This window comes from Diadema antillarum, unplaced genomic scaffold, assembly GCF_040938485.1.
Source record: "Diadema antillarum isolate AM-2024a unplaced genomic scaffold, OU_Dant_1.0 seq00001162_RagTag, whole genome shotgun sequence".
NCBI lineage: Eukaryota > Metazoa > Echinodermata > Echinoidea > Diadematoida > Diadematidae > Diadema > Diadema antillarum.
The window spans coordinates 260,103-548,460 of NW_027271971.1; the positions used below are offsets into that span (position 1 = coordinate 260,103).

The following is a 288,358-nucleotide window of genomic DNA, read 5'->3' on the forward strand; positions in this document are numbered from 1 at the left end:
CTTTGGGTAATTCTGTATTCATAGTGTCAATAGGACGCTCAAGATTATGATCAGAAAGAAATACATTGGTATCATCTGCAAATAGAATGAAATGAAGTAAAGAGGATGAATTACAGATATCATTGATGTATATAAGAAATAACAAAGGCCCCAGGATTGAACCTTGGGGAACCCCACATTTGACTGGTAATACATCAGAGTGAAAGTTATTATAGATGGTATATTGTTTTCGGTCACAAAGATAGTTCTTGAACCACACAAGAGGAGTTCCTCGTATGCCATAAACATTCATCTTTTCTAACAATATACTATGATCAATGGTATCAAAAGCTTTACTAAGGTCCATAAATACTCCAAGTACATGTTCTTTCTTAGACAATGAAATGGAAATCTTATCACAGAGTTCAATAAGAGCTATGTCTGTTGAGTTGTGTTTCCTAAAACCATATTGACAAGACGTGAGTAAGTTATTTTGTATCAGAAGACCGTAGAGTCTGTTATAAACAATTCTTTCCAGAACTTTTGACAAACTAGAGAGAATAGATATAGGACGGTAATTGCTTATAAAGGAAGCATCTTCTTTCTTGTGAATGGGTATAACTTTGGCAAGTTTCATTTTACTTGGAATAACACCAGTACTTAGTGATAAGTTGACAATATGAGTAAGTGGAGTAACAACATTCAAAACTACTTTCTTTAAAAGATTATTACTTATATCATCATGACTTACTGAATCACTACATTTGAGCGAATTAACAACTTGAATGATTTCATTATGTGTTGCTGGAACAAAAAATATAGAAAACTCACATGGGGTTTCCAAATAATACCTAAAATCTACCTTTGTGCTTGGCACCTTTGAAGCTTGATTAGGTCCAATATTTACAAAATATGAATTAAAAACATTTGCTATATCTATTGATTTATGATATGCATGATCTCCATGTCTGAAACTATTTTGGGTTGTTGATTCTTTTGAACGACCAAGTACATCATTTATAATTTTCCATGTACCTGAAATGTTACCATTTACCTTCTCAAATTTAGAAGCAAAATATGATTTCTTAGACAAACGAATAACAGATGTTAACTTATTCCGATAAACCTTATATCTATTTATATTACTCACTGTGGGATTTCTAATACTCATTTTATAATACATATTCCTCTTTCTTATTGACTTCAATATTCCTTTAGTTATCCAAGGCTTAATTCTACGTTTACGTTTACATTGCCTTTTAACTTTGGGTATATTTTTGTCTAAATAATACTGAAAACATGTCATAAAAACATTAAAAGCTTCATCAACATTTTCTTCCATCAATACACTGTCCCAACGTTCATAGCTGAGATCAATATTCAAATCTGCTATTTTCTCAGAGGTAAATTTACGAGTCAATTGGGTTTCTGAAGTGTTGGCTTTGCTTTGCTGCTTCATCTCTGAAAAGACTGTAAATATAGGAAGGTGGTCTGATATATCAGAGTAGAGAATACCTGACGAGGAGAAAGTGCAGCACACGTTGGTAAATATATTATCAAGAAGAGTAGATGTTTATTGTGTAATTCTAGTCGGATTATCTATAAGTGGTTCAAAAGAATTGGAATATAGATTGTTAACTAATTGAATAGATACTCGATCATTTGATAATAAATCAATATTAAAATCACCAACAACGTGAACATTTTTATTCTCTCTACAAACACATGATAATATCGAATCAAAATCTTGCAGAAAGTTATCATTATTACTGATAGGAGGTTTATAAACTACTCCAATAATACAATTTCTACTGCTTACATGTTCAACCTCAATAAATAAGGACTCTGCATTACCCTGGGAAAAATAAATATCAGATCTCAGCTTAAATGACAGGGAATTGTTAACATATAATAAAACACCACCTCCTTTACCATGCTTTCTATCGCTACGGAGAAGTTTATAATCACTGATATCAAATAATGGAGGTGAGTGTTTATGAAGCCACGTTTCAATAATGGCAATAATTGAAAAAGAGTGTGATATGGTGGTAACATATTCAACATTTCAAAATTTTTTGAAAGACTACGTATGTTCAGATGTAATATACTGAAATTACAATTATTTCTGAAACATTCAGAAAATTCATTAGGTAAATAGTATTTACAGGTGTTTGCATGGTTAGCACCTTCGTTTAGATTGTCATCCATAGCCATTTGTGTTCATACACAAGGTAGGCAAGTACATATAAGCAGCGAGTCTATGGAGTACAAAAGGGTGAATTGTGTCATGATACATTGTTTCAGGTAAGTGATGTAGAGTAAATAAGATAGAAAAAAAAAAACCCGTACAAATTACTGGTAACTTAGAACCGACTACGAACTAAATAGAGTAGTCGGGTGTATGACAGAGGTTGATTACAAGGCAAGATAAACATCGACTCTCCGTGGATTGATTAGAACAGAGACAAATGAATCCCACTGGATTTCACAATAGTGGTATACACAGTTATGTTCTACATTATAGCTCATAGCAGGCGAGAGGATTTGATGATAGTGATGCAAGAGGAGAATGAGGAGAGACAGGGAGGGAGAGAGAGAGAGAAAGGAGCAAGGCATTTAAAGGCAGTTTCAAATAATTGACATAAATCGCAGAACTTTCATAATAATCGGTCATCGTTATATACTTGTACATACATTTCAATGCTCTTTAGTTTGATGACTGGAAGGTGTAGGGGACTCCAGTACGGCTTCGCCATTTACCTGCGAAGAAGCGGAGCTTAACGTTGTTCCTGTACAGATCCTGCACAGCTTTGGACCACTTCCTCTTCTCGATGAGGTCGTCCAGTGTCAGATCGTCCGTCATGTAGTACGGCTCGTCTGCTAACTTTTCACGCTGGTTCTTCATCAGGTGGGTCTTGTGACGGTACGACAGGGTCTTGAATAAGATGTGCCTGGGTTTACCTTGTGCCGACTTTCCGTCGCGATGAGCTCTTTCAACTTTTACGTGCGAGGGACACATCATCAACGTATAATACTTATACGCTTTGAATACCGCACTGTACTCAGCTTAAATGACAGGGAATTGTTAACATATAATAAAACACCACCTCCTTTACCATGCTTTCTATCGCTACGGAGAAGTTTATAATCACTGATATCAAATAATGGAGGTGAGTGTTTATGAAGCCACGTTTCAATAATGGCAATAATTGAAAAAGAGTGTGATATGGTGGTAACATATTCAACATTTCAAAATTTTTTGAAAGACTACGTATGTTCAGATGTAATATACTGAAATTACAATTATTTCTGAAACATTCAGAAAATTCATTAGGTAAATAGTATTTACAGGTGTTTGCATGGTTAGCACCTTCGTTTAGATTGTCATCCATAGCCATTTGTGTTCATACACAAGGTAGGCAAGTACATATAAGCAGCGAGTCTATGGAGTACAAAAGGGTGAATTGTGTCATGATACATTGTTTCAGGTAAGTGATGTAGAGTAAATAAGATAGAAAAAAAAAAACCCGTACAAATTACTGGTAACTTAGAACCGACTACGAACTAAATAGAGTAGTCGGGTGTATGACAGAGGTTGATTACAAGGCAAGATAAACATCGACTCTCCGTGGATTGATTAGAACAGAGACAAATGAATCCCACTGGATTTCACAATAGTGGTATACACAGTTATGTTCTACATTATAGCTCATAGCAGGCGAGAGGATTTGATGATAGTGATGCAAGAGGAGAATGAGGAGAGACAGGGAGGGAGAGAGAGAGAGAAAGGAGCAAGGCATTTAAAGGCAGTTTCAAATAATTGACATAAATCGCAGAACTTTCATAATAATCGGTCATCGTTATATACTTGTACATACATTTCAATGCTCTTTAGTTTGATGACTGGAAGGTGTAGGGGACTCCAGTACGGCTTCGCCATTTACCTGCGAAGAAGCGGAGCTTAACGTTGTTCCTGTACAGATCCTGCACAGCTTTGGACCACTTCCTCTTCTCGATGAGGTCGTCCAGTGTCAGATCGTCCGTCATGTAGTACGGCTCGTCTGCTAACTTTTCACGCTGGTTCTTCATCAGGTGGGTCTTGTGACGGTACGACAGGGTCTTGAATAAGATGTGCCTGGGTTTACCTTGTGCCGACTTTCCGTCGCGATGAGCTCTTTCAACTTTTACGTGCGAGGGACACATCATCAACGTATAATACTTATACGCTTTGAATACCGCACTGTAAAAACATCGGTGTTAGATTTAACACCATGGGTGTTAAATCTAACACCGATCAAACTTCAATAGAGGACCACACCCACAGGTGTAGAAAATGCACTGTGATGGTGTTGAAATGCGAATTTCTCCTTGAGAATGCCTTCCACGAGGGCGATGCAGTCTTCATCGCTGGATTCCGGTATTCCCACGATCCGGATGTTGTTGCGGCGAGAGAATCTCTCACTTTTGTTGATGGCCGAGTTGTGCTTGGCGACTTCATACCGGAGATCTTTCACTTCCTTCTCAAGCTCTTCTACTCGTTTCTCCAGGTGTGAATTTTTCTCCTCCATCTCTGTGACTCTCCTGCTTTCAAACTCAATCGCTGACCCGAGCTTTGATTCCACCAGCTGTATGCTTTCAATAAGAGATTCCACGGCTTTTCTGATCATTGACTCAAAGTTCTTTGTCGCTTCCTGAAAGTAGCGAGCAATCCCTTCATGTGTGACCTCAATCTCTTTGCACTCTGTGCTGGCTGGAATGTCAGGGATGGGTATTGGCGTTGGTGTTGGATCGGTCTTCGGGCGAACACCTCCCCCGGTAGGGCTGGCGGGTCGAGCTCCGTCTGTCCCGTTGGTTCTACCTGGTGTTGTTGTCTTGGGAGGCGACGAGGCTGTTTTGGGCCTCAAAGTACACTTAACGTCCTGCTTTACCTTTCTTGGTAAGCTATCTCTTTGATAGTTGTTCATAATGACGCCAAAGGTGCCCGAAGTATGTATCCAAAGGTATCCAAATGGTAATAAGCTTCGGAGAGTCGATGAGTTGCGTGTTACTAAGTAGCAGCCATGTATTGAAATGTATTGAAATTGAGATGAAACAAAAACCCAAAATTAGTGCTTTGAAATAGTTCTACCATGTGAGCTAGGGATAGAAACAACCACTGTAAAAAACTGAATCCGTATGCTAAGTATTGTTAAATACACAAATTGTGAACAATAGTTATAATAATAACGCTTCCAGATTAAACCGTCTACAGTTACGGTTTATTGAGAAAAATACTGATATCTCCTTATGTTTAAGGCTTTATTGCAAAATTGTTATATGGTAGGATGTTTTGTGATACAACAGACCTGCACATATGCATCAAATGTGATATCCTGAACATTTTTAAAATCACTGCTCCTAAAGGTAAACTGGACCTTTAAGAAATTGACGATAAGATTGCTGGGATGGTCGTGTAGGAGGAAGAAATCCTCCCTCCATGGGATAGGGAGTTCATGGTACAGATGATGGTGTACTGGGTCGACTTTACGGCGCCAAAAGTAGGACACGCGTGCTACCTTATGTGACCCGCCATGCCCGTATAGCGTATAGCGTATAGCGTATAGCGAATAGCGAATAGCGAATAGCGAATAGCGAATAGCGAATACCGTATGATACCGTATTCAATTCAATTCAATTCAATTCAATAATGGTTTTATTTCAATCGCATTGCAGTCAGAGACTGAATTGCACGATGTTACAAAAAATATAACACATACACAATATAGATAAAATAATCATAAAATTACAAAAAGCATTTCCATTATGAACACATCATGTTTAGCCAGGATATGGACTCGAGAGGAAGTGAGGAAGGGAAGAAGGACAGAAGTACTGATAGGGAATTAGAGAGGCAGAAACGAGGGAGGGAGTGAAAGGGAAAGCGGGATACATAAGTTCAATCATTTGTATGCAATTGTTCATTACTTCAAAATGCTGGAGCATTCAAAAAATAACAATTCCACAAAATGAATCATATCATAATGAAGATATAAACAGAACGCGGAAGAAAAAAATGGAATTGGTGAGATTATCAAGTGTACACACACACACAAAAAAAACAATCAACAGAATTACAAATATAAATATTTCCATAAAATAAATCTCAAATTCCTCTATACAATTTTACACTCTTTCATATTAGATAAAATATTTCGCATTATCTCGAAATCATGGTAAAAAAGAAAACACACATTGCAAACCATCAGAACAATTGAAACCGTAACCGTACCATCCTCTTGGAAGTAAAAAGATACAACCGTAAGGGTATTTAGAAAGAAGAGAGAGAGAGAGCAAAAGAACGGAGAGATGACTATGCAAGGGAGAAAAAAAGGTGAGAAGAAGAGGAGCAGGTCTAGTGAAGAGTAAGAGGAATCAATGTAACCAAAAACTATAGCGGATGCGAGGGAAGATATGAGAGACTTATAAAAAAATACCCCGAAAACAGAAACATAGCAGTCTGCCTTGTAATCATTTACATAATACCAACATGCGTTTCAAACAGCAGTATTGACCATAGGGAAAAAAAAAAACGGACCGTGCATATACAGTGTATGGAAAAAAAACCCCACCATATATACACACATATACACACATATACATTACTTATTATTTAAACGGACGTACTGCTAAAAAGACATTGATAAACCTCAAATGAGAAAAAAAATGCAAAAATGTTGCAGGTAAAGTACAATGTTCAATAATTACAAGTAATGGTCAGGAAGAGGGAGAAGGAGAGAGAGAGAGAGAGAGAGAGAGAGAGTGAGTGAGTGAAGAAAAAATAACAGCTTGATCATAAACGATTCCATGTCAGAAGCATAACGTAAATACAATACGCAACAGCACAATACAGCACAATGCAACACTTAGAAAATGAATATTGCACAGTTACATCTTGAAATAAATTGACGTAAGCAGAGTGTGACCAATAAACCACTGAGATTGATATGTTAAAGCTTTACTGTGAATTGTATAACCGGACCATGTATGGAGGAGGGGAGAAGAAGGAGAGGGAAAAGAAAGAGAGAAACAAACAAACAAGACGGCCAATTGGCAACACATACAAAGAAGCGAATCAAATCCACACTATATTAAGAAAAAAAAATGTTGCAGTATATACTTCTTGGAATAGATTAACATAGGCAAGGTCGTAGCATTAAGACCAAACAATTAATATATACTCAAGCTTTACTGAGAGTTGTATAGTCGAACCAGGTATGGAATAGGACTTTGCTTCATTCTGTTGGTTTTGCATCGTATCTCTTGAAAACTACGAGTGTGTCGTAAATGACGTACAGTTTGACGGGTTGGTGGGATAAGGTCTCTGAATTGCTGAGGGTTTCTCATAGATTTTTTGAAAAAGGACAAACAAAGCAGCTTTCTCCTTTCTTCCAAGTATTGAAGATCGTGCGCGAGCAGTATTTGGTCGTAGGTTGTGTACATATAGTCTTTTCCAAAGATAATACGAAGGCGCGTTTCTGGATTCGCTCCAGTGTCGCGATTTGCTCTTTATTAAAGGACAAGTTCACCTTCATAAACATAAGGATTGAGAGAATGTAGCAATATTAGTAGAACACATCATTGAAAGTTTGAGGAAAATCAGACAATCCGTTCAAAAGTTATGAATTTTTGAAGTTTTTGTGCAGTACCCGCTGGATGAGAAGACTACTGCAGTGTATGAATAACTTAGATGTCACATGCGTACAACAATATAAGGAAAATATAAAGAGAATTTCACAAAATTCCATCTTTTGAAAAAAGTACACATTCCCCTGACTCGTTACCGACAAATGTTATGGGTAATATTATCCCCCCTGCCTTTAGAAAGAGGCAAGTCAAGTGCTCTTTTATTATGCGAAAAAAGTGAAAATATGTTGAATTTTCTTTTACATTTTCTTTATACTGTTGTACGCATATGACTCACAAGCTGTAGTAGTCTCCTCATCCAGCGGTTCCAACACAAAAATTTAAAAAATTCATAACTTTTGCATCGATTGTCCAATTTACCTCAAACTTTCACTGATGTGTTCTACTAATATAGTTGCATTTTCTCAATCCTTATGTTTATGAAGGTGAACTTGTCCTTTAATGGCACCACTCCAGACGGGAACTCCATATTCTAATATAGGCCTGATGTAACCACGGAATTTCGCGATCATGTCGGCGATTGGAAGATGATGGCGCTTCAATAGACGTAGCATGTAAAGCTGTCTGTTGGCACGTTTCACAAGGTCTGCAATGTGAGAGTCCCACTTAAGATCTTTTTGTATGATGATACTGAGAAGCTTAATTGTGTCTACACAGTCAAGGACACAGTTTTCAAGTCGAATAGGAACAACTGTCGGGGGTCACGCCTGAAAGAGATTTCCATCCTGGTACATTTGACAGGGTTGAGTTTCATTCCATTCATTTCAGACCATTCAGAAAACCGAGTAACCGCCAGTTGAATGCTAGATGGTTGATTTTGAGAGCGGCATTCAACGAGGGACACATCATCAACGTATAATACTTATACGCTTTGAATACCGCATTGTAAAAACATCGGTGTTAGATTTAACACCATGGGTGTTAAATCTAACACCGATCAAACTTCAACAGAGGATCACACCCACAGGTGTAGAAAATGCACTGTGATGGTGTTGAAAAGTGTTCACCTGACACTTCGTGGTGTTAATTTGACACTGCACCTGGTGTTATTTTGACACTGTACTGGTGTTAATTCAAAAATGACACCACATGGTGTTGATTTGATATTTGTTGGTGTTAATATCAATGGTTTAACACCCGTCCAGCTTCAATAAGAGACCACACCAGCTGGTGTTACTGTGGTGTAAATTTATTTTCACATTTTTTTCAAAAATCTAGTATTTTGATGTAAAATTCTTGATCGTCTTGTTTAAATTAAAAATCAACAAGAAGTGCAATTACTAAGAAACTCTTCAAAAAACAGTTTTATATTTGGAAATGACACCCGGAGGTGTTAATTTAAGACCATAAATGAGCACCGAAAATTTAACACCAGCTCGGTGTTCACTATTTAACACCGGACTTTTTGCAGTGCGGGAGGACCTAATTGCGAGGACCTAATCGAGTACCTTGGGGGACTGTGGAGCCGGGAAATGTGCAAACGCCGGGAAATGTGCAAACGCCTGGAAATGTGCAAACGTCTCGCCGGGAATTGTGCAAACGCCGGGAAATGTGCAAATCTCTAAATTTCATCAACGGGAAATGTGCAAACGTGACGCCGGGAAATGTGCAAATGTTCAATTTTGCCGGGAAATGTGCAAAACGTCGCCGGGAAATGTGCAAACCATTCATTTCACCTATATTATGTAGAGATGGAAGAGAAACTCTCAATCAAAGCTGCGCACGAACCATTACCATCTTTACTATCTGTCTTTTTATGCCTCCGCCACGAAGTGGTGCCGGAGGCATTATGTTTTCGGGTTGTCCGTCCGTACGTACGTCCATCCGCTTTCGTTTACGCGATAACTTGAGTAATATTGACTGGAATTTTACCAAATTTGGTCCAAGTATAGAGTATTATAGGGTTATTATTTGTTAAGATTTTGGGTGAAATCGGCCCAAGGTCAGAGGTCAAAGGTCAAGGTCAAATCATGAAATTGTATCCGTTTACGCGATAACTCAAGACTGGATCGAGCAAATTTCACCAAACTTTGTCGGAGGATGATGTATAATGGGGCAATTACTTGATAAGTTTCTAGTGAAATCGGACAGAGGTCAAAGGTCAAATATCAAGGTCAAATCCTAAAATTTATCTGTTTACGTGATAACTTAAAACTGGATGAAGCAGCTTTCACCAAACTTGGTCCAATGATGATGTATGATGGAACAATTAATTGAGTAGATTTAAGTGACATTGGCAAGAGGTCAAAGGTCAAAAGGTCTAGGTCAAATGCTAAAAATGTTGCTATTTCCCCCATGTCTATGCAATGCCCAAAGGTATTTTCTTGAAACTTAGTGTAGACATGTACTACTGCGTAAAGATTCTCCAAAGAGAGTTTCATGTCATAAGGTCAAAAGTCAAAAGGTTAAAGGTTAGGTGAAAATGTTGCAATATCACTTTTCTCGCAAATGGTTCAATGTATCTTCATGGAACTTGGTGCACGCATGTACTGACTGGCAGGGATTATCTAGGGAATTTAGGGGTCGTGGGTCAATAGTCAGGGGGGTCAAAGGTCAAGATCAACTCCTCAAAATTTTACTATTTCCCTCATATACTAGTATATGCAATGCTTGCATTATTAGTTTTAAAACTTAATATATACGTGCATTACCTAATGGAGATTCTCCGGGAAATTTCCAGCCAGAAGATCAAAGGTCAAAGGTTAAGTGTCAAGGGCCAGGTTTCAATGCCCCCCCCCCCCCCAAAAAAAAAAGAAAAAAAAAAACTATTTTGTACTGTAATTACATTTTTTTCGTACCTTGGAAATTACTCAATGCATAAACTTATAAAAGGGTCCGTCAGAAGTCAAGTAAAAATTCTCAATTCCCTAAATATGTGTACCTGCACTCTTAGACAATAAATATAGCAAACCCAGTTCAAGGAAAGTAAACATTCAAGATATTTCTGACAAACCTGTCATTTCAATATTTTGCCAGCTATGTGAAACTGTCATCACACATTGTGAAGACATTGTACTATACACCTATTGGGAGAATCATGCATTATGGCGGAGGCATCAGTCGCCATAGCGACATTTCTAGTTTTTTATTACATTTTCAGCATTTCCTTGCAAACCCTTCAACGATTTTTCACCAGATTTGGCAGATAACATCTTAATGGTGATATGATCGTAATTTGTCAAAATGAGCCCCCCCCCCCACACACACACACACACCAGTCCTAAGGAGGGAGTGGGGGGGGGGGGGGAGGAGTTGAAGCCTCAAAGTCCCTATACCATGTGTAAACGCTTGATTTTTTTTTCTTCATCTGTCGAACCGAAAAAGAAAGAGCTAAGTTATAGTCCATGGGCCAGGCCAGATATTGGTACCATCTGAGGTGGCAAATCCTTTTTGGTGTCATTTTGTTTGTCGGGCATAGATATGCCTATCAAGCTATGATAGCATTTCCAAATGAGTAGCTTAGTCATAGTAAATGAATTTTAAACCAATTTGGTTTCGTTGTTATATCCCTGTACTTCTGAATCGAGACCAACCGCTATACAAAGAAGAGCACTGTCTTCTGTATGTTCACAGGTGTTCTGTTGTAAACGCGGTGCGCTTAGTCTTTATTCAAGGCAGCGAAGGGAATATCCAAGGGTTATGATGTCCACAGCACTTAGTCTAATATTCAAGACGGCGAAGGGAATATCCAAAGCTTAATATGATACAGTGTATATCCCTTTATCTAAAAACAACAACAACAAAAAAGCAATATCTCGTGAATTTTAGCGTCTTTTTCAATTATTTATCATTTTCCGGTGAAAACGCTGCGTTGAAAACGCTAATACCACGCCAATGTCGTTTTATTTCCATCCAACAATGAAAGATTATGCAAAACAATGTACCGGTACACTACAATACATTATAATTAATAATGTTGTAAATGAACGGAGTGATTTTGTTTAAAACTGATGTATTTGTTGAGAGGGTGGTATAAAAACAGTATAGATGATCCCTTTTATTAGGAACTTTAGATATGATAACGGTACATTGTTCTAGATAAAGACTAAGCGCACCGCGTGACAGCTGTGGACATCATAACCCTTTGGATATTCCCTTCGCTGCCTTGAATGAAGACTAAGCGCACCGCGTTTACAACAGAACACCTGTGGACATACAGAAGGCAGTGCTCGTATTTGTATAGCGGTTAGTTTCGATTCAGAAGTATAGGGATATAAAAACGAGACCAAATTGGTTAAAAATTCATTTATTATGACTAAGCTACTCATTTGGAAATGCTATCATAGCTTGATAAGCGTATCTATGTCCGACAAACAAAATGACACCAAAAAGGTTTTGCCACCTCGGGTGGTACCAACAACCCACTTTTCGGCTCTTGGCCCATGGACTATTAGTGCTATGAAGACATTAATGACTAAAACCTTACGTTTGATTATGGCGGACCCAGGGGTGCCCTTATCGGGGTTGAGGGGGAGGAGGGGGATTTTCCACATTTTCAGCACATTCTCGAAAAATCTACTAATAGGACGGATTTTCACCCAACTTGTGAAATATAGAGACAGTCATATTTATGGTAATATAATCTTGATTTGTTAAAATGCGCCCCCCCCCCCCCCCCCGGCGAAGGGGGGGGGGGGATTAAAGCTTCACTTTTAACATCCCAAAAATCTGGATTTTTTTTTAAATCTTCTTCTGTCAAACCGAAAAATATAGCGTTAATGCTATGAAGACATTAACGTTAACATTAACATTTTCACACATTCTGCATCCTCTTGAGAAATCTTTGACGGATTTCCATCGAACGTGGGAGGTAGCATCTCTCAAAGGGTAATAGAGTCCCACTTTGTTCGAAGGGGCAACAAGTCCAAGTTGTTCCCCTTCCCCAAAGCTATAGGGATAAGACCAGGGTAGCCCCCACATCATTTAGTAAGCAGAAGTGAAATTTCATCAAAGTATAGATCTACCTTCTAAAAATGTGATAAGATTGTGTTCTATTACTCTTGGTTGTATAGAAAATTTCTTTAAAAAGTATATATTCCGGTTTTTTTTCATATGTATAGGGTTTTCAACAAAATTCTGAATTCCACCCGAACGACCCCACCCCCCTCGTGTTGGTCCCTTTCAAGTTCAAGGGGCGGAGATGAGGTAGGGGGGGGGGGGGGGCTCCATCTCCTCCCACTTTAGGGGTTGGGGCAGTGCTCATTTAGACAAATTGAGGTCATATCACCAGATAAATACGCTACGCTACGTTTCAAGCTTGGCAAATATCTATTATAAGGGTTTCAAGAAGAAGCTGAATAAGTGACAAATCCGCCTCCGCCGCACTAACTTAACGTTAATATTCATGAATTAACTTACCATAACAGGCACCAGCACTCTATTAGCTCCATCATTTTTGTATAGAAGGTTTTTTTTTTCCTTCTTTTTAAAGCTGATATATAATTTTATTATCCGAGGGATGCGTCTTGAGTTTTCAGGAAAAAGACAAAAAATGTGAAAATTAAGCCTCCTTCCTACCCACTCACCTTGTTGGGCATCCCTTCATCTGTCATTGTAAATTTGAGCGTACTTGTACATCATGCATTAACTGTATTTACAGTACTATCACTATAAAGATGCTATGGCCAAGTTTGGTGAAAATTCGTCATAGATTTTTCAAGAAGATGGAGAAATTTTTGAAAATCCCCCTCCTCCCCCTGGTTACAGCTCGTTATTCCGAAGGATCGTTATTCCGAGGGCTCTTTTATTCCTAAGATTCGTTATTCCGAAGGTTCATTGTTCCGAATTTCATTTACGGATTAACCAGTCTTCGGAATAACGAACCTTCGGAATAAAGCCACAAATTTTCGGATTAACGAACCCTTTTTCATTTTCGGATTAACGAACCTCTAGGTATAGGGACTTTGCGTATTTCGGATCAACGACCATTTGGAATAACGTACCTTCGGAACAGCGAACCTTCGGAATAACGAACAGCCCCCCTCCCCCTCACCCTCACCTACCCCCGATCAGAGCACGCCTAGATCCGCCATAATCAAACATGAGATTTCGGTCATTAATGTCTTTACAGCACTGACTTTTTCGGTTCGACAGAAGTAAAAAAAAAATCAAGAGAATACAGGGACTCTGAGGTTTCGGTTCGGTGTAAAAATGGCAGAGGTAAAAATGGCAGAGGTAAAAATGGCAGGGGTAAAAATGGCAGAGGTAAAAATGGCAGAGGTAAAAATGGCAGAGGTAAAAATGGCAGAGGTAAAAATGGCAGGGGTAAAAATGGCAGAGGTTAAAAATGGCAGAGGTAGAAATGGCAGAGGTAAAAATGGCAGAGGTAAAAATGGCAGTAGTAAAAATGGCAGGGGTAAAAATGGCAGAGGTAAAAATGGCAGGGGTACAAATGGCAGAGGTAAAAATGGCAGGGGTAAAAATGGCAGAGGTAGAAATGGAAGAGGTAAAAATGGCAGAGGTAAAACGGCAGAGGTAATAATGTCAGAGGTAAAAATGGCAGAAGTACAATGTCAGAAGTATAATGAGAGCGATTTCGTGAGATATAAACGTATGAAGAGGTTTCGAATGATAGCCTAGCCAGAGCAAACTGTATTTATCGAATTTTCAATTCCAAATTGCAGGTTTGAAGAATATTGAATGAATTATGTTTTAAAGAGATTAGAGCACTCTCAGCATTCTGGGTTTGATTCAAATGCACTGGCGTAATCTGTCTGTGTGCAGAGAAATGATAAACCAGCTAAGAGCCTAGTAGTCCTATGGAAAATTATTTTATTATTCAGTATTATCATTATTATCATTATTATTATCATTATTATTATCATTATTATTATTATTATTACCTATCATTATAAGGGGGTTCCAACAATGCTGCAAAGCCCTTAAACAGTTTAATCCTACGTTGTTTCGCCCAATGAAGTTATCACACACACACACACACACACACACACACACACACACACACACACACACGAACCCACTTTTGGTATAAACATATACGCAGATATACATACTCTCACATACACACTCTTACACAAACGAATTCCGCTCACGTCCAGGCTAGTATATTGTCATTATTTTTCATTTCTTGAACTGTTTAGTGTAAAGAAGTGAAGGAGACATAGTCGAAGCAAACCGCTAATTTTTCACCTGTCTCAATATTATTTATCTCACAAGGCCTGATCACGGCATAATGTAGAAGTAAAAATACAAAACGCAAAAAACAAACTACAGCAGATGTATCGGCAGACATAAGTAAGCTCTTGCAAAATATCTTATTACATTGTTCAAGTATCATACGGCGCAAAAAAAAAATAAGCTTTTGGAAAATATTTTATTACATTGTTCAAGTATCACATGGCGCAAAAACAAAAATCTCGAAATTTCTCCTAGTGGTAACGGAAACCAAATGGAAACAGTAAAAGATCCGTGCCAATGATATCATTTTTCATACCTGCATGTCTGTTATCAAGCAATTTTATTTTCAGAAGTTTGCACGCTTTTAAAAATACTTATTAATATAGTATAGGACCTACCAGATCTAAAGTGAGTTTGATATTTTACTGACAAGATACCTGTAGAGCTGTATAGTGGTTAATATGTCCATTTTCAGGTGTACCGAGGCTCATCTTTTTACTGATATAATTGGATTGTTGACTAGCCGAGCGTTTTTCAAGTTACATGAGTGTCCCATATTTCTCCCCGTGTCCCATCTCTCCCCGGTCTCCCCCGTGCTTTATTTCAGGAGAAGAAGGCACGAAAAGCGCGTATTGCGAGAAAGGTGTCAGAAACATGAAGGAAAAAAATCTCTGTCACTTTTACCTCGTCCTCTCACATTTCAACGACTAAATTTTTATCAGTGGCATTTTTATCTCTAGCATTTTGACCACTGACATTTCGACCACTGACAACTTTACCTCTGACATTTTTAGCACATAATCATTTACCTCTGCCATTTTTACCGCTGCCATTTTTACCTCTGCCGTTTTTACCTCTGCCATTTTTACCCCTGCCATTTTTACCTCTGCCATTTTTACCCCTGCCATTTTTACCCCTGCCATTTTTACCACTGCCATTTTTACCACTGCCATTTCTACCTCTGCCATTTTTACCCATGCCATTTTCACCTCTGCCATTTTTACCCCTGCCATTTTTACCTCTGCCATTTTTACCCCTGCCATTTTTACCCCTGCCATTTTTACCTCTGCCATTTTTACCTCTGCCATTTTTACCTCTGCCATTTTTACCTCTGCCATTTTTACCCCTGCCATTTTTACCTCTGCCATTTTTACCCCTGCCATTTTTACCTCTGCCATTTTTACCTCTGCCATTTTTACCTCTGCCATTTCTACCTCTGCCATTTTTACCTCTGCCATTTTTACCTGATGGCACCGAGGTTTCACCCCCCCCCCCCTCCTCGTCGGCGGGGAGGGGGGGGGGGAGGGGGATTCAATTTAAGAAATTAAGATCGAATCACCATAAATATACTATCTGCCAAGTTTGGTATAAAATCCGTCATATATTTTACAAGACTATGAAGAAAATGTGGAAAATCCCCCTCACACCCCTTATCAGCGCACTCCTGGACCCGTCACAAACCTGAAATTTTAGTAACTGTAGTGTCTTCATATAACGTAGTTCCATATTCTTCGGTTCAACAGAAGAAGATTACAGATTCCAGAGTTTAGGGACCTAAATCTTCAACTCCTCCCCCCCCCCCCCCCTTGGCGGTGGAGCTCATTTTATCATATAAGACCATATCACCGTAAAGATGGTATCTGCCAAGTTTGGTGAAAATCCTTCTTGGGATTTATCAAGAAGATGCAGTAAATGTGGACAATCCCCCTCCTCTCCATCACTTCCCCTCCCCCCCCCCCCCCCCCAATCAGGGCACCCCTGGATCTGCCATAATCAAACATGAAATTTCAGTCATACAAGGCACTAACTTAGCTCTATCTTTTTTTTTTTTCGACAGAAAAATTTTTTTAAAAATCCAGAGTTTAGGGACTCTGAGGCTTAAATTCCCCCCCCCCTTTTCGACCGGGGGTGGGGGGGGGGGGGGGCGAGGATTGGGGGCTAATTTCAATTCATAAAGATCATATCACCGTAATGAGGCTATCTGACAAGTTTCGTGAAAATCTGTCCTAGACTTTTCAAGAAGATACTGACAATGTAGAAAATCCCTCTCCTCCCCTCACCCCCTCCCCCGCGATCCGGACACCCCTGGATCCGTCATAATCAAACATGCAATTTCAGTCATTAATGTCTTCATAGCACTAGTTTAGGGACTCTGAGGCTTCAATTTGAAGACTCCTCCCCACTTATGACCCCGTGTCCTGCATCCCTGGATCTGCCATTAAACGTGAACTCCTGTCATCAATTCCCCCCCCCCCCCCCGACGTTTCGCGCTATAAATCTGTAATGCGAGAAGGCCTCGTCGCGAGGCTTCTTGACTTTTTTCGTTCAAGTCTCGCGCAACTTTTGAGACCAAATTTGCAACGTCCGCGCATACTTTTGCGAAGCCACGCCCATTTTTGTAACAGAATGTCGCCCCAAAACGGGCACAATTTTGTGATTTTGTGTACATTTCCTATGGAAAATAATGTTCTGTCATGAAAGTCATAAGATCCTGATTATTTTTACAATTAATCACTTTCATATTAATTTTGTGCTAATTATGGTAGAAGAGTGGTCAGTGACAATTTCCAATGAAAAAATGAAGAAAAAGCAAAAGTTTAAAAACAAAGAAATACGTAAGAAATTCTGAAAACAATGAAATACATAAGAATTGAAATGAGTTTTGGAAGTTTTTGTGATGTACAATTGTTGAATATGCAAAAACAGTTTTATAGATCAAAAATTAGACTCTCAATGCTTTTAATCAGGCTAAAATATCATCTTGAGCTTAATTTGCATAATTAATTAATTAGAATTAGAAATTGATTGTTTCAAATAATCTTATGAAACAATCTTGTAGATTATAAAGTGGGTCTCACGCATGCGAAATTTCATCGCGATCGCACCACCAATAGCCGAGATCTCATGGGGGGGGGGGGGGGGGGGGAGGGGCGGAATCCATTCTCTCTCCCCCCCCCCCCCCCAAACCCGGTCTGAGCATAGCAAAAAAAAAAAAAAAAAAAAGCCCGGCCCCTTTAGGGTTAAAGAACCATCCTAGCTCATTCTTATTTGGTTATATGATACAAGAAGAATTTCAATAATACCGTAGTTTTGGGACTTAATTGAGCCCCCCTCCCCTTTTTCGGGGGGGGGGGGGGGTGGCTACCATAAAAATTGAGATCCCATTGCCATAATCGTACTACCTGCCAATTTTGTTGAAAATCTGTCGAGGATTTTATTAAGAAAATCTAGATGGTGGAAGTTCATGGGCAGTTTAGATATGGAGTTTATCTATTATCTTTATACACAATATCGCTAAAGTAAATGATTTGCACATTTCCCGACGACGTTTTGCACATTTCCCGGCAAAATTGAACTTTTGCACATTTCCCGGCGTCATGTTTGCACATTTCCCGTTGATGAAATTTGCACATTTCCCGGCGAGACGTTTGCACATTTCCCGACGTTTGCACATTTCCAGGCAAGATGTTTGCACATTTCCCGGCGTTTGCACATTTCCCGGCGAGACGTTTGCACAATTCCCGGCGTTTGCACATTTCCCGGCGTTTGCACATTTCCCGGCTCCAGAGGGACACCTGCATGTATACTTGACTAGTCGGAGAGTGTGCTTTTGTAACGTACACATTGTTGACGCGAGGACAAAAAATCAGCGATCCATGGAATCACAGAAGGGCGAACTCCAAGTTTGAGAAGTTTAGTTATCGCTACAGAATGGTCGATTCGGTCGAAGGCTTTTGTAAAATCAGTCAGAATCAGTGTGGACGACGATTTCGACTTCTCTGCATTCACGTACACAGGTGGTGCAAGATGTTAATGATGCAATGAGATGTAGACAAAAACTTCCGGTTCCTGAATTGATGTAGATCTAATTTTGGCAGCATGTCGTATGCCGTATACTTCTATGTGAACCCAGCCTAAGGTGTTAAATGATTCAAAGGGTTAGAGAGTATAAGGAGAAGGGTATAAGAAAGGAGGGAAGGGAGAGAGAGAGAGAATTATATGTTAACACACACACACACACACACACACACACAGGCACACAGACCAGTCTAAAATATAATGTTGGGTGTGTGCAAGAGTGTGTTGGTGTGAACATAATAGGACTAGGTGCATGCCTCTGTGCATGAATACAATAGACATAGCATCATTTGCGTATGAGGGTCTGGAATTTTTGTCCCCTTCAACATACGTGATAAGCCTAGAGCACAATGCACAATTTGAAGTGGAACCCCGAAAAGACTGCATGACATATTTGGTGTATACTTCAGAAAAATCTAGACCTAGATCTACATTAGACCAATAGATCTACCTATTGCTCTGGCGAAAAAAAAAAAATCGAATCCACATCCACTTTTCCTTTATTATGGTGAAATTATTTTAAGTCACATGAAAAGCTTTGGACCAATAGTATTCGACTACTTATTAATAAGTTATATGAATGACGTTGAATTCACTGCTGAAAGGACAATGTGTACATCAGCAGACACCATTGTGTTTTAACACACATTACTCATAATTCTTAGTCAACCATGATTATAGCTTCAACTGAATAAGTACTTTCAAGCTTATAATGTTGTGTCCTTTGTGGGCAAAAATATGCCTCTGTTTTATAATGATGAAATGTTGCATGCTTGGTCCTTAATTGACAAAGAGATGTTGTGAAAAAAAGAGAGAATGTTGTATGTCACAATCAAAAAAAATATATATATATTTTTTATATTATTTCTTATTGTAAAAAAATATATATATATTTTTTACAATAAGAAACCTCTGTCTGATAAGAGAAAAAAAATAGTTTGACTGAGGGACATCTTACTTGGAAGGGGATACAAAACGGTGGAATAAATTTTTATTAGTATTGACGTTTTGAATTTCTTATGACTAAAATGTACGCCAAGCTATAAACCGAAAATCCGCTCGACACAAATATCCAATGACACAGAAAAAAATGCTTTACCATAACTGCTCCACTTTTAGAAATGGGGAAAAACATAAAGAGAATATGATGTGATGTGATATCTAGATGTCTTTATAATCAATTGATAAAGCAATATATTATACCCGCTTATTGTTTCTTTTGGGAAAGTATGACTGTTATGGGATGAAGATAACTTTGTTGTTTTGTACGCAATTTGGTCTAAGTAAGAGATAGCAAATTGAAAGAATTTAATTTCAAAATGTCGTATAAGACGTCATTACCGGTGGAAAGGGAATCTTTTTAAGTGGAAAATAATGAATAATCCCCAAATGTTATAATCTGTGTAATGTTTGTGAAATACATAAAGATAAAAGCACATGCCCTCGTTACATTTAAAATGAATACGAGTTGTTTGAATTATTTGTAGGACCCTACATCTGCTGGCTTTTCCACCAAATCTGTCATATTGATATCAATGACAATATTGCACATTAATAAAGAAGAATGAAGAAGAAGAAGACACGGACAATTTTATGAATAATAATGGCTTTTTGGTGTATTCATGAATACAAGCGTTAAGCAGTTATAACGGTGTTTATTATAGAGAAAGTAGACTGAAATATATGTTTCTATCTTACTCAAACTACGGAAAGGCTTGAGGTAAACACATGTTTTGCCACACCATATTATTCTCTTTTAATCTTTCAAATGATTTATCTCACTTTCTGTGGTGTTTTCACTAGCTACGCATGTAAATGAAAAGTTTGATATTATCATTATCGTTTGGAATATTGATAAATGTAATTTGAAAGAAAAAAAGAAAATTATGTAGTAGCCATTTTCACAGTATCTATACCCATGCCGAAGACAAACACAGGGCGTCGTGTGTACATCATGCTCTCAGTTTGTCTCCGAATTCATAACACATTTATCCCTCAAACAAGTTAGTAAGCAAACAAGCAAGCAAGCAAGCAAGCAAACAAACAAACAAACAAAATTGCTGATAGGGTATGGTTATCATATTTTTTTTTCCAAGGAAAATAAACTTCTATATGATTACCTCCACGCGAAAACACTTCAGCTTAGATTTAACAGACTGTAAGACCGGGATACTGGAGAGCCTTCTTCGCTGCAGTTCACTATATTTTATTAAACATTCTACATATCATGCCACGCGTATGGTCAATTCCAAATCATTCATCGCAGATAGAGGCCTAATAAAGTATGACAAGGATCTTCGAATTCAGCTGAACGATCATGTCATGCAATTGACATCCTCTTGCATTTATTTTCATGTGTATTTATGTGCGCTAACTCTTTGCTCACGAGAATCTTGTACGTTATATCATGGACCCTACGTTTAGGGTCCATGGTTATATTATGATGATATACTTAAATTCTCCTTCGCTCCCGCTTCCCGTTTCCTTCTCCTTCCTTCTCGCTCTATCAATCTGCACGGTAGTTAGTACAGTGCTCCTGTTTGCGTGTTTCCTATGAAACTGCGAACCCCCCTCCCCCTTGGACCAACACAACCCAAAAATAATGCATTATACAGTATGTCCCCACCCCCCAAAAAACAACAATAAAACGGATTTCCGCATAGATGACTTTTATTGCAGGGTCTAAAGATATAACATCTCACCTATATTTTGCAGAAACCCCCAATTCTATTTGATTGAGTGGTCACAGAGAAATATGGATCTCTGTACAACATGTCACGGGTCTGTTTCTCCCAAGTTTAGCACTTGGATGCTCTTGGAACTGAACACAATGGACAGAACTTGGACGGAAGGGATTCGTGACATGCTCTACAAAGATTATCATTTCTCTTTGAATACTCAAGCAAATTGGATGGGGTTTTCTGTAAGATGTGGGCAATGCGTAATAGTTCCATACCCTGAAATTGTATTTCGATTGATTCACTATTTTTTTTTAAGTTACCGTCGAGGAGGGTACAGTTGTATTTTCTTTTATTTTTGGAGGGGGGGGGGACATATGCTACATGTCCCTTGACTAAAACATGCACTTCAAGTTATAAGGCTCCAACAGAAGTCAATCTTTGTTCACTATCAATGGAGCATGAGGCACATAAGCTTTACTGACCTTTCCAGTTATTCTTTGTGCATGGTGAAATGCTTTGATAGCTCAATTTAGCGTCTATCTAATCAGCCATGTACAGTCTTGGTGTATTTGGCAATGGCCCCATCTGGAGCTTGTCATGCTTAATGTCATAATCATATGAATATAATCTTATACATGTATATATATACATGATATACATGCGTGTGTGTGTGCGGGCGCGCGCGCACACACACCATACCTTAGATTGAAATGTTGTTATAGATTTAATATTAACGATACCAATGCGGAATAAAATGACATATACTAGTATACAGAACATATCATACATGTTTATATATATATATATATATATATATATATATATATATATATATATAATATATATATATATATATAATATATATATATACTATATATGTATTATGCATATATATATATATATAGAGAGAGAGAGTGTGAGAAGGGGTATCGACCATTTACAGTACCAGTGTGTGGCCTTCATTATTTGCATTCAGTGTGAAAAGAAGAGCCAGGTGGACGTAGCTAGGTCAACGTGTCTGTTTATTGCCGCCGAGCTTTCGGTCCCAAACGGACCTTCATCAGGGCTGTAACCTTCACCTCAATTAATAACACGAGTGTGATATGAAATGTATTCAATAATATGCAATTTATTATGTATATGATTATTGGAATATGTTATGTACAGCTGTAATTACGGATTGATTGATTACACAGTCATTACAGACTCACGCCAGTTAGATTTATATTAGTATACATATATGAATATATATTTATTAGTGTAGCCATACGAGTGAGTCATTTTTGTATCGTTACAGCCCTGATGAAGGTCCGTTTGGGACCGAAAGCTCGGCGGCAATAAACAGACACGTTGACCTAGCTACGTCCACCTGGCTCTTCTTTTCACACTATATATATATATATATATATATATATGTATAAAATATATTTGCATATATTCATAATATATATGTACATATACATATATTATATATATATATATATATATATATATATATATATATATATATATATATATATATATCAATAATACCGTCACAATAGAGGAATGCATTAAATGCCAATTGCCTTGATTTTAATACAAAATCCGAATTTTCGGGGGCCTCCCCCTTCGTCAGGGATGACAGTGCTAATGAATTGCCTTATATATATAATATTATCGGCGACGTTTAGGGAAACTGTATCAAAGACTTTAATAAGGCAAAGTCTAACGAATCATGGCTATCTTGAAATGACATTCAAATCCCTGAAATTTGATATTTTATATAATTTTATGACAAGGAAGTATCCAATTTCTTTTTTTCCTCTCTTATTTGTTATCTTCAAATGGGTGGCCGCCTAAATTAACCACGTGACATCATTTCTGAAATATTTTCGTCTTGAGAAATTATGTTTCTGATTAAATGACATTTTAACACAATAATTATGGAAATTTTGCTCTATACCTTTTTGTCCTCAGCGCCTAAATACACTTTATTCTGCTCTTGAATAAGTGGTGTGTTTGTAAATAACACTAAAGCAGTACACACACAAACACACACATACACACCTATAAACCCTTCTTTTGATTAACAACCAAAATACAATGCCAGTTTATTCACTATCTTTTTGTATTTCGTGTTGTATTGAGTAAATGTTGACAGTTTGATTATTACATGTATGATCACTATCACAACACCTGTATATAGTGCACTGAATTATTATTTGCTTTTAAGTTGAAAAGAAGGCAACTGGAAATGACTTAACCAATGTAAAAAAAATGTCTGATACAAAATAGTAAACTGACATGTGTCATCCGTACAATAATATTATACTAATGTCGTGCGTGTCTCGAGGCTTTCTTATAAAACACACTCGCCACACCGAGACCATGAACTCAGATCATATCTGTTCGTCGAATTTCTTTACCTGTAATTGAACAACAAATCAATTGAGGAACCTATTAACAGCCGCTAAGTCAAATATAAGTGAAAACACACTACCGGTAAGAATAGGCATCTCACGATTATATTGCACGGACAGTCAAAACGTTAATACAAGCTTGTATATTACGAAGAAAACTATGTCATAGTTACTCGCAGCATAACTGACTGCATCGTATACTGAAAGACAGTAAATAGCAACATTGTTTTCAGGTGACCATTTGGGCATGGGTTTTTTTTTTTTTTAAATTTAGCTTTACTTTTGAGCTCAAGCAGACTTTGACAAACAAGCATAACAATGGTCATTATACACAAATCTCTTTGTGTATAATACATCACATTCGCGCACTATAAAAGTGGCGTGCTGAGCTCGGGCGAGGCGCCGCTCAGCTGGAAGCTGATGACGTACACAAAAGGACTGTATGTTGGGATATTGGGGGATTTTCAGCATGCATGTTTGAGTGAAAATCACTGATCTCTATGAAAGAACAAGATCAGTGGTGGAAATGAGCTGCTTGGAGGGGTCTGATACATAATGGCTTTACTCTCAAGCAGACTTTGAAAAAGAAAAAGAAAACAACACCAAACAAGCATAACAACGAGCGTTATATACATCACATTCGCTTGAAATCTAAGAGTTATGCAGCGATCAAATTCCATAAGTACCGGTACCATCAGAGCGTTTTTGGTGAAAAATCACACTTGCAAACTACATGGGGAATGCTGTCATGTTCGTGTCTTCAACATCAATATCGCACAGATCAAACCTAATACTCGTCCTTACAAACACAAACACAAAAAGAAGAAAAACAAAACAACCAAAGACAGAAAGAAAGAAAGAAAGAAAAGCAAAATAAGAGAACATAATCATAATTACGTCAAATCATTTTGAAGTTTAAAGTTGATGGCTAGTAACTGATCAGTGCGAATCAGTGGGAATGCTGGGGGATGATTGTTCAAATCCTTGTGGGATTCATTTAAGGGTACATAATATATCTATTGTTGTGTGAAAATCATTTGGTTCAGAACGGTCTCATATTCAAGTAATGTGCAGTTTGATGTTTCCAGGTTACCATGCCTGTACAGTGACGGGGCATTAAACTGCACATTACTTGAATATGAGACCGTTCTGAGGCAAATAATTTTCACACAACAACAGATATATAATGTACTCTTAAATAAACCCCACAAGATTTGAACAATCATCCCCAGCATTCCAACTGATTCTCATTGATTCCCATTGATCAGTTACTAGCCATCCCATTTAAACAAGCTAGTATTGATGACTTCATAATGCTACGGAGCTGGTTACCTATCAAGTTATCAGTAAACTATGATTATCCGTAAGCACGATCAGGAGACAAGAGTAACGTTGTGGCGATCGTATATTCGCCATGTTGAAGTTGCACATGTATAGTTTGAATTATTTGATCAAACTGTCAATATTCTACATTTTCACGATATCCTTCATTCATTCATTCATTCATTCATTAATTTTTCATTTCCAACAAAAACATATAAATATATTACAAAAATTGAATACAGTGCATAAATTTCATCATACAAAGTAAAGGATAAATTTACAGAAAACTTGTAGGTATAGGAAAATGTTGGAAATGGGGAGGAATGCTAAAAAGCTGAGCTTGTAGGCTGCATTCCCCCCACACGTAATACAAGAAATTATATGATTGATAGACTGATAAGCGTTGAAAATGGATGAAACAAAGAAACTAAGACAAAAAGACCTATAACCTAACTTATCCGAAACAAAAACCCTGAACAAATCCCTACACTAAGTCGCTGTCATGCCGGAAAAGAGAGGAGGGAAACAAAATAGTGTGTGTGTGTGTGTGTGTGTGTGTGTGTGTGTGTGTGTGTGAGTGTGTGTGTGTGTGTATGAGAGAGAGAGAGGGGGGAGAAAGCAGCTTAATGCGTGGAGTGAAGACAAAAGACAAAAAAAAATAGAAGGACACGAGAGGTAGTGGATGGATGGGGCCGCTTAAGGTTGGATTTTACACTTCTTTGCAACCAATAAAGAATCAATCTTCTTATCAACATCCACAGGAAAGGGCGAGGAGGATTTATATGGGTCAGAATTTTGAACGATGTACAATTGAGCCAAAACAAGGCAAAATTTAAAAAGTAGGAAATTCTCCAAATCATTCATCTTACCTGAAAGAGTATAACTCAAGCTTTAATATGAACCCAATTATACTAGGATTTTCCCAGAGGAACAAGTTTTTATTCACCGCTGAAGTTTACCATGTCCAGAGCAGCGAACGTCCGTGAAGAATAGTACTGCACATACATTTGAATACCATTTAACATAGTTTCCAAAGATCTGATTCAGTTCAAAATCCTAACGAAATATCTTAAGGGACATGTGTACGTGATTGCAGAATATTAAGCTTGTACTCTTAACCTGTTCGTAATGGTGGACAACTGATGATTTAACTAAATTCGTCATTTCTGTGGAAATATTGCTCTTCCGCTAAACACTTTCTTAACTTTACGCGCATTTTACAGAAACTCAATATTTTCACCTCTTATTTCACTATCCCATTCTTTAATCCTCACTCCCAAATAATAATATACCTTTTTAAGATGTATCTCAGCTGGGCAGTCTCTATAACCCAACAAACATAGCATACTTTTCATCACGGAGGTTCGCATGTAGCTCACGGACGTTCGGAACAAACAAGATATTGAACAATGCAGCTCTCTTGAGTTGGAAACGCACTCTACTCTCAACAAACAGCAATTTTATGTCGAGAACAAACTCCTCTGCAAAATCCTGAATAGATATTACCAATTCTCAATTATATAAGCTTGTTTATCTTCTCATACTGGGGAATCAAAGAAAACAATTTTTCCATCTCTCGTAAATGAACGTACAAACGTACGTGTAATCTCAGTGACGTAGTCCATCCTTGAGAACGAATATATTAATCAAAATTTCGTTTTCATGAAGTAAATATTCAGGTCCTAAAGTTGTTATAATTATAAAGTCTACAATGCAAAATTTGCTTTTTATATAACGAGCATGGTCACAGCTAAAATTATGACAAAGAATTGATATAGAAAAACAACAGAAATGTGCTCCGTTATAGAAATACGAAGTTTAGCTGGGGAGGGCAAACGAATACGTTAGGAAGAAATCCCTCTGTGTTTGCTCCTTGTGTTACACACTGTTATCGAGGAGAATTTGTGTTATTATATTAGTCAGAAGTGATAATTGGTTCGATACTGCGAAGTTTCGTCATAACAAGTCCATAATAAGTCCATATAACTTGGATGGATGTTTGTGACTTCGATATTATACAATATGGTTTGTTATAACAAACCTTTTGTAGCGCGTCATTTCGGAGGCTCGTTATTCATATAGTTTGTCAATACAAAAATTGATAGAGTTCGTATAATTATGAAGCTTTTCTATTCGGTAAATGATAGGAATCTCCGAAGGTTAACCGAAAGGCTTATTAATTGGAACATGAAAAATTATGTTCGCTTTAATCCAAATGTGGAGAAACAAGTTAACAACTAAAATCCTCCAATATCAAAACCTCATAATAACCGTTTTCACCTAAACGAATATTAGGCCCATTCCACTTTTAGAAGAACGGACCTAAAAACAATGATCCTTAATATATATTTTTCGAAGAACATTTCTAATGACAAACCTCCTGAATTACCTACAATTTTTGTTTTTCATTTTGGAATAACAAACCTTTGGACATCGGAGTAACGAATCTTTGGAAGAGCGAACGTATCAAAGTGCAACCTTAAACCTATTCTTTAATCATTACTTTTTTTAACATGTGTTTTCAAAGTACATTGTAAGCACAAATGCACAAACAAATTGACGATCTCTCTGTCTCTTAAATGTAAAATGAGAAAAAAAAACAAATCTTGGAAAAAATTACAAATGAATATTGCTTTTCATTGATGAGTATAAAACAACATCATGTGATGATAAGCGGAGGATTTGTGTGTTTTCATCAATCAATAATTGTATACTGCATGATTTTTGTTCGCTTGTGACGGCATTTCGATGAATAAAAAACATAAACAAACAAACAAAAACTTCTCCAGAAGAATTTGGTATAACGGGAGTGCACTGGCAATTCTTTTCTCTGTGTGTTGGAGCTCGATTCCCTTCTCTGTTTCTCAATCATTTTCATTCAACTGCTTCCACGTCCTTTTGAAACTTTTCCGTTTCTTATTCAACACATGCTCATTACAGACTTCTTCCGTCAATATCCTGAATGTGATTGCGTAGCACTTTTCGGTTTTGTTTTGGTTTGTTTTATTTTGCTTTTTGTTTTCTATTTGGTCGCAGCATGTTCAGGCTATTGAGGGAATGAGAGAAAAATCGTCATGAAGAGAAAAATAAGAATGAATTAAGGCATTTAATATCATGACAATTACAGCGAACGTCCGCTATGGAGACCGAAACTGGATGTGTTCTGTTTGAGACGGCAGCTACCATACTCAAAAGATAAACGCTTAGAGCACCTGTCACTAAAAAATGGCACTGATCCACTTTCTCCTACTATGTAATCCACTGACTTATTCAACCAACGAACATCCGTGAAAACAACGTTTTCCGTTTGTTATTACAGGTAAATTGAGTGCTGAACGCTATTCACTTTCGGGTATGAGCGGCTCGGTGATTTGGTAATATTTTCAACTAACATTAATCTTATGTGCAGTGATATATTTGTAATTGTCAGAAATTTCCTTTCTCGGACAGAACGTCCGTGAGCGAAACTTTCAGAACCTGTAACAGTACAAATTGTCGCCAGAACCTCATTAGAAAGAAATTTAAACGCACAGAAATTATAGATTACGCAAAATTCCATTTTCCTATCACTTTGTTTTAAGTGTTTAGCTGTTTTTTGTATAATTAGAGGGAAAACAAGCGTAAAATTGTGAGTAAATTTTCAATTGTTTGTTCATCATGATCACATAACGCTTTAAAAATTCTGAAACAACTGCTCTAAACTCATTTTCTACTTTGCAAAACTTTATTTGTCGCTATTCGAGCCAAAAGTTTTAAAGAATACAGGACACTTTCGGGACAAGTAATCCCTATCGGAGGGATTGCATACGTCACGGACGTTCTCTGGAATTATCACGGACGTTCGTTCTACTACTAGGGTCATGTTCCAGGACGGATAACTAATCGGCAGAGAGTACCTAGCCTTCCTAACTCTTTCAAAAATTTGAAAAGGTATTGTCAATGCAAATTATAAGAAATTTGACATCCTTACAACATATGTATTACTCAGAGGGGGTTCAGGAGGTGAATTTTCAGAGAAAATATCAATTATATGCCTGGTTTTTGGTGAATTGCATGGTCCAAAAACTGCGGACGAACCTCAGTCCGCTCTAAAAATGGCATGCAGCTCCTCGGCTAGAGAGCCAAAGGTAAAATGCACCTACGCCATCGAAGCAAGATGGTGTCCCACTCGAAAACGTTTTAATCATCACGGACGTTCTTTTTTTCTTGGAGGTTCGTCTAAAAATATAATTTCGGTTCCTATTTGACAAAGGATGGACAGAAACTCAAAACAAACATATTATCGTGTTGCTAGATCTTAGTTGATTACGACTCAGAACAATATCGCCAATAACGTTTCATGGGCTACGATCTTTATTAGAAAATAGCGGAAGCACGTCCGTGACGAAAACTGAGTATAATTTTGTATAAAAGAATATTACGTCCCATGTACAGCCAGCAGACGTACAATTTTTGCAGGGTATGTTCAGTAGGTGGAACACCAAATTTCCGTATACGTTACAGTTGGGACAACAAAGTAGAATTTGCAGCAGCGATAGAAATAAAAGCACCACGGACGTTCGTCTGTTTAGGACTTTGATATTTTAATTGTTCTCTGTAATTTTATACGTGCTCATAAAGTTCTTATAATTTTGTGGTACATACCCATGATATGTCAGATCCAGAACATGGTCAGATATTGCATGCCACGTACCATTAAAAATGCACATCATTAGTTTGAAAAACAAAAATTATTGTGAAAATAGCGTTTTTACCGTAATTTTACGCTTTAAGTCCTTGTGAAATGAAAAATGTCAGGCAAAAGTCAACCAAACCATATATTTCCTGAAAGGAAATTTACCAATCTTTGAGATGACATGAAAAAATCTGGTTTCTTAGATCATCCTGGCGTGTTCTAAGGGAAAGAATGTCATAAGGCACGAAAATTGGCAATTGTACATCGTTCAAAATTCTCACCCATATACAGCGTAAAATGGATTCCAGACTGAAAATGACCCCCATCCCGACAAAAAAAAAGTGTTTTTGGACGATAAACGGCAGACGAAGGTAGAAATGGGATAGCTGCTTACTCGAGTACATGAAGTACATGTTGTTTTTAGGCCTGTAATGATTTAATAAGAAAATGAGAAAAGGGTAATCCAAGTCACAGGAAGAGCAATATCTGTACTGCATTTCACAGAAAGTCTCTATCATTCTATGATTACTCTAGTAATTCTTGCTGCAGTAGCAAGTGTCGTGGTAATGGCAAGAATCCCGCTGCCTGATTGGTTGTCTCTATACTAGCAGCTTTCATTCTAAACCACGAATTGATCTAATAAAAATTTTCCTTTTTTTAATGAAATGAGACCATGGAGTAAAGATTTAAATCACGCGAAATGAAAATGTCCCAATACATGCACCACAATTATGTCTTGTTTTTACAAAATTTAAGCGAAATGTAGTTTGATATAGGGGCAAGAGAGGCACGCACGTTTTAAGGTATATAATGTGCATCAGATTTTACTAGATCATTTTTGGCATTTGATCAACAACAATAATATCATACCCTCTCCGGGAACACGCTTCACCCAGTCCACACAGGACGCCTTTGCCTATACCACGAAGGAGCAAACCATACCGCGTTTTGAGTTGAATAACCGCACAAATGCACCTTAGAGGAAACCAAAGCCCAAACACATGAGTTAAATGAATTGAATGAATGCAGCTATATTTGTAGAACAAATCAGTGAAAGTTGAGGGAAATCGGACAATTTGTTTAAAAGCCATGTACTTTGAAAGTTGCCTTTCCGTCATTCTCGGTAAGTAGACTATACTAAAGCTCATAACATCGTTATTGACAACAATACAGTATGAAGAACATAATGAGAATTCCACAAAATTTCATTTTTCATGAAAACACACAAACACATTCCATTGGCTTGTTACTGACATATGCTTAGGGTAATAATATTCCACCTTTTTTCTAAAATAGCTATGGCAAGTGCTCTTTCATTATGCTAAAAAAGTGAAAATAATATGTTGAATTTTCGTTATTTTCTCTTCATATTGCTGTCCCCAACGACGTCATGAATTATATGGTAGTCTCCATATCCAGCGATGACGGCACCGAAACTTGAAAAATTCATAACTTTTGAATTGATTGTCCAATTTTCCTTGAAACTTTCAAAAATGTGTTCTGCTAATAATATTGCTGCTTTCACTCAATTCACATTCATATTTGGGCTTAGGTTTCTTTTAACATTCATGCGACGACAAAAATCAAAAGCCTCGGTACGCACAAGTATACGCATAAGAGCCCATTGCAGTACAAGGAATTGGAGAACAGGTTCTACCGACCTCTAAAGCTAATATACAATTACTTTCGATCAAATAATGTAGAACCAAGCAATAACTCCCAACGTCGATACTAGAGCGTTTCTTACTATCTACCATTGGACGGCGTGCACACGATTTACTGTAGACTCTACGTATTCATTTATCACCATAATTCAAAATTCGTTAATTATGACGTCACGTTCGAAGGCTGGTTTGTCATGGATTCTATGAATACCCCATTCATAGAATCCATGACAAATCAAGCTATCACATGTCAATGAACAAATACTAATAAGTCTGTGATGCCTACTGTTCATGATAAAAAAAGAAAGGCACATTTTGATGATCGATTATAAAAATATGACGAGAAAAAAAACACTCTGAAGATACATATCTTAGAATAATAACCACAACATATAAAATTACGACGCGAATTCCAAATTACGAGTTGTACAGAAATCCACATAATTGTTCATCGTAAACAATGATGGGTATTAAGAAATTAACCACTTATGTACATTTACTATACAAGTTATTTTGTGTTGTTGTTTGTACGTTATGCACCTAACTGTAGAGGACTTTCATAGTACTGGGTTATTACCGAACATTTCATATTACTTCTTTTCCAACATTTTTCGTACTCGAATAATACATGTTAACTATCAAAACTATAAAGTACTTCATTTGAATAGACTTTACCATTGATATGATTACTGAAACATTCACCTCTCGAACTCAGCCATTGATACTATAACATAATCTATTATAATTTCATCTTTACACATCTTATTCGATAATTTCCTCACCCCGATGTACGGCACATTAGCTCGCTGCTAGTACTTGTATTGAATAGACTTTAGGTCATATCGCCGAGATAATTCATACAACATTCAGCCGCCAAACAATGGAAAGACCTCGTAAATGTAACAATTATTATCCATCTCAAATGCGTAATAGGTTTGCCTGACACGCAGGGGTTTGATTACAATAAGTAGGCACATATTTCAGTAAAAGTCGTGTGAAGACTTTTCAGGGTGTTACGGTCGTGAGGTAAAGAAGTGAATTTGAAATCTTCGAAGACTAGTCCTACCGTATGTCGGCACTGCGTGTTTTTGTTTTGTTTTGTTCTGTTTTTACGTGGGAAGCTCGATGAAATATAACCTGGAACTGGCAAAAGCTATTACGTTCCTCGATAGGCAAGTCATGTAGCACCAAGACGGGTGTATTCCTTCCAAGCGCACGTCCTCAAACTCCTTCACCTGCTCGAGGCGAGTGCCAGCAAGGACAAAGAGGGACAGGCTCAGGACGCGGGAAGTGACGCGCGCAACCAGAACTCTGTCCTCGCTGTCCACAGTCGCGTACAAGTACTCGGGGTATCCCGTGGACTGGAGGGTGCTGCCCAAGTAACCTTGCGCATCGGACACCGCCACGGTACTCGGAACGATGTCGCATGTGCATGCGATGATGATGCCGGTCTTGGTGACGCTGATCTGCCTGGGACGAATGGCATCCGACCGCAAAACCTTCTGGGGGCGTTCTCCTGTGAAGTCATACACGTTGATCTTCCTGCTTGAGTCAACCGCGTATATGTTATTCTCTTGGTCTCGGCAGAGCCTGGAGTAATACCCCTCGAGGGTGTCTTCCCGCTTAAACTGTTGATGGGTCAGTGTGCCATCGCCATTGTACACACGCAAATTATTTTCCGCTGCTGAAATGACGAAATGTCCACTGGACAAGCATGCGATGTCATAAATCCCACCGACCTCTTCCCCGAGAAAATCAGCCTTAATACCAGACATGGAAAAGGAGTGTGCCCCAGGTCTGCGGCGTCCGTAGCCAATAACAACACTATCTGGAGACAGTGTTGCCATGCCGGCAGCCACATGAGGTAAATCAACCTCTCGAAGTATTGCCACTGCGCTCCGAGGATGAGACATTCTTGTAGACGAAAGCATGTTGTCATTGCTCCCATGGATAGTCTCCCCAGATCGACTGCTGCCTCCGAGGTTTGCCTGAGACCCTGACTGAGGACGGGCGTGGTAATTGAGTGCATCAGCTGCTGATAAGACATTATGCGTCTCAAAGAAGCACTTCAGCTGTCGATGGCTGCCTTCGCATGCCTCACACATAAAGATATCGCAGTCACTGCAGAAAGCTTCCGCCCGAACGTCGTCGTCACAAGAGGTGCACGTCGGCGGAGTTCCCCGTCGCGCTCGCCCGCATCTCCCGAGGATCTTGAAGTGATCGATGACGGCATTGACGACGAAATTCCTTGGGAGGTTGTCGACACGATTCTCCGGGAGGATAGTGACTATCCTGCAAATTGGACACTCGAGGGAGCTCCAGCGCGAAGACGACTTGAGATAGCCCTGCAGGCAGCGCAGACAGAAGGTATGTCCACAGATGAGTAGGGACGCGTCATGGTAGACGTCATGGCAAAACGTACATAACAAGCACTGGGTTAATGAGTGCGCCATTACGTAAAGTGTCAAGTCCAGCTTGTGCCCGTCAGCGCAGTGTATCATTTATGGTCAGCATCTGCAGAAACAAACATGAAAATGACAACGATTCAGTAACTCTGAAGATTGTACTGTAAACACGTTCTAGTCCGATAGCATTATAAAAACAGTGCATAGAAAACAACAAAACGTAACTGGAAACTCAATAGGGGATTAAACAGTAGATGAGCAACTTTACCAAAATTTACACGATGATTAACAACAGCAATGTTGTAATTATCAACTTTAATAGCAATTTACAGGTGTCTGACAGGTGTACCTTTTAACCTTCTCAGTAGAAATCACTTCCAGAAGTAACACGACCCTTGCGAATTGACTTTTGATCAGACTTGGGAGGCGACGTCTCACCTCTCTGATCAGACTTAAGCGTCGGATCTCAGTAGGCCCTCTACAGTGTAAATGGAAGGTATTTACAATCTTGACTCGCAAAGGGATCTAAAATATTGCGGAATTGTATGCCGCCGCAAGAACATGAATGTTGGTTTCCATGCTCTATTTTTGGTTTGTTGTCCCGTTTTCGCCGTGAAGGCCGACACATTTCCGCACTGAGGAATGACAATAATCATGTCCTTGATGCATTAACCACCCTGCAAAGAACTCTTCAAATAAGGCCCTGCATTGTTCAACAGACCAGAATTATATCCACAGGAAATGTGAACTTTGCCCAGGCATAAGTATAATAATGTACAGCACCCCCCACACACACACACGCACACACACACACACACACTCCCCCATTCTCCGCCAACATCGAATCTGGGTATCATGAAAGTTGTCCGCTCTGGTGCCTGAGAAGTTATCAGTCTCTAACAATCACCATAGTAACAACCAGAGACCAGAGCTTCTCAGCCAGTCAAAACCAAGAATTTCGCCGAAATTGTCAGAGACTGACAACTTGGCGGGGCCGACAATGTTCATTAAATAATGCTGTCAAGAAGTCACTGGGATAAGCTGTCGCCCACTCGTATACGCAGCACACTGCAAATCAATGACGGCGACGTAGGATATAATTAGTCGCGAGTAAAAACTGGGATGGAAGCGTCTGTAACGAGGAACTTACTTCGCCTATATTTTATGTGTGTGTGCGTATGTGTGTTTTACGATGTCTGTACGATTAAGCAGAACTTTTTTTACACTTCGAATACTTTGATTTAGTTGAATGTCTGTATTCCTTCCATTGTGAAAACGATGGTGACGTCAAACGAAATTCCGATAAAAATATAAAAAAGTGTGTGTGTGTGTGTGTTTTACATGCGTTCCTATGGGCACAAGCATGCCTGAAAATAATTTCGATCACCTTGCCCTATCGAAAATCGTATGATGGTCTTTGCACGGGATGTTGCTATCATGATTACGTCTCAGAAATATGCGAATTGTGTGTATATGTATGACGGACATTCATACAGGAGCAAAAACCAAGAGTGGCTGTTCACTCTTTTTTGTTTGTTTGTTTTATACTAAAGGCTTCAAATACAGGGATGGTATGGGGATATCGTTGATATCAATGCTATGTTTTGCATTGTTTTCGCAGCACAGACACTGGCAACGGCCATGTACGTGTATCCACCTGAGCATAATTGTTGATTGTGTCGTATCTGTGGCCATAATGTTATCTCCCTTGTTTTGTGTCTTTTTTCTCAAGGGTCAGTGTGTTCCCACGAACCTGCTGTTCCCATACACGTCGAAGTGGAAGATCTGTCAATGTCAGAGTGTTTCTTTGTTGTAACGATGGCTGACACATTGATTTACTGCTTGCGACTGGTCTTGTGCCAAACAGTATGAAGATTGCACAAATTATTCCTATTTGTATCACAAAAAGGGGGAGGGAGGACGACGTCAATAATTACAGACAAAGTTGTTTAAAGAATAATCACATATGGGAACTGTGATTTTTCTTTTTCAGAATTAGTTACACATTTTCAAAATAATGTAGGTCTACAAGTTAGATTTAGAAAAAAAAAACACAACTTATTTAACGCTCGCGGTACTTACCTTTATTGAGAAAGTTACACATGACCTTTTTACATATTTACACACAAAAGGCATCTTTCTGGACTTCTCCACGGCTTTTGATACATCAAACAAGATACTTCTCTTTAAATTATCCCATTACGGCATACGTGGAAAAACCTTGAAGTGGCTCACGGTTTAATAAAAACAATTAAATGGAGTGTTTCACAAGAACGTTTACTCGGCCCATTGGCTTATATAATTTACATCAATTATTTTCATTACAGGTCCTCAGACAAAATCTCATTTCCATCATGCATTTGCGGATAACTCTAATCTTTTCTACTGTCATTAGGACCCCAATATTTTGATAAGAACAGTAAATGATGAATATATACAGTGGAACTATGCGCACAATTATCACTGAATATTGGAACGACGAAGTATATCCTTTCTTCTTCTTCTTCTTCTTCTTCTTCTTCTTCTCTCTCCTTTTTAGTAATACTTTAGACTGCTTACCGACAATAATTTATTGTATTTGACACGACTCCTCTGGAAGAAGTTACTTTCACTAAATTTCTATGTATTTGCGTTGATAATATTAAGCTTTCATGGATGTGTCATATGAATTACATTTGCAAAATTATGTCACGTGACACTGGCATAATGAACAAGTTCAAATATTGTGATTATACCTTCCTTTATCGGCACTCTACGACACTCTATTTAAGTTTGATACTACCGTATTTGAATGATGGAGTTCTTGCCTGGCGCAATATCAGACATTATTAGATAATAATGATAATGATAATAATAACAATAATAATAATAACAATAATAATAATAATAATAATGATAATAATGATAATAATAGTGGCCTCTCATAATGCGCTGAAGTCCATCAAGAATGATGCTCATGGCGCTCTTACGTAACCAGCATTAACATTACATAATACAACCATGCAATATTCAAATACGATAACTTATCAGAACAATCAAATACAAACATAAACAAAATACTTTACTATACTTAATGAAATTGATCTTAGAACACAAGAAAAACCCATGTACGAAAAACGAACTTCTTTTATCAATTATTACAAAAGATGGCCCTCAGAATTGTTTATAATCTTCGTACCCGAGCACATACTCATGGGCTGTATGACTCATGGGCTTAACTCGTGGCTGCATGATTCATGAGTGTCGAACTCGTGACGCGCAGATAAAATATTTCACCATTTACTTCATCAATAAAAGTCATTTACATAAATACATAATTATCCCGCACGAAAATCCCTTGAATTTCATCCCCCCTTGATGAGAATTGCACATACCTAACAATACATTTGTTTATACAGGACCAATATTTTGGAATAGATTAGATATTATATATTAGATATATATAGCTGTGCTGTGCGGAGCTGTGCATGTGATACAATACAATTTGTTAATTTAATGTTTGGGTATATATACCTGATTAAATTGATTCTGGTTTATTCTTTGTGTCACATGTATGTCTTCTTCATACTTCTGTACACAATATCAACAATTTTGATGAACAGCAAAGTACTAAAACTAATATTATATCAATATTGACTTTTTATGAGTGAACGTAGAAACCCCAAAACTTCTTATCACTCATATAACATTATATTTCGATAAAAGATATTATTTCATAAGTGCCTTGAAAGAATGCAATTTGGTGGTTGTCTTAATTTGCTCAGGGAGATTGTTCCAAACGTCAGGTCCATGATGTCTAATTGACTTGTGAGCTATCATTAACTTGGGATTGTGGAGGTGATAATCTTTAGAATGTCGAGTTGGGTAAGCATGGACGCTGGAGTTCAGAGTGAATAGCTTGTGGAAAGAGGAAGGGAGGGTGTTGGATTTGTATTTGTACATGAATATTGCGCTTTGTAATGTATGAATATCGTGGATTTTCAAAGTTTTCAATTTAAAAAATAATGGTTCAGAATTTGCAAGATAATGTGAGTTGGTACAAATGCGGAGTGCTCTTTTTTGGAGGAGATGAACTGATTGGATTTTTGTCTTTTAGAATTTGCCCATATCATATTGCAGTATGTGATGTATGGTAAAATCAGTGCATTATGTAAAATAAAAAGAGACTTTTCTATCAAAAAATCTTTCAGTTCAAACAATATACCTATGTTTCTTGATACAATATTACTTATATTATTTACATGTTCATTCCAGGTAAGATTAGAATCAATAGTTACACCAAGAAATTTCGAAAACTTTTTTTTCTACAAGGGGTAGCCCATCAATATATAAATTACATTCAATATCAGAATGAACGTTTTTAAAATATATGAAACTAATTTTATCAATATCTAAAGATAATTTATTGCATTTGAACCAGGAAGAAACTTTACCTAATTCAAAATTAAGTGTGTGGATAAGTATCTGTGGATCTTTATGTGAATAAAATATATTTGTATCATCTGCAAACAAAATGTAAGTTAATATTGAGGTAATATTTGGTTATGCTGTGTTTGAATTTGTCACATCGATGTAATTCATTTTATTTTTTATTTGAATTGATTTGAGAAGCAAAATTAATATGAACGAACGAGTAATCAATAACACGCATGCACGATGAAAACAAACGTGCAGAGACGTCAACATAATTAAGTAATTCAAAAAGCAGAATACATACATTTGATGAGGCTTAAAGAAATGATACATTTGAGTGACAAATAATTAAGGAGATGGCGATGGGGGACAGCCAGTACAGGGAAACTTATTAAAGATTATTGGTCCGACCACTTACAATATAATAAACATACAAGAAAAAAAAAGTGTGATCACCAAAAATCCAGTACATATTACTTAACCAATGCCAATCAAACTCAGAACATAACCACATCAAGTGACAGGGAATACAAGCAACGACTGATGGCAACTCATAGTGCTTCGCTCAAGATTTCGTCAGCATGACATTTTCAGGGCTCTTATTGATATAATATATATATATATATATATATATATATATACATATATATATATATAATCATAATTATATTTATTTATTTATCATATAAATATGACCATGCATCACAAAACCAACAAAAAGTCAGATATAGGTTTTTACTTCAGGACAGATTCTAAAAGAGCAGACTCTAAGCTATAAAATGATGTATATATATATATATATATATATATAACTCAAATCAAATGGACTCTCCTAACCTATCTAAATATTGGAAAGAAAGCATACACTTCGGAAAAATGTAAACTGAGAAAAGGGGCTCTGAAGTATAGGGTCTATTAAAACACTTAATCTTTACCCAGCCGTGCTAGCTGTGCAATGAATGGGACAAAAAACAGGATGTAAACCAGTGGAGCAACAACAATAAAGGGATTATCAAATTAAGCTGAAATTAAGCATGCTTTATCAACACATTCTGTCCATGTTTAATGCCAACTTTCAAAGCTGTTGTGTAATTCTGTCTAAAGCTATCAGAGTTGAAAATTAAAAGTGTGTACTGTGTTTTTAAGAATTGAAAGGAGATTCTATAAGACACCCCTTATCACACTATTCTACAAAAAGTGTGCGAGAAAAACTGTCAAAAATGCAATTTCCTGTTCGTTTTATGATTCCAAACTGTAGCATAATGTATAAGAAGACTTGCTCTTTCAGAATATATGAAAAACTCAAGATTGGCTAGGTTGACCCATTTCACCTATTTTCAGTCCTCACATAAATTCAGTGCACGCGACTTTTTGTTGGTTTTGTAATGCACGGTCATATACATATATATATATAATATTATTATTGTTATATTAATACAACAATCTCATGCCGTCATAGACTACATGCAAGTAGTATTCAAAAATGTAAAAGAAAACACACAAGATGACACAAAAGGGCCCCATTTCATTAAAAAAAAAAGTTGTTATGATGTCAACTCTTGCTGGAATGACAATTGTCATGGTACTGACAAGAATCCAGCTTCCTGATTGGCTGTTGCTAATATTAGTTGCCATTCCAGCAAGACTTGTCATCCTAAAATCTTTTATGAAATGCGTCCCAGGTCCGAATATTGTTCTTTTGGAACTGGGAAAGGGCAGAAAAAAAAACCACACAAGTGCAATTCCATATAATATTCATGCTTATCTTTGTCATACCTAAGAAGAAGAAAAAAATCAAAGTTTCCTCAACTGTTATCTTATCAGCGAACATGTAAAGTTATGTTACGGGAAACATTTTAATGGTGATGCTGTTTTCATGTATTTCCAAGAAACCCCAGCTCTTGTGAGGTTCATCATTACAAATGTTTGCTTGTCTTTAATAGCGACAGATTATAGTTTTATGAATAAACAACACCCCCATAACCAGTAAAAACCGCATGAAACCAAACAGCGGAAGTAACATTTTCTCTTTTTTTGTTTTAGTTTAAATTTTGGAAAACATTCATTTTTTTTTCATTTCAATTTATTTTCATATTTCTCACATATATCACATTAAAGCATATAAATACGAAAATTATACAAAACATAATTTAGATGAGACTTCATCAGAATGTACAGAAGTTTGATTTGGTATAAACACGAGGTCTGTATGCATGCGAATTAAACTGTAGTCATAATGCGAAAAAATATGATGGGGCCTGCGTAAAAGCATTAGCTTGTACAGCCGCAGGTCCCGTAAGTAATCAGATTAGGGGAAGTTTAAAGTACGGATGTTTTTTAAGACCAACTATATCTAGGGAAACCGATTTAAACAAACAAAACAAAAAATCCAATTAAATATATGTCACTAAATAAAAATACAGAAAACAGAAAACAGAAAACAGAAATGTCACATGTTGCAGCAGTGAACAACAACTGCAGATATTCAAGGGGTGTGTTGCAGAGTATAGAAAATGGCGTAACTGTATGTCATAAATACATAAGTAGAAGGTGGAATAATGAGATTTGTCGTGAATGTAAACAATACCGAAAGCTCAGGAGTAACATTCCAGCATGGGTCCTAAAACCAAGCATTCCGTGTGACCATAGTAACCGACAGCTGTCACGCGCGAGAATTTCGATAACCGAGTGGAACAATAGGTGCATGAACAGCGCAACAGGCAGACTGTTCAAAAATAGTGTTCATGGTTAGGATCCCGCCGGACTAAGGTGGGATAGACAAGGGGTAACATGTAAAGAGCAACAAGAACTATATACTATGCATGTCGTACAATGTAGCTGCTAAGAAGATATTGCTTCAGTTTTCGTTTGAATGAGGTTACAGTGGTATAACTTACAAGTTCCATAGGGAGTTCGTTCCAATATTTGGGCCCAGCGAACATAATGTTTTTTTTCGCGAAAATTGTTCGGGTACGTGGAAGGTGATATGCGTAACGTTGACGAGTTGGATAATCATGAACTGTATAATTTCTTGTAAACATTCAATGTCTCGTCTGAGAATATTTTTCGGCAACTGGCTTACTGGTGTTTGGCTGGTGAACCTTGATGAAAGCTCAGCAGTATGACTGTCTAGACAGAGTCTGATATTTCTCAAACCGCAAAAAATTGCTGAACACTTCCTCATTATCGTGCCAATCCAATATGTATTATATATATATATATGGATTAATGGGGCATAACAGGGAAATCAAATAAAAATGAATGCAATATGCACGAGCGCACAACTATTAATAGGTATCGGCGGTACAGACAAAAGAAATTAAACGACACGGTATATAACATTTATGACATAGAAATGAAATGAAACCAAAGCCTATACAAAAATGTGAATAGTGTGGAAGCAGCAATATTAGCAAAACCCCTCAATGAAACTTTGAGGGAAATTGGACAATCGCTTAAAAGTTACGATTTTTAATTTATTTACTTTTTAAATTTCGGTGCCGTCGTCGCTAGATAATGAGACTACAATAATACGCTTCATGACGCCATTTTGGACAATATATATGAATTATAAAGAAAATTCAAAGTAATGTCACTTTTATGGCATACTGAAAGAGCTCTTGACTTACCTCTTTCAGAAAAAAAAAGAATGTTACCTTTCACATATGTCAGTAACACGTTGGTAGAATGAGGACTTTTAATGAAAAAAGACATTTCGTGGAGTTCTATATACTTATCACATTTTCTTTCAATATTGTAGTGCACAAAAATAAACAACGGCGTCATGAAGAGTCGCAGTCTCCTTATTTAGCGATGACGGCACCGACATTTTAAAAACTTTTACTTTGGATCACTGGTGCGCGTGCGCAAGAAAGTGGAAAGCGTGAGCCGTCTGACAGCTGGTGAGTGTGATGTCACAATGCCCACATACATAACAATGACCGTACGCTTCGCAAGCACCGCCCACAAACAGGTGGTGGACTTGACTCGTGTCAAACTTTGCGAAGTTTCAGTTCATTCATTCATTCATTCATTCATTCATTCATTCATTCATTCATTCATTCATTCATTTCATTTATTTCATTCTCATTTTTCTTCCAACAAAGCATAACACAAAGTAAATCAAAAATTCATCGTAAGCATATGATGGCGTTCACATAAGCATAATGGCGTTCACACTGCCAAAAGATCACAATTCAATTCAATTAAATTCAATTCAATTCACTTCAATTCACTTCAATCGTCCAATAAAAAAAAAGAAATACAGGAAATTCAGCGTGGGATTTTTACATATAAATGGCGAAGCATAAAAAATAATATATTCGAGAGAGAGAGAGAACATGAAATAGTACATGATATATAAATAAATAACTGAACATGCATGCAAAGTCAAACTGAAAAAACAATCGTATAAAAACTCAATTGGCATGATGTTAGAAACTCTAGAAACCTTCCATGTTGCTACGTTCCCAGTCTAATCCCCCATGTGCATACGTCCTTGGACAAGATGTTTTACCCACTATGTCCCTCTCGACCCAGGTGTATAAATGGGTACCTGGCAATGCTACGGTAATGATAATAGCAGGGCCCTCTGGCAGAGCAGTGGTAACACTGAAGAGACTACCCTGGATAAATAAGACCTTACTACTACTACTACTTACTATGTCCACGATAAATTGAAACAACTCGACCTAAAATACAACACAAAAAGCAAATTAACACAATCAAAAATAATATCAGTGATTATATCATGAATATGAATTTCTCTCAAAATTCCAACAATATAACACATAATCACTTTACAAATTCTGAGATATATAATAACAAATATAATCATTGTAATTATGAACGAACTATCGGAATAACGAGCTTTCGGCATAACGCAACAAATGTCCGGACTAGCGAACCCCATTTTATTTTTGGATTAACGAACAAACGAAATGAGTGTTTCGGAATAGCCAATTAGCTTTCGGAATAACGAACCTTCGGAAGAACAAATATCATCCTACAAAATAAAGAAAGGACATTTATCTGGAAACTGATATAGCAAAGAAGAAAAAAGGACGAAGAGGAGTAAAATGAGTAAGAGAAGCAGAAGTATGAAGAAGAGGTAATACAGATATTTAGACGCATATCTGTCGTCACTTTCGTAACGAAGTCAAATTATTTTCAATTTCAATTTATTTATTTTCATTCTTTTTTCAACAAAACATAACACAAAATGAATCGGGAATCATAAGCATAATTATGCATTCGACTTTGCAAAGGATACATGATGCAGATAAAGATATACATTAAAAAAAAGAATTGAGAGGTCCATTAAAAAGCATGAATGGATATTGTGAACTACTAAAAAATAATTCTTATATGAAATACTTATTTGCAAATACTTAGCACAAAAATAATCTAAACAGGACAGAATAAAACAGGAGAAACACAACAACATGATACGACTTGACAATGAATGGAAAGAATGGAAGGAAAGAAAGAAAGAAAATTATGAAAACAAAGAGAATAGGTGCTACGCCGCGGTCACACTGGCAAAAGATCGAGAAGTTTAGGATCGCCATCTTTAAGATCTCGAAGTTTTGTCTGTGTGACCGCAAACTTTTCGCGAAAATTCTCACTCCAACTGGGGATGTTCCCTCCTCCCCCGCCAAACCTCTCGATTTTTCACGACTAGAAACTGACACTTCGCGATCTTTGTCGCGTGACCAGCCCACCATCTCTTTTCGGGCGGTGTCTCAGAAGCGCACGGCTATCGTGTTGTACAGGTGTTCATTGCTACGTCACAATCACGATAGGAACCAGACGGCGCGCACTATTTCCCCAAAGTTAGTTTGTCTGCCAGTGGCCAGTGTGACCGGACGACTACAGATCGCGAAGAATTCGCGATCTAAAACCTCTCGTGTTTTTTTTTTTTTTTTTTGCCAGTCTGAAAACACTGAGAATAGAGACAAAAAGGGACAATACATTTAATAGATAACAGGTCTATGAATGATGCGGGGAAAGCAATTAGTCAGGCAACTTATAATCGCTGGGATCGTAGTATTGATTTGAGTGTTTGTTTGAAAGGGAACAAAATAACATTTTACAACAAACCCCTGTCTGCAGACAGTCAAATTTGGGTTGAGTTTCGATCAAGAGCCACAACGAGGGAATGAGAGAGAGAGAGGGAGAGAGAGAGAGAGAGAGGGGGGGGGGGGAGAGAAATGGTTCCCGTTTCACAACGTCGATGTGTGGGATCAGGGAGGTGAGACGACTCACCTCCCGGGTGGGATCCAGCACAACAATCATTGTATGTGAGAAAAGAAAATCAATGTCGTAGTCTGGAGAGGTGCATGAGTTATAAAACACACACACACACACACACACACACACTCACACACACACACCAAAGTTCTCTAGTGACAGAGAATGAAAGGAACATAAAAGGCCCATAAAGGGATGTTTCCTCCTCCCCCGTCAAACCTCTCGATTTTTCACGGCTAGAAACTGAAACTTCGCGATCTTTGTCACGTGACCAGCCCACCATCTGCTTTCGGGCGGTGCCTCAAAAGCGCACGGCTATTGTGTTGTACAGGTGTTCATTGCTACGTCACAATCACGATAGGAACCAGACGGCGCGCACTATTGCCCCAAAGTTAGTTTGACAGCAAGTTGCCAGTGTGACCGGACGACCACAGATCGCGAAGACTTCGCGATCTAAAACTTCTCGCTTTTTTTTTTTTGCCAGTCTGAAAACATTGAGACTAGAGACAAAAGGGACAATACATAAATAGATAACAGGTCTGTGGCTGACACGGGGAAAGCAATTACTCAGGCAACTTATAATCGCTGGGATCATAGTTTTGATTTCAGTGTTTGTTTGAAAACGAACGAAATAACATTTATATAATATTGACTGGACTTTTAAGGAAATACCAGAAAATATCGCCCAAACTGAAAGAATATTTTCTGGTCTCTCCCTCAGGGCCAGTCAATATCATAATTATTACCTACCCCCAGGTAAATTAGGAAAATATGTGAATACGGCTATACACTATGATATAGATCAAGCCACATTTGACTTACCTGTAGATGATAACCAACATGTCGAATAATATTGCAAAATTGTTCATCAATGTACATCATTCAACTCCAACTTCCAAGATACATTGTATTATGTAGCTGTGACAGGCGAACTTCAAACATCTGAACGTAATTACACTTTGTTTTTGCTTCTGTTTCAATTTGGAGAGTTGTAATAACTAATGGTCACTGTGCAGTTACTGAGCACAAATGGACTCGTCATTGTTTGACACGTATAGTGCTGCTGGAAGTGGTCGACCTTGTATTAGTTGATTTAGTGGCGTTCTTCTGCGATGCGTGTGTCCCGGATTTGTGAATGTCTCCTCTTTGTGATTGACCGGAATGTTTACATGTAAAGTGAATGGCGAGACCCGGATGAAGGGTGACAAGCACTAATATCGCCCGCTGACCTCGACGACCGATCAAAATACCAACTACAATTGCCCCGCAAAACTACCTCATATAAGTAATAATTTTCATATACCCCTGTCTGTAGACAGTCAAATTTGGGTTGAGTTTCGATCAAGAGCCATAACGAGGGAATGAGAGAGAGAGAGAGAGAGAGAGAGAGGGGGGGGGGGGAGGGGGAGAGAAATGGTTCCCGTTTCACAACGTCGATGTGTGGAATACAGCACAACAATCATTGTATGTGAGAAAGGGCAATCAATGTCGTAGTCTGGAGAGGTGCATGAGATATAAAACACACACACACGCACACACACACACACACACACACACACCAAAGCATTCTAGAGAATGAAAGGAACAGAAAAGGCCCATAAAGCGGAGACGGGTAACGAAAAAAAAAAGAAGAAAAAAAACAACAACAACAACAACTGATAATACAGGTCAGGAACAATATAACTGAATCCGGTCAATTGAGAGCACATAAACACGTATGAACAGAGATATAATGTTTTGTGGAATCCGACTAACTGAGTTATTTGGTGTGGGCCAGCCGTGAATCCTAGACGCCCTCATTACGAGCTATTTTCGCCTTTTGATTTGCTGGGTTGTTCAAGTCGATGCTCTGAAGCCCCCTGGAATGGGCGTGGGGTCTGTTGGGTGTTTGCATAGGTTGTGATTCTATGTTGCTGCACGCACGTCTGAATATATTTGTACATTGTATAGTGCCTTGCCAGCGTGGGAGAATTGTCTCATGCAAAGTGAGATGTTATAATGACTACATATATTTTTTTTCGATACATCACAAGTCAAAGAGAAGTGAATTAAAATAGAACATTAATAACAGAAAGAAAAAAAAAAACCACCCTGACAACTGCTATAAGTAGCAAATGGAATAAAATTGCAGAGTCAAATTTGGCATAACCTGTTGATAATATGGCAAAATCTTCGTCAGAGGCAAAAGAATAACCAGGGAGGTGGAAGAGAGACCATGAAAGGCAAACACATACGTCTGTATACAACGCAACATGCGATTTCTGGGGATGTGCTGTGGAAGCAAAAGGGGTAGGTTGCGTGTCATAAGCAGGGAACTTGCTTCCTGCGTAAGGAGCATCATGGGTGTGTAATAAATTGTGATTTTCCGTTCTTGTATATTGCAATTCTGCCACATGACACTACATGGAACTAGAATGGGCTCTATGAGCTCCCTTGCGGAGACTTCCAATACTAGCTCCCTCGTGGAGACTTTGCGAGATGCCTCGTGGAGACTTTGCGAGATGCCTCGTGGAGACGTATAGTGAGGTGCCCGCACCTCGTCAGGGGCCCGAATACCGTCACCCCGCTTAAAATTGTTTTAAGCGCACTAAACAAAAATTTATGCCCGGGACTGTGTTCAGTACGCTTGAAACTTGGCAGCGCTACCGCAACCAAGCAAAGTGTGGTGAAAGCCGAGCAGTTTTTCGCGAAAATCTGAAATTTTAATCGGAATACGTGTTGTAAGTATCACCACTGTCCCCGCACGCATCTTTTACGTGTATGTCTATGGGAGCATCACGGTCACTCGCACACGTCTTTTACGTGCTTTGTCTATGGGAGCGCGGGTGACGAGTTGCGGTCCCCTTCCTTTAATAACGCGCAACTTTATCACATCGGTCGCGTTTGACGACGATAGCTGCAAATTTTCGATGTCGATCAGTGAACTTGTGATTCCATTGTAATTTTCAGCATTTTTCCTGTATGTGAGTTGGATTTCAAAGAATTTCAGTGGCGAAATGTGATTCAAATACGCGCAAACATTAACTATGACGAGGTGCGGGTCACCCAAGTATACATGGTATATTATCTAAATTAATGTTTGATACCTTTAAGATTTACTATGTATGATTTATGTCAGTATTGTCTGGGGCAAATTATTTGTTTTATAAGGCCCCATTTTTCCTCACTCTTCTTTCTTTCAAACACAACAACAACAAAACTAAGGATAGCTAATGAGCTGTCAGCTCTCCATTTAATTATGATACATCAGGCAACACCAAAGGGACATTCCACACGATTTATATAATTTGATATCATGTAGTACATACGTCGATAGTGCCATTTGCCATAGTGGAATTTGTGGTAGAGAAAGCAATACTCTGAAAAACCCAATACATAATTCACTGAACAAGGATGATGACATAATTGGGTTCAAATACTCCAAAATTGCCGCAGTGTAATGCCATTTTACAGTACCACTTGACTAACAACTTCACCTGTGTAGAATTAATGCAGGCTTTCTCCTTTTATTCCAATCATGCATTCTTATGTAAAGCTGCAGTGTCATCATCCTCGTTCATTGTGATTTGCTATGAATTTTAAAAACATTCTTCTTCCTCACCCCAATCACCATGAATTCTGAAACTCTATACCTAGTATAACCGATATAATTATAATGTTCAAACTGTATGTGTTTCAACTTGGTCAGTTCATGTTTAATTATAACAGCAACTTTTTACCCAAAATATTTCACGACTCTTTTCATCGAAACAGTCATGTACATAACTATCCTACGCGACGATCCGACGAATTCCATCTTCCATTAATGAGAACCGTACATGCCCAAAATACATTTCTGTATACCGGACCCAGACTTTGGAATAATCTAGATAATAGCTTAAAAGATTCACCCTCATTCCTCACATTTAAATACAAATTCAGAAAACATTTATTATCTACTTATAATTCTAGATAATCTGAATTAATTGTTTTAATTTATGCTTGAGGTTTCACCTGTCCTGATGTCGCAGCACTTGGCGTGTTCTGTATGCAGACCTCTCTTCTCTCTTTTTTCTTCTTTCCTCTTCCTTCTTGTCTTTTGTTCCTCGTAGACTTGTATTGTCACCGTCTTTTCTCTTCTCGGTACTGTCTCGCGTCGTATATGTGTGTGGGTAACTGAATGTCTGTACGAGTGTGTCGTCCTTCTTATATTTTCCCGGTACACCAGTTCAATGAACACCGTCTGGGCATTAGCATTGATACTTATTTCCTATTATTGTCGAAGCCAGCGTATCTCAAAATAGCTATATTTTTACAAATGACTTAAGTAATCTACATTCAATATAAATGCTGTAAGAAAATAATAAAACAAACTTGAATAATATATTGCTTACTCATCAATTATCTAGCGATCCACTTCCTACAAGCTTAGCTTTTCAGTGGATCGCTATTTTCCAAAATTGAAGTTATGTTCTGAAAGCTCGCGAAGTATACATGTATACGCATCGTTCCTTCTGATTATTGTACATATGTTGATGTATATAATCTATTTCATATATTACATGAACCTTTTGTAAAAGTTTAGACAATATCATTTTATGATATGTATACTTTGTATTATGTTTTGATTTTCGTTGATTGGAAATAAACTATGATTGAACTTGAACTTGAAACGCAAAAGTCTGAAAATCATCGGGAAGTGTCCTTATATCGAGCTCATGGCTTCATTGTGTTTACTATACTCTCTAACCTTGATTCACTGTTGTGGGCTTTGCTCCTAAAGGCCCGAAATCACGAAGGTGGACTGGTACAAATGAAACCATGGCTTAAAACCATGGACAAAAACCATGGAGCGCCAAGTGTCGCATGGAATATTTCGTTACGAAATCAGTCATTTCGTCGATGAAATGATTATTTTGTAACGAAATGATATTTTGTAACTGAATGAACATTTCGTCCACAAAATGATAATTTCGTTAACGAAATGGTCATTTTGTCGACAGAATGACCAATTTCGTAACAAAATATTCCATGTGACACTTGGCGCTCCATGGTTTTTGTCCATGGTTTAAACCATGGTTTCATTTGTAGGGCTCACACCCATAAATATTTCCCCATAGGGATGTGTGTTAAAAATCAAATTTCAAAAAATTCTGTAAAATAGCTGGGAGAAATGAAGTGTTTCAGCTTCACTAACCTGGATAAGTTAGATGTAACCTTTCATCAATCAAATTCTCAGGGTGGATAATTCAGTTCAAATTCTGTCCAGGGGTCCGAAAAGCCAGACTACGAGTTCTTGTCACTCAAAAAATCACCCATTTTCCGTACACGTACCCAATGAAATATAGTCCCCTCAAATTCCATCAGAAAAGCTTTCATCTTCTAACCAAAATGCAATGTGTAGAGGAATTCATACTCAATATCTACAGCTATTCAGTTTCTTGCCAAACTACATCACTGATTTTTAATTAATTTTTTTCTTCATTTATTTTGGTATCTTTGGTACGAATTTGTGAAGGGGTCTCGGACATTCCATTGTATTTACGGGTGTGAGCCCTATAGGGCTCACACCCATAAATATTTCCCCATAGGGATGTGTGTTAAAAATCAAATTTCAAAAAATTCTGTAAAATAGCTGGAAGAAATGAAGTGTTTCAGCTTCACTAACCTGGATAAGTTAGATGTAACCTTTCATCAATCAAATTCTCAGGGTGGATAATTCAGTTCAAATTCTGTCCAGGGGTCCGAAAAGCCAGACTACGAGTTCTTGTCACTCAAAAAATCACCCATTTTCCGTACACGTACCCAATGAAATATAGTCCCCTCAAATTCCACCAGAAAAGCTTTCATCTTCTAACCAAAATGCAATGTGTAGAGGAATTCATACTCAATATCTACAGCTATTCAGTTTCTTGCCAAACTACATCACTGATTTTTAATTAATTTTTTTCTTCATTTATTTTGGTATCTTTGGTACGAATTTGTGAAGGGGTCTCGGACATTCCATTGTATTTACGGGTGTGAGCCCTGTACCACCTTCGTGACTTCAGGCCATAGAGTTTGATGATACAACTCTCCTCTATCATCGGGTCTAGCCTCTATTGAAAGCCCTCTGTCAAATCCAATGTAGAATTAAAGGAAACCAAAACCCAAAAAGCAATGTGGATTGAGTGAAATTAACATCATTATGAGAGCACGTCAGTGAAAGTTTGAGGAAAATCGGACAATCCATGCAGAAGTTATGAATCTTTTGGTGTTGTAATGACTGGATAAGGAGACTACTTCAGTTCATGACATCATGTGTGGACAACAATACAAAGAAAATAATATAAAGAAAATCAAACATAATGTCTTTTTCTACCTTAATGAAAGAGCAATAATTGACTTACTTCTTTCAGAAAAGCAGGGGATGGGAATGATATCACCCTTAATATGTCAGTAACAAGTTGACGGAATGTGTAATTTTCGTTAAAAAATATTTTTGTGGAATTCTTCTTTTATTTTCTTTATATTGTTGTCCACACATGACGTTATAAACTCTAGTAGTCTCCTGATCCAGTTGCTCCAACACCAAAATTCTAAAAATTAATAACTTTTGCATCGATTGTCCAATTTTCCTCAAACTCTCACTGATGTGTTCTACTAATGTTGCTGCTGTTACTCAATCCATACTGATCTTTGGGTTTTGGTTTCCTTTATGAAGCCAGCAGAAGATCGTCACGATACACGGAGCCATTCCTCGCAGTCCAATTATAAGCTGGTCTGACAAGAAAGAGTATAATCTCACAAGTGTGAAAATTAAGTTTTGATCAGAATGGGATAAAAATCGGGAAGTTATAGCTTTGTTATTTTTAGGAAACAGCTATTGAACAGTGAATATAAATGTTCCATCGTAGTGGGTTGATAATGTCGTCGACTCACAACTTGCTGTATAGGCCTAGTTTATACATAGAATCTTTAAATTTTCGTTTTTTTTTGTCCGATAGTGGTTAGGAAACAATCAATAATCCAAATATATATGAGTGATCATTATTTTTAAGTTAGTACGCCTGGAATAACATTATACTTTACACTTTTACGCAGAAAATTAGTTTCCCCCATTTTCATTGTAAACGGTAAGTGGAAAATTGCGATGTGATGGCCTCATAAAGCTTACTCATTTGCATAATTCATAACAAATACTGTTTGAGAACTGTTTGGCAAAAATTAGTGAATCTTTAAGATTTCCGAACTTCTTTACCTTTATAAGGGTTGATTTTGATCAAAATCTGTTGTGTATAGTAAAAATATATATATATCTTTTTCTTCTCAGACTAGCTGTTACTAGCCTGGAATTCCCCTTTCAGCTCTCCTTTTCCCCTCACTAAATGTCGGCGCTAAATACCGTGAAAACCTTTTGAAAAAGGGCGAGATTAAGCGTCAAGGGTAAATTCCCATCCCTTCGAAGCGCCTTGCGCCGTCGCCTTATTAGTATTGCACCTTATGCCCCAATCGTAAATTCCCCTTCCGCACTTCGACCTCTATAGCCTCCATGGTTGTAACCAAAGAGGTATATACACTGTATCTACTTCTTGGTAACTGGCTGGAGCCAGGGGAGTCGCCATGGAGACTGTTTACAGGTGGTGTTGTCATGGCGACTGATACACATTACATGGGTTATCTTCACACGAGGGTTAGGACCAAAGAGTATAGAGGCGCACGAATGGTTACACAGAAGGCTCTGGTTACACCCAAGTTCTAACACTGAGTGTTATAGGACTATAATTATGGAGCTCCAATACAAGTCGTAGCTCCATTACATGACCCATGCGGCTTTACTTATGTACACATCCGAATTATTTACCAGACATGCAGTCCACGAGAAAAACAAACTGAAAGTTCATCAACTTTTAATGAATGGACAATATAACAGTAGGATTCGTATAGGTGAAGTTTTGTACATTTCTGAAGATGACATTGGAAGACAGGTGGTGTCATAATATGTCTCCACGGTTTGTGCGCTTGTATGTGTGTGTGTAAAAAAGTAAGAAAAAGCAATCCCACCATTATCTACTACCCACAATTTTCTATTGAAAGGGAATATTATAATCTGATGCAGATCTATACAGGCGAAAGTTCGATCACTTTGGAACAGCTGTTCGTATACATAGACAAAGACTCTTTAAGACCGATCACTTATGATCAAAACAATAATCACCGTGCATAATTTGAAGATCATACTCATAACTTTCAAGTTCCAGGGAGATGTGTGGAATTACATCTTGAATAAATGTGTAGCAAGTACAACATAATCATATCACTGCTTTTCTTTAAAAAGAATAGCTATCTATACCTGGACCAGAATTTTTATGACATCATTCGTGCATATACCTTATACTAGTATTGTATTTGAAAAAAAAAGAAGATGTTATCAGATGAATGAAAGATATATTGACAACTTGTACCACTTTGAATCATGTTTTCTTTTTCTTTTTTATTTTGATGGAAATAAAGAAGCTATTAAATTGAACTGAATTATTTCCAAAGTTTGGGTTTACGCAATAAAAATCGTATTCTACAGCTTTTGTGATTCTACCAAAATGTACTTTAAAAAGTAGAAAATAAGACGGTATTTTACGTAAATGGCAGGAAGTAGACATACAAAAGTTAACTATGAACAAATGCAATTAATATATAAAAAATGTTTTAAAAACTTTCTCTAAAAGATGTGCAATTAAGGAAAATTTATGGCCATTTTCTGTATTTTAACAAAATTTATATGAATTGTTTAGAAACCAGAGGTGGTCATCAGAAATTTGATTTCCCTGGAAAAAAAAGAATGACAGATATTTGAGAGGTCTAACCTCAACAGTTATCGGAAATTTTGGAGAATTTAAATACAGTAGGGCCTATATGATCAGTATATACTTTTTAGTATTACTTTATGTTTACTAGATTTTTTTTCCGTTGTTCATATCGGAGATTGTTTTGTCGTAACCGTTTGTTTCTGTTCAGTTTTGTCGATAACGAACATAGCACTGCAACATACATGTAAATGTACCTCCATGCACAACTACAGGAACAACAACTTCTACATTATCTCTCTCTCTCACACACACACATACCGATGTACACACAGAGTTCTTAAAATAGAGTGCATTAATAATATATCTATTAAGTCCTTTTTTCAAAACTTTGGTCTTTGCAAGTCTCTCAACACGCTCGGGATTTCCACGGGTTTGTTCGTTTGTATAATTCCCATCTGAAAAGATGGAATCCCATATGGTATCCCATATCCAGTTGCACTAACTGGTTTCCATGGGGTCCAGTTGGATGTGAGGCGGGACCACTTTACCGGGTTAAACGCCCTGCTCTTTGCGATGAGTTGTTACTTCCTCACACACGGGACCGCCATTTTACGTCCTAGCCAGTGGACATAGTGTTTTTGCCTTTAACTATAGAGGGGACGGTATACACACAACATTGCAGTTGATTTAGCTTAAAAAAATTACAACACCAACAACAAAATATCATAGTGCAAAAAATCACAACCAAACCAGTGCTAAATATGGGCGAAATAGATGGGAACGAATTCCTCCTTAAAGCTCCCCACCCTCTCATTAATCATCAATTTAGTTAGACTGAAACAAATAAACAAACAAACAAAACAATAATCATCGTACATGATATCTGAAGATCATACTCATAACTTTCAACTTCCAGGGAGATGCGTGGAATTACACCTTGAATATGTGTAGCAAGTGTAACATAATCATATTACTGCTTTTCTATTAAAAGAATTGCGATCTATACCGGAATTCACTCATCAGAGTATAACATCAGCGTTCTTTTGAATAATATAGAAACATTCTCATTTCATTTCATTTCATTTCCGACAGATGTATCATTTATCAATTCCGCACAATATGAATTATGATCTAGAAAATGAAACCAACATTTTTTTTCTTTCCCCAGAGCACTGTCTTGTTCTCGACCGCAATGAAGTGCATTCTTTCTCTATCTTCTTATTAGTCTTCACACACAAAAAAAACCTGAACAAACAAACTTCACCAGTTAATCGCTGTCTGCTGGGCAAATATGCCGCAAATATAATACCAAGCATGTGATATCCCGCAAGAGGACACATAACGTGCTCTATACATTCTTCTTGTATGTCACAATGTGCCTGGTTGATCGTGTTTGCTGACTGGGATCCTATTGCCATCACCTTGAGCGAATCACGAGGGGTCGGCATGATTCGCCCGCTTCATGCCCTTGTGTGGATATGCATAGGTGGGTGGTTGAAAAGAAATTTTACTATAGAGAGGCAAATTTACTATAGAGAGGAATTTTACTATTAAGAGGTATGAAAAATTAAGCACGCTGCACACCCTCTCTGTTTAGTGTGCACATGCTGCAAATGGCTTGGCGAGGATTAACGGGCAGACACGATACTTGTAATGCTTGAACACCAAATGACTTTTATAACAAACTTGTTTCCCATGAAAGCTCTTTTTTAAAACGCTCTGGACAAGGGTGTGGGACCCCTACCTCCATGCTGTGAAAAAACACTGGTCTCCATTCAATAATGTACAACAAATTGACAACACCGATCGTTTTTATTTTTCCCCCTACTCTCAGTAGGCCTATCGTCATATTCATATTCATGGACCATGTAAAAGCAGAAACATTCGAAGCATGACACTTTTCGTGAGTTGGAGCCGACGGCCTATTTTAACGGGCGTGAAACTTTGCCGCTTTGTTAAATAAAAGAAAAACAAACCAACAACAACAACAACAAAAATGCCATGAATTAGTCTGTTTGTTAGCAATCGTAATTGATTACTTCTATTTCTATTTTTACTATTCATATCCTACATCAATCACGTTTCGTATAATATTTAACTTGAGATAAACAGTTTTCGCTCTGGTCATGAATGCCCTAGTTAGTCTCAGAAGTAGTCATTACGATTTGAACCCTAGAAGATTGTGTGCTCGCCTACCTCATATCACGGTCCTATATGAATCAGAAGTGCTGGGAAGTATAGAGCAGCGCGAGTAATTAGAACTCCCGTCTCTGTGGATCTCCCTTGCTGTGCTGCAGAAGTGCTCTAATACAGACAATGTTCTAATGTGCCAAAAAAATCGCACACACCACTGTTATTGATAAGTGTTATGTAGGCAAAACATCGAGCATTCTCCTGCTCTATGTGCGCCCTCTACCGTTGGCTATATAATCTCTTCCTTGCAGACGAAGCATCCTCATTTGGCAGATACTATATCGTTTATGAAAACTTGTAAGACGTGTGCAAAGTTGAGGATTGGGCATAAAAGTGCCTCCAACAAAAATCCTGAAAATACACCGACTACACAATTTCATTGGATAATATCGATTATTGTGATGGGTTGTATTTTTTTCTTTAATAGTTTAATCTATTCTTTTCATTTCACGATATGTGTCCTTGAGAACGATGCATTCTCATTCGTTTCTGCAACTTTAAAAAAAAAATCTTTTTCACAAACAAGTTTTTACGAGCAAAACACTTATTCAAGACATAACGAAACTAAGAGCGCATTTTGACATCGTAATGAAGATTAGTATAACATGACCACATGCTTATAATAAACTGGTATAGCACATACAGGAAATATGACATGTCATCCTATCAAAGTCGGAACAATGAAGACGCTGTCAATGAAATCTTTTGCTACCTAGAATAACACCCAATAAATCTCCATAGCAAGTTTGAATAAAATACGACAAGAACTGTGGCTGATAGACTATTGAGCACATAAAAGAAATGTGACATGGTAGCCAAGTCGGAACACTGAGGGCGCTATCATCACAAACTGTTGTGTCTTACGTGTAGAATGACCACTTTTCAATTCAATTCAATTCAATTTCAATTTATTTGTTCAATTCCACCAAGAATAACAAATTACAACAATTGTAATACACCTTGGGCGAAGACAAAAATCAATGATTAGACAATCATGACAGATAACTGATAAGAGACTTAACATATTTATACATCAGGTAGAAAAGACCATCCATACATCTGGTACACCTCCTCATCAAGTTTGAAATAGAATATACATGAATATGTTAACAATGCAGTTTAATTGAAAAAATGGGCATATTTGCAAATTTTGACCCAAGGATGACCTTTAACCCTGTAAAAGGTACAACAGTGGGGGCAGCATTGCCGATAGGTACGCAGAGAGAAGGCTCTGTAGGTACGGGGGGCGCACGCACCCACCCCCAATTTCATTTAATTTCATTATCAGTTCAATAAATCTTTTGAATATAGTTTGAATCTTTAAATTTCAGATTTACAAACAAATCCTAGGCCTATATCATTTTATTATGTCAGTATCAAGTGGATGGAATGTGTAATTTTCATGAAAAAGGAATTTTTGTGGAACTTCCTTTATATTTTCTTTATATTGTTGTCCACACATGACGTCATAAACTCTAGTAGTTTCCTCATCCAGCGGTTCCAACAACATACTCGCGGGTGTACGAAGTTTGTGTGGGAAATAACGGGGTATGAACACAATTTACAACCTCCCCCCCCCCCCCCCCAGAATATCATCTACGTGAATTTCGAAATTTTGTTCTCCCCTTCTCCTCACTCCTTTTACGTTGGCCATATTGACAGGTAGAGAGAGAGAGAGAGAGAGAGAGGGAGGGAGAGAGAGAGGGAGAGAGAGAGGGAGAGAGAGGGGGGGGGGGGGGGGGGGAGAGGAAACAAATTATGGGAAGAGAGTAACTTACAATAAACAATTCCTTATACCGATCTTAAAATATTCCTCTGTAACCAGCAGACAACTAAACATAATGGACAAGAGTTTGATTTCAAAATGTGCCAACTCCATTCCAAATATTCGAATATGAAATGAAGCATGGTTGATCTGAAATTCCACAGTGATACAGAGGAATGTGTATGTCTGATATATAATACATACGTATACAGAAAAAAAAAATACGGAAATGCAATGTCGTAACGAACGCAGCAGTAGATTTATGCTCTGCTATCAAATATCAAAGTTACCCCACCTACGGTGACTAACAGTATGACCCCGAAGTGAATAATTATTGTCTCAATCTCTGCAGACAAAGGACAAACTGGGAGGGGGGGGGGGGGTGCTTGCGAAATGAGAGAAAAAAGATTATCTAGTGGATTATGCAATGGGTTAGGTGCACTGCTAGTCAGGGTATGCATAATCACGATTGCAAATAGGTTTACTGAAAACCCCCAGTTTTCTAAACAGAAAACAGCGCCAAGACAGAACAGATCTACAAAATTTAAAAAAAAAATTGGAATCCCATTGTCTTTGCTCAATTTTCCAATAATAAATTCAAATATTATCAGTTTTGTTCAAAGGCCTCACGATGTTTGATACAAAATATTAAAGTTAATGACCATTATCTTTCAGTTCGCTCTCCAAAATGTAAACAGATTATCATATTAAACACCACATTTAGTTCCTACTGAGATCTATGGCAAAATAACAAGTCCTTCTGAAATGTTTGTTTTTCTTTTGTCCTGATGTTACTTGCAGTATAGGCATACAGCATATTTTAAAGAAACGTTGAAGTTAATCCCTCCGATTATTATATACACCTGTTTGCTTTGTATGTTTCATATGTATGGATGTATGGATGTATGGATGTATGTTATTGTTGTTATTATTTTTTCCAGCGTCTCTTAATTTTCTACCTGTTCGCCCGCATTTGGTATCAGGCCTATCATAAAGTCGTCCTTTCTAATACCTAAAACTTCTGAGGTACCATATTCGGGGCCTATAGGTCTTCAACATCTAAAGTGTGTTCCTTTTCCCTCTTTTTATTGTGTGAAAGGGAATCAGCCCCGTTTCTATGGCAACTTAATACTAAAGCAGACAAAAATAATAGAAAATGCATGTTTATTTACTTCCTTTAAAAAAATCTTGTTCTAGGTTAAATGACTTAGGATGGTGTGTTTTAATGTCTACTTGGATGTATTGCGTGGTGTTCTGTTCCATGTTCATAGATATATCACTGTAATATGGTTGTTGCACTAGGCCTATATTACGGTAACATATAATAATGATAAATAATAGTTAGTGAGAAAAATACCGATTGTGTCTGAATAAAATTCTAGACTCTACAAGTTATAATGTGTGAACTCGGTGTGTGAAGTGTTTTGAGATTATAATCAGTCAAATTTGTTTATATCGTGCTATGAGAACTGCCCCCACAACACACTCCCCCCTCCCAAAAAAAAAACCACCAACAACAAACAAATAAACACAAAAAAAAAACAAAAAAAAAAAAAAAAAACAAAACAAAAAAACAAACAAAGCGAAACAAAAACAAAACAAAACCGCCGGCACCGCCACTTTGACACTTGAATTGGGAACGCCAGATCTGGTCAGATCTGACCACCATAGGCAGGCCAATTAGTACCCCACAATCCAGCAAATATAGAGCCTACACTTGCAGGGGCTGATCTAGGAATTCCGTAAAGGGGAGGGGGGGGGGGGGGGGGCCTTTACAAAATTACAGGGGAGCACATGCCCCGGCACCATTTTTCTTTGTATTTACTTCGTTTAAAAAAAAAAAAATAATAATAACACAATAAAGAGGGGGCGCGCGCCCGGTGCGCCCCTCTATGGATCCGCCACTGACTAAACTGTCTGTGGGAGCATGGACCCTATGGTGGGAGCAAGCGTATTCGTGAGTTGTACCTCTGTCAGCCGTTGTCAACCAAATGTTCATGCTTTTATTGTGTTTATGAAATATAACATAAAGATCGAGTATTATCAAATAGCACATAGAAACGAAATAACTTAATAATGCCCACTTCAAGAAGTGGTCCTTCTCAATACACGATGTAAATCAAGTCTGACCTCAACCTTAGTTTGTTTAGCTTTCACATGTTAATACTATATAGCCACTAAACTACATATATTATGTTTCATTTTACAATTCTCATGTGTTACTACTCTTGTGCTTCAATCCTTTTGTTAGAAACTGTGCACTATTTTTGTAAATATGTTACTTATCATTCTTCTTGTATCATTATATGTTATACACTGTATATAATAAAAACAAAAAGATAAAAAAAACCAATTTTATTCGATAATTATAGCAATCACCATTTCAATTCATTTTCATTTAGTTTATATTCCTAAATTTGCGGAAGTGGTATAATTGCAAAACTCATTTGAGTCCTTCACACTGGCCTTTTAGGGATCAACGCCACGGGAACTTTTTATCACAAGAAGGCACATCCAGCACTTACCCGGTCAACTGGAACATTGGGCAAGATGCTCAGAGGTGAAAATCAAAATAAATGGCATCGTTTCACATGGCGGTAAATATCCACACCTTCCCGTATCAGATTAAATGTGCTACACCTTGTATCGAAATCGCTCATCTTGTTTGCGGATCGGCGTTTGACAAAAATCTCCTCGCCGTGCCGTGGAAGTACACTCCCGAGGTTCACGTATCACGCATGCGACACAACGTGTGAGGAGGATTGCCGCTGCCCTTCTCTTGACGACGGTCACGACGGTGAGTCGAAATACATGTTGTGTACAATAACTGTACTCTTCCTACTTTTTTGTTTTCTTTTGTCACACTTACGCTAAGTGATAGACTTTGACTGCGACTTCCATGGTACCTCGACTGATGGTAAAGCGGCGGCAATATACTAGTTCATATGAGGTGAATCTACTGCATTTCATGACAAACGTAATACAACCGAGAGCCTGGCGTAATCCGAATGGTATAAGCCTTATCTTATGGATAGATTGCAGACGACATAGACGTCTACCCTCAACGCAGATTTACTGCGATTTGCTCAGCGCCACATCAATCTGCTAGCGGGCGAGGCGTTGAGTTTCACAACGCGGCGTTTGCCCTGCCTGGCTGGGATAAACGATGCTGAAAGTCTGTATAAGCCGCAGTGTCCAGCTGTGAGCGGTTTAGACCTACGATACTCATCTGAGTGGCTAGCAGCTAATGTGCATGTGCTGTGATTTTTGCATTAGTGGAGCATAAAATAATGTATTGATTTTAAAGAGATTAGATTCACAGGCGTAGTAGTCAGCTAAATCTTTGGCTAAAACTCTACACAGGTCACAGGTAAACTACCCTATATTCCCATACCCTAACTGCGACAGCCGGCAGTGTGGCGGCTGCGCCGTGCTCCCATAAAAGATCTTCATGTTGAACAAACGGGTGCCTTTGCGGCGCTATATTTCCTTAATTTTTCAACAGAAACTACTAGGAATACTTACATGGGTCGATGAAACCTAAATGACTATCATCGGCGACTGTTTGATGCATTTCATTGCTTGTGATGCACAAAATGATGTCCTATAAGCAGCTCACCGATGTTCACAGAATTCACAATCACTTGCACAAGCGCACAGAATACTTGAACTATAACATAAGTGAAACTGCGGGGAAGCCGCCAGGACCGCGCCTGGCGGCGCGGTCTCCGGGGCTACCCATACCCATACAAGTGCAACTAAGCATATAGATTATTGTCAATAATAAATCATGCTAGAGTCTATTAAGTATGTATTGAGTGGTTGATATGCTAGCATCTTTACCAGTCCAGCCCCATCCAGGGGCTGTGCGCTCCATTTAATAGGCCCTATACACTTCACAATTTGGGTTAGTCGCTGTTGTCTCTTTTATACGAAGCTCTCATTCAATTTTCTCCATGCTTGATGTGTTCTGCGGTCATATGGCGGACAGAAAAGGGCTTTACCCCTATGGATTGTCACAATATATTCAAATGCTCTTCTGCCATTCATGAAGTCAAAAGTTCAGTATTTGGAGATGGTGGGATACAGCATTTAAAAAAAAAAATACTGCCTACCCAGGGATGCCAAGTTCAAAACAATTCTATGAGTGAGATTTTCATGATTCGGCATCTCGACATGCGAATGAGCGCGCGAGCGATGGTGTGGGAGGGGGGTTTCCCTGTGGCCTCCCACTGTAGGGAGCTTTGTCAATTTTTAGCTCTTCATGGTGTGATCAGGTGCATACTTATGTGACTTTTTTTTTTACTTATTTTGAAAGACAAAAGGGAATTTACCTTCATTTGTAACTATCACTTTAATCTTTTGAGCTATGCTCATTATTATAGGCCCAAGTTGCAGACTTCTCCCGATGAGTGAGAAAAATGGGTGCCATGCGTGAGATCGTGAGTGAGATGGCCCCTAAATGCTTGAGTCTCACACAGAATGCGTGAGACTTGGTAGCTCTGCCTACCAGCAAGAGAAATACAACAACAACAATACAAAACAATGTGTACACGCCATGAGGTGGAAACTGGATTACTAAGCAAGCACATCAGTAAATCGAGTGAAAATAGAGAGCTTTTTAGCATAGTCCTTTTTAGAGCCCAGTCTAGGGACATTTTTGTTTACACTGTATTAAACTGCAGGTATGAAACCTTTGTATAAGCACATAAGTCTTTAATCTAGGCTACCATCAAGGCTATCCTCTGTATGCTAAATCAACTGTATCTAATGTTCCACTCTCAAGTTCTCTTCTAGACAAGGCTCTTGTCCCTTTTTTGTGTCCTATCCTTTTTATGTTGCCCTCTTGTGTTCAATAACTGCATTATAAGCCTATCGCACCATGTGGCGTATGAATCATTGGTAAAGGGTTCATGACCAGCCCACAAATCGCGACACCCCACTAATTGCTACCCCACAATCTATGGGCCCTTTCTGATATTGAGTTACAGAGGGCGGTTTACTGTTGATAATTGGGGGGGGGGGGGGGGGGGGAATACCACCCAGGCAGCGGGTTAGTTCTCTTTTATGCCAGCTGCTATTAAAGAGGAAGGAATGAAAGACTTGGAAATACATGTATCACTCACAGTGCAGTAAATGTGAATTGACAGGCTGCACCTTTGTCCTCTTGCTTTGTTAACCCCACTCCTCCCTCTCTTTTGTCTGCCTTGGTCTTCCTCTCCCTGTTCTCTTCCCCCTTCATCCAGCTCCTTTTCTCAATCCTTTCTTGCTCCACGTTCTTCATTTAGTTTTTCATTCTCCTCCCTTGCCCTCCTCAAGCTCTTATTAGCCCCACTCCTTTCTTTTGTCTACCCTGGTCTCCCCCTCCCCCATCTCATTTTTTTCTCTTCTATTCCCCTTCCTTCTCCCTTTCTTGCTCTACCTTCCCCTCTCGGTCTTTCATCCTCTCTTGCTCTCCTTTCTTGTTCTTATTAGCCCCACTCCTCTCTTTTTTTTTCTCCCGTCTCCTCCTCCATGTTTCCATCTGCTCTCTTCAACCCTTTCTTCATACCCCTCCCTTTCTATCTTCCTTTCTTGCTCCACCTTCTCCCTAATGTTTTTATTCTATTTCCTTGCCTTCATCTTGCTCTTGTTAACCCCACTCCTGTCTTTTGTCTTCCCTGGTCTCACCCCTCCCCCATCTCCATCCTGTTCTCCTCTAGTCCCCTCCCTTCTCCCTTTCTTGCTCCACCTTCCTCTTCTTTTTTTTTTAAATTCTCCTTCCTTGCCCCCTCTTGAGGGCTTTTTACACTTGTAAATTTTTGCTTAGTCCCGTACCAACGGTGGGGCTAAGGGGGGGGGGGGGCCTTAGCCCCACCGTTGGTACGGGACTATCCTTTGCCCACTTTCTGTTTACACTCGTTTTTGCCAAAGTGGGCTAGCCCCACCAATAATCCCGTACTATCTGGCCCTGCAAAATAGCAGGGTTAGCACCGCAATTGCGGTGCCAAGCAAGTGAGTGTGAACAGAACGAACAAATAATCCGGGGCTAAGCGACGGAGACGAAGTCCGACCCCCACTGACCAATCAGAAACGAGGTAATCAAGTGCTGCCGGTGTGTATGTGTACAGTGCACAGCGTAATCATGAATATTTATGTGGTTTGGAAAGTACTGGACTAAGAAATACGAGTGTAAAAGGGTCAATTTTCTCCTTAGCCCCGGACAAGAGCTTAGTACGGGACTAATTGGTGAGTGTAAAAAGCTGAAAAAAATTGGTACGGGACTAACGATATTCCTGGGTCAGAGAAAGTACGGGGTTTAGAAACACAAGTGTAAAAAGGGCTTTGCTCTTTTAAAACCCCATTCCTATCTTTTGTCTACCCTGGTCTCACCCCTTCCCTGTCTCCATCTGTTTTCTTCTTTTCCCCCTCCCTCCTCACTTTCTTGCTCCACCTTCCCCCTCTTGTTTTTATTCCCCTCCCTTGCCCTCTAGCTCTTATTAGCCCCACTCCTATCTTTGTCTCCCTTGGTCTCCCCCTCTATGTTCCAATCTGTTATCTTCTAACCTCCTCCACCTTTACCTCCTCCCTTTCTCTCTCCCTTTCTTGCTCCACCTCCTCTTGTTTTTCATTTTCCTTCCTTGCCCTCCTTGAGCTCTTGTTAGCCCCACTCTAATCTTTGTCTCCCCTGGTCTCCCCCTCTATGTTTCCATCTGCTCTCTCCAATCCCCCTTTATCCCCTCCCTTTCTATCTTCCTTTCTTGCTCCATCTTCCCCCTCATGTTTTATTATATTCCCTTGCCTTCCTCATGCTCTTGTTAACCCCTCTCCTGCCTTTGTCTACCCTGCTCTCCCCCTCCCCCCATCTCCATCTGTTCTCCTCTATTCCCCCTCCCTTCTCCCTTTTATTGCTGCACCTTCCCCCTCATTTTCATTCTCCTTCCTTGCCCCCTCTTTCTCATGTTAACCCCACTCCTGTCTTTTGTCTCCCCCATCTCCCCCTCTATGTCCCCATCTGTTCTCTTCTACTCCCTTCAATACCCCTCCCTTTTTCTCTCCCTTTCTTGCTCCACCTTTGACCCCCCTCTTGTTTTTCATTCTCCCTGATTACCCTCCCCTCGCTCTTGTTAACCCCACTCCTCTTTTTTGTTTACCATGGTCCCACCTCCCCTGTGTCTCTATCTGTTCTCTTCTAACCCCCCTCATCCTCCTCCCTTCTCCCTTTCTTTCTCCACCTTCCTATGGATCTTCTTAAATGTTTATTCTCCTTCCTTGCCCTACTCCTTTATTTGTCTCCCCCCCCCCCCCTTGTACGGTCCATATCTGTTCTCTTCTATCCACCCCCTTCATCCCCTTTATCTTTCCCTTTCTTGCTCCACCTTCTTCCTCTTGTTTTTCATTATCCTCCCTTGCCGTCCTCTAGATCTTATTAACCCCACTCCTCTCTTTTATATTGTTTCCCCTGGTCCCTCCAACCCCCCCCCCATCTCCATCTGTTCTCTTCTACTCTCCTTTACCCCTCCCTTTCTCTCTCACTTTCTTGCTCCGCCACTTGATTTTCACTGCCCTCCTTTGCCCCAGTCCTTTTGCTTTTGTCCCCACCCCTATGCATCCTTTTGTTTTCTCCCTTGTCTCCATCTGTTCCCTTCTATCTCCTCTTCATCGCTCTTTCCTCTACCACCCCTCTGTATTCCTCTCTCTTACTTTTCTTTCATATACAATAGGTGGTTTCCAAACTTTTTGCTTGCCCTATTTGTTCAGCCATTATAATTATTTTTTCGTGTTGCTCCGAAACATTTGCCCGACTTTGATTTTCACTCGCCCTGGGCAATTTGGTGAGTGCAAATGTGTACAAATAGCACCTTGATAAGTGCACATCACTGGCACAGAGCTTGACAATCATTGTAGGTAGGGTTGTAGATACTCTCAAGTACAGTCTGAGCCTTATTGTTGAACATACAGTGTAGCAGAGCATGGGTAGGAGTAAGTTCAATTTTTAGCCAAACTCACACAGCTATGGTATATTGTAGATTGGGAAAAATTATTGAAAACTCAAGATTTTGCAAAGGAAGGTCCCCAGGGCTGAAGATCTGCCAAAACAGGGAGTGTTTCCGCTGTTTGTGTTCTAGCTGCACCTGTTGTTGGGGGATTTCCACCTCCTTGGTTCCATCAAGGAGCTAGGAGGGGGGGGGGGGGTGGCTGGTCAGAAGAAAGCACTCAATGTGCTGAAGACATCATTTTCTTTCCAAATTTCCTTTACAAGTTTATTGCTATGAAATCCATGTAGCCCAGCATGTGGGATGGGATGGGGGGGGGGGGGGGGGGTGATACATACCATGATGTACATGTTGCTACTCGATGGTAAGAAAAGGATGGTATATAGTTTTGGCGGAGATGAGGATTGGGCTTTTAACTTTTTGCAAGATACAAAAAAACACTCCATGCAATGTACAGAGCATACCATTCTAAGAGGAATTCAAAGTTTATTTGAGGAAAATCTGTTTTTGGAATGACTGAGACATTTGAAAACAAAGTAAAACAAAGTGACCGTCATAAAAGGTGGGTCCCAACTTTTATTAGGATTGCTCTGTTTTGGGTATGTCAGCCATTTCAAACCGATTTTCATCAAATAAATATTGCATTCCTCTTGGAATTACATGCTATTTCATACATATTTCCATCAAAGGTTCCTCATTTTCTCACCCAAAAATGTTAGAAACCTGAAGTTGGGTCATAACCAAAACTATATTGTATACAACCCCTGTAAACAGAGGCTGGCATAGATTTTATGTGGTGCCATGTTGTGGGTATATTGACCAGAATGTGGCTCCTACTATCTAACCATGTCCAGTAATCTATTGACATGGCCAAATGAAAAATGGAAGGTCGCAAGGGAGGGAACATCATGTCATATGATGCCAGTATATGAGATCAATACTGTGGCCTATGTTGAGGTCAAGAATGTACCAGTAGCCACTTTAAGCTACAACAAGAGGTAGAATTACCATGACAACAAATTTGATGCCCATATCCTATTGCCTTCTACCTGTGGTAGGTGAATTAATGGCAATATGTAGTGTGTAGATGTAGTATAACTATAAAGACTTCTTGCAACAGTTGGATGTGGTATTCTCTCAACGTACATGTATTGTAGTACATTTTGGAAGTGATTTCTTGATAAACAACTTTTTGTTTGTTTGTTTGGTTGTTTGTTTATAAGATAAGTCTATTGCTCATCAATCAGCTGTGCTTATTTCACAAGCAATACTTTTTTTTCTATTTTTAAACATGCCACATTCAAGTTGATTTTCCTGAACTACAATCTGTACAGGCATCCTACAAGTGTATAAACACATTTCATTCAGTATGTGGTCATCAAATAGCACAACAACAATAAAGAGTACATTGTTCAGTTCTTAACAGAGTGTAAAATGTGGAAATTAGATTTCATGTGATTCTTATTTACATCAGTCAGACAAGCTTTAATAGGCTATCATTTATTCTGAGATAAAGAAGAAATGAAAACAGAATTGAATAGGGAAGCAGTGTTTGTAAGACATCATCAAAACTATTCAACACCAGTGTTATGAATTGAAATAATATTGAGATGCTGTTGCTTTAATAGGGAGTAAAATCATGGACTACACTGTATTAATCCTGAGGTTGCTGATTTGAGTCTGCAATTAGTAGCTGGTGTGCCATTTCAGGCAAGACACTTTATGCTATTAAAAATTGCATATAGTCTATACAGGACCAGGAGTATAGGAGACTCAAAGCTGAAGTACCCATGACTGCTTGCCTACACACACCCATTGCTTTCTCGGCAGCCACACAAAACAAATCATAATTCAATCAAATTCAATATCAAATTCTCAACAATGCTACCCCATTCTCCTATTGTACTCCGCCTCCACAGTTTGCACAGTAGATAAAATGACCGTAGGTATGCCTACTACTATTCATTCCCACAGCACTGCTGAGCGTGCTGCCTATTGGCTGATGACTGGTGTAACATATCTGCGTGAAACGAAAACCGAGAGGCTAGTGAATATCAAACGCCACAGCTCCCTCTATCATAACCACATCGACACTGTTTTGTTGGAGGAGTATGAATGACCTCCTTGGTTGTATACATGCACACAAGAAACTTGGGGGTATACAAGTCATCTTACCTGGAATATTCATGCCCTGTACACTTCCTCATGAGCTACATGAAAGCAGCTCTCTTTTTGTGGTGAGGTTGATAGCCAGTATGTCACCTCCTCGTCCTCCTCCTCTTCCAGCCTGCAGTGATTCTCTCCGCCACCTCCCTGCCCGGCCCCTCCACAAAGACCGGGAGTGCTGATAGCATTTAGGGATAGGGGAAAACAGCATGGATGGATCTGGGATGTGAAGTCCTGTGTAGAGCCCCGAGGAGACAGCTGTGTTTTACTGCGGCAGATTAAAACCACTCAACCGCTCTGTACGGGTAGCTTTTAATATGGACCTACCAGGGTCCACATGCTTTTATCAAGGAGAGAGCCCCTCCCCTCCCTCTTTACCAGATTCACAAAGGCTTACTTTCAGTCACACATGCCTGAAACACATTTTATAAATGTGGTGAGGATAATGCAGTGTTCAGTCTCTGAACTGCCACCTCTTATCTGACCCCCCACTGACCTCTAACCTGCTCACCTCTAATAACTGAGGTCATGAACTCTGTTACCAGTCAATCAAATGAGAAACTTGACATATGCTTAGACTATAGGCCTAATATCATAGATGCCAAGTTTAAAATCTTTTTATGAGCGAAATTTTTGTGACTCGGCATATCGGCGCGCACACATGTGTGTGAGCAAGGGAGCAAAGCGACTAGCTGAGCGAAGGGAAGGTGTGGGAGGGGGGTGTCTGCCCTCCCATGGTTGGGAGCTTTTTCAGTTTTTAGCTCTTAATGGTGCAAGCTGGTGCATACCAAGTGCATACTTTTTACTTATTTTGAAAGACAAAAGTGAAATATGCCTTCAATTGCATGCAACTCTCACTTTAAACCTTTAAGCTATGCTCCTAATGCGTGAGAAAAATGGGTGCCATGCGTGAGATTGTGAGACAGACCCTAAATGCTTGAGTCTCACTCACAATGCGTGAGACTTGGTAGCTCTGTAATATGCAGTAGTTTGTTATGTACATGTACATGTATGCACACACAATTTATGAATACAAGGTTGAAATATGATCAGCTTTAAATCTCAACTCCCCAGGTCCATGCACATGGTAGTGTTATCAGATTTTTGAATCGTGATGAAAAAAAAAAATCAGTTTATTTGCCACTGTTTTCACACGGCACCCGAATAAATAATCTAGCAGTAGGAGATTTAAGTGATTGAAATCTCCAAACTGCAAATGCCTGAACAAAGACTGCCAGAACATGGCCCTAAGGCTGCGTTCACATAGAAGTATACTATTCGGGAATTCGGGCTCGTTTTTCGAGGGCACGCGAATAGCTTGAATCGAACGATAGGATTTCCTCACACCGGTTCACATAAGAGGGCACTATTCGAAAGTACCAAATAGCTGCGAAAAGTATAGCAAAGTGGGAATCGAGCTTGTTCGATTTTCTTGCAGCGTATACCGTCTCTCGTTTATGAAATAATGACAATTTTGGTATGGATTTGCACTTTAGCAAAAATAAGCATGCAGACTGACATTCTGATGCAGTTTAGAAATTGTTAATAAGATTTGCTGGGATGTAGGAGGAAGAAATCCTCACTGCATGGGATGGTGAGTTGACGGTGCGGGTGATGGTGTATTCGGTGCTCGAATAGCGAATAGCGAATAGCGAATAGCGAATACCGAATACTTCTATGTGAACGCAGCCTGATGGGCACCCTTCATATACGGTAAAACAAGGAATGTTTGCTTGCATTTTAAGTTCGCGAATTTCGCAAGAGCCAAGATTCATGAAATTAAAATGCACGCAAAAGTTCTTGTCTGCGCTATATACATTGAATGTTAGAGGCAACTTGCAAATATTTCATGCCACAAAAAAAGATGTCGGATCCAATTTGCAAAAATTTCATTCCGCAAAAATTGTGTCTTACAGTAGTGTGTGGAACTAGTGCTATGGCAAGCTGCATAATGGGATACGAGAAAAAAAAAATGGAAGTCTATTTGCTTGCTATTCTCATACACTGCACAAAGCAAATTATAGGGTTTTAAAGAATCAATGTGGACTGTTTTTTAGCTTTGCGATGCAGGGTCTGATTAGTTCACAATCAATTATTAGTGTGTTTGTTTTGTTTGTTTGTTTTTTATTGTTCCATATTCCACATTTCAACAGATACATAAAACATAAACATCACAATACAAAAGCATGGATGAATTGTCAAGTACAGCTTATAAGACAATAAAACATGTGAAATATGAGGAATCTACATAGAAGCATTGCTTGTAGGGTGTAGATTCCCAGATGCGGATGTGAGATTATTTCTTACTTGGTGTATGTAATTAAATTAGTAATTTAAATTATGTAATTAAATTAGTTGTGTCCACAGATGATTAGAATTTATCATTTTCGCATTGTAGAATTTATTTTTGCAAACTATCACATCTGAATGTTATGAATGGTCCTAGGGTTAATACTGTTCAGACTTCTCACAATGAATTCAATTCAAGTTTGATTTATTTTGAATTTTCTGTATTGAACATATTACCAATGAAATATAGTTCTTTAAACAAAAAATCAATAGGGCACCATCAGATTGAAAATAAAGATAGGGAATATGAAATGACTTAGAAGTAGCCATATCATCCTTAATATTGTTGGTCTGTATTATTTTTTTTTTCATTTGTGGTCTGTTTGCTGTGACTTGAGGAGGATGCATATTTTTCATCATCATTTATTTGTCATATCAGCCAATTGTGCGCTGAATACTGAACTGCATTATTTTGTATACATTTGGTAGCAATCATTCCTTTGATTTTAAAGGGAATAGTGCTATGAATGTACACTGGGAAAATGTATTACATGATGAACTGACATAAGTAATTGATCATTTACATCCTTGTGGAAAAACAAAAATGTTACCATCGCACAGTGTGTACAGTAATACATGCACACACAGTTCGTACACCCTTAGCAACACTTTTGCATAATTTACGAATTGTTGCCGACTGATGCTTCATTACCTAATGCCCGATGAAACCCTTCATTACATCCCGACAAAAAGTCCCCTCGGTCATGTGATTAACTGTGAAATTACACCTATTCTCGCGTCAGACCCGCAGCCAGTGGAACATCCCTGGCGTCGCCCGTGGCAACACTCCCCTTGAAAATGCACGGTCGCATTGTCATATGCGGTGAACCTGTGTGAGCGGCGCATGCAGTCTATGCACTGACTTGCAAGTGTAGGCTTGAATGCCCAGACCCTAATGCTTGCAGACTTAATGCAATGTGTACATGTTTTTATTCATCTAATATATTTATTTATTTGTTTTCTATCCAGATTTATGCATTATGATAGCAGAACTTTGAATGATGTTTCTTCAGAAATAGAAATGTTCTGACATTTTCTGAAAATGATTAAAAAGTCATCAAAACTATGCTTTGGCCATGAAATTGGGAGCCCTCTTGCACAACCCTCCTGAATAAATTGAAATACACACACAAAAAAAAATCACAGTAAATGACAATTGATAGTCATGATAATGTATGGAGTAATCAAACTGCCTATGAATACCACTATGCTTTAACTATCAAAAAAGTATTGATTATTGTATTCCATATTTTTCATTCTATTCATTTTATTTTTTTCATTTTTTTTATTTATTTATTCATTCATGCATTTATTCATTTATCTATTCATTTATTCATTCATTACGCTTCATATCATCAGTGGCAGGAAAACCAGTGGAGATGTCTACTATATGAATAAATAATGTGAGTAAACTGGGAGAGGTGGCTTCCACCACTGTAATAAACTTATGATGGGGCATGCCATATTCAGAAACAGGTGCAGGATGTAAATGAAGGTAACCAGTTGATATAACATTATAGTACTGTGTGCTTTCATGCATGTGACCAAAAGGAACATTGGAAGAAATGGTCTGGAATTTTGCTGCCAATATAAACATCTTTTTTTTTGGCCCAGGCATTCCGGTTAAAGGGGAAATCTTGTCCAAATAAAAGTTAGTCTGCTAAGAAAGAAAAAATATTACAAGTTCAACAGTATAAGTTTGATTGAAATCGGGTGAAAAATAAGAAAGTTATGACATTTTGAAGTTTTGCTATTTTTTCAGGAAACTGGTCTTAAATGGTCAATCTATGCAAATGGCAAAGTGAGCATGTCATACCCTCATAACTTAGCATAATAATTTGTATATAAAATGTTGAAATTCCCAGTTTTTCATTCAAACACAATTATGCCCAAGGTTCAAATCCTCGTATATCTAACTGATCACTATTCTGAAGTTATTCACCAGCTGGAATAACATCGTGTTTCAGACTTCAATGACAAAAACATTGAATTTTTGTCATTATTTTTTTAACACGATCAATGGAAAATTGTGAGGTTATGACATGGTTCAGAGCTACCAAGTCTCACGCATTGTGAGTGAGACTCAAGCATTTAGGGTCTGTCTCACGATCTCACGCATGACACCCATTTTTCTCACGCATTGGGAGCATAGCTTTAAAGGATTAAAGTGAGAGTTGCAATTGAAGGCATATTTCCCTTTTGTCTTTCAAAATAAGTTAGAAATAGTCACTTAAGTATTGAGAAAGCTCCCTACCATGGAAGGGCGGACACCCCCCTCCCACACCCTCCCCTCGCTCAGTCGCTTTGCTCCCTCGCTCAGGCACATGTGCGTGCGCGCCAAGATGCTGATGAGTCATGAAAAATGAAAATATTTTGAACTTGGCATCTATGCATGGTTAGCTCACTCATTTGCATATTCATATCCACTGTAACATACAAGAACTGTTTTGCAGAAATTAGCAACACTTCAAAATGTCATAACTTCCTTATTTTCGTGCAATTTCAGTCAAATTTTTACCATTGAACTTGTAAGATTTTATTCTTTTATATAATAGACAAACTTATATTTGGACTGGATTTCCAATTTAAATAGCCAAGTTTTTATTTTTTATCTTTTTAAAAAATTTTCCTCCAACTTGACCTACATGTAGCTGAGTAGTAAGCCCACACTCGGTGTACTACAGCAGTTTGACTCGGTAAAACCAGAAAGCCATGATATCCAACACAGTAGGAAGTTATCTCATTATGCGCCACAGTGTAAACCCCTTGTGTGCCACACTGCAATGCGGCCATGTTTTGGGAAAACATTCTGTTTTTCAAATTCATGTAATTGCTTATAAATTTTTGTTATGCTGGACATGCTATGGACAAAGTGTTAGATAATATCTCAAGTTTTGTTTTGAAGTAAATCATATGACATTTTCATGAGTCTTTTTCCCTCAAATTCATGAACAATAACTATGATAATGTACAGGCATGACTTTTGCACACAAAACAATGACAGAAACTTAGGATTTTACACACACAAAAATCCAGCAGGAAACATCCCTTAACCTCAATTGAGAGGAAAATATCGAATCTGGAGTTACACACTTTCATTGTAATGTGGCATTTGGTGATCTACTGTAAAATGAGAAATGTTCGCGTGCATTTTAATTTCGCGAATTTCGCGAGCACGAAGATTCGCGAAATTAAAATGCACGCGAAAGTTCTTTTCTACACTATATGCATTGAATGGCAGTGGCAGTCCGCGAAAATTTCATGCCGCAAAAAAGGCCGTCGGCTTCAATTCGCGAAAAATTCATGCCGCGAATATATCATGTTTTCCAGTATACCCATCAGTTTGGGTGGGTCTGTGCGTTTGAGCAGAATATGCGAAGTTGCAGATGGCATGCTGTTGACTGAGTCGGGCGTGTGAACATGGCACATAGAGAGTTGAAGGTCCAGTTTACCTTTGGGAGTAGTCATTTGAAAAATGTTCAAGATATCGCCTTTCATGCATATATGTAGGTCTGTTGTACCACAAAACACCCTCCCATATAAAAGTTTTGCAATAAAGCCTAAGATATAAGGAGATGTCAGTATTTTTCTCAATAAACCGTAGCGGTATACGATTTAGTCTGGAAACATTCTTATTATAGCTATTGTTCACATTTTCTTTATTTAACATTAATTAGCATCGATTGTACTGATTCAGATTTTAACCCTAACTCACATCTTAGAATATTTTAAAGCACTAATGCTGGGTTTTTGATTCATCTGCAAATGGTAAATTATGCCTTTAAATGGGGACATGAATAAACTGCTCTTCATTGACAATGATGTTCCATATGTCTTTGTCATTCTTAGAAGGAACACTCAAGCATGTGTGCCAAGTGGTGAACAAACAGCAGGAAGGGTTGAACATCAATATGTGAAAAGCGATTAAATTCTCATGTCTATTGACACATGATAAAGAGCCATTAGATATCGCATGTGGCATCACAATGAAAAAAAAAAATCATCCATCTTTCATCTCCCCCCGCCCCCATTTTCAACCCTTACTTGCCTTGTGCAATGTACGTGAACTGCACATAAAAAATGCATAAACCGTTATTTTTTTTTCAATCCCATAATGCAACATGTGCCTGATGAGAGAACCCAGGGTTGTGCTCCAGTTGTTCAAAGACATCATGAGCAGTTTGGAGGTTTATGTAGAGTTTTTCTCGCAGCTGAGCGAGAATATTTTGGGCCATATGTATATATATATGTGTATACATGTATATGTGAATAAAATCAATATTTACATTGCAATCCAAGAACTGCTGACTCTTATGTGTTTGCATGGGGATATTGGCTAATTCTCACCATCTAATATGGCAGCATATAACAAAAATGCACTCTTTTGAATCAGCTATTCACATCGCCACAAAATGATAATGAACTTAAAGCATCAGAAAAATGTGGTGAGTTTTTGTGCACATGCTTGATGGGCTGGACAATCTGCTCCATGCAGTTTTGATGATGATGACGACATAATATCAATAGCCTAGCCAGCTAGCTGAACATATTGCATACAATGTACATGTACTGTAGCTTTGAGGAATAGGAATTGAGGACTTTAGATATCTCTTGACCATTTCTCCCATTGCAATTATTGATATTAAAATGAAATCCCCCCCCCAAAAAAAAAAAAAACAAAACAAAACAAAAGAAGGAAATGCACAGGCTGAGAAATCTCTGGCATGACAGTTTATTATTAAAACCATAGTAATTTTTTAATAGAAACTTTTTTATTTTTTATTGAGAATCTCCTTCCCATAGTGGCTGCAGGGCATATGCAACAACACATTTGAACAGGTAATTGCCATTCATGCTGATAGTGTGCAAATATTTTTTTTTTCCTGCTTACAAGATGGATTGCTTTGCAGTCTAGTGTAAACAGCAATTCATGCTGTCATCCATATGTACATTCACAATGCTGGACCTTCCCATTATAGTGATGTTTGCTTTTGTACATGCATTTGTATGCACCTGTAAGCTTTAAGCATTCACAGCACACAGTCAGTGACTTCTCAGAAAAGGGTCTGAAGGCAGAGACTAGGAAGGCTTGAGCGGCCGTGCATCATCGCTGCATAAAGACAAGAGACCAATATTGCGAGCACTTGTCGTACACAAAGGCAGCTCGTCCCGTAAAGCCAGCTTCAGTGTTGTACACGGATCCCGACGGAGCGAGAGGCAAATAACATCGTGGCTGCCGAACTGAAGACTCGGGGATTGCTGGGAAGCGATTCGGAGGAGCGTAATTTCGTCTGGGTGGGGAGACTGCTCCTCTCGATTCAAGTCAACGCTCACTGCATCTAGCCTGGTAAGGATAGACGGGGAAAGGAAAGGGGGGCTCCAGATTTTCCTCCTTCTGTGATCCTTTTGTCATATGCGAAGACTCCCTGGCGATTACGGAGGATCTCGTGGATGAGAATTTGATGAGACAATTTCAGCCTGGGCCGTACTTGTCGCTACTTGTTTTCATCACAGAGAGGTACACTTTGTATTTCATTAATCATTCACTTGTTTGAGTCTACCATAACTGCAACAGGGCTTTTACTGCTCTTGATCCACTTTAGTAGATTGCTGTTTGGGGTTCAGAGTGTTTCTTTATCTGTGCTCCAGTGCTCTCGTGCATTTTCAAGCATACCCTAATTCGATGCTCGGCGGTGATGCCAAGATTGAGTGCTCTTTCGTTTCACAGCCAACTCGTACATGGTTGCACGAAATGAGATTACAGTTTCTCGTTTTTTCCCATAGTCGGCTGACAAGCACCCATTCCACCGTAATTCTGTCTTCCACATCACCACTTATCCATGATCGTTGACAGTGGAACAGCAGCAGCACAAAAACAAGCAAAGAAAACCCCCCAAATGGTAGAAATTATCGAAACTGGCAGATTTAACGGTAAATACAAAAGCAATGTGAATGAAAAGAAAAGAAAAGAAAAAGGAAATAGAAATTGTGCTTTCCAGTGAGCCTATCTATAATGCATGGTTTTCTTTGTGTCTTCCGGCATCTGTAATATGTAACACACATGCATAAGTAAAAGCAGCATCATCATTCAATGATTTAGTTTTTGCAGTTGGTGTCTTCAGCCATTGAAGAGAAAATTCCAAGTTTTGCACTGGTTGTTGTTTTATTTTTAATTTGAAAAAAAAAAAAACCAATGCCAGCACTAGCAGAATGTCTTATTTTTTTTTCCTTCGGTGATCATAGTCATAGCTCAAGGTAACATAAAGATATCTGATTATCAGCCGGAAGTATAGCCTGGATGTCGTGTTCTTAACTTGTTGATTACAAGCTGATTTTGCTTTAAAGGGATCGTATAGTTTTGGTTGAGACCTAATTTCAGGTTTCTAACATTTTTTTTTGTGTGAGATAATGAGAAACCTCTTATGAAAATCACTATGAAAGAGCATGTAATTCTATATGAGGAATTCAACGTTTATTTGATGAAAATTGGTTTTGAAATGGCTGAGATATCAAAAGAAATATCGATTCTAATAAAGTGTGGGACCCACACTTTATTATGATCGCTTTGTTATACTTTATTTTTTTTATGTTTCAGTCATTCCAAACCCGATTTTCATCAAATAAGCTTTGAATTCCTCTTAAAATGGTATGCTCTGTACTATATCATAAGTGTTTTCTTGGTATCTCGCAAAAAGTTAAAAGCCCAATTCTCATCTCCACCAATACTGTACCATCCCTTTAACACGTATTTCCCATTGACACCTGCCCGAGTATACTCCAGACTAGTCTTCAACTGGTGAAATGGATTGATATATGATAGCTTCATAGGAGGAAGAGAGAGATTTCATGAGAGAGAGAGAGAGAGAGGAAAATAGAGAATGAGTGAGAGAAAACATACAGAAGAAATACTGAGAGATATATTTGTAGACGAGATTTAATAGAGAGAAGGAGAGAGAAAGAATGTAGGAGAATGATAGAGATATACTTGGTATAAAAAAGAGAGAAGAGAGCAGGAGGGAGGGAGAAAATAATGGGAAAATACAGACTGGTGCAAAAATAAAACGAGAGAGACAAAGCATATGGGAGAAAGAGAAATATATTAATGAAAAAAGAGAAGAGAGACAAAGGCAGAGAGGAAGAAAGTGGGGAGATATATACAAATATAGATAGATGAAGAGAAGAGAAAGAGAAATATATTAATGAAAAAAGAGAAGAGAGACAAAGGCAGAGAGGAAGAAAGTGGGGAGATAGATACAAATATAGATAGATGAAGAGAAGGGAAAGAGAAATATATTAATGAAAAAAGAGAAGAGAGACAAAAGCAGAGAGAAAGAAAGTGGGAAGATCTAGATACAAATATAGATAGATGAAGAGAAGAGAAATAGATTGAAAGCAGGAATGATATTTGAATTTTGGAAATGATTTTTTTTTAAAACCATGTGGAAGACTAATAGATGTTAATGTGTCGTCTTGAATGACTGGTTTGCCATGCTGAGCATTCAGTAATAAAATAGCTTCAAACACATGAAACTCTGTGATTTCATTTAAAAAAAAAGAAGAAAGAAGAAGAAGAAGAAGAAAAAGAAGAAGAAGAAGAAGAAGAAAATACAAAGTATGAGAAAAACAAATCCTTGTACAGCATACAACCCTTTTACCAATTATTGTTTTCTTACTAGTCTTGGATGTTTTTATCTGACTTTTTTCCATTCATGTGTTTGATGACAAGGTCATGTCAATGTAAAAATAAAGGTATTGCACCTACACTAAACTGCCACAAGAAACAACTTCTTTTTTTAAGTGTTGCTTTTGCTTGTAAAATGACCGTAAGTATCACTATGTCACATGGAACAATTATGTGTACCTTTTGTTCCCGCCAGTTACTTAATTTAAAGGGTGTGTACAGTTCTGGTCGAGGTGAGGATTTAGCTTTTAACATTTCGTGAGATATTCAGAAACCACTCTATGAGATGTCAAAGAGCATGCAATTCTAAGAGGTATCAAAAGTTTATTTGATGAAAATCGGTTTTGAAATGGCTGAGATATCCAAAAACAAGGTGAAACAAAGAGATCCAAATAAAGTTGTGGCATGTCGCCTTTTATCATTATCACTTTTTTGGATATTTCAGCCATTTGAAAACCAATTTTCATCAAATAGACGTTGAATCCTTCTTAAAATTACATGCTCCTTCATATTTCATAAGAGGTTTCTCATTATCTCACTTAGAAATGTTCAAAACATGAATCCCTTACCTCACCCAGTACTGTACAGTCCCTTTAAAGTTAAAGAGTACAGAGAATGTATTTGTGATTGGAGTGTGTGTGTGTGTGTGTGGGGGGGGGGGGGTGTCTGACATAATTATGGTATAGGATCATTATCCCTTCCTCCTGTGGGTGTTTTTTGTTCTCAGTTAGGCCTATTGCTAAAAAAAAATAAATTTGCTGTTTTGCATTTATAATAATGCAATTCGGGATTGAATTTATTTGTTGTTTATTCTAGACCCGCTGAATAATAGCTGTGTATTATAGTAACAAGAGGGAAGGACCATTCAATATCACAATTATAACAATGATAGTGAACATTTTAACAGAGTGCTTTTTACAAAGTATTTTTTCAATTACTTGCATCATGTATGTATTTCATTACTTTGTCAATCACAGCATATTGTGTTTGATGGAAAATGAGGGAATGCAACAGTTAGAACAAATTCTAATCCGCTTGAAAATAATCAGTTTTGATTCTGATATCTATTCATACTTTTATCATGTTGTCCTTTTTAAATAATTTGTCATTATTTGCAGTCAATCAAGTTTTGATCTTTTTGTTGGATGGATTGTGTTTGCTATCAAGGCATAATATGCAGTATTTGGCTTTATCTCAAGAAGTCAATGTTAAACCACCCCACAAGTACCTCATATTGTCTCAGAACCACCACCTGTACCCCAAGGATAAAATCAGACCGCCTTATACCTCCCCGCCCTTGGCAGTACTTCACCACTGTCCCTCTCTCTCACAGTTCATCTCCTCTTCTTTCTCTCTTACTTTCTCTTTTTCTCATAATTGTACCCTTTTTCCCTTCTTTTCTCTCTTTTCTAGCTGTCTTAACCAGTTGAGGACGAGTCCCGAGTATACTCGGGCAGGTGTCTATTGGAAATGCGTGTAGTAGCAAAATTAGTTCGTCCTCAACGGGTTAAGAAAAGACAGTAAGGGATATTACTACTCTCTTGTGCATTTGCAAGCAAATCAATTCTTTTTTTTAATTCATTTATTCAGTTTTCATCTTTTTTTTTTTTTTTTTTTTGGTCAAAGCACAAGTTTTCTATGTTGTGCACAAGTTTTCGGTTGGAGAATGTTTCGATTGTGGTGGAGGAGAGTTGTAGACCAGCAATGATTTTGTTGTTACTCACTCAGTATAGTTTTTGTTTCGCCCACCGGAGGTGAAGGCGAGACTAAGGGATCCAAATGGCGTCCGTCCGTCGTCCGTCCGTCGTCCGTCCGTCGTCCGTCCGTCGTCCGTCCGTCGTCCGTCGTCCGTCACAAATGTTAAAGTTTACCTGCAAGACTCTCTTATGATGCATAACTTGGCAACTGTTACAGCAATGGCAGCCACACTTGGGTGATAGAAGCACTAGGGGTATCTTCATGTTATGGTGTTGTCAGAGGTCATGTGATGATGTCAAAGGTCATTTGAGGTCATATATTATTAAAAGAGTATGTGCAAGACTCTCTTTTCTACGTTAAAGTTTACCTGCAAGACTCTCTTTTGACAAATAACTTCACATAAGTTGCTTGGATTACAACCTAACTTGGGTCATAGATGCACTGGGGGTACCTTCATGTTATGGTGCCGTTGGAGGTCACCGGATAAGGTCAAAGGTCATTTGAGGTCATATGTTAAAGTTTACTTGCAAGACTCTCTTATCACATGTAACTCGACACATGTTGCTACAATGGCGATCAAACTTGGGTGATGGATGCACTGGGGGTACCTTCATGTTATGGTGCCGTAAGAGGTCACATGATAAGGTCAAAGGTCATTTGAGGTCATACGTTAAAGTTTACTTGCAAGACTCTCTTATCACACGTAACTCAGCACATGTTGCTACAATGGCAATCAAACTTGGGTGATGGTAGATGTCTCTTGGGAAGTTGAAGGTAACCACAAGGTCAAAGGTTACAGACAGGGGTCAACAAACTTTTAGGGCCCAATGTTAAGTTTTTAGGGCGCATTTCGTTTATGGCTCATAACTTTTGATCCCTTTGTCCGTTTGTGACCAAACTTGGATGGAAGATGTCCCTTGGGGAGGTGAAGGTCGTCACAAGGTCAAAGGTCACAGACAGGGGTCAACAAACTTTTAGGGCCCAATGTTATGTTTGTAGGGCACGTTTTGATTGTGGCTCATAACTTTTGATCCCTATGTCCGTTTGTGACCAAACTTGGACAGTAGATGTCCCTTGGGGAGTTAAAGGTTATCACAAGGTCAAAGGTCACAGAAAGGGGTCAATGAATTTTTAGGGCCCGATGTTAAGTTTTTATGGCGCGTTTCGATTACGGCTCATTACTTTTGATCCCTTTGTCCGTTTGTGACCAAACTTGGATGGTAAATGTCCCTTAGGGTGTTCAAGGTCACCACAAGGTCAAAGGTCATAAGCAGGTCAATTAACTTCTGGGAGTTATAAAAAATATTAATTCCTTGTGTGCGAATGGGCAAGACACAATTTGGCGATTGCCTTGTTTTCTTTTCTTTTTCTTTTTTGGCCACCATTTTTCCCTTTATTTGAGAGTGTGTGTGTATGTGTGTACATTCCTTTCATGTGCTTTTGAAGATATTGACATTTAAGAGGAGTAGAATTTCACCCAATGGGATGCTTCATTAAAAAAAAAGAAAAAAAAAGAAAGAAAGACAGCCCTCTCTTCCACCCCAGCAAACAAAACAAAACAGAACAAAACAAAACAAAACAAAACAAAATAGACCCAAACAAACAACAAAACACACACATGCACACACACAAGTGAATAAAATGGGTTCTCATTTCACCAGTCTACAGATCAGGGACACAATAATAATTTTAGATAAGTGCCATTGAATGAAATTCTTCTCTATTCCAACCATTTTTTAGCTAGATGAATTACTGGTGTTGATCTGGTTCCTCAGACGTAATAACAATATTTGGGCCTAACTCTTTGAGTGCCAGGTTTATTTCCTGTCATAGGGTTTTTGTGTGAAACTTGTGCACATTTTACTTACTGGTTTGACATTTTAGCTGATATTGGCTCAGTATGAATAAGTAAAAGCTGTGCAGTTTCTTTAGATTTTTCAGACTATGTAAAAAGCATGATAAATAGTATCATTCACTGGTAATGGTCCTTGGTTATTTGCCAAAGATAGCAAGTGCCTGTAGCTTCCAATGTATTTTCAGCTTTCATTCCCTTTTTTAATAGCAATGGAGGATAAAGTGTTTTGTGCAAATTAGAAAACAAACAAAAATCCATTTTCACTTTCAGAACAAAATTCAATTTCACTGCAATAGTAATTTTCTATACATTTATGAAAAGTAGAAAACAAAACAAGGTCCATTTAACTTTTTGTGAAGAAAATCAACTTCACTCTAGATAGAAATGATTATGTATACCTCTAGGAGGATTATAATTCTCTAATTATCTGCCATTACTCTTCATTATGTAGGTATCTATTGATTTCTGGTTCAATGCTGATATGAGTTTTACCTTTTAAGTGCTAATTTGATGAGATTCTTTTAATGGAATTAATTGAATTTTTATTAGGCTGTGTACAAATAAGTGATTTTTCTCACCCACTTAATTGTTTAATGGTAAATCTTCAATGCCATGTAACATGTGCCTGCATTTAGTTGAAAGGCTAGTGGCAATGACAGTGTTTACATTGAACAAAGAGATATTAAAGTGTGAACTTTCGAGCAGTTTGCAAATATTTTGTCCTGTTTTGTTTTCTAGCAACTAACAAATGAGAGAGAGAGAGAGAGAGAGAGAGAGAGAGAGAGAGAGAGAGAGAAAGAGAACACATAAGAAGCACTGGGTAAATTATGCATTACCAGTGAGTGGGCAGAAATTTGTGTAATGGGTTTACTTTATGTGTGTATGCACATGTGTGCGTTCTATAATATCTGTAAGCGCATGTGGGGGTGGGGGTGTATTTAGATATGTGTTTGACATTATTATAATTTCAGTATAAAACATACTGTGATGATTAAGTTTTAATCTTTACCACACCTCTCATTCTGATTCAGCAAAGTATAGTTAAGTTAAGAAAAAAAAATCAGCATTTTAAGTCTATAAATCATGGAAGAAATAGTTATACAAATAGAACAAGTCATGCAAAACTGCTCTAGCAACATGCACAAGAAAGTCCCAGAGTTTTGAGAAATGCAGAGCATTTTGAGACTTTGAAATTGGATTTTTGACAGAAGAAAAATACAATTGATGTATTTCTAACAAATATTAAATTTGTTGCTGACAAGTTGTGGTATCTTTGGAGTTTTTTTTTTTTTTGTAGTCTCAATGTGTGAGACTTTATAAGGTCTTTCTTTTGTTGGCGGGGGGGGGGGGGGGGGGGGGGGGAGACAAGCTACACCGTTTTACCCCCAAACGGAAAGCCATCCATGTCATTGCAGTGGTATCTCACAGTCATACTTGTACTTGTCTGCCGATGCTGCTAATTACGCCAACATATGCCAAGGTAATTACAGGTTGTGCGACTATGCATGACAACCACAGGAAGTGCGACGGCAAAGCGGCATCTTTCCCCATTTTCGAGTTTTCTGACTGCGGGGTCCATAATTGCGTGTAAGCTCAGATAGCATAGCAGTTCATGCAAATCAGATTTAAAGGGAATGATCTGCCACTGGCCAAGGATACTTCGTGTGCTCACACTGAGGCCATTTCTGAATCAGACTGGTGATATATCCTGAAAGGAGATGTTGCATATATACATTTCATAAGGCCATTTATAATAAATTAATGCAATTTGATCAACTTCAAGGATCAATGAAAAGATTAACCTGTTGAGGACGGACTGATTTTGCTACAACACACATTTCCCATAGACACCTGCCTGAGTATACTCGAGACTCATCCTCAAAGGGTTAAGCAAGATTTGAACTGTGTGAGGTATCTATGATGCATAAATCATTTCAAGCTGTTGTCGTTTTTTTTTCTATTCTGTGATGAGCCGCATTTGATTATGGTTGTTTTTGAACTGATGTATTATATACTTTGATTTTCCTTGAAATTTCTGTCCTGGCACAGATGATATAACCTATACAAATATCATTTGGATGTGCTGTCACGTGGAAACCATAGTAGTTATCTTGATCCAACGATTGTGATATCCCTTCACTTTAATAGCTGATGAGATGTTCGCACTTAACTCTTTATGTGCCATGGTGAAAACCCCCTGTGTGCCACATTATTCTGAGATACCAATGTAGTCATGCTTTGAGAAAGCATTCTGTTTTTTCTAATCTACAGTGTATGTAACTTTTATATAGATTTCTGTTATTAAAGCTGGACATGTAGTAAGCAAAGTTGTAGAGAAAATGCAAAGCTTTGCTTTGATGTAAATTGTATGACAAATCTATGACTTTTTTTCCTATCAAATGACTGGTAGCTACATTACTGTAAAGACATGACTCTAAGACACAAAACAGTTACAAAAAATTGTAATTTACATGCAAATTGAGTAGGGAACACCGCTTGCTGGTCAATCACCACATAAAATGCAAGCGAAATAGGAAAGGAACGGAATCGCGAAAAACGCTTTCATTGTACTGTAGCATTTGGCGATTTATTGATTGGTTTCAGCTGGTTTGTGCGTTTGAGCAGAATATGCGAAGTTGGCATGCTGTCAACTGAGCTGGGCGTGCGAATGTGGCACATAAAGAGTTAATGTAAAGTTACAATGTGTGTGAGATTCTTTATACAAAGCAGGAGAGATATTATTTTCTTCCATCAGTATACTCCTGAGACACTGAAAGTTACATCCTGCAAATTCACGGAATTCTTCTGCATTGTTAGTGTAAAGGGTAGATTTGAGACATTTATATTTTATGTACAGGGTGGTGATAGCAGAGCTGTGACTATCAATCCTACGCGATCGTGGAATATCCACTGACTTTGCACAGGACTTTATTTCCTTTTTCGGCAGTGCTGGCCTCATGCCATGCATTTGTGTGTGTGTGTGTGTGTGTGTGTGTGTGTGTGTGTGTGTGTGTGTGTGTGTGTGTGTGTGTTTGATGGCTATGTTATATTTCTGGTGCACGTAAAGGAAAACTGTGCACATGCCCGGGAGGTGTAAGTTTCACGTCTGACCCTCTCTTCTCCTTCTAACCGCAGACGCTGCAGACTGAAGCATGGGACGAAAGCTCAACCTGTCGCACCTGTCGGACGGCGAGTGCCGGCAAATTCTGGACGTCATCCAGCGAGACTTCAGGGTGCGTCACAATGAGAAGGAACGAATAACGTGAGTACTGTCTGAATCTTGTCCGCATTACGAATAAGGTAACGTGTCTGTGAACTTCTAGTTTAATAATTTTTAATGCAGAACTGATCATTCCATCAGATATGAACTACAAGATGCACCCACAGGGGTTACAAACACAATGAAGGGACTTTTGTGGTTTACCTCTGAAAAAACGTGAGAGGCATGAACCTCCTTTGGCAGTTTGTTCCAGATTGTGGGACCACCAGAAGAGAAAGTGCACTTTATCCAGCCTTTGGTGATGAGTTTAATGTTTTCTGGTGCAGTATGTAGTTGATATTTGGAAAGAAAAGGAATTACCTCCGTAGTATTTTAATGACATGCCAAAATAGTCAAGCAACTGACATTATTGTAACATACAATATAATTATGTTGCAGTAATATCAGTTGTTAACATTTTATGTTTGAAAGATACATGTATTTTCACTTTATGGTGTCAGAGGAAGTAACTTCTGATGAAGTTTGTCATGATGAGGTATAAGATGTAACTCATATGAAAGACTGAGGGGAAGAAACATGCAATTGTATGAGATATATGACATGAGATATAAAGACAAATAAATCATAGAAGTAAACAGACACAAACACACATACACACACACACACACACCTACAGTAGATTCTTTGGTGTCATAACTCTGTTTTTTGTTGAAAGGATCATCTGAATGTGAATATAAGAATGTACAGCTTACATTGTATCACAGAGAAAATGTAAAAGCTTCATTTCCCTGGTCCAGATTTAAAGTGAAAAACAATAGATGAATACATACATGTACATGTATGCCCGGCGGAATATCTTCAAAAGTGGGGGGCCCACTTTTGGGTTTCATGAGCTAACAAGCAAAAAAAAAAAAATATATAAATCTATCTATCTATTTCTTTCCAAAGTGGTGACACCATGTACATGTACGTATATACAAGTACATGCACACACATGAGTGCTTATCCAGAGGGGAATGTTTAGCATATTCATGTAAAGCTATGAAATTTACCTCGACTCACATGGATGTGGTTCTAGTGCCAGAGGATAACAGTACAAGGCAGTCTTCAAATGTAAAGGCATTCAATTGCTATTCTCTTGGAGGAGTCTGTGCCTTTAGATGTTTCTATAACATATATATATATATGTATACAAATGCTGTGGATCATCGTCATCATCACCACCACCACCACCACCACCATCACCACCACCACCACCACCACCATCACCATCACCATCATCATCATCATCATCATCATCATCATCATCATCATCATCATCATCATCACACCATTAGGGAACACACACACACACACACACACACACACACACACAAAATGTATCATATTTATACAACTGTAAGTGTATTGTCACTGTGCTTGCATGCTTTAATATAGTCCTTGAAAGGAATATTATATGTATTGTGTATATTGGCAGAAGAAAGACAAGATCATAATGATCATGTTAAAATGAAGACATCTTGTATGAGGATAAATTTTTTTCTTTTGGGAGTGATTATGATATATATATATAAATATGAACCAGAGAGAGAAGGAGAGAATTTAGTATGTAGTATAGAGAGCCATACTCTTTAAATTTGTCATGGTCTCATCAAGTGAATGCTGCATTAGCAGTGCCTGCATCACCTGATTTCATATCAGCTGAAAGATAGTCCCGATGACGATAAATGGCAGAAAACTCAGGAGCATGTCCACGCCAGCCAATCTTGTCAGAATATCAGGGCCTGAAGACTTTTAAACTACCTTTATATATAGTAATGGAGGATAAAGTGTTTTGTGCAAATTAGAAAACAAAACAAAAATGCGTTTTCACTTTCAGAATCAGATCAATTTCACTACAGTAGTAATTTTCTGTACATTATGGAAATTAAAACAACAAATCATTTCTCTTTTCTGAACAAAATAAACTTCACTCTAGATTAGTAATGGTTTTCTATGCAGGATGATTATAATTGTCTAATTATGTGCCATTACTCTTCATTATGTAGGCACCTATTAACTTCTGGCTCAATGCTGATGTGAGTTTTACCTATTTAGTGCTAATTTGATGAGTTTTTTTTTAATGAAATGAATAAATTTTTTAATAGGCTCTTTACATGTAAGTGATTTTTCTCACCCACATAATTGTTTAATATAAAATCTTAAATCCACGTAACATGTGCCTGCATAGTTAAAAAGGTTAGTGACAATGGCAGTGTTTACATTGAGCAAATAGAAAAGTCTGAACTTTCAAGCAGTTTGTTCCTGTTTTGTTTTGTTTTGTTTTCTAGCAGCCAACAAATGAGAGAGAGAGAGAGAGAGAGAGAGAGAGAGAGAGAGAGAGAGAGAGAACAGATAAGAAGTACTGGGTAAATTATGCATTACCCGTGAGTGGGCAGAAATTTGTGTAATGGGTTTACCTTATGTGTGTATACACATGTGTGTGTTTTATGATATCTGTATGCGTATTTGGGGGTGGGGTGTATTTGGATGTGTGTTCAACATCACTGTGATTTCAGTATAAAACATGCTATGATATAAAGTGTTAATCATTTCCATATACCTCTCATTCTGATTCAGCAAAGTATAGTTATGGTTGTTTACAAGTATATATGTGACCGTGCACCTCAAAACGAACATAAAGTCGCACACACTGATTTTGCGTGAGGACTGAAAATAAGTGAAATGGGTCAACCTAGCCGAACTTGACTTTTTCATATTTTCTGAAAGAGCAGGTCTTCTTTTACAGTATGCTAAAATTTGGTATCATAAAACGGACAGGAAAGTGTGTTTTTTTTAGCAGTGTATTTCGAACATTTTGGGGAGAATAGTGTGATTGGGTGTGTCTTTAGAATCCCTTTTTCATTTCTGAAAAACCTTGTCCACACTCTTCACTTTCAACTCTAATAACTTTTGAAAAGATAGTGCTGCTGCTTTGAAAGTTGGCATTGATTATGGACGGAATGTGTTAATGAGGCATGCTTAATTTCAGTTTAATCTGATAATCCCTTCATTGTTGTTACTCTGGTGGATTACTTCCTGTTTTTTTGTCCCATTCTTCGCACAGCCAGCACGGTTTGGTAAAGATTAAGCGCTTGAATAGACACTGTACTTCAGAGCCTCTTTTCTCAGTTCACACTTTTCCTGAGTTTGTGCTTTCTTTCCAATATTTAGATAGGTTAGGAGAGTCCATTTGATTTGAGTTATATATCATTTTAAAGCTTAAAGTCTGCTCTGTTAGAATATGGCCTTAACAAAAAATTCATGTCTGGCGACTTTTTGTTTGTTTTGAGGTGCAGGGTCACATTTATTTTAGTATTTCATTATTATATTATAATTTATAGTATTTTATATTATAAGTATTTTAGATAGTATGCCGTACCCTTTAAATTTGTCATGGTCTCATCAAGTGAATGCTGCATTAGCAGTGCTTGCATCGCCAGATTTCATATCAGCTGAAAGATAGTCCCGATGACGATGAATGGCAGAAAACTCAGGAGCATGTCCATGCCAGCCAATCTTGTCAGAATATCAGGACCCGAAGACATGTAAACTACTGTACCAGGTTTTTGGATCATTTAGCTGATGAGGTGTTGCTTGAATTCACAACCAGTATCTGATAAGTGCTTGTCGCTATGTGTTTGGGAAGCTGGGTTACCTGTTTCACAGCAAATGTATCCCTCTTACATGTATGTGTTCAAGCGCTGCAGATTCATGGGCAAGTGTAAAGCTGAGCTAGAAAGGTCTCATTGATTCAGTTATTTTCCATCTATACTTGTAGGTATCGACAGAGCTGTTTCGAAACCTGGGTAACATTTCATAAAAGATGTTAGGATAGCAGCTGTTGCTAGAGTAGCAATTTCTAGTAGGAACAGCCAATTAGGAAGCTGGATTCTTGTCTTTACCATGACACTTGCCATTCCAGCAAGAGTTGCTACCATAGCAACTATTCTTTAAAATGTCATGGTGTTTGTTCTCGCTAGATCATATTCTTTTCTGCCACTCATTCCTAATGATGTGTGCAGATCTACAATGCCTATTGTTCGTGTTCAATGCCTTCACTGATTGAAAATCACATTCTTTGTGTAGAAGAAAGACCAGGAAATTCTGTGATATCTCTCCAGGGGAGTTTTGACAAAGCTTGATACATAATGCGTGTCTGCTAGCATATTACCTCAACATCAGCTGCATTGGTTTATATGTGCAACACAAGACAAGATCCATTGATGAAGGAGAAATAGGTATAATGCATGCCAGAAATTAGGGCAATTATTCACTTAGCAGGGAACACTGCTCTCAAATCAAAGTAGAGTTTCAAAGCATACTCGTCGCTGGGGCGACAAGACCTCGTATAGATGATCTACAAAATGTCAAATGTTCAGGAGAGCAAAAATACATGGCAGCCAAAGCACTGTATCCAATGGGATAGACATTCCTTTGACATGCCATGGTGGCTTCATTTTTGGGGTAAGACATCTAGGATTTGGACAGGACATCACTTAACTGATTATTTGACCATTAATCCAAAAAAGTCATTTTTGCCAAAATTGCAGATACAAGGTCTTGTCACCCCAGCGACAAATATGCTGCCAGACAAAACGACACTGATCCCAACATGCACACATGTGTGATGTTTCATCTCACTTGATAGTGAATTAAAAAAGCAAAGCTAAAGATTTTCTCTTGTGTAATGCATATATCTATCTGTCTGTCTATCTATATCTATCTGCCTATTGTATCTGCAACTACACTGTATATCTATAAATATACATGTATCATATATCCTCATTTTGTTCTTTGTATCATGCTTGTAGAATGACCAGGGTTTTGAAAGCCCACATCAGTGCGCCCACATATTCCACTCTTTCTTCACCATTTATTTTAGGTTTCTCGTAGTGGATGCCACGACCAGGAGGATTTGCATTTGATCAATTCATGAGATAGTGTTGACAAAGTGAACCCCAATATTGAACCCCATCTCAAACACAGCTACAGAGAGCTGTATAGTCTTGATCCAGACTTTTTCCTTTGTCTTCCTCAATGAGGTTTATTGATGTGCTTTCTTCTTTGTTTGTGACTGACAGAGATTAACTCATTGAGGACGGCTTAATTTTGCTACAACACACATTTCTCATAGACCCCTGCCCAAGTATACTTGGGACTCGTCCTTAACGGGTTAAGAACAAAGAAAAAAGCAACACAAAAGTAATCACTCAAATTGCCTTCTGAAGATTACATTAGTTATCATACTTCTCACCCGGTCAAGATTCTACTGTTAATTTGTGGTAGAAATGCTAATATCATGGTGGGAAATCTACCTTTTCAACCTTGAGAAAGTGGGTGAGAATAAAATTTCCCCAAGTCATATGCTTCATATGGTTAGTAAATAGAATGCATAAAACATGGGAAAGGATAAAAATTATGTGCCCTTAACCTGTTGAAGACGAGTCCCGAGTATACTCGGACAGGTGTCTATGGGAAATGCATGTAGCAAAATCAGCCTGTCCTCAATGGGTAAATTGCAGGAACTGCAGGAATGAAAATCATATTGATGTATTTTTTTTTTGGTAACATACGAGCAGAACTGTGAAATCAGAAGTAGAGGGATGATTTTTATTTTTCTGTTTAGAAATGTTTTGATTTTGAGTGCAAGAGAAAAACAAAACCAAAGTGGGAATTTATCAGTCTAGGATTGGGTAACTGGTTAGGATGTAGGCGGTATGGGGAGGAGAAATTGGGTATTTTCGTTAACCGCGCAGCTAATCTGCGTCTCTGTCAGCCCTCTCTTCGCACCTCTTGTTTGCTGCTTCCCCTCGCTCTATTCCAAATCAGGTGACGACAGACGCGGGTCCTCCTAATGTCGCCTCGCTCTCACTGTTTGTGAATTTGGCAACATACATTTGTACCCTCCCCTGCACAATCCCCATTATACATTGCCTCCTACTGCTATCCATTTATACATAAACAGGTAAATGAGAAACTAAGCTCAATAGGTTTGTGGAATATATTTTGTATGCAAGTCATACCTGTCGAAGCAGCCAAATAAAAAGAGTGGTGTTAATCTCATGAATATTGAAATATATTGCAGTAAAACAGTCTTTAACACTTGAAAAATAGTATTGGATGATACTTTCTATTAAAACAAACTGATTTAAATGCCATAGCATGGTTTAAGCAAAAACAAAGACAAAAACGAAAATGAAACAAAGGAACAGAATTCTGAGGATAACCTGAAACAAAAAAAAAACAAAAAACACATACACCGACTTTAAAGACTTTCAAGTCTTGAACAGTGCTTACATAAGCTTTAGGTAAGCCTATTTTTTGTGTGGTTTTTTTTTTTGCTTGTTCTGCACGAATATGCATAATCATATTGTACAATATGTACATTGGATAGGATATTAATCCCATTATTACCACAGACAATGCATGTCACAATTACTTCACCCTGTCAAAAGCTGAATTTCGCAAAAAAAGACAAGATGATGAAATAGAACACAACACAGTACAATACAGTAAAATAGTCAGTGGCCAGTATTTCATGGAAAGTAATTGATCCAGGTTACATTCACTACAACAAGGCATGGGTAGGGCAGAGTCAGTTTACTTTGCATTATATTATGTTTGCCAATGCTGGAAACCATGTGTCAATTCCCACATCAAAGCGTTGCAACTTTTGTTGTTTTAGTTGCTTTTTTTCAGAAGAGTAATTCAATTTCTGCAACAGGTGGAAGGTGGTGGTAGATACTAACTTAAGCCTGTTTACCCCTTTGAAGACTAGCCCCGAGTATACTCGGGCAGGGTGTTTATGGGAAATGCGTGTTGTAGCAAAATCAGCCTGTCCTCAACGGGTCAAGTGAAGTTCCAATTACACTCACCTAGGTGTCTTTGGGATATATGTGTGTTATAGGAAAATCAGCTAGTAGTCAATAGGTTAAGACTTTTGCCCCTGGATGCTCTGTGCAATTTCTACCCCTTCCCACTGTAGGGTATTTTGAATTATTTTTGAATGATTTTGGACAAACTGATTTTGTGTTTGCTTAAAAGCTGAAATTGCCAAGTATGGTTATTACATCAACAGGTGATGTGAACCTGATAAAAAAAACACCTACAACCTGTATGCCCTTCTAGTAATATTGACTCCCACTCTCATACTCTCTAAAAAAAAAATCGAGTGAAAATTTTCACTCTTGAAGGAGTGAATACAAAAAAAGAGTGAAGTTAGAGTGAAATTGGAGTGAATTTTGAGTGAAAATGTTTATTTTCACTCATATTGGAGTGACCTCAGGGATCACTCGAAGATTTTGGAGTGATCCCTGAGGTCACTCTAAAACGAGTGAAAATGAACATTTCCACTCAAAATTCACTCCAATTTCACTCTAACTGCACTCTTTTTTGTATTCACTCCTTCAAGAGTGAAAATTTTCACTCGATTTTTTTAGAGAGTACAAAAGCACACCTACACAAACCTAGTCACACACACACACACACACACACACACACACACACACACATACACATGAAGGGGGCCACAGTTAGGGCAGTTTAGTGATGTCCGAGGAAGCCGCCATGGGCAGTTCATAACCTTAACCCGTTGAGGACGAGTCCCGAGTATACTCGGGCAAGTGTCTATGGGAATTGCATGCTGTAGCAAAATCAGTCAGTAAGGTTTACCTGTTACTTGGCCAAGTTTCACTGATTCGCACATATGGTGATGTGCTTCCATAATGCATCATAGCATGGAACTACATGGAACTACTACTACTGGTTTCACAGTGGTCAGATACTGTATTTCCTTTCATTTTTCCCCCCTCTAGCTGATCATTTTTTTCTCCCACATCAATATGAGAACAATTTGCTGCAGCAATAATACAATTTAAGCTAAGAAAATGGTAAAGTGCACTTACAGCATTTACGAGATTTGGGTCTGAATGATATGTTTTGATTCATTATGTCTGCAATTGTGAACATGGTGAATCAACAATGCAGTCTCTAGTGATGCTCTAATTGAAAGAAAAGAGCAACAAAAAAGAAAAAGAAAAAGAAAAGAAGAAGAAATATTTTAATACCCCTTTAATGTTCATACAACAGACTTTGGGTTAATGTTGATACACTTTGTGATATATATCATAGCTTTATATTTCAGTTGAATATGAATGAAAGTTAGGTTTCTTACTTTACAGCCAAATACGCTACATCGATACTGGTCAAAAGAGTTCTCAAACCACCAAATACAATGCAAGGCATAGAATTATTTACAATTAGTATATATATGCCCAATGACTGGAAATAAATCAAGGCTTATTTTTTTAAAATGAAGAACAGAACCAAAGGTTTAGGTTTGTAATGAGAGAACTGTGACATATGATTAAACCAACTGAATGTAATGCTAATATATTCAATGTGGTTCCTGTATAAAGACTGGTAGTCGCTCTTTTTTCAAACTGGGGGTAATTTTATATCATCAGTACGTGACTTAATAAATAAAAAATGAATAAGATTAGATCTGTATAAAGCAATTCGCTTGTATGATTTTATCAACAAGGTAAAGCTGAAGGTTGTTTCTATGACACTGTACACAACAATATTATTGGAGTTTCTATGTGGTGGCTACATGTAGTTCAGACCTTGCTCAGTCCATTTTACCTTGTTATTCCCAACTCCCCCACTCCATGAACAAAGGTTTTAAAAATATATATTTTCCTAACCAGATTCTTTTCCCCATTCATAATCAGTGAAATTGTAATCTATCTCTGCATGGTGAAGCAAATTCTAAAATAATTGATGAATGAATATTGAATGCATTTGTAGGTGAATGCACTAATGAAACAGTTCCATTAGCACAGTTGCAAATTGCAGCCGTAATTTGTAGCCTGTCACTGCATTTTATCTGATGAGCATTAAAGCCAAAACATTGTAAAATGTGGTCTTATCTTCAGCTGAAAATATATGTACATACATACACTTGTAGATCATCCAAAATATGAAGTTTGATACCTCAGTGGCCACCTGTAAATTGTTATGTCTGTAGTAAGTTTCAACTGCATCATGCAAGGTACGTTATTTTTGAATTGTCCTATCGTGTGTGAATTCCAAACTACCTGCTTCTCATTCAACTGCGTGTAAACACTAAAACTCACTGTGTCAACAATCATTCATGTTGTAACCCTTTTTTTCTGTGCCTGCAGTATGCTTTTTTTTTTAATAAATAGGACGATATTCTATACCTTTGGAAAATGTTAGGATCAACTGGTCTATGCTAAAATCAGTGTTCCCAGAAACTCCATTAGGCTCTACCAGACTGATCGCATTTCGTGGAAAAGCAATCACATTTCAGCTTTGGCAATGTACAATGTAATATCAGTATGACAGCTTTTGGAATACTGCATTTCTGAAAACTTGTTTGAAACACAAAGATTGATTGCAGACGTTCAATCATTCCATCCCCCCCCCCAAAAAAAAGCAAACAACAAAGCAAAAATCAGGGTTCTTGCGGTCGTGGAAAACCTGGAAACTTCATGGGATTTTGAAAATATTTTTCCCAGGTCTGGAAAAGTCATGGAAAATGCAAAGTTGACATATCATGGAAAAGTCATATGAATTTATAAATTTGTATTTTTTTTGCCTTCTAGTGATATTCGTTTTTTGCAATGTAATGTTGTTTTTGGAGGAAAACATTTCATCTGATAAATTGGACGAACTCATTCGCTACAAACAGTGTTACGGGAATTTTATGAAATGGGTTCAAGAATGTAGCCAATAGGAAGCGCTGAAATGAGTCACCTGTGCTTTCGTTACTCAGTCCCATTGCACTGCGTGTTAAATCCTATTACCGATCGTCTGTGCGCGCGGCGGCTCCTTTGAATTGCATGCATACGCGCTGTCAATCCTGTAAACAACTTCTAGTCCGCCCTTTCTTCCCTTGTGCATGCATAACATGTGTGGCGTACGTATCATACGTACAGTGTACAGTAGACCAAGCGTTGTGGGACCAGACGCATACATGGAGTCACTTTGAAGGGCAAATCCAACGATTTAGCAGGTTAATTCTCACGCCGTTTTCAGAGTATGTTGTCTAGTAGGCCTATATGAGGAGTCTATATGAGTCTTTAAGGTAAAGGGTGCATATTCTATGTAAAATAAGTAAGTTTTCATGCGAGAACTTAAGTGTCCGGAAACCCAACCCCCCATCATACTTATACTGTACTGTATGTGCGGGATTTCCGAGTGCGACGTGCGTAAATGTTTGGGACGAACATCTTCGGACGTCTTGACCCACAAAGGTACGTGAAAAACGCTGAAAAATGCTGTTAGTTTTCGAATTTTCGACCCATTTTATAAAACAAATGATGCACAGGATTATTTCGTGACGTTAGTGGAGGCGTATAGCTCACTCTCGGGTATTTACAATGTAGTGCAACATGCACTCGGCTTCGCCTCGTGCATGTTTTACAATTGTAAATACCCTCGAGTGCACTATACGCCTACACTAACGTACTCTATCCTGTGCATCATTTGTATAATATTACATACTGTCGCTGTACGCTGACACTACTACAATTCTAATGGTAGATTTTGATTTATTTACCACTAACCTCTTGCGTTTTCTGGAAGGATTTCTAAAATTTTACATGGAAAAATCATGGAACTTATTTATGTAAAAGGTGCAGGAACCCTGAAAAATGAACAAACAGATAGCAATGCAAAGGAAGTGTTTGTATTGAGAGTGGTGATAGAAAACTTCTTTTTTGTTAGCATGCATGAAGAATATTCAGCCATGCTGCAATGTGATGCACTCTTTATTTAGCATGTACTATAAAGGAAAGTCAAGTGCATCTTGGAGATGGCAAAACAACATATGTCAAAATTTCATGAAAATTGGCTTAGTCACATGTTTCAGTTTCTGTTAGTGTAATCAAACTCTGAAAAAAATCTTGAAATCAGAACGCAGTCTGTAACTGAGATATGACACCCTGTCCCAGTGGGAATTGTTACAGTTTTGTTGGCGATACGCTTGCCCCTTCTCAAGACGCGTCATACATGAACTTGGCAAAAGAACGTACATCTACAGGATCTGCGTGAAATATGTTGTTTTGCCATATATACACAGTAGTAGGCTGTGCACTGTGCACAGATCGCAGGACTTTGCGCTGTCCGTTGTGTTACATTTATGCGTGCCATTAATGAGACTTTAATACAGTATTCATCGCATAATCGGGACAGGTTGGGAGTAGCAAACACGGCCCCTTTAAGCGGGGTGCCCGATTTCGCGATGAGCACTCACCATACACTAGCGGCATACGACATGCACATGTAGTGCACACACACACACACACACACACACAAACTCCTGCATACTGACGTACTGTACATGTACATGAATACACAACCACGCCAACCCCTCGGCGCGACCCTCTAGCTCATTCACAACTGAGGAAGATTGTGACATACACACAGATCACAGTGTATTGAAAGTTGAAACACTCAGAGACGAGGAATTAGGACTTTGCCCTCAAAGTGTATGACTGAGATTAAACAACGTACAGCCTGAGCTGTGTGAGCGAGGCATGTTTTTTACTGGATGTGAGTAGGAATTGCAAGCGAGCACATGGCTTTGCTTATGTAGGGGAGAAGAATGCTCGCGAAAGCATGTCTTGCAATGGCATGGATACTTATACACGGCGCTTTCGTGGCTATGCATGTATGTGTACTGGATGGACGGAGGTCAAAACACACCAGTCCGAAGCTTGCTTTGTAAGTTCGATATAAACGACAACTGATAGGGAATCTTTGAAATATTGTTGTAGTATTTTGGTAGATTTTTTGTGTAAAATATCAACAAAATCAAAGATCGCTTGAAGAAAAATTGTCCCGTTTATCAGAGGTCCCCGCCCGATTATCCAGTGAAAATAACATGCATTGGAAATGTTTCTGGGAAGCGTATGTCATTTAAGCGAGGTTCCCGATTATGCGATGAATACTGTACATTGTTATACAAATGATGCACAGGATAGAGTGCGCTGCATCTCCACTAACGCCACGAAATAATCCTGTGCGTCATTTGTTTTATAAAATGGGTCGAAAACTAACAGCGTTTTTCACGTACCTTTGTGGATCAAGATGTCCGAAGATGTTCGTCCCAAACATTTACGCACGTCGCACTCGGAAATCCTGCACATATAAGTACTGTACGTATAAGAGTATACGTACGCCACACATTACGTTATGCACACAAGAAAGGCCGGCCGGCAGCCGAACTAGAAGTTGTTTACAGGATTGACTAGCGCGTATAGTAGTGCGCGATGCACTTGTAACAACTGATTGAGTGCACACTGCTAGTGCAAACATTGTGACGTCGGCCGTGGATGTTAGTGAGAAATTAATACAAGCACACGTGACTCATTTCAGCGCTTCCAATTGGCTACATTCTTGAACCCATTTTATAATTTGCCGTAGCAATACTTACGTAGGTTGGTTATGTTGGTGCGGTAAAACAACGTATGTTTCGATTTATGCAAATTATTCTTAAAAATTAATGGGTCTAATGAAATGAATTTGCATGCAATATATTGTTGATACTAATTGCTCCTTTCAGGGTAAGATATGAAGTACTAAACAAAAACAGAAAAAGAGCTGTACCTTTGCAAAACTTCAAACTCGATTTTCTGGAAAAGAGGTTGCATGTAGATACACTGTTTGCCATTTCATGGACAATTTTTCCCAGTACCTTTGATTTGCATTGCATCATTGGACACCTATTGCTCAGAAAAATTCCATCTATTTTCCCCAAATGCCAATTTATCATTAGAAGTAGGTCGTGATTTCCCAGAACTCCATGAATACTTCTGGATAATGCCTTTTGCAGTCACAAACTTTTCATTTCTGTTAAATGATTCGGAAAGGTGTTCGGAGCTAGGAATGAAATTGGGATCGAGGGTGACGCTCGATTCGTCAATCCCCTTGGAATGGAAACGACTGATGGGCTGCGTGCAGCTTTATGACATTTTGCATTGTCCTGTTACAGCTAGCCAGAGGGCATTACGTTCTTCTGGCTTCACCACCATCTATTTCCAACTCCTGTCAAATGAAGTTGATGCATTTTATGATGTGTATAATATTTTTTTGGGTGCATGTCACGAGACCGACACCCATGAGTCCTACAGCCTACGAGTTATACAGCCCATGAGTTCGACAATAGGCAAGCAAGGCCCATGAGACTGACACATTAAACCCCGTGTTGTATCTGTTGAACTTGTGGGCTGTTTTTACCTAGTGTAGGTCTTATGAGCTTTATATGCCTTGTGTCGATTTCATTGGCTGTAGGACTCGTGGGCTGTGTAACTCATAGGTGTCAGTCTTGTGGGATGGCCCCATTTTTTCCCCTTCAAAGCTTAACACCCTTTGTGCAAAGATCTTAGATACAACAATTCTGTATTTAAGTTATTCAAGATATAAGTGAAGTTAAAGAAAAGATAATGCACAATTTTGCCTGTGTGGAACCAGAAAGGCTTGTGTGTATTTTAATTTCGCGCATTTTGCCAAGATTTGTGAAATTAAAACTCACATGAAAGTTTTTCTACACTATTTTTTTTTAATGCTGTGAATGCCAGTGACAATTCACGAAAATTTCATGCTACCAAAATGTCTGGCTTTGTACAGTAAATTTATACACATTTTTTTTTTCACATATTCTACAAGATTGATTATGTACAAAAGTATTTCAGATTAGAGTAAGATTCAGGCTGAAATGCTCTTTGAAAAATTCTTAATTTACATGATTATCTTGCATTTGATAACTTTGTATTAAAGAATATGGCATATCAGTAGGTATTCATATTGCACTTTCTTAACTACGTGCCACATTTGCACGTCTGACTCAGTCGACAGCATGCCAACTTCGCATATTATTCTGCTCAAACCCACAAATCCACCCAAGCCGATGTATAAATCGCCAAATGAAAGCTTTTCTCGTGGTTTAGCCCGTCTCACTTTTAGCTTGCATTTTATGTGGTGATTGACTATCAAGCGGTGTTCCCTGATAGATTTGGGTGTAAATTCTACTACATTTCTGTCACTGTTTTGTGTTCAAAAGTTATGCTTTTACAGTATGTACTAGCTACTGGTCATTTCAAAGAAAAACAATCATCGATTTGTAATACAATTTTACTCAAAGCAAAGCTTGGCATATTCTCGACAACTTTGCTCACTAAATGTCCAGCCAGGAATCTATCTAGAGGTTACATAGATTTGAAAAACAGAATGTTTTCTCGAAGCATGACTATGTTGGTGTCTCAGAATAATGTGGCACACAGGGGCTTTCCGCATGGCACATTAAGAGTTAACTGATCAGTAAATCTGCTAACAATTGCAGATCTACTTAGATGTCCAATAACAAGCCGTCCATGACTGTGGATCGTGTAATCCTAAATGATCCCCATTACGTTTGCAGTGGCCTTCACAAGCAATTGTTGCCTGGTTTTATCTCTGGGCATACAACTAACTAGACTCTCTGATATTTTCCTTAGCTTTATCTATAGTTTATCCCTGGACTATAATGGTATAAGTGATCAAGCCCATACAAGCATAAAAGAAATACTTCAGTTTAACTTGAAGGTCATGGTAGCATGATTGGGAGAGAGGGAGATTAGCTAATATTTGTTCATTGAAAATTTTTAGACATCTGCAGCGATCTGCTTAAAGCAGCGGAGTTAACCCGTTGAGATCGGACTGATTTTGCTATAACACGCATTCCCCATAGACACCCGCACGAGTATTCTCGGGACACATCCTCAACGGGTTAATGGGGTGTAACATTACCGCCAACTTTCTCAACGGGTTAAGCATTACAAGAATGACAAAATTCTTGTAGGTTGTATCTTTAATATACATGTACTACATGGAATGCTGCAAATTCTTTTTTATTCACTCCAGTGGTAGCATTTTGCTCTCGGAGATCATCGTCATTCATGGCATTCTGTTTTCTATAATCTCTATCATTTCTAGAGCACTACTATAGCCTTCAATTATACTGTTTGAGGGTGAGATGATTTGCTATTCTACCCGTTGAGGATGAGTCTTGAGTATACTTGGGCAGGTGCTTGTGGGAAATGTGTGTTGTAGCAAAATCAGTCCATCCTCAATGGGTTAACACACATTTCCCATAGACACGTACAGTACCCGAGTATACTGAGGACTAGTCTTGAACAAGTTAGGCACAAAGTTGGATGACTCCAGGGAGCAGACATGAAAGAGGGGTGCACATTAGGAACTCTTGGGGGGCTTATTATTCTACTTCCACATCATGTGAAGATGGCATCCTTTAGGCAGTCACTGGTTTTGATTTCTTTCTGGCCTTTTGTAACAATTTATGCCGCCTCCGCACAACTTCCAAAAGGTTTTGTGCCAGCGTTGGTACAGATGTGCACTGGCAAAATGTAGGTGTATTTTTGACCTTTCATCACAAGAGCCCAGAAAGAGCAAAAACAAAAACAACAGCAAAAACAGAAAGGAAAGAAAGAAAGAAGGAAAAAAAAAACATGCCTGGGTTGAGTTTCCAGTAGTCCTGGAATTGCATTTGGGTTCAGCTATGGGAGTTTCATGTTTTCCTACTTTTTTTCTCTCTCTCTCTAAGCAGTGTTTTCTTTTCACATTTGGTAGAACCACTTTTTCTGTTTCAGGTCAATGTTCTATTTTTCTCTTTTGTGATGTATTGAATGAAAAAGCTTTGAAATTATGCTGCATGGAAGGCAGCTCAAATTCTTACATTTTTTATTTTTTATTCTTTTTTTTACTCCTCCTGTATTAGCAGTTTGCTTTCAGAGATCAGTCTCAGTATTTTAACCCGTTGAGGACGAGTCCCGAGTATACTCGGGCAAGTGTCTATGGGAAATACATGTTGTTGCAAAATCAGTCCATCCTCAATGGGTTAAATTCTAGAATCTTTATCATTCCTGCTGCTCTGCCATAGCCTTCAATTAACCTTTTGAGGACGAGCTGATTTAGCTAAAATACACATTTCCCATAGACACCTGCCTCAGTATACGGGGGGCTAGTCTTTAATGGGTTAAGCACAAAGTTGAATAACTCAAGACGTTGAAGAGGGGCTTAGGTACTCTGGGAGCTTATTATTCTACTTCCACATCTTCTAAAGATGGCATAATTTTGGCCATCATCAATTGTTTTTTTATTCCTTTCTGGCCTTTTGTAACCATACGGCGTATATGCCGCCAAAACACAACTTCTGAAGGGTTTGTGCCAGCCTTGGTACATCTATGCAGGGGTCGCACTTAACTTTTTTTAACTATCTAGGCGGACTACTTAGAATGAATTTTGACACTGAAGCAATATTTTAGCTAGCTAGACGGACTAGTAACTTCAGAATTTTATGATTCTTAGCTAGTCCGACGTGATTTCGGGTGGCCAATGGCCAGCGGACCATTGCTAATTTCGAACCCTGCTATGTAAGGTTGCAAAATGCAGATTTACATGTGACCTTTAAACACAAAATCCACTCCTCCCAAAAATGAAAAAAAAAAAAAAGGTCCTGGGTTGAGTTTCCAGTACTAGTCCTTGATATTGCATGTTGGTTCAACTTTTAATAGTAGTTTAGATATGCTTTCCTAACCTTTTTTTTTTTCTGCAAGCGGTGTGTTCTTTCCTTGCTTTTGCAGAACCATCTTTTCTGTCACAAGTTGGTCTTTGTCTTTCGTGATATGAAAGTAGCTTTGAAAGCTTAGCATCAGTAATGAGTGCATGTTGTTGATGTGCGATGTGCGTGGGATGTCGTAGAATCGTAGCATCATCTGATAATCTGTACCCAGTGGTTGCCATGGAGATTGTAATCCCATTGTTGTTCCACATACATGTACAACTTGAAAGAAAGGATGACACAGTGCACTTGCATATATATATAGACTTGTAACTTAAAAGAACCTCCCTACTAAAAAGTAGCATTTTAACATACATTTTGTGATTAGTTGTTTTGTTTGAAAGCTCTTAACATCATATCTTAACATGTTATTGATAATTATAATGTGCCTTCTTAAGATGAGAATCTGATCTGCCAGAATTTGTCATTATTCTAAGAAAGAAAGAAACAAACAAAATTCTTACTTGGCACCTTCTTTTGTGTGTTTTCAGTATTGTTTTGCCATCAGCAATTCCGGAAAATGTCAGTAAATGCTTTCCTGGAATCGCAATTATGGGTAATATATACCTCTGTACTATGTTGTGCGGTGAGGTGTTACCTTTTAGCATGTGATACCATGACATCGGGTTTTCAAAATTCATGTTAGATTATTTTTGCTCTCTTTCTCTCTCTCTCTCTCTGATGAGGTTATTATTCCATGCCTCATTAAAATTTATTGGATATCTCACAATTTTTGATAATCATGCGATCAGTGGCTTATACCACCTCCATGCTTGAGAAATGTAATATTTCTGTTATCAAAAATTGCTCTATCATCACTTTCAAGGACTCATCAAAAAACAAAAGATTTTAAAGCTCACTTTGATATTTGCTAACTTTATTCACAATGCAAATACTCAAATTTGATTGCTGATTAGCTCTGTTTTTATAAAGCATTTGTCAGATGCCAAAGACTATAGATGAATTGAATTTATGACATGAAACCTCTCGTGTATTGCCACTTTGGTCCTGTTCCTAGAGCTGTTTGATGACAAGAGCATAATTTGCATACAGTGTTTGTGGTATTTTACGATTGATTTGTGTCAAGGTGTTTTCAGTGCGATTTGAATGATAGGCCATTGCACTTGATAGCTGCATTTGAAGCTCCAACAAAAGAGTACAACTTGTAAGACATTTAGATTCACGAATGCATCAGTTGCATTTCTACTCCACTTTAAGTTTGAGTGTGGGTGTGTTTAATTTCTCCACTTGCACAACTGAAATCATTATGACAAAAATCCAACAATTTTTGCATCAAAATAAAAATGACAGTACCCCCACCAAAAATTGACGTAATCACATTTATACATACAAATATTTTATCATATCTTAACCTGTTGAGGATGGGCTGATTTTGCTTCAACACACATTTCCCATAGACACTTGACCGAGTATACTATGGACTCATCTTCAATGGATTAAGGTAAGCAGGTGGAGGAGACTGCCATTAATAAGCAATTGACTTGATAGGGATGATGGCCTATGGCAAATGTGTCTATTTAGGGGTCCCTTATTTTTAACTTAAGGAACATAGCACATACACACAGATTAACAACTTCAATTTCCAAGTATTTTTAATTTTCTCAAAGTAAATCGCCCAGAATACTTCAAAGTCAATTGCCCAGAATAACAGGTATGGCCTCTTTGTAATGTAGTAAGGTAAGCGTAAGAGAAGAAAGTGTTGTGTATTTACAAAATGAATTTTCCCGAATGTTAGCAGGCCTGTTTGGACTTTTGGTGCCCCCGTAGAATGCTGCGAGAGATTTCCACCCCATTGCTTGGGCTGCATCTCCCATATGATGATATGCATTCAGACTGTGGGTGCCACGCTGCTGCGGGGACCCAGCGATGCATGCTACCCAAACCTCAAGAGGGGCAATGTTTCTCGTCAGACCTCATTAATATTCACGGGGCTCATCTGGCATATGAAATACATGCTGGAAATCAATATTCATGACGATCGTGTGTGGAGGGACAGACAGAGTGGAATGACTGAGAGGGACAGGGAGAGAGAGAGAGAGAGAGAGAGAGAGGAGGGTTGGAGTATGTGTGTGTGTGTGTGTGTGTGTGTGTGTGTGTGTTTGTGAGGAGATAGATAAATAGATAAAGAGATAGAAAGAGATAGGTAGATCGAGAGAGATGGATAGGTAGATAGGTAGATAAAAAATAGATAGACGGAGAGATAGGGAGAGATAGAAAGGTAGATAGAGATAGATAGAGAGATACAAAAATGATGTAGATAGGTCTAGATAGATAGAGAGAAAGATAGGTAGATAGAAAGATAGAGATAGAGAGATAGATAGATAGGTAGGTAGATAGATAGATAGATAGAGAGATAGGTAGATAGAAAAATAGAGATAGAAAGAGAGAGATAAATCAATAAATAAATAAATAAGTAAATAAATAGATAGAAAGGGGAGATGACATATCTGAGAATATTTTATATTCCTTCAAGTCACTATGACTACCATGTAATAATGAGCGAGCTGCTGAATAGGAGATTTGCCTTTCCCATTGATTTTGTATCATACGAAGAACAGTTATGTGTATTTCGAGCCGGGAAGTGGTGACAATTTCAAAATTTGCCCAGATGTCCTAAAACTGTCAATGAATGGGGTTATATAATCCTAGCAATCTTGATTGATTTGCAGTGGCGTTTTACAGGAGACTGTTCGATTGTATTACCGTAGTAAGCTGACCTGATATGTATGTATATTCCTGCGAACTTTGTGGGGGGGGGGGGGGGGGGGAAATTAGCCATATGCCACTATTATTGCTTAACTGTTTGAACTAAATTGATGAGTTCAAAATTGTATTAGTTTGCTTCGTTATCCTTTTTGTTCTGTGGTTCTTTTGTATGCTGTAGGCCTATTTGACAAGTGTGACTATTGGCACGAAAGTTCCCTTGCCGAATGTGACCTTTTTGCACAAACACAAGTACCATGCATAATATACTCTACTACTATTACAAATGTGAATGCAGTGAACTTCATACATTGTTATATTTTGTATGTGTGTCAACCGTGCCTTTATCTATTTACATTTCTACAATATTTCTGCTAAAAAATTCATCGAGCAACTTCTTTGTAATTATTATTGTAAGTGCTCTGTTGCATTATTTAAACCCGTTGAAAACGGACTAATTTTGCAACAGCACACATTTTCCATAGACACCTGCCCGAGTATACTCGGGACTGGTCTTCAATGGGTTAGTGAAGAATTATGAAATGAAGGATACTAAGGTTCCACAGTGATCTTTAGAATATTGCAGTGCTTTAAATGAATCAGGAGGTGAAGACTTGAACAGAGAATTGTGTGCATGTGTGTGTGTGTGTGTGTGTGTGTGTGTGTGTGTGTGTGGTGTGTGTGCTTAATCATAAGATATCAGAAACATATGATTTATCAGATAACAGCAAATTTTGATCAAAGCTTGGTAAACTTATATTCTATTATGCATTGTAATGAAATTTTATGGTATTCAATTTCTGTAAAATAGTTTTTTTCTTGGAATTGCCCCCAAAAATGAGTGAATGAATGAATGAATGAATGAATGAATGAATGAATGAATGAATGAATGAATGAATGAATGAAAGAATGAGTGCAGGCTTCAAGACAGTGCACATCGTAGGGGATGCTTTATAAGAATGATTGGAAACTGCTTTAATAATACTGTTTATTCAATTATGTCATCATGACAAGATTTTACCAATGTATTGTGCACATTTGTTGTTGTTTTTTCCCCATGATACCCTTGAATTATGGGATGGTTGGAAAAATATAATTTAGCTCTTTCTTTTGAGAAACAAGTAGTTGGTACAGACAATTGCAATTATCATAACTCACCGTAATGACAGATGCTATTGCCGCATCGAAAACAATTGCTTTGCACTTTATCTATGGCTGCTTCCACCGCAGTTACAACAGTGATTTGAAGTTGCAGTTTTTGGAAACACCCTTTCAGAAACTTGAGCCCAATTCCTTCAGCAATTTCTTTTCTGAATCCAGTGCAGCAAAGAGGGACAAAATTAGATTGTAAGATTTGCTATATATGGAAGATGGGTTTAGAGACCAGATTGTGGAGGTATTGGCAAGGCTCCTGAATTCCCTTAGAGACCCAGGATCACACGTATACTGGACAGACTTATTACCCTTCCACCACTGGCATAGGTTCTAATATTGATGCCAGTTTGTGGGATAGGAGGTAACAGCTCCACATAGAGATGCATCATCCATTTCCTGCATGATAAATGAAAGGTTCAAGGTCAATGGGGGAGGAAGGGGGGTGGGGGATAGGGGCAAGTACTGGGAGGAACGGGCGCCGGGGAGTTAAAGCGGGGCAATAAATGCTTGAATGGTGCGAGCATTTCGCGGCTGCAGCCAAACAGCTTGCTGTCGATAAGTGACCTTGCGGAGGCTAAGCATTACACGACTGAAGGGGAGGCCAACGCCATCTGCATGTCCCTGATACTGACGGCGCGAGGATTATGAACAACAGCGCTTAATTATAACTTGATTAGCTCCCCATACAGAAACAATCAGTGAGCATGCCGAGCGCTGTCCCTGAATACTGCTCTGAATTGGATAGGCCATGTGTGGTTGGCTCAGATTAAAAGGCATTTTCTGAGAACAAATTACCGCATGCAATTTTTAACAAGTGCTTGTCAATCTGTTGAGGATTTCATGCTTTAATCTCCCCTTTTTTGTCTATACCTGACGAGCAATGCTTGATTATGATAGTCAATTCTTATTTCTCTTTTTGTGTGTATATTTTATGTTCTAATGTAAAACGATGCCAATATGATACAGCATGACCCTGAAAAAAGTTGACCATTTGTTTTGGGATTGCAGTTTACACATGATAGTTTACGCATAGATTAGAAGATGTACGGACCATTCATGTTGCCATAGCAGCATAGCTCCTACATGTAGTCTTTGGAATCACCAGATCTCTTACACATAGTAAATGGAATACCTATGCTCTCATAGCTGATAGCATGCCTTCATGCATCTTGCATCACTTAGCCATTGAGGCATGTTACTGTGTGTAGTAGAGTTAAAGGTCCTGTTTACCACTGGGAGCAGTGATTTAAAGATGTGCAGGATATTAATTTGATGCATACACATATGTGTTGGTTAGTTATATCACAAAACATCCTACCATATAAGAATTTTGCAATAAAACCTAAAATATAAGGAGATGTCACTATTTTTCTCAGTAAACCGTAACTGTAGACGGTTTAATCTGGAAACATTTTTGTTACAACCATTGTTCACATTTTGTATATTTAATAGAACTTAACATTGATTATACTAATTCAGATTTTTACATTGGTTGCTTCTATTTCTAACTCATATTCTAAAACTATTTTGAAGCACTAATGCTGGGGTTTTCTTTCATGTGTGCAAATGGTGAATTATGCCTTTTAAACCCATTCACCTTGGGCATCTGATAGTCCTGTTCTGAAGTCTAGTGAGAGCTTTGGAGCATCTTTGAGGAAACCTGATGAGCTATTTAACCCTTTGTGTGCTTCAGTGCTGATTGTTGTAGAAACTCCCATAGTGTTGTATACACTGTCAAACGTCCCTGGCACAGAAAGAGTTAAACAAGCCCTTCCCCTATCCCACTGACTACTGTACGAGCTGAAATTTTCGCGAACAGATATTTTCGTAAATTGCTACTTGGAGGACATTTTTGTGTGTTGTTAATTTCACGGTTGCGAGGGTCTAACTGAACTTACCTATTTGTGCGTTGTTATTTTCGCGGTTCAAAGGTGATTCGCGAAATTCGCGAAAATAAAACCACTGTGAAAATTTCAGCTCGTACAGTATGTGATATCGTTGATATTGATTAATGTGATATTGGAAATAACATTTGGATTGAATTGAATTGAATTGGCTATAGACATTTAAAAGATATAGTGTTCTTCACACATGCATGTATCTTAAACCACAAATCGTCAGTAACCATGTGGTGATTCTTCATATTTTTCAGAATGCTTATTTTGTTTGACAATGATATACATATGTACATCCTGTGCAAGTGACAAGTTTGTTGTATCCTTTTGCTTTATGGAGAACATTTAGTAGTTGAGTTGTTATATTGTAAATAGCAATACTCAAATATTCATCATTGTGAGTGTGCAAATTGGCAAATGAGTGAAAGAATGGTAAAGTGAAGCAAGGAAAGTAAAAGAAATGATATTTAGTAAGAAAGAGATTGGATCGAGTGGAAAACACAGCATATTGTGTAAAATGCAAAACTGACTATTCTGGTCGTTTGAATGAGCAAGAAATCATGAGGCAGCTTTATAAAATAGGGAATAGAGTGAATACAGACAGTTCCATAAAGAACACTTAGTGGCTGGGGTACAGTTCGTCGCGTCACACCAACTTTGCCCTTCTTTCCCTCTCCTTCCTGTCTTACACCCCCCTTTCGATAATGGACTGACCTATTTCTGTCCGTGATTTGGAGTGGTAATTCAGTCACCTGAATAGCCCAGATGTGACCTGACACACTAAAATGTCACCCTCTCCGTTGCCACGGTGAATGAAATCTGAGGCCCCTCCCTCTTAACTACCAAATCTAAGGAAGATGTAGAACTACTCAGCCAGTGTACTAAGAGTAGAGGATGCCACATTATTTTATTTATTTATTCATTTTTATAGGAAGTGCTTCTATTTATGACTATTTCATTAACAAGGTGTTCATTTTCTTCAGCTTCCTTTAAAGCAGTCAAATAAAAGACTAAATATGTCATTTTGACTGAATGAATAACTCAGTTTCTGGAATGAGATATTAGCCTTTAGATAGCGCAGGTTTCTACTGCCATACGGATCTTGCTACTCTAGTCTTCATTCTTCAACCTTAATCTGAATTTATGATATTTTTTTTTCATAACCCTCTGTCAAATAATGTACATGTGATATGGTACAACTGCATTGTCTGATGTATTGCCAGCCTCTATAATTAATTCAATTAGGTATTATACCTTCATGTTGAAGGTATTATTATGAATCAGTTGCAGTGTCTAATTTTAGTGTGGATATGGTTTAAAGCTTACTGTAAAGGGGACATTTTTTTGCACATTTTGTGCTAACAGAAACTAGTGCAAAAAAGTAAAAGCAGGCCAATGTTTTTACCTGCCATATGTTCCAGTAAGAATTGTTTTGAATTCATGGAATAAAAAATACACAAAATCCATCTTACCCAGCCGAGTGGGAAAACGTTCCTCACGCAAAAAGACATTCACTTTCAAATAGTCTATCTATATTTTCTTTATTTAATGTATGCTCTCTTAAAATGGGTGATCGATTACTGCAGGTGGTGCCTGTCACAGTTCTTTTTAACACTTGGTGCTTTTCCTGAAGGTTTCTTTTTTTCTGTGTTGTCCTTTGTAGTTGGTCTCATTACCACCGGCAACCCTATTTTGAGCTTAGCCCATTTAGGGCGAGCTGATTTTGCGGTAACATGTATGTCCCTTAAACACCTGCCTGAGTATACTCGGGACTAGTCTTCAATGGATTAATTGACTAGCCTGACATAATTCTGACAGTCTGGTCCTGCATTATACTGTAAGCACAAAAATGTTTGTGGTTCATTAACCCATCGACGACGAGTCCCGAGTATACTCGGGCAAGCATCTATTTGAAATGCATGTTGTAGCAAAATCAAATCGTCCCCAACGGGTTAATTTTTGTGTATTTTGCACTTCTGCTGGGTAGTGCGCATTCTAAAACCTGTGAAAATATCTCCACAATTTTCTCTGCACATTGTGAATGGGTTGACAATTGTGCAGCGCAAATTCAACAACCCGCGGATATGTTTTTGAGTGGCTCAGCGCAAAAAATTAATCACCCGAAGAGAGAGAGAGACTATGAGAGGGAGAGAGAGAGTATGTGTGTGTGATAAGATCAAGTTTATTTGAAGTACTGAGTGGTAATGGAAAGGCTTGGCAAGATTTAAGTTAAATGTCTTGGCACATAAATGGTCATCAACAAAGTCTTAGCATTATCATAGCTAGTCAATAAAAGTATATATGAAATATGACTTATGAACCCTCCAACAGTCCCTAGTAATTGTATGAAACAGGAATCAAATAAAAGCATGTTTTTAAAATTCTATTTTTCTATTCACAGTTGTCCCAACACAGTCTACCCATGGCCTAAACAAGAATACCTCAATGGCTCCTAAGGGATTTGCCATGCCTCTTAGAAATGCCATACATTATCTTCTTGTCATTTTCTTGCACATCCATTGGACCCTTGACATGTGGCATCCAAAATGGCCACCCAGACTGTGAAGTAATAGAAACGGCAAATTTATTCAGGTGAGTCGTCAGCTGGCCTCAGACTTCTTCACCGAGCTGGCCCATAACTCCACAGATGGGCATCTCCCCGGCCCAGACTAGTCGAAGCCTGATATTTGCTCTTACACCCACTGGAGAGTTAATTTGGAGGTGGGAGTAAATGCCGTCGTCGCCGGGAATAGAAAGCCTCGCGAGCATGCGGGCTTTTGGAGGGGAAATTTTCCTCGGCTCCTGAGGATGAAGTTTCATGACTGCTTCATCTTGCCCTTTAGATTGTCCTCACAGACATTCCTAAAAGTTGTTACCTCTCTTTTTTTTATAGCCTTTTGTGGGGATGAAATCCTCCTCTTAAATGCAGGTGTGAGAGAAAAAACACCCACCATACGTCAGTCAAATAGTGGATGACGACATTAGAAGTGATACTTATCCAATGGCCTCTATTTTTGTCCTTTGATACATAGCCACATGGATTTTAGCTGCTGGGGTCTAGAAGATGATGTAATTGATCACAGATTAGATAAAGATATAAAAAAGTATAATCCCATTTTCTTGCTCAATTTTTCACTAGATAAAAAAATTAGATGTTACCTATTAAACTTCTTTTTTTTTTTTGCTACAGTGTTTTATAAAACCTAGAATATGCATTCATATAAATAATTTACATGCATGATATCAAATTGGTTGATGTTTAATTCATATTGTTGTTGTCAGAGTGGTGACTGGATATGTTCCTTTTTTCACTTTACACTACAAAAGAAATGAAGAACGTAATTGTGAACTAGATGCAAATACAAATGGAAAGAAGAGGTCCCTGCAATTTTTGGTATTGCATGTGAGTCAGTAGATTTTTTTTGGTGCTTTTTTTGCTCCCCCCCCCCCCCCCTTGAAAACCTATCACAGCCTTTGAATGTGCGATTAGTGTGTGTCATTCCGATTAATCACAGCATCTTTCACTGGGGAAGATTGTCTTGAAAATAGCTTTCATAGGCTGAGATGCAAGGGCTGATTTTGTTTTGATATCTTTTCCGCCGTGATGGGGAGTGTCTGATGATTATTTAATGCACACAAATTTAAAGTCATTACGGTGATGTGTAGATCAATGGTGTGGACAGACCTGTATTGAAAAGTCAGCTTTGCTTCTGTAAAGATGCTTTCTTTATGTCCAGTATTACTTGATTGTGTCTTTTGAGACAAGGAAACTGTACAAATTGTGGGGGAAATTTCTGAAATGTTGCATTAGGTTTTCCCCTGGATTTTTTTCTAGTTATCTATTCTATTCCTTTCTCGTATACTCAATTAGTACAGTTCAATTCAATTCAATTGTTTACTTATTTCCATCACGGAAAGAACACATGATACAAAGCAGTGCATGTGTCATTTCGATGTGATGTTCAATAAGAAGTTTTGTGGCTTTCTAATCTTTCTTTTCCAGTCATATAATGGAGAGAGAGAGAGGGAGAGAGATAGATAGATACACAGATGGATATAGTGATAGATAGAGAGAGAATGAGGGAGAGAGAAGTAGATAGAGAGGAAGAGAAGGAGAGAAAGAGAGGAAAAGAGAGGTCACATGATTGAATTGAATTGAATTGAATTGAATTGCTTGGGATTAGTAAAGTCATGAAGTCAAAAATCCATGGAACAGTGTGCCCATACTTTTGATACTAGGAAGTTAGATATGAACAAGCGGTTTGGGAGCTATTTAGTGAAGAATACTGAAACTTTGCCTTCATTGCCACAGTTTATCACACAAGGTAACGAGGGCAATTTTAAAGTACCATATCTAGCAGTGCTGTTTGCTAAGTATAAGCAGGAGAACGATTTATCAACATAATGACAGGAAACTTGAGTCGTATCGCTACATTCGCGATCCATGTTTCTCATCTGTCAAATGGGGCAAGCTGTTTTTCATCCCATTTACACCACTGCCGACATGGATTTCGGGGGATGCTCAATTTTGTCGCCAATTTGATGAGGGAACATAATGCGTAGGTGATAAAGCATACAGGAGATGCATCCTTGATGCCCAGTGAATGCTGTTGTGTGGGAGAAATTAGACGTGAGTGAGTTAGGTAAATCTAATAATGAGACGATTGAGACACAAGTGTCAAGAGATGGGGAAGGACAGAGAGAGAGAGAGATAGATAGATAGATAGATAGATAGATAGATAGATAGATAGAAAGATAGATACATAGATAGATAGATAGAAAGATAGATAGATAGACAGAAAGATAGATAGATAGATAGATAAATAGAAAGATAGATGGATAGATAGATAAAGTGAGAGAGATAGATAGAAGATTGATAGATAGATAGATAGATAGATATAGAAAAAGAGGGAAGGATAGAGTGCAGGAGAGAGAGAAGGAAATAAGGAAAGAAAGAAAGAAAGAGAGGGAGGATAGAATGTGGGAGGGAGAGAAGGAAATAAGGAGAGGAAGAAAGAAAGAAAGAGAGGATGGAGACCAGGGGAAAGAAAGAGCAGAGAGAAGCAAAGGAAAAGAAAAGATCAAGTGTGACCCTGCACCACAAAACCAACAAAAAGTCGCCAGACGTGGACTTTTAGTTTAGGGCAGATTGTGAAAGAGCAGACTCTATAAAGCTTGTATGAAATGATGTGTAACTCAATTCAAATATATTCGAATGGATTCTCCTATATAAATATTGGAAAGAAAGCCCACACGCTTTGAACAGAGGAAAGAGGCTCTGAAGTACATGGTCTATTCAAGCACTTAATCTGTACTAAGCCATGTTACCTGTGCCATGAATGGGACAAAAAACATGATGTAAACCACTGCAGCAACAACAATAAAGGAATTATCAGATTAAGCTGAAATTAAGCATGCTCTATTAACACATACTGTCCATGATAGATATCAATTTTCAAAGCAGTAGCATCATCCTTTCAAAAGTTATTAGAGTTGAAAGTGAAGAGTGTGCAAAGGATTTTCAAGAACTGAAAAGGGGCCTCTAAGAAAAACCTGATCACACTACTCTACCAAAAAAGGGATTGTAGAATAATTGCTGAAAACCCACTTTCCCATTCAACTTATGATCCCAAACTCAAGAGTAATGTAGAAGAAGAAAAATAGCTCTTTCAGAAAATACAGAAAACTAAAAATTGATGTGGTTGACCCATTTACCTTTTTTGAGTCCTCACGTAAAATCAAGGGGTGCGACTTTTTGTTTGTTTTGTGATGCACGGTCACAAGTAGAGAAAGATTGAGAGCAGAAGAATGAGAATGGCAAAGAGATATTTTATAGGAAACATGAAAAGAAGAGAGGGGGGGGGGGATTGAGAGAGAGAGAGAGAGGGGGGGGGGAGCAGAGTGGAAGATAGAAATAGTAAGGCTGAGAGATACAAGGAAATTAGGAAATAGAGAGGGGGGGGGGGAGAAGCTAGAGTAGTTTGGGCTAAGATAGAGGGTTAAAGAATTAGAATGCAGGATTACTTGAAGAGAGCAAGAAAAGGCAAAGTACATGCAATGTACATTATAGTTGGGAAAGAAAACTTTTTTTCAAGATGTATTAAGTATTCTTTGCTTACTCTAAACAGTCAATTAAATTGCAAAGCCACCCACTGTTCATACATAGTATCAACAGACAAAAAAATAACAACAAATCAATATGCAGGTTTGAATTTGTATGTGCAGGGTGATGCGTTTGCTAAATTAGATCTGGGTTGGATATAAAGTTTGGCCATGTCTACTTCTAGAGTGATTTGGAATATAATGTCATGTAAATTGTGCAAGCATCTTCTCTTTTGTATTTCACCCTGTAGATCCCGACTAGAGTATACTTAGGAATATACTGTAAAACGAGAAATGTTCGCGTGCATTTTAATTTCGCGAATTTCGCGAGCGCCAAGATTTGCGAAATTAAAATGCATGCAAAATTTCTTATCTACACTGTATGCATTGAACGCAAGAGGTAATTTGCGAAAATTTCTTGCCACGAAAAAGGCCGTCGGCTCCAATTCGCGAAAATTTTGTGCCGCGAATATATCATGTTTTACAGTATTCTCAGAGGAAAGCAATATCATACTTATCTGAGAAAGATTACATCTTGTCGTAGCTCAGAGGTAAATTATATTTGTACAGTGTTTCATGCCATCCAAGGCTTCCTTCTACAAGCATACATCACTACCGGCACTCGTGAAATGGATGATTCCTAACATCAAACTTGATTCAAAGCTTTTATCTTTTATTTGTATTTTCTCTTTTAAATGTTTCAGCAGACTGTGCAACATATGCATCCTTTTACGGTGTGTATGCAATGCAATGTGCTTGTGTGTGGATGTTACAACATGTACATGTGAGAGAGGGGGAGAGAAAGTGTGTGTGTGAGTGTCTACTGGGAGTGGTTAATAGAGAACAGTGGTAATGCTCAGTTCTTATAGGCAGATGTACACTAGGTCTCAGCACCAACAATACATTACTCCAGAGGGTCTCTCCCCCCCCCCCCCCCCCACCCCCAGTTGAGATGCTCAGCCTGTTGTGAAGACACATCCCAGGTACTCAATCATTAGTTAGACCATAGTGGCATGCATTGTTGAATTCCAAGATTTTTCTCCCGAGCCCCATCCATGCATAAGGCCTGCAGGCTCTGGAAATCTACACAGTCTTCAATACAAGGCTTGTTAAAGCACCTGTTAAGAGTGGAAAGGCATTGTTTTGCAACCTGGGAACAACAACTGGGCAGTAATAGACTGAAGTGCAGTTGTTTTTCTGTTTACTGTACTACAAGCTAATCAGAATAACCACACAACATTGATATGCACAATGTGTGAGATCTGTCAATTTAACACAAAAACTAGATGAATTTACAGAACATTGATTTTCCTGATTCTAATGGTACCCCTGTATTTTCCAGGGCCAATCTGTTTGTAGTATGCTTAATTTGTCTCACCCTATTTTTATCAGGAAATGTGTTTTAAATATTGTCCAGGAATATCACATTAATTGCAGTTTCTCTAGTAGTTGTTTATTTGTGAGTTTCCTTATACATTGTATATTAATGTCTATACATGCTTTTCATTTCTGTAAAAAGAATGTCAATTATGTGCAGAGTTACTGCTTTTAGAATAAATCTTGGTGCAGTTTATCAGTGCTTCTCATACTAATCAGTCATTTTTTTTTTTTTTTAAGAATGTGACAAGAAGCACAATGCATGTGCATAAAACTAAGAACTTTATCAAATGAATATCAATATCCTGAAATAAGAACAAGGGAAGCAATTATCATGCAAGACAAGAGGCAAAATCCATAAAGTATTCCTGGCACCTTTTTAAGGGTGATAAAGACTGGATGGTGGGGGGGGGGGGGGGGGGGGAGGGACACGATCACAGGAACCATTACTATTTGAGTCATCAAGAAAATACTGACAGTTGAGTTAAACCATCATTGCTCGAGTGTGTGTTGATGGCGTTATAATGACAATAACATATCGTAAATCCCCCAAGCGTGAACCGCGGTGACGGGACATGCGACAAGGCAGATGGGCCTGCGGATTCGTGAGGGGAATGGCAAACTCGTCCCGTTCGGGTCTGGTGGTGGGAAAATGGCATTTTGATGAGGGATGATGTTCTTCCCGCAAGATTTGATATTTATCGCATCATTGACAGCACGTCTTTGACTGACAACGGCCATGGAAAGTGACGAATAGGGTTTTCAGATAGGATATCGCGGTGCAAGTATTACAAGAACGTTGGTGGTATAAATGTGGCAGTGTAACTCTGGCCTCATCTTAACCCATTGAGGACGAGTCCCGAGTATACTCGGGCAAGCATCTACGGGAAATGCGTGTTGTAGCAAAAGCAAACCGTCCTCAATGGGTTAATCCTCCAAATCTAATCCTTTCCTTCTAGCACTGTTGACTGCTACAGCCCTCATTCCTTAAACATGGCTAGGAGTAGTGGGCTTAGATAATCCATGCTATCATGTAGCTATACATTGTTAAATGCCACGGAAAAGTTGTATGGGATGTTTTTCCAGTGTGAAAGTTGTTGTCTTTTTTTACCTGTTTAAGGTCAAAGTCTCATTTTCTTTAAACCCGTTGAGGACTGGCTGATTTTGCTACAACATGCATTTCCCATAGACACTTACCCAAGTATACTCAGGACTAGTCCTCAATGGGCTAAGTATGGTCCTTTTCCCGTCTTACTATGTAAGTTTTGAGGCAAGAAACAAACACAAGAGAGGCAAATTACATTTCATTTTAACACCTCACTTGCTTTGAAATCTGATTTACACAGAATGCCCCATATTACTGTATACTGTCCTAAGTCCCTGGCACACAAAAAAAGAAGAAGTTAATGCTTGACGTACATTGTAATATGTTTTTCTTTGCATTGTCTTCACTTGACTATATTCTGCATTGGATATGATACACGATGTACATACATGTATATTATACATTGATGTCACATGTTCATTTCTGCAGTCCCTTAATATTGCATTTAAAAGGATCTCTCTGAATTATTTCATGCATATTTCATACTGTATAAGATTATTGTCTATAACTCTGCCAGTAACATGCTTTTATTAAAAATGCTACTTGTGAGATACATGTACTAGATACTACTTCACAGATTACTGCATAAAAGGTTCTGCTGCTGGTGTCAATTACTGAAATTTTCCAGCTTCATTAATTTCTGTCTGTCTGCCTGTCTGTCTGTCTGTCTGTCTGTCTGTCTGGCTGTCTACTTATCAATTCTCCTTCTTGTTCTTGCTGACATGAGAATAAGAATGAAAAGCACCTGGAACACCGTATCTGCGTGGTGTTACATACCATAATCATGATGACTTGGCCTCAATTCTAGCATGTGCATACAGAATTGTTGGCTCAACGGCTGTGCGTGGCCATGTGGAAGGGAGCGTATATACTGTACGTGATAAATATACACAGTATCCCATGTGAATGTGAGCGTGTCATCAAGTCCGTGCCTGAGCATGTATCAGTGGTCTTCAAGAAAATCGGAATGCTGCAGTGTAAAGCAGATACAAGGCTAACGTACGCTTTCTTCTAACCCTTACTGTGCTGTACTCAATGATTAACATGCACACTGGAGTTCTTTCTTTGCCTTACGGCACGAACGTCTAGAAACTAATTGTCAATGAATAGTGATTACCTAATCCCCAAGTCCTTGTGGTGTCACCATGGCATTTCTGTGCTGGATTACAGCACATTGTTACACTAGAGTTGGCTCGCTACCTTTACAATTAGATCAAGGTTGGATGGATTAGTGAATGCTAAAGCTTAATATACAATAATAAGATCTCTTATTTTTGCGAGGGTTTAATTTTCGCGAATTTCGCAAATCACTATGGATCGCGAATTGAACAGCACATGAAAATGTTGCCATACGCTGTGTAGCAATGCATTTATGATAGCTTTGGTGTCAATTCGCCTAAACAACATCTTGCGAAAATGTCTGTGACCTCGAAATTCGCACAAATATCTGTACGTGAAAATAACGGCTTATACAGTAGTTAGTTACATGTAGACTTAGTTCCTGGGTACATAAAGTGTTAAATCTAGGATTGTTAACATTTCTAAAGAAGATGAAAGGCATGCTGATAGTGATGATGTTATTTGAAAAAGGGGAATTTAAAGAAAAGGTATGTATAAGCAGATGAGGAGGAGAAGAAGGAGATCAACATAAGTGAACAAAAAATAAGATGGCATGAAAGACAAGGAAGGGTAGAATAAGAAGAAGAGTGGAAGGAAAGATGTACCCCTATACAGTGTGTGGTTGATAGTGATGGAGAGCCTTACAATATGCCTGTAGTCATTCCAGTAAAGTGATTGATACTTACTGTTTCCTAATTTATGAGCCTCACTGAATTTTACAAACTATTTTCCTTCACCAAATTCAGGGGCAAACTGTCTTGCTATGTGCTTTGTAGCTCATGTCTTATCTGAGATAAACTATCAAGCCTTTGCTCATTGAAACTACTGTAGGTATACCATGGGTAGATTCTAAGGGGCCATTGATAGTAATAAAAAATCAGACCATAATCTGTGATGTTACAGTAGGGCAACCGTGCTGAAGAAAATGTAAGGAAAAGTCAACCATTTTTCCATTTTTCTAGCATAATGACAGAACACTTGACTAGTGCTTTTCAGAAGACAGGGAGAATAACCATTATCCTTTTATGTGGGTAACAAGTCGAAGTTATTTTCAATTTGATATGATTGTTTACATTTAGCATTTCTGTTTACAATCATAAGTATAATAGATTACATCGGATGAATGAGATAATGCACAGCTCTTTTTCTGCTATGCTTAGCCACAAAACTGAACTGTGGCTGGTTTATGGCAGATCAGACAAGAGACACTTACCTTTTCATTCAATGGACTCAGATTGAATTTCTAGGGATTAGTGTATAAATATAGAAAGACAATCTAGTATGAATCCGATCCTTATTGCCAGTAAGTTAACCCATCTACATGTATAAATCAGAAGTCATATTGATCAGAGACTTAACAAGAATTGATTTTTCCCCTTAAAGATATAAACACACTTTATTTTCTGTTGTGTTAAATAGACTCATACATATTTTCCTTTTTCTGTAACAGGTGGTGGTCAGGGTTGATTTTAACTCAACTAGTTGTGCCCGGGAGCTGACATATTTAGAAAGATTATCCTTAATTGGCGTATATTTCTGGCTCTGTTTTTTTCGGACCCGGTAAATGTCATCGCAGTGTTTGTGGGCAGGGGAATTTAATAAATCAAGATTAATGCTCGCCCCAATGCTACCTGAGCTGTGGCTGTGCAGTGGAGAGAGAAAGGTCTACTGGAGAGAGAGAGAAAAAAATGAGAAGAGAGAGAAGAGAGAGAGAGAAAGGGAATAAGAACTCTGGCAGACAGACGTGTACTCTGTGCATTGGCTGCCTGATGCCTGTGTCTTTATGCATGCTCCTGGATAAAAATCAGCATAATGCGAAGCAAATTCGAATCGTCGTGGTTACATCGTCTCGCATTTTGAGAGTATGAGTCACACGCAGAATGTGTGGGATGTGGGGGAAAGGAGTCAATAGGCATTCTTCTTAGATTATATTCTATGTCACTCTCCCTCTCTCTCTCTCTCTTCTTCCCTCTCTCTCTTCTTCCCTCTCTCTCTTACGCTCTCTCCATTTCACTCTCTCACTCTCTTTATCTCTGCATTGTTGTGTTTATTTCTCACTTGTTCTCCCTTTTGTTGTATATTTCTCTCTTTATATATCTATCTAGGTATATATTTCTCTCTGTATATCTCTGTTTAGGTATATATTTCTCTCTGTATATCTCTGTTTAGGTATATATTTCTCTCTTTATATCTCTATTTAGGTATATATTTCTCTTCTTATATCTCTATTTAGGTAAATATTTCTCTCTTTATATATCTATTGAGGTATACATTTGTCTTTTTATATCTCTGTTTAGGTATATATTTCTCTCTTTCTCTCTCTATTTAGGTATATATTTCTCTTTTTATCTCTTTGTTGTATATGAAGAGTTTGTTCGCAAAAACCGATAAGTCCATATTTGCTAAATGGAGATATTTGCGATTAAAGGTCAGGAAAAATAAAGAGAATAATAAGAAAATATTTGCTTCTTTTGACCATAACTTCAAAAATACCTTTATATGTAGGGACTGATATGTCATTTAAAAGGTATTATTTTGTACTTTATAACAGAGACCGTACTTCAAAATCTTAAAAAATGGACTTATCGGTTTTTGCGAACAAACTCTTCATATACTTCTCTTTTTATCTCTCTGTTTTTATATACATTTCTCTGTCTGTGCAGTGATCTTGAGAAATCCAAATAATGTATGTAATGACATTTCTGCATTCTATCTAACCAATTTCCTCGTATGACTATCATTTACTTTGTCTACAGGTATGTCCTTGAATACTATGAAATATAATATTTTAGCTCCATGAAATTTTCGCGAATTGGAGGTGGCGGCGGCCTTTTTCATGGCAAGAAATTTTCGTGAAGTGCCTCTGGCATTCAATGCATATAGTGCAGACAAGAGCCTTGGCATGCATTTTAATTTCGAGAATCTTGGCTCTTGCAAAATTTGTGATGTTAAAATACATGCGAACATTTCTTGTTTTACAATATTGTATGCGTCATTTGTCTCGTATACTATAATTTTTTCACTGTTCTTCGTCGCTTGACTAGTGATTAATCTTTTTAATGTTTTCTGTGTTTATATCTTAAATACTTATTGCATCCTTTCATTTCTCATAGTAACATCACTATAGAGAAAAAAATAGTATTGCTTCTCAGCAACAAAATATGCCGCCTTGATAGAAAAAAACAATAATAGAAGTCATTGTGACATGTATTGTCAAATAACATGTTTCTAGTAATCATAATACTCCAGAAAGTTTTCATTTTGTTTAATTGGTCTGTTTTTACTTTGTTGTACAATTTTAACAAGGGAATTTTAAGACTATAACCAGTTACTTCTTAAGTCCTTTTGCCAGTTAAAAGTATAACCTAACATCTCTTGTTGGACCATCCTCTTTCTATGCTATTGAAGCTGTGCTATTCTATCTAATGCAACTGGTATTGCCTCTGTCTTGGAATATATGATCACTTTATCTTAAAGAAATTAACACTTTGATTATAAAACCAATTAACTCCACTCTTGTCACTGTTTAATATATTTATCATTAAAACTCCATAAAAACAAAGGAAAATGATCAGAAATGTGGGATATTTCTGTCATAACTCCAAGAATATTCCCTGTAAATGTCACTTGAAAAATTTTACTTTGATGGACGTACACACGTACTTTAAAATGTTTGAAATGGTAGTTAAAGGTCCTGTTTACCTTTGGGAGCAGTGAATTCAAAAATGTTCAAGGTATCACATTTGATGCATATGTGTAGGTCTGTTGTATCACAAAACATCCTACCATATCAAATTTTTGCAATAAAGCCTAAAATATATGGAGATATCAGTATTTTTCTCAATAAACCATAACTGTAGACAGTTTAGTCTGGAAACATTTTTATTATATTAAAGTATTATTCACATTTTGCATAATTAACAACACTGAACATCAATTATACAGATTCAAATTTGTACATTGGTTGTTTCTATCCCTAACTCACATTTCAGAACTATTTTGAAGCACTAATGCTGGGTTTTTGTTTCATCTGCAAATGGTAAATTATTCCTTTAACCCCTTTTGCTATCAAACTCTTCAAAGACTATTTTATTCACCTAATTTCTCTTTTATGAATCCAGACAACATCAGAATTGAATCTGAATGGTGACTGGACTTATGACTTTATGACATAAAAGCATAGGAGACAATGTGAGTGTTTCAATATTTCTTTGTCTTTCAAGCCTATGGACATGTTAACCCATTGAGGACGGGCTGATTTTGCTACAACACACATTTCCCATAGACACCTGCCTGAGTATACTCGGGACTCGTCCTCAATGGGTTTAACGGGGCACCAATGTGCATAAGATGCAAGAATAGTCAAGCATTCAATTTGTTCTCATTCACAAGGGCTGTGGAGCATGTTGATGTATAACATGGAGCGTATGGTGAAGGTTTGCTATTATCCCATTGCTTGACACAGCTACAGTTGTAGGAGCACGATGCATTGCAGATATAGCAAGTGGCAATATCATGTAGACCATGGGTTAAGGTACCTTTTGCATGTATGCCATATGAATCCTTACGTTATATAAGTCTATATTTAGCTTTCCATTTGTACAAATGTATGTTACTGTAACTCTTTTCCTACAAAATCTTGAATTCTCTTTAATAGATTAACATTGAAAAGACTGATTCAACAGCCAGTGAGTATGTCATTATGTCATGCACGTATGTCTTAACCCGTTGAGGACGGGCTAATTTTGCTACAACACGCATTTCCCATAGGCATCTGTCCAAGTATACTGGGGACTCATCTTCAACGGGTTAAAGCTGTATAATACCAAGTAAATTGATTTGCACATTCTGTGTCTAATCCTTTGCTTCTGAGATACTGTAATTCCTATAAAATCATTTAAGTAACATATCCATTTTAGGCTTAAGTAAGTCAGACATGCCGTTGCAAATTTTAAAGTATGAGAGCCCTATAGAAATGTCATTTTGATACATTCGGGATTATGAAAACTTCATAACCAGAATGTCAAAGGAGAAAGGGATTAATGTTGTAAAGGACAGTTATTTGATTGACTCTAATGCTGACATGAGCTATTTCAGTAACTGCAGCTGAAGATGTGACCGTGCACCTCAAAACGAACATAAAGTCGCACACACTGATTTTGCGTGAGGACTGAAAATACGTGAAATGGGTCAACCTAGCCGAACTTGACTTTTTCATATTTTCTGAAAGAGCGGGTCTTTATTTACGTTATGATAAAATTTGGTATCATAAAACGGGCAGGAAAGTGTTTTTTTTTAGCAGTTTATCTCGAACATTTTTGGTAGAATAGTGTGATTAGGTGTGTCTTTAGAATCCCTTTTCTCATTTCTGAAAAACCTTGTCCACACTCTTCACTTTCAACTCTGATAACTTTTGAAAGGATAATGCTACTGCTTTGAAAGTTGGCATTAATTATGGACAGAATGTGTTAATGAGGCATGATTAATTTCAGTTTAATTTGATAATCCCTTCATTGTTGTTACTCTGGTGGTTTACTTCCTGTTTTTTGTCCCATTCATCACACAGTCAGGACGGTTTGGTAAAGATTAAGCGCTTAAAAAGACACTGTACTTCAGAGCCTCTTTTCTCAGTTCACACTTTTCCTGAGTTTGTGCTTTCTTTCCAATATTTAGATAGGTTAGGAGAGTCCATTTGGTTTGAGTTATACATCATTTTAAACTTAAAGTCTGCTCTTTCAGAATATGGTATTAACTAAAAATTCATGTCTGGCAACTTTTTGTTTGTTTTGAGGTGCAGGGTCACATATTAAACTGAATGCAAACTAGATGCAAACCAAGATGCAAAGTGCCATCACATAGAGTAGCTGTGTGTGCCCTTGGAAATTCTTGCAGTGCACACTTCTGCTGAAAGAAGGAAATCAACTCACATTTTGTCACTAAAAACAAACAAACAAACAAACAAACAAACAAACAAACAAATAAACAAACAAACAAACAAACATATAAATAGTTAAAGCCAAATACTGAACAGACAAAGGTCAAGTATTGCAGATAATATTATTTTGCACAAATTCATCAGTTTTAAATGGTTACCTCCATGATAGAATAAAATGTCACATTTTTAAAGATGTGTACATTGCAATAACTTTTTATGATAATGATGATAACACTACTACTAATGATGATGAAGATAATGATGATATTAATGGTTATGATAAGAATAACACTCACAATTACTATAGGTTTCATTAGCAACCCATTGAGGACAGCGTGATTTTGCTACAACACGCATTTCCCATTGTTGCTTGCCCGAGTATACTCGGGACTCATCCTCAACGGGTTAAGGGTAGCCTCTTCAGTTTTGCCACTTGCTCTGCCATTGGGCCCCACCATTCCTATTAGCCTAGCAGTGCCAGGTACCCATTTATACACCTAAGTCGAGAGGGACATGGTGGGTAAAAACATCTTGCCAAAGGTCTTTTCTTGTTCATTCAAAGATGAGTTTAAAAGAAGTTACAGGAAGTCTATATAATTTGAGACATGAGACTGTGTAAAAAGCATGTGCAAATCAGGGTTAACAATACATTTCTCTCACTGTGAAGGTTAGATTTTGTCCAGATATATTCTTCCACTACCGTGAATATGCTTTCGAGGTTATGGCATTCATTCAAATACTTATTGGGAAGAGGTTGCTGTATTCATGATATCGTCGCTGGGGCGATAAGACCTTGTATCTACAAAATGTCAAATGTTCGGGAAAGCCAAAAAACATGGCGGCCAAAGCACTGTGGCGAATGGGATAGCCTTTCCTTTGACATGCCGTGGTTGCTTCATTTTTGGAGTAAGACAGTTAGGATTTGGACAGGACATCACTTAACCCACTATTTGACCATTAATCCAAAAAACTCATTTTCACCAAAATTGCAGATACAAGGTCTTATCACCCCAGCGACGATATGCATGTGATAGCTATTTCCTGTGAGGTACATATACCTACCAGGGTGAAAGCCATCTGCTGCACACCAAGAAAGTTGGTATCAAGCTTTACGACAACAACAACAACACCTTTCCCTTCAGTGCCAGGGAATGGATCAGCCGTAGTTGTTTTTTTTTTTGTGTTACTTCTATTATTTACCTTCCAGATCACATGTACATGCACTAATTGGCAACAGGGGGAATGCAACTTTATAGTAGAAAAAAAAAGGCAAAACCCACAAACTCACTCATACACACTCATACACACAGCAAACCTATCATGAAATACATGTATATCAGAGCAAAACACTCACACACTGGAATAAGTCTACTCTCTAAAAAAAAATCGAGTGAAAATTTTCACTCTTGAAGGAGTGAATACAAAAAAGAGTGAATTTAGAGTGAAATTGGAGTGAATTTCGAGTGAAAATGTTCATTTCCACTCATTTTGGAGTGACGTCAGGGATCACTCGAAGATTTTGGAGTGATCCCTGAGGTCACTCTAAAACGAGTAAAAATGAACATTTTCACTCGAAATTCACTCCAATTTCACTCTAAATTCACTCTTTTTTGTATTCACTCCTTCAAGAGTGAAGATTTTCACCTGATTTTTTTTAGAGAGTAGTCTGACATCTTTTTGGATAAACATGTTGCTATTTTAGTACCATGACAAAGACACCAAAACCGGTTGCATTTACCAGCCAATACTTGATGTATAATTAATGTACATGTCTTCTTCTGAAAAAGGAAGGTCAGATGAAGTTTGATAAAATGGCACAAGGTTTAGGAAGTAAAAATGGAACAGTTAAAAATAAAAGATATCATAACTCCAGGCTGATTTAAAGACTATCACTGCAATGATATAATATGTTCAGATCTACCAAAGAAAGCTGTGACTGTTGCTTTAAATGTTAGAGCTATCATACTCACACACTCAGTGTTTTTCAAGATAGGTGCTTCTGGTGTATGACCTTAAGAGCTATTTTGTTGGAAGAGAATATCGGAGCAAACATCCACATTTGAGCATTTTATTTATAGATATAGGAGAAAAAACAAACATGTATTTCATAATCTAAAATATATTCAGTCAACTAAAACAGGCTTGATATTGAGAAGAAAAAACAAACAAGTAATTTCTTTCAGAAGGATTGTGAATTTTGAAAATAACTCATTTGCTATATTAGTATCATTGCTATATTTAGTTTCTGAGCAAAATATGTATGTTACAAAGCTAAATTCACATTTGTGCAGGCAAAAATATATAAGATAGCAGGAGACCATTATGTAACAGACTGCACGCAGTAGTCCAAAATAATTGCAAGTTTAAATAGAAATATCAGGAATTCTAGAAACTAACTTGTATCTATTATGAAAGAAGATGTTAATAGAGTACCGGTACCAAAGTGTGATGTCATAGCCATTCATCGCCATGGAAACTGGTTTTAAACAGCCTCATCTGGCCCAAATATCTGTGAACACTATTGTTGCTAAATGTGCTTGCACCTGGTTCCCCAAGCTACATGTATAACAAGCAACTGTGATATCAGCACTTAGGTACTTTATTCTGCAAGCGACATGACACTCAATTCTGTGTGCAATAGACCCACAGCACTTTAGAAGATGAAAATAGGCTCCCTAGGAATGGAAGAACTAAAACCAAAATTTGGAGCTAAGATGAGAGTGGTGGAATGTAGATAGATAGAAATAGACATACACACATACACACATAAAATACATGTAATACACATATAAACATCGTTAGATCCACAAGCACAGAAACAGGCTTTGCTCAGGGACATGTTGTTGTCAAAACAGAACAAAACACAACCAATTTACAGTCTGGCACACACCTGCATATGAACATGCTTCTCATTCTTTCATGCACATACCTTTTTTTTTTGGGGGGGGGGGGGAGGGATGGTGTATCAAAAGAAAAGAAACCCTGGCAAGATGACACTTGCAACAATAAATATCATACATTTTTGGGTGTAACAAAATCTTGCACCTGTTTGTGTTGAAACATCTTTTCTTTCTATTGTCTGTAACTATGTGCACGAAACTACATGTTGTAATGGAAAGCCTTTGCCCACTTATTTACAGTACATTCTGGCTCTATCAGATCAGGTGGCTCTCAGGACGTCCTTGGAAAGAAAACCTGTCTGTCCCTTGACACTTTAAATGCCAATCGTTGACCATGAAACCAAATAGCTATCTGGCTGCCTGTATTCTTCCTGCTCTTGACAGTTAAAGGGAACTTTGCATCGGGATATTATGTTGCTTTTTAAAAAATGAAGACAGAGAAATCAGTGGTGTAAATCAGTGAAAATTTTGGGAAAATATATGAAAAGAAAAAGTTGTGTTGGAATTTAACACGGTTAGAGAGTATTTATACGAATTGGCTACTGTGTGTGATCTACGTTTTGAGCAGCTTTCAATATGTTTTATACAGAAAATTTCAATAATTTTCATTTTTCTGAAATATTTTGGTATGGACAGAGCTTTCATGCTGATGAGGACACACAAAGAATGTACTACCAGGTACTTTTGTCATGAATTAAGGACAGGTCTGAAGAAAATATTCTGTAAGTGAAAAATGACAGTTGGTGTCTTTGTGTGTAAACCGAATGGAGAGCTGCACAACACTTGTATTATAATATAGAGTTGCCAATTTGCCTTACACTCTTAACTTTTACAATTCATAACTCTTTTGTTTTGAGTTTTTCCTCAAATCTTCACTGATCCACTTTTCTGATTTCTATATTTTTAGTATGGAGCAACATAACATCGGGATGAAAGTGTCCTTTAAATGCCAGTTGTCGACCATGAAAGTGAATAGCTGGCTGTCTTTTTCTTTCTTATGGCACTTAACGCTTCTGCTAAGATCAAATGCACTGGATGAGCAATCATGCCTTACAAATAACATCAATAACACACATCGCTAGAAGCTTTGGAAAGGTCAAGCAACTATAATGATTATAAGCAAGGGATCTTTAATGATCCGTTTGCATTTTCTCCTGAAATAGGAATCTATGGACCACAATTGTAAACAGCAAATCATTAGTGTGATGTCATTGTATATTTGTAGGCCTATATATTTGGCAGTAACTTTGTTATTATCTTGTTTTATTTCTGTAATCTTACATTTATCAATGTCATGCGTGAAATCAATATTTTTTCACCTTTACTTTGTCATGCCAAAGTAAATATCTTAACCGGTTCCATATGGGAACCTGGTGGCCTGTGTGTTAAGTCTATGGGGATTTCAGAATTCAGTATGGAACGGTTGATTTTTTTCTTACTTGTCTTGAGATCGTATCAGTATTTGAGAGACAGCTTTGTAGATTTACAACTGGGCAGAACTTCAGCTTGATGATTTCACATTTGTGAACACTGTCAACCTGTTTATACACTATGTGACATAAATTACATGTCAAAGTAATATGTTTGAGAGAAGAATAATACTAATACCCTGAATCCTCCAAGAGATAACTCTGTAGCTTGAATGTCCATATTCAATCTAGTAGTAAAAGTTTTGTGATTGTTCAAAGAAAATGAAACATGATATGGAATGGAACATCCTTTTTTTCTCAGAAATAATGCTGGCATTGTCTAATTACCCACTTCAATGGGGAAATGTGCATTTTCTGTCATATAGCCTGGAGTTTTGATATGCAGAAATGAAATGCATTTAAGAGGTAACATTTTAAAACTATATTATTTTTGGGGATTGAATATTTTACATTAGTAAATGGAATTCTGGCATGAAGGAATAAAAGGTTAATTAATTGAGCCCTTTCTGTTGAGGATGAGTTCAAAGTTATTTCCCCTGGACCGACTTGAGTATAAAGCTTGTGCTGATTAGATTAAAGCTGTGTAACCCATTACAATTCATCCATCACAATTTTATGACGCATCCCTTCAATGGTGCTGTATCTCTCAAGTCTGATGTCGTGTGCAGATTTCATGACTAGTCTCCGAATCACAGACCATTTTTCACATTTCACATCACCGTGGCAAAATGATGCTCTTTCAATGCACCAACTGCTGACTGGATCCATGGCATCTTCCTAAGAGAAATAAAAATAAAAGAATTGGAATGAAATACATCTCCCTGATCTTTATTCTCCACATCAAGGACATTATCATATCCAATTTTTACCCATAGATTTATAATTGAAGGACATTGTACCTTAAACGTTTGCCTCTTTGTTTAACCTGTTGAAGACTGGTCCCAAGTATACTCTGGCAGGTGTCTATCGGAAATGTGTGTTACAGTAAAATCAGTCCATCCTCAATGGGTTAAGATTGAAGCTTGACATATATATGGAAACAACAGTGCATGCCTCTAAATAAAACGACAACATTTTGACAGGTCTTCTGGCGTCTAGATAGTGCAGCCTAAACATTCTGTGAGGGCATGGGTAATTAGGCCTTGGTGTTGAAATTTGACAGAAGGATGCGAGATGGATACAGTGTTGAATGGTAGCAAGTGGGCTTAGAGGAGAGAAAACAGGAGCATGGATGGAAGATGATGATGCTGTATGGTGGGATGAAGGAGATACATAGAGGAGAAAGAAAGAGAAATAGATAGAGATAGAAATACATGCATGGACATTATAGAGCTGGGGGAGAGGAGATGCGTTCGAGAATTAATCAGCTTAGAAGTTGACTTCCCGGTAAAAAGATGACCTTTCGTTTTAGAATATGAACATTCCCTATAGTATCTAACCATTTCTGTGTTGTTTTTATCAATCTCGCTAATGCATCTAGGTATGAATCGATCTATGTCAATGTGTATGTGCATGTTGGTATTTGTGTACATTAACCCATTGACGATGGTTTGATTTTGCTACAACACGCACTTCCCATAGACACCTGCCCGAGTATACTCGCGACTCGTCCTCCACAGGTTAATTATTGTTGTGACCTGGAAGCAAAGAAATGTATCATAAATTATTACGGTATATTTAATAGCAGGATGAGAAAAGGAACATTCTAACGTGATATCTTAACATTGAGAGAATTATTCCTACTACTTTCTCTCTCGGTATTCTAATGAGTGTAATGGGATTCAAGGCTGATAAGACTTAAAAAGTAAGAATGCTAGTGGCTGCGACCTAAATGCATAAATTAGACATAACATGTAAAATTTGTCTCATAGATTGATTGGACAATATAATACAAGCCAACCTCGGTTGAAGAACACCCCTCTGTGAATGAGTCATGGTCAATATACTACATCAATTTTGATTCATTGCGCTGTATGCCGCCAATTTATGCTGGACGTGCACTACCATCCAGCCACCTGCTTCCAGTCTGAGAGATGGGGGCAGACATGACCCCTTTGTCTTTCCTGGTGATGCCACAGCGTGGGCGTGAGCATTCGGCGGCCCACTTGTTATGATGTCCGTGTTTCTTGCACGATGACTCAGCCAGAGCATCTTCCATGGAATAATCATTGCTGTGTAAACAAGACGGCTGAAATGCTTCTTTTAAGGGAGGAGCAATAGAAGATTTGTTGATAAGATGGCTTCGGCAGAGAAAAAAAAGGGGCGCGTCACACCACTTGTCTCAGAGTGCAGTCAAGAGAAACTGAGACGGTCGTAAATTGGCTTTTCATTAGAGCCTTCAAATCACCAGCGATAATGTTCCAGACAGTATTGTTTCTAACACGATTTGAAGTATAGCAGTTGACTTATGTGTTGCAAGTTATCACATAACCATGTCCAATTTTATCAAATGGTCCAGGTCAGAGTTCATTCTGCCTTCCAGTGAGGAGTGGAGTGTTTTTTGTGTTTTTTTTTGGTGAAAATGATTTGTGAAATTTTCAATAAGATATTATTTCAAAGAGAGCTCACCTCCCTCTATGAAAGTAGACAAACATGAGATGAATTTCAGCTGTACTGTCAAAATTCTTATATTTAGACTTGTTGAAGTATCTATCCAATCTGTTCTCTTTCCTTGAGCGTGAGCATGGAAGGGACTGCATCATCAATGATGTAACTTCTTTCCTTGTCATGTCATCTTTAATGTAGCTTAAAGGGATCGTACAGTTTGGATTGAGACCTAATTTCAGGTTTCTAACATTTTTTTGGTGATATAATGAGAAACCTCTTATGAAATATGAAAAAGCATGTAATTCTATGAGGAATTCAACATTTATTTGATGAAAATTGGTGTTGAAATGGTTTTGAAATCCAAAAAAGAGCGATTCTAATAAAGTGTGGGACCCACACTTTATTACTATTGCTTTGTTTTACTTTGTTTTTGGATATTTCAGTAATTCCAAACCCGATTTTCATCAACTAAACTTTAAATTCCTCTTAAAATGGTATGCTTTGTACTATATCATTAGTGTTTTCTTGGTATCTCACAAAAAGTTAAAAGCCAAATTCTCATCTCCACCAATACTGTACTATCCCTTTAATATATCAACTGTTTCTTTTACTCTGTGTGGTACTTGTTCATGGACCTTTCAAGTCTCTGATATGTACAGAAATAGTTTTTTTTTTTTAAAATGGAATCTTAAATTTCAGGTAAAGAAATTAAGAAATACTGAATAGTGATTTCATATTGATACTTCCAATTTTCCATGTAAAGAAATTAAGAAATTTGTAATTTACAATCTACCAAAATATCCAGTGACAGAGATCCTTACATGGCTTATCGACATTGAAGAAGTAAGCTGAAGATTTGATATAAATACTGACATTTTTCTTTTACATACATAACTTTGTCAATACTATATGCTTACTATGGGCATATCTTAAATGATTGTAATGCCATAAATACAATGATATGATCATGCATGATTTAACTCATTTGGGAAAGTGATAGCTTAAATACCGGTGTCAAATGAATAGATTGAAAATAAAAAAGACAGATGTTATAGGTGATTCCCTAATGAAAGTTAAAGGATGAGCTCTATAAAGGGCATACCTTGGGATTCTATGTTAATTTTCACTAATGAAGAGAGTCGGATAAAGCATTATGAAGTGAAGTGCTTCAATGTTCTGCAGACCATGCCTGATTATCTTGAGTTGATGGCACCCATCTTACCTTCGCCACCCCCCCCCCCCCCCCTTCAAGATAATGACCTGTCTTTGGAATGACCAGTTTATGCTCCAGATGAGCTTGGGTTCTAGGCATCATCACAAAACCCCCGCATTTGGTTCCCTGTGGGCCGTAATGTAGCCTTATCACCAGACTTTTGTTCCACTCAGGTCATGTTCAAGTGTTCTGCATGCTTTTTATTGATAGTCAAGATGTTAAAAGTGTAGATGTACAGCTTAGCTCTCAAAATGCAAGCATAGTGATGTCTGAACTTCTTCAAAATTCATACACATATTGGTTTCATGGACTTTGAGTAGTCCTATTCATGTTCCTTTTAACCCTTTTAACCCGTTGAAGACTAATACAGAGTATACTCAGGCAGGTGTATATGGAAATTGCATGTTATAGCAAAAGCAGTTCATCCTGAACGTGTTAAAGAAAAGGCAGTTGCAGTGTGGAGGAAGCAGTAAAGATCCTTAACTGCATCTGTTATAGTGATCCATCTTTTTGGATACTTTGGCAAATTTAGAGGATGACCACTCTTCATGGTAATGATAAAAATGATCACTGGCAAAGCAGTAGGTCTGATATTGACAAACTGTAAAATAAAAGAGAAAAAGAATGTTTGTTTGTGTGTACATGTGTATGTGTATGTGCGAGTGTGTGTGTTTTGGGGGTACCTAGGAATTGGTAGAAATATTCTCCTCACATGTTTCAACATCGAGAGATGGCCTTACTATGCAGGTTGCATATGAATATTGCCTTGGTGAAGTCAATGTAATGAAAGCTGTTTCACATGAGGCCGTAACAGATTAAAGATTAAAAGATTAAAGATGAAAATCAGCATAACACCATTATATCATTATTCTTGTTGAGGCATAGAAGTTGACCTATCGCTGTCCTCTACTCGCAGATGTCTTCTTTCTTTGCCATGCCCCCTTTCATTTCTTTTAGTTTAACAAAAAATAAAGAGAGGCATGTGTGTGGGATGCCTCTTCCTGGATCTGCCACTGACTGTGGCACATGAAATGAAGTTATGAAGACACATGTAGCTCAGTTTGTCTACTAGATACTGTAAAAGAAGAATGCTCATGCATTTTAATTTCTTGAATTTTGATACAGCCAAGATTTGCAAAATTAAAATGCACACAAAAGTTCTTGTCTACACTATGGATGCATTGAATGCTAGTGACAATTTATGAAAATTTCATTTTCATTTCATTTAAATTTCCATGAAAAAGGTCGTCGACTGTGATTTATGAAAATTTCATGCTGCAAAAATATCTTGCTTTGTAGCATTTTATCTATCACAATTACATTTGGTATTGTGAAACCAAATTAAAGCCAAAAGTTCATATGGACAACAGATAATGCAGCTGTGCTACCCTTCAAGAACTATGGTCATGTCTTTGTATGCTGAAAGAATTATTATCTTTGATCAATTGCCAAGTTTCACTGAGTTCAGCAGAGCCAACACATCTGTCTGCAGTAAGTACTAAAATAAAATGCTGTATAGGATCTACAGTGTACATGTGTACTTTGTTGAAAGATCAGACTAAACTGTCGGCATTAAATCGGGGGTGAGAAATTTGCGTGCCAGGCACATTGAAGATCTAGTCATGTCCAGCCAATTGCTAACCTTTGCTGACATACACGTCCCAATTTTATGGGTGTCGGCCTTCGCTTTGTACGTGGAAGTGAAATAACCTTGCTTGGATGTAGTATAATTGGGAAGGGGGTGGGCGAAGGTGGTGGTAGCAGGTGGTATACAACTGGTATTAAAGGCAGGGTGTGGTATTGACCTTGTGTGTTTCCAATCAAAAGCTGTAACTTGCCAGGCTAATTTACCAACATCACATTAATCCCCCTTCTGCCCCCAAAAGAGCATTTGGGCAATGTTAATCAGATAAAATCTATTCATTTTTAAGCTAAATATCAATCTAGCAACCCCCCCCCCCCCACACACACACACATACCCACTTTTTCAAGTCAATATGATAGAATGCAAAAAAAGAAGAAAAAAATGTGATACAGTGAAGACAAGAGGCTTAACCCATTGAAAACTGGTCCTTAGTATACCCAGCCAGATGTCTATGGGAAACATGTGTTGTAGCAAAATAAGCTCATTCTCAATGGGTTAATGTGATTCCCATTCAGTGATAATCAAAAGTCACACAGACATCTGTGTGAAATGGAGGAATGCTAAGCAGCAAATGTGGCAATTGATACAGGAAGTGCTGGTCAATAGAACAACTACAATACAATGTTGTTTAAGGGAGTGTATAGCTTTGGTTGAGACATTACTCGAGGTTTTTAACATTTTGGGTGAGATAATGAGAGACTTCTCATGAAATATGAAAGAGCATGTAATTCCAAGAGGGATTCAATGTTTTGTTTTGATGAAAATTGGTTTTAAAATGGCTGAAATATCCAAAACAGAACATTCTTGATAATATGTGAGTAGATGTCAAGTGAATAGATCACCATGTGACTTGTCATTAAGCCATGGGAATAGTCTTTAAATAGAGTGATCTTTGTGGGAAAAAAATTGAAAATAAAGACATTGTATGTTTACAAATTAAAAGTGAACATCTTGGCTATTTTCTGTCCAAATTCTTATCTAAATCAAAATGCAAAAGGAATTAGAGAGAGAGAGAGAGAGAGAGAGAGAGAGAGAGAGGTAAATATATAATTTTCCATTGTTTCTGTGTCATATTGTTTTATGACTACATTTTGCTTTAAATTCTCATATTGTGCTTAAAGAGACTTGTACCTTGAATATTTATGTGAATTCAGTGAATATTAGAAGCTTGTAGTATCGAGGATACAAAGTTAAAATATAAAGAGAGTTGATGACTATGTACAGTTGAACCTCTATTATCCGGCCTCCCTTTATCCGGATCTCTCTATTATCCGGACGCAATCTCGCCGTGATTTCTTTTTAATAATTACGGGAAGAAAGGGGGATTCCCAACTCCTTGAGAACTCCTACCCAAACACACATGAATTACATATTACTTCCAATATGATTAACATACATTGCATCAAATTTCCTTCCAAATTGCTTACCTTCAGACATTTCAACATCCCGAAACATGCCCAAATGTAACAATGAAAAGGTTGCAGTATACACATTACTACATGTGGTACTACAATGGGCTACATCAGTACATGTGTATGTATATGTACATGTATAAAGCATTGAGTCTCCCGTATCCGGCCAAATCCCTTATCCGGACGAGCCCCGGTCCCGACTTGTTCGGATACGAGAGGTTCAACTGTATCTCTTTTTCTTTTTGTGGTGGTGTGTCATATTTTGATAGAGAAAGTAGGTATACTGCCCTACTTTGGCAAAAGGAAGCAAGTGACATACATCCGAATTTGAGTTATTGATGTTTTGCATAATTCACATAATGAGCTCTTCTTCCAGGCCAAATTTAATGGAGAAACACTCATCCTACTATTAGAAATAAGTTTAAATAAGACATCATGATAGTCCATTGACGTCAGTGTAAATGACAGACGCATTTTGGTCTTTTACGAGAAATGTCACTTTTGTCACATGCTTCCTTTTGCCAAAGTAGGGCAGTATAGTTTAACATGAAAAAAGGAAGTACATTAGTAGAAAGGCAGATCAATAGAAAGATTAGGTATCAGAAAAAAAAAAAAACAGCTGTTAACTGTTTTGAAAAAAACAAAAACAATTTAGCACAAGCTGAACTGGTAAATATGTCATTTCAACTCTGTTTCTATTAATTACATCTAGAAAAAGAGTGATACATGCACATATAAACTCGAATTCAATAAAGAGTGAATCTCTTATGATCCACATATTTTTGATGGCATAGATTGATATTGCTCTATTACAGTATCAAAAGGTAATTTGCAGGAAATGTCATCCTGCACATTGGAGGCTGCCATCCGTTGAGTGCCGTCATACTGTCGAATGCACAACGATATTACAGATCACCATAAATTGGGCATTACGTTTAATGGAACAATGCGTCAATTAGTAGTTATTTTTAACTTGCAGTTAACAATGTATTGATTTCCGCTGTGCCAAAGGGAAACGGGATAATGGAGCAATTTTTGAGCCTGTGCATAGCCCCATCTCTGGTTTAGTCCATTATATTGTAGGGGGGAAGTAAAGAAAAGAAGGCCTTAAAATGTGAGATGCAAGGAATGTATAAAGCAATTCTTTGAAGTAGAATATCAGTACACATTTTACAGACATGTAAGTTATGACTATAGTGTATAATTGCAACCTTTCTTGTGTCTTATTTAATTAGAATGGTTTCCACTTATATTTATTTTGTCATTTATATCATAACACCCTGATAATAGATTGGGGTAAAACATTTATGGCTACACCTGGGATGTGGACCTTATTTTGTTCATGTTATCACCGAAAGAGGCAAAGAATTGGTCAGTATCAAACCCAATGATTTCGCCTTTTGCAGTGAGACCTGAAGGTGAACTGTGTTTTATTCAATATAACATAGAATGATAAAGTAGACTGGAGTAATTCTATGACATCAAATTTTAGTATGCAAGGAAGAGTTGAGATTTGTTTGTTTGTGTTTTGTCTATTTTACTTTGTTGAGTTAATACCTCATGACATATGTTACCTATTGTTGGTACACATTTCATATGAAGAAAGTGTTTACTGCTGAATATAATTATAAAAGAACTGTAAAAATGTGTTTCTCTCCTTCTTTTTCCCCACTACATTTCGTGCACGGTCTAATGAGACATAGAAAACATTTTCCTGATTTTGCTGTGCTGAATCTGTGTTAGACTCAGTCCAAACAAATACAAGTTAAGCAAGATATTTTGTTTTTGTTTTTCTTGTCCTTGTTTTTCTTGTGGAAGCATCACAGAGTGCAATGTGTTAACATTTTTCCACACCGTGAAATATTCAACGTTTATGGTAATGATGAACCCCAAGTTATCTTCCACCACAAACTGTATAACTGCCTTTTAAAGCAGGCCTATGCCATCAAATGTATACTGTAAAGCAAGATTTTTCACGGCATGAAATCTTAATGAATTGGAGCGGACAATCTTTTTTTTTTTGTCTGTGGCAGGAAATAGAATTGCCACGTGACTGGCATTCAATGCACAAAGTATAAACAGGAACTCTCATGTGCATTTTGATTTTGTGGATCTTGGCTCGCAAAATTTGCAAAATTAAAATGCACGGGAACATCTCTGGTTTAACAGTAATCCCCAAGTGAAACCTCATTGAATCCAGAAGAGAATGCACATGTTGTTGTCTCCATTATTGTCACAGCATAGACATGTGATCTATAGAAGATGTAAACCCATTGGAAAAGGATTCAGTTTCCAGTGATAAACCCATTGAAGAAGAGTCCCGAGAATACTCACACAGGTGTCTATGGGAAATTTGTGTTATAGCAAAATCAGTCAGTCCTGAATGGGTAAACCTTTTATTATGCCCGGCCATTTTACCATAACGTACCATGCTGTCTCCTCAGTGATGAATACTCAAAACTTAATATTTCTGTATTAAAGTTAGCCAACAGTAGGTGAGCATAACAATTTGCCTTTATCTAGTTCAACCTCAAAGCCATGGTCATACAGTAGGGATTATGGGATTTGGTAGTCTCTATTAATCCGTTCCATACTGAATTCTGAAATCCCCATAGACTTAGTACATAGACCACCAGGTTCCCGTACGGAACAGGTTAATTGATGAAAGAGTTTGCAGATATTTCTGCCAATCAGCAATGACAACACTCCAGTGGCAGTGCCAATAGGCAATCAAAGCTTATTAAGCTTTAAAATGTGTTTGAAAAGGTATAAAGTTAGATAAATATTTATCAGTGCATGTGCTTGTGCTTTAGTATTTATTTGTAGTAGAAATATATTGGCCATTATAAATCTTTAGTTTGGAAACACTTTCAGTGAGAGGTAATTCTTGTACATATGTGACCCTGCACCTCAAAACAAACAAAAAGTCGCCAGACATGAATTTTTAGTTAAGACCATATTCTAGAAGAGCAGACTTTAAGCTTTAAAATGATGTATAATTCAAATCAAATGGACTCTCCTAACCTATCTAAATATTGGAAAGAAAGCACAAACCCAGGAAAAGTGTGAACTGAGAAAAGAGGCTCTGAAGTACAGTGTCTATTCAAGCGCTTAATCTTTACAAAACCGTCCTGGCTCTGCGATGAATGGGACAAAAAACAGGAAGTAAACCGCTAGCGTAACAACAATGACGGGATTATAAGATTAAACTGAAATTAAGCATGCCTCATTAAAACATTCTGTCCATAATTAATGCCAACTTTCAAAGCAGTAGCACTATCTGTTCAAAAGTTATTAGAGTTGAAAGTGAAGAGTGTGGACAAGGTTTTTCAGAAATGAAAAAGGGATTCTAAAGACACACCTAATCACACTATTCTAACAAGAAATGTTCGAGATAAACTGCTAAAAAAAACACATTTTCTTGCCCGTTTTATGATGCCAAATTTTAGCATAATGTAAAAGAAGACCCGCTCTTTCAGAAAATATGAAAAAGTCAAGTTCTACTAGGTTGACCCATTTCACTTATTTTCAGTCCTCACGCAAAATCAGTGTGTGCGACTTTTTGTTCGTTTTGAGGTGCACGGTCACATATAGTCTATGGACTTTTATCCATTGGATCTGTAGTGTGCAAAATGTGCAGCGCAATATTCATATTCTGTCCTACTTTCACCTGCAGTACCCAGTCAAATACAAGATGACAAGGGTTTAAGCAGCTTTTCGTAGTCCAGTTCTTTGCCTCGAAAGCTACTTTTCATGGATTCTGCATTATTCATGACAGGCTGTTAGCCGACACCCTGTGGTCTTGTTGCCAACTTGCATCCACTCTAGTGATTTATGGCGATAAATCATGGTAATATGATCCTTTGCTTTGAGTTGGTTGCTCCCAATCAACTGGGAAGGTAAGGGGAAAAATATATAATGAGAGCAATAATTTTATCCCATGTATCTATGCAGTGGGGCCTTTTTACATGACATCAATTACAGTATCTTGCTTATTGTTGCAACAGCAGCTCTGATTTTTTTTCATGGCTTTATCGTCCACCATAAAGCTGTGTGATCAATGGGTAGTGCCAGAGTGTTGTTCTGTACAGATGTATGTGGTTTGTGATTTTTATCCAGCTCTTATGGCGATTTGCAGTCATGGGCCTCTGCATAAGGTCAGGTGTCTTAACCCATTACCTCCGATATTCCATAAGTCTCTTTAGAGTTAACCTGCCGCACTCAGTTCCTGGAAGCAAAGAATTAACCCATTGAGGACGGACTGATTTTACTACAACAGGCATTTCCCGTAGACACCTGCCTGAGTATACTTGGGACTTGTTCTCAACAGGTTAATCTTAGATTCAATGAAGCAAAGGATTTTTTAAAACTGTTTTGCATATCTGCTTTATGTTGATTTATTCTACTGAATTCCTTTTGTTTTAATGGTGATAACGATGATGAATAACATTTATGTACAAAATGTAGTGCTTCATATGGGCATTTTGTAGCATAATGATAAAGAACAGAAAACCTGCAAAATACAATGACCAATATGGTGATATGTGTAGCAAACAAAAAAAAAACACCCCAGAAATTAATTTCATAATTGATTCAATAGTTGAGTTTTAAGCATTGCTCTAAGCTTGTCTGCACTGTGAGCTTTGTCTACACTTTATTACATCCATTCTTTTTGGAAATATGGTTATGAATATTGTGATATGTATAGCAAAAACAAAACAACAACAACCCAGAAATTAATTTCACAATTAATTCAATAGTTGAGTTTTAAGCATTGCTCTAAGCTTGTCTACACTGGAAGCTTTGTCTACACTTTATTATATCCATTCTTTTCATATCATTTCCAGCATTATTGTTTTCCTCTTAATAGAATGGTATCTGTTATATTGCTGGTATATAAAGGGGAGTGCCTTTTGATATTTCCATCAGTTGTATTTGCTTTCAGTGAAAATTATGTCAATATCCCAGCTAATTGTTTCTCCCCTGTACTGCACTGTACTTGGAAAGCGTGTGTGACTTTTAACCACTAACACCTGATTAGTAGCCTAACACTGGCTTCACTGTAGGAGTTCTATGGGAGGTGAAGGCACTCCTTTGTGCATTGTGAAGTTATAGTATAATAGATGGCAATGAATGGTATACCAGGGAATATTGCATGACTTCTGAAGGGCCAGTTATTGCACAAATTGAAGATAAGTGCAATATTGGGCCTTAACGAGTGCATCATTCCCTGGTATTCCATGAATTAAGCCATCAATGTAGTTATTATCATCTATAATCATTATCTAGAAACGGCATAAACTTTTATTGAAGAAGTACCATAATTCTACTAGCCTGAATTTGACACTGCACTGAAAAAGGAGCGGCTCACACTGTACTTACACACTGTGTATACGTACAGTGGATATGTAGCAAGATATTTGCGCACTTGTGAATTGTAACAATTAGAGTTTATGCACTTAGTACATATCAAGCATACGATGTATTATTGAACGGCCAGTAACAACGGTAGCCTAAAGGGAATTAATACATTGACCTATGCATTTTGTTCAATACGCTCTCATATGAAACAGTAAAAATTGAGTGGACAACAATACACGTTTTTAATGCCCGCTAAATCTTCCTATACAGATAGTAATCTACATTATTGCATTTATTTTAAATAACCTGTTGAGTATGGCCTGATTTTGCTATAACACGCAATTTCCATAGATACCTGCCGGAGTATACTCGGGACTAGTCTTCAACAGGTTAGTGTATGTTTAAACCTTACTAAGCTTCATTTATCGATTGGTGCACATACTTGTTTGTTTTTTGCTTTAGAATATGTAACTTTGTGAAGATAAGTTTGGTAGAACAGGGTTTATTTGGTCTTGTAATTAAGTGCTTTTTGACCCGTGATGACTATGGGCTGATTTTGCTACAACATGCATTTGTCATAGACACTTGCCCGAGTATATTCAGGACTTGTCCTCAAAGGGTTAAAGTGAAATCCAGTGAAAATTCATCATATATAGGTTCCACTGTGTCAAATGACACATTACATTTATATAAGATTTCGATCAGCTGCTACTGCAACTGTTCAGTATTAATGGTCTCTTTAGAAGAACAACTGAACATCTCATACCTTCTCCCCCATTATCATGACATGACAGAGAGAGAGAGGGAGAGAGGAAAAAAGCAATGCATATCCTGCAGTGGTGTCCTCTTTATCAGTGAACTTTAGATGGAGCTATCAGATCTGTTTAGAACTTATGAGGCTTTTAGTCCCACTAAAGGAGATATCAGCCACACTTAGACAGATCTCATGAATATATAAAACTTTCTAATTTCCCCACAGTGTTATTCCATTTCTAGACAGCAGCTAGAATCTCTATCTCTTTCTCTCTTTCTCTATTACCCACTTTCTGTCATTTCTCTCTCAGCCTTGTTGAGGCCATTAATGTAGAGGCCTTGATGAAATGAGTGTAGGCTTTATTAAATATTCAGTTTCAACTGACTCATGCCAAATCACCACCCCGTCCGTTGACAAATACTCTCAGTCACGTCAGATCCCGTCCAATGCCAAACTCACCACAGTGAGCATGTTTCTCGGGGTGAGGAGGAGCAAATGGCGCCCGTTCGTCATGTGAGTATCAGGGAGCGGTAATTTCCTTTTAATCCAATCTTTCGTGATCGTATTAAGGTTCTGTTGCACAGGGTTCCAAATGGACTCGTACTGCCGATGAAATGAACACTAAGGTTTGAATGAGGAGAGTTTGATTTGCTGTTGTGATTTTTTCAGTGAGATACGGTGAGGGAGTGTAGTTTTTGGATGTGGTAGCCATGCCATTGTATGTACCGGATGCATGTGGATGTAGGAACGCATCCCTAATAATGGGTTGGGAAGCTGACGGAAGGGTGATGCCACTTGTGTGAGATGCTGTGCCGTATCTCGCTACATGAGAGAGGAATGTGTAAATGTCTCTTTTTTTTTCTCATCATTTTTTTTCCTTTTTTGACTGAGCCTATGTGTGATGCAAGTGTAGGGCTTGAGTGTACATACGATAGCTTTTGATCATCATCTTTGCCATTTTTGCTGCCGAGAAATATAAGGCACCTTTTCCTGTACAACATGAATCTAATGCCACAAGTGTTCCCTTGGATTGTAAATCACCAGATTGTTGTGTTCACAGAAGAACGATCCAAACACACATGATTCAAGGAAGGTGTGCCTTGAAGAATGATGCCAACGTTGGCGAGGCCCGTAAGTGTAACTCGCGCCTCACGTAGGTTCTTGTTGTTCTTCAGGCAAACAACAGTATAATGTCATGAGATGGAGAAGTTAGTTATCTTTCCAATAATGGTACGTGCATATGTTGGACATTTATGTAAATTTTATCTATCTGTAATGAAAAAGCAGGACTTGTAAGGTTTACTTTATGTCGGCACCTCCATTCATGCAATAGGCAGGAATGAGGAGCTTAACCTGTTGAGGACGAGTCCCGACTATACTCGGGCAGGTGTCTATGGGAAATGCGTGTTGTAGCAAAATCAGTCCGTCCTCAAAGGGTTAAGATGGGAGAGAAAGAGTTGCCGTACATGTTTTACAAAAACATCAATTGCAATAGCCAAAAATTAGAAATGAGTGTATATGGGGTAACTGGTCACAGGAAAAAGATGGGTAGGAAGGGTATTTCTTTTAAAAATTCTTTCCTGTCCAATCTATCATAAATAGCAGGATATTGATATTTGCATGGATATTGCCCAAACTAGTGATACTGAGCGTGCAAATTATGAAAATGAGGTTAAACTCTTTGCTGAAATTGCTCAAAGCACATATTTAAGGCAGGAAAATGACTATTCTGTCTGTAATACTTTTGAGTTTTCTGCACTGCAGATTTGATTGCAGAGGCAGCACAATCATTTGTGATATTAATAAAATAAAAAACAACAACAACATAGGATAAGGGCTATATTTAGGGTTGGGAGAGTTGTGCATATCCGACACTTCTTTCTTCTTTTTTTTTTTTCTTAGATAAGTATTACATAGAGCTTGTTGATGGATCATCTGATTTTGGTTGAAAGATAAATCTTTACGACATCTGTATATGATTATAGGGGATTTAGACAGATAAATATTCTGCGTACAGATTATAATTATGCATAGCATCGTGTCGAGTTGATGGTCAATCAAATTGTATTTCAAGGCAAATTGTTTCTGCGAATGAGATAAAGCTACAGAATGGTTTTGAGTTGAACGACAAAGATTTGATAATATATACATATGTGTGTCTGTGTCTGTCTGTCTGTCCGTGAGGTTTCATAATCTATAAAACAAATGCAAGTGCTATTCAGCTGTGTAAATAATCCAGCCAGAGTTGATACATATTCCGAACAACATCCCCATCATTGAATAGTATAGCCCTGAGGTATGAATTCTTTCTGTGTTCCCACTCAGCGTCAACATACATGTAACATATGAAACACAGTCAAAGTATGCTGAGATATTACGCCTTCTGCTTGCGACAAAAATTTTGCTGATCTGAAAATGTATGTATTGTTTTATCAAGGGATTTGTTAAGGCTTGTTGTATCATAAACAAGCTTTCTGTGATTTTATCATCATCAAGTTGCAAATTTTGTGATTTTTTTTCTAGAATTAGATAGAATATGTTGTATGTACTGTAATCATGTCAGTCTACTTTATTGACTATTCAAATTTATTGTGTTGAATATGTAATCCCTTACATGTACATTTTGTATATATAACGCCTAAATAGATCCTTGTCATTTGATTGGTTGTTTGACATTGATCATTTAGCTCATTTCTCTCTGACATCATCATCCGTGCAATTGTGGCTTCATTTACCGTGCAATTTCAAATCCGTACGATTTGCTCCATTGCACGCGTGCCAAGAGCCTGGCACATTACGCATGTAAACGTTTGTGTTTGCAGTGTGTATGCGACAGCGCACTAGTGTAAAAGGCACTCAGTGAGCACTCTCTCGATCTCAGATCCCGCATATTGTCTCTTGTTTCTAAGTTAATAAAACATCAAATGACAAGGAGTTTAAACAAATAAACAAGGTGTTTAAACAAATAATAAATGTTTTTCATTCGTTCAATGGACAGTATATTTCATTCGATGAAAGATGAAATTTTTCTGATCCATTCAGCAAGGTGCAGCCGAGTTGGATGGTTTGCTTCATCTTTCATCGCATGAAATATTCTGTCCATTGCACTCATAAACATTCGTTATTTGTATACTAAAGTATGGCATCATTTTGTTTTTATAGTCCACAGACAAAAAAAATTGTCATTAGAGTATTGTATTTTGTATGAGCAAACATTAAGTGTTCCACCATCACACAATCAATTCATTTCACTCACTGCTTTCCATTTGGCAAACCCATGTGATATAATCAAAGTCATTTTTCATTTTGCGATGAAAGTGTACAGACAAGAGCAGAAATGAGTTCAGAAGTACCAACAGGCTATGCATAAAGTGGGTAAAGGTCATAGTGGGTCCGCAAACACCTAGCTAGCCTTAAAGTTGGCAGCCTTTTAGTATGAGCATAAAGCCATGAATGAACTTCATAGATGCGTGTGATTTAGAGTACTTAATTTTATTATCCATGTGGTGAGGATTGAGGGAGATAAAGGGGAAAGGGGTGAGAGACAGGCACCAGGTAAAAAGCATTGGAGTGCGGTGTTTGTAGTAACCATGGTAACACAACCATGGGTAAGGGATGTTATGTAATGGCCTATGAAAGCTAGGGATCTGGAATGGGTCATTTTTCATATCTGAAGATCCCCAGGGTCATCCTAATGAGCCCTATTCCACTATGTTCTTGATAATGCAAATATATATTTAGTATGCACAAAGAGGACACTCTCATTTTTTGGATAGAACGGTTTAGAGTTATCACATAAATACAGGGTTCATTCTTTGTCCAGTTTATCACTGAATTTTTGCAGAAGGTCACAGTCAAAGACATTTTGTTTTTTCTAGTTCCTTAGCTTGGAAACTAACTTTCTTTTTTCCCCTTCTTTCTCACTTTGTTACTTTTTTTTGGTCTAGCTGGTGGGAGGGTGATTTAGGAATGTCAGCTATAAAATCTACTCTCTACATTAGATCATATTCCAGTGAAATTCGACCACACTGCACTGTTTATATTTGATGATGAGTTCATGATTTATTGCTATCTCCCTCAAAGCCACTAGAATTTCACAAGGGAAAGAGTGGTCGCTGCATGATCAGCTGACTATGAAATGTGGTTTTGGGAGCTACAGTCAACAGTGCTTGTCAAGTATACTCAAGTAATGTCAGAAAGAGAGAGAGACAGAAGAAAGAAAGCTCTGTAGAAATAAAATGCACATAACCATTATTTTGATAAGCCAGTAGAGCATGCCAGCAAAGTATTTGTTTGTTGTTGTTTTTTTCATGACTGTCAACGATGAACATTTTTTTTTTTCAAATTTTCTTTTGCTCTGCTTTGTTTGCTGACTGACATGCACAATGATGGGGCTCAACTATAAAATGTTCTAAGTACCATCAACACACTCTCTCAACATGTAGCTGCTGTAAAACGAGGAATGTTCACATATGCATTTTAAGTTCGCGAGAGCCAAGATTTGCAAAATTGAAATCCACATGATAGTTCTTGTGTACACTATATGCATTAAATGTTAGAGGCAACTTGCGAAAATGCCATGCTGCGAAAAAGGCTGTCGGCTCCAATTTGCAAAAATTTCATGTCGCGAAAATATGGTGATTTACAGTATTACAGTGTACATTGTGAATAAAGTTCTAACTGGTCATCCAGATGCCACTTGAGGATCACGACCACTATTGAAATAGATTCAGATTCAGATTCAGGTGCACTGCTGAGTACTTTCTGTGCTGTTTTGCACAGATATCTGGATACTAGGTAATTGCCAATAAAAAGAGATTGCCGAATCCCCCTAAATGTGTATTGTATGAATCTGGACTTCCAGTTGATCTGAGCCATATTTCTTGTTTGTTTGTTTGTTTCATTTTCCATCTGAGAAGATGGCTGGATAGCCCATATTCAGCTACACTAAGCTGGTCTTCATGGGATCCAGTTGGATGTAAGGTGGGACCACAAGTGGGATGTTTTACATGTATATGAGTTGTGACTCTCTCATACACGGGACCTCCATTTTACTCCTATCCGAGGGACAGAGTGTTTTGCCTCTTACTAGAGGGGATGATATGATTACACACAACATTGCTCAATGGGACCCGAGAATCGAACTGTGGTCCTTTTGATTGTGAGGATGACATGCTCCCTGAGTGATGATGAGAGAGCTTGGCAAGTTGAGATAATGTGTTTGGCACAGAACGGGGTATTAACCCATTTAGGATGAGCTGATTTTGCTGTATCACACATTTCCCATAGACACCTGCCTGACGGGACAAGTCTTCAATGGGTTAAACATTCACACCTAGAAGCATTCCAGCGAGAAAACAAGCCTCCATATAAAACACCATAGGGTCATAATACCAAAGAGCTCTTTGTTTTGCTATTTTTATTCTGTCTTGCACATTTTACAAAGAAATTATATACATGGCAATACTGTAAAACACGATATTTTCGTGGCATGAAATTTTTGCGAATTGGAGCCGACGGCCTTTTTTGCGGCATGAAATTTCCGTGAGTTGCCTCAGACAGTCAATGCATATAGTGTAGACAAGAACTTTCGCGTGCATTTTAATTTCGCGAATCTTGGCTCTTGCGAAATTCACGAAATGAAAATGCACGCGAACATTCCTCGTTTCACAGTAATTAAATGTACATATTGCCAAGTGGAACAAAGAAGAGAATGAATACATGCGATTAATACTTAAAAATGTACATGAAATTTACAGCTGCAAAGAATTACAACTTATAAAGTTGGAAAATGCAGATATTGAAAACTTCAAGAAAGACTGTCCTTGACATGAAATTATAAAAGAGTGATGTGATCACCCAAATTGCATTTGTCCTCTCAAAAATGATCTTGGATTGGGATCATGAACTGGCTCACTACCAAAAACCTATAATTTTTGCTCTCTCTCCACCCCCTATATATTTCTTTTCTGCTGCATCTGCCCCCACCTGTCTGTCCCCCTCCCATCTCATATATATTTCTCTTGCTCAGTCTGCCCATTCTCTTTCTGTATATCTCTCCCTCTCTCACTCTATCCCTCTGCCTGTCTGTCTGTCTTTCTCTCCATATATATTTCTCTTGCTCAGTCTACTCCTTCTCTCTCTATGTATATATCTCTTTGCATCTCTCTCTCTCTCTCTGCCTATCCCTTTTCCTGTCTCTCTATGTATCTCCCTCACTATCTCTCTCTCTCTTTCTCTGTACTCTTTGACTTGCTTCGAGTTCCATGCAATATGAATCAAGTGACATGCTAGCCCTTGCAGTTCAGTGTTCCTTTTTCGTGTTCGATTCATGATAACATTGTAGCCAGGTGAAAGATGGTACAAGACAGGGATATGTTATATTATTATTATCATTGTAATATTTATTATCCCTAAGGTAGCCCACCTCCTTCTGAGCCTTTACAACTCATTTTGATATTAAAGGCACCGTTACTCAATTATTTCATGAGAACTACCTCATTTAACATTATAATTCATATCAATAGTGCATCGTCATTTACATGTATCACCAGTTTCATGTTGTATGATATTTTACTCTATCTTTTCATACTATGACTTTTTTTTTCTTCAAATTTCTATTTCGTACTCATCAAGCAACAACCGATCGATCAATGTCATATACTAATGGGGCAAAAACTGGCTCCAAATGACTCTGCCATACGTTGAGGAAGAGAGTGTCTGTCATGACAGCCTCTTCTGGGACCGACCACCGCTTGATGCTTCCATGTGGTCCTAAATTATTCCTCCAGCAATATGTCTGTATCGCACAGTCATCAACATGCCTTCGATCAACACCATTTCTACCGTTATTTTCTTTGACTCTCTCTCTATATCTCTCTTTTTTATTAGCCTCGGTTCAAGGCTCTTATCCTTTCTGTTCAAAGTCAAGTTTTATCCATAATGGCGATTATGCACGGCAAACAGTCAGGTGTTAAATATAAAACACCAAGCTGGTGTTAAATTTCAGGTGCTCATTTTAGGTGTTTATATTAACACTTTGTGTCACTTCAAAATGTAAACTTAGAAAAAAAAGTACTTAGTTCCTGTTCTTCTTGTTGATTTTGAACTTCAAAAAGAACGTACAAGAACTTCCTGTTAAAGAGAGAGAAATGTGAACACATTTACACCAAAGTAACACCACTTGGTGTGGTCTCCTGTTCACACTGGGCGGGCGTTATATCATTGAAATTAACACTAGCAATGTCAAATCAACATCATGTAGTGTCATTGTTGAATTGATACCAGCGCAGTGTCAAAATATCACCAGCTACAGTGTCAAATTAACACCACAAAGTGTCAGGTGAACACTTTTCAATGCCATCACAACATACTTTCTATACCTGTCAGCGTGGACCTTTACTGACAATGGTTTGTATTAAATTGAACACCTGTGGTGTTTAATCTTATCACCAATCTTTTTTTTTTTTTTTTGCAGTATGATATCATTGGAGTGTAGCATGTTTTGACAAGTTTAAAGGGAATTGAAGTCCTTAAATCCAGAAAGATATGAAATGAAATGCCAAGATCAAATTTTGCTCAAAATGCAAACAAGTGCTAAGAACACAGATTATTTGCAGTCATTTATCCCACATGACACCCTTTTATAGCATCTTCATTTGTCAATTGGTGTCATGTGACAAAAAGGTTATCTTCACTTTTTTCATTTCATAAAGGTTATATTCACATAAAACTCTTGAATTGCTGTTCAAGTTTCATTTGCCATCTTTGACATTCATAGTTTCTTATTAGAATAGGTTCTAGTAACTTTCCTGATGATGCAGGCATGTTTTCAAGACAGATTACAAAGTCTTTTCTTTGTGACATCATAGTGGAAGACAATATGAGTCTTTATACATGATATACGGTGCCACTGACTACATGTAATTATGGTCACACATGCAAACAGTCATATATGACCCATTTGGCCAAATTGAGTAGGCCTACAAGTACTTGTTCATTTCATACAATGTATGCTGAAATAATCAAAATGGTCTTGTGTGTGTAGATCTATTAGTGTGTGTAGATATATATATATTTTTTTTCATGGTTCTTATTATCTTACTTCTGTGTGAAAGAAAAAAAAAAATTATCTTCATCAAAGGTGACCTTTGACCTTTTCAACCTGCTCAGAACATGCCAAAAATACACTATGCACCATGGAACACTATTCTATGTCATGAATTCATGATGTATCTGGGGGCTAGACTATTTGTCTGACTGCCTATCTTCCTTTACTTCTCCCTTCTACTATCCAGGGACCTCCAGAAGTATGTCTACGAGGAGGCACAGAAGCGGATGGTGTTGTCACGGCAACAGAAGTTCAACGAGAAGCACTGCATCTGCTGTTTCTCATCCTTCGGATTTATCCTGAACAGGAAGACCCGGTGCAGGGTACGTTGGCAGATGCATGGCTGCGGTGAAGTAGACAAGACTTCATCCCTCTCAGGATTAACAGGATTACTGCATTTCTTGAGAATAGAGATGCTGATGTAGAACTGTACGTACTCTCTAAAAAAAGTCGATTGAAAATATTCACTCTTAAAGGAGTGAATACAAAAAATAGTGAATTTAGAGTGAAATTAGAGTGAATTTCGATTGAAAATGTTCATTTTCACTCGTTTTAGAGTGACCTCAGGGATCACTCCAAAATCTTCGAGTGATCCTTGAGGTCACTCCAAAATGAGTGAAAATGAACATTTTCACTCAAAATTCACTCCAATTTCACTCTAAATTCACTCCTTTTTGTATTCACTCCTTTAAGAGTGAATGTTTTCACTCGATTGTTTTTAGAGAGTAAAAGAACGAACAAAGAAAAGATAGAAAGAAAAATGAAAAAAAGAAACAAGGACTGTGAGAAAAAAGCATATGAAATAGTTGTCCTTCAGATTTTAAATTATTTCTGACCATGCATGCTTCAGCATCCTGATGTTCTACAAAGCTTTTCCCACTTTTTTTTTCAATTCATTACATGGATATATATAAAAAAGGAGGGGAAGATGGCATTTTTCTTGTTTTGAATGAAGAAACTCATGTTAATCTTTGCCAAAAGAGTAAATGCAGAGTGAAAAAAAATAGAGCATAATGAATTGCGTCCATTTTTATAGAAATCAAAGTGCCAACTTTGAGATGTGTGGTTATCATTCAGTAGGTTCCCTGTCTCCAGTGTTTACCAAATTTGCTTTATAAATGCACATATGTTCATATAAAATCATTATATTCATATGAAAAGGTCAATATTTTACTATTCAGTGGACTTAAAGGGAAAGATTACCCAAGTATACATGCAAATTCAATAAGTGAATGTAGTGTTATTAGTACCACACATCAGTAAAGTTTGAGGAAAGGCAGAAGATCCATTCAAAAGTTAGGAATTTTTAAAGTTTTAGTGCTGCCATCACTGGATGGGAAGACTGCAATAATTTGTGATGTCATGGCAAAACAACTACTATATGTGACCGTGCACCTCAAAACGAACATAAAGTCGCACACACTGATTTTGCGTGAGGACTGAAAATAAGTGAAATGGGTCAACCTAGCCGAACTTGACTTTTTCATATTTTCTGAAAGAGCGGGTCTTCTTTTACATTATGCTAAAATTTGGTATCATAAAAAGTGTGTTTTTTTAGCAGTTTATCCCGAACATTTTTGGTAGAATAGTGTGATTATGTGCGTCTTTAGAATCCCTTCTTCATTTCTGAAAAACCTTGTCCACACTCTTCACTTTCAACTCTAATAACTTTTGAAAGGATAGTGCTACTGGTTTGAAAGTTGGCATTAATTATGGACAGAATGTGTTAATGAGGCATGCTGAATTTCAGTTTAATCCGATAATCCCTTCATTGTTGTTACTCTGGTGGTTTACTTCCTGTTTTTTGTCCCATTCATCGCACAGCCAGCACGGTTTGGTATTCCTAAAGATTAAGCGCTTGAATAGACACTGTACTTCAGAGCCTCTTTTCTCACTTCACACTTTTCCTGAGTTTGTGCTTTCTTTCCAATATTTAGATAGGTTAGGAGAGTCCATTTGATTTGAGTTATACATCATTTTAAAGCTTAAAGTCTGTTCTTTCAGAATATGGTCTTAACTAAAAATTCATGTCTGGCGACTTTTTGTTTGTTTTGAGGTGCAGAGTCACATATATCTTTGTATCATAAAGAAATACAACGAGAATTCCACATTTTTTCATTTTCATTCTCAATTTTTCATTTTCCATTCCCAAATTTTTATTCTATTCTATTTCAGTACACATTCCTGTGAAAAGAAAGTGAAATAAACGTTGAATTACCTTTGAATTTCCTTTGTATTTTCTTTATATCGTCATTCTGCTGTGACGTCATGAACTGCAATAGGTCTTCTAATCTGGCGATGGCAAAATTTAAACTGTAAAAAACAACATCTTTTGAAAGGATTGTCCAATTTTCTTCATATTTTACTGATGTGTCCTACTAATAATGCTGGATTTACTCAATCTACATGACCTATTTGGATAAACTTCCCCTTAAACCCATTGAAGATGGTCTGATTTTGCTATAACATACATTTCCAAAAGACACCTGCCCAAGTATTCTTTGGACTCGTTTTCAATGGGTTACAAATACTTTGTTTGTTTGTTTGTTTGATAGATACTTTATTTTCTGCAAATCAATATACATAAGTTACATAATCATGAAAATGCAGGAAATATACAAAGTAAATTAAACGCAAAGTCGTTTGACTTGCATAAACCACGATACATACTAAGTACATAATCATGAACACGTAGGACATATGTAAAGTAAATTTAACACAGTCTTTTGACTTGCATAAACAACGATATGAAAGAAATTTAATATACAGTATGCATGTCTATGCAGCAGTGATAAGAATAACATTTATAGTTAAGAAACGGTTATGCAGAGGGCCGCCATTATAAGCATTGCTTGAAAAGATGGCCGGCCCGAGGAAAAGATAAGGACGTACTAAATTCGTAACGATATAAATTCTGCTGCGAAGGTAGCAGGGGAAAATAAACTCTGGTGTGTGATGGTGGTGGTGGTGAATGTGTGTGCAGGTGCTTGAGGGTGCACAATAGCAGATAGGCTGGAATTTAGAATAGTAAAATTGGTTTACTGAAAGAGGGGACGATATGCGCTGTTGCTATCAGGAGACCAACATTAGTTACAGATTTATATAAGTTATTTGTTTTTAGTTCATATTTGAAATATACTGTAATAAAATGTACTTCTTTAAGTTTGCTTTAAATGAAAACAAGGAGGCACACTGTTTCAACTCCTCAGGAAGAGTGTTCCATGTATCCGGACCTTGATGTCTAATCGACTTTTGAGCAAGTAAAAGCTTTGGATTTATACTTAAGTGAAAATCATGGGAACGACGGGTAGGGTATGAGTGAATATGGTCATTGGTTACTAGGGTATTATGAAAAAATGGTAATGCATTTCGAGTGTGTTTATACATAAATATGGCAGTTAGGTATAAATGTATATCATGGGCCTTCAAAGTTTTTAGGCGATAAAATATGGGGTCAGTGTGAGCCAAAAAATGTGAATGTGTGCATATACGAAGAGCCTTTTTCTGGAGAAGAAAAATTGTGTTCAATTTTGTTTTGCTACTGTTGCCCCATACAATATTACAGTACATTACATATGGTAAAAATAAAGTGTTGTATAACATAATTAAAGTTTGATCATTAATCAAATATTTTATTCTTCTTAAAACACCAGTTGCTTTAGATATTGCTGTTGTAATATTCTGAACATGAGTATTCCAAGTTAGATTGCTATCTAGGGTTACTCCTAGGAACTTGGTTGAATGTTTCTCAGCAATGTTTATATCATCAATAAAAATACTTTGAGGAAGGGTGGGTTGGGATTGCAACGTATGAAAGTGTATAAAACATGTCTTATCAATATTCAATGAAAGCTTATTACTTCTAAACCACTTCGAGATGTTGCTTAATTCCGTATTTAATGTGTCAACCAGTGTTACAATGTCCTTGTGGGAATAAAAAACATTGGTGTCGTCTGCAAATAAGATGAAATTTAAACGAGGAGAGGAGTTGATAATATCATTGATATAAATCAAAAAGAGTAGGGGCCCAAGGATAGATCCCTGAGGGACACCGCATGACACGTTTGAATATGTTGAGTGAGTGAATTTAAATACAACATATTGTTTTCGATGACTTAGATAACTTCTGAACCACGACAGAGTAATCCCTCTCACACCATAGTTATATAATTTTTCAAGTAAAATATCATGATCAATAGTGTCAAACGCTTTACTAAGGTCCATAAAAACTCCAATTATGTGCTCCTTTTTAGAAAGCGCATCAATAATATTATCAACAGATTTAATTATAGCATAATCGGTAGAAAATCCTTTCCGAAAACCAAACTGATTCGCATTTAGTATTTCATTTTCAATCATGAACGAGTGGAGACGCTTGTAAACTACTTTTTCTAAAATTTTCGATATTGCAGGTAACAATGAAATGGGTCTATAATTTTTCACCATTAAGGGATCTTCTCTTTTATGAATGGGGATAACTTTGGCCGTTTTGAAGGAGTCTGGATAATTTCCGTTGAGTAGGGATAGATTGAATATATGGGTGAGAGGGGCTGCTAGGGGGTAAATTATTTTTTTCAACAAATTCACACTTAAATTATCAGACCCACAGGATTTACTACATTTCAAAAATCGAACAGTATCAATAATTTCCGATTCATTAATTGGAGTAAAAAACAAAGAATTTTGATTACTTTCAAATAAATAATCTTTATAATTCTTTGTATCATTTGCAGGAATAGATGCTGCTAAAGAAGGACCAACATTAACAAAAAAATTGTTAAAAATATTTGCAATTTGGTCAGGATTAGTAATAACATTATCGTTATGAGTAATGCTGTCAGGACATTCCGTAGGTTTCTTTTTGAGTATTTCATTAACAGTCCGCCAAAGAGCACTTTTATCATCCTTATTAGATTCGAGTTTATTTGAAATATATGATTTACGTGAGACTCGAATCAAGGTAGTTAATTTATTTCTATATGTTTTATACCTTTTCACATTTTCAGGAGTAGGTTTTCTCAAAGATATTTTATAAAGACGGTTTCGAGTGAGAATGGAACGTATAAGGCCTTGAGTAATCCAGGGTTGCCGAGCTTTTTTCCAAAGAAAATCATGAGTGGAAGGCATGTTGACCATTTGTTTTTGCACACTAAGGTTTCAGTAGCGGTATTTCAATGTAAGGGGAAGTCAGTTACCAGCTATAGGATTGCAGTGCTTCTAATCTTTATTGGAGTACTGTTTGTCTTGTACTGGTCAGTGTTTGATCAACGATTTGATCAGTTTAAAGATAACTTTTAAATATTGTGGTGGCTTAATTTTAGAACTAGAGGAACTATAGTGACTGAACTCTGTAATGATGTTCAAATGCATGAAAGCAATACCCTCCATTCTGGAAAGAGAAGAAATTAAGAATTATGCTCTATCATCTGATCTGTAAAGAAATATTACCCATGTCAAGAAAGTGTTAAAAGAATTGTATAGTTTTGGTTGAGAGGGGGTTTTAGGTTTTTAGCTCACCTGAGCCAAAGGCTCAAGTGAGCTATTGCGATCGCCCTTCGTCCGGCGTCCGTCGTGCGTCGTGCGTCGTGCGTCGTCCGTCGTCCGTCGTCCGTCGTCCGTCGTCCGTCGTCCGTCGTGCGTCGTCCGTCGTGCGTCGTGCGTAAACTTTTTACATTTTCATCTTCTTCTTGAAAACCCCATGACCGATTTTTATCAAACTTGGCAGGTAGCATCCCTAGGGGGTTAGGAACTCAATTTGTTAAAATGGGCACCATGCCCCACCCAGGGGGCCCCCAGGGGGGCCCAAACCCCCCAAAATTAAGGAATCTGTAAAAATCTTCTTCTCTAGAACCAGAAGTGATAGAGCTAAGTTAATACTATGAGTTAGTACATTGATGACTGTAGTTTCAAGTTTGTTCATGGCAGAATCAGGGGTGCCCCCCTTGGGACCCAGGGGAGGGGGGTGGGGAAGGGTTCTAATGGGGCCTAAATTGTACATTTTCATCTTCTTCTTGAGAACTCCATGACCCATTTTCACCAAACTTGGCAGGTAGCATCCCTAGGGGGTTAGGAACTCCATTTGTTAAAATGGGCACCATGACCCACCCAGGGGGCCCCCAGGGGGCCCAAACCCCCCAAAATTAAGGAATCCGCAAAAATCTTCTTCTCTAGAACCAGAAGTGATACAGCTAGGTTAATACTATGAGTTAGCACATTGATGACTGTAGTTTCAAGTTTGTTCATTGCAGAATCAGGGGTGCCCCCCTTGGGACCCGGGGGAAGGGGGGGGGGGGGTGAGGAGGGGTCCTAATGGGGCCTAAATTGTACATTTTTATCTTCTTCTTGAGAACCCCATGACCCATTTTCACCAAACTTGGCAGGTAGCATCCCTAGGGGGTTAGGATCTCAATTTGTTAAAATGGGCACCATGCCCCGCCCAGGGGGCCCCCAGGGGGCCCAAACCCCCCAAATGAAGGAATCTTTAAAAATCTTCTCTAGAATCAGAAGTTATAGAGCTGAGATAATACTATGAGTGAGTACATTAATGACTGTAGTTTCAAGTTTGTTCATAGGAGATCCAGGGGTGCCCCTCTTGGGGGTAGGGGGGGGGGGGTGGTTGGAAGGGTCCAAATGGGGGCCTGAATTGTACATTTTCATCTTCTTCCTGAAAACCTCATGATGGATTTTTGTCAAACTTGGCAGGTAGCATCCCTAGGTGGTCAGGATCTCAATTTATCAAACTGGGCACCATGCCCCACCCAGAGGGCCCCAGGGGGCCCCAATTCCCCCAAATTAAGGAATCTTGAAAAAATTGGGCCCTTATTGTACATTTTCATCTTCCACTTGAGAATGCCTCGTCAAATTTTGGTAGAGCTGTGAATAATTTAGATTAGTGACTGCGTGAAAGGTGAACTTGCGATACTCAGGTGAGCGCTAGACCCGCGGGTCTCTTGTTATATTTTTGTAATATAATGAGAAACCTCTGATGAAAATTGAAAATGCATACAATTCTAATAGGAAATCAATGTTTATTTGATGAAAATCAGTTGTGGAATGGCTGAGATATCCAAAAATAAAGTGCTCATAATAAAAGGTGGGTCCCAACTTTTAATAAGACCACTTTGTTCTTGGATATCTTAGCCACTTCAATTTTGATTTCCTTTTAGAATTGTATGCTTTTTCAAATTTCACAAGTAGTTTCTTGTTATCCCACACACACACACACACACAAACACCCAAATTAAACCAAAACAAAACCTAAAGCCCCATCTCATCCAAAACTATACCATTAGTAAGTGAATGGTTCATTCAGACACTGTTGTGAATAGGATATAGTGAGGAGGGGTTGGTAGGGGTGCATGCACTGGTTGTTCAGTTTTCTGTTGATATAATTTACATCATCCGTACACAAGAATTGATAGACCTAGTAGAATGCCTTTTTTCCCCACAAGTGTCTGTGATCACAAAAACCAGCTAAGAAATTAAAATACAGTAAGATTCAGTGTCATGATTATCTGACTATCACCTCTGTCATTCCTTTCCACCGACAAACTTTCCTCTTCTGATTCATTCAGGTATGCCAATTCTTCATTTGTAAGAACTGTCGAGCGAAGGCAGAAAACAAAGATGACACCATCTGCATTGCGTGCATCCAGCAACAGTAAGTCTTCTAGTCTCGCTCCAAGGCAGCTGGAGTTGTATACAACCTATATGTTTGAAGTCTTAGCAATTATTGCTGCTGATTTTTTTTTTACACGTCAATCTCTTAAACAATAACATGATGTATGAAGGCATGTTTCTCCTTTATTAATCTGTAAGAACTGTCAGAGCAAAGACCAAGCGGAAAGATTAAATTGTTACATCTGTATGCTTCAAAAGCACTCCAGTCACCGTGAGTCATGTAGGCTTGCTTCAAGGCTGTGAGTTGCACACAGTGAATAGAGTCTTAAGTCTTCAAAGCAAGGCTGCTGCTGTTTTTGTTGGGTGTTTTTTTTTCATCTCTCTGTAGCAAAAGTGTCATGCAATACATGCAGCTTCTGTACCTGTGAAAATAATATATGAAGAGTGCAGTTGAATAACAAAAGTGACCTTACCTGGCCCATGCGGCAATGGAGCTTGACGTAAGAGGCTGGTGAGTCACTGTGGCTAGCGTCAGCATTTATGATCATTAGTCATAATTTAGTCCTGAGTTCAGTTTAAATATACCTGTAGCTGAATTTAGGCATGAATGCATGCAGGTTCTTTTGATACCAATCGAAACCTGTAGGGCGATGTGAAATAAAAAAGATGACCTTACTATGAATGGCGCCTTCGTGTCAAAGCAACCTGTAAGAGTTAGTCACCAGACCTCGCTTCAATTCACATCAGCTTTTGCTTTGCAATTTTATTTTCAAATTCTTGTAGCAAAATGAATGCATGACAATATGCTGAGTCTACATTTTGTAAGAGCAGCAAAACAAAACAAATAAAAACAAATCTAAGCAAATCAAGTCCACAAAGACAGCAACTACAGAAAGACACCAAACTTGCCTGGTCTAGTTTGAAGCCTTCTGGAGTGCTATGAAAACAGACTAAAGATTAATAGAATTAAGAATTTCTCCCATAATGAACAAATCTTGTGTTCAGCATTCATTGTGCCACATTTATATCTATATTGCACAGGGGGAAATTGTGAGCATCTTTAACTCATGAATGTTGCACAGTCAAAAAGATCTCTCTTACATGTACTTATGAAAAGTCATTCTACAAGGTACACTATGATCTTGCCCCAGACTAAAGAATTCGAGTGGTTGCTTGTATACACCCACTGCATATTAAGAGAACATAGTAAAGGCTTGTGTTGTATCTGTTTTAAGTTGTTGGCACACTTTACAGAGGTTGACATCAACAGACAGTTAAACAAATATTGTCACTGTGTGCACTGGTGATAATCCCCTATCATACCCACTATTAAAACTCTGGTTGTCTGGCAAGACCACAGCAGAACATGTTTGTTTCACTAATTGCTCTTGATACAGAACATGCATACTGTAGCTTTAACCCGTTGAGGACGAGTGACTGTCCCCGAGTATACTCGGGCAGGTGTCTGTGGGAAAGGCGTGTTGTAGCAAAATCAGTCCATCCTCAATGGGTTAAGGCTATTTAAAGTCACTTGCTACTATTAAGGCAAAAGCTTCTTCATCATTAGGGTATTATGAGAAGTTAGTGTAGTTGTTATCATTTTTGTCAATTTTGACAGAGTCAATGCATCCTGTGCTATTAGGACAGATAGGTCCTTTGTAGCATTGTGTTTTTATAAACAGCAAAGGCACAAACTTGTATATATGCCAAACCTCACCAAACTGTGCCCAAACATCATTTCTACAGTCATGTCCAACTATGGCTAGGAAGTCAAATAATGATATTTGCTCATGTGTAGGAGCAATTCCAAGAACGAATTTGCCTAAATTTCCTCTTATGTGTAGTCTTTTGCTCTTTCTTCAGAAGTTTTTGCTAATAAATTGTTTCAAATCATTCGTTTTTACCTCACGTGCAGATGAACCACTAAACAGAGATGCTTCTTACTAGTGATGGCGCATCACAAAATCAACAAAAAGTCGCACACACTGATCTTGTGTGAGGACTGAAAAGAGGTGAAATGGGTCAACCTACCCAAATTTGAATTTTTCATATTTTCTGAAAGAGCAAGTCTTCTTCAACATTATGCTATAATTTGGGGTCATAAAACGAAGAGGAAAGTGTGTTTTTAGCAGTTTCTAACAGCTAGCATGGCTTGGTAAAGAATTTTAAAGTGCTTGAATAGACCTTGTACTTCAGAGCCTCTTTTCTCAGTTCACACTTTTCCGGAGTGTGTGCTTTCTTACAATATCTAGGTAGGTTAGGAGCGTCCATTTTAATTGAGTTATACATCATATTAAAGCTTAAAGTCTGCTCTTTCAGAATGTGATCTTAATTGAAAATTCATGTCAACTTTTTGTTGGTTTTGAGATGCAGGGTCTCTTTTGGTGTACACTTTGAATCTTTGCTTTAACTGCGCTAACCTGAGACCTTCAAAGAGCATGCTCTTTTCGATATGATGGACATACTTTCAATGACAAAAACAGAAACAAAAATCCCTGAGGATGAAATTGCTCCTGGCTGTGGGACTGTGAGGGAACAAAAGAAAAACAGGAAAGAAAAATATAAAAGGCAGAAAAAATAGATGATGGAGTTGTTTTTTTGGTAAGAGAGATGGAGGAATTAAGGGATGCGGAAGACACATGACTTCTTTTGCTGTAAATGACAAGTGTGGAAGCCATAGGGGGAAAAAATGTCAAAAACAAAGTGCATGCTCTTTTGAAGCACGCATACAAGTGGCTAGAATTTGCGGCACTCCAATTCGCACATTCGCTGACGCACTCTTGTTGTGCTACGGGTTTTAGAACTGTATGAAAATGTGTGTGGGATGAGATTTCTGCCGCAGTAACCTTTTCTTGAACCCAGCCGAGCGTGGAGCTGGAGTTATCCCTTGACTCCAATGCTTGGGGGAGATGACGAAGGCAAGGCAAAATATCCATCTTGCGTGAAGGAGGAGAGGGGTGGGGGATAGGTGAGATGATCCTATGGGACATAGGATACAGCGGAAACAAATATCCTTAAAGGAGAATGTGGTTAACACACTTTTACATGTATCGCATACCATTGTTGTTTGTTTCCTTCCATTTTTTTTTTCTAATTTGAGGCAAACTTGAGTTAATCACCATAGCTTCTGGGTAATCACACTGATGCTGTGATGAATTGGTTCCCCTGTTTGGTGTTCGCTGCACAGCTCATGTCGGTTTACCTTTTAAACTTTCAGATGTGCTATCCTAGGGGACTATAGGCCCGTTCACACACAACGAAAATCGAAACTACAATCGCGATCCAAATTTCGATTTATTTTTTTTTTTACCGTTCATACACGTGGAAAAATCGCACTTTGCAGCAAGGAAAGAACGATCATTGGCTAAATTGCGCATGCGCGAAACTTGCATGACCGAAGACTGACCCCGCGGTCCCAATAATGTTGATGTTCACGCGCTACGAATGATGGGATTAAAATTCCCAATTTTCGAATCTCGATCGCGCTCACACACACGACGCTTGGCAAAATAGTCATGATTTTTCTGAAAAATCGCACTAATAGTGCGAGTTGGATAGCGATTAGGATTGCGAAAATTAGTGAGATTTTTCTGTCCTCACAGGAAAAAATTTCTAAAGTTTGAACGCGATAAGAAAATTGATTTTTAAATCTCACTTTTTCCCTTGTGTATGAACGGGCCTACTGTTTCAGAAAGGGGGGAAAAGTTGCCAAATAGAATATAGTTCTTTCTCTATAGGCATCCCACTCTGCTAGTGATGAAATTTAATCTAAAGGGGGTATCTTACTGAGCTGCTAATGTTTGCAAAGGTAGGGAATTTTAGGTTGTGTAAAGGTTCATAAACAGCTGTAATCAAGTTTGCATTCTTGTAAACAGTTACACTGTACAATTCAGTTTGCAAACAGTTTGCATTGGTGCAAACAGTTTTTCTTGTCACAGGATTGAAATTTTGAACATGTTGAACATGTTCAAATAAAATCCTCTTTTTTTTTTTTTTACTGAGCTCAAACTGTCAAAATTTGCTTGTATGTGAATTGTTATATATCTTACTGACAAAATGCAAATTGCTAGGCTAGGGTTATTATCTAACCTCAGGTATATCCATCAACCCCTTGGGAACGGACTGATTTTGCTACAACACGCATTTTCCATAGACACCTGCCCGAGTATACTCAGGACTCGTCCTCAACGGGTTAAGGCAATCAGATTGCTGGCACACCTTACTTCTCCCACACTCCCAGACCAGGAAGTGAAGAGTGTATCTAGCTCGTGTACATGTACTTATGCTAGACTTCCCACAATGCTTTGCCAGAGATAGCAATGTGGAGCATGATGCAGGATGCTGCGGCAGTTGGGGGGGGGGGGGGGGGGGGTATGGAACCACAGATGATCAGATTGCTGGCACACCTTACTTCTCCCACACTCCAAGTCCAGGAGGTGAAGAACGTAAACACACTCTGATGTCTATGTGTTTGCATAGAATTCCTCAGTGTATTCAACAGATGTCATGCAAACACTTAAACACACATACAAAAATGTATGCCAGATATAAAAACAACAACAACAACAACAACAACAACAAAACTATTGGTCTTTCTGACTGTAGTGGGGGAGGTGGTGGTGTCCTCTCGGGGAATTATTGCGGGGTGTGGGTGTATGTGTGTTGAACTGGATGATTTACTAGAAGTGTGATGGGGTGCTAGGTGTGTGAGTACGCCCTACTGTTTCTGTTGCGGGGTTCTTATGGCAATCCAGTGGGTAAGGGGCGAACACGAGGCACCATGAAAGATGACCGAGTGGGAGACGGATCTGCCTGTATAAAATAATGGGAGAGGTCTTTATTAATATGATTGTACATGTAATGATAATATCATTACGAACAAACATCTTTGTCCAACACAAATACATGCCTTGAAATGCACTTGAAACACACTAACTCTCGAAACACTGTAGTGTACGATATCATGAAATCCGTACATGTTTAACACCAAAACCATCTTAGTCATATAGTAACACACAAACACCAAGTGAGTTATCATCCTTTAAGCCATGTAAATCCACAGGAGAGTATCAATAATAGTATCATAACTAGTGAAAGCATCTGCCGTATCATCAGCTGTATGTGTGTCATAAATCTCTCTTTCTCTCTGTTGTTTCACTAATCATGACTTTTCAAAACCATTTATAATGCATTAAACAGACTGTAAATGGCTGGATACAAATGTTGTATTGTGGAACCATCTGATACATTGTAAATGTGTTGCAACAATATCTGCTTTTTGAGACTTATACATTTTCTATGTTACAACACTGTAATGCCTATTCACATAGAAGGCTCACTCTACGAAATAAAATCATACTCTCCACACTTCATGACAAGCAGCCAGTGTCATGTCCACTCTGTTAATGTAATGTCAGACCCCATATACATGTAGTAGGATAAAGGCTTTTTACATCTGTGACTACCAGTCCTTGCATATAAAATATACAAAACATATCTCATTCATCATTATTTGTGAAAAGAATAATACCTGTTTTGTTTTAGAGTCCAACAACGATCTGACTCAAACTATGCTACATGTCTTTTGTTTGAATGATAACAAAAACAAATGAAACAGCAGTTCTCTCTTCAGTAATTCCAAATTGCTGAACAGTTTTGCCCAAACGTAAATGCATCTATTATTAGCACTTTCACATAACCTTTCTTTGATCACATTTGCTCTTTAATAGAAGTCACGCGATATCATACAGACAAATCCTCTCTTCAATCAACCATTCCTAACACATAAAGATCACTTCGTCACAGTCAGATCAACTATTGCTTAAAACAATTACAATCACACATCTGATCCATATAGGTTCTACTACATCAAATCTGGAATGTCAGCAAGGTAGGATGGCGGTATGATAATGCTGAAAAATTACATTATACCAAACTACTGCGGATCATACAACTTTAGATCTCCGGGTACACCAACTATAAAAAAACAAACGCAAATCTACACAATGTCTCAGCATGACAAACCTTAAATGATGGTAACGGCAGTGCATTACACCTGTATTCTTAACTCCACCATTGTGTGTGTCAAAACTATTATGATCGATACTCAGATAAATACTTCTTTAAATCTCTTGCTAGACAGCACATTTACAAAATACCCTGGTCCCTCCTATCAATACAGAATCTTACTCTATTAGGGTAAGCAATAGGAATAATATTCCCTCTTACAACTTCAGTGGTATTACATCATAAACCCACAACATTGTTCCTACACTGTACTGTACATCTCTGACTCTATCTCTAAACTCTTCCCGTTACCAAGATCATATTACATAGTTGCATTAATTAAGTAATGATAGTCAATGAAAACTATCCATTCTTCCTATCACACTATGTTAGGCATTCTTTCTTTACTCATAACACACTGACTCACTACGCTTATCCAACGTGTTTTGAATTGACCGTGTACTCCAACCCCACTTAGGCCTACAGTCTTTACGTACTGCAGTATATCATACGTACATGCCTACGACCGCAGTGACTCAATGCGCCTATACACAACACACATATCCGCAGACTAATTCACACACATTACGACTGTGGCATCGACGTGCGTACTATACATACTAGGTGTTGCATCAAGCGAAGTGTAAACCGTACTCCTAACACCAAATTATCCATCTTTAGAATAACATTATACAATCTAACAATAACACTTCCAAACCTGAAATATGTATGTATAATATGACATAATGGATACTGCATGACATTGTGCCATAAACTGGTATTTCATGAAAAATGACGGAGTTCCACATAACGGACGCACTCACCTGTATAAAACAATGGGAGAGGTGCCCCAACAAAATTGACAGAGGCCCTCTATAGTTCAATGACAGCATACTGTGATCCATCACATGACACTTGCTCAATAATAGATGATATTACAATCCAAATTTCTTCAAAGATTCTGCAATATTTCTTTAATTTTTGGGCCTTGCTTACAAGTTCAGTAATTAGATTTTTTTTTTTTCATATCTCAAAATTAAAAGGAACTCTGACAGACTTGGAATGTCCTTATGATATCTTCATTGCTTCCGGAAAATGTTGGTCACAGTTTCCAAGAATTCTTTAGATCTTTGTTTTCTTGTTCTTTTTTCTTTGAGATGAATGTTTTGATAGTAGGGGTCTATTAACCTGTTGACGACGGGCAGATTTTACTACAACACACATTTCCCATAGACACCTGCCCGAGTATATTCGGGACTCGTCTTCAATGGGTTAAAGTGCTGGATGTTCTGTTGTAATGATGTTACCTTGCTGAAATATAGAGCATTTATGGATTACCAGTAGAGTTCAACAAACAGTAATATTGAATATGATATGGCAAATGAGTTATGGATTTATCCGTCTAAAACTAATTCTGTCAAGATTAACAGTGAGTGTGTTTTAATGACCTAAGGTTGACCAAAATGACATACATGTTCACAAATGTAACACACTTTCTAGACATGAAGTCCAACCATTAGTTCACTGAAGCACACTTCTGGAATGCTCAAGGTGATACAAAACCCCGACCTTGCACCAACGCCAGTCTCTCTCATCACCTTGCATCCAGCCATGCGTTGCCGCGGAAACGAGCGCCTCACCTCTGCTTTCAGTACAGCTCCCTGTCCTTGAACTTTAGAAAAAAAATAAAACACAAAAAAGAAGAAGCTGATCTTGCTTGCATGTGCAGAAAGGGATTTACAAGATAAAACTCTTTCATCATTTTCCAATTGCTGGTTGTTGTTTATCCACAGTCTTGGATTATTAAGACTTAAGATCATATCTTTGGGGGGTGTATGAGATACTGCTGAAATATAGTGTGCCTCTGTCTGTCTGCATTAACCCTTTACCACCCAGGAGTTTTTTATGCCTCCGCCACGAAGTGGTGCCGGAGGCATTATGTTTTCGGGTTGTCCGTCCGTCCGTCCGTACGTTTGTCCGTCCACTTTCATTTACGCGATAACTTGAGTAATATTTACTGGAATTTTACCAAACTTGGTCCAAGTATGAAGTATGATGGGGCAATGATTTGATTAGATTTTGGGTGAAATCGGCTACAGGTCAAAGGTCAAGGTCAAATCATGAAATTGTATCCGTTTACGCGATAACTCAAGACTGGATGGAGCAAATTTCACCAAACTTTGTTGGAGGATGATGTATGATGGGACAATTACCTGATTAGTTTTTCAGTGAAATCAGACAGAGGTCCAAGGTCAAAGATCAAGGTCAAATCCTAAAATTTATCTGTTTACGTGATAACTCAAAACTGGATGAAGCAGCTTTCACCAAACTTGGTCCAAGGATGATGTATGATGGGACAATTAGTTGAGTAGATTTTAGTGCCATTGACAAGAGGTCAAAGGTCAAAAGGTCAAGGTCAAATGCTAAAAATGTTGCTATTTCCCCCATATCTATGCAATGCCCGCAGTTATTTTCTTGAAACTTAGTGTAGACATGTACTACTGCGTAAAGATTCTCCAGAGAGAGTTTCATGTCATAAAGTCAAAGGTCAAAAGGTCAAAGGTTAGGTGAAAATGTTGCAATATCACTTTTCTTGCAAATGGTTCAATGTATCTTCATGGAACTTGGTACATATGCATGTACTGACTGGTAGGGATTATCTAGGGAATTTAGGGGTCATGGGTCAATAGTCAGGGGGTCAAAGGTCAAGGTCAACTCCTCAAAATGTTACTATTTCCCTCATATACTAGTATATGCAATGATTGCATTATTAGTTTTAAAATTTAATATATGTACATGTATTACTTAATGGAGATTCTCTTGGAAATTTCCAGCCAGAAGGTCAAAGGTCAAAGGTTAAGGGTCAAAGGTCAGGTTTAAATGAAACAAAAAAGATATATTTTGTACTGTAATTACACTCTTTCTTCATACCTTAAAAATTATACTCAATGCATAAACTTATAATAAGGTCGGTCAGAAGTCAAGTAAAAATGTTCAATTCCCCAAATATGTGTACCTGCACTCTTTAATAGACAATTATAGCAAACCCAGTTCGTGGAAAGTGAACATTCAAGATATTTCTGACAAACCTGTTATTTCGATATTTTGCCAGTTATGTGAAACTGTCATCACACATTGTGAAGACATTGTACTATACACCTATTGGGAGAATCATGCATTATGGCGGAGGCATCAGTCGCCATAGCGACATTTCTAGTTGTTACATGTGGCTAATTTCGCTGTTGGAAGCACTGGAGTTCCCATTGACATTTCCCATAGACACCTGCCCGAGTATACTTGGGACTCGTCCTCAACGGGTTAAAAGTTGTTTTAACTGCTCTGAACAGTAACATGCATATTGCCTGGTGAGAAATGTATCCGTGGTTGCCCGGGGTGAAACGCCACAGTATCCACAATTGGATCATCATGGGAGAACAGACAGACAGACAGACAGACAGACAGACAGACACACACACACACACCCACACACGTACAGACACTAAGTACAGCAGCATACAGTGATTTTTCAATAAGGATGGCTGCGGGAGATCCAGGTGCGTTAAAATCCCTGCAATGTAAGATCATAGCAGATGACTTTTGAAGGGGTTTTCCCCTCTGTTGCCAGCTATCTGCATTTCCTATGTTTTTATGTGACCCTGCATATCACACAACCCACTAAAATACGCCTCCATGGATTTTCCATGATGCCTGAAAAGTGTGTGGGTGAACTCGGCTGATTTGGAGTTTTAGATGTTTTCTATCATATTCAAAGTTTCAAGGGATAAGGTTAATTTCAAGTAGCATTTCCCCACAATTTGTATAGAGATTGGTTTTACAGATGTAGTATTAAAAGTTGGTTTTGTCCATGTTCCACTCATGAGATTTGTGTAAAGTATTCATACAAATCCCACAAAAAACCTTAAAAATAGCCAGGAGTAGCTTTGATACATTTACACAACACAATTAGAGAGTTGTAGAATGATATTTCTGAGTGTTAGTACCAATCATTAGGCTAAAATCTAGATAGTCTGGATAATCTGGAAATATATTCATGTACTTGAAGAGTTTGTTCGCAAAAACCGATAAGTCCATATTTACCAAATGGAGATATTTGCGATTAAAGGTCAAGAAAAATAAAGAGAATAATAAGAAAATTTTGCTTCTTTTGACCATAACTTCAAAAATGTACCTTTATATGTAGTGACCAATATATCATTTAAAAGATATTATTTTGTACTTTATGACAGAGATCGTACTTCAAAATCTTCAAAAATGGACTTATCGGTTTTTGCGAACAAACTCTTCACTTCTTCCTCCACATCATCACAAATGTCAATTCTCCTCCTTCTTCCCACTTTGCAGAGAGCTGCAAGTACGGGCATGTGAGTGGTTCTACGCCCAGATCAGAGCCAGGTACAAGAGATTTGGCAGTGCCAAAGTGGTCCGCTCCCTCTACAAGCGGGATCGAGACAGAGGTAAGTTAAAGGCATTATTGACCATCTGCAGATGAAACAAAAACTGAGCCTTAGTGCTTCAGAATAGTTCTAAAATGTGAGAAACAACCAATGTAAAACTTTGAATCAATATAATTAATGTTAAGTAGGCCTATTGTTAAATATACAGAAATGTGAACAATAGTTATGATAAAATTGTTTCAAGAACAAACCATCTACGATTATGGATTATTGAGAAAAAATAGTGATATCTTCTCATATTTTAGGCTTTATTGCAAAATATATATTTATAATATGGTAGGATGTTTTATGATACAACTGACCTACATATATGCATCAAATAGGATAATGCAAACATTTTTTAAATCACTGCTACCAATGTTAAACAGTACCTTTATGTTTGAAATGGAAGAGAGTATTGAGTTCCAAGGCATCCATTCTAAGTGTACTTTATTCTAATAGGGTTTATATTATACAAATAATGAATTTTTATGAGTGCAGTGGACAGAATATTTTTTTTTTGTTCATTTCCATCTGAAATATTTCATGAGGAGGAAGATGAGAATAACGATCCATTCAACGAGGTGCAGCCTTGTCATTAATGGATCAATAATTTCATCTTTCTCCAACTGAACTTTAATGTTCATTGCACGAATGAAAACATTCATTATTTGTTTTATGTAACACCTAAAAATAGATCCTTCTCATTCGATGTTTTATGAATTTCGAAACAAGAAGAGATTATGTGCGAGATCTGAGATCAAGAACGCTGTAATCTAGCACGCTGTCTGTCAATATGTTTGATCGCGTGCACACGGCAACTGCAAGCGTTTTATGAATGTAGTGTAATACAGTGTAGGCTCTCGGCATGCAAGCAAATGGAACAAATCGCATGGATCCAAGATTGCACAGTAAGTGGAGCCACAATTGCACGAATGATGATGTAATAGTACAATGGGACAAATGATCAATATCAAACAACCAATCAAATGACAAGGATCTATTTAGGTGTTATATAAATCATAATCATTGAAAAGGGAAGGACTGGGGTGGTGGGGATGGGTAGAGAAAAGAGGTGGGGAGGGGGGGGGGGGGGAAAGGTGGTAATCAAAAAGAAAATCAGAGAGGTTATCAAAGACCTTTAGAGAATTGCTTGTTTTTAGGTAACTCCAGGAGGCAGAAAAGTGGTATTTCTGCTGTGGAGTCACCTTGAGATAATAATTTCGTAACCCTTTGTGTGCTTTAGTGTCTTTTAGGAGGGGTAAAAACCCAATAGCACTGTACACACTGTTTAAAGTCCCTGGCACAGAAAGGGTTAATGAACTTGCCTCTCTGACAAGAATGACAATGAAAGTATACAAGTTTCCCCATATCCAATATCTGCTTTAGAGATTAAGATTGTCACAGTTCATAATATTCATGTTCTCATCTTTCCTGTGAGCATAATCCTTCCCCCTGTACACAGCTTGAAGTCCACTATTGTTATTTGTGTGATAATTATGATAAACTTGCCCAAATTGTTCATGTAAGCGACATTTCATAGCCATGACTTTATCTTTTTAAGCCTGAGCTTAACTCTTGTAGGTGCCATGAGCATCATTTTGTAGAAGTTTGAATTTCATTAGCAGCATTTGGCCATTTTCTAGAGTAAATCGGAAGGAAAACTCCCTCCAGGTATCATTTGCGCATGTACGCCATCCACCAACGACACACTTGTCCCCTTGGGGAATTGGGCTGGCATATATTGGTGAGCTGCTGGAATACAATATGGCTCCTCCACACCCCCATTCTGCCCTACGGATATAAGAGCAAGCATCAATGAGCTAGTCTGAGATTCCAGACTTTTTATCAAAGCAAATCTACACCTCCTACAACAAAAAATGATGTTGTATGAAGCAGATAAACCAGAAAATAGTAGGTGTGGTCCACAGGGCATGGTTAAGAAAAAGATTCAGGAAGGATTAATACAATGTCGTTATATCATTATAGCAGTATGTGTGAATAAAGGCTCACAAAAAACTTTCCCACAAACAAAAAGGCAAATTCTGTTTGCCAAAAGGCAATGTCAATTTATACCTCTAAGGACTTGTAACCCGCTGAGGACGAGTCCTGAGTATCATACGGGGCAAGTGTCTATGGGAAATATGTGTTGTAGCAAAATCAAAAGAACTAACGCAAATGCATGCCTGAGTGCACCTTGATTTTCTGTTTAAAATATATTTTTGTTTGTGATATAGTGTGAATGAAAAAGGAAGAAAAAGGTATGATTGCTGTTCACCATTGCATATGACAGGAACAGCTATAATATGTATGAGACTGCAATCATGGAAATTACATACATAAAGGCATTTTGCACAGAGAGTTCCATATCTGCAGCGGACGTGAAAGTGGTGTAGCGTAAAAGGTTAACAAGCAGGTAGCACTTAACATTTCACATGGATGAATTGTTGGATCCATTACTGGCACAGGGCCATCAAAAGCTGTATGTACATGACTTTAGATGATGGTTGATATTTGGAGGAAAAGTGTGTGTGTGTGTGTGGGGGGGGGGGGGGGGGGAGGGGGGATAGAAAGCCAGCCCAGGAGTAGGGGAAAGGGGTATTTCATGTGGATGGATAAAAATGTCCTATTTTGATATTTGAATGAGGTTCATGCTTTACAGTTCACTTTGACCTTATTAGTCTTTGTTACTTGAAATGCAGGAGTTTGCAATATTTCCATTGAGTTCCATGTTCAAAGGCAAGTTTTGGGGATTGATCTATGCTTTGAAGGGTGCAGATATCTCTGTGAAATTTGTTAGATACTTGTCTCTGGTTTGATTTCTTTGTTTTTTGTTTTAATCCTCAAGGAAGAGTATGTTCTTCCCACTTTTGTCTGTTGCGATGGGTTTTCGTAGTGGGTCTGTATCCATTTTCGTGTGCGTGCAAACAAAGTGTAATCTTCCTTGTCCCTCTGGGCAGCCATTTCTGTCAAAGGGTCTGTAAATGGAGGCTATGATAAAAAGGTGACAAGCCAACATCACTTGACAGTGTACATCAGTAGTGTGCCTCAAACCTCCTTGGGCTGAGCCTAGAGTGAGGTGGTGTGAGGATTGCTTTATTCTTGCCTCACCTCCACCTCAACGTTGCATTGGCCGTGCACACACACACACACACACACACACACACACACACACACACACACACACACATAGCTTGTAAATGTAACACATGGAAGGGATACATGGAGGGGAAGGGAAGGGGAGAGGATAGTTTGAGGGGATAGGTAGAGGGTGATTGAGCAGATAGCACGGGTGTCCTACATCATCTAGAGGCAAGGGGCAAATTATCCAAAGCTACTCGTACATGTACTTCATTCGTCTTCTTCCATGGGACTGAGAATGTTCTATTTGGGTGCCACCTTTGTCAAATGCAATGAGCACACTAAGGATTAGTGTATGTGTGAATACACTGGTGGTGGTGGGGGGCAGTCTGGATGAAGTCTGTTTTGCTGCACTTATTGGGGACCCCTTTCAGGGAGAAATCACAGGACAAAACCCAATCAGAAGTTGTCATGCTACATGTATTTGGGATTTCTTTTTCTTCTTTTCTATTTTGTTTTAGTTATGCAACTGTACAGCCCTTGTCATACTGTCGAGAAACATTGGTTTACATTTTGATGTAATTTTATTTGTTTTGTGCATTAACATATCAATGTAAAATGTCAAATGATGTATATGTGCTATCGATACATGATTTTGACAAAGAGTATGAAGTGTAATCATTTATCTATTGGGGACGAGTCCTGAGTAGACTCGTGCAGGGGTCTAGGGGAAATGTGCGTTGTGGAAAAATCAGCCCGTCCTCAATGCGTTAATGATTGCTTGTAAAATCTCAACCTGTACATTTATAGAACAGATAATTATTGTGTTATCTTGGAGAGATAAAGTCACAAAATTGCAAGAGACAGTCATCCTCCGTAACCAGTAGAATCAATGATGGCTCTGGAAACAATAAAATGATATATATTTCAAATGCAAGCTAAATGGAATTACAGATTTCATGATGCTTATCATTCAACCCATTATAGATTAGTCCCAAGTATACTAGGGCAGGTGTCTATAGGAAATGTGCAGTGTAACAAAATCAGCTTGTTCTCAATGGGTTAAAACAAGTGTTGGGATGTGTTGTGCAGCAATGAAAATTAGAGGTAAATGCACTTGTTTGGTGAGTGAGGAATCATTTGTCCTACAAAAATCTGTGAGTTAATATGGAGGAGAGGTAGATGACATGATTAATTATCTTCCTCTCTCTGTGCTTCTTCTTCTTCTTCTTCTTCTTCTTCTTCTTCCTCTTCATTTCCAGGGAGTGGCTCTGAAGATGAGGACAGTCAGAACAGCGATTCCGGGGTGGACAGACAGCGCAGTCCCACGTCATTCGGCTCTGGGTTTGATCTCTCCTCCCTCATCCACGGCCCTCGTAGCGACCAGGAGACCAACACCGGTCAGTGTGGCATTTCACTTTCCACCCCCACTATTCCATGCCTTGCCTCTGTGCATCTTCTTTTCTCTTCTCTCATCATTTTTCACATTTATACAGATATAGATCTTCAGCAGAAAGTGCATTGTTACAGTGCAAAGGCATTTATGGATCTCAACATAAACTGTAAGAGCATGCTTAGAACATTTGAAGAGTTTGTTCACAAAAACCGATAAGTCCATATTTGCCAAATGGAGATATTTGTGATTAAAGGTCAAGAAAAATGAAGAGAATAATAAGAAAATTTTTGCTTCTTTTGACCATAACTTCGAAAATGTACCTTTATATGTAGTGACCAATATATCATTTAAAAGGTATTATTTTGTACTTTATGACAGAGACCGTACTCCAAAATCTTCAAAAATGGACTTATTGTTTTTTTGCGAACAAACTCTTCATTTGTCCTTGCAACGTCAGTCAGTGTTCACTGCAGAAAGCATTCAATTTCACACCCTTTGTGAAAATCAAATTCTCTCACATCTTCCTTAAATTGCCTGCACTAATTTCTCTTCATTTTAACCTGTTCCTCCTGCAATTCTCTGAGAGCCTTCAGTGCCCCGAAAAGGGAATTGTTTTTCCCGTCAACAAAGAATGGACAAGTTGGTATTATCATCCTGTGCAAAAGCCTTCAATTGGTGCATGTTTCCCCTTTCCACTGTCAACTGCATGTACCATTGAACAAAGCAAAATATTGATCACATACGAGATATGAATGGAGTGTGCCCTGATGGGCTTGCAAACTCTTTTGTTATACACAATAAGGTCATTCGAATGGGGTCAGGGAAAGTCAAAATCTAGTGAGCTCAGTCCCGATTGTTATGTATGTCTTCATTAAAGTTTTATAGCAAAGCAACATGTTGGAAAAAGGTAAGTCAGATGAAAATACAAGTAATTTTGATACAGAAAAGAATATATGTATTGCTGGAAGAAACTCTAATCTTTTGATCAAAGTCATTTTTTCTGGTCAGCATGACACAAATAAACTTGAATTTAGGCCATGAATGCAGACACTCTTGTCTACATTGTGTGAAACTGGTGTACCAGGTTCCCATATACATGTATGAATAGCTGCTACCTAGTATACCACATTCTAATAGGGAATGGGTTAAGCCTAGTCTGTGTTTCTCTTGGCTGTTTTATTCTTTAAATGCAATAATTCCTTCTCTGCTGTCAAAGTATCTTCTATTTCATTTACTTGTTGGACTCATTTTTCTTGTGTGTCTTTAAGTAAGCATTACAGGGGATCATACTCGCACGCGCGCATGCAAAAAAAGAATGCATTATACATATTATGAAAGAACACAGTTTTTTCCCCCTTGTTTTCTGTGAAAAAAAACTCATATTTGTAACTCCGCGTGAAGGCTGAAGCAGGATAAATCTTGTGTTTGTTAAATTGCTGTTTGCATCTTTCTAGATGTAGGCTTTGACCATCTTTGAAAAGGAAAAAGAAAATACAAATTGACCTTCAAAGATAAGATCTAGAAATGACTTCTCCGTCTGTTCCTTAATGCGGAAATAAGGATGCAACTTCGAACAAAATATTTGTTTCCCGGCCTTCGGGCATTTTATGCGACGTTGATGACAGCATCTTCTCAAATGAGCAAAACATGTTGGAAGCTGGAGAGGTAGAATTGTCATGAATGTTTCTCCACATGTCTCCACAAACGTGCCACTAAAAAATAAACTTTTGCATTTTTTTCCAGATCCATTGTCATTCTGCAAATTAAAACTGACGTTCGTCTGAAGGTCAATACTTCTGCCTGAAATCCCATAAATTTGCTTTTAAAAATTCTATTTTGATTGTTTGAAGAAAAAATTGTATGTATATTGAGATATATGAATGCAGAAGTATGCAGAAAGGAATAGCTGAATATTACATTTCATATGGAGTAGCCTTGATAAGGAAGAAAGAAAATGAAACATGACAAAACCAAGCTATCAAAAAGACACCCTTCACTCGACGATGTATGCCTTTGTGAGGAATCATATTCAGAAATTCAGACGCTTCAGCGGAATGTGCCCTATGTTTCGTAATAGTGCCGATGAAGGTGACGGTACAATGTCCATGACATTCATCAACCATTGATCAAACAAGTGCCCATATGTCTAGGACATTTGGCATTCTAGAGTAAATGTCATTTCGAATGCACACTTTCAGGAAATCACCAGGAAATGATGTAGAACTCTACTTGCTTACCATATGACAGTATTCAGTTAAGAAATAGAACAAACATAGTATATAGATGCAGAGATAAGAAGTGATAATGTTGCTTATCATCCAAATTTTGGTAGCCAAATTTCTCACGTATGTTTTTCTAATATCAGAAAAGCGTCATACAGAACCTAGATACCCGTTACAACCTACTTTAATATATGTCAGTGCACATTTTGGTCATGTACATTTTTTTTTTTATACTGATATCTGGTTTTAAAAAATTGTGAAGGACCTGACAAATAACATTCACAAATGAATGCCACAAATTGGCAACTTTGCGATAGTGTGCTTTTGTTGCGTTTGTCCCACAACCCAGAATTGGCAGCCCCATGGAAGAAATTTGCCGAGACGGATTTTTTTTTCTTTCGATAGTGATACCATTGTTGTCAAGAGTAACCCCTCTGTGGACAGAAATCCTAACTAACTCTGACAGCTTCCCCACCCCTTCTCCATCAACAAACTCTTATCTTTAATTACTGGTTTAGGCGGATCATTATTTTTGCTCGTGGAGAGAGACCCTGTGTGCTAACATAAGGGTTCAGAAATCTAAAGAGAAAGGGTGAGAAAGAATAGATGGGGGAGGGGGAGAAATGGATTGAAACAGAGCGAGAAAAATAGCTATCGTAACCCATTGAGGCTTGGCTGATTTTGCTACAACATGCATTTCCCATAAACACCTGCCCGAGTATACTTGGGACTCAGCTTCAACAGGTTAAGCTGAAATATTTTTTTTTGCTTTATTAGCGTCATGATTTTGACAGAAAAGCAAATGCAAAGCCTTCTTTGTTAGAGTTTCTACACATAATTGTAGTTTCTCTGCCACTCTTACATGTTTAACTACATACATGTAGAAGATGCACATAGCAAAGATTATGGTACCATTTCAAGTTGAAGATGCAGTTGGTGTTTATATGTGGGCAAAAAGTGTTTTTAAAGATGAGTTTAAGCAGAGTTTTATATATCATATCACTTTAACCCGCTGAGGACGGACTGATTTGTTATAACACACACTTCTCATAGACACCTGCCTGAGTATTCTCGGTAGGCCCTATACTCATCTTCAACGGCTTAACCCGTTGAGGACGAGTTTCGAGTATACCCAGGCAAGTGTCTATTGGAAATGTCTGTTGTAGCAAAATCAGTCTGTCCTCAATGGGTTAAACCACCCCTCTCCATGAATCTTCACACATTCACATACAGAACACACACCGCACCTACGCATGTGTACAGTAAAAGTGTGAACCTTACATTGGGGGGCTGGGATGGGAAGGTCCCATTGATTTATACATCCCTTGATTGGATTACTGGTCCCCCTTAGCAGATGGGCTAGCTGTAGGGGTCTGTGCTACATCCTCTCAATGAAATCAGTTTCACAGGATACATGTTTGAAATCAATAGGTCAAGAGACCAGAACGGGGAGCAGTGGTGTTCATGGGTGGGCATTCTGTATCCTGCTGTGTATATTAAAAGTATAATTATGTCACCTTTATGTGCGTTGGCGTATATGCGGGCTTTTGTGTATGTAAACATGACGAGAGTGTGCATTTTTGTGTGTTTGTGTGTGTATGTTTTTTTTTTTCTTAGGTCACAATGTGTAGGTGTGTGCTTGCACATACAATGTATACTCTTGACAGTATATCTATGTGTCACTGCACATTATGTACATATTAACTCTACTTGCCACATTCACATGCCGGACTCAGTCGATGTTGTGCCAAGTTCGCATATTCTGTTCAAACGCATTAACCAAACACAAATTGATTGATAAATCGCCAAATGCCACAGTACAAGGAAAGCATTTCTCGCAATTCCATGCCTCCCACATGTAGTTGCATTTTACGTTGGTGACTGACTATCGAGTGGTGTTCCTTACTGGATTTCCTAGTAAATTCTAAGTTTCTGTCACTGTTTTGTGTGCAAAAGTCATGCCTCTATACAATAATGTAGCTACTGGTCATTTGACAGAAAAACAATCATATAGATTATCATATAATCTACATCAAAGCAAAGCTTGGCATCTTCTCTTCAAGTTTGCTCATTACATGTCCAGCGTGACAAAAATCTGTAAGAGTTACAAGTACATAGATTTGAAAGGCAGAATGTTTTCCCAAAGCATGACTACATTGCTGTCTCAGAATAATGTGGCACACAGGGGGTTTACACCATGGCACATAAAGAATTAAAATGTATGATCAAGGAGGTTGAAGAGATGGAGTAACAACAGAGTTATTCCCTTTGATCTATGTTCGAAGCCGCCACTCAAAAATATTTGAAGCATGTGCCAAACAGGATCTGCCGCGCCGATACGAAGACAATTGACTCGTGTCTCATTGCATAATCACCAGCCACTTTCAAAGTAAGATACGTCTTTACTTTTCGCTATCCCTTCTTTTATATAAAAGCTAGGTGGTACAGACACGCAGATGCGCGAACAGAAATTGAGGAAAAAATGCTGAAATGAAAATGAAAATTACTCGACTGGGCGTACGCGGGCACTAATCTGATATATCTATTAATAAAGAATTATAGTCGCAGATTATTACATGTTAGTTTCATTTGGGGAAATTAAGTCGAAAAGTGATAAACCAGCTTTCCAGGATGGTACAGTTTTAAACATTGTCACATAATACAGTGCTGACTTACACTTTTGTGCAAATTTCTGAACGGAATTGACTTTTGTTTTACATGCTTTATTATTACAGTAAATGAAATTTGATTTCATTTGATAAATAGATAAGCAAAATATGGCCAACATTATGATAACGTTCAAAATGAATCTTCAGATTGCTCAGCAAGACGGCGGCTTGGAACATCGATCATCAAAGGCACAAGTGCACCTGTGGAATTCTTTTGTACGTCAATAGAAATCTGACAACTGTTTGAATAAATTACAGCCAGTCAGAACTCCATGTATAAAACCTCCTTGGTATGATGTATCTACTACAGTGTATGTGTATGCTATGTGCATTTGGATGTGAGCATCACAGTGCTTGCATACATGTGTGTGTTTGTGCGGAAAGATGAAACAGTGGTGATGGTGTATTGCTCCCTGAAGTCTCTGGCTTGAATGTGCAGCATATACTATTACACTAGTATTCTCCCCCATGCATGTACAAATGTAGGCACTGTTTGGGAGAAGAGTTGAATATGGGATACTTTTCATCATAATTTCAAGAATATTGTAAATCATGTAACAAGGGAGGTTTCTCTGGAAAGAATTAAATTTTGCTTTTTTTGATAAAGGACTTTAATACTTTGATAAATAATATAAAAATTGTGCTTAACCTGGTTTGGGATTACACTTTTCAAATACAGTAGTTGCAGCACCACTGAAGAGCTCATAAAGAAATATATCTGTGGATAGTTTCCGTTTCGGTCCAAGCTTTCCGATGGTTCCAAATAATCTCTCCCGATTTGGATGGCCCTTTTCAGGGAATTGGGAAACCATTCAATAACAGATCGCCTGCGTCCGTATACGTTCACATGTGCGGAAACGCAAATTGGATAATTTCTGTTGCCAGAGCAGCGCCATCCACCAGATTTGCGGGAGTAATTTCGCGGCCGCGCTCGCCCCCTCCGATAAAGATGCGCTCTCGGTGATAGCAAACCACCTGTGCGCGGGAGGGAAATTAGCCAATTACGAGAGAGGGTGCAAAGCCCTACAAACAGTGTCATCAGTATTCGCTGAGGCAGAGAAGGATATATGCTTTGTCAGAGAGAAAGAGGTAGAGAGAGAAAGAGATAGATGGGTATAGTGAGTGTGGGAGAGAAAGATAAATAGAAATCGATAGAAAGAGAGAGATAGATAGATAGATAGAGAGAGAGAGAGAGAGGGAATAGTTGATAGGAGATGAAATGAAAATGTCAGGTTTGAGAACTAGCTGTGCATCTTCTTGGCCTCATTCCCAACAGACTTTTCTGAAGGTCAGGAGAAATAGGGAATACGTTTAACCCCTTCTGTGCATGAGACTCTGAAAACCATTATAGTGCTATGGGTTTTTCTATGTCAATTGGCATTCAAAGCATACATAGGGTTAATTTCATCTCCCCTGCCATGCTTATTCTGAATTCAAGCAAGGTCAAATTTACCCACCTGACAGAAATCAAATCGTGAAATATGGGGCATTCTTCAGACCATGATTGAGATTTGATGGTTTTGAGCTTTGGCCTGATTTTGTTTGTTAAGATTATACAGTAGCAGAGAAAGACATTTATTTGCTTATCTTGATTGCTACTGCTTGTCTGTCTGTACAAGTAGGACTCTAAGCTACATTGTACATCATGTTTGGAAGGAGAAAGGGATGGGTAATAGAAACTGCAAATGACACTTTTGCATTACAATGTACATACAAAACCAGCAGACCACCTTTTATTTTTGTTTTTTCCTTGGAATCTTGAAAAATTGATTCATTAACAAACAGTTTGTCCACAACAAAAAAAGCATCATTCCATATATTTTTATAGTTTTATTGAAGAAATGATGACTTGCTTCAAAAGTAATTAATTGAGGCTTAAGAATGTACTTCAGCTGATGAATTTGGAAATATTTCTCAAACTGTCATTGACAGTCAGGTCATAAGTTTTAATAGAAAACGTTGTTTCAGGTTGGTTTGTTTTGACACAATGAGTTGACAGCTGTTAAAAAAGAAATAATAAAATAAAAAATAGGTGTATACAAGATACCCTGCCTGGGAAATCACCTCTCATGAATAGGCCTAATGACTTTACCTCATTAGCAGATGATATTGCTGTGTGTAGGTTGAGGTAATGGCATATCACACCAAACTTGAACATGGTGATTTAAAAAAAAATGTAATGTCTGTTTGTATGTGTGTGCGTGAGTGCTGTGAAATGTAGCTGTACACTTGATGACAATTCTAATAATATCTGATTGTAGAATTCTGATAAATTGTCTTAACTTGGAGATGCTGTACAGATGCTTCAAGCATTCTATTGAAAAGAAAACAAACAAAAAGAAAAATTGAAGAACTTGTGGGTGAACTAATGAACTGTGAACAAATTGCATTTGATGACTTTTCCAACAAAATGATACTGCTATTATTGCAGAAAAACTAGCTTGGAATTTGAGAGTAGGCCTTATGCTTGTTCAAGATTGCATGCCTGTGTCTTCTGTCAACGTGACCCAAAATTTGACAGAGAGTGGCTAGGGTAATCCCCGTGATATAATACATACGATTCCGTAATTGGATTGCCGGTCACCTCGCTACAACATTCCCTCATGAATGAAACCAGTGATGAATTCCTTCCTGTGTCGTCTTTATGAGTCGTCTGCGTTGCCTGTCCAAAGATGGGTCACGTGTGTCTGTTTTGTGTACCGACACATGTGTGTATGTCTGTGTGTGTGTGTGTGTGTATGTGTGTGTGTGTGTGTGTGTGTGTGTGTAGTGTGTGTGTGTGAGCATGGTGTTGCTGTTCTTGAGCATGTAGTCATCCTTGTGCACTGTGATCTACTGGAAGAAGTGTCTAGAACAGTAATTATATGTGTGTGCATCTGTATCGGGGGGGGGGGGGCTACTTTGTAGGGAAAGGGGGGGGGGGGATTTGTATGATTGTACATGTGTGCAATACGATTGGTTTTCCGACACATACTCATTCTAACCGGTTTCATTTAGGAGTTGTGCTTGTGATGGGATGGGGTAAGGGAAGGTGGTGGTGTTGGGGGGGGGGGGGGGTATGATGGCAGTAGAGACTTTAGATTAGGCTACTCTATCTTTAGAAGTGAGGAAATTGTTCTCACTGTCCTTGCAGCCCAACGCCGTGTTAGCAATCTTTGATCTTTACCGATGGAAAGGCTCCTTTCCGTCCCTGTCTGAATTTTAAATGTGTGACTTTGCACTGCCGCTGATGCCGGTTCATCCTAGCCTGGAATGTGAACTGTTATTACCTGCAAATTAAGCTGGAAACTCTGTGATGGGACCATCGTTGTCATTATCATTATTATTATTTTTTTTTACAAAGGAGTATTTGCCTCATTGGAATTTGTCTTCATTCTACGTTTGATACCTGGATTAGGAGAATTTTCTGAAATGGATATGAACATAATCCTGCAAGGCATTTGAATTCTTTGCTTCAATAAAAAAAGGTATTTTGTGTGCTTCTGAGTGAGCCTCAACATTTCTAATTAATCATTGCTCCTTTATAGAAAACTTTACTTGAGTCTTTGCATTGCAACTTGTCCTCCATTATCTGGAGCTATGTTAATGGATGTATTTTCTCTTCCTTTTCATTGAATCGGTCCTTTTTCATCTTTTCAACAATTGCCATGTCTTTTTCCTCTTGAAGAATGTCACACATTCTGCTTCTTTGCCTGAATTTAAAAACTATATTTTGTGTATCCCAATCAATGCATTTTCCCAAGTTGTGAATTTCAAGTTCATTCCATTTAAAGTTTTTGTGTCTGCTAAGATATTTCATTTTTTCCTTTAGTGATAATAATTCCAGAATGATATCTTAAAACTTGCATTTGACAATACGACTTTAAACAGTGGTGTGTCAGTGTAGTCTATGCACAACACCCACATGTCAAACTATCTGGTTTTTTTTTTTTCAATTCAATTCAATAGTTTATTTATTTTACCGTTCCAGCAAATCAACCCAAATGACTTTATTCTTGTGTACTCAATTCCTCTAAAATCACATGTAAAAACAACATGTAGATGTTCATCTTAATTCTATGGTTTGCATCCTGGCTTAACTCATGGCATTGATATTCCCTGAACTTTTTGATGCAGACCTTAAATTTACACGCAAACCTTGGAAGAATAAGTAGTTATTCTTGTAAGAGATGTATTTGCCTAGAAACTTGAGCAGCTGATCATCAGAACAACAATTTAACAGTTTCTGGCTATATGTTTCATAATATCAGTCTTCATTTTGACCATTAATATATTTATGGGACAGCAATGCGACATGACTGGTTTCTATATTACATTTCATATTATTATATTGCTTATTCCCTTTTTTAGATGTCCACTATTCAGCTTGATATTCTCTGAAATGTGGTTTTAGGTATTTGATATTTGCTATTGAAATGATATAATCTGTAAAGTAGATATCAGCCATCTAATAGACAAATTATTATTTCCTGATGTCATATTGAGCAGCATATGGATACAGACAAATTTGAGGAGATTTTGTTATGAGGTTTATCACATTGTGATTCCAAAGACATTAGTACTTTGTGGCCTGCGTGAGATATTTTGTTATCTGTGTAGCAGACTCATCAAGTCATGTTTGTTGCTTGTAAAGCGGGCATAAATGCCTAAAAGATGAACAGTTTATTTGAAGTGACAGATCAGCCCTGTTTTATCTGGGTTAAGGAACAGTAGAATTATACAAATCATGTTACAGTTTGAACAAATTATGTGGTGCGTGATATGCATTCAGTGAGTCAGGTAATGTCATTATTTGAAGCAAAGTGGAGCAAGTTATTAGCAGATCCACACGCAAGCGGAGAGCATCATAATCATACCTAGCACAAATGCATCAGCATTCAAATTTAGCATGAAATATGATGAAATATACACATGTGCTATTCCCACTGCAAAGACAGGCAAGATGTTACAGAGCTCTTCTTGTTTGGAAATATAAAGCAGACTGAGGTTTATTTCTTGTTAACATTGTCCTGTCTGTGCTTAGGCACTTCTACGTCTTAACTTGCCAAGATTGTTCATCAGCATTCATCAATCCAACCAAATTTGACCCACGTTTGTAGTCGTAGATTAGTTATCCTGCTCAGGTATAGCAATGTGTCTCAGTCCAATGAGAGAGGGCATTGATGACGTGATAGGGATTAACGGGATTAGTTAATCTTTATTTATGGACAATGAGTTTCCAGGCTGCTGTGTCAGTTGGCAAAGAAAGCACTCCACCATGGGTGTAAATCACGTACAGACATATATATATATATATATATATATATATATATTGTTTGTTTTTGTACATTATTGACATGGTAAAATAACTTGAGCTATTAATGCTGATGTAATATTCATAAATGAGGATTATGAAATAATTGAATTGAATTGAATTGAAATCAAGAAACAAAGCACAGTAAGGGTTAAGATTCATTATTCTTTGTATTAATTTGATAACTCAAGTCAGGCTATCTTCATGAAATCCAAAGAATGAGGCATGTTTCATGATGAATGTTGGCAATTCTCCATTTATTACCTTTATATTGTTTTCTATGTCTCTTTTTCTTTTTCTGATTTACACCGCGTAGATGATGATTGGCTGACCCTGTTGCGACCTGCCATGACCTCTGTTGGTGTTCAAGCACCTCAAGACAAGACAAATGAAGGTGCAGACATGATGCTCTGTTGGTCGTTATATATATCTGGGTGTATCCACACTCCTTATTTCAAATCCTCATCGCATTCTATATTTTTCCAATAAGAAAACAAAATGAAAAGGCATTTTTTTTAAATGACTTGCTATTCTTAATGATGATAATGACAATAAAAGTGAAGTAGTAGTAGTAGTAGTAGTAAATGATAGTAATAGTTATAACAATAATAATAATAATTATAATAGTAATGATAATAATAATCATAATAATCATAATAATAATAATAATGATAATGATAATGATAATAATGATGATAATAATAATATTGATAATGGTTATGTCATGATAACACTGATAATGATAATAATAACAACAGCCATGATAGTGGTTATAATTGTAATAATGTAATAATGATAATGATGATAATTGTTAGATATATAGTATTCATAATAAGTGTGATGATACGCATTATCAGTATAGATATTAGTTTTATCATCAATGATATTTTTTTATCATTATTACAATTAGATATTACTATTGTTAGTGAAATTTAAGTGTTATTACTTATTCGCTGTAAGCATGCTGACATAGTAATGCTGTGGGAGAAAGGAAATGGAGGGATGGGAATTAAGGAGAGAATATCATGAAAGAGAGATTGAATTAAATAAAGAGAGAATAAAATGTTGTCCCAATAATGGAGAGAGGAGAAAATAAAGAGATATCGTACAGTAGGAATGAGAGAATACATCCAAGTAAGAGAGAAATAGCACTGGATTAAAGGGATAGTATAGTTTTGGTTGAGATCTAATTTCAGGTTTCTAACATTTTTTGGTGAGATAATGAGAAACCTCTTATGAAATATGAAAGAGCATGTAATTCCATTAGGAATTCAATTTTTATTTAATGAAAATTGGTTTGGAAATGGCTGAGATATCCATAACAAAGCGATTCTAATAAAATGTGGGACCCACACTTTATTCGCTTTGTTTTACTTTGTTTTTGGATGTTTCAGTCATTCCAAATCCGATTTTCATCAAATAAACTTTGAATTCCTCTTAAAAAGGTATGCTCTGTACTATTTCATAAGTATTTTCTTGGTATCTTGCAAAAACTTAAAAGCCCAATTCTCATCTCCACCAATACTGTACCATCCCTTTAATGTGTTCATGCACCTGTCAACTCTTGAATGATTTTTATCTCTAATCGTTATCTGCTGTCCCACTTTCACTCCTTGCCAGATAATGCCATGGAAGAGATGATACAAGCCACAGAGACAGGGGCAGAGAGGAGCGTGAGTATCTGCAATGTTTGATGCAATCAGACAAATTAATATCTTCTCCTTTTTTTATTCTCTCTTCTCATGTCACCCATCACCATGAGAGCTTGATTAAGATTGCCGAACATTGATTGTCTGATTCAAGGATGTTCATGTTTCCAGACTCTTAGTTTTTTTCACAGGTCTGTCCCACCTTAATCTGAAAAAGAAAACTCAGAAAGGATGAGAAAAAACATCCAGCGGATGAAGTTTTGCCAAAATCGGCTTTGAAAGTTGGATGCAGTCTAGCAGGCTGAAGATAAGTTACGAAAACACAAGAGGTCGATTCAAAATTAACACATTGCCAACATGCCCATTAGAGACCAAAGAGGTACAATTGTGTATGTGTCCAAAGTAGACTTTGATGATTTGGACAGGTCATTCTGATATCAAAACTTTTGATTTTGTAAACAAACGACAAATTCTTTGGTTTTCAGCCAAATCTCTTCATCTTGGAGCTTACATGACTTCAAGATGTTTGCAACTCTGTCAGGGTGATAAATGATGATGTGTGTTGTGAAAATATTTACATATATGAATACATATCTACATTATATCTCTGTCACTTTTAGATTTTTAAAGAAAATTTGCCACTGTGCCACTTTGCGCAGCTTTCCTTTCATTATACATCAATGTTTTGTATAGCAGAGATCCTCAAATCACTGCATCATCACAGATTTGGGGTTTTGTCGTGTATTTTTCTTTCATTTTCCATCATAACAGCATAGACAGACCCATATAGAGTGTCATGCATATCACCTTCACATTGACGCCTGCACTTTATGTTGCATGCTCCTCATTCAAGCTTGTGTGTGGTTTTGTTGACAGCAGTGAAGAACATCATGAATGTATATGGTTGAAGTATCATTTGAAAAAAGAAAAAAAAAAGCATCAGCAAATATAAATAAATCCACTGCTATTTATTGATGGAAGGAAATATGTTGTGTAGAGCATTGTGACGGATACAAATATAAGCAATTTAAATGCTATCACAGGTTGTTTATTTCAGTTTCTGTGTCAGTGTCAATCACAATATCAACATCAACTTGAACATTTGCATTTTAAGTTTGGTGTGCATAGAGGCACTCTGAATTACCAACACCACATAAATTGTGTATGGATGATTTGAATTTTAATGAATGCTGTAATATCTGAAGACATTTTGTGAATAATTCCTTACTGTGTATTTTCTACTATTTATGCAACCTTAAGCATGTGTCTTTTGATGTCAACCAGTTGTTGTGTAATATGTTTCCTTTAAAATGTTTCACTTCAGTTCTTGCATGGTTGTCTGATCTTCATAGCAGAGTGTTCTTTAGGAGACAATGTAATGCTGATAGTAAATGATGAGCTTTTGAATCGTTATGTTATCATTTGAAGAATTGATAACATAGCAGGTGAAAAGAATTGTTAATTTTGGGGGTTGAGTTGTTCCTTAAGTTGATACAAGTATATCACAATATAGGTACAGCCATTCTCTCTGTGCAAATGGTCACAGGGGTGGCTATTAGTTTGTAATTTATCGATAATAATAATTGTTGCAGTCTCTCTTTGGGCAGTGTTTGATTTCATTGTGGCAATACTTACCCATGGAAGCTGTTTGTTTGAAGATTAGTCATTGTCAGTGCTCCCCTGTGTTCGTCACCTTGACCTGTGCCTCTGTTTGCATGCTCCTTCTATGAGTAAGTACAAGTTTGTCCCTGTTTTCATTAATGTTTTATGATTTTATATTTTTATTTTGTTTTTGTTCTCTGTTATGAAACAGTTTCTTCTTGAAGCAGTGTAAGAGAATAAATCTGTCTTTCTGTTTCTCTCTGTTAATATTTCTTAAGCTAAACAGGGCTGTGATGAAATATGGCAAAATTTATTTTCATAGATTTAAAGTTAAAATCTTGTTTCACTAAGGTGCATATGTTTCCTTTTTTCTTTTGTATGGATCATGCTGATAATGTAAAGAAGTGTAGTAGGTATACATACCATGAAAAAGTCATTGTCGTTGCAAACGATCGTGTATATGCAGTGAATGGCGCTGAAATTTCCCAACATTTGATTTTGTTTCAGGGAAACTTATCAGAGAAGGATAGCAGTGAAAGCCCCAGTCTGGTGGTTTATGATCCCCATGGCGACAAAGTCTCCAAGAACTCAGAGAGCAGTGGACAGAAGACCCCACCTCCAGTCGCCAATGGTCGCCAAGGCGACGCCATGCTCTACCACGTCCTGTCTCCCATCGAGGAGATGTCATCACCAGAGTGCTCCGACAAGGGATCCAGCAGCAAACCCGGAAGCCCTGCCGTCATCAGTGATGGCAGCAAGCTGGAGGACATCAAAGGTCGCCATGGTGATGCGAACACAAGATGCACGATGGAACCAGAAGTAGAGCAAGAGGGAGATGGAGAAGAGGAAGATGAGGTGAGCATTTCACCCAGGGAGTTGGACTCCGGAATCCACCTTGCCTTCTCGAGCTCTACCGATGGGGATGCACTGCCCTGTCCCGATGCCCTGGAAGCAGACAAGATGCTCTCCCAGAGACTAAAGATGCAAAATATAGGATGCTCTGACTCTTTCGAGAGTGTAGCAAGTGCCAGTTTGAGTCTGCCGAGCCTTGATGCCAATGATACACTAGATAGCCTAGAGACGCACATCCACTCCTCCCATAGTGATCTTCACTCCCCTCCACCAGACATCCACGAGGACTTTGATTCCACAAACAGCACACTGGTGGGAAAGACGGAAAATGCGGAGGAAGAATGGAAGGGTGCAGAGCAAAACGAGAAGGCCATTCTGAGCAGGAGTTCCAGTGAGGAAACCCTGAAGAGCGATGAGGAGGGTGAGGAGGGAATCGGTGGTCGAGAACTCTCGATGGAGGAGTTCCTGGACCAGATCCACACCCGGACGTCTTCCATGACAGGGGAGGGTTTTGAGGACGAGGAAAGAAGGAGGCTGGAGGATGACAATTTTGAGGATTCCAAAGATACCTTTGCCAATGAAGAGGAATCAGAAAATAGAGATCATGTCTCTTTGAATCTCGACTTCCACCCTCGCTCCTTTTACAAGCGCTCGAGATCTAGCGATGACTTCCGTGCGATGAGAGATGTGGATCAAAGTGAGGATCCAGGCAGTAACAGTGATGGAGAGGAGTCAAAGGCAAAGACCAAAAGTCAGTCAGGCAGCCGTGGCAAATTTTCCTCAAACAGATTTATCCGATACGATTCGCTTCCCCTGGTTGTGGAAGTCTATGAAGCGGATAGCAACAGTCCGTCCTTTTCGCCAATAGAGTTCAACCGATCACGCTTCATCTACGACAGTGGCCAAGATAGCGAGTCAGCCAATGAAAGCAAAGATTCGCCCAAACGACAGGCTCCCAGCCATGCCAAGACTGGAAAGCGCCCTCACACAAAGAATGGCCACAGTACTGGCAACAGTCGACAGTCTCGCCAGACTTCGGTTGAGTCTTCAACCACAGAGAGCACCCTTCCAAAAAGCACTCCCATTTCCTCAGGGCCAACAACACCGGATTCTGATCGCAAACGACAGGACAGCCATGCCACCATCTCCTCAGAATCTGAGTACTCTCCCGATGCGGTCCGCAAGGACAGGATTCTTTTCACCAAGCAACTGCTTCAGAAGCAAATGGAATACTATCAACAGCAGGCAAGAGAGAGTCGAAGAATGCAAGGTCTTGCAGACGATATTATGGATGAGGATTCATCTCCGTACAGAAGTAGGAACAGAAGCACCACAGGTGTTCTCCAGAAGCAGTCCTCACTTCCAAGCCACAGCAGTATTCACGAAGATAAGGAGATACCTACTGGCTACAGAAGACTATCTCACCATGGCACCCTCCCCTCGTACTATGATTCCAGTGCTCTGGGACAGGATTCCTACAACACCGAAGAGCAGCATGGCTATGAAGATGATGAGAGAGACGACAGCTGTGTGTGCAACAGCGATGAGATTGTCGGTCTCCTGTCAGAACAGGATATGTTTGACAACAGTGATGATGAGGAGGAGGAGGAAGAATTTGAAGATGCCAACACTACCCTCACTGATGATCTTAATGGGAACAGCGACAGCAATCACAATGATGACATCCTGCAGAGCACAGGAGGGTGTGGATATGGAGGGAGAACAGAGGTCGATGAGAATGAGACTCAGGGAGATGAGAGAGGAATGAGTGACCAGAAAGAAGAGATGATGGAGACAGATCTCTCAGAGAAATCTGAAGTACGCTCTCTGGATGCAGCAGCATCATCAGTTTGCGACTTCAGGAGCCATGGTGATGCCACCGACGAAGATGTTGGTGTCAATGCTCTCAACAATGAGGATGATGATGATGGTGATGATTATGATGTTGATTGCAGTGAAATCCTACCAACAGATGGTTGCCATAGTGATGCTCATCCATCTAATGACGAAGAGCTGCGGGACAGGGACGATGACCTCGATTCAAGAGATGCTGCTGAGGATGGTGCTGAAGAAGATGCGGATGATAAAGAGGACGACAGCAAGGCATCACAGATGCTGCAGCGGAAGACTGAAGCTGACTTGACCAACCTGACCCAGAAACTCTCCATCAAGCAGGGAGAGGTGCTCCAGTCTGCTGAAGAAGTTCTGTCCTCTGCAACACAGGTTGGTATCTCAGATCAATGAATAAAACAAAGAATCCACTTCTCATCTCCATTGGTTATTATGTACAACAAGATCACCTTCACAGCATAGTGCCCTTTCTTGGCATTTTAGCAAACCATACCTCCACTGAAACTTCACCCGACATATGTATTTAAAGTCTATAGATATTCAACGATGCTGCATCACATAGTTTGATTAGAGCAGGCGTACCAAAAACTGATGAATTTGCCAAAAAAAAAAATAAGACGCGTGCCCAGTTCATTGTGTAAGAACTTCTGGTCTGGTGTTCAAACATTCTTCCAAAATTGAAATAGTTAACATTTTTTGCTGACTCTTGTTGGCGGTTGAAGCATACTTTAGAAATGCAAGAAAACAGCATTGTTAATATGGTTGTATAAATTAATGAAAGAGATGAGAAAAGTAAAAGGATCTACTAAAACACCTCTTCAGTAATTAGCTAATATCGTTTTTTGATCTGAGACCACATTTGAGCTAAAGTCTTATGAAACTGGATGGAGGTAGTGTGTGTGGGGGGGGGGGAGGGAGGCAATCTCCCCTGTTACGTACCTATTATTGATGGGTGTAGTGCAGACAAAGTCCTCTGATCTGTATAATTGGAGATCCTGTGGTGATGTTTCCCTTCTAATATGTATGTTTTTTGACCAAATGTTTCATCCCGTGTGTCCCTTTATACTCTAGGGTACATGAAATGGACAACCGCTTCTAATTGGGTAATGAAAAAATGTAAGGCCCTCGGGGACAGCAGTGCTAACATGTTTCATACTGCCATTGATGTGGGTTTTCATTAACCATTTGTCAGCCATGGACTTTGGACAATGTTTACCATGCTATAGGGTTTTCTGTGGCAATCAACACACAAAGAATGCAAAGGATTAAAGAGCAATGTGAAAGTGTCATCTGTGGAAATATTAATTTGCGATTTTCTGTGACTGTTGCCATCCTTTATCTTGTAGCTCTCCATCATCCAAAATGAGGTCGATGCTCTGGACAACATCCTCACCTCGCTGGAGCGGAAGGTCGCCAAGGGGATCCTCTCCAGCCAGACCAGCAGCGAGTACGAGGAGTCGGACGGCGGCGACTTTGACGTCAACCCGCAGGTGAGTGCGGAGACTTGCTTTGAAGCGAAAAACAAGGAGGGAAGCCAGTATTCACAAACAGTCTAACTCTTTTTGTGCCCACATGCTTCCCTGTAGTATGCCATGCTTGTTCATCAGCATTCAGATAATTCCTGCAAACTTGACCTACCTAATTGTGAATGAGACAGGCCACTTATTTGTATAAGTGTGCCTCAGTTCAGCAGAAAGGCCTTGACCACATGATGGGGATTAGGCAATATGTATTCATTTGTAGTTAGTTTGCTGTCATCTGTGTAAAAAACAAACAAACAAAGAAACACATGCCAGCTAACTTTCCAGTCCGAGAACAGAGCACAGTAAGGGTGAAATCATTATCAAAATGGACACTTAGGCCTCAGTATCGTAGAGTTTTAATCGGGATTGGCCTGTTCCAGTGAATTTGATTTGCTTATACTTTTGTAGAAGAAAATGTTTTGGTACTGAATTTGATATATTATTCGATATTTTTGAATTTTCGTCATTCTTTCAAGTAATGAGAACAATTCATCAAAAATGTAAACATCAGGTACATATTTTTCAGTAACTCTTGTATGCATTCATGCATGAAATTACATCAATACTGAAAGAGGTTTATTTATTCAGGAAGGATATCATACATACATTATTGTCATTATTTTATTGATTATTAGTATTGTTATAACTATTACTGTTGTTATCATTATCTAAAGCATTAGCATCAACATTGTTTTGTATGTTTACTTGTGTTACTGTGATTGTTATCATTATCATTGCCATCATCATCACAAAGTGAAAACTAAGTGTCATCATTCTCATCATAATTTTCCCTTTATATTATTCTTGCACACCAGGAGCTTGTAGAAGAAGATCTCTGTGAGCTGGAGGTACAGCTAGCTCAAACCGAGGATGATAATCCACACTCACAGGTAGAGATCTTACCCATTTTTGTGTATATCCCCACAGCTGCACTCTAGCAGTTGTGTGCATAAAGTTGTCTAGCAAATTGGCACCAACAACATGAAAATTTTTATTATAATTATTTCTTTAGTCTGCTTGGAAAGAAAAGAAAAGAATGGCATGATATGATACTCAAACTGCAAGCCTCAACCCACTGAGGACGAGCTGATTTTGCTGTAACACACATTTCCCATACACACCTACTGTACACAAGTATGCTTACATTGTAGTACTACTATCTAGTCTTTAGCCCATTGAGGATGGGCTTATTTTGTTATAACACATATTTCCCATAGACACCTGCCTGAGTATGCTCTGGACTCATCCTCAACAGGTTAATAGGCTCAAGGAACCAATCTTTTGAAATGTAAAACAAGGTGTATAAATAACTATCCCTTCATTGAACTCTTTTGATCACACTCTGATTGATTCAGGATGACAAAGGATAAGATGTGAACTGAAGTTTTGTCTTTCCATCAATCTTTTCTAACCTGGCATATTCTACTGGATTTGTTTCAAAATTTGATTCAGACCTCTGTTTTTGAAGTTGCCTTTGATATTGTTAGAGAGGAAGACATTGCCCAGTTGTTCATGTCATTTCTTATCCTCTCTTTTGAAGATCAATATGGCTTCAGCCGTTCGCATGATCACTGCAACAGCACTGAAAGTCCTCAACACGACAGAGGCTGCCATCGAGTCACAGCAAGACTTGGAGCTCGAGCAGGCTGCCTTGTGCAGTGACATCCACCGGCATCACTTTCCAGAGGAGGAGGATGAGGAGGAGGATCACCATGGCAACGAGCCTCTCACAGACTACGGAGTCCAGGAGGGGAACCAAGAACCAGAACTTATTGTAGATAGGGACAATAATGTCTTCCAGAATGACCTTGAAAGGTTTGGGGATTTCCCCATTGGTGTGGAAAGAGACAAGAATGCCAATGCCATTGAGGCATCTCCAAAGATTCTGCCTGCACATGGCGATGGGACCGATAAATCAGCTGGTAGGAGGATGACCCCAAGCAAAGTTGTGAAAGAGAGACAACCGGATGAGCTGAGCTTTGAAGGAGTTGGTATGGTGAAGGGGGAACGTGAGCCCAGTTTGGCCTCAGATGTGGGAAAGGAGATAGCGACGTGTGATGGGGAGAAGAGAAGTACACCAAAGAATTCCTTGAGACTCACCCTCCCGAGCAAGAAAGCAAATGATGACAAGAGGAAAGAGACAGGTGGGAGTGCATCCCCCAATTCTGCCTCCACCAAGCCAAAGTCTCCAGAGGCAACCGTCTCCCCCGGTTCCCGCCACTCCGGTAGTCCCTCCTCTGGCCCCATCCTCCATCTCACGTCCGGCTCCACCTCCCCTCCCACGGCCACGCTTCTCTTCTCGTCAGACGACTCGGTCTGGGAGTGCAGCGATCGCGGATCGGTCCCGCCGAGCAGCTCCGACTCTGATTCCATCTTGCCCGTGGAGACGGCTCCAGATGAGGGCAAGGACTCAAAGGATGTCTCAAGAGAGGACACATATGGTGAGATTTGTAAATGGTTTTGACTGATCAGTGGTGTGAGGATCAGTGTGTGTTCAAAACAATCGAATTGTCACCTCCTTGATAGGAATAAGTCAAATCACAGATCTGTGCTGCAGCTTGACTTTGCTCGATATCACTGCTCTGATGCAATGTGCAGTCTTCCCGGAAAATGTGCTGCTTTAAGATTGGCTTCTCTTTAAAAGCTTAATGGCATGTGCAAAGAAAAGACAGAATTTTTAGTTTTAAAAGTTATGGTGTTGTTGATATATTTGATGTGGAAAATTATGAGACTCTAGACAAAAAGTATTTCATGCACACAGTTATTTGTGCTATTCATCATAATACCTTAAATTTGTAATGACTTGCAACGCAAAAATAAATCACATTCAGCATGAAACTTGATGAAATTGGCATTAATGCATTGAGGCTTGACATAGAATTAGGACAAAACATGATTATCCACAAGCAGAAGCTTTGGAAAAGATGAGAAGGCTGAATATTGGATTTGTGTCAGGGTTGTCATGCTTTCAAGCTCTATTTTTTTACATCAACCCTGCAACCCAATCAAACTTAAGCAAACACTGTACAATACATGATATTTATATTGCTCATCGATTTTGGTAAGCCTGTGTTATGTTACATCACAATGTCAAAATGTACCCTTAGTTTCATTATATCTTAAATGTGTATTTTCTTTGTAAAATTGTGTTCACGAAAAAGTTGCCTGAGCTAATATTAACGAGTGGATATGAAGTGACTGAAATTGTGGCATAACGTACTGGCATTCTCTGTAAATAATTTTTATTATCATCTATTAAGGATGTTTTAGTGGTGCATTAAAACCGCGTATTGCAGTCCCCTCAATTTTTATCGTTTCAATATGAGAGCATATTGAATGAAATGCATAGGCCAACGTATTAATTTCCGTAGGCTACTGTTGTAACTGGCCGTTCAATCATGCACCGTATTTTGTCTCGTCTGTACATTGCGTGGGTGCTTGCTGAATGCACGAACGCTTGCTACTAGTTCGTGAAATCTTGTTACAATTCACAAGCGCACAAACATCTTGCTAGTTGCTTATGCAGTTAGTTGCGTAGGGGTTTCCCCTTTTTCAGTGCTGGGATGGGACCCGACTGCTAAGTCAACTTCAAAGACGAGTAGAAGTACAAGACATGTACACCGGCCTACGGTATTTTTGTGCAGTTTATGCTTTCTGTACATGATTGTAGATGATAATAATCTTATTGGATGGCATTAATTCATGGAATACCAGGGAATATTGCAATTGTTAGGGTCAATATTGTAGGGTCAGTATTGCACTCATCTTTGATTTGTGCAATATTGGCCCTAACTCGAGCAATATTCCATGGTATCACATTCATAGCCATCCAATATAATATAAGTATTGATTGTACCCCACTCTGCAGGAATATCAGTGAGTCCAGCCAAGAAGCCCAAGTCAGCTGAGGTCTCAGTATTCGAGTGTCCCTACATCTCATGCAACGGAGAGAACGACCTAAGTCCGGACTTCCTATCTGCCTTCTACGATCGGGTCTCAGAACTGGAGGAAAGGGTAGGTCCAACTCTCGGATCCATTCCATACCATACATACCAAACCAAAAGCGGACCACTTTCCAATGTGGTCCAAAAGCGATATATGTTAACATAAGTTGACATTGGAAGAGTGCGCGTACACTGTGTCACACACTACATCATGCAAAGATTTCATTCTCTTCATTAGGGATGCCTATATGTAGCATAAGCACACAAGGTGAATGGCCCTGTGCTTGCATAATGTGTAAGGTACACTTATATATGGAGAAAACGCTCCCAATTTTTGCCGGGTGCGGTATGGTACAATTCACTTTTGAGTGCTGGAAGACAGCCTTTGTCCAGTAAAGTGCTTTATAGTGGAATAAAGTGGACTGAACTCACAAAATTCACACACTATAGATTATTAGTGGCCATTGGTACTGTATGGTGAAGATAGTATGCAAGTCGAGAGGCATTGATTTTCCCAGTATTCAGTATGCACAGGACATATCATTGACTCGTTTGAATTTTGTGATGATACTCCATAAGCTGTTATTTTCACCTACAGATATTACTGAAAATTGATTAGAAAAGCTAGAAAAATTAAGCTAAGTGCCTGGGCAAATAATGGGTTCAGGGTGTGAAAAAAGGGTGTGCAGTAACATTAAAACAGAAAAAAAGGGAAAAGGCAGACAGGGCTATTCTTGTATCATATGAACTAAAGAAGTGAAACAGTGCATTGCTGACATACATGTATGATGTATGAGCCATGTGACCATGCACCCTACCTCCTGGTCTTTTACCCCCTCCATTGCTCCCTCCGCACCCCCACCCCTCCCTGGCTCTAGGTGTACCTCTCAGCTGGGAAAGTCTTCACCCTGGAGGAGCGCCTCCACCAGCTGGAGCTGGAGGTCAACTCGGTGGACTGCACCCTGCCGGACGACATCATGGCCGTCCTGGAGGACAAGGTGGCCCTGACGGTGGCCCAGGTCCAGCAGTGTGAGAGAGAGGTACAATGTTGCCACGCCCACAACCCGGCCTTGGCTCCCTACCCCTCTCTGTTTGTGCTTGTATGATGATTTGTTTGATGTGGCTTCCAATTATTAAAGAAAATTTGATGTTTGTAATAAACCAAGCAACTTCAGGACCAATGGTTCTATCTCCCCTCCAAAGGACTAAAGGGTAAAGAGCCTTTCCTAGGAACCAAATCCAAAATAGTAACAAAACCAAGCAACTTCAGGACCAATGGTTCTATCTCCCCTCCAAAGGACTAAAGGATAAAGTGCCTTGCCTGAGGACCAAACAGGGGGACTTGAAGTAAGAACCTTAGACTGACAGTCACACCTCTACCACCAGTCTCATTTCACCTGTCTTTTAAACTTTTCCCCATCTTTTACCCCTCTCGTAATACCCTTCTCATATTTCTCTTGTATTGTTTCATTTCCCCCTTATATATTTTCTTCTTTCTCTCTCCCTTTTGACTCTTCACTGAGTCCCTCTCACACTAAAATAATATTTTTCTCAGACCCTCTTCCAACCAAGATAATATAACTTTTAACAAATAATCAGAATGAATTATGGTATTCTATCTGCTTAAAATGCCTGAATGCAGTATATTGTGTTTAGGTTGAATATATTCATAGTTGAATATCACAAGAAGATTGTTTCCCGTTCTGTAAAAAAAAATTTTGGGCATTGATACAACAATGCTTGTCTGCTGCTATGTTGAGCTCCAGTTTCTTATTTTCTGTGCGATTATACATTACAGGTAGTAATTCTATGTTCCATTGTGGAAAGAAGCAAGAGTGAAAAGGGGGTCTTCTTATTATGTGGAGGAGAAAACAAACAACCCACAGACTAGCACTGAATCACTAAGAATATTTACATACCCTTTGTTTTAAATATTTGATGAATTAAAGGTATGGTACAGTTTCGGTTGAGATGGGGCTTGAGAGTTCCAATTTTTTTATGATGATTTTTTTTTATAGATAATGTAAAACCTCTTATGAAATATGAAAGAGCATATAATTCTAAGAGGAATTCAAAGTTTATTCAATGAAAATTGTTTTTGAAATGGTCGATATATCCCCCAAAAAGCAATGCTGTGAAAGGTGGGACCCACCTTTTATTAGGGTCACATTGTTATACAGTACTTTGTTTTTGGATATCTCAGCCACTACAAAACCAACTTTCATCAAATTAAGTTTGAATTCCTCTTAGAATTGTATGCTTTTCAACATTTCTTGAAGTGGTTTCTAAGTTTCTCGCAAAAAGTTAGATGCTGAATTCTTACCTCAACCAATACTATACCATCCCTTTAACCTTGTGTGACACCAGCTTTGACTGATGGTCTGTGAATCAGTAGTATGGTATGCATTGTATTGTGTGAACTTTGTGTTTTTATCATGCATGAACTGTACATATTACTGGAGTGCTAAGTGCGGCAAGGCTACAGTTTTATCATAATAAACTAACAATGTCTTATTTACCCCTACTATATTTTGTTTGTGTGATATAGGTGCGAAGGTATGAAACTGTTGGAAATGCTCGTTTCTCAATCATCAACTTCTGTTGATGTCTAATAGTAACTTCATGGACATCTTTGACATTCATTTGCATGGCCTTCTTGATATACTTGTATCTTTCATTCTATTAGCTCAAAGTTCCTCTCTGGTGTATATTTTTTATACCATCACAGTGATTTTAGTAGCTCTTGTTCACACAAAAGTTTAGTGGTGAGCTCGGGAAGTAAATCAGATTCACATTCATACATCCATCAACCTTTGGGGCACCTACATCTGTACTTTTTTTTTAACCTTTCATGATAATGGTGCTGGCTTGTACATCCTTGGCATTTTGTCTAGAGGCTATTTTCATAATCTCTTATCTTACATTTAATGTTGCATGTTGTATGGCTCAACCCAGTAATCGCATTTCGTAGCTCGTGTCCACACAAAAGTTAAGTGGTGAGCTCATGAAGCAAATCACATCGAAATGCATACATCCATCAACCATCTTATTTAGGACACCTACATCAAAACATTTTAAGCCTTTCATGGTGGTGAAGCTGGCTTGTACATTGTACATCCTTGGCATTTTGTTCAGAGGCTATTTTCATAATTAGATTTCAGACATGAATATTTATGTTGCATGTTATATGGTTCTAGCCAGTATCAGTATTTCATTGCTGTCATCTTGGGTATATATATATATATATATATATATATATTTTTTTTTTTTTTTTTTTTTTTGGGGGGGGGGGGGTAGGGTTGTGTCAAGCTCATAGCATTATCTGAAATGTTTAACATCTGCTCCAATGCATGACACCAGGCATCAGACATTGTAAGTGTGTTTGTGAAAAATCCAAAGCAAAAAAAAAAAAGAATTGCAAATGGATTCTAGATCTAGTAAATCACAGTGAGTTAGAAAGTCATTGGATATTTCTTTCAACAATCAGCAAGAAATTATTTGGAGACTGATCCAGATGATAATGTTTTTCTATTTCATGGCATTGCTTTGCTCAATGCAATCCAAGCATGTTAACCCATTTCCTACGGGAACCTGGCGGCCTGTGTATTAAGTCTATGGGAATTTCAGAATTCAGTATGGAACGGGTTAAGAGGAAATAAAGGACTAACACTGAACATTGTGGGTAGTGTATAATCCCTGGTGAGATATGTAATAAAGTAATAATCTGTCTGACTCTTGTTTTTCTCTCTTTTCTGTCACTATACTTTCTGGTAACTTTCAACCCTACCTTCAAACTACCCTTTATCTGTTCACTCATCTCTGTCATCTTACAAGGTGTGTCTGGTTCTTGCATCCTCCACTTTCTTTTATCTTCCTCCTTGTCTCTGTTTGGTATATCTCTGTGTCTTCCATTCTTTTATTTTTTCTGTCTATCTCTTTCTCTTCTCTTTTACATATCTCATTTCCACTCCTGTATATATATCTCTCTTTATGTTTCCCTGTTTGTACTCTTCTCTCCCTCTCTTTCTCTACTGATTCATCTTTCTATCTATCTTTATCTATCTATCTATCTATCTATCTATCTATCTATCTATCTATCTATCTTTATCTATTTATCTATCTATCTATCTATCTATCTATCTATCTTTATCTATCTATCTATCTATCTATCTATCTATCTATCCATCTTTATCTATCTTTCTATCTATCTATCTACATATGTATCTTTACACCAATCTACATCCTTTTTTTTCTCTATCAATATGTCTATCTATCTACCTATCCATCTACATATATGTGTCTTTACATCAATCTACATCCATTTCATTTTCTCTATCAGTATCTGTCTATCTCTCTATCTATCTAGCTATCTGTCTATCTATCTTTCTATCTATCCATCTATTTATCTATCTATCTATCTATCTACACTGAATCTAAACTGTATCTATCTATCTATCTATCTATTATATATTTATCTGTACGTCAATCATCATCCATTTTTTCTCTCTATCTGGCTGTTCCAGGTGAACACAGTGGAAGACAATGTCACCAGTCTAGACCACACCCAGGATCACATCTTCTCCACCATGTACAGCGTGGACCATATACCCACCACTCCCAGGAAGCTGGAGAACATCTCGTCCGCATCCTTCCTCTTAAACCATCCAGGTAGGTGGGTGTGTCCTCGCACTGTCTCCATAAACCCCAGGGGGGTATTCAGAATCCTTGGTCCTGGGAGTGACTGTTCCCATTGGCTCTTCGTCCTTTCTTCATTCATTCTTGTGGTATGATGTTCCTGCTTTGCTACCCTTTGCTGACTGGTGCTACTCACCTTTATAGTTAATTGCAAAACGGTCATTTGCACTACCAAATTTTGGTTTTGGTGATGTCTCAATTATAATCCCCAGTTTCCAATATCTGATGCCTCTCAGAAGATGCCTCCTACATGTTGAAACTGTCCCCTAGCACATACATATTAACAAAAACATTTCACTGTATTTGCTTTTTCTTTGTTTTTATTTTGTTTTGCTTGCTTTTGTTAGCCAGTTATTTGATTGAATTGTTTTTGCTCTGTCAGGAAAGTTGATACTGTGTATGTTCTACACACTATATTTTTATTTTGTTTTTCTTTAGAATAAGTGCAGTGATTTCCATGCTTAGCTTATGTATTATATTTTTGTTGAAAATTATGTTTGTGCTTGTATGTCTTTAATGTATTCATCCCTGCAAAGAAAAGAAAAACAAGAAAATAAAAAAAAAGGTCAATATGCTTTAAATGCACAATGCTTGCTGCTTATACACGTATTGTGTGGAAAATCCATTACCTTTTATTTTGGTGCTTGCATTATTGATCTTATTTTGCATTTCGGTGTTAAGGTTCCTTAAACAAATAAGCCAGTTTGTATTCAGTTTTTGTTCGCATTTTCCTGATTGACCTTCCTCTTTCTCATTTTGTAAAGCACTTCACTTGTTTTCAAAGTTACACTGTGTTTTTAAAGCTAGCCAGATGTTACAATTTATGGAATTCGGGTCCAAACAAAGAGTGAACTTGGTTACACCAGGTGAACATAATGGAGCATCAGTTCGAATAAATGGTGCTGCTGTGCTGGCAAGCAGCACCATTTGTAAGGACTACATAAATGGCCATTATATTACAGATATTTATCTCAGCGAATTCAAAAACCAACATGCCTGTTATATAAGATGACTTTTTTTTTCTCATGCACAAAATGGAATTGCAAACTGGCTTATTTGACAACCCCCCCCCCAAAAAAAAAAAAAAAACCAAAACAAAACAAACAAACAAACATTTACGCATCTTGCTGTCAGCCCTGAAGCTTGATCCCTCCAGTGGCCTGGGCTTGGTCCAGATTGAGATCCCACGGAGTCGGAGACGACTGAGCTGTGCCTCCGATGGAGACGTGGTATCCTCCCCTCTCTCCTCCCCCTGCGCCTCTCCTGATACCCTGAGGCCCAGCGGGGCCCTCACCGAGACGGACGGAGGTGTGATGGTGTACTCGTGGGGCGACATTGTCGTCAAGTCCGTTGAACCCATGGAAGAGTGCGAGTGACCTGGCAATGCTTTGCATATTCCGCCTGCTCCCTTTTGTTTGTAGAAAAAAAAGTTAGTGTTTGTTTGTTTTATTTTCTTTGATTTGCTTTCAGCTTAGCTAGACCATTTTTGCATATCATGTACAAGCACTTTCTTGCCCATAGCATTTTGATGTGGTGTAACAGCGAAATGGATACTCTTGATTTTTGTTCTCTGGTCAAAAGTTGTAGTTATGATGTCTACTAATTGTCTAAAACTTGATTTTGTCATGCATTTGTACCCTATGAAATCACTAAAATGTTTAACAATGCAAAATTTCACAGAGTGGACATGTGTTTTCTCAATTGTCATTAGTAGAAATTTATATGTTCTTCTTTCAATATTTTTTCTTAACGTAAGCTGTTCTAGTTGAAAGTAAACTACATTATATAGTGTCAGTTTTGTCAATATAATTTTTGTTCGCACTGATTCTGATAAATCATTAATTTGTTTTTAGAGTCACTGAACAGTGATGGCATTTGATGCAGTAAATATCAACTGATACCTATACTTTACTGATTGAAGAATTTTCTAGAATCTCATTTTAATGGATCTGCTAGTTTAATGGATAAAAGTGTTTGTCTCTTGTATTCAATTGAAACTATAAAATTTGATTCAGGAGAGTTCTGATCATATTCAATATGATAACCATTTTAGCCAGGATAAGTTGACAGCCCAGACTGCAGTAGTCAAGAGCATTCAACTGGCGAAAGCCTCAACAACGAGGCTACTGCAGAAATGGGTGTAAAAAAGAAAAAAAGAAAGACAATTGTCCATGAACTGAATAATTTTGCTGGTGAGCTATTTTACATCATTTTTTGTCTTGTTTCTGGAGCATGGTCAAAACTAAGTGTTGGTGGGTCTAGAGAGTTGTGAAGCTATCCCAAGATATGCAAGAGTTACAAGTAGAATGACACAGATTTCAAACAAACAGATAAGCAGCTGTTTTGTCGCCAGCATAGAGTACCACAAGAAGTGATGATGTGTCACAGTCTCTTGTTGTAGCTTGGGTGGGAACCAGATGTGTGCATGAGATGATACATGTACACTTGGGCCAGGTGAGGTTGGTTAGAACCAGTTTCCATGGTGATGAATGCCTATGACATCACACTTTGGTATTCTATAAAGACCTACTCTATAAAGAGCCTTTTACATTTGAAATGTATAAAGGTGAGAAATATGTGTGTGCAGTGACATCAGTGCTATAAATAGATATCTATTTATGGCACAATGTCACTGCACACATATGTTTTAGCATTGTACTAATTTTTCCCACTGACACTTTGAACCAGCAGATAATGACGAGGATGATGTTCATGGACATTCAAGTCCTCCAGAGGTGAGAATAGTGCCCTCTGTTGTTGTATTCTTTGTAGTAAAAGGGAAGTGCAGTATCGTCAGAGTGTGCTAATGGAACTACATCAGACTATAATAGGTGCGTGCATGTTGAAAATGCACTGGAAATGTACCTCATGTGGAGTTTGCCTAGGTCAATAAACTTTCCTCCCTTGCTCTTGGTTGATTATCTCCAGTGTTTTTTGAGAAATGAGACAAACAGAATAGGACAAAAAGACACAAACGGAATAAAGCATTCATTATTAATGCCAGAATGCTGTTGAGAAGTCTGTTCAGGGTTCTAGTATGCAACTTCTTATATTGTTCTGTGTGTGTGTGTGTGTGTGTGTGTGTGTGTGTGTGTGTGTGTTAGTAATTCCATGAATTTAGCCACCATGGCCGCAAACACAATGCTCAATGTTCATTGTTTGTTTGTTTGTTTTTTTCTTACCTGAGTACTGTCAGAGTAATCACGACTGGGAGTTCAATCATAATAGAGTGATCAATTAATTGCAGACTGTATTTTCATGTCTAAAAGCAACATTACTTCAATAACTTAGGAAAGTAAGTGACACCTGGGTATATTTAAAGGCTTATAATATGTGGAGCTGATTGATACATTTTCATATTAAAAAGAAGAGGATAAGATCCCAACCAAATATAGTTCTGTTAGGGCCTCTCTATAGTGAACTCATGATTATTTTGTATTTTGGTCTTTTTTTGTTCCAATACAGGTAACGGACAAAAGGTCAACCCAAACAGTCGAAGTCATGCACTAGAGTTAAAGGGCAATGCATTGATAATTGAGTACAACGAAACATAGCGCACCCACCTCCGTGTATGTGACAAAGTATATAAAATTATATCAAGATGTATCCATTTGGTACAGTAGATCGCAATGGTGATTTTCTTTTTGACATTACTGCTATTTAGATATATTTTGTTTCTGCTGGTCTAAACTATTTAGAATGTATTTTGAGTGTCACAAAGGTGTAGTTATGGAGATATTCAATAAGTTTTATAAATTGACGATGCAACTTGAGTGGCTTTTTAATATTTACCATATCATTTCTATACCAGGGTACATTTATTTCATACTTCTTATTCGTTACTTTATCACAGATATTGCAGCTGTTTTTCATAAAAGTTTCGATATTAGTTGACATAATTGTATACCCATCTCACATGTAAGTTGTGTAATTCTCATGAAAATTATCTTAAGAGAAGCAACAATGTAAATCGGGAAATTGAATGATAAGAGGAAGAAAGGAATAAGTACATGTTAATGTAATAATAATTTACTGTTTTCTTTGTTAGAATGACAACATTATTTTTACAGCATATGCTATTTTTATGTCACATAATGACATGATTAGATTTCAAATATGTCATAAGACATACATTGTAATATATTTATATGTGCATACAACCAAAGTTGTGGATGCAATGTTATACAATGTATAATAATACCTTGCAAAAGCCAAGTTTAGTTTCCTTTTAGGAAAATTCTGTATAGCAGACTTAAATACGTCTATACACCTGCAACCTGATGTATTTCTTTTATCATTTCAATATCTGGTCATATTTGTAAAATTGGACTGCACATAAGTGCCATAGGAAAAACAATAATAACTTAATGCATGTTGGAGCAAAGATTTCAAACTAATCATAGATATTGACAATTCAGACACTTAGTAAACGTTTAGTGTGTATGAAGAAAGTTTACACACAAATGTAGGTATATATTAGATATATTATAGATATATTAAGAAGTTCTTAATTGTTACATTGCAATGGGAGCTTTCAATTCTTGAACAAATATCCCATTTCTGTTTCGTTTGTTTATTTGTTTTTACAACAAAACCATCTGATATAACAGTTTACTGTAATGTCAACAGTTTGTGTTAACAAAATTATGCCGACTGTTCACACTCGGAATTTGTATTTTGTGTGCATCTTTCAGCATTTATACCAGGTCAAAGATATTTAGGGTTTCAAAATAATGTTTATGCATGTTAGGGCAACAATTGTGTTTGGCTCTCACACCTTTACTGGTAACAACATCCTCAGTGATAGAGTTCAAAGTAGGATGCCCCCATGCGGGTTCCAAAGAAAACACAGTGTCATCCTATATCCATTGCCTATGGGAAACCAGTGGATCATCTAGTGTTTAACAATAGTGCAAACTGGACAAGTCCACCTTCACATACATGAGTAGATTGAGTGAATGCAAAAATATTAGTAAAACACATCAGTGAAAGGTTGGGGAAAATCCGATGATCCGTTCCGAAGTTATGAATTCTTAAAGTATCTGTGCAGTCACTGCTGGATAAGAAGACTACTACAGTGTAGATGTCACATGCGTACAACGATGTAAGGAAAATAAAAAGAGAATTTCACAAAACTTTACTTTTTGAAAAAAAAGTGCACATTTCTTCCACTTGTTACTGATGTATGTTAAGGGCAGTATTATTTCCCCTGCCTTCCGAAAGAGAGAAGTGGAATGTTCTTTTGTTATGCGAGAAAAGTGAAAATATGTTGAATTTGTTTAAAAATACTTTCTTTATATTGTACACATGTGACATCACAAGCTAGAGTAGTCTTCTCATCCATCCGTGACTGAGCAAAAACTTCAAAAATTTATAACTTTTGAACGGATTGTCTGATTTTCCTCAAACTCTCTCTGGTGTGTTGTATTCACTCAAGCCACATGTCAATGAAGGTGAACTTGTCCTTTAAAGTCAAGTTAAGCCATTCTCTGTAAAATCTGCTCTTCTTATATCATATAAACATAATTTCTAATTTTGAAGATGACTTTGAAATATAACTGTTCCTAAGTTCTTACATTTTTCCCAATCACGGAACAAAGGGCGAGAAATTATTACTGTAACGGATGTAGAACTCCATTTGGCTGCAGCGGTGATTCACCTGATCACACTCTCCCCAATTCTTGGATTTATCTTTTAAACCATTGCTACTGTTTTTTTTTAAAGTGAAATATATAGCGTTGTATTAAACCAGAAATGATTATTACATTCCAAACATGCCTGTGTATTTTCTTTATTTCTTGTTTAATAATTACCAGATATGTCAATAATTATGAACTGTAAAGATATTCCAGAATTTCCTGGCATAACCATCATTAATTATAACAGAAATTATATATATTTTATGTAACCTTAAATTTTACTTCCGTGCGGACTTCCTGTGTGATTTTTACACTACGGAGATTGCTCTGTGTTCGTTGGTGTGTTATTTTTTGATTTCAGGTAATTGCTTTATTCTCCACCTGTTTGTGTGTATTGTTAACAAATATTTGACTGTGTGAAAAATAAGTTATTTATTTGAAATATCTGTGATGCCTTTCGTTCTGTTTTTAATCTTTTATCAATATTCTTACGAAGCAATAACTTTTGTTGCATTATTTACTACACTGTAATTCCTTTGTTCCTACTCTACTTAAAAAAAATAATGAAAATGGATTACTATATATGCTGTTGACATATTTTTAGTCTGTATAAAAGACTCTTAATGAAAGCACATGTTGCACTTTTTACGAATAGTTGTTCTTTGTAATGGTTACATCAGTGTTGCTGCATTATTCGGTACGTGATTGTCTTAGAATGTTTCACCAAATGGTATCTACATTTATTAACTACGTAGTTGTGACTTGAAGATGTACTTTCATTGAAGACCTATACTGTGATTGTTGAAGAATTGCCCAGACATGAGGGGCCTTGTCTGAAGTGTGATCTGTAGTAGCTGATCTACTTTGGCAAAAGGGAGACAAGTGAAAATCGTCCGAATATTAATTGTCAAAATGGTTCAGAATAACCCTTTCTATCACAAAATGCTCCTCCATCTGAAAGATAAATATAAGTCTAGACGACTTTGAATTGCACTGATTCCAGTGTAAAGGAACAAAATACTTTGTACATTGTCAAGATTGTATGAAAGATACAATGAAGAATCATGTTATCAAATCAGGATGAATTGTTTTTGTTTTTAAGATGAACTTTTACACAAAGAGTGTGTATCCATGTAAGATTATCTAGTATTCGATTGTATTTATTCTCGGTGTGATGAAACTGAGAAAAGGAAATGTTCAATTCTGGAATGAAATATGGACTGTTGAGGATAAATATTCAGATTGTTTCCTTTTGGAATTCGTGTCGGACTGTATCGTGATGTTTCGTATGTATCGTTTTAAGAAGACTGCAAGCATCTATAGCTATCAGACAAGGAGGTAAACCGGAATTTCCTGAGATATATTGACGTATATTGTATTTCAATTGTGCCATTGAAATTGAAGACTTCATAATTTTGGAAGGAGCGGAAGATATTGCAAAGGTACTGGCATGTGATGAGAAGACCACTATCCTATGGCCTTTAATCTGCAATATATGAAAGACGATTATCAATTCTTGATGAATAATATTTATTCTGTTCAACGAGTGGGCGCTGTGCAACAAATCATTTGATTGAAATGCGAGTTCTTCTTGAATATCTAGACATTTTTACCAAGGTTACAGAAATGATACACCTCTTTAATGTTTGGAGTAATCCACGTGAATATCGGATTTAGCAGAAATAGGTAACGCAGCGGAAAAGCTCATGAGGTTGGACCTGAATCTCGATGTTTAAACTTTATTTCAATATGATACTATAGTGCAACACTAGAGGAATAACATCTCAGTATAAGTACAAACAAAAGAATATAGGCCTACTCAGTACATACAGAAACATGTATATAGATGATAATATACGAGTGAAAATGCATATGAGAACTCATCTACCGAACTTTTGGGTAAGAAAGATTTAACAAATTGGGTATGTTTAGACAACACCTTAAAATTATATTTATTAAACAAATCGTGCATTTTTAAGGTGTTTCTATATTTACTGGAAATAATAAGTCTTCCGTTCATTGTTGGAGTACTCGCGACAAAACAATACTGATAGGCCTATTCATTACCATATAAACCAGCACTACACAGTTATTTTTCCTAGGAACACTGAATGAGCTTGATGTGATAAGAAAAACAACAACAACACAGCAACAAACTATTTCTTGAAGAAGTCAACAATACACATAGGCTATTTTTACCTCAACTACATTTTGTTCGGAGACTGTTGTACCAATAGTTTCTTTTGTTTGTACCCCACCCCCCCCCCCCCAAAAAAAAAAAAAGAAAGAAAGAAAAGAAACAGTTCATATATTAAGGAAGATAAAAAAATTATTTTAGGTAATTTGGACATGTCATTCTAGAAATTTAGAAACATAATTCTAAAGATTCGATGCTTATAGAAATTTAGAAACATATTCTAAAGATTCGATGCTCAAGATCCTTACACTGCATATTGTATTCCAAAAACAATATATAATGATACAAATCTATGCCCATGATTGAATCACAATAAATGGTGCTGAATCCCCCAAAAGGATTACTAGTTATCTTGTGCAGCTGAACAAGTCTCATTGCTTGTCACATGGTGGACTCAGTCGTCATAGTGTGACTTTTCACTTAGACTTGTTCAGCTGTACCTCTTTCTTTTGAAATGATAGACTTTGAAATAAAAAAATAATAATACTTGGACACGTGTCTCTTTATGGCAAATAATACGTCCAATGCTTACGCCTAAGAATGTTTTATGCAATAGTGAAAGAAAGATACAGTTTTGTTCGCTTCATATGAATGCGTGACCAGTGGAAATAATATTATGATGAATTATTAATTCCGTATTTATTCTTTATCCTAACTTTGATTTCATTTCCCCAAACACTTTATTTACCAAACGATCAGTGACTAATTAGATTTCAATACATTGTCACAGGTATGAAAAGTTATACATAACAGTAAGTTGAAACCATTGGCTATCATTGTTACTGAACTTTTTAGATTACCTTTTATTGCCAGAACTATAGGCATACATGCTATTGTTGTTATAGCAAAACGATGATTACATACAATTGTCATATAGATATTTTGAAAAAGTAGTATGTGATCTGGGAAGAACTACTAAAAGCGACGGATCGTTGATTTTACTGGCGACTGTCTTTTGAAAGAGTGACTTTGGTTTCATTGGACATAAAGCACAGTACTGAAGAACATTCTTGGAGTAGCTTGTCGAGAGCGATGTATGATTAAATCGTCTTTTCTATTTAAAATCTCAAATTTTTCTTAAGAATGTAAAGTAAGTGTTTATTGAAATCATTGATTCATTTGTGTAGAGGCAATCCGTAGTATGTTTGTTGTGGGTATTCAGTGTCCAATTATCAGAAATGTATTAAGAATACCATCTTTGAAACTGTATTTTCTTCCATGTATTTTCTTTCCCGTTATCACGTTACATGTATGTACATACCCCTATAATCACGAATGTTGTGTATTGACTCTTTATTTGTAATCTGTGAAGAACAGTTTAAATCAATTGCTTTTTAGGATATATTTATTGTACTTCATATTTGGCGTCAAGGTTTCATTATGATTATCATAATCTGCTATAGATAAACGAAATTATTTTCCTCATCCAGTGCAATTATCTGATACTGTTTTATTGATAGTGATACTAATAACTATGAACACAAAATTTGTTGTTTATAGAAACATTTGTTGTCAATTTATTTTTTAAAAAGGACATAAATATACATATATATATTAATTGAACACTATCTGTCCATTAATTCAAATTTGACAGTTTTTTTAGTGTGAACTGCTGTTCTTGGTTGACAGACTAACGCGATTGTCTTATGGGTAGGACGAAGTTCCCTTCTTAATATCATATCCCAAGGGCCTTTTCTATTTCTGCTGTACAGTTAGAAAACTGCAATTAAAGTGCGCCTTGGCTCTGATGTACATAGATTCAGTTTACAACGTGTTAGTTGATTTTGTTTTCAACTAGAGAGTATTAGCGCAGGATGAATGAATGTCTATATCTTTCTAAGGGACTGGAATTATTACCTACTTTTAGCATCAGGAAAAAAAATGCATAGCCAAACGTTTTTTGGGTTGTTTTACTACGCAATTACACCATTTTCAACACATTTCTATCATTTTTGATATTTTCTTAACTCTTTAAAACTACACGATGTACACGTAATTGTCATACTTATTATTATTATTATAATTGTTATTTCAATATTAAGAATGGTAAAGATTATCATTACATTATATAAGAATCAAAACATCATTTTACAAATCAAATTCCAATACAGTTGTGATGTCGATTTTGGATGTACGCACATACATGTATTTCAGCCTCTAGCAATTACATGTAGTGTTTCAGTATATGCATGTTTGTTATAAACCCTTGTTTTATGTATGGTTATGCACCAGTTCTGCATTCACAAATTTTGTCTTGCAAATGCTACTGGATCATTGGCTGGCACTGGAGATGACGTAATCTATCATATTATGTACGCTACGTAAGAGTGTAGGACCTATATTTTCTGAAACTGCGTATTTTGCACGGTCAATTTCCATCAAGTTCCGTAACTTGTTCAAACGCACACTATAATACTATTTTCATTTTAAATGTTGGAATACGTCGGCCCGATCCCCCCCCCACCCTCGTAAAAAAAAGGGGGGGGGAGTTATACATGATACATGGAACATGTTCACTTTTCTCTCGACAACTACTGCACGTAGGGATTTGTACAGCAGTCAAAAAAGTACAGTTTGTAATTAAAAGATGAGTCTGAAAGAGTCAGAAGCTTATGTTTTGTTTTTCTCCTCTTTTTTTTTCAAAATGCGGATCATGTTTTGACAAGTGTGGTTTGCCGCTTCGAAACATGCCGCATACATATAAACAGCGGATGAAAGGGGGGGGGGGGGAGGGGCGATGTAACGATTTCTCGGTGGGATATTTATCACCGTTCTTGCAGTGTTCCTCTGCTGGGGCTCCTCATGTTTTTAAAATTTATTTTGCATGATTGTGCTGTTTCTTATACTGTTAGTAGAATGAAATGTAGCCTGTATTTGACTGTTTTGTTTCACATCATAAATGATATGTATGTTTACGTAGTTCTACAGCATTCCATGTCAACTAAATAAAATGGTAGTTGTCATGTAAATACAGTATTCGTATCGAGTAGGTCGTTCAATTAGGATATGGATGACTCTTTATCATGTTTAGCTGTATAACATATTCACACGCAAAAGCACTGTAGACACTATTCAGGAGTAATTAGTAAGTTATCATGTTCTTACACCTCCAAGTATGCCTTTGTATTGTCAAATTCCTATGTAGTGATTAAACTTCTAGCATTAATATATGTAGCTATGCTAATGATTGCTTTTACTTTCCGGTTGGAAGTTTGTTGTGGTTTTTCTAAGGCTAAGCAAGCGATACATAAACTATGATATCTCTGATAAACTAGGAACCTTTTATCATTGTGCATATTAGTTGTTATTTCTTTAACATTGCTAGTGAGAAGGGATTTGATAAATGCATCTGTATTTAAAGAAAAAAGAGTTATAGTCGTTCCAGGGAAAGTGCATCGAAAAAAAAGTAATCGTGTATAGGTAAAAATATTGCCCGTTTTACGTAACTCTGCTTTAGTACATGTAGCCTACGGCCGATTGTTGATATAAAAAAAGAAAAACAATGTGTGTTTTAAGTGTGACGTTTTCATGTTCAGGAAAAAACCAAAATGTGTTGCAATATAATGATCACTTGGTCGGCATTGTAAGTGCCCGTGCTTGTGTAATAATTATTGTACTCGTGTTTCTGTAGCGTTTCTGATTTTAGTTCGGAGGTGCTAAATTTTAAAGTTTCAGATTTTTGAGAATCTTTCAAATCTACACGTAATATCTTAAGCGATTTTTTTTTTTGTTTCACTTAAAGCTTATTTGAACATCTTTTGATGTCATAATTGTATCAGAGTGCGGTTTATGATGTCACCATCCGCCGTTCTACATGTAATGTTGAATGTGAATGAACGTTTGAAATTACGTGGGCGAAGTCTGTGTTTTTATGAAATGCACCAATTTCAACCCCCCCCCCCTCACACACATACACACACAAAATAAAAACCCAGCAAATGTCCAAATCTTGAATTCCAGTGAAGTTGTTCGTGTTTGTGTTTCCAAGATCTCGTCACACATTATGGGGTTAATCCGTCGTTGGTTTCTCAGCAATGCATCGCATGTCTTTAGATAATTTCAGTGACAAGACCGCTTCTTGGGTACAATTGTATCATATTATGTAAACTGGAAGCGACGGGCACTCATAATGAGTAATTTATTATTACACATGCTCTATTTTTTTTCTTTTATTTGCTCCAACGTACAGCGAGATCAATACCGGCGAGATACAGTATAATTCATTTTCCTTCCTTCCCCAATTCTGCAGGTCGTTTTAAGCGCATTCTTTCTTTTGTTGTAATATTTTTGGGGGTTTGTTTGTTTCGTATAAACGTGTCACTTTGTAATGTCAGATCAGTGTAATGTTAATATATAATACAGGCTAATTTTGGAGATGTCTATGTCACGATGTATGACAATAAAATGCATAAGTCAATGTTATATAATGTATATCAATCATGAAATGAAATTTATCATTAAAGTGCGCAAAGAGAACGGAAATAAATTTGATGATGCAAGAGGAGCTTTGTGACAAATTTCGTTCTCGCTGCTTTATTTGCGTGTCATTTTGTGTTCTGGTGACATGAAGTTGTTTGCTTTCATGCCCTCCTTACACTCGCAATCCTCGTAGCAAATCTCCATCTATACAATCCACTGTGCCATTCTATTTTATCTTGACACAAATTATGGGTGGTATTAGTCATACATATCTGCTTATTTGAAATCATAGAATATAGTCCTATGTTAAGACGTTTTCTACTAATTTCCCGCTGCCCAATACACTTGTATACAAGGTACATGACTGTATTACTACAGTAGTATGCGTTACCGTCACTACGAAAGCCAAATAAAATCACCGAACATCGCTTTTCTTACTACACGTAACACGTAATTTTTGCAACGTCCAGACTCGAAGCTTCTGTTTTAAATTTAAAAACCGTCCACAGAAAGTGTACCATGGCCATCAACATGATAATTACGCAGGTTTAAGAAAATTGGCGGTGAAGTTAATATGCAAACTCAGCGAGATTTTGTATACATAAAATAAACGCAATGCGTTAAAGAGAATACCTAGATGTGTTGATATAATGACTCACAAGACGCAGCGGTTTTTATCAGTGACGTTTAAGGAGAATCGGACAGTCCGTGAAGACATTATGAATTCATTAAAGTTTGGTTAAATCCTTTGCTTTATAAGAAGAGTTCGTGTATTACAAACCGTGATATAGTGGATCGGTAAAGTAAAATGAAAGGAGGATCTTACGTTTCTAAATACACGTAATATCAACCTATTACAAATTTCTCAATAATCATTGAACAATAGAGATGTCTAGACGGACATCAGAATATTGATTAGGCTCTCACGTTCGAATGTAGTGCTCTTCTTCACAAATAACAATTTTGTGGAAGTCACTCATGTGTGTACCACCAACCCGACATGCGCAGTAGTCATTGTATACTACATGTACATGTAGTGTATATACGTGTTATGACTTTTGCGAGAACATAACTTTGCAAGACGGACGGAACAACAACAAGCCAGGCATTCAATCGCCTTTGCTATTGAGGTGTCAGCGTAGTACAGGTATGATTTAAATACATTTTTCTTGTTTACCTATTGTTCTTAAATGCTCGCTCCTTCACTGTAAAAACATCGGTGTTAGATTTAACACCACGGGTGTTAAATCTAACACCGATCAAACTTCAATAAAGGACCACACCCACAGGTGTTAAAAATGCACTGTGATGGTGTTGAAAAGTGTTCACCTTACACTTCGTGGTGTTAATTTGACACTGTACTGGTGTTAATTAAAAAATGACACCACATGGTGTTGATTTGATATTTGTTGGTGTTAATATCAATGGTTTAACGCCCGTCCAGCTTCAATAAGAGACCACACCAGCTGGTGTTACTTTGGTGTAAATTTATTTTTACATTTTTTCAAAAATCTAGTATTTTAATGTAAAATTCTTGATCGTCTTGTTTAAATTAAAAATCAACAAGAAGTGCAGTTACTAAGAAACTCTTCAAAAAACAGTTTAAAATTTGGAAATGACACCCGTAGGTGTTAATTTAACACCATAAATGAGCACCGAAAATTTAACACCAGCTCGGTGTTCACTATTTAACACCGGACTTTTTGCAGTGTATTGGAAAATACAAAACTCACTGATCTGATGAATTTGATATTCAGTGATGTAACATCTCATACGAATGATATAACCTATCATTAGTCTTATAGGGTGCGGGGTTGTCTCAAAGCGTTATCAAAATTCGATGGTGATCGTGACCTTATTACAGATATTTAACTCTCTGACCGGAAATTCCCTGGCAACACGGTAATACTAAATGCAAATGAGACGTTATGATCACTTTATACACAACAGCACATCTTCCATGTCTTCCGAAGCTAGTGCGGTACACACTCTACGTTATTATCCAGAACCCTTATGATACCCTTTCTCTAATACAGCCATGACTTCTCGCGTATGAATTGACGAGGTGCACGTAAAAGCACACACCGCTTGTACAGTACGATGTATTACGCCACCAAACACTGTCCTTTTTTTCCCCAACTCCATACAACAGAATGTTATATGAAATGTCACGTAACAGAATGTTATGCGAAATGTCACGCAGTTAAGATGATATTTCAGTCAGTATCCAGCTATTGCAAAAGACCTTGCTCCCGAGGTGAAGATGAAGTCTTCGTTGTTGGCGCCATTTCCAATCATGCATAATGACGTCATACTGACGTATGTGAACTGCGTGCAAGCAGAGAAGGCGTTACATAGGCCAGCGCACCGCAAGAGGGAGCTTGTCCCTCTTTTGAAGAAAATGTTATCGGCCGGCAAAGCGAGATCTGCTGCGATGGAGCGTATGAGTGATGATCGGAAAGCCGCTATCAAAATGAAGAATAAAAAAGAAAATCGCGTTAATAATCAGATTGAAAACTGTAAGCAATGGTCATTAAGATCTCGGTCTTAAGACTGCTTGCTGTGAAGCAGGCAATCTTGGGAGCGAGTGTGAGTGAGAGTAGTGAGAGAGAGAGAGGCAGACAGACGGCAGAATAAGAGGGAATACAGTGAGTGGGGGAGAGAGAAAAAAATATCTGTTGTATATATATATATATATATATATATATATATATATATATATAAGGTACATGATTGGTGATACATATGTCACGCAGAGTAAGAAAGTTGGTAAGAAGCAAAAGCTGAAAGGATTTTTTTTTTTTTTGACAAGACGAACTATAAGACAGTCGTATATTCTTTAGTCATTGCTAATTTAAGGATTATTTAAGGATAAAACTAACATCTATAATAATATCCTCATTTACTTCACCGTTCAGGTGTAACAAGATTTCGATGTAAAGAAAGAAAGCCGCGGGTCCTGAGAACTTCGTTTTAACGAAAGTGCGCTATACTTAGCTCTTCCATCAATCCTATAATCGCCATAGAAGACGGAGTTACGGAATAACGGCACAATTTACCTGTTTCTTTTTTGTGTGGCAGGTAATCCGTCACCAGCTCTCCGATATCTGAGGAGCTTTCGGATCCTTATCAAAATTAAACAACAATCGTGCAATGGAGTTACATGTTGTTTAAAACAATATTACGGCTATTCATTTTGTCCATCATGAATTACATACGTACAACACGATATGTTAATATAAAAATGCTGCTGCCTGTGCTCTACTTTTTCTACCTGTTTTCAGATGTCCGTTCGAATGCACCAAGTTTACTATAGGACCTGCCCTTATTCTTTCGCATTCTGTACTGGCAATCCATAGCCATGATATTCTTGTTTATATCTCTCTAAGATTCATAATGTTTGTTTTATGTTAAGTGCTGTCTGGGGCAATTTTGTATAGGGCCCCATTTTCTCTCTCTCTTCTTTCGTTCTTTAAAACAACAACAACAACATGATTAAGATTTAAAAGTATCAACATTCAGTCTACATGGTTATGATTAGATTATAATGTGTTGCAACCATCCGCTATGATTTGTATATAGTATTATTTCTCTTTTTTATATTTAGATTATACTTTATTTCCATGTATGTATACATAATGATAATTCATATTGTTTAACAATATGTAAGAAATAATCATAAAGTATTATGCAAAATGTATGCACAAATGCCTGTATAACAAGAAAACGATGGATACTTTACAAGGGTGACAAAAAGTAAATACAGCAGTGAAAAAGAGTGGTCTACTGGGAAGCGAACCTTTTAAGACGATCACTAAAAACAATATAACAAATATATGATATGCTCATAGTATAAAGGCACAATGAAGACAGTACTTGTTTTAAAGTAGGCCTATATACAAATAAAGTACAAACTTGAAATAAGATTCACTATTACAGCACATTACTGTATAATTTATACACTATTCCTTGAGCAGTAGTGCCTGCATACCAGGAATATGAAATTAATGATGGCAATAACACTACATAAATGGCATTGTCATTATTCCTGCAGCAGATGGTTTCCTACCACTCGCATAAATATGAAGAGTTTGTTCGCAAAAACCGATAGGTCCATATTTGCCAAATGGAGATATTTGCGATTAAAGGTCAAGAAAAATAAAGAGAATAATAAAAAAAATGTTTGCTTCTTTTGACCGTAACTTCAAAAATATACCTCTATATGTAGTGTCCGATATATCATTTAAAAGGTATTATTTTGTACTTTATGACAGTGATCGTACTTCAAAATCTTCAAAAATGGACTTATCGGGTTTTGCAAACAAACCCTTCATATACTCTCGAAAATGGGTGATAAACACAGAAAGAGGGAGAAAGAGAGAGAGATTGGAGAAGAGGGAGAGATGGAGAGAGATGAAAATAGTGAATTACGCACCAGTAGACATGAGGACGTCATCAACGGGCGAGAGACAATCTATCGATGAGAAACGAAATTGGAGAATATACAGCAATGAATGCTCATGTCGTAATTAGAGCTGATATTCACTTTGCACATATGTTTTACACATGTAATTTACGAGTGAGTGTGACGCGCATGTGTATCGAGAACGCACACACACACATACATACACACACATACATGTACGCACAAACATTTGGAGTAATGACTTCTTTGACGTCGATACTTTCCTAGGCAAAAACGAAAAACAAAATATGATACTCCATTTGTGTCTTTTATATATTATACACGATCTCTCACTGAAATGAGAAAACAAATTCCACACGATATCATGTTCTATTTTCGAGATCTTTAGCGTCGGTATAGCCCAGTAAGGACTAATCTGTTTAAAAGTCTAAAATGAAACAAGTACAAGGAGTGTTTTCGCGTATTGACAATTAACTATTGTCCAGGGCTTACCCATTTTTAGATTCTTTCCTATTAAGTGATCGCCAGAATAATGCTGCTAATATTCTTTTCTGGTGATTTTGAAAGAAGGAGGTAATTTAATTGCAATCATTATTTAGGGTATACCGAATGTTATGCTGTCGCCAACAAATGCTGAAACTGTACACTGGTGTCATGGACATCAAGAGGAGTACCGCTAGCTTAAAGAGGTCTCCCCCCACCCCCCCCCCCCCTTTGGATTTCTTGACTACGACTATCAGTTTCTGCAAAGGTTCATGTCAGTTGGGCATTAAAAAAGACTTGAAAATGAATAACTTAACGAATGAAAAGAAGAGATATGAATGGATTATCAATCAAGAGTAGGCCTATAATTACAGCATACGAATTTCAAAACGAAGGCCTATAATTATGACATGATGACTTTACTCAAGTAGAGACTGACCATTCTCGCGTTCGCAGACGTGTCCGTACTCTGAGCCACACTCCACGGTGAGCCAGGCGTACCCTCTCTCCCTGTCAGCTCGCACGCACGTCGCACTCTGAATCTCGACGACAGATATAGCTAACGCTTGTACGTCTGGTGTGTTTGTGTACGAGGCAGTTTTTCCATTCAGCCACTGGAGTTGCTCTGTGGATGTGCTGTCGAGCGAATTCCTCCCAAGACCTTGTGCAAGGAGATATAATACAAAACAAACAAACAAACAAACAATGAATACTTTTCTAATATCTTCCACGTAGTCACCCATGTTTTCATGCACGTACTTTGATATTCCTAGTCACGTTAAAATGTTATTTAGTGGAGACTCCGAGCACAGAATGACATTCATTACTGTACATACCTTTATTTCAAGGTGTTGCTGAAGTTTTATTCAACTGGAAAAAAACACATTTTAAAGATCATGAAGAACAACGACGGAGAGATCATGTATAGTATCTTACATCTTCATTGCCCGATGCACACTATGATAATGGTTGACCTTAAAGATGATGACCATAAAGATGATGGCTTAAAGGTACCAAGAATTTCCGCTTAAATTAATTTTAAGACAATAAGGATATAGAGACTTATATCAATTTGTTCTGCAGCACATCTTAAAACACCATCATTTGAAATATTAATCAAATTAGCGATCATAATTTGAAAACAAACACAATTTATGACAGCAGATATTTACAATGAGACAACCACCAAATAAAAAGTAATCGTAAACAACGAATAGATATAATTACAATTTAATGATTACTGCCGCGTACCCATTCCGCCATCAAACAACGACAGAAATAAACCTCAGACTCACCTTTATAAGGCATCAAATTTTAGGGAAAGTACACAAATGGGGTGGATTACTGCTGGCATTTCAAATATTTGTCTGACGTCAGTGCAGTAATTAATTGAAAGTGTCAACAGAATAAGTACACACTTATGAAGGTACGAGGACGAGTGCGGGGAGCTGTTGTCAGAATCATCGGATCTTATCATGGCCAAAAAAAAAAAACCCATCCCAAACAAACAAAAACAGAACCACCAATTATTAATGGGTCAGCAAGGCAGCACATTAACGGTTAATATATAACATTGATGCTAAAGGCCATAATCATAAAAGGTCGTAGAAGCTCTATAGTTGTAGAAGATGTGGAAGGCGCTTTGGGTGTTGTTTTCGACAATCTGCTCAGATAAACGAAACGAATGAACATCAAACGTGCGTGTACAATGACATTCATACAAAGAACACTACAATTGATATGAAAATGTTAATGAGTGAATAAATGAATGATTGAGAACGGAATTATTGTCATAAACGTTGAACTCTCTAAAAAGAACGAGAGAAAATGTTCACTCTTGAAGGATTGCATAACAGAAAACAGTGAGTTTAGAATGAAAAGTAATTACAATGAATTTTCGGTGAAAATGCTAATTTTCATTAATTTTGGAGTAACCTCATGGATCACTCCAAGAGTTTAGAGTACTAGTGATCCCTGAGGTCACTCCGAAAGAAGTGAAAAAGCATATTTTTACTCCAACTTCCCTACTATTTCACTCTAAATTAACTCTTTTCTGAAATTCACTCCTTTGTGAATGAACGTTACATTTTTTAAAGAGAGAATATTAATGTAATTTGGTGCCAACGCACCGCCTCCTTTACAACCACTAAGATACCAAAAGAGGCGAACAAGCCTAATCCCTCACCTATCCAGAAGTCGGTCTGAAAGTTAGTGTCAACTTGGCCGATCTGCTGCACCAAGAATTCCTGTTCCTCGGGGCTTTCGATGTAGACAAGGTGCGCTCCGAGATTGACGCAGGTTTTCCTGGCGTCTTCAAAGGAGCCGGGTGTACTGCCGATCACGTAACATGAATTATTGTGGAAGATGAGACCAGAGCTGGCGCAGCTGTTCGGCACTGTTAAAAACAGACAGACAGACAAAGAAACATATAAATAGAACTAACGAACAAACACACAAACACAGAAATTAAGCTCAATTTACAAACTTCATGAGTTAACTACTTGTGCTGAATGAAGAGTGTCAAGAGCAATGTAACATTCGAGTAGTTAATAGGTATACATGCAACATGAATCACAATGTTCGCATCATACGCAGAGAATAGGCAACAGCTCTCCACTACAATGATCAAAAATCATGAACATACATTATAGTGAATGCTAAAGATAGTTTTACCAGCAATAGAGATGTCCACTACCATTGTCTTGAAGATACATGAAAGTCGAGCATGCAGGGGCGGATCCAGGAATTCGGTAAAGAGGGGGCGCCCATACATTATCCAGTGGCAGCTGTAAATCGAAAGCGTTTGACGAGAAATAATCACTAGATTCGTGTTCTACAGAGAATGTCACATATGTATTGAAATTTTCACAGATTTAGGTGTCTGGGCTGTCTCAAGACCTTTAAAGGGGGCTCACGCGCCCCCATTTTTCTTTTTATTTCTTTTGTTTAAACAACAAATAATGGGGGGGGGGGGCGGTGCGCCCCCGTCTGGATCCGCCACTGGTCGAACATGATCTTTAGGGCTTTAACACTTTCAACTTTAAACGGCAGTGGATGAAGTGGTTAATAGATTTTTTTTTGCATCTTTACGAACCATGAGGTAAATCTGTTAAGAGTACCAAATGGGGTACCAGTTAATGGCTACTAGTTCCATGTCACACATCACACACAGATTGTAAAATGCGTGTGCACTTTATGAGGATGGTTTCTCCTACATTCACCCCGTACCCTCGCATATTGGTGATCGCGCTTATGATACGTCGCGTGATCGCTGTCGATAATTTTACACCACCGGTCAATATTTACAAACTGGTCACCTTTAATGAAGATATCGTGACTTGCTGGTAGTATGACTATGGCGTTTGGTGTGTAGGAACGTGACTCCGCTCTTCATTAGAAATATTCCCAATAATGTTACATTAGCTTCGATCGTGACCCGCAGGTAGGAGCAATGCAGCCCATGAGACAAGTGAGATGTGAAACCCTGCCCGAGTTCAAATGAATGGTGGCTTTATTAAAATAAAACACTTTAACCATTATCCCAGTCGCCATCAAATTAGGAAGTGAAATCAATATCAACTGGATTACCCCAAAATCATAATAATGATAACCAGGCACTTTTTTCACTCTAACGAGAAAAACACTCAAATTTGGAAGTATGGTTTTAGTTCTAAAATGCAATACTTATTTCGTCCAACGTGCTCATAAGAAAAAAAAAACAACTGCCAGTTCAAGTATCGTGAGACGGTAGGGACATGACGAGTAGGCTTATTTTATTATCACATGTTGATACCTTTTGCTAGATGGAAGCAAAATATGATTGAATTTGGTTTAATTGGATGGAAATGAAGTATAAATGAATTGAATTGATTTAAAATTAAATGAATTGACCGAACTGAATTAAACTTAATATCATTTCAGTCCAGTTCACTGATTATCAACAGTATACAAACTTCCTGCACACAGACGATGATAAGAAATAAATATCTTGTTTTAAGATAGGTCTATAATCAAGAAGCCTTACGTGACACATTTGGCTACAACATCAGCCTGGAATGGGGGCAGGGGTGTTAAGGTCTTAAAGTGTAACCCGGTCTTAAAGTGTAACTCGGTGCCTAGGCTTCTGAAAATGTGTCTCGCATATAGAGCGCCACCTGTGATTTTGGATAAGTTTATAGGCCAGTTCTTTCTGTCGTCTGCTCACACACCATCCGTGGTTTTGAGTACGTTATCAGCCAGTTCTTTCCGTCTTCCGCTCGCTTGCTATAAGAATTGCACTTTGAAAGTTTCGAAAATGAATTGCAGAGTATTGTTATTGTGGTGTTTGTTCCTGTTTACATCGTGATTTGAGTGTCAGTGTCAACCACGTCCAGGCAGAAAATCAGATGATGAGGGCGAAGCCAAAGGCTCGGCGAATGGCAAGAAGATGGACAGTCATTTGCGTGTCGAGGCAGTGGTGATGCTGGCATTCCAGCTGCAGTATTTCAAATCCAACCTACTCGGCGTTAGCATTCCAGACTCAGTTTTTGTACTTGTTGTAGTAGTGTGTGATGATATAAAAAGCAATGGATTGTACATAGGACTATAATCATATCGATGATTGTTCAACTTGAGTTGTTTTCAGTTGCCAAATAACCTCTGTGACTCGGAAGTCATTCTGACTGGGACTGTAACAAGTCTCCCAATCTTGCCATTTCTGATGTATACATGCATGTATATGTTAATTACGCAGCTATTCCACTGCCAGTTTGACCTATTCAGCATTCTGGTATTCCAAGCTGTAGTATTGTATTTGTTGTAGTAGTGTGTGACTGTATCTAGATAAACTAATAATCTGTACATATTCTATGATCGTCAAAATTTACAATATAAGTTGCATTCAGTTGCCAAAGTATCCTCTATGAAAAGTTTTCTATTTAAACATTTGTTAAATATATACTTTGGAGAGTCATTGTACCTGAGAGTGTGACAAGGTTTCAATCTTGCCATTTCTATAATCATTTATTTCACGATTTCACGGGTATTTCAGCTTTTTATCAGCAAGTATTTGTTTTTCCATATAATTCCTTTTTTTATTTGATGCATTAGTGTGTAAAAATATTGTATGTAAATGTTCACTGTTACCATTAGACACAAGCAAATTCGGAATTTGTAATAGGTTGGGTTTTTGCTCTTTTTGTTCTCAGTGTCTTAATAAATATTCGCTAAAGATATTTTCTCAGCTTTTGAGTAATCATAATGGAATCTTACACATTAGAGCCTTTGAGGGCAGATTTAGAAACATATAATATGAATTGCATTGTCGAAAAGGGCATTATCAGTGATGGCATATGACGCTATACTGTCGATGTGTAATTCAAAAGAAATTAGTGTGGCAATCCTCCCCTCCCAAACAGTGCTCAGGAGGGGACTGTGAAATGGGCTCCATAACATACGTGTGTGCAATGTTTCCCTTGAACTATCAAAGTAGATTATTGCGCGCTTTACAACGTACATAATATTATTGTCACTCTGAGGTGACCAACCTTATTTATGTGTGATGCACGTCATGTCAAGATACATTTTAATACTGTATTGCTCGGAAAGGATTTGGTATACTGTGCAGTGTGTATAAGCGACTGTCAGCAGAATCACGTTATATTTTCATAACTTACCAACTCATTTATATCAGAACTTTTATATTTGCTATGGTTTTAGAATAGAAAAAGTACATTTATTTTGCATGCCTATATTTCGACATTTCATAAATAAAGAAATATTATAATTTTCTTCCCTACTTACAAGATTCCATCATTATATGAAGTGCGCTTATTTCTTAAGAGGCGTTATAGATGAAGAGGTGGATGACAGATGAGGAGATGACGGATTAAATAGCACGGAAAGGGGGGGGGGGTGGGTGGAATGACAGGTATGTGTGCAAACCATCATACTGGCAACCTATAAGAAGTGAAAATTGCCATCTTTTCACAATTTGGTTTGGTAGCTGATCTATGTATAACTTGAGTGTCTCGTGTCAGTGTGTTGTTAACGCGTGATGTGCGAGTGTCTTGTATGACTTTAAGCAGCAATATGATACTTGTAGATGTTAAAACCTCTACAATAGTATTTGATATACCAAACAACTTTTCCTTATCATAGTGACTTGCAAAATGTTTGTACACTTAATAATCACAATAGGGATGATCATTTCTGTATGCAGGATATTTTGTAGGGTGTTTTCGAGAACAATCATGTGCAATGAACCGCACATTACGTGGAGCAGATACCAATATGTATAGGCCTATACACGTCAGGTCCTATGTGAGCAGTTCTTTTCGTATCATTTATTGTTGTTTCTGTTTGGTACAATGTATCAACAAACACCTTCGAAAACATACTTCTTTGTTCACCATTAATCATGGCTAACTTTGCAAATGAGAAATAAGGAAATCATCAAGAAAGAAAGCAGAGATAAAATAAAAAGAAAAGTGAAAGCATGGGGAATGAAGTTTGCATTTCCAAATAAAATTGAGGATTTTACCATACAAGCAGTAGATACCTCACCGATCAGAAAAAAAAAGAAAGACAATAAAAATGATGAAATCACTATCCTTTGCTGCATCAGTGGCCACCATCTGGGGTTTCAAGGTGAAAAACCACAGACGACCTTCCTCATCTTGGGATGTAAAACAGTCAGGAATGTGCTATAGGCAAAATTGAGCAAATAAAAGTCCACAAAAAAGAGTTACAAGCCAGCAAAACTGTTACATTGTTTATGTAACAATACAGTGTTAGGTGTTGAATTACTCTGGGGATGCTACCTGCCATGTAAAGTAAAAATCTTTTCAAGAAGATGTAAAAAATGTGAACATCCGACATAGCAAATAAAAAGAAATAATTCATACATTCACCTTCTAATATAGCATTGCATCAGCTCTGTTACTTCTGGTTCTGGAGAAGATTTGGGTGTATTTTGTTCAAACAGTCCCGTATGTTGAGGTCTTTGGATTTGGTACCCTTTCAAACATTACCCAGGGATGCTATCTCCCAAATTTAAGTTTAGTTGAGATGTATATGTCATAATTATATTTTTCAAGAAGATGCTGGAAATGTGAAAATTCCACCTCCCCCTACCATGGACACGCCTGGATACCGCCATAATCTAACATGAAGCTTCAAACTTAACTATACTATTTGCCTAGCTCTATCATTTGGTTCTTATTATTGAAGAAGGTATACAAAAAAATCCATAATTTCTTATGTAATTATTGGCACATTAATTTTGGTAATGCAATATATTTTGATAATAAAATTATTGTGCACATTCATTCTTTTCTTTCCTTTAAATCATATACATAGTAATCTGATATTTTCTGAGATTTCGCTGAACGCTGAAAATGATTTTGATTCATAATAGCAAAATATGTTGAAGAAAAATTAATAAATCTTACAAACAAAATAAGAAATACATTATGAAAAAAAATCGTAATTGTTCTATTTATCGTTGATTTTGCTCTTTTTTTCTTCATTTTGTTCTTTTTCTTTTAATGTATCAAACCTATAGCTCATGTCTGCAGCCCCCTTTCTATTATATTCTGAAGTACAGGCATCTTGTCCTTATATTGTCCGTGCTCGTATGTCTCGAGATGTGGTGTGCTGCGTTATTGTAGTAATTATTTTCATTCCTTAGTTCTTTGTGCAAAAAAGAAGAAGTTTGTTTCCTTTCTTTTCCTCTCTCCAGTTGCCCTCTAATCTATTTCTTTAGAAAGGTTATACTCTGAGGAGTACATGTCAAGCTATTGCTTTCTAGTGAACTCCTACGTTCTTCAGTACGTGTTATTAATCTGTAATAGTTTGACATGAATTTTGTTATTTCGTTGGTGACAAGGTAAGGTCCTTTGCCTTTAAGTAGTTTGTATTCTTTAAAGATTTCATTTATATCATGTTGAAGAACAAGTGAATTGAATTGAATTGAATTGAAATGAACGTTCTTGATGATGACAAATGTATTATTTATCATGATATACCGCTAGTTTGCAGGCACACACCCTTGTTGGTCATAAATGAGTCTGCACCACGTACAGGACCACTGGCACTGAGCCTCTCTCCCATGGGAGATTGGCACAACGAAATGTGTGCTCGACCGCTGCATACGCATCGCTCTGACACATTTTCAGAAGCCTAGGCATCGAGTTACACTTTAAGACCGAGTTACACTTTAAGACCGTAACAAGGGGTACGTTACCTAATGTATTAAATAAGACTTTGGGAGCAACACAAACGGAAGACACCATATTCGTGATGCCTATTCAAAATAACAAAACATATCTACTTTTTGTCGCCATTGCAAAACGTGCACAATCATACATTTTGTTTATACTTTTTGACTCGCATGCCTCTTCCAATTTGTTCAACAAAATGAAATGACGAATGTCTTCTTTGTGTTCTGTATTACATTTTTTTTTTTGTGTGTGTATGTGTGTGTGTTTGACGGAAATAAAGTACAACTGGATTGAAACTGGATTGAATTGAGTAACTATAAAAAAAAAATACACCAAATACTTTTTTTTTCCGAGGTACAAGTAAAAGGTAACACTATTGAGATTTTGATTGTTTGTTGGTTTATAATCATATTCGCTCAATTTTCACCTCCGCCAGGAAGGTTAGGCTTTTGCCGATATTTGGCTGTTTGCTTGTCTGTTCGCGATATTTTAATACCCGAAAGTAACGGACTAATTTTCGACGAATTTTCGGGATAGGCCTGTTGAAGTAATTTTGGGCGGCTATTATAATCGGTCGGTGATGATCTGAATCCAAAATATGTTAGTTTGTTTGTTTGAGATGCATGAGCAATATAATTATTGAATGATGAATGTGCCCCTACGATATCTGAGGAGTTTGGGGCTCTTCGAATGGTTCTATAGTTTGTATAATTACCTGATGCATTTTCACATACATATCCATGTTTAGAGGAGCAGTCAGTTTCGACCCAGCTGTAGTCCAAGTCGTGCTTCATTCTGTAACAATCGTTACTGACATCGCTGAGGCTAGACATATCAAACCAATTCTCATACGTGAGCTCTGATTGGTCCAAATACGCGAATGTTCCTTCCGCGTCCTGGGTTACTCCAATCCAAACGCTGGATAGGGCAGGGTAGTAGAGTTGTGCGTAGTTCTCGATGAACGCCTGCTCGGCATCCGTGTTGATGTAAATGATGTGTCCACCTCTCTCAGAACACGCAGTCCTGGCGTCTGAGAAACTCAAAGGGCTCATCTCGAAATAATAGCATGATCCCTCGAACGATTCCCATTCGGTGAGGCATTCTACATAATAAATGGGTGATGTTCGATATTCCGTAGATTCGTTAAAACGCGTTAAAACACGTTAAAACGGAAATGGAATAAGATTCGTTATTTCGAAACCAACATTCTCTATAACTGAATGTTCTTTTGTACGAAAATGAAATAGGGTAACGCCACGAACATTTGTGGCGTCATAGGGCCTACCAAAGAGTTGCTTTGACGAAGGTTCTTTAATGCGAAAAAAAAAGATGAAAAAAAAAGTTCGTTTGTAATGAAAAAATGAAAAGAACGAAACGAATGTTTGCAATAAAGAACATTATTTCATTTTTTGGATTACCGAACCTTTGGAATAAGGAACTGTATCCCTTTATATCCTATCAGCAAAACAGAAAATTATCAAGGCTATGAAAGAGTCAAAATTATGTCTCTTTTACCTGCCTCCCCTCCCCCCCCCCCCCAATCCTCTAGCAAACCCTCCACCTGTTGGTGTTGGACTGAAGTAATGATGCAGGTCATTGAACTTCCTGCGTAGTTGCGGAATGTCGTGGGATGGAATCTATTTTTGTTTATATCTCTACTTCTCATGGATTTTCCCTCTTGTTGAATGTTGATTTTTAAAACGGTTCCATTGTTCAGCATTGAGTTAATACGGGAGAAAGCATTCCGTTTAAAACCAATTAAAAGAACAGATGACCAACATGGCAGTAAATATTTTAATAGAAATAAAACCAATACAAGCTCTAATGTTTATTTTCTCGTTACAAGTAACATGTTAATGGCACTAGTAACGATTAGACTATAGAAAACAATTAGGCGATCACGTTATAGACTTATGGGTAGCCTTAAACAAACAAACAATATAAAAAATGTTACAATTCAATTATTTACACTTTCAATGAAATCGTCATTGGTAAGCTGTTTAATCTTACTCATCTTGTTAGAAATCACCAGAAAAAAAAAATGCTGAACAGAAATCATTATCTTCCTTTTTCACATCCGATATGGCTCTCTAATCGGAAACAAGATGGCACGGAAGATCAGTTTAACAGGAAAGGTAGAAAATAAGATTGCAAGATTAAGATCACTCAAGTGATGGCTGTGCGCGAGTATCAATTTCGAAGTGAAGCAGCTCCTGTCAAAAAAAAAAATATGGCGCAGAGAAAAGTGCTAAAATCTTGATTTTAGTTTTATTTTAAGCCGCCAAATTTTGACAGTAGATAGACAAACGATAACTCTCCCAGTTAAAACTTAAAAAGTTAGAGTCCACCAACCCAAACAAATGTGATACTTTTGTCCATTATACATTATACACAGAGGATCTTAATCTGCGACTTTTTTTTTTTTTTTTGGGGGGGGGGGTATTTGCGCTGGGCGGTCAAGTAATAATGGGTGTTAAGAGATTAACAACGTTCATTTCAACTTCTCGTTTGTAATGAGTCCCATTTGCTTGCTACATTCACCTTTACTCTAAGAAATAAAGTGGTTTCATTCGTATAGAACAGTGGCAGTATCTTTGGAATCGGGTATAAGTATAGACTGTTTGGGATATAAAAGATGTATGTGCTTTTGCGAAGCAAGGATATTGGTAGCATCTACGTTACCAACTAAAAAAGGTTATAATGATATCATCACCTAACAAGACTCCCAAAATCATTCTTGCATTTTTTATGACAAAAAAAAAATACGGAAAACTGTGTTTGTTTGTTTGTTTTGTTTTTTTTTTTTTTTTTTGCTAATTCATCAAGTCAACCTAAATATGAAGCTTCATTGCATATCAATATGTTAATATCAACAAGCTCCTTCCTTTTTCTTTTCTTTTTATTGCTTAGTGTGGACAGGTAACTTTACTCTCTCCACTCATTTTTTTATCTTGTTTTATTTCTTCTCAGGAATCCTTTTCTTAATGACCTTGGGTAATGGCGTGAATAATTCAATATGTATCCTAGAAGCACTGCACACAGACCTAATCAAAATCGTTACAACATATCAATATTATCCTTTCTTCAAAGTGCAAGATTGGTTCTTAAATTACTTTACGTGCACGCTATCGAGACACTTATTATTGGATCACTTTGTATACACACCTGAACATTCACCTTTGATCTCCATGATGAGAATAGAGAAGACAAAACCTAAGACAAAGACGGGTGCCTGAAATTGCAAGGTTAGATATAAGACACTATTAAAATCATTCATTGAAAGTCATAGTTGTATAGTTAACATCATAAAATGGTAAATAAATTTCTGCATAACATGTGAAAAAGACGCTTTTCGTGAAGACGCTTTGAGTATAATACAGGATGGCCCAGAAAGAACGAACACCTAAGATCTTTAATTTCAATAATATTGTTGCAAATATGTCATTATTTTGCATACTATTGGAAAGTCCATTCCTTTTCCAACAGAATGACACAAAGTTCTTTAATTTTGGTTGATGCGTTATGATTTTAGGACCATATTTGTAAACCCTTGCAATTTTCAAAATGTGATCATTTTGCACTCTCAGAGATACCGAAACCAGCGAGAATTCGGCTTGCCATAGAACCAGTGGTGTTCACAATGTGTGGAATGTGGGGCGGAAGGAGTAATTGTCATTGTCCGTTATCATTGTAAATAATGTGAATGTTTTTGTAAATTATCAATAGAAAGCCGAATTCTCGCTGGTTTCGGTATCTCTGGGAGTGAAAAATGATCACACTTTGAAAATTGCAAGGGTTGACAAAAATGGTCCTATAATCATAACACATTAACCAAAATTAAAGAGCTTGGTGTCATTCTATTGAAAAAAGAATGGCCTTTCCAACAGTGTGCAAAATAATCACATATTTGCAACAATATTGCAGAAATTAAAGATCTTAGTTGTTCCGTTCTTTCTGGGCCACCCTGTATACATTATCATCGTTTCATGAAGATATCAGAAACTTTGAAATTGCCAAACCTTCATGATCTCCGTCCTATTTTGATGACAGCGTTTCCATTCTGTTTGCCTGTAATAATTTACTCCATGTATTGAAGTCAACATGCCTTGGATGCAAACATTACACCATCAAACCACAGAGCCAGTAAAGTCAGCAGAGTTATTTTGAGAAATCATTTCAAGTCAGTCATTTTTATGTCGGCCGCATGATGTCAGTTTCCATCGAAGTTTTTCGCTTCATTGACGGGGGTAACGTTTTGCAGCAAAAGACGAACACAACAGACTCCATTTTGATGATATTGTAAAATGTGCACTTAGATACATTTCAATCAAGTCAACCAATCTTACAGAGATTTAAACAGTTTCGGTTGAGACCTAACTTCAGATTTCTAACATTTGTTGTGAGATAATGAGAAACTTTTTATGAAATATGAAAGAGCATGTAATTTCTAGAGGAATTCAGCGTTTATTTGTTGAAAATTGGTTTTGAAAGGACTGAGATATCCACAAAAAAAAGCGATCCTATAAAAGGTGGGACCCAGCTTTTATTACGATCACTTTGTTGTACATTGTTTTTGGGTGCCTCAGCCATACCACAACCGATTTTCATCAAATACACTTTGAATTCCTCCTAGAATGGTATCCTCTGTACTATTTCATAAGTGGCTTCCTGGTATCTCGAAAAAAAGTTAAAAGCCAAATTGTCATCTCCACCAATAGGCCTACTAAACTATCCCTTTAATTTTTCATTAAGTTTTGTCATAATGTAAAGTAACGTGAATTTGAAAGTGGTGAAAATTCTATCAGTTTACACCGCTATGACTAGAGAAGGAATTAATAAATTTGTCAGTCGCAACACAACTGTTACATACATCAGAACAGTTGTTGGTCTTGATGGCAAACAAATTCTGGGTTTTGTATCTTTTTCGATGAAAATAATGGACGGACATATCTTGTCAAGCAAAACCTTACCATGACTCCTGGAACAGGCTTGTTTCCCTCAAGGCTTATTGGCCTGCAGCGCAACGACAACTTAGATATCAGGAACCACTCGAATAATGATTGATGCGCTCCTTCAAACGACGCAAAGGAAAATGCTCGGCACAACAAGAATGGTAAAGATGCTGAAAAAGCAGACTTTGCACAAACAGTAAAACAAGATACAAGGATCTGTCGTCACTGACAAACGAAGCAAAACTGCCCCATGTTTTGGTGAGCAAGTTTAGGGAATCAACTTTGCGCATGAGCAGGTAGGTGCAGTCACAGCTTTGCGATGATATTTGTGAAATTCATTAAACAAATTCCGAGCCAATTGCCTAGTGGGATGATCATTCTCTCTACAAACAAAACCTACTTTCAACATCCAATGTGGACAGAAACCGTCTTTTTTCTGGGAGTAGAAAGACAGGCAGATTTCAAACTCGTTACTCCTCGTTTGTGGAGTAAACAGAACAAAACAAAAAAAATGTCACTTAAACCCAACGAAACAAACAAGGAATAAAAAGACAAAACAATCGTACAAACCACCGCAGTTTACTGAGTCATGGAGACAAAAATGTTTTGGGGATATATGCATGTGCACAAGTCTGAAAAATGTCAGTATTAGTTTTTTTCAGCTTGTCCGGTGAGAGACATTAACTTTCGTAGTTACATTTTTCAAATAATTTAACGCTCTGATCATCGTTTGATCGGCTGTTAGGGTCAAAGGTCATCTTTCGTGTGCAGCACGAGACGATCAGATAGTCATGATCACTGTACAGGTATTTTTCATTATAACGGGAATCCAATGATTATTATTCCAAGCAGACAATTAAATGGATGGACGCCATTGCCGGATCCTTGTCCCCTTGTTTGATATTAATAGCTCACTGTCATGGACACATTTTTACTAAATTAGAAATGATTAAGGTCCCTGCCTTTCCTTGTTATTTTGGACATGTGGAGGGGGGGGGGGGCAGTTTAGTTATCGTGGACGGTGTGCATTTTTCTGCTTCAGTTAAATCTACCTGTAACACCAGTTCAAAACAACTTTAACAACAGGTTCATTCGCGCTGCATCAGCTGCATCAGGCCGTGACTTTGAATTAAGATCTAATCTCAAAATATATTTTAATCGGCACGCCTTTTAAGCCTTGCTTGCATATAGTGGCCCATATATACTTCTTTAATTATTCTCGCCATGTTAGCGTGTTAGAAATGTACTTTCAACATGATTGTTACGTAATGTTCTCTTTATGTGTATAATTATTATGCTGGTAAATGAAATAGAGAAGATTATCGTAAAGTATCGATACCATTTTCTGGGGTGTTGTTATTGTCACTTCTGTAAATACATTAAGTTTCTTTAACTGCTCTTTAGTGGATCCCCTATGCATTTTTCACTGAGAATATATTTCAAACAATCCTTTCAGTGTTTTGGCAGTAAGAATTGTTGTTAGAGAATAACAACTGTGCCTTTTGATTTGAGATCTCTCTCGCATATCAACAACCGAGTTAGTTTTCCTTTATCATCTCAGTCAAGTCATCATTCTTTTTTACATAAGTCCTCCTTCTAATTAAGTCCCTGTCTGTGTTCTAAATATAACGATGAGTTTACTTTCTTTTTCTCCTGCATTCTTACCAACATAATTACGTATAATATGTGTTTTGCATTACATTTTAATCCAGCTTGTATTTCATCACTTATTTTACATTACGGAATCTAGATTGCTTGCGTCCACGATGGCACGTGCTGTAGTTTTTCCCCTTTTCTCTTTTTTTCCTCTTTTTTCTCTCTTTTTTTCCTTTTCTTTCTTTTTCCCTTCCAAATCATCTTGATGTCAGTTGAAATCGGTTCGTTTATTTTGTTTTATATTGCTATCTTGTGTATTTTCTGAGGGTCCCATATCGTACAAGCTCTGCTTCTTAGTGGGACCCTCCACTTCCATCCTCATCCTTAGTTGACTTGTATTATACGCTTTATGTATATATAAACAAAGATGTAATCGCATCTACTTCTCATTTTCATATTTATGTACCTTGTCAAATTATGTTTTGATGGAAGTGAAAATAAAGTTGAATTGAATTGAATTGAATTGAATTGAATTGAATTGAATTGAATTGAATTGAATTGAATTGAATCTTGTTACCCGTTTTTTGCTATATAACGCTTTTTCCGTAGACCTGTCTTGCCCGTCTATACTCGAAACTCGTCCTCAATGGGTTAGATCTTTTCTGTTGAAAAAAAAAACCAAACAAACTAAGTGAATTTTTAATTTAATTGAACTTGATGTCTTGACAGGAGATGGTTTCTCGTCAATCTTGGCAATGATAGTAGACATAAGACCTTCAAAATTTCATTGGAATTACTATTAGATTAAATATGAAGGTTCTTTCATTTATTCAAGTATTTGAATTTCCGATTCTTTTTTTTTTCTAAAAGTCAACACATTGCCCTGTTCTCCAGTAATATACAACTTGACACAAGATTGTGACAATCAATGCAATGGTCAATCCACTTGAAGTGATTGATAGGCCATTGACCTTTCATTTCTCAAGACTTAATTTCAGTCGAAGGGGAATCAACGATCAATAAATTTTATTTGTAGCGTGTCAGTCACGTATCTTGGAACTATACCACGACTTCTGGCCGAAGTAAAGTGTCCCTTCATTTTCAGGTTTATTGAATGAGCTCAATAAAATCTGAACAAAAGAGGAGCACTGTCGTCGACAACGCACTTTGTATACCAAGGAAGTTATTTTCACTAAACAGCATCAAGAAGGTTGCCTATCTCAACTACAAAGATATTGATAAGATGGGGTTATGGCTCAAACATATTCCCAGTCAAACTAGGGTGACAACTTTACTCTCTCTTTTTTTTTTGTGCCTTTGAAACGTAGTTATCTTTTGAATAGAAAAAAAAAACACCAAACATTAATTCCAAAGTAAGATGCACGCAAACAGATCACTTTCAGTCAGTTTGGTCAGTTTAGCCTCTCTTTCTCTCGTTTTCCATTTTTGATTACACAGATAAATAAAAACACACTCACACGAACACACACGCATCTATGATATATATACGTGCATATATAATAGGCCTATTTGTGTAATATACATTGCATATGTCTATCACATATATGATATGTATTTAATATTATGCATTGTGTATAATCATATGTATATATAATTATATATATATATATACATATATATATATATATATATATATATATATTTTATCATAGATATAATATATATATATGTAGTTAGGGATTGTCAAACGCCGCAATAAACACCTCAATAAACACACACACAGACACACACACACACAACACGGTGACCATGACAACGAAAATGCACACGCACACATTAAAGTGGATACTTTCAAAAGAAGATAAAGCAGCAATAAAAGAAAAGAAAGAAACGGAAATAAACAAACCGTACACATAGAACCATAATAGTAATCCGCACAAAAGTGAACCCTGCACAAGTAAGATCCCGTTTTATTTGACATGCTGTTTGAAACCGAGTGCATAAGTCAAAGTTATTGTGGAATCGTAGCTTTCAGTCGACACAAATCATCATTAATTATAAAGAATTAAGTTTCTATTTCAAATTCTGTAATTCTAACTGGTCATTGGTTTTCTCGCTCTATATCTTCGTTCTTATTTTCTTTCTTAGAAATAACCCTTTTCCCCTTTTCAATCTTCTCTGTTATGCATGGATTCGTTGGTTATCGTAACATTGCTGTGCACTGAAGGTGAAATGCGTTGCTTTCCGGTCCCAAAGCAAAATTTACTATACAGCCCATGAATATTCTTGTCCATTTTTCCTTGTGAGATATCTTAATCGTCACATAACAACCAACCACAGGTAAGACAGGAATAGGAGTTCCTGTGATTCAAAGTTCCTTAAAATATTATGTATTCATGTAAGCATTATGTATAATTATTGCTTTGTATTACTTTATGTGGAAATAAAATCATTTGACTTGAATTGAATTGAACCACAGGAACAAGAGACGAATAAAGATAAACTCCATACATTTATCCATAATCTTATCTTTTCTGTTTCTATGGATAGTGCCTCGTCATTGTAAAAATAAAAGTAGACGAATCACGTTTATTATCAAGTTTGCATGCCACTTATAATCATTTATACCTACTCATGCAAAGCTACCAACTATTTCAGTAGTTCAGATCATTTTTATATCTGGAAGCAAATTACAAAGATACAGAGTGGTGATGATTCAACTTGTGTAGAGACAGACTCAAGTAAATTTCCAGAAACTAAAGCAATACGCATCTCATCTTCACGTAATGCTGCTAATTTTAATTGATTTGAATTGAATTTATTTTCGTATTTCTCAATGAAAATGAATGACATGCAACAATATGGAATGATTATGATATCCAGTTTGGATGTACAATAATGTATTATCAACATATGACAGAGAGCTCAATATTTTAAACTTTTTTTTAGTTCAAGCGAAAAATGCTGGAGAAAGACGGAACCCAGTTAAAGGAAGCTTCTTGAGCGTAGGTCAAAAAGGAATTTGACTGGCGTAAGATCGAAATCTACAGTTTGTCTGAAAAGGAGAGAGAGTTAAATAAAAAAAAAAACCGGGGTCATACCACGAGACAGGCACACACAAGTCTTGCGGTCCGTGAGTTGGAAATGGATGCATGATTCATGCTACAGCCCATGAGTTTGACACTAGGCAAACAAGGCCTACGAGTTCGACACTTAGAGAAAACGGCCCGTGAGCAAGGAACGAGTTCGGCATTACATCACGGGGCTAAATGTGTCGAACTCGTGGACCTGTCTGGCTTAGAATCGAGCTCGTTAGCTTCGTTTCCTTAAATGTTGAACTCATTGACTTGTTTGACTATCAGTGTCGGACTCGTGCTTTGCTTAGTTTAGAACTCATGGGCTATGCGATTCGTGGGCTGTGTAACTCATGGGCTGTACAACTCATAGGCTGTATTACTTGGGCTGTATGATTCGTGGATGTCGAACACGTGACGTACACCTAAAAAGCAACGACAACAACGCATCAATTAATACAAGATTGATTGCTTCATCCGTTCACAAGAGTCTGTGCGACTGTTTTTATATTGACACATTTTCTCTAGTCCCCAACTGTCCGCAAAACATTCTGGCGTCGAGCATCGACATAATACACAATTTGGCTTTCCAATTCCCGCGTACTAATGCGTATGTGACCAGCTTTTGAAAGAGCCAGTAACACAAGGAAAATGTTGCATATTGCGTTTGCTGGATACCCACTTATTGTTCACTTTGGGTACAAATGGTTGAATCTGGTCATACCACCACACTTTCAGTTTTACAGAACGTCTATGATCGCTTTGACGCCTTGCCACGACCACTGAGGGTGCAAAAGCCAATGATTGGTGTCATGTGTATGAAAATGGCACATCACAATCTTCAACGTTGCAGTTCACATGGAGTTCTCCATCGACATTGACATACTTGGTGGAAAAATTGCTCCTCACAGATGCAAAAGTTGATATCAATATCATCATCATGATCATGTTTGTTTCCTGTTCACGAGATCAGTGTGTATGTGAATGCTCCAACTCGTCCTACAAAAGTCAAGTCTTCAAGGTTTGACGCCAATCCAAGGAGACACGTGTTTTCATTGCTGATGTATGTGAAGTGTAGGCATTCGGAGTCTTTAGTGCAGATTCCCGCGCAGCCGATGAGGGAATGCGCCAGCTTTCTGCTAAGTACCCATGAGTCCGCGAGGGCGCTATTTTGCAGAATCAGCCGATAATATTTCGATCGCTGAAGACCTTGGAAGTTAAAAAGCAGGAAACCAAATCAAATATTAGCACGGGGATATAATTTCAGACTAGATAGGCACGTGACTGAGACAATGCCTATTTGATGTTAAAAGCAAGAAATTGGAACACCTGCACCACTAAGTCACATGATGGCCGGATGATGTAAATTATTTTAAGTTGTTTTACTTAAATAATGTATAGCAAACGGCATGACACTTTGCTGACAAGCAATTAGCACCATCTCCTCTCGTGACATCCCACTGAACGCCATTACCCTTGTGGGCCGCAGACGATTCTGATTATAAAGCATTCTTTCAACCAGGGCCTCATGGTCATACTTTGTATAATACACGTACATTAACTACAAAATCTCTATACAGTTGCACTGTGGATAATACATGCCCACATCAGAATGTGCTTTGCGACACATTTCACACATGAAGAGCTAATCGACAACGAAGTTACCATAGCGACACATAGTAAATAGACCGGCATTACGACACTGACTGGGGTCTCAACGAGAACACCATCTTCGCTTCAACCTTGAAAATTGCTAATAGAGTAAGAGTGATGTGGCAGTTTCCAATTTACTTCAGGAGATATTCGCTGATACTGAGCAAACAAAGGGTAGCAAACATTGCGGGGGGGGGGGGTGTGGGAAGGGAAAACTTGATGTTGCTTCAAGTGAAGCCAAGAAGCATCGAATATTTTTTTTTTTGTCAAAATGGGGGTACAGCCAATAGGTGGTATTCAAAACGAGCTGATGGAGAGAAGAAAACGTTATCACAATGTACATGTATATCAAATTATGAGGTTTTAATCTTTTTTATTTTATTGAAACAATCATTGTTATGTAAAGGACACCTTACATGATCAGGTGGTTACACAGAAGAAAACTAAAAAGCGTTTTGATATCTTTTATTTGGAGGGAGAGAAAGAGATATCTTGAGGAAGAGAGGGAGTGAAAGAGAAGCAATACAACAAAGACAGAATTTAAAAAATAAAATCATTTGGAAAGGCCTACTGTCATTTTCAGTTCAATCCCAAAAATTGATTTTCACAAATGTTCATACAGGCGAATGATTAAATGCGTGTTAGACGCCCTCCAACGTATATTTTCAGGCTGCTGTATCTCGTTGTAAGAACATTATCTGACCTAGTCTGTTCGACTCTGTGGTTGCAGGGGGCTTCGATGTTGTCTGTGTTGTTGTAGTTGCTTGGGTTGTTGAACGTATGGGTGTTGTGTGTGTTGTCATTGCAGTTGTCGTTTCGAGCCTTGTTGTGGGACTGGTCGTAGTGGCTTCACGCGTAGAAGATGGAACGCTCGTTGTATAGCACGCTGAAAGTATGAAACAAAAACAATGAAATTCCTCAGATATGTTGTCAAGCTTACTAAATCATACAACTCACAGAATAATTCGGTATAGATTGAAAATTTTTGAACGTGACCTCACGCAAATCGAAACACTACATGACTATCACCCCTTATGTCTCTTAAACTTCGAAACCTTTATTTTAAAGTTTTGCTGTTTGTGTTTTGCCATTTGTTTTGGTAAATGAAAAAAGAAAAAAAAATGTATCAAGCAATGAAATTGTCTTTTTTTTATTCTTATCCCCGACACAATGAGCTTTTAATAAAACAAAACAACAATATTCGCGTGAAATCAAGTCCTTCCACATTACGTTCTACTTGACATTATCCCTTTCGTTGATTGTTTTCCCTGTATTTTGTTTTCCTTCCTGTATTTCCTTTTGTTCTTCTTTTTGGAGGCACATGGAAACATACAAACCAATACACGCACGCACGCGCACACGCACACACACAACACACACACACACACACACACACACACATTATAGGCCTATGATTATGAGTTTAAGTTTGAGTTATATGCACGTAATATCATTGATACGCAATTACTGCACGTGTGCATGCACTCCCGAATGGCAGTCGCACTCGGTGACTCTGCTGCCACATATCAATCTAGCTACGGATTTAATTTTGTTTTAATCCGTTAAAGGCCAACTGTATATACAATTATAGATGTATAGGATGCCTATCAACGAGCCACGTACACGAGAGGCATTGATTATAATTTGACCTTGATGGTTGAATGCCAACATCCCGCTCCTAAATAGAGAGGATATCACCGTTGATTATGGGCTCATGGCTTCAAATCAACACATACAAAATAAAAGGAACACATTAATAAGTACTGGATTCCCACAAACTTATACATTGTATATACTCCCTCTGAAATAGGGCATGGATCTACATTTCGTTCTAAAAAAAGATAGATGAACTTTATAGAGTTGAATTACTCACTGAGAAATGATTACGGTGCGACCGTGACTTTGCAATTCCTATACATAACGATGCTATAAAGTGCCAATGCTTTGTCCGTTGAATATGGGCCTATGCGATGACTGACGTCATTTAAACGTAGGAATATTGAGTTTAAGTAGGCGCAATTAACCATGATTTATTTTTCAATCAATAATTCTCAGTCGCAGTCTAATTGAATTAACACGTCAATGTGACTTTTTTTTCGATACTTACTGTACTTACTGTAGAAGTGCAATTTAAACAGATTTTTAAAAAAATGAGCACAGATCAATCATCTTTCAGATCCTTTTTTCTGTCTCGCTTAGCAAATCGTATCCCTTTACTTTATTTCATGTTCAAATTATTGAATAATATTCCCACTTAAATTCAAATTCATTAACTACTTCACAGTTCTGTCAAGTACATGCAACGAAAAGCTAAAAGCTAACCTAGATATCCTTTAAAGTGATGTGACACCTCTTAGTTTGTTGTGATCATGGTGACTGGTGTTGTAATAAGTTTTTGTAGTGTTTGTCTGGGCTATGGGACAAACAAATTTACAGACCCAATGCCATTTTGGTTGAAAAAGCATCTCGCTTAGCTACGGACAGGAACGGAAGTGTTGCTTGAAGTGAAAATATCATTTTTCTAGCATATATTTTTTTCTTAATGTCCAAAGTATTATTCAAACATTTTAAAGTTATATAGTGACTTACATTCCTTTCTAGAAAGTTTCGGACATGGGATTCCTTAATCGAAAGTAAAAATGAATAACGAAACCAAAAACGAATAATACTGGAAAGAATTCATGGGAAAAAAGGGGGATTCTTTGTAGAATTCAGGCTAACCTTTTCTTGTAAACTATCCCCGAAAGAAAATATAAACAAACAGAAAAAAAAAGAAAACAAAACAAAGGTAGAATGAGTTTGGGCTTCAGCCGCATACCTCTTTCTTTCTCGCAGACAAAGTTGAAAAGTCTTGTACAGGGCCTGTCGTGCCAATGAAAGTCGTAATCCGCCGTCAATCGCAAACATTCGCCGCCTTCGTTCAGGGATATATCGTCCAATATTGTGTACGTCGCCAACGAACCGTCCAGCCACGCCAGTTGACCGTTGTTATCCGTGGTCAGACCGATCCAGTAATCGTTCGTGGTCGACGATACTTGAGAGTAGAGAAAATTCTGCTCCTCTTCCGTCTGGATGTAGACGAGATGGAAAGAAAAGTCTTGGCATCTGGCCTCAGCATCATCTCGAGAGAGCTGGGTCGAACTGATGTAGTAACAAGACCTGTCGTATTCTATGGTACCCCCTGTGCACGCTGCTTAAAAGAGGAAGAAGAAGATGGGGGAAACAACAACTACAACAACAAAGTCAGCACACCAATGTCTTTCGTAAATTTTCATCTCTTTTTCTATTTACGTGCCATGCCTATAATGGGGGCTTGTCACATTGCAAACGTATATACGGACATTGGATAAATGAATTAATGAATGGAGACAATACATGTATACAAATATTTTATTAACAGTTTGTAAATTCGTATATTCTGTTTCATTAGTATATATATATATATATATAATAAATATACATATATATATATATATATATATATATATATATATATATGTATTTATTTATATTGGTTATTATACAATGTAACTTCATCTGTGAGATCAGCATCTAATTGCAATAAATAGTTATGTTTTGATTAGGCATGCTATGATTTCACACAGGAGTGAAATAGAGTAACATTACGTCAATTCCGGTCACAAACTATGAACAGTATAGTCTGTTTATTGAGCAGAATGCAATAGATCCACAATTACAGACACATCTGATCATGTTGATGCTGACATTACTCTAGTCTGCCTGTCTTCAAATTCAAAGGCAAAATACATAAGCATAACGTTGCTGGGGCGACAAGACCTCGTACCTACAAAATGCCAAATGTTCAGGAGAGCCAAAAAACATGGCGGCCAAAGCACTGTGGCAAATGGGATAGCCTTTCCTTTAACATACCGTGGTGGATTCATTTTTTGAGTAAGACAGTTGGGATTTGGACAGGACATCACTTAACCCATTATTTGACCATTAATCCAAAAAATTCATTTTTGCCAAAATTGCAGATACAAGGTCTTGTCACCCCAGCGACGATAAATATTTTGCAATGCAGACGTATTCATATGAGCATCAATTATTTCGAACTCAGATGTATAGTGAGCGAAAATAGCTTATATTGATAGTGAGATTAAATGCCTATGTTCATCATCACTTTTCATGCATACTGTATGATATTTATAGGCAAAAATTTTAGATGTGCAATCATCCTTGAATGATTTCGTTGCAATATTATATCTATTTTTTTTTTGTAAAATGCAGAGAGAAACAAATAAACTGAAATTAATAAATAGATTAACCATGGATGAGGATGAGATAATTGATTATCAGTCTGTGTGTTTCTCTTACACTTTACAGCAGATAAAGACGAGAACATAATAAAACTTCTTGATGCTGCTGAAATCAAGATATTGAATCTTACCATAACATTATAATCTGAGAGCGATAAATTGGAGAATACCTACGATCACAAACTAGCCCGTTAGCTCTAGTCTCTCCGATGATGACATAGACGATGAAAATAAGAAGCCTCATCTGAATGCAGATAGACGAAAACAGAGGAAGAGATGGAAAAAAAAAAGTAAACTGAATGATAGACGATTAAAGGGAATTCCTTCAATATCGCCTGCATGCCAAAATAGCTGCTACGTCATGAACTGATAAAACGCTGGTCCATGTGGTGTTTGCATGGCATGGCTAATTTTTCAGTTATTATCATTACCATGTTGTGTGTGTGTGTGTGTGTGTGTGTGTGTGTGTGTGTGTGAATGTGTGTTTGTGTGTGCTTTTCCTTTCTAACAAAGGTTGACGTCCTATACAGTGATTTTTGTATTAGCATATTATATACACCAACAGGACTTTTCTAGATTTTGTTTGCCAAAGCCGAGTATAGATTAATATTCTTCTTTGACATGCGTGGATATTATGAGCAGGGAGGTGGATTCCCACCTCCCTGTTATGAGTGTATTTTCTTGCAATTAGATGGGTAATGATAATGGAAACAGCCAATTAACTAGCAGAGTTCATTCAATCCTGCCTAGAAATCTGCCTCGTCCTGCACACTTTTAGACCATGATTAGACTCTTATGTAACACTGAGTAAATATAACCGCTTGAGAAGTTTTTATTTCAGTTTCTTTGTCCTTTCTTTTGCTGAAAATTTAATCAGACTGTAAAAGCACATGGCTCGGCTTGGGCACAATTGACTATATTTTCACGCGCATAATAGCATTGAATTGAATTCAAAATCATCAACAAATTTCGCATCATTTGCCTTTTTTTTTAAAATGACATAACACAAGAATAGTGAGTCATACAGTATTATATTGCATGTGCTATCAGTGTTCTCTTACTATCCTCTTGAAATACTTTCGAAAATAAATAATGATAATACGTATAACAAACAAGGTGTTAACATTGTTTAGATCATTGTCAGTACGACCATTTCTACTTTTTCGACAACTGTTGATACTGCCATAAAAGGACTGTGAAATAATAGCGCTTAGGAATGTTTTGTCTAAGTCTCTTAAGATTTCATTTTTGTTGAGTTTTTACACGAGGTATGACGTATCAGTTCATAAAACAAATACGATTATATTCATGCTCTTAGAAGTCATATTCGAGGTAGCGGAAATAACATTCCTTACTTTTTTTCTGAAATTTTCCACCCCAAAGAAAACCGTGTTATTTTTGTCACCGAGGAATCATGGTTCGAAACATTGCGTGATATATTCATTCTATAACCCTTAAAAAATGAAATGTAAGAAAATGATGGCACGAAAATGTTAACATTGGATGCGATTAAACAGTTGTCAAGGAGTCTGGGATACCTATAGCCCTTTACACACGCTATCGATGAAAAAAAAAAAAACATTGATGGACCGTATGGTATAATGCACTATACTGTGGATGTCATCATTTTTTTTTCTTTTCTCCGCTGGCGTTTTTTTTAATCAAAATCATCAGCATAATAGCATAATCATATCAACATAACATAATGTTATGTTCGATCATGTTCTGTTGTTGCTATGTACGTATAAGACCACAGTAACCAATGAATACCTTTTCGTTCATGAGAGAGATGAGAAACATAGTATAGTATTATTATAATGAGCTCGAGATCCGATAGCACGTAATATATCAGCCTCATTTGCAATAATTCAGGCTTCTCATAATTTCTCGGAAGTCACAGGGTGTGCGCGATAAGAAACAGCTTTAGCTTAATAATCTGCAATTACTCCGGCCGTGTTTTTTCTCGTATGCGACGGGCCCATTGTATAATAATAATGATAATGATAATTAACAGTGCTTATATAGCGCATAACGCATAGTGTATAATGTGCCTATGCGCAAAAAAAAGTGGAAAGATTGTTATACAAAAACATACAATTCCAATTACAGTAATCACGGTGATGGTACCGGGTTTAATGGGGAAAAAAGCGTTGTATGCGTTGCGTATATTGAATGATATACTAATAGGCCTACAATTTTTGTCTTGAGTCTGTCATAAGCAAGTTTAACTCTTTCTTTGCAAAGGACTTTGAACAGTGTGCACAACGCTACAAATTGTATGGGGCTATTTGTGCCAAACGACACACTCACAGCACACAAAGGGTTATTATCCCATCGTTTTCTGGAGCAATAGAGAGCGAAACTGTAAAATGATTGCGCACTCTTGTGAATGGACGCTCTCGCCTAACAGTAGATGGCCATCGTGTTGTCGTGCTAAATGTTAATTCATGATTGATTCAAATTTACTGAGAAATCATGTTGGCGCACTCATGTTTAAGTCAGTCACTTCAATTAATTGCGTAGGCCTGCAGCTCATTGTAAGTATACTATCATGTTGAAATGCCCAATGGTTGCCTTGGGGAAATTCATGTTAATAGCATTGCATTTTGGTACAAACCCATGAATACGAAATCACATGACTCATGTGTCAAAATCAAATATTTTGCTTAGCGAGTCCAATATATCCTTGTATTAATCGAAAATAAGACATCCAATATTATCATTGTTATCCTACAGAGGATTTTAGCAAAGAATATTTTCACTTACCCTTTCTGTTTTCGAGTGCTGTATCGTCTCCTACTTAGCTACTGTACTTGATCCTGACATGGGGTATGGTACACTCTTCAGTGCAAGTTAATCTACTTCATTCCCTGATAAAACAGTGATCTATGTATCCATGGTAGCTGTCATGTTACTGTTAGACCGAGATGTAGCTAATTTACACCAGAATTAGATGTTCTTGTATCCTGCATAAAAATCCGCCCCTGTTACGCTGTGCATTCGTGTATTCTAATTGCAAGCACAATGTCTTCAATTTGGCCTTTTCACATTAACCCATGTAGGAACAATCAGGGAAAAGATACAACGTCCTCAATGTGTGCTCATTCTGCGTTATTCCAGAAAGAGCGCATGATGCACTGATGCTTCAAACAAAGTATCATAGTATGTCATGCTGTTGGTTATAAAATGGTGAGGGATCTTCAAGAGGTTTTTCATCGATTGGGAGAAAATAATTGGCGTGTTGAGATTTCTCTGCTACATCAGAATATATACTGCAAGACAGTTGCTTGCTTGGCTTCATTCTCTCGAGACAGCTTTGTACAGTATGTAGTACAATTTTGGCGTAATATTTGAAGACATTAATATGGGAATTCTCTCAAGCTGCATTCGTCTATGGTGCTCATCGCTGGATACATACGTCAGTATGTATGTTATTCTGTGGCGGCCATCTTGAATTTCAAGATGGACAGGTGGCCTACGAAATGATTAACAATTTGGAAAACAGTTGAACTGCTCTGCTGGACCTACACGCATGTGTATTTTTGAAAATTTCTACAATAATTGCAGTCTGAGGTATTGTTACAATATACATTTACCTATGACGGCCATTTTGAATTTCAAAATGGTGGGCTATCAAAACGGTTCACAGTATCAGAAAAAAGATATATCAGAATATGTAACATCACAAGCATGCTTTTTCACCAAATTTTAACTTTCTTCAATGTTCACATTATATGGACCAAAATAAAATTTGTTATGGTGGTCCTTTGAAAGTTCAAAATGGCTTCTAAAGACGCGGCTGATTAAAATGGAACACACAAACACACACACAAAACAATACTCGTGCTAATCTGGTTGAAGACTAAATCATATTCATTGGTACATAATCGCATGAAAGCAGTTGTTTCTAGCTTTCTGCATGGACACTACAAGTGGGGTATACCATGATTCAAGAATACTTTTTTTGGGTAAATACATTTATGTATGGTGTACCTGCAAAGGCACACACACCATACAAGAGCAGAAACACACACACCCATACACACACTCACACACACACAAACAAACACAATGGAATCCGCAGTTAGGCATGAAACGAGGAGATTTATCACAGTTATACGTTTATCAAAGGTGTAATTGTTGTGATGTCGTTGTTATGTCTCAACAGAAACGTTTTGTTCAACGATGAATACGTACGACGTATATAAACTCAATTCAAATTATTCAATGGTTCCATTCAATACATTAAGTAATGTCAACATTTGAAAGAACTTTTTCGTCATTGACATATCAATTGTTTAGAATTAATGACGAGAAAGCAAGCAAGCATCAACCACATCCACAAAGCAAATCTCGAAATGAAATTAAAAAAAATATCCTTCATGTCGCTCACATTGGCTTATCATTCTTTCCTTTATTATTTTGTGCATTTGCTTTATATCTTACCTTGAGTTGACAATTCAGGAAACTCCAAATAAATAAATAAATTTGGTGAATTCTCTTGATGCAATTGACATCATACACAGACTTCTTCTGCCTGTATAGACTGGTTTAAATTTCTAATTTCACAATAAATCTCATAATCTCATTTCATATATTCCTCTATCTCTCTTTCTCTCTTTTTTAGACATAACGTCAGATAGCGAGATCATACCTTTGAAAAGTCATCGATGCATGCTGTCCCGATGATTCTTGGATAGAGCGGCGCATTACTGCGATAAAAAGCCTCGCAACGGCGATCATGGAAAATTTTGCGATATGAAATACATTTTCGCGGAAAATCGCAGTCAAAGAGCATCCAAACTATACACATGCGCACCGTCCACTGCCGGGCAAAGATCCTGAGCGGAAATCTGGACCCTGCATGGGAGTTATGAAAACGTAATCAGCTATCCTCGCAATGCCAAAGAGTGGCATTCGAGCTCTTCGCGGACTCAAATATGAGAGCAAAGAGCCGTGTGAGTGGTTTTCGCGCGGTAGCCGGTGGCTGGCGCGCGGTGCACCTCGGGAAATCATGATACCAGAGTTGGGGCCTGTTTCATAAAGACTGATCGTAAGTTGCAATCAATCGTAAATTGTGTTTCATAAACAACTTTTGCGATTGATCTCAAGTAATGCTCAATCTACTGAAAGCTTCACTTGGTCTTTCTTGCGTTGCCTTACATCTTTGCTTGTAACGTTTTGCTTATACACTTTATTATGTACTTCATAATTTTATGTTAATTCTATATAGAATAATATCAAGAATTTGTGGTCAAGCCTTTGTATTACAATGGAATACAGAAACAGAATTGAACTGAACTTAACTGAAATGAAATGAACACGGCTTGACTTATGTAATATTTTGCACTACAATGCTTATTTGAGAAAAATATACACCAAAGTCCGCAAAGCAATCCAGATTTCAAACTGTAATAACCAGGGGAGGATCCAGGAATTCCATAAAGGGGAGGGGGTGCACGCGCCACAACTCCGTTTTTCTTTCTATTTCTTTATGTTAACAAAAGTAAAAGGGTGCATGGGGATGGGAGGGGGTGCCCGGTGCGCACCCGCCTAGATCCGCCACTGTTAACTTCCGCCGTCCCACCATCCTAATTCCATACCACGTGGCTGACTGGACGCTAATTGAAGGGAACAATAGCAAGGCTAGACCAATAACTCATTCGATAAATTTAGATTTCGATGAAAGGGTTTTATCGCTTACTGATCAGTAGCATTACAAGGCAATGTATATACCCCACAAAAAAGGCTTGAAATTCCAATAGATGTATCATTTGTCTCTTAAAACTATGCATCATTTATTCAAAATAATGTGACATCATAAGAAGGCCTGATCAATTTTCTTAACATTGCCAACTATTTGTTTACATTATGCATTCCTGGAATGCACAAAGGTCAAAGGAGAGGACATAATTATGTGAAATATTGCAAAATGGAGCACAAAATAGACTAGTGTTGTGTGAAACAATATTTTCCCATTTGTTTTCGGCTATACAGGCTTTATCCATGAATTAAAAACTGCAGTATAATAGTATCTGCACATTAAACTATCATCCAATGTTTAGGAAAGGTTTTTTTTTGAAAGTGCTCACATTTTCAGTAGGTGTGATCCTAAAGATATTTAATCTTGGTCCTGTTTTATGAAGAGTTATAATTGATTATATAGTTGATTTCTATGGTACGTCTATGGCAGCCTGTGTGGTAAGGAAACTTATAATTGATTATGTCTTTTGATAAAACGGGGCCCAGGTGGAATTCTTATGATGTCAAATCTAATGAAAACGAGATATGAAACTCGTCACACTGAAGACGTCGAGTTAGGTGATACGCTAAGGAGTCATCAGATATCGGTCACGGGTGATCGACAACGAAAATGATGTAAAATAGCGACTTGAAGTTATATTGAGATACATTCGTGAAGTCCAGTTCTTTATACAGTCCTACATAATTCAGATCAAATTGTTTCTGTCATGCAACCAAGTGGAAATTCCATGCATGTGTCGGCGTGTGCAAGTAAGTCAATTTGACAGGCTTTGTAACTGAATATTTATCAATAGGTCTTCAAAATAAAAGAGAACCCAGAAATCAAACATGGCGATAAAATCTTTAAGAGCCTCCTTCACTTTAACATTTGTATTTTCAAATATGAACTTTGACCATTATTTGCATAACCAAGAGGGCTATGTCTCATCTCGTCGTCGTTATATAATACGATCAGTTTGATAAACTCTATAAGCCTGCAAAATTTTGCAGCAGTCGAAGCAATGTAGACTCCAACACCAAACAAAGGGATATTGTGTGTGTGTGCGTGTGTGTTTGGGTGCGTATGGGTGCGTTTACATGAGAACGTGATTTCTACATGGACGAAAGTGGAACTACTCCATTGAAAAAAAAAGTAAAAGAGAAAAGGTATTTTGTTTCGTCATCGTGAGGAGTTCGAACCCGCACGTGTGCAACCTTAGGTCTCTGACGCCAGAGACGGCGCATTAAACCTCTCAGCTATACGTTCTAGCTGAGAGGTATATAGTCGAAAAATATGTACTTTCATGTTGCTTACGCGCTGTGCGCGCGAAAACGCGAGGACGGACGCGCACGCGCGGAATTTTTTGAAACGCTTAGAATTGTCTGAAACTTCGAGAAAACCCGTTGGGATGTCGATTTGAGCATTTTAAAATTTTGACGCGCGCGTACGCGCACGTCATAGTGACCTGGGTAATTAGCATAGTACAGGACGATCAGACGTGACTTGAACTTTATGTCTATCGAAAATGGTAAAGAAATGGCATTTAGTTATGAAGTAAAGATCGATCATTGAGAATCACAAAATGGCGCCTAGATGACGTCATAGATACGTTATCGTCAGAAAATTCTTGCTGTACTGAGATATTGCAAATTTAACTTTTGAGGGGTTTATGTACTTTATGTATACAGTATAATGTTTATATGTATATATATATATATATATATATATATATATATATATAAGTGCGAAGAATTTGTGAAGGATTCAGGAAAAGTGCTCTATGCTAGTATATAGCAGAGCGTTATAGTCATTTACCTTGGGCGCACGGAGACCGCTACCGACGGTTTCACGTCCTTCCGCTGGAGGACTGGTTTCTCAGGCTGGCTGGCTGCGCCGCGCGGATATATATATATATATATATATATATATATATATATGTGACCGTGCACCTCAAAACAAACAAAAAGTCGCCAGACATGAATTTTTAGTTAAGACCATATTCTGAAAGAGCAGACTTTAAGCTTTAAAATGATGTATAACTCAAATCAAATGGACTCTCCTAACCTATTTAAATATTTGAAAGAAAGCACAAACTCAGGAAAAGTGTGAACTGAGAAAAGAAGCTCTGAAGTACAGTGTCTATTCAAGCGCTTAATCTTTACCAAACCGTGCTGGCTGTGCGATGAATGGGACAAAAAACAGGAAGTAAACCACCAGCGTAACAACAATGAAGGAATTATCAGATTAAACTGAAATTAAGTATGCCTCATTAATACATTCTGTCCACAATTAGTGCCAACTTTCAAAGCAGTAGCACTATCCTTTCAAAAGTTATTAGAGTTGAAAGTGAAGAGTGTGGACAAGGTTTTTCAGAAATGAAAAAGGGATTGTAAAGACACACCTAATCACACTATTCTACCAAAAATGTTTGAGATAAACTGCTAAAAAAACACACATTCCTGCCTGTTTTATGATACAAAATTTTAGCATAATGTAAAAGAAGACCCGCTCTTTCAGAAAATATGAAAAAGTCAAGTTCGGCTAGGTTGACCCATTTCACTTATTTTCAGTCCTCACGCAAAATCAGTCTGTGCGACTTTATGTTCGTTTTGAGGTGCACAGTCACATATATATATATATATATATATATATATATATATATTCTTTTTGATTGGGGAGAATTTAAAAACAAATAGAATATGATCAATACGCACTTTCGTATTTATCTCAAAACAATTTAAGGGTGATATACACGCGGTTCAGATTCACATCAGTACGAGATAAGAACAATCAGACGTCCAAGACTTCCCACGCCAATGACTGTTATCTCCACCTATGGTCTGTGGAGCCGGGAAATGTGCAAACGCCGGGAAATGTGCAAACGCCGGGAATTGTGCAAACGTCTCGTCGGGAAATGTGCAAACGTCTTGCCAGGAAATGTGCAAACGCCGGGAAATGTGCAAACGTCTCGCCGGGAAATGTGCAAATTTCATCAACGGGAAATGTGCAAACATGACGCCGGGAAATGTGCAAAAGTTCAATTTCGCCGGGAAATGTGCAAAACGTCGCCGGGAAATGTGCAAATCATTTACTTTAGCGATATTGTGTATAAAGATAGTAGATAAACTCCATATCAAAACTGCCCATGAACTTCCACCATTTAGATTTTCTTAATGAAATCCTTGACAGATTTTCAACAAAATTGGCAGGTAGCACGATTATGGCAATGGGATCTCAATTTGTTTATATAGTAGCCACCCCCCCCCCCCCCTGAAAAAGGGGAAGGGGCCTCAAAGTCCCAGAACTACGGTATTATCGAAATTCTTCTTGTATCATATCACCAAATAAGAATGAGCTAGGTTGGTTCGTTGAAGATATTGATGACAGGAGTTCACGTTTAATGGCAGATCCAGGGATGCAGGGCACGGGGCCATAAGTGGGGAGGAGTCTTCAAATTGAAGCCTCAGAGTCCCTAAACTAGTGCTATGAAGACATTAATGACTGAAATTGCATGTTTGATTATGACGAATCCAGGGGTGTCCGGATCGGGGGGGGGGTGTGAGGGGAGGAGAGGGATTTTCTACATTTTCAGTATCTTCTTTAAAAGTCTAGGACAGATTTTCACTAAACTTGTCAGATAGCCTCATTAGGGTGATATGATCTTTATGAATTGAAATTAGCCCCCAATCCCCCCCCCCCCCACACACACACACACACCCGGCCAAAAAAGGGGGAGGGGGGAGTTGAAGCCTCAGAGTCCCTAAACTCTGGATTTTTTAAAATCTTTTTCTGTCGAACAAAAAAAAAAAGATAGAGCTAAGTTAGTGCATTGAAGACATTAATGACTGAAATTTCATGTTTGATTATAGCGGATCCAGGGGTGCCCTGACTGGGGGTGGGAGAAAGGGAAGTGATGGAGAGGAGGGAGATTGTCCACATTTACTGCATCTTCTAGATAAATCTCAAGAAGGATTTTCACCAAACTTGGCAGATACCATCTTTACGGTGATATGGTCTTATATGGTAAAATGAGCCCCCCCCCCCTCACACCGCCAAGGGGGGGGGGGGGGGGAGGAGTTGAAGTTTCAGGTCCCTAAACTCTGGAATTTGTAATCTTCTTCTGTTGAACCGAAGAATAAGGAACTACGTTATATGAAGACATTATAGTTACTAAGATTTCAGGTTTGATTATGACGGGTCCAGGAGTGCCCTGATAAGGGGTGTGAGGGGGAGGAGGGGGATTTTCCACATTTTCTGCATAGATCTAGTCTTGTAAAATCTATGACGGATTTTCACCAAACTTGGCAGATAGTATATTTATGGTGATTCGATCTTAATTTGATAAATTGAATCCCCCCCCCCCCCCCCACCGACGAGGAGGGGGGGGGGGGTTTACTTCTGTCGAACCGAAAAAGTTAGTGCTGTAAAGACATTAATGACCGAAATCTCATGTTTGATTATGGCGGGTCTAGGGGTGCTCTGATCGGGGGTAGGTGAGGGTGAGGGGGAGGGGGTGCTGTTCGTTATTCCGAGGGTTCGCTATTCCGAAGGTTCGTTATTCCGAAGGGTCGTTAATCCGAAACACGCAAAGTCCCTATATACCTAGAGGTTCGTTAATCCGAAAATTTGTGGCGTTATTCCGAAGGTTCGTTATTCCGAAGACTGGTTAATCCGTAAATGAAATTCGGAACAATGAACCTTCGGAATAACGAATCTTAGGAATAAAGAGCCTTCGGAATAACAAACCTTTGGAATAACCAGCTGTAACCAGGGGGAGGAGGGGGATTTTCAAAATTTTCTCCATCTTCTTGAAAAATCTATGACGAATTTTCACCAAACTTGGCAGATAGCATCTTTATGGTGATAGTACTGTAAATACAGTTAATGCATGATGTAGGTTCAAGTTTACTATGACAGATGAAGGGATGCCCAAAAAGGGGAGGGGGTAGGAAGGAGGCTTCATTTTCACATTTTTTTGTCTTTTTCCTGAAAACTCAAGACGCATCCCTCGGATAATAAAATTATATATCAGCTTTAAAAAAAAACAAACTTCTATACAAAAATGATGGAGCTAATAGAGTGCTGGTGCCTGTTATGGTAAGTTAATTCATGAATTAATGTTAAGTGCGGCGGAGGCGGATTTGTCACATATTAGATAGATATTTGCCAAGCTTGAAACGTAGCGTAGCGTATTTATCTGGTGATATGACCTCAATTTGTCTAAATGAGCACTGCCCCAACCCCTAAGGTGGGAGGAGATGGAGCCCCCCCCCCCCCCACCCCATCTCCGCCCCTTGAACTTGAAAGGGACCAAGACGAGGGGGTGGGGTAGTTCGGGTGGAATTCAAAATTTTATTGAAAACCCTATACATATGAAAAAACGGAATACATACTTTTTAAAGAAATTTTCTATACAACCTAGAGTAATAGAAAACATTTTTATCACATTTTTAGAAGGTAGATCTATACTTTGATGAAATTTCATGTCTGCTTACTAAATGACGTGGGGGCTACCCTGGTCTTATCCCTATCTTTGGGGAAGGGGAACAACTTGGATTTGTTGTCCCTTCGAACAAAGTGGGATTATATTACCATTGAGATGCTACCTCCCACGTTCGGTGAAAATCCGTCAAAAATTTCTCAAGAGGATGCAGAATATGTGAAAATCCCCCCTCCTCTCCCTCCCCCTCCCCCTCCCCCCCCCCCCCCCCCCCCCCGATAAGGACACCCCTCGATCTGCCACAATCAAACGTGAAATAAAATTTCAGGCATTAATGTCTTCATAGCATTAACTAAGCTCTCTTTTCCGGTTTGACAGAAGAAGATAAAAATTGAGTTTAGTGATTCCGAGGCTTCAACCCCCCCCCCCCTTAAGCAGTGTGTGTGTGTGTGTGTGTGTGTGTGTGTGTGTGTGTGTGTGGGAGGGGGCTCATTTTAACCAATTAAGTGCATATCACCGTAAAGAGGCAATCTGCCAATTTTGGTGAAAATCTGTCGTAGATTTTTCAAGAAGATGCTGAAAATGTGGACAATTCCTCTCCTTGCCCTCACCCCCCTCGATCTGGAGACCCCATGATTCGCGCCATAACCAAACATGAAATTTCATTCATTAACGCTGTGTCTTCATAGCACTAAGTTAGCTCTATCTTTATCTGTTTAACAGAAGAAGATTTAAAAAATTCCAGAGTTTAGGGACGCTGAAGCTTCAACCCCCCGCAGCCCCACCCCCCCCCCCCCCCCCTTCGGCGGTCGGGGGGGGGGGGGCTCATTTGAATAAATTAAGATCATAATTATTACCATAATCTTGCTATCTGTCAAGTTTGGTGAAAATCCCTCACAGATATTTCAAGAAGATGCTACAAATGTGGAATATCCCCCTCCACCCATCACCCCTCCCCTCCCCCCTCCCCCCGATCTGGGCACCCCTTGATCCGCCATAATCAAACATGAAATTTCATTCACTAATCACGTTAATGTCTTCATAGCACTAACTTAGCTCTGTCTTTTTCGGTTTGACAGAAGATTAAAAAAAAATCCAGATTTTTTGGATGTTAAAAGTGAAGCTTAAACCCCTCCCCCCCCCCCCCCCCTTTCGGCGATGGGGGGGGGGCGCATTTTAAAATATCAAGATTATGTTAACAGAAATATGACTGTATCTCACAAGTTGGGTGAAAATCCGTCCAAGATTTTTCGAGAATGTGCTGAAAATGTGGAAAATCCCCCTCTTCCCCCTCCCCCCCCCCCCCCGATCAGGGCAGCCCTGGGTCCGCCATAATGAAACATGAAATTTTAGTCATTAATGTCTTCATAGCACTAACTTAGCTCTTTCTTTTTCGGTTCGACAGATGAAGAAAAAAAATCAAGCGTTTAGGGACTCTGAGGCTTCAACTCCTCCCCCCCCCTCCTTAGGACTGGTGTGTGTGTGTGTGTGTGGGGGGGGGGGGGGGGCTCATTTTGACAAATTACGATCATATCACCATTAAGATGTTATCTGGCAAATCTGGTGAAAATTCGTTGTAGGGTTTGCAAGAAAATGCTGAAAATGTAATTAAAAACTAGAAATGTCGCGATGGCGACTGATGCCTCCGCCATAATGCATGATTCTCCCAATAGGTGTATAGTATAATGTCTTCACAATGTGAGATAACAGTTTCACATAACTGGCAAAATACTGAAATGACAGGTTTGTCAGAAATATCTTGAATGTTTACTTTCCTTGAACTACGTTTGCTATAATTGTCTATTAAAGGGTGCAGGTACATGTATTTGGGGAATTGAGGATTTTTACTTGACTTCTGACTGACCCTTTTATAAGTTTATGCATTGAGTAATTTGCAAGGTATAAAGAAAGAGTGTAATTACAGTATAAAATAGATTTTTTTTTGCATTTAAACCTGGTCTTGACCCTTAACCTTTGACCTTTGACCTTCTGGCAGGAAATTTCCAAGAGAATCTCCATTAGGTAATATATGTATATCAAGTTTTAAAAATAATAATGCAAGCATTGCATATACTAGTATATTGGGGAAATAGTAAAATTTGACGAGTTGACCTTGACCTCTGACCCATGACTATTGACCCATGACCCTTAAATTCCCTAGATAATCCCTGCCAGTCAGTACATATGTATATACCAAGTTCCATGAAGAAATTGAACCATTTGTGAGAAAAGTGAAATTGTAACATTTTTACCTAATCTTTGACCTTTTGACCTTTGACCTTATGACATGAAACTCCCTCTGGAGAATCTTTATGCCGTAGATATGTCTACACTAAGTTTCAAGAAAATACTTTGGGCATTGCATGGATGTGGGGAAATAGCAACATTTTTAGCATTTGACCTTGACCTTTTGACCTTTGACCTCTTGCCAATGTCACTAAAATCTACTCAACTAATTGCCGTATCATACATCATCCTTGGACCAAGTTTGGTGAAAGCTGCTTCATCCAGTTTTGAGTTATCACGTAAAAAGTTAAATTTTATGATTTGACGTTGATCTTTGACCTTTGACCTCTGTCCGATTTCACTCAAAAATTAATCAAGTAATTGTCCCACCATACATCATCCTTGGACAAAGTTTGGTGTAATTTGCTTGATCCAGTCTTGAGTTATCGCGTAAACAGATATAATTTCATGACTTGACCTTGACTTTTGACCTTTGACCTTTGGCCGATTTCACCCAAAATCTAATCAAGTAATTGCCCATCACACTTTATACTTGGACCAAGTTTGGTAAAATTCCAGTAAATATTACTCAAGTTATCGCGAAAACTTAATGCCTCCGGCACCACTTCGTGGCGGAGGCATAAAAAACAAGACAGATGGTCGCTAAGACAGGTGGTAAAGATGGTAATGGTTCGTGCGCAGCTTTGATTGAGAGTTTCTCTTCCGTCTCTACATAATATAGGTGAGATGAATGGTTTGCACATTTCCCGGCGACGTTTTGCACATTTCCCGGCAAAATTGAACATTTGCACATTTCCCGGCGTCACGTTTGCACATTTCCCGTTGATGAAATTTAGAGATTTGCACATTTCCCGGCAAGACGTTTGCACATTTCCCGGCGTTTGCACATTTCCCGGCGAGACGTTTGCACATTTCCAGGCGTTTGCACATTTCCCGGCGTTTGCACATTTCCCGGCTCCACACCCTGCTACCAGCCCTCTAATAGTTTTATGCGATGTTATGTCGGAAAAAAATGAAGTTAATCTGAACTGAACGTGATCCAATCAACAAAAATGCTCTTGAAAAGCCGTGAGCATTCAAACGGGGACGATTAGATATTAAATTTGCCAGGCGTTGCATGGCAACGGAAGTTGTTGGAAATGCTTCAAAAAGGATTAAATGTGATGTGAATTCAACTTCCAACCGGTGTGTCGGACACGCCACCATTAATCCTGCCATGAGCGGATGCGACCTGCTTGTTCACTCCATCTATGTCATTCCGTGATAATAGTCGTCGAAGGATAAGTGCTACCAATCTATTATCTTTCTTGAATGATAATGATAATACTATCAATGGATTCTAGGGAACAGTCAGGGGCTTAAACAAGAGAAAGAGAGAAAGGGGAGGGGGGGGGGCGGCGATATTTCCTAACAATTTTCGCCAGTGCACTTTCATACAAACTTTGGGAAGTGCACGTACACTTTCTTTTCTTCCTACAATGACACATATTTTTCTACCCCCCCCCGATGATTTGTGTGAGTCTACATCATTAAGAAATGGTGTATCATGAAAGGTGATTATATTTAGTACTTGGTTTGAATTAGTGCCGCCAGGTATAAATTTGTCATAACTCGCATGATTTACATCTTACTTTAAGCATTATCATACAAGAATACTTATGTGCGCATGCAATCTCATGGCATAATAATTTTCATTTTTTGATACGCACTTTATATGACGTATGTATAACTAGAATAGCTCTAGCAAAGCGCAGACCTCCGCCAAGCAGCTTATTTCCACCCTTTGTACACGCATGCTGAAAATCGCCCAGTTTCGCAATATAGAAAGCCTTTTGTTTAGGTCATCAGCTTCCAGCTACGCGGCACCTCGCCGAGCGGAGCACGCGCTTCAGAGCCGTGCGCGTATATGGAAACCGGAAATGCACACAGCTTGAACTCCCATGTTCATTGATCCTATAATATCTGCCAAAAGATAATAAAAATCCTTAAAAATCCATAAAAACTCCCGGATCACTATCAAATGAATAAATGTTATCATTCTGTTTCTGTACCATTATCAGTTTTTCCTCCAAGTTTCATTGAAATCCGTTCACAACTTTTTGAGTTACAGTGTATGTTGCAAACAGACAAACCAACGCCGACGATCACTTAACCTCCTCCTTCTTTGGCGGAGGTAATATAGGTTTTCCCGGTCAATTTCATACTTTTGTCATTCAAGTTCCTATTCCGAGCATTCGATTTCACGCATTCCACGCTCGCAGCACTAAATCAGCAATCAAATTCAAAATCCGGTCATTCGAATTCACTATCCGAGCATTCAAATTCACTGTCGGAGCATTCACATTCACTATCGGAACATTCAAATTCACTATCGGAGCATTCAAATTTAAGAGAGGAGCACGCATTTCATCAATGAGCATTCAAATTCATGTCAAGCTGGCGACGGAATCTCGTCGGTCATTCAAATTCGTGAATAGGCAACCATGTTCCAAATAACTGCATTCAATTTAAAAGAAGTCCTGAATTTAGTTAGTTTGGGGCCGAGTATGCATGTGTTTCTCATTTGGCTTTGAACATATTGGGATTTATGATGATTATTTATTTTGCAGTATAGGTCCACCTGTACATTGACAATTTTGAAGTCGCGCTTAGCAAAAAGGAATATACAGGCACATGTCCCTCGGATTGGACATAAAATGGAGGTCCCATGTGTGAGAGAGTCACAACTCATGCACGTAAAAGATCCCACTTCATTTATTCATCGCAAAGAGCAGAACATCCAACTGGACCCCATATGGAAGACCAGCTATTGCAGCTGAATATCGGTTATCCAGCCATCTTCTTTGATGGAAAATGAAACAAACAAACATTAGGCACTGTATAGGCCTACAGACGAGCATAATACGGAGGGTTGGTTGACACTTTCGAGGGAAAAAAACAAACAAAAACAATTTCGACTAGTATACTGAAACTGATACATGAACATTTTATACGTCTTGTTTTTTGTGTATTGCTGTCTTATTGATTTACTTTTGCGGGACTATTTGAGATCATTGTGTGTCAGTTTGTCTTTAAATTGATGAATTGTCATTATGTGGTTGGTGTTGGGGCGTTGTCAGCATGCAGTATCATCAAGAAATATGATTGAATTGTCGTTGTGTTGTTTGGATGCACTGCTGATTGGACATTACAATTTGAAATTTATTGAGATGAAAAACAAAGAATACATGAACAGAGAACGATGTAGAACCTGTAAACAATCATAATTACACTGTATGCAAGCCTTCATTGGTTGTGTTGACCCTTTTTCCTTTCTTAAAAGTCTACTCCATTTTCCTCGTTAAATTGATTGCACGGAGTAGGAACTTGATCGCCTAAAAATGAATTTGAACGCTCCAAACTAGCTCGTTGGGACTATCACATGACTGTCGCATGAATTTGAATGCACGAGTAGGAAAGTCGGTGCTCGCATTTTGAAATTGAAAGCCCAATCGTGAATTTGATTTCACAAGAACGAAATAGAACGCCCATAAATGAAATTGATCGCTCGGATTCTGAATTTGAATGCCCGAATATTTTTGTGTGCGTGCGCCGTGTGAATTTGAATGCACATTAATGAATTTGAGTGACAAAAGTATGAAATTGACCGGGAAAACCTGTAATAACAATATCATGCATATCATGACACTCCATTCATGGTAAACTGTAACTCAGCAACCACGATTGTCTTGACATGATATCTCTGTACAATAACGTACCCACGCAAAAAATAATAACATCAAACAGACTACAACAAGCAAAACAAACGCGTTGCTATGGTGTATCTATAACGCCATTAATTTTGTTCTTCGAAAGGTTTGCATGCGATCTTTGTTTATACTTCCCTTAAACATGTTAACGAGATGAATGGACTGTGCGATTTCACGTGGACTGAATTACAATCACACTAATATTGCTCACCATCAAACCAATCATTTGATTATGCAGATGCAGAGAAGCTATGCCATCTGCTAAAGAGTAACAGGTTTAGAGGTACAGAGTCCACTGCACTCTTCGATGGTAAACGCCCTCCAAAGAGATGAATGAGGTGAGGGCATTGTATATATTCGTGAGCATATACACCAGATCACAGTTTGATTTAGAAGGCAGTGACGAGTATCATCACCATAACTTTGTCATCGTATCTCAAAACTTGCCATGTGGTATGTTTACACTCAACTTGATAATGACTCCGGGGAACATTTTGATTGAGTGTGGAGGGATCATTTCCTGGCAAGGCGACGTTGCTCAATAAATACATCAAAGTTAGTTTTAACGTGATGGCATTCTTTCATGTAATTGCTCTGTTTTCGATCTCGAATTCAATGTTGTTCAACTCGTCGTGCCTCGCACTTTCATGGTCTAACATAGTCTCCCTTTTCCTAGAGCCATGGTGTGCATGTGGGCCTAATATAAACATCACACCGTGTGTCTGCGCGACAAAGGTATCTCTTTTCTGCAAGTGTGCAGATGTTCATGTTATGTGATTGTCTTGTGCATGTAGTGCATTTCTGGTTTCATTCTCCACGTTTTCATTTTATTCCCTTTATGTCAAAATAATTCTCTTCCTTTCTATCTATCTGTCTATCTATCTATCTATCTATCTATCTATCTATCTATCTATCTATCTGTTTCTATCTATCTATCTCTTCTCGTTCATATTCTTCTCGAATTTCTACCTATCATTTTAAATATACATGTCTCTCTACCTGATTTTTTTGTCTTTCTATCACGTCTATCTAATACTGTATTTAAGGATCCATCAGTCTTTCCTGCGCCCGTTGCCATCCTGTCTACAAGCATTATTTCCGATTTTTGACGAAAAAAAAAATGTTGATATTGTGCGCTAACATGAAAGAGAATACACCATACACACAACGGAAAACAATGAAAAACGGCATTACAAGGGACGGGGCGTTCATATAGGTTATTTTGATTTAATCACTGTTGAAAATAACCCCATTCAATGAAATTCAATTCAAAATATTATGGTATTATCTGTTTCACAAGCATCAAGCCAAAATAACTCGTCAACACGAACAGGTGTGGTGAGTTCCCACTGCCGATCAGATCAACTCGATCGATCCCGATCAAGCTTTTTTAGCCTGGTCGGGCTCGCTCGGCATTGATATTCGGGGTCGATTTACCTTGATCGGCATCGCTCCTGCTTCCTTCACGATAATTTTGGACATGTCCGAAATATTCGAGTAGGAAGCCCGAATACCAACAGCTCGGGTAGTGATCGAGAAGAGATCGAAATGATCGGGAATCGGTCGTATAGAAATCTAGTGTGGTCGGGACTGATTTTTCCCCGAGCTCAGTTCCCGATCATCTCGAGTTATAGTCGAATGCTGCACGATTGATTTCAGATCATCTCGATCCAGGATTCATCAGTTTCATGAATAATTCGACCGCTACACGACCAATACAGGACTGCTATCGATTGATACTCGACTTAACTCGATCATGCTTCGACCGGCACTCGATTAAATACCAGGCACTTTTTGACAGTAGTTGCAGCAGGGGAAGACGTACTTTCTTAGCACTCATTTATTGTTCAGGTATTAAGAAAAAATATATGCAGTCCTTGGTCACGTTAAAAAGTTAAATGTCGTCAGAATCTTCAGCCACTCCTGGCCCACTGAAGAAAAGAAAAGGGCCACGAAGAGAGAAAAGACAACACACCCTAAACAGCAGACATGGCAGAATTAGACTCTCCAGACAAAAATACCAGAAGAAAGGAAGGAAACACAACTGAAACTGAGAAAAATTCGGTATTCTGGCAATATGACTGTAACGTGAAAGGAAAATTTCTATATTATTTACTTTACTTATAAACTGAGATATGTTTCTTGAATTCTTTTGCTCGCTTGTCTGTTTCAAAGTTGAATTTGGTTACGTTGATATAAAATCTATTTCTTACGCTGACGTGTTAAAACAGTAGTTGTAACGTAGATTTATAAATGCTCAGTGACTTACTTTACTTTTATTTACGTAGATGTTACACTAACTTTTGCTTCGCTTAATAAGGTTTTTTTAATTGAGAGATGTATGTACATTGCATGAAGTCCACCTTGATATCGATTGGCTGGGATGAGTTGACAAAAAATAAACAACCAAGATTTTCATCATTTTGTTTATCATATTGTATTATTTTCATAATAATGTATACTCTGTTCCACATATCAGCACACTTCATGAATTTAGAAATTAATATGATACATGTATTTTCTTTTACACACTCTTGGGCCTATACTTTATCAATGAATACATAGGGCCTACATATTATTCATTCACTTTTTTCATTCTTTAATAATGAGAACAACAATGACAAAGATAACACGACTCATTGGGGTTGTAGAACAGTCATTTTTGTCAACTTTATATAACGGTGCATTTATGGGCATATAGGCCTATGTTTCATTTTAGACCAAATCAATTTCAGCCCACCTATATGTAATGCTACATTATATTTCATTTGTATAAGTTCGAATAAGTATCTGCTTTTAATATTTTGCATGCTATATTGTTTTTTTTTTGTTACTGTTCAAAGTTCATTTTAATAATTATCACTAGATGTTAGTGTTGATTAACATTAGTATTATTATTTTTCTATAAAAATCAAACGAATTATATCATTGACGCTTATAATATATTTCGAATGCTGATTGACTAATTGAATGATTTTTCACTGTTTACTTGGCCTGTTTAACTTATCCAATCTGATATTTCACATCTTTTGAGTCAACGTACGTTTCAACCAACATTAATTTTTTTTTTGATGCCTCACTTACCCGATATCCATTATTTTTTTTATTTGTTGTCTTTGTGAATGTATTTTGTATGTATGTACGCTGTATGTTTTTTTTTTATTTTTAGTCGCTTTTATGTTGTATATCATATCATTATTTATGTTTATTATACAGTTGCAATAGGGTGCACCTTACCTGACAAGCGTTTGCTTCTTATAGGTGTTACCCAAATGAATCTTTGTAATATTTACCTTGTTTTAATATCCGAAATAAATGTGAATTGAATGCACTTACGAAGCGCGGCAGTGTAAAATTTTTTTTAAATATTTTTTTATGAGACATCAAACTTAGATTTGCTATTCTTCACATCCACTGCAAATATCGAATGCATATGAACGAACCTATATATTATTATACATGGTGTCCGGCAGACAGAGTGCTACAAAACTGTCTCTTATTTAAAAAGATATGAGCGACTGAATGAAATCGTTACATTATTCAATAGAAAGAACACCTCAAATTTTATTTGACACACTGATAGTCAATCTTCGTACAGGCGCTTTGATCTCCATGAAAATTTGTGATTTACAAAATCTGTAACTTTGGGCACTGATATCCTACTTGACAGAGCGATAGCGAAGCCGTAAAAACTGATAACGAATGCGTCAAAAATAGCTACTGAAAACGGATAAAATGAATGAATACAACTAAATGCATTTTTGTACCTTTTTGAGTGGCTCACAAACAGTAGTGATCAGTCTTTGTCATCGTTTTTTCAGGAAAAATGACTATAGAATCGAAACGCCTGCACGAGAATTGATGATTGTGGTTTCAAAACAGGAAGTGTTCTTCTATCAACTATAGGTTTTCCTGGCCAATTTCGCACTTTTGTCGGTCCAATTCCTAATTTTCCGCATTTAATTTAGAAAAATATACCACAGGTGACATGTTCGGTAGTTCAATTTTATGATCTCTTCATTTAAATTCATTTTGGAGCATTAAAATTACCTTTAGCCTCATTTTATACACTATTTCAATTGAAATTCGTAAAGCAAGCACCATTTGGTTATTCGTTCATTCAGTTTAGAATGATATAGTCACGTGATCACGGACATGCTGCTCTCGTTCATTCCAATTCATTTTTTGGCTATCAATTTAACATCTTTTGCAGTCAATTTAGCACGCATGTTTATGGTTTGCTTCTTTCTTTATTTTCCTAACATAGTTATTGTTTTCCAAGCGTCATTATATTTCATATTTTCGTACTCATTTCAGAGATTTGGGCAACATTTTTTTTCTTTAATGTGCTTAGTGACTCTTCAAGTCCGAAGATAGTGCAGCATGTGCATGGCCACAACTTATCTCGCCGTTACCTTGAGCGCTTTATTACGTGTGTCGGCCAGTTGTAGGAAGTCAAGGTTATGATCATCAAATATTCCTATAATTCTTTTTCTGTCCCCTTGAGAAATACGTCTGTATCTAACTTGTGCCGTCATGACTGTAAGAAGATGAAGTTAAACTAGAGTATTAGTACATGTAGGCCTAAAATGTCATGTATGAAAGAAAAGGGGCGTTACAGTACAGCAAACTCGAGTTATATGATATGGTCAAAAATGCGATACTTTTACTGCTTAACAGTGCGTGGATGAAACAATAAGTCACATAGAAATACGCGTTTAAATGTTATCACCTTCTCAAAAAAGAAATAACAAGACGTTGATTTCAATGAACATGTTAGGAATTTGACTGCCCATACGCGAAATTGAATGACTGAAATACCCCTTTCGCCAGTGCTGGCGAATTTTAATGACTGAAGACCACGTGCCAATTTGAATGCCAGTTTTACGAATTCGATAGGCACATGTGCAAATCTCATTGATCGGAATGCTAAATTTAACGAACTTGCAATTTTGAATGACCGAATGTGCAGTGATGAGGATTTTCGCTAAATTGAATGAACCTTTTATCGAATGGACTGACAAAAGTGCGAAATTGGCCGGTAAAACCCATACTAAAGATAGTCATTTCTTTTGTTCATTCATGCTTTTGCAATTAATAGTCAGTTTTCTAGCACTCTTTTGGGCCATGCCGTATTCAAGCATAAATACTGAGTTGTCTCATATAACCAAACGAATGCTGTAACCAATTCTTCTTTCACTCGATCACTGTACGAACCTGCCGACCCGTTCGATGCAAGATCTTACACAGATCGAGTCATGTCGAGCTGGTCTAAGAAGTCTAGTAGAAATCGAGTATTGACCGTGTAGCGATCGTGTATTGATTGTGTGTAGATCGGGATGTTCGAGTAGAGATCTGTGTGGTTGTCGAAGAGAGATTCTGGAGATGTCGAGAATGGTCGGATAAAGATCGTAAAAGATCGAATAGCGGTCGGGAAGGGATCGTGTTGAAGGACGATCGAGCATTTGGTCGGGATTGCTCTGGTAAAAATAGGTGATCGGGATTGATCTCGCTTGATCGAGTTGATCTGATCGGCAGTGGGAACGGGGTATTAGATGCGGAACCATGGACATGATGATATTGATCTAAATAATAAATCTCATTGCCAGAGTGAACCTCACATGACGATAGTCACTGGGTAAGCTCCATGGGGTTGCTTCACCTTTTTTGGTTGGACGCTGTAAAAAAGGTTGCTGGCCCATTTATATTTCATTCACTTACGGCTGGAATTCATCTCAATGGGCATTAATTAACTGAAATTCTGAACAACTAGTTCATTAACTTTTGATACGTAACCTGGCAAGCAAAACTTTTTATCCGCACCTGGTGAAAACAAACACACACACACACACACACACACACACACACACGCAAACACACACACTAACAAACAAATAAAACACTTGGCATGCCTTACTTGCTGATCAGTGATCCAGGTGATGTAAGATTGTGTATGCCTTGACGAAAGCTGTCAAACCTCTCATTTCCTTTCCCCTTTTCTTCTATCCTATCTCTACGCAGGTCACGGCCCCACCCCCTCTTCCATATTTATGCCACCACCACGACGTGTCGCCGGAAGCATCATACATGTATGTCCGTCAATCAACTTTGTGGACAACGTAGCGGTCGAGGTATCCAAATGAAACTTGGCATATGTATGTTTGAGTAAACGAAGTTGTGCCTATCAACATTCTGCATTTTGGTTACACAAGCTCATGGGCAAAGGTCAAAGGTAAAGGTCAAATTTGTAAAATTTCACAATTTCTCCGTGTCTATGCAATGACTGAAGGTATTTTCTTGAAACTTGGTGATACATATTACCAAACAAAGATTCTCGCGGGGAAGTTTTGGGCCATGAGGTCAAATGTCAAAAGTCAGAGGTTATTAGTAAAAATGCTAATTTTCATTTATTTTTTCTCATTTAATACCTTGGAGACAATTGAGATTTGATTAAGTTCAACTTCTTTAAATTGCACTATTTCCAACATATATATATATGAGTATATGAATATAAGAACGACCCAAGTCCAATTTTTGGCCAAATTCAGTTTGACATGGGACATTGTAGCTTATGCATGTACTCTTCTTGTGTATAAATGATAAATCCTAATTACCCCCGGAAGTGCCTGAAATAAATTAGTTAAATCTTATATGAATGTAAGAATGAAGGACTCGGGTCATTCTTACATTCATATTATAGCGCCCTCTCTCGTCCTTCTCTCATCTCTATAGCAGAATATCAGGTATATGAATCAAAGAACGACCCAAGTCCATATGAATCAAAGAACGACCCAAGTCCATCACACAAAATAGCCTCTACACAATTAATGTTAATGTTAATTGTCATAATGTCATAATAATATATGTTCTAATTTGTATATTCAATGTTGAATTCCCATCACAGTTAAATAGAATATTATTGGACAAACAAAAAAGATATGAAGTTTTTTTTAGTTTACTCGAAATGGTCTTCCATGGACTTGGGTCGTTCTTATATTCATAAGAACGTAAAGTCGCACACACTGATTTTGCGTGAGGACTGAAAATAAGTGAAATGGGTCAACCTAGCCGAACTTGACTTTTTCATATTTTCTGAAAGAGCGGTTCCTCTTTTACATTATGCTAAAATTTGGGATCATAAAACGGGCAGGAAAGTGTGCTTTTTAGCAGTTTATCTCGAACATTTTTTTTGTAGAATAGTGTGATTAGGTGTGTCTTTAGAATCCCTTTTTCATTTCTGAAAAACCTTGTCCACACTCTTCAGCTTCGACTCTAATAACTTTTGATAGGATAGTGCTACTGCTTTGAAAGTTGGCATTAATTATGGACAGAATGTGTTAATGAGGCATGCTTAATTTCAGTTTAATTTAATAATCCCTTCATTGTAGTTACTCTGGTAGTTTACTTCCTTTTTTTTGTCCCATTCATCGCACAGCCAGCACGGTTTGGTAAAGATTAAGCGCTTGAATAGACATTGTACTTCAGAGCCTCTTTTCTCGGTTCACACTTTTCCTGAGTTTGTGCTTTCTTTCCAATATTTAGATAGGTTAGGAGAGTCCATTTGATTTGAGTTATACATCATTTTAAAGCTTAAAGTCTGCTCTTTCAGAATATGGTATTATCTTAAAATTCATGTCTGGCGACTTTTGTTTGTTTTGAGGTGCAGTGTCACATATACTCATATGCAATGCCTGAAATTATTTTCTTGAAACTTAGTGATGCATACTAATATCCAATAAAGAATCTCTACGGACATTTTTCGGCCATGAGGTCATGGGGTCAAAAGTCAAGTGAAAATGAGGCAAGTAAAAATGCTAAAATTTACTATTTCCTCCATATCTCGAAAATAGCTCAAGGTATCTTCAAGAAACTTAGTATATACAAGACATGTATGCATGTATTTCCTCATGATGATTCTCTTGGTACTTTTACGGATCATGGGATCAAATGTCAGGTTGAAATGCTTTAATTTTATTTAATTAATTCTACAATTTACTGCTTTGAATTAAACTTTGTCTCCATACCTTGGAGATTACTCAATAAACACACTTAATAAAATGAGGTATGATAGATGCCTTACTGCACGACGATTGTGTTGGGAGAGGTTTTGGCCATGAGGTCAAAAGTCGAGGGGAAAAATGTTCTCACTTGAGCTGCTCTTTGAAAAGAAGATGCCATCCATCCTTATAAAACCTAGTTCAAGGAAATAAACACTCAGCACATTTGTGACAAACGTGTCATTTCATTTTTTTGTTTATTATGTGAAACTTTACTGTCGTGTCATAAGAAATTGTCAAGACGTACTTTAGACGTATTGGGAGAACCATGCATTATGGCGGAAGTATATCAGTCGCCACAGCGACATCTATGATTCTATAAATGTGTTACTTGGTATTGTATAGGGCTGCAAGCAAATGAAGCTACATTTTTGTTTTTGTTTTGTTTTTGGGTTTTTTAGCAGCAGTCTATCTGTATTATTTATTGTATCGCTTTATGTCGATATATTTTATACATTGTAAACCAAGTTGAGACAAAATTACTTTCTAAGCAACTTGTGTGCGTGTTTGTGTGTGTGTGTGTATGTGTGTGTGTTTATGTGTGCTACCATCAATGTATGTACACGTGTTCATGCATGATCATATTGGCCTACCGTGACAATGCAGGATGCAGTAACCAATTTAGTAAACCAGTTCCAAAAAGAACAAACAACCAACAATGATAGAGGAAGTGTTTGTACTCTCACTTCGAAATATTTGTTTCAATACCGTAGGAATTATGCGATTACAATGCCAAATAGGTTGTGAAATTGATTTCATTCATTCTATATTATTATTTTTTTATGTTTTTGTCTGCCGTTGCCACATCAACATAGTTATAAGGATTATACACATGATAGGAGCTAAGCGTATGAATAATACATGTAAGTATATCGCATAATCCATGGCACATTGCGTATTGATACGTCGCTCAATGTCAGTTATCCTCCTCTTACCAGGAGTTTCGTCGATTATTATCTCTACGAAAATGGGTACTCAACACGCTAGCCAACGAGCGAAATGCTGCACAGACGACCCGGGACAAGAAACTAGTTAAAAGCAGTAATAGGCGAGTACTTGTAAACAGCATGAGCATGCCTGAAACGTTGTATATTCCGAACTCCATATCAAAAGCTGAATGTCGTCTGCAACCAAGCCTCAAGTTGTCATCTAATATGAAAGTGGTAAGCCATTCTGTCTATTATTATTTTCGTATTATGAAATTATAATATGGTAATTATAAGATCATGTATTTTGTGTGCAACAATTTGGGGGTGTGATCGTAAGCAGTGCCTGTTTTTTTTTTTTTGTAATGTTAGGCCTATATACCTTGACATTTTGCTTTGTGATACGTGTATCTCGTCAAATTGTTTGACAAAGCTTGTACTTTCATTGCAGAGAGAGAGAGAAAGAGAGAATGACTCCAAAACGATAAATACCTTTTGCCATGTCCGTAACAACGGTCAATCAAGCAAAAGTATTTCCTTCGTATTGCACTAAAATAATTTGAAATGAAAATTTGACATGAAATTGTGATTATCATTATTATGTATATATATGAAGAGTTTGTTTGCAAAAACCGATAAGTCCATATTTGCCAAATGGAGATATTTGCGATTAAAGGTCAAGAAAAATAAAGAGAATAATAAGAAAAATTTTGCTTCTTTTGACCATAACTTCAAAAATATACCTTTATATGTAGTGACCAATACATCATTTAAAAGGTATTATTTTGTACTTTATGACAGAGATCGTACTTCAAAATCTTCAAAAAATGGACTTATCGGTTTTTGCAAACAAACCCTTCATATATAACATATACGTATACATCTTTTTTTTTTTTGGGGGGGGGGGGTGGGTGACTGCTCTATTGACATGCGTCACGATACTTTGCTGAAAATTCTACGTGGGGGGGGGGGGGAGAGGGAGGGAGCTCACAGGTGGTTCACAGTTTTGGAAACTAAGTTTGCTTTATTTTTCTTCCTGTTGTAATCGTTAGCACAGTTTTGTGCACAATCGATGCTTTTTAGGACAACATTTCGGATGTCGGAAGGGGGAAGAGATATGCGAATGCCCCCCCCCCCCCACACTTATTCAAATGTATGGGTGAATAATGTTCCCTTTGGTAACCTATGTTTGACATAGAACGCTGTTTTGTTCACCCGTACGGCCTACAAGCCCGATGCATTACTGTACTTGGGTTAAGATTATGACTTATTGTATTTTGGTTAAAAACAAATCAATCCTCTATCATGGTGATTGAGGAAAGAGAATCAAATGCTTACGCATATTGCAACTGTTTCAGAAAGTTGGATTGTTGACAAGCTACGACACACTTCAGAAAATGTCCATTGTGACATTTCCAAATATTGCACTATTTGTAAAATGATACCACAACGCTATTGTCACATCGCAAAGCAATTCTGACATCGCACTCTGCAACGATACAATCAAAACAATTCTTCGGTTTAAAGAGTGAATAGTAGGGCCTATCATTTTGGAGTTACCTCCGTCCATACTTTAAAAGGGATGGTATAGTATAGTATTGTTTGAGGTCAGGATTCAGCTTTTAACTTTTTCTGTGAGATCACTTAGAAACCACCTAATGATAATGTCGAAGAACATACAATTTCAAGAGGAATTTAAAGTGTATACTCATGATGAAAAGCGGTTTTGTAATGTCTGAAATATCCAAAAACAAAGTAAAACAAAGTGACCCTAAAAAGTGGATCCCAACTTTCATTAGGATCGATTTGTTTTGGATATCTCAGCCATCTCAAAACCAATTTTCATCAAATTATTTTTGAATTTCTGATAGAACTATGATAATCTAATTATGTTCTTTCATATTTCAAAAGAGATTTCTCATTATCTAAAAAATCATCATCAAAGACGTTGGAAACCTGAAGCCCCGTCTCAACCGATATTGGACCATCCATTTAAACAGAAAAAAATGCACAGTGTATTTTGTATGTTGTATCTGAAAAAGCTTCAGGTTGCCTTTGCTGAAAAGGCAAACACAGTTTGTGCTTATTATAATTGAACACGTCTGTTGCGGCTAACAGACAGGGGGCCCTTCGGGAATAGAAGGTTTATTCACTTTAAAGTATGAACTTACCTGTACAGATGTATGGCTAGCCTCATCATCACCTATAGGGAATTCCGAATCCTTTACATGGATGTATTAAAATTTTGTTTCAACCCCAGCTACGAGAAGGGCCTCCACAATATCTGATACTATAGAAATACAATTACCTTCTTGATAGATTCATCACGATGATTTAGATTTTCACAGCACTATCTGTGAATATTGATAGCTATGACTAGCCACTGAAATTAAGAAGTATATAGAGAGACAAACACGATGACTGTGACACAACATGTGCAACTAGCATAATACACACACGCGCAAACACACGCAAGAATTATGACTAAATAATTGTCCTGTTGTCTGTCAAATATGTTCCACACCTACAAGCATGACAAGTATAATCGCATTCACATACTATTGGTCATACATGTGTGTTGTCCCGGTGCGTTATACGTACAGCTAACCATCAAAATTCATTTCAAGATCATTCAATTAGCAAATTCAGCAAAATATAAATATACCCTTAAATTCCACTGCATATACTATGATAATTACTATCACGATCAGAGAGATGGGAATTTGACAATAAGCAACGATGTATTATCAGTAAACCATGACAATTGTCCAGGTAACTAAACAACGCAAAAATAAATACACTTGGCTTTTGAACTTCTAGGATATCGGTAACACCTTTGTTTGACCTCTCCGCACCTTTTCATCATTCTCTGCGCCAGTTGTTTTTTTCAAACATGCAAACAAGAAATCGATGTTGAACAATGACCGCACAGACCAGGCCACATATCGGGTCATGTAATCCAAGTTCAAACAATACACCCAGGCAGTCCCCTGCAATTACTAGTAGCACTCGCCTGCAATAGCTAAACAATGAATAAAGTGTGTGTGTGTGTGTGTGTGTGTGTGTGTGTGTGTGTGTGGGTGTATGTGTCACATTACGTTTATAAACTAGTATTGCTAAATGCTAAAAGAGAGATAATGAAGAAATACTAGGCTTGCTGCATTTATGGGGGGGGGGGGCGGGGTGCAAATAACCTTATCTGCACAATTATATGCCTGTAATCTGTTCTTAGTACCTTTATATTTATTAGATAATAAAACTCCTAAATCATACAGTGACTGGAAATTCTTTGAGACGGAGTGCATTACTAGACATGACGAGAAGAGGTTGTTTGCTGTTCGATATATACGTATGGTGTACATGCGACCAGTTTTGACTAAACGAATCAGAAATCTAACTTTTAAAGGGGAATTCCAGTCCAAATATAAGTTAGTCTGATTAGAAAGAGCAAAATATAACGAGTTCAACGGTATAAGTTTGATCGAAATCGGATGAAAAATAAGGAAGTGAGGACATTTTGAAGTATTGCTATTTTAGGGGAAAATAATTCTTGAACAGCAATATGAATATGCAAATGGCAAAGTGAGCATGCCATTCCCTCACAACTTACCATATAGTTTGTACATAAAATTTTGTAATTTCCAATTTTTCATTCAAACGCAGTTATGCCCAAGGCTGAAATCCTCATACAAGATCTAAATCATCACTATTCTGAAACTATTAAACCAGTAATAACGTCATGTTTGAGACTTCAATGACAGACACATTGAATTTTCGTCACTTTTTGTACACGATCAATGGAAAATTGTGAGGGTGTGACATGGTTAGCTCACTCATTTGAATATTCATACCCACTGTACAAGAATCGTTCTGGAGAAATTATCAAAACTTCAAAAGTTCATAACTTCCTTTTTTTCATCCGATTTCAGTCAAAATTTTACCTTTGAACTCGTAAAATTCTACTCATGTTTATCAGACTAACTTATATTTGGAGTGGATATCCTCTTTAAGTGTCATACAAATCATTCGTTGGAAATGTGTATTTCACATTCATTGCATATGCGAAGGGACTTATTTTCAAATACTTGCAGTTGATTGAGACAGAATTTATAACTGTTATAACTGTTTGCCTTTCGCTGATTTGATTATACAAAGTGTGTGTGTGTGTGCGTGTGTGCGTGTGTGTGTGTATTTAATCATTATTGATATAATTTATCCTTTATAATCATATCATAAATCATATCCTTACCATATTTTAAGTGTGTCCAGTATAGCTGATGGAGTAGAGGATCTTCTGGTAAAGTGTTGTTTTATAGTTTTACCTCTATTTTCCCATCATCCTCTTGCTAGCAGATTTTTGCACACTTTGGTCAATTATGACGTACTATTATAACCATTTTGTACCGGGTGGTTCATCATCGTTGTTCCTTGATTTGAATGTGCCAAATTTCATGTTACCACAAATACGTCATAGCCAATGACCACATAAGACTCCACAGGGTCGTTCGAACAAAATAATCGACGGCCTTTTGCGAACTGAGATATCGATTTCTGTCGATTTGTTGAGAGAAATATATCACAGGTCAGTTACCCTCATTTAATTGGCAGTGGCGTTTATCTTAGGGAATATCGACTTTTCTAGACATCCATGAGAAAAGTACCAAATTCCCTGTAGTTGGGTGATAGCTTGGTACTACACTCTTGGCGTTTAATATCCAATTATGCAATGGTTTATATGCTGCGAGCAACAGAACCGGGAAATGAGCTTAGCAATTATCGTTAATTCACACGAGGCGTATTTTTATTTACTTTCTCTTTTCATTCACTCTCCACTCGTGGGAAGGATTGTCCTGTCAGCCAAGACTAGGGCTAATATTCAAAGGGGTCTTTGTCGTACATAACCCCCACCCTCTGAAAACATTCAGCATCGTTTTAGTGCAAAAAGTACATTTTCCACATACATGACATAGTTTATCAAGGTCGACACACAAGAAATAATAGTAATACAGCAATAGTTAACACTGGAATGAAGGTAAAACCTTTGTCATTATGTAAGTATAATTATACATCCAGACCTGAATAGTATATCAATTGAGACAAGAAGAAAACAAAAGAGAAAAAAGGGGTAGCTAGAGATAAGGTTACTATGTTGAGAAATAACACTTAGGAAGTGAATCTTATCAACAGGGAGTTTCAATTTTGCTGTGATATATACGCACTGTGGAAATATCTTAATACAAAATGACGAATTTAGCAGCCGTTTCATTCAAGTTGCATAATTGAAGAGTTTGTTCGCAAAAAAACCCGATAAGTCCATATTTGCCAAATGGGGATATTTGCGATTAAAGGTCAAGAAAAATAAAGAGAATACTATGAAAATGTTTGCTTCTTTTGACCATAGCTTGACCAATATATCATTTGAAAGGTACTATTTTGTACTTTATGACAGAAACCGTACTTCAAAATCTTCAAAAATGGACTTATCGGTTTTTGCAAACAAACTCTTCAATTGGTACAGTTGTGGCCTCTTTGTGATCCAGTTCAAATTAAAGTTAATTTCCTCGATAAGTGAGGGTTTGTTTCACCATATATGTGTCTGTGGCTGCACGGAGTACATCTCGTAGACACGGCGGGAAAAGCTAGTAGATTGCTTGATATAGTGTAGGCCTATTATGCTACCAGTTTTGACCAAGAAACAAGCCGCCGTTAAAATTATTCGTTGGAAATGTGTATTTTGCATTTATTATAATAATTATAGGCAGCTATTTATTTCCAATAGGCAATTGACTGATATGATTTACTATTCTGATCAAACCGAACTGCAATTATCAAAGTGACATTGACATATAGGCTTAACCGACGTATAAAATAGTACAAGGGTATACGGTGGTTGATGAGCTGACGTACTTTCTTCAACAAATATACACATTTCCATAACTTTTTTCTATCTTTTTAACATGTTCAATATGATTGTTCCACGAAAGATTGGGGCAATTACTACTCCCAGATATTGGATGGAGCCAGCCTTTTTAATCGCATTGCCATTGACACCTTTCTAATCCTCTTACTCCCTCTTTCCTAGAGGTATGGATATTACACTAAAAGTATCATCTGCTTAATCAAATTGCTACAATCATATTAAAGCTGAGAAACAAAGACAACCCAACCTTTACATAATTTTGATTACATCCTACATCTTGAAAATATCGAACTACATTCGTATAGCATTGGCCGAATACCTCTCATGTGACTTAATAATTTCACCATGAAAAGTGGATGTGGCGTGACATCAGCCTCGGAATATCTTCACCCGAACAATTATTTTCTGACGCCAGCTTTTTTTTTGTTTGTTTCTTTTTTTTAAATAACGGGGTACAGTGCACTTTGATAGTTATCGATATCGCAATTGCAATTGCAATGAGGTTACGGCGCTGAGAGCCAGCCAGCGTAACGGCGAGTGCCTGCATGCACTGCACCAGCGCTGTGGTGTGCACGCATTACTGTAATGCTACACTGGACCACATACTGAAATAATTCAGTGTGCACTGGTAAGGCATCCCCTCGGTAAGAAAGACGATGCATTGGCATGGAGTAGCACAACCCCATGGTTGCATGGTAAATATTTAGAACAAATAACTGAAATACGACAATTCTTTTTTTTTTTAAAGTTGAATCATAGTCTAGCTTACTGCCGTATACGACACTGGTACATATCTGGACCTACTATCATCATGTATAGGTGATACTAGACCTAGATTTTTATCATTATCATGTTATCATTAGGCCCTATCTATGTCCTGCTTAGATTGATAAATCTGCCTCTTGTTTGATGGCCTCTTGTTCGGAAGTATGGGGCCGATTGAGGCCACCAAACAAGATTTACAGGTCTAATATAGATCTAAGTCTGCCTCTACACGATCGTGTAGTAGTAACATGCCATGCACCCATTTTCGAGGTTCCAGCTGAAATTATGGATTCTTCGGTGACTGGCACCTCACAATCCATAATTTCAATATGAATCTTTCCGTTCATGGTATACATATTTTCATTAATGACAGTTGAGAGGGAGTCAAAGGGACCTGAACTTTCGATCCTATACAAGAATCTTCGTCAGAGACATTTAATGACGAATGACGAAGATGTAAGGAAAGCAATCACATTATACGGACTACACGCATCAAGCATAATCTGAGGGAGACAATAGGACCACAGAACAATGAAAACAAAGTGAATACCGGTGCTTTAAAATTCAAACGCAGGGAGCCAAACAGGCCGGAATATGTAATGTGAATTCACGCATTATAGTAGCTGATGCATAGGCGACTCCCGTAATAACGAAATCCTCGGGACCGGCAGTTTTCTTTTGTTATATCATAATTATTTTGTTATAAAACCAAATGAAATTTTGCACAATTAACTTAAATGATAGTTCATGGCTCCCGAATTTGTATATTGTATTGTAATTGTATGGTGTTGTTGTTGTTTTTATTCTAGTGTTCCACATCCTATACAAGCTTAGCTTCTTAGTGGAACACTTTTCCCATCGTATTATTGCTCTTTCAGTTTTTGTTACAATGGCAAATTGTACGTTGTTCCTGTTTTTCGCTATGTTACCATTCGTGCATTATTTAGAAATGTGTTTAATGATCTGTCATTACCAACTGGATTGAAGTCAAATTGACATATGTTCCGCTTTGCAAAATGTATTCTTTTCTTGATGGAAATGATAATGATAATAATAGATAAATTGAATTGAATTGAATGACAGTGATGACGATGAGTGATTTGAGATGCTGCATCGATTTCGTATGTATACTGATATCTTATATTGCTTTACATGCTTTTATGGAAATGAATGAATGAATGGAGGAATGAATGAATGAATGAATGAATGAATGAATGAATTATACTCCTCAGGTCTTACATCAGTCGTCTATGCTGCTTTCATTCAGCATCGTCTCGTGGCTGTGTCGCATCGCACAGAGTTCATGTTTCGGTAAGCGTGTTTGCTTGTATTATTTCAGCTTTTCCAGATAAACAGCTCTTAAAGTACTTCTCATATAGAAAAGGGAAAATAGACATGAAAGGGAGAAAACACGCATCTTTGTCTCCCACCCATCGATTTGAGATAAAGTGTGCTGGTCTTTAATTTCAGCAAACATTTTCACTTTCGTAGAATCGATCAATAGGGCCTACAGATTGCCGAACATTTTCTGCGTGAAAGAATCAGGATTCTCCTCTGACACACCTTGAGCGATGTATTTATTGTGTTAAATAGAGAGATGTCCGCGCTGATGGGTAGAGTAGGGATGGGTTCATGGATGGGGATAAGTGTGTTGTCACCCATACCTATAAAGGGAGACAATGGTTGAAAATAATATCATAAAACAAATGATGGTCTTTTTTGACGTGTTGATGTTTTCTACTGTGAAAAACATTAGCTGAGATTATCTAATTATCTGAAGGATTTTAAACGAAGGAAAAATGCTTGTTTTAATTTCGAAACAAAAATAATCATGTTGAAGACAGTAGGGTTAGAAAGTGGGTCCAAAACGGCCATAGACTACCGCCAAAACTACACAATAATACTGACTGATGGTGCACGTCAGTTCAGCATGTTGCATGACAACTATATACCTATATACTGCTCCCACAAGTCTATTAAACGCATTTTTCTTCCACAACTTCTCGGCAGTTTGCGACGGTAGCATGTACTCGAACGCGGGATCGTGCTACTTGTTTGAAACGAACGAAGTCGACCACGCTACGGCGAGTTCGGCCTGTTCCAACATCGGGTTCCACCTGCTCTTCATCGAAACCGCGAGCGAGCAGCAGTACGTCAGACAGACGGGCAGATCAGTCAGTACGAACGATTACTGGTTCGGTCTGCAAGGGAGCACGGTTGATAGCCTGGAGTGGTTGGATGGAACGCCGGCCACTTACAACAATCTTGGCCTCATTGACGAAGGCGGGCATTGTTTCCGTTTACGGCAGAGCGCTTTTGATTGGCACGACAAAGATTGTTCACGTTCTTATGGGTATATTTGTGAAAGAGAAATAGGTCAGTACTGCTACAGTAAGCACGATTAGTTTTTCGAAAAAAAAAAGACTCATGCGACGTACATGCGTTTTGCCTATTTTGTTTTCTTAATGACCCGCTGCCTTTACGTGTCAATCAATATTATCACTTTTTAAACCGAATATGCCAATTCTGATGATAATAACAATGATGGTAATGATTTCATTTCATTTCATTTCATTTATTTATGCCCGGCACATACTTCAGCCCGAAGGCTGTTCTTCCGCAGGTCCGTGCGGATAAAAAATACAACATAGATATACATTTTATACAGAAATGAACAAAGAAACTAAACATACAAAAACAAAACTCATACTTAAAAAAAAAACATATAGAAAAAAAACCCACAATAACATGTTGATGAAACTGCGGCACACATTTCGACAGAAACAAACATGATCAATCAAAGATAACCATGTACAATTATACAAGTACATCGCCGTAGTTTAAAATGAAAGAGACGAAAAGAAAAAAAAAGAGAGTTCAGGAGAGAGAGAGAATGAGGGAGACAGACACAAAGAGAAACAGAGAGAGAGAGGGAGATAATGACAGAAATAAGAAAAATATCGACAATGTTGATAATGGTGACATGTTGATATACAAGTATGGAATCACAATCAATACTAAAAGTAGGAAGACCAATGCGATGAAGAAGAAGTGATTCTTTCATTCTATTCGAAAAATATCACACTCAAGTTCAAGATTTATAGGCCACAGTACACTGAATGAAAAACAAAACAAAAACAAAACAAAACAAAAACGAGTTACCGTCATTTTCTACTCAACGATTTAATCCTCAGATGGCGGCTGCACGACCTCGCAGCAAACGACAGAACTGCCCACAACAACAACAGCAGCAACAACAACAACAAAAACAAAAACAACGTCAGATCCCACCACAATATCACCGACTTCAGCCATTGGAAGGCTCCATTAAAAGTCATTCTTTATACTGACTATGCCATCAACGAGAATTATGATGATTTTGATACGAAAAACAATTAAATAATAGTAATAACGTCAATTATAGTGTCATAATGTAGAATCACAATTAAACATTAGGCAGAACCTTGCAAATGAAAAGTAATACGGCCATTCTTTTTACATAATTCATACATGTCAAATAAAGTTTGTTGGCCACAGTGTACTGAAATAAAATCTGAAAAACAATCTACATTATTTTTATCTTTATTACGTAGATGACGGATGTACGACTTCACATTCTACGACAGAAATGCCTACAACAACAATAGCAACAACAACAAATCCCACCACAATCTTACCGACTGCAGCCACTGGTAAACTTCATGGTAAGACATCTCCGGTTGTTTATGTTGGCTCTACACAACGGCGTAGCCAGGATTTCATCTTAGGGGGGGGCGGTTAGTCTGCGAGGGAGCGAAGCGACCGAGCCCGAGCGAGCGGAGCGAGCGAGGGGGGGAGGGTGTGGGAGGGGGGTGTCCCCCCTCCCACGGTGAGAACTTTTTGCATTTTGATGTTGTAAATGGTGCAATTTGATGCATGTTTTTGCGCGTTTTATCGACGTGAAACAGTCCCACTTGTGTAAGGTAGCAGTATATTTTGATGTAGATTATCATTGAACAATTTGCCTATAAAATGCTACAATTTAAATATGCTTCTTGTATTAATTCTTTTCACTGAATATCATGAACGCGACTGAACCCGAGAGAGCGGAGCGAGCGAAGGGGGAGGGGAGGGTGTGGGAGGGGGTGTCCCCCCTCCCACGGTGAGAACTTTTTGCATTTTGATGTTGCAAATGGTGCAATTTGATGCATGTTTTTGCGTGTTTTAACGAGTTGAAACAGTCCCACTTGTTTAAGGTTGCAGTATATTTTAATGTAGATTATCATTCAACAATTTGCCTATAATATGGTACAATTTAAATACACTTCTTGTATTACTTCTTTTCACTGAATATCATGAACGCGACTGAACCCGAGCGAGCGGAGAGAGCGAGGGGGGAGGGGAGGGTGTGGGAGGGGGTGTCCCCCTCCCACGGTGAGAACTTTTTGCATTTTGATGTTGTAAATGGTGCAATTTGATGCATGTTTTTGCGCGTTTTATCGACGTGAAACAGTCCCACTTGTGTAAGGTAGCAGTATATTTTGATGTAGATTATCATTGAACAATTTGCCTATAAAATGGTACAATTTAAATATGCTTCTTGTATTAATTCTTTTCACTGAATATCATGAACGCGACTGAACCCGAGAGAGCGGAGCGAGCGAAGGGGGAGGGGAGGGTGTGGGAGGGGGTGTCCCCCCTCCCACGGTGAGAACTTTTTGCATTTTGATGTTGCAAATGGTGCAATTTGATGCATGTTTTTGCGCGTTTTATCGACGTGAAACAGTCCCACTTGTTTAAGGTAGCAGTTTATTTTGATGTAGATTATTATTGAACAATTTGCCTTTAAAATGGTATAAGTTAAATACACTTCTTGTATTAATTCTTTTCACTGAATATCATGAACGCGACTGAACCCGAGTGAGCGGAGCGAGCGGAGGGGGAGGGGAGGGTGTGGGAGGGGGGTGTCCCCCCTCCCACGGTGAGAACTTTTTGCATTTTGATGTTGCAGATGGTGCAATTTGATGCATGTTTTTGCGTGTTTTAACGAGTTGAAACAGTCCCACTTGTTTAAGGTTGCAGTATATTTTAATGTAGATTATCATTGAACAATTTGCCTATAATATGGTACAATTTAAATACACTTCTTGTATTACTTCTTTTCACTGAATATCATGAACGCGACTGAACCCGAGCGAGCGGAGAGAGCGAGGGGGGAGGGGAGGGTGTGGGAGGGGGTGTCCCCCCTCCCACGGTGAGAACTTTTTGCATTTTGATGTTGCAAATGGTGCAATTTGATGCATGTTTTTGCGCGTTTTATCGACGTGAAACAGTCCCACTTGTTTAAGGTAGCAGTATATTTTGATGTAGATTATCATTGAACAATTTGCCTATAAAATGCTACAATTTAAATACGCTTCTTGTATTAATTCTTTTCATTGAATATCATGAACGCGACTGAACCCGAGAGAGCGGTGAGAGCGAAGGGGGAGGGGAGGGGGTGTCTCCCCTCCCACGGTGAGAACTGTTTGCATTTTGATGTTGCAAATGGTGCAATTTGATGCATGTTTTTGCGTGTTTTAACGAGTTGAAACAGTCCCACTTGATTAAAGTTGCAGTATATATTAGTGTAGATTATTTTTGAACAATTTGCCTATAAAATGGTATCATCTAAATAATCTCCTTGTATTAATTCTTACACTGAATATCATGAACACTGTCTGTTCAGCAGTCAAACAGAAAAAGCATGCACACGAGGGTGTAGATGGGGGCATATCCCCTCCCACACGAAGGTGATTTGCGTTTTCAGACCTGAAATTCAGCGATCTGTTGCAAATTTTTGGTGCAATACTTTTTCATCAGTGATAAAATCACGGAATTTAGCTCTTATTCCGAATGTGCACCATCTGTGTGTATGTATAAAGTCTAGTGAGATATAGAGCTTAGGGGAAGGGGGATTCCTCCTCCCGCTCGCGGAGCTTTTGCGTTTTTAGAATTGAAATACAGCGATCTGGGTATAGCCATAGTCTACTTCTATGCATGGCGGAAGGGGGGGGGGGGAGGGGCGGGCGAGCAGGGAGAAGGCGTGGGTGAGTGTTATCCCCACCCTTCCCAACCCTTGGAGCTTTTGCCTTTTTAAGGTTGAAATTGAGATATCTCGTCTACGCATATTTGATGGAATCAACATTTGGGAAATCACACACACACACACACATAAAAAAAAAAAAAAACTGATGGGGGGGGGGGGGGCTGAGGGAGGAAAGGGTCGATTAAAAGGGGAAATTCCCCTTATACATGAGGGAACCTTGAGTTTTCGGAATATAAGTGATGAGTCTTGTGCACTCAGAATTATTCATAATTTTTTGTAAATCTAAAAAGTGTACTAAGCTAGGGAAAGAGGCACAGAGGGGGGGGGGGGGGGGGTTTGGGAGGGGGTATCCCCCTCCCAAGCACGAGAGATTTTGCATATTTTGAATTGAAATTCAACGATCTGGTGCACACTTTGAGTGAAATATTCAAAAAAAATATCTTATTTGATGAAAGGTTGCAAAGGAGACCCGCTTCATGTGCATGCATACAGTATACACGCATTTTTTTTTCCGCCTCCCAAATCCCCGGTCCAAATCTTAGGGGGGGCGATCGCCCCCATCGCCCCCCCCCCCCCCCTGGCTACGCCAGTGCAGTGGCTCTACAGCGACTTCCTTCATTGGACAATGCTGAAGTGCGAGTAATTCCAGTGCACAACGCTTGCACATGGCTTCAAATATAAACATGGGTTACAGGTGGTTTACAGGAGTGGTAAACGTGTGAGAGGTCCCGAGTTCATTTCCCGAACAAGCCCCCAATTATTACATCATATCATGGAATCATATCAAAGACTAGGGCACTTTTTTTTTGCTAAACAGAAGCTAAGTAATACACGAAATGGATGATGCAGACGAGGTATTTCTAAACCTGGCGTACCAACCGATTACACTACCGTTATCATTGTACAAGGAGCGGCAGTTGCAAAGTATCTCCTTTGCAGATAAGCCATTCGTAATTACAGCTGAATTAGTTCACGTTTAAACGTTTCTTCTTTCATAGTGGCCTTTCTTTTTATTCTCAGCTGGTTAAGCACTTCAATAGCACTTCAATCGTTTTCAAGGTCACAAAATTAAAAACCTTGTCTGACGTATCAATTTTGTGGAATGCATTTTCAAATAAAGAATGAACTCGCGTAGACAAGGTGTCCAGAAGCCAGCTAATCAACACTTTGGGGAAGCATCCATTTAATTGCTTTGCATTGCACGCATTAACGACCTTTTTCTTTTTAATTGCCAAAATAGTAGGCTTCAATGAACACCTCGGATTGCATGAATGATTATCATATCGCAGGTGCTTATCTCAATGAATTAAAAAAAAAATTAACATGACAGTTTCGGCAAAGGACCTTTTCTGGTCTTCTGGTCATGCACTAAGTGGATCTGGCTTTATTATATTTGTGTCCGAATGAAGGTTTTCCCCTATATGTATGAAAATGTTGTTGGAAATGAAATAAATGAAATGAAAATGTATGTATGTATGTATGTATGTATTTATGCATACATCTATTTATGTATGTATGTATTTATTTACTTATTTATTTATTTACTTATTTATTTATTTATTTATCTATTTATTTATTTTTTTATTTATATATTTATACTACACCGGTATTAATCTGGTTAAGATTTCAGCAAACTTTGAAAAAAATGTACAGGTGTGAGTTTCCTTCAATTTTGTCTCCCTCTTCAAATGAAATTTGCAAGATCGCAACTGCTGATCTATAATTTTATGAAAATGTCGGAAAAAAGGAACCAGTGGGATTCGATCTGTTATTATTGTTATGATCTAAAATTGTTAAATTATAGATCAGCAGTTGCGATCTCACAAGTTTCATTTGAAGAGGGAGAATAATTGAGAAAAAAAAACACTTACCTCCACCTTCATTCCTCTGCTTTAATCTCTTGCTTTCAAAAACAATGTTATTGTACTCTTCCCATTTGTACAGCACAACAACGATCGGCGTATTACCGACTCATTAAAGACAACTCAGCTCTGGCAGATTCATGTGTTCTCAGTGAGCACAAAGCATCTTCGCTGCTACGCTGCGCTGGACTCTGCAACCACGAATCGACGTGCCATTACTTCACACTTGTCACCGACGAGGGCTCTTGTCTTCTCGGGAACGTTTCGACGATAGAGGATTCTGCGTTGGTGTTAAAATTTGGCGCGCGGACCTACAGTCGAATAATGTTAGGAGATTAAGGAGACTACTTTATGAACACATCATGTGCAGTAACAAATTGTACATGGTTTTCTGTGCTGAGAATGGACGAAAAATTGGACTTTGACGTGAACCTCAAAAGACGCTGGCACCTTGCACGGCGAAGAGAGCCGCGACCCTTGCGTTTGTGGACACGGTAGCCGATGTGAACCCAATTTTGGTGTATTTGAGCAACTGAAATGTATAGATTCATTTCCATTTCGGGCGACCGATATGTAAAATACAATCCGAGTCATGTGACTTATTCACCTAACAACATAAATCTGTGAAAGATGAGAACAGTTTGACACATGGATAGCCCTTTATGATGCATGGCAGATGGTTAATTTGAAAGACGGTCTCTTTATTCTCAACAGGGACTGGAAAGACAATGCGGTAATTTATCCTGATTGTATACAAAATAATGTCGCTCTTCACGATATTTTTGTTATTTTTTTTTTAGTTACTATTCAAGTTTACCATTGTGACAGTAAATCGCCAAATCTAGGCGAACATATCGTCGGTGTTTTCACGAACCGACGCTATTTCGATTTTGGTCAAAATTTTCAAAATCGAGATATTGGTACCAAATGAAAGTGCTTTCAAAACTCTACCAAATCCCAAAATTTTAGATCACAAAATTAATTATTCTTAATTTTATCAAAGAAAGAAAAAAACGACGGTACTCGAAATATCGAGAAATTGAGAAAAAGGGGTTTCACGAACCGACGCAGTAAAGATACGCCGGTTCGTGAAACCCGAATTGCTAGGGTGAAGAGCAATGCGGGTTTTACGAACCGTCGCAGTTGCATTATTTTGAGCTTTGTTCAACTTACTGGCCTAGAATTAGGTTTTGGCCGTAATCCAGATCTCAGAGTGAGAACCAAACCATCTGAAAGATGAATGACGACCTAAGCCAGCCCACTGTCCACGGGTGAAGTGAATGGTAAGCTATAATCCTATTAAAATCATGCTCAAAATAACAGTTTCAGTTTGACTACCATAACCATTAATTGCGGTAGAGTGTAGTCCCATGTATTCAATCGCGTGATGCTTATGAAGCCTAGTCTGTAAACGCCATCCAATTTCAAATTAGATCCCAAATCATATTATTTATAGTTTCTTTTCAACTTATGTCGTTACTTCTGAGACTACTGAGTACTGTAGTCGTAACGTCTGTGTGCAAGACATGCAAGATGTCAAAGTCTCGAAGACACTCATGGCTATGCCTTGACTTGAGTTGAAAATGAAATCATGAGATTGACAAAGTAGGCCTACTAAACTAAAAAAAAAAGTAAAAAGTCTAAAAGTAAAACTCAAAGGAAGAGTAAAGAATAAAGTTAGACATGTTAGACTTTAACTTTCAAGTTTAACTATTAAGTCTAAGTTAAGACTTTACTTGTAATGCCAGTTACTAAAACTAAGATCAGCTGAAGTCTAAGACCAAGTCAAATTAACACAGAGTCTATAGTCTAGCTCTAGATCTACATCTAGACTAGTGGTAATAGTAGGTAGAGTCCACCCATTTTTCCCCCAATTTTTACTGGTCCATTCCTGAAAAAGTTACTGGTCAGTGTCCAACAGTGATTTTTCCTGGTCAGGGACCGTCGGACCAGTGCCAGTGTGCAGCGTTGGTGTAGATGTCATCTATGACAGTATGTGGTCTAGTGATACTACCTAAACACTACGAGTAGCACTCTACAGGTTAGGTGGCTTTCCTGTACAGTGCAGTGTTATAGTATACTTGTGAATTCAGCCCTAGTACCGTACTGTGTGTAGATATGTTACATTATGTCTAACGTTAGTTCGAGTGGAGTACCTTTGAAGCACAGCGGTGGGGCTTTTTTCCCTAAAACTTGTGAATGCGGCCCAACCAAATGGCGTTTACATATTCACGCGTGATTGATAGTGATACAGTAGCGCTGTCAATTTCCACAGCAGCCATACATAATCTTTTGTCCTTTCTTCTTTCCTTTTTTCCCTTTGTTCTTTCACCCTTTTTATTCTTGGAATGGAAGGACTTCTAAGAAATGTCCCTCGACTGATTTAACCAGGACTCTTGAGTCCTGGTAAACCTAACCTAACCGAGTAACCGTTAACATTTGTTAGGCCTAACATAACAGTAACACTGACTTAGCCCTGTATTGACTTTGTCTTTGGCCGACTTACTGAGATGGCGAGTCTAACTCTTTAACGTTAGTCTAAACGTAGTCGTTAGATCTGTCAGTGTCAGTGTCACCGGTTATTGTATATGGTGCCATCTCTAACGTACGTTAACAAGTTGATGTTAGTTATCTATGTCAACTTACTGAGTCAGTAATAGTGGTACTGTCATCCTGTTGGATATCGCCGCAATATCATCCGTGACGTGTTAATTTCGTGTCACAAAGACAAAAGTTGCCAAGATCTAATAGTATTAGATGTCTAGATCTAGATGTAGTCTAGATCTATAATATAAATTTTGTGAACCACTGGTAACTTAAAAGTGATAGGTCTAGACTTCACTTAGTCTATACACAGACCAGACATTCATGAGGCAAAGGCCTATTTAGTAGATCTATTCTTATTCTATTTTAACGTGAATTCCTACTAAGCTCGCCACGTGTTATTCCTAAGGCCAAGGACTTCCGGGTCAGTGATTTTTTTTTTCATAAATACCAAACAGCAGACGTGTTTCATTTGCATTCTTGTGCAGACTTCATGAAAATATGTGCAGTATCAAAGAAATATGATGCACATGACAATGCCAGTGTTTAATAGGTGAATGGTTAATACCTTTAAAAGCTGAATGATAATGTAGAGTCTAGGTCTAATTAAGATGTTACAGTCTCTGATAAGAAACAGGTTTGATTGTCATAGACTGTTTCCCAAATGCAGGTACATGTAGTAATATTCAGCTATTTCAATGCAATGCCTTGTTTACAAATACATGTAGATTTATATTCATGTGAATGATAATTCAATTTCTACATGAGACATACTAAGTGCTAAACATAATATCTTGCATCAGTAAAATGTGTAAATGAAGAGACAATTTGAATATGCATCAAATACGAACAGCAGCATTTTTTGACATTCTTTGATCCTGCATAGGCCTACCATTTTGTTTTATGTTTAATATAAATAGAGCAAAATAATTTCAACTTCAGTTTTGTTGGCTGATTTTTTTTTCTTCTCAAAATTAAAGTTGTATCTTGTGCCATGATGTTTGATTTTAATCAAAAGTTCTTAATTTCTTTCTTTTCTTTCAGATGACTGGTGCCATGTAGTAGCAAAGAACTGGACTGTCTCAGAAAAGAAAAGGAAAAGTACAGGGTCGTGTACATCACCAACGGATGTGAATACAATGGTAATGTAGAGTCTAGGTCTAATTAAGATGCTAAAGTCTCTGATAATAAACAAGTTTGATTGTCGTAGACTCTTTCCCAAATGCAATTAGTAATATTCAGCTTTTTCAAAGCAATGCCTTGTTTACAAGGGCATGCAGATTTATTCATGTGAATAATAATTTAAATTCTACATGAGACTTACTAAGTGCTAGACATAAGATCTTGCATCATTAAAATATGTAAAAGGCGAGACAATTTGAATATGCATCAAAAACAGCAGTATTTTTTTGACATTCTTTGATCCTGTATACCGTTTTGTTTTATGTTTAATATAAATAGAGCAAAATAATTTCAACTACAGTTTAGTTGGCTGATTTCTTTTTCTCAAAATGAAAGTTGTATCTTGTATCATGATGTTTGATTTTAATCGAAAGTTCTTAATTTCTGTCTTTTCTTTCAGATGACTGATGCCATGCAGTAGCGAAGAGCTGGACTGTTTCAGAGAAGAAGAAAAAAGTACAGCATCGTGCTGATCATCGAGGAATGTGAATACAATGGGTTAGGAAAGAAGACAATCTACAGATAGGATAGAAGGGAGAAATTGGGATGAAGGGCGACAACATAAGGACGGTATATCTACAGTGAAATGTGATTGTAAAGTGGAAACATGAAAGGAGATCCTAAGATTGAAGGTGAAAACAATGCATTCCATTCTGTGATGTCGTAATTACAATTTTGCTACACTTTAATAACACTACAGAGAGACATTTATATCAAGGAAAGCTTCATGTAGATATGGAATGTTAGATTTTTTAAGTGTTCATTGGTATGTATTTCATGATAATAAATCTTGAAGGTTTTGTGTGGTAATCATAACCTTGTGATAAATCTTGATAGATTTCTAAGTGCACATTGGCAATATTTAGATGATGCTGTAATCAGATTAAGTTCTATTCTCCTTTATTCTTTTATTTATTATTTTGTTGTCTTCAACCCACTTTGAATGTGTCACGTATGATTCTTATAAACATGGGAACATGCACTCCATGTAACTGATAGGACTTATAACAAATTGACATAATTATTCAACCATCACTGGACAGTTCTGTTATAAGATGTTCTTTATCTAACTAAAATTGTAAATTATGATACGTGTATGTTCCCATGCAAACTCACAACAAAATACAGAAATTTGATTTCTTTTAATAATAATTCATTATGTCTCTAAATCTACAATTAAAGAAAGTGATTGCAATAAGGATGTCAAACATTGTATATTAAAATAATAGATTATTCATTTGTCTCCATCCGTAGTAACGCACGCAACTGCAGTGTGCAGTTTGTAGGCTGCTGTGAAAAAAAAAATCACAGGCAGCCCAAGCAGGATTCGAACCCACGACCTCTGGATTACTAGACCAGCGTCATAACCACTAGACCACCGGAGTGCCCTGGCGCTACCTTTACACATGAATAATTAAGTATAGAAGGGCTTGGGGGCGCTTCGAAGTTTACTGCTCTTATCAAATATGTACATGTCATTTGCAACTCAACTAAAGATGATTAAACACACTGAAATTCTTACTTTAAATGATATTCATAATCTGTTTTTTTTTTTTCTTTAATAGCTTGGGATGTACACTTTATACACTGTATCGGTCTACATTTCGCCTACAATATGGAATTCTTTACTTCGAGACGGTTGTTTTTAACAAACAAAAAATTAAGAGTCCTTTAAAGGTGCTGTAAAACAGTGGTGTTTGTTTGTTTGTTTGTTTGTTTTTTGGTGGGGGGGGGGAGGGGAGTCAAATTAGCCTTGGCCCCTCTCCGCCGTCTTTTTTTTTTCCTTTAGCTGCATTTTTTTTAGTCATCACATGAAAATTCGTCTGCATCCACCCCGTAGTTTTGCTGATGACCTTTCTTTTTAATTATTTTAGCCACACACAATTTTGGCTGAATTTCCCCACCCCTCTTGTGAATTTGCTAGTACATGTACTAAAACACATTCTCAGAATGTGTTTATAGTACTGGTGGATTAAGGATTCACAGGGAGGGGGGGGGGGGGTCGGCCAAAATTTCTCTTTTCTCATATGTAACAAGCCTTCGGGGCGAAAGGCTGATATTATGGGCTTTCTACACACATTTTTAGATGCTAATTATTGGTTGACATGAGCATGATCATTTATGTTGTGATTAATTTGTTTCCTTATATATGTATGACTTCTATTAGAGACTTAATTGGCTTGGCACTCCTTACATCGACCTATTTTAGACACCCATTTCCCTCTCTCTCTCGTGCTTTTTCTCTACTGTCCTGTGAATAGTGTAACTACATGTACATGCAGTACCTCTTTTCTTTTGTATGATATACATCAAGTTTTTATCTGAGCATATGGGTGTTGCAGCACTCTCAAGCTTCATGCATATGCAGCAACATCTTTGTGTGGTCATATACATAGTTATGCTTGATATATTAATTTGAGAATGTTATTCTTTCTCTTGTATATGTTCCGTCCGCACTCTATAGATGTAAATGTACGATGTAAGATTTGGTGTGCATGTTCGAACTGTGTTCCTCTTTTTGTGAACACACAAGAACTGATATAATAATGAACTTGAATTACACATATTCTTGAATCTTGATTCCATCTCCATTTGCCATTAGATATGTATTGATTTATGGAGCTCTTCCACAATTGTTATCCTTCCCATTGTCATTACTCATCTCTGAATAATTCAAATTTGATATTTTATTGAGGACCTATGTTTCTTCGATTACATAATGTACCTCTTCAATATATTGCTGCAAAAGGCATAATAAAACATGACCATTAATATATATTTAAAATGAAGCTTGAAATTCTGATAGTGTTGATATTTATGTATTTTTAGGAGTTTATCAGTTTCGAAGAGTGCATGCAGGATGAGTTTTATGTTTTTATATGATCAGGTGCAGCTATCATAGAATCTGTTGAGCAGGAAAGAGAAAGATGGAAAATGAGGAATTATGAGTGAATTCGCATGCGAGCCAAATGACAATAATGACATTGATAAAAATTGAGACAAAGTAAATGTCACAAATATGTGGAATAATAAGAAATAAAGAAATTAATATATTATTTCAGAGAAAGAAATAACAGAGTGCATGCATGAGTATGAAAGATGAGTAAATACAAGTAATTATTACTGACTGGCACGTCTTTTTCCCAAGATTTAGCGGTATCCTTCATCTTAGAACAAACATTCATAATTATTATGAAAGAAGTGAACTGAATTTGAATTAAAAATAATGTGAAAAAATGAAAAAGTAAGTTAATTAAGTAAAAAAAAAAAAACCAGTAAAAAGTAAAAAATATGAAACACAGTATACCGAGTACATGTATTACCAAATGATAGATGTCCAAATGCAAAAGTCTTAAATAATAATATATCCACAAAAAAAAGGGGGGGCAAATAAATCTTTGGAACGATCAACCACAGCTATAATAACAATACATGCGTGTACTAAATGAAGATGAAAACAATGACAACACTCTTTTTAGAACAATTAAGAGAAACTGGCTTGTATTATCATCTTAATTATCACTAAATGTATTGTAATCATCACAACAATCATTACATGACAAATAATTTCAATTAATAAGGTTATTGTTGATAAGCAGGTATAGCCCTAATAGTATTTGTATGTAAACACATACGAAAATGAAATAGCGACGGTTCGTAAATACACGCGTATTGCACGTTACCTATTGTACAGGCCCTACAGCGCGGGTCTCACGAACCGGCGTAATACAACTTACGTCGGTTCGTGAGACCCGCGCTTAAGTACATAACCTATGGTGCGCGCAAGAAACGATGGATTTACGAACCGACGCAGTGAGTTTGAAGACAGAAATATCGTAATTTTTTTGAATTCACACTAAAATTACACTATGGATAGGAAGAACAACTTCCACTCTCATCACCCTGTCAAAATTTTCACACACAAGACAGGAAAAGTCATTGAAAACGTTGTCTAAAACTTGTGAGATCTTTAAACGCGATTTTCTCAGAATTGCATTTTCGCTCAAAAACGAAATAGCGTCGGTTCGTGAAAACGCCGACGATATATCCTACTCCTTTGTGAAAGATGGTCGTACCGCATTGTGTGTATACGAATGCATGTATGATAGCTGTCACATTGACATATTTATGACAGTTTTGAGACGAAAATCTTTGCTCCTCGCCCATTCACCACTGTTCAAGTGCTAAAAGCATCGTTCTAGGCTGTTCTTGCAGTTTGACTGCGGGGTGTGAAAGTTTGATCTTAATTCATGAGAAAGGATACTAACATGAAATGGAAGATTAAACGAGAACTTACCGTTTGAAGTTTAATATTAATTTTATGAGTAATTGGAGGGTGAGATTACGTCATATATGAGATCCCGCTAGTGCGCGCGCCACTCAATATTAGAAGCAAGAATGTGACCACTGATGTAGGAAGATAACGAGAGATTAAGTTACCGTTTGAAATTTGGGGGAGGGTGAGGCGGGACGTAATCTCACCCTCCAATTACTCATAAAATTAATATTAAACTTCAAACGGTAAGTTCTCGTTTAATCTTCCATTTTATATCGTAATTTCGTGAGAGATTACGTCATATATGAGATTTCGAAGCCAGTGGTTACATTCTCGAGGCAACCCCCCCCCCCCCCCCCCAAAAGGGGTAGGCAGCATACCTTAGATAGAGGTTCCATTGCAATTCTCATTCAGGCTGAATGTTGCATAGATATTGTGTCTCCAAGAGTTCACAAGTTCAGGCAGTTCAAGACACGTCTGCTCAAATCTTAGGGCTTCACAGTCTATTTTTTGATAATTGTTTCTACAAAGTTTTTCTCAGCAGGACAGGGCTTGTTGTAGTACTTGCGAAAGGTTCTTTCGTTGGCCCAGCCGGCTTGCGCAAGTATCTTAGATACTGGGAAATTTCCCTTAATGGCTGCGGAGGTAGACGCTGCCCGAGTAGAGTGCGCCTTGTAGATCCCTGTATCAATACCCGCAGCCTCCAAAACCTCCTTAATCCAGCGAGCGATTGTTTGAGAGGATACCCTGTGATACGGTTTCTTGTAGCTAACAAAAAGGTACCGTTCACTAGCTCTGATCCTGCGGGTCCTTCCGATGTATTCCTGCAAGTACCTGACCACACAAAGTCTCCTGTCTGGTGGGTATGACTGGAGCTTGACAGTGTGTGAGTAATTTCCAGGCTTGCTATGTTTTAGGAGATCATGAAGGTGAAAAGTGACTGCATTCTCTCTTAACACCATATCATCCAAGCTTAGGTAGTGTAATGATTGAATCCTTTGTGCTGAGATTAATGCAATAATCACACACAACTTAAGCGTCAATTTTTTCAGGTCCAATACGTGCGCTGGGGACCAAGAACGAAGAAAATTGAAAACAAGGTTAACGTCCCACGTTTCCATGTATCTAGGCTTGGGTGGGCGTAGCTGAAAGACTCCCTTCATAAACCTCTGGATAAAGGGATGGTTTCCAACTGTAAACATAGTATCTCGAAGTATCACAATGAAGATAGAGCACTCCGTGCTAAGTTTATGACACTATATCCTGCCCCTTTTTCAAAGAAAATGTCACTCAGGAATTCCAGGACAGCTTGAACATCTGAATACAAGTAGTTGCTGCATTTCTTGTCACAAAATGCTTTCCATTTGTTTATGTACACTGCATACTGTTTTTTAGTCCCTTTTCTCCAAGAGGAGGCCATTACAGCAATTATCCGTGCATTCAATCCCGCATCTCTGAAGGGGTTGCACAGAACCTGCAAGCAAGAAGATCAATCTGAGTGTGAAGTGGGTGAGGAGTGTTAGAAACTGGCAATGTTAGTAAGGATTCACTCCTATGAATAACAAGTGGTTCCTCATTCATCATCCTGTTTAGGAGAGGAAACCATGGCTGGCTTGGCCATTTTGGGACTACTAGTATCCCAGCTGCATTATCAGATTTGATTTTTTGAATGCACTTAGCAACTAAGCAGAAAGGAGGAAATGCATAAAAGTACCACTTTCCCCAATCGAGAGTAAAGGCATCAACAGCCTTGGCATGTGGGTCGGGCAGCCATGTGACATAGTTCTCTACCTGCTTGTTAAGTCTGGAGGCAAATAGGTCTATTTCTGGTGTCCCAAAACGTGAGGTTATTTCTTGGAAAACTGTGCGGTCAAGCATCCATTCTGTGCGGTCATTGAAATTTCTAGACATGCGGTCTGCCTCCACATTCAGCTTTCCTGGCAAGTGTGCTGCTGTGACCCAAATTTTATGAGTTTCACACCACTGCCAAATCTCTCGGGCTGCCCGATCACAGTCAAGGGATTTAATGCCTCCCATGTTGTTAATGTACGCAACAGCAGTACTGTTATCTAGCCGTAACAAGACATGAATGTTTTGTGAATTAGAACAGAAGGACTTGAGTCCCATGCCAGCAGCCAGGGTCTCCAGATAATTAATCTTATTCTCCCTGGCTTTTTGCAGCTCGTCTTCATTCCATCTACCCCCTGTATGGGTGGTATGATCAGATGCCC

General features: G+C 37.8%; 2 protein-coding genes across 2 annotated transcripts; one reads left to right on the top strand and one right to left on the bottom strand.

Annotated features, from left to right (window-relative positions):
- Positions 1 to 32,511: 32,511 nt before the first annotated feature.
- LOC139744356 (uncharacterized) lies at positions 32,512 to 60,839 on the bottom strand. The gene is made up of 2 exons (XM_071654798.1): positions 60,721 to 60,839; positions 32,512 to 33,916 (listed from the first exon to the last, which is right to left on the bottom strand). Exon 2 carries the CDS (start codon positions 33,901 to 33,903, stop codon positions 32,512 to 32,514), a length of 1,392 nt encoding a protein of 463 aa, XP_071510899.1. The 5' UTR covers positions 33,904 to 33,916; positions 60,721 to 60,839.
- A 14,007-nt stretch (positions 60,840 to 74,846) lies between these two features.
- On the top strand, positions 74,847 to 197,844 carry LOC139744357 (uncharacterized). Its single transcript, XM_071654799.1, has 16 exons — positions 74,847 to 75,204; positions 84,056 to 84,182; positions 147,799 to 147,934; positions 155,186 to 155,271; positions 165,600 to 165,712; positions 170,035 to 170,172; positions 180,669 to 180,746; positions 181,973 to 182,025; positions 184,111 to 186,678; positions 187,653 to 187,796; positions 188,645 to 188,719; positions 189,370 to 190,270; positions 191,698 to 191,843; positions 192,652 to 192,813; positions 196,297 to 196,441; positions 197,603 to 197,844. The coding sequence occupies exons 2-16, from the start codon at positions 84,073 to 84,075 to the stop codon at positions 197,842 to 197,844; spliced, it is 5,097 nt and encodes a 1,698-aa protein (XP_071510900.1). The 5' UTR covers positions 74,847 to 75,204; positions 84,056 to 84,072.
- The last annotated feature ends 90,514 nt before the right edge of the window (positions 197,845 to 288,358 follow it).

What these genes read in the sequence shown, in the direction of transcription:
- LOC139744356 (XM_071654798.1), bottom strand. Translation starts at nt 33,903, where the DNA reads ATGATACACTGCGCTGACGGGCACAAGCTGGACTTGACACTTTACGTA.
- LOC139744357 (XM_071654799.1), top strand. Translation starts at nt 84,073, where the DNA reads ATGGGACGAAAGCTCAACCTGTCGCACCTGTCGGACGGCGAGTGCCGG. An exon ending in TCAAGACAAGACAAATGAAG is followed by an intron (nt 180,747 to 181,972) that starts GTGCAGACATGA and finishes ACTCCTTGCCAG; the next exon opens with ATAATGCCATGGAAGAGATG. An exon ending in TTCTGTCCTCTGCAACACAG is followed by an intron (nt 186,679 to 187,652) that starts GTTGGTATCTCA and finishes TTTATCTTGTAG; the next exon opens with CTCTCCATCATCCAAAATGA.